This window comes from Brienomyrus brachyistius, chromosome 5 (genome assembly GCF_023856365.1).
Source record: "Brienomyrus brachyistius isolate T26 chromosome 5, BBRACH_0.4, whole genome shotgun sequence".
NCBI classification, from domain to species: domain Eukaryota; kingdom Metazoa; phylum Chordata; class Actinopteri; order Osteoglossiformes; family Mormyridae; genus Brienomyrus; species Brienomyrus brachyistius.
Window position 1 is genome coordinate 31,172,755 of NC_064537.1, and position 237,551 is coordinate 31,410,305.

The 237,551-nt window shown below is 43.6% G+C and overlaps 7 protein-coding genes across 11 annotated transcripts; 2 read left to right on the forward strand and 5 right to left on the reverse strand.

Moving 5' to 3' along the window:
- Positions 1-235: 235 nt before the first annotated feature.
- On the reverse strand, positions 236-12,758 carry LOC125742827 (uncharacterized). The gene is made up of 11 exons (XM_049015213.1): positions 12,248-12,758; positions 9,513-9,753; positions 8,700-8,898; positions 6,763-6,928; positions 5,347-5,449; positions 4,833-4,871; positions 4,481-4,513; positions 4,108-4,256; positions 2,217-2,385; positions 1,928-1,998; positions 236-1,618 (listed from the first exon to the last, which is right to left on the reverse strand). Exons 2-11 carry the CDS (start codon positions 9,727-9,729, stop codon positions 1,391-1,393), a joined length of 1,374 nt encoding a protein of 457 aa, XP_048871170.1. The 5' UTR covers positions 9,730-9,753; positions 12,248-12,758; the 3' UTR covers positions 236-1,390.
- Positions 12,759-23,925: 11,167 nt separating this feature from the next.
- On the reverse strand, positions 23,926-31,756 carry ormdl3 (ORMDL sphingolipid biosynthesis regulator 3). The gene is made up of 4 exons (XM_049015252.1): positions 31,380-31,756; positions 30,338-30,550; positions 28,919-29,070; positions 23,926-28,244 (listed from the first exon to the last, which is right to left on the reverse strand). The coding sequence occupies exons 2-4, from the start codon at positions 30,509-30,511 to the stop codon at positions 28,109-28,111; spliced, it is 462 nt and encodes a 153-aa protein (XP_048871209.1). The 5' UTR covers positions 30,512-30,550; positions 31,380-31,756; the 3' UTR covers positions 23,926-28,108.
- Positions 31,757-52,334: 20,578 nt separating this feature from the next.
- wnt3 (wingless-type MMTV integration site family, member 3) lies at positions 52,335-76,488 on the forward strand. Its single transcript, XM_049015224.1, has 4 exons — positions 52,335-52,777; positions 68,112-68,353; positions 73,040-73,305; positions 74,368-76,488. Exons 1-4 carry the CDS (start codon positions 52,674-52,676, stop codon positions 74,845-74,847), a joined length of 1,092 nt encoding a protein of 363 aa, XP_048871181.1. The 5' UTR covers positions 52,335-52,673; the 3' UTR covers positions 74,848-76,488.
- A 423-nt stretch (positions 76,489-76,911) lies between these two features.
- LOC125742820 (vesicle-fusing ATPase) lies at positions 76,912-106,015 on the reverse strand. 2 transcript variants are annotated; one of them, XM_049015199.1, is made up of 22 exons: positions 105,880-106,015; positions 104,209-104,294; positions 103,591-103,690; positions 98,409-98,448; positions 97,413-97,579; positions 96,245-96,352; positions 95,956-96,031; positions 94,854-95,009; positions 92,905-93,104; positions 91,223-91,388; positions 91,003-91,077; positions 90,717-90,904; positions 89,228-89,323; positions 88,466-88,622; positions 88,022-88,155; positions 87,772-87,838; positions 86,282-86,361; positions 84,684-84,818; positions 84,326-84,439; positions 81,101-81,156; positions 80,165-80,241; positions 76,912-78,658 (listed from the first exon to the last, which is right to left on the reverse strand). In XM_049015199.1, exons 1-21 carry the CDS (start codon positions 105,889-105,891, stop codon positions 80,208-80,210), a joined length of 2,247 nt encoding a protein of 748 aa, XP_048871156.1. In that variant the 5' UTR covers positions 105,892-106,015; the 3' UTR covers positions 76,912-78,658; positions 80,165-80,207. The 2 variants fall into 2 exon arrangements, with proteins under 2 accessions (XP_048871156.1, XP_048871157.1); XM_049015200.1 differs by lacking the exons at positions 76,912-78,658; positions 80,165-80,241; positions 81,101-81,156; ... (1 more) ...; positions 84,684-84,818; positions 86,282-86,361 and adding an exon at positions 86,723-87,040.
- Positions 106,016-108,432: 2,417 nt separating this feature from the next.
- Positions 108,433-119,954, reverse strand: psmd11b (proteasome 26S subunit, non-ATPase 11b). The gene is made up of 13 exons (XM_049015214.1): positions 119,805-119,954; positions 118,420-118,521; positions 117,486-117,682; positions 116,781-116,838; positions 116,001-116,195; positions 115,158-115,302; positions 114,664-114,724; positions 111,710-111,772; positions 111,337-111,462; positions 111,214-111,249; positions 111,025-111,076; positions 110,667-110,809; positions 108,433-110,296 (listed from the first exon to the last, which is right to left on the reverse strand). Exons 1-12 carry the CDS (start codon positions 119,890-119,892, stop codon positions 110,667-110,669), a joined length of 1,266 nt encoding a protein of 421 aa, XP_048871171.1. The 5' UTR covers positions 119,893-119,954; the 3' UTR covers positions 108,433-110,296.
- Positions 119,955-120,761: 807 nt separating this feature from the next.
- On the forward strand, positions 120,762-127,719 carry cdk5r1b (cyclin-dependent kinase 5, regulatory subunit 1b (p35)). 2 transcript variants are annotated; one of them, XM_049015236.1, is made up of 3 exons: positions 120,762-121,550; positions 123,104-124,278; positions 126,468-127,719. In XM_049015236.1, the coding sequence occupies exons 2-3, from the start codon at positions 123,368-123,370 to the stop codon at positions 126,580-126,582; spliced, it is 1,026 nt and encodes a 341-aa protein (XP_048871193.1). In that variant the 5' UTR covers positions 120,762-121,550; positions 123,104-123,367; the 3' UTR covers positions 126,583-127,719. The 2 variants fall into 2 exon arrangements, with proteins under 2 accessions (XP_048871193.1, XP_048871194.1); XM_049015237.1 differs by lacking the exon at positions 126,468-127,719 and having other exon boundaries at positions 120,763-121,550; positions 123,104-124,282.
- A 6,593-nt stretch (positions 127,720-134,312) lies between these two features.
- Positions 134,313-219,071, reverse strand: myo1d (myosin 1D). Of its 3 annotated transcripts, XM_049015191.1 has the most exons (24): positions 218,900-219,071; positions 218,418-218,588; positions 217,367-217,468; positions 198,569-198,777; positions 197,171-197,264; positions 196,112-196,277; positions 195,849-195,902; positions 192,942-193,037; positions 191,443-191,559; positions 190,049-190,252; positions 189,686-189,831; positions 189,042-189,156; positions 188,672-188,842; positions 179,040-179,110; positions 178,024-178,098; positions 176,373-176,505; positions 175,688-175,854; positions 172,859-173,066; positions 159,227-159,450; positions 158,244-158,382; positions 158,034-158,138; positions 157,630-157,743; positions 154,459-154,613; positions 134,313-139,824 (listed from the first exon to the last, which is right to left on the reverse strand). In XM_049015191.1, exons 3-24 carry the CDS (start codon positions 217,459-217,461, stop codon positions 139,668-139,670), a joined length of 3,015 nt encoding a protein of 1,004 aa, XP_048871148.1. In that variant the 5' UTR covers positions 217,462-217,468; positions 218,418-218,588; positions 218,900-219,071; the 3' UTR covers positions 134,313-139,667. The 3 variants fall into 3 exon arrangements, with proteins under 3 accessions (XP_048871148.1, XP_048871147.1, XP_048871149.1); XM_049015190.1 differs by lacking the exons at positions 218,418-218,588; positions 218,900-219,071 and adding an exon at positions 217,814-218,296; XM_049015192.1 differs by lacking the exons at positions 134,313-139,824; positions 154,459-154,613; positions 157,630-157,743; ... (3 more) ...; positions 218,418-218,588; positions 218,900-219,071 and adding exons at positions 164,470-164,695; positions 217,814-218,309.
- Between the last annotated feature and the right edge of the window lie 18,480 nt (positions 219,072-237,551).

The window sequence follows — 237,551 nt, forward strand, 5'->3', positions numbered from 1 at the left end:
GCCGCCCCTAAAAAGGATAAATACTGAACCTAATTCTATGTAATTCTTTGGTGGCAACGTCCACACGAGTAAGTATAGAAGTTCCTGTCTTTATTAAACAAAAACCCCAAATTTGTCCTATGAAACAAGGAGGGCATAGTGGTGCTAAATTATATACTCAGAGGATGTCATCTCACTCTGAGAACTGCAAACAGTGAACTGCACATTCAAGCGCTTCAAGCAACGATTACTTCAGTGAGTTCAGTTGCTTTAATGCTGAGGAGCCCTTTATATTAACATCCAATATATTTAGCAGACACTTTATGCAAAGCGACATGCAAGTGAAGGAAATGGCACATTACAAATACACGTTATCAAGATGTCAACTAGGCATAAGTGTGGCTAGGCTGAGCTTGCACTGAAAATCCAGGTACAAGTGTGAGCAGTATTGGAGCAGGAGCTGCAGAATCTTCAAACAAAGCAAGAACTTAATAAGACAAAGATCAAAAATGGAACACAAAACAAAAGCATTCAGGGAACATTAAGTGGCATTGGGCTAGTAGAGGAGTTCATGGAACAGATGCGTTTTGAGGTGTTTATTGAAGGTGGAAAGGGAGACTGGTGACTGCAAGTGATTTAGCAGCTCATTCCACCATCGGGGAACCACACAAGAGACCCATCTGGAGTGAGGGAGAGGAGGGAGCCCCTAATGCCACTGGTTTGCTGACCAAAGGGGGAAATAGGGGACATAAGTCTTTTGCAGCTCCTTGATGGAGATGGATGTCTGTCCGTTAATGGATCTGAAGGCCAAGGACCTGAACTTGATGACAAAAAGGGAGCCAGTGAAAAGAGACAAGAAAGGCTGTGGCATGAGAGCATTTAGGCTGAATGAATATCAGACATGCTGCAGTGTTTTGCATCATCTGTAGTGGTCTGACAGCACAAGCTAGTAGAGCAGCACTAACTCCCCCGAGCATCATGTGACAGGTCAGCTCCACAGCCCCACCATGTGTCTGGTGATAGATTCCAGATCCTTTGTATATATGGTCACTGGAAACCTCAAGCCCCTATCCAGGATATGCGCATGGAAGATGGATAGATCTAGAAATTTTACAAGGTACTATTAATATAAAATGTAGTCATCCATTTATCACAAGATTCTAAATACTAAATCTTACACTATGTCTACGCTGAAACTCGACTACGCTGACTGAAAAGATATTTGAAAAATATACCGCCCTGACCCCATGCATAGTAAGGATTAAATATGCATGCGCTGAAAAACACATACATTATAAAGGATGATTATAATTTTTAGCTCAGCGAAATAGGCAAAATCCTGTTTGTAATTATCTGCTCAAAGCTCAAAGCAAATTAAAAATAATGCCAGTGAGTGTCCAGCAGAGGGCGCTTATGGCAATAAGAGCAGGCTCAGCCCTTTCAGAGCGATGTAGAGTGATATGAGGGTTATGTCAGGAACCCCTGGATTCCCCAGGGCTGGATATGGATTGCTCTCATCCAGGATAACTCCGCTGGCTTTTAACACAGTTTTGGCCTCATTTGCATTGACCCTCCCAAAAAGTCTGCTCCACGCTTCTCCTTCTGTCTTCTGGAAGACGTTTTCCAATACCTGCTCAACCTATAAAGACAACACAATTGCAATTACCTTTATCACAGTGGGATTTCGTTATTTTGGACATAAATAATAAAACTATCATGGTCCTGGATTTTGCCTCATAGGTGGACAATTAATAATTAAAATGACTTCAGAACGACACTTGGGGCCAAAACCTCAATTCACCAAAGATTCAGTCATTGCTGTCAATTAAAAATACAACATTCTGCCTTCTGACGTAAGCTAAAAATGCTGCTTACTTATATATGCATAATGAACACATGTACACCTTCCTCTTCCAGGGTAAAAAAGCAAAGGGGCCCAGAAGCTCACCGTGTCCAGCACCTGCCTCCGGACCTCTGGGTTCTGAGTACTGATCAGGGTCACGCACTGCTCATCTATTTCTGCAAAACAACATGCAAACCAGATGGCCGACACAGTTACACAAAAGAAGCTACATGCAGAAGAACTCGACAGAATCTCAGCGATGACACGAAGGCGCACGGGCACATGCTTTTGCTAGCCGCAAAACATACTGGAACACACTGTACTAAGGATCACACACAAACAGCAACCACACAAAAGGCCGCGGGGAACATTAAACAGACCGGAAACTACTCACCATTCAGGGAGCTCACCAGCAGATTGAGCGGCATGAGAAAAGGATGGTCACACTGCGTGTCAAGCTGGAGTTCCACTATACTCAGAAGTTGCCGCAGCTCTGACAGGAACTGTGGGGGGTCCCTGTCTAGAAGTGAGCTGTCCTCTGTAGACAGGAAACCTTCTTCAAGCTGCAAATATGCACATGAACTGGGTGTCACACCCATACACTGTGTTTGTCACGGATACATTTTGTGCTACCCCTATAGTCCATGTGATGTTATATGACATAGGACAAGTCAATGCCAGAGGTAACTGGCTCATAACTATCATCACCATTTATTATAGCTGCCAGTGCCAACATACCGTACCAACATACATTCCAGTGTGAGGTTAGATAGGTTTAAGGAACACACTAGACCCGAGCTACAAAGTCGCAAACTTTTTCCCCATTCTTTTGTCCAAAACAGAGGCTTAAAGTGAGATATAACCTGCAGCATTATTTTGTAAATGTGATTGGGAGGGGCTTTGAAATACAATCCCCCCAGTCTATTTAGACTGAGCAAAGAGGTTTGCTGAAGGTTCCGGCTCGTCAGACTTTCACTGCTGGATATGAGACCAGTTTCTAGTGGTATGGGGTTGTCTTTATATCATACGATCATACGAAGAACCAGGCTGTAGCTACAGTGTGGTAATCCAGCCCACTTCGATTTTCCACTGCAGGAGGGTCGGCTTAGCAAAGGCATGGCCAGGTTTGGAGAGCGACAGTGACATAAAACCAGAGAACCTTATTCACTGTTTACACGGGCTGCTTACTATGTGCTAATTTCCACTACCAAGTGTTACAATCACCGTCTTATGTTAGCATCAAATGCTAGCGTTCTAGCATTTGCTTGCACAAATCTGCATTAGGAATCCATTCTGTTCAGCCATTCTCGCATGTTTTTTTTAAGGCGGTGGCTGGAAATTTTCAAGTTCTGAGTTATCAGGAATGCATCAATACATTGTGATGTACAACACTGCTAACAATGAGTAATTGTGCAGGTACAGCTTGGGTAAGGCTCGCATAATTTACAATGGAAAACTGCCCAGGGATGGCTTGGTTCTTGGTTGCAGTGGAAAAGCACCATTACTGCTTTGTCTTTTTTTTCTGACCGCCGATTTTGGTTGGATGGAGTTCGTTGCCAGCTACTGTTCATCTGGATATTGTTTTGTCTTGGAATTTTAGCCTCATTCCCTGATTCCTGCTGTCATAACCGGCGTGGCAAAGGCAGAATCAGGCTGGATTGCAGGGTAACGCGGCTTTATTGAGGGGAACAAACACTGTACAGAAAACAATAAGGGCCAAGAGAGATCAAAAAAGGGGAAAAGACAGAACGGGGACAGAGACAAGGTAACAACGCCAATGACAGAACTGGGGAGCACAGGACTGGGAAGCACTTAAATACTAGACTAAAGAAGGAGCAAACAGGAGGCAGCTGCGAGTGATTAAGAAAAGGGGAAGGAACAAGAGGTAAAACAAACAAGCATCAGACGTGGCTTGTTTAGGGTCACGCCGGGGTGGAAACAGGAGGACCAGACAAACACAGTGGGTGGGGTGTGACACCTGCTCCCAGTCCCTTCAGTTCTCCATATTAAAGTCCTTTTCTATGTACCTCTCTTCCTAGAACCATCCGTCCAGTCAACAGCCCCAAGTCTCAGTGATTACCAGTTCCCTGTAGTTTAATGTCCAATGATCTCAGAGACCAATAGTTCATAAGTTGTGTTTTATCAAAGGTCCTGAGTTTACTTAACACTTAACACTAAAATCACAGATCACATTCACCTTGAAAGCACAATCAGGAGAAGGAAAAACACAGACTGAGCCTGGAAAAGCGAACACAAACAGCATCCGGGTATCTGAGAGCACTTACGATGCGATCCAGCACATGGAGAGTCTGAGCACAACTCAATATCTTAGACAAAGGATCCCAGATCACCATTTTGACGTCATGGTCCATGCTCCCAAAAATCTGAAATGCTTCTTCCACCTTCTGCTTCAGTGGAGAGAAGCCTACAGTGCCTAAAGTTTAACCAGACATGTGAAAGATGAACATTATGTATTCTCAATAAAAAACAATAATCAAGTCTCAGAAAATTTGCACTGCAAGTCTGTAACACTTTGTACTGTGTTAAAAAGCTATATGCATCCCAGTGACCCAAGTAACCATGGCAAAAGGCCTGACCACACTGTGCTAATAATCCCTAAATTGCGTCTTTTTATCTAGCTATTCAAGACAGACTCACCAGCAAGGCATTCTTCAGTAAATTCTCGCACTCCTGCAAGAAAAACAATTGCAATTAAAATATCACTTCTTGAAAGACTCACCTAATTATTCTGTTGCCTATTTATCTGTCGCAATACGTATTGTACACCTTAGGCATACTTTAGTTATATAGCCTTTCCTTTGAACTGTGACTATTTCAAAAGCGTTGCAGCAGTAGCACAGCATTTCAGTAATGCTCATCCACAAGGCACAGATCTAAGTTTGAGGTTAATATTTCATCACATATTTGATTAAAGAGGACTGAGTCATGGATGAATATTCAGAAAAGCAAGCCTCAGCCCATAAGCCCAGAATATCAGCATACAAAATACCATCATGGCCCCAGATGTCTCCTGTCACCCATTTGTCCTCTGCTCACAAAAAGGGAAAGGAGAGTGGGGTCAACATATCAATCAATGAAGCCCGCTATCAGTCACACATTTCCTGCTGAAATTCAAACTACCAGCCAATAAAGGTCACACTTTTCAGGTTTTTTAATACACTCCTTGTATCTGTCACTGGCTTGCACTGTTTGTCCATTATTGTATGTCCATTCCTTAATTTCATCAACAAATGTTGCAGCTCACTTCCTATGTACAGCAAGTAGAGGAAGTTATGTACGTATGTTTACTGACAAGGGACAAGTAACTTGGCTAAGCAAGTTAGGCCGATCACTTAATTTACGCAAATATTAAATTCAGAGCAATGCCACCACAAAGAAAAACTGGAAATATATCTCAATAATAACTAGACAGTAATGATTGCACTAAAGCTTGGGTTTATTGGAAAATACAGAGGAATTCAGTAGCAGGGCCAGCTGTACGCCAATGAGGCACCAGCACTCACCTTTTCCGACGTCTAAGGGGATGTCCTGCACTTTGAACCCCAACACACTACCTGCTTCCAGGTTCAGCGTCTTCATACTGTCTCTGTCAAAGTCGCCTCCTCCCTAAGAACAAATACATCCAAGCTCATCTTTAGATAGATTCATGAATAATGTGCAAGATATCCAATTCACCACAAGAGACCCTGTTCATGTTATTGTGTTTCTCAATCTCAAAAGGTGATCTTATAAGCAAGGGAATGGAAAAGGGGGGAAGAGTGAATGTGCCATCTGCCAGGCTTTCACTGGGGCTGGGTAATACAGCAAAACATTTAATCACGATAACTACAAGTCAATATCGATAATTATTACTATATAATTTGTGAATCCATCCATCCATCCATTTTCCAAACCGCTTATCCTACTGGGTCGCGGGGGGTCCGGAGCCTATCCCGGAAGCAATGGGCACGAGGCAGGGAACAACCCAGGATGGGGGGCCAGCCCATCACAGGGCACACTCACACACCATTCACTCACACATGCACACCTACGGGCAATTTAGCAAGTCCAATTAGCCTCAGCATGTTTTTGGACTGTGGGGGGAAACCGGAGTACCCAGAGGAAACTCCACAACAACATGGAGAGAACATGCAAACACATGAAAAAGATGACATACTGAATGGACTGCAAACTGAAATCTAATTTTAATAAATAAAGCAGATATTAAATATAATCATTTTCATATAATAATTTTTCACAGTAGGGTGTAACACTAATAACGCTGCCTCATTGCTCCTGACAGGGTGCGGTGAAACAATAATTTTTGGTGTCTGTGACTAAGTGCTTGCATTTTGTATATTATACTGGAGGGCAATGCTTCGAGCGGTGCAATAAATTTGTAGTCTTTCCAGGTTTATTCAGTGTTGCAGGCTTATTTAAAATGCCAAAGTACAGCCACACCACCACCATCTCTTTACTTTGTTTATCTACAATATCTCCTTCTCAAAAAGATGAAGCTGAGCTGTTACTTTCTTTACAGTCACGGAACTTTCCTCTCAGGAAGCACTTATTCCTCCTGGGGTGACTCATGTTTAGTAGCAGAGCAGCAGTATGCAGGGTGCGCAGCTAACTCACTAAAGCTCGCTGTGCCTTTTTTTGCACAGTTTGTCCATCTTCAAAGCCCTCTGATTGGTGGCAGGCCAGGTCATTTTAATCAGTGCTGACAAACCCCCACGTCTCACATTCATCATTATTATCATGTCATATCGAACTTTTATCGAGTATTTGTTGCATTGATATAGAGGAAAATTATATTGTGATAATTATCGTTTTATCGCCGAGCCCTCGCTCTCACACCTTTCCATTGCCCACATGGTTACATGCACATTTGAAAAACAAAAGCCCATGAAACAGACCAGTCAGCGACATTGTGGGATTACCGTGAAAATATCATGGAAGGTGAACTTTGCACTGCCTGTAGCTTGATTGTTCCGCTTCAGGTACAAAGGATCCTTGGTCTTGAGAACATCAAAGATCACACCAAGTCCTACAACTTTGGGATTATTCTTGAAGGTCTCTATCACTGGGTGACTTTTGTCGAATTTGCTTTAACAACAAAAAAAATTGCAAGAGAATTATTAACTGAAGGGAACTTTAGATTAGGACAAAACACATGTGCCACTCAGATACAGATGAACTATTTAATGAGATTTTAAGAGAGTAAAAAAAAATCAAGGCTTTATTTTTGGACAAAAAACATTTATACCCAGATTTTGGACATTTTCTCATACTTAAAAATAAAACTTAATAAACAAGTACATTGCATAGTATAATTATTTAAAAATGAAAAAGAAAAAACTAGTTCATTCAAAGGAATTTTCAACTGGCATATTCTGAATTAAACCAAAATTTCCCATTAACCCAGGTTAAGGTACATATGAACATACAATCCTGTGAGGAGCCTAAAAATAGGCCCTCCGGCTGTCATGGAGAGGGGGGGGGTCCCTCAAGCAGTGCAGTGGCCAAGGCAGAGGTACGCTATGGTCACATGACAGTGTGGCACACTCCCGAAGGTGTGAGGTTGCAGTGCTACCCAACAAGCCACCGTACCCTCAAAAGCGGCAACGTGCAAGAAATATTTGCGGGGCCACTGTTAACATCGACAATCTAATAAAAAGTACTTGGGAGGAGGAGAAACGGAAGCAAGACACCCAACAATGTCGTTTCTAGCAGGATGCTTCCATGTCCCACTCTCACCATTGTGGGGAATCAATTAAAAAGGCCAATAGGTTGTTGGGTTACATCTCTAGGTGTGTGGGGTTTAAGTCAAGGGAGGTGATGCTAAGATTATACAATTCCTTGGTAAGACCCCACCTACAATATTGTGTGCAGGTTTGGTCACCATACCTTAATAAGGACATTGCTGCCTTGGAAAAGTTACAACGTAGGGCTACGAGAATGATTCCTGGTCTTAGAGGAATGTCTTATGAGGAGAGGTTAGCTGAGCTGAATATGTTTAATTTCGAGCAAACGAGATTAAGGGGGGACGTGATCCAGGTATATAAAATTCTAACAGGTCTGGATGCTGTTCAGCCAAACACTTCAATATTAGTTTAAATACTAGCACTTGTGGTTATAAGTGGATATTAGCGGGAGAACATTTTAAAATGAATTTGAGGAAGCACTTCTTTACGCAGCGTGTAGTTAGAGTATGGAACAGTCTTCCTTCTAGTGTAGTGCAAGCTAAAACCCTGGGTTCCTTTAAATCAGAGCTAGATAAGATTTTAACAACTCTGAGCTATTAGTTAAGTTTTACCCAAATGAGCTTGATGGGTCGAATGGCCTCCTCTCATTTGTAAATTTCTTATGTTCTTAAATTACTTATAATACATATCAGAAAAAATATAAGAAATATAAGAAAAATATTATACATATAAGAAAAATAAAACATAAAAATACAAAGAAATACTAATACAGACTCATACCATAGTCCTTAGTAAATAAGATACAAACTGACCTAGTCTGAATGGCTCTGTGAAGTTTGGTATAGTCCTTAGTAAATAGGATACAAACTGACCTAGCCCGAATGGCTCTGTGAAGTTTGGTATAGTCCTTAGTAAATAGGATACAAACTGACCTAGCCCGAATGGCTCTGTGAAGTTTGGTATAGTCCTTAGTAAATAGGATACAAACTGACCTAGACCGAATGGCTCTGTGAAGTTTGGTATAGTCCTTAGTAAATAGGATACAAACTGACCTAGCCCGAATGGCTCTGTGAAGTTTGGTATAGTCCTTAGTAAATAGGATACAAACTGACCTAGACCGAATGGCTTTGTGAAGTTTGGTATAGTCCTTAGTAAATAGGATACAAACTGACCTAGACCGAATGGCTTTGTGAAGTTTGGTATAGTCTATCGAAACACTCTGCAGTTTGGAATGAAAATCACTGGAGCATTTCAAAGTGCAGCTGCCTTCAGCACTTCCTGGGACATAAATTGATTTGCTTATAACATGCCCCGCAACCTTCACAGTGTTCTTCATGTCCACATCACCGACTTCGAGTTCAGACGATCGACCTGAGAAGGATGAAAACAAACAACCCAGAGGAGAGTCACTGCTATTCATGCCTGGCATTCTTCCCATTGACGTTACATGGAAACCTCACTTAACTCAGGTGATTTCAGTAACATATGAATTAATAAATGTTATAAAATACAAAAGAAGTTGAAAATCTACCAAAAATAAACTATAGGCAAATTCAAATTGTCTTTTGGTGGTGTTGCCATGAATCGTGCTGACAAATCATTTGCTTTTGCTCAATATCATCTCTGTGGAGTCCAAACTATTCCATGCATAGGAATAACAAAGTTTGCTAAGCTTTGTTTCCTATGACAGAGTAACACTGTTTTAGCCAAATTTATTGGTAAACTCCATTCAACACATCATGGGCGACGGGCCCCCTACAGTGTTTTACTGTATACCATGGTATATCATCTTATGAAAAGTTAGATATCACCCAAGCCTAATCTCAAACAAGTTATCGCAGTCTGTGCAATGTAACAACTGTATGCATGTTATGTGAGGTTGATACTGACACTGCACATCACCCAGACCTACTTAAGGTAGACACAGACGGGCATAGACAGGCATACGGTACGCCTTGCACATCATTGCTTGCAAGGTTACTCACCAAAATCCACAGCATCACCATCCAAGATTAAATCCGCTACACTCACTGGTGTAGGGTGGTACTCCAGCGCGGTAAAAAAAAAAAACCTTGAAGTCTTCACAATCTTCACCACCGACAACACGTCTATTTTTTTGGCGTCGTAGGCACTGACAACTGGTTTCAATTCACCATTTGGATCCAGTTCTTTCACAATTTTGTAAGAGGCGTCTTTAAACATTGTTACGGCCTGTGAGATTCTAGGCTGCAGAGCCAAAGTAAAGCAGAGAATACGAGACAAAAGCAAAAAGAGAAAATTACAATTGATATCGGTTAGTAAATTTACCTGAGCTTCACTACAGTCTCTCCAGGGTTGTGGGATTGATTCACACTGCCTCCCCCCACCCCGTACTGCACAAGCTTTCTCAGGGTACCCTAGTTTCAGGGGTGCAACTATTCACTTTTTGGGGGGTATGCAACAACAATTTTGCCCCCCCCCCCACCCACCCCAAAAAAGGTAATAAAAAACATGCACCTTTTACAGTTCACTTACTAAAGTTTATTTAAACAGATTTCACATTTTTCACCATAAAAAAGGTAAAAAGTAAACAACCAGCTTAATGACTTTGCAGGCATATTGCACTGAATTACACATCTATCATGAATTACACATCTATCATGAATTACACATCTATCTGATGTAGTCTTACCAGTAATCATAATAAATAATTAAATTTGAAAAGAGAATAGAGTTGTATTACTTTCATCCGACTTTCTGTCAGCCATGTGTTAGCCAGCTATCCATGAACGGTGTTTACATGATCAGGTGCTAGACTGGTAGTCCGACCAGCGCTAACCATACGTTTTCATTCACGATGCACGCACCACATTTCAATGAATTTGACAAACGGCCTCAAAATCCTTACCTATAGCCCAGTGGTTCTCAAAGTCGGTCCTCGGGCCCCACTGCCCTGCTTGTTTTCCAGCTATCCCTGCCCCCCCCACACAATGGGACTGTCTTTCAGCTTCTGATTGACTGAACACACCTGATCCAGGTAATCAGCAGTGTGTGGGGCAGGGAGAGCTGGGAAAATAAGCAGGGCAGTGGGTCCCGAGGACCGAGTTTAAGAACCACTGCTATAGCCCGTATGCATCAGCAAGAAATCACTATGCAATTTCAGCTTGCCTAACCCAAGTAAGCCAGCCAGCAGCAGCACCATCTAAGCAGCCTACTGTTTTCTGTGAAGTTCATAGCCCAATCCCTGACGTTGGGTACAAGCTTGCACATAAGTGACATTTGTTTCCATCATAGTTCATACCAGCTTTAAAACATAGATGTCAAAGATATATTTTTTTGTCCCTTACTTGTTTTGGCGCTTGTTTAGACACGTCCTGAGTTGTGCCAAAGGCGTTTGTTTATCAAGTATAAAGCAAAAAGCACATAGGCAAGAAAATCAAGAATTGCTGCTTCTGTGCGTGATCTTATGATTTACGAATACTCTACTGCATAAATTGTATTTAAATGAAAAACAACATGGATCAAACCCATCCATCCATCCATCCATCCATCCATTTTCCAAACCGCTTATCCCACTGGGTCGCGGGGGGTCCAGAGCCTATCCCGGAAGCAATGGGCACGAGGCAGGGAACAACCCAGGATGCGGGGCCAGCCCATCGCAGGGCACACTCACACACCATTCACGCACACATTCACACCTACGGGCAATTTAGCAACTCCAATTAGCCTCAGCATGTTTTTGGACTGTGGGGGGAAACCGGAGCACCCGGAGGAAACCCCACGACGACATGGGGAGAACATGCGAACTCCACACACATGTGACCCAGGCAGAGACTCGAACCTGGGTCCCAGAGGTGTGAGGCGACAGTGCTAACCACTGCACCACCATGCCGCCCCACATGGATCAAACATTTCAGGATTTTTAAAAAATATTCTTATCCCCCAATCCCCCACTTTATATGTCAGGAAAACTATGTACTGAAAATTTGCGCTTTTCAAATTTAATTATAGACAGCAGTTATTAGACACGTCCTGAGTTGTGCCAAAGGCGTTTGTTTCTCAGATGTATTACAAGCATGGAGACAAGAAAAGACTTGATCACGGACTAAGATCACGGAGACTTCTGCGCGTGATCTTATGATTTACGAATACTCTACTGCATAAATTGTATTTAAATGAAAAACATTTTCTACATAGAGTGCCGGCTTCGGGCACATCTAGATGCATTAGTAAACTATCAGAAAAACATTCCCGCAAAAGGACAAAGTCTGCTACCGGGAGTTCGTGGTATGCAGGAGAAAGACTTAGCAAGAAGTGAAAAGCACAATACGGAAAAATCCCAAAAGACATGATTATGTGTTATAGATTTAATTATATTATTTGTAACATATTTGTTACTGTTTTATTTCGTGGAGAATATGAAGCCTGCAGTGTAGAGTAATTGATTTCCCCTCCGCGATCATGTCTCCACCCACATATACATAAATGCTACAAGCACTGGGATTTGCGCGGATCGCAGTTAACGGGACCATCCGCTTACACGTGTCTGTCTGAAAAGCACGTATATTAATACCGATGTGTATAGGAGGGCTGCTGCCACTCACCCCACCATACCCCATTCTGTTCCGGCCGATGCTATTTACTTTTTTACATTTAAAGTGAGTAGAGGGTGGTAATTGTCATCATCCATCAAGTTTTACTCTTTTTTAAAAAAGCCGAAAAAACACACAAAAATATTTACCTGGAAACGTAGACGTGAGTTCCGGACTACAGATTATACCAATAGAACGTGTTGAAGGCGACGCGCTGAAGTTGCTGAAACGATTTGGCGATGAAATATGTGACGGGGGTTGTGCCGGAAATAGGCGCTCAGCTGTCAGATCTACGAAGATTTAAATTTTACTTAAGTGTGGGTGTACAGTCAATCTGCTTGTTAAATTAAAGCACGATAAACGCTGTTCATTTGTTTGTTTATTATTTGTTTGTAGTTAATAAAATGGTTAATATATATGGGCGTAATATTTTGTATAATCTAATAATCTTCCAGCCATTTTACAGACACGGTACAGGAGAGTCAGGCAGTAAATCTTAAAAAAATAAAATCACAATAAGATGGGTGCTGTAAAATGCAGAAATTGTAGAAGTGAAACACAAGTAAAACTAAAACTTCAATAGTCAATACATAAACTGGATATAAAAATGATCGCCAGAGAAGATACAAAATCGTGAAAAGGGAACCAGTATGCATGAAGCCAAAATGAAAGTACAGTTGAGTGAGAAACTGAAACTGCAATGCACCGGAAGAGGCACTGCGTACTCCACAGCCCAGATGTTATCCAGGAGCAGGCTGCAGCCTCAGTCCCCTGACAGGCCCATAATGCAGGGCAGCCAACTTCAGTCAGCTTGTGGAGTGAGATTTTCAATCTGAGGCAAGCCTGCACACACATACACACGCATTTACATGTATGTAACAGATTTATTACCTTGTAAATAGTCTGTAGGGTTTGCAAACTACCCCAATGATTTTGATGCAACCAATTCTAGGTTTATAATGGAATAACGCATAGAGGAGGTAGGACACATTGTCCATGATGGTATTTAACTTGACCAATACTATTAGCCACCACTTCCAGAGGGTCTAAACTTACTTCAGTTCTAACTGTTTTTAACACCTACTTTACTTTACTTATTGAATACAGTGTTGGCTCTGGGGGGGGGGGCAAAGTTATGTTAGCCTCACAAAGGTGACACTAACCAACATGTGATTAACAGTATTATCCACTATTAACAATAAACTGTGTTACATTTCAGGCGCGGAGAACTTCACCTACAAAGATCAGCAGCTTAGCACGTTACTCATTTCCCATTAAATCATTTCCCTTGATTTAACTTTAGATGGTCAGTCACTTGTCATGTTCACATGTGACTCTCAGACCATGATGTCATCCATCATAATTTAAGCACTAAGGATGCCCTCAAAGATCATATGGATGGTTTTATTATATGCTTCTGGTGTGGACAGAATCCCATACAGCAACCAAAGAAATTGATATCTTCCCCCACAGTGTGTTAAAAGCACATGGTCTCAAACTTGTCCTGAAGGGTCACATTTAACTTCGCTGGGTACATCTTCCTTTTTAATTTGAGAGTTAATTGTAATCATCCATGGATAACAGATTTACTTGGGCTCTGGTGTCAAGCTTGAATGTAATTATTGTTTCATTTTCCATTCCTGGAATTGCCCCTTCTGTTTTACTAGCCTCAACAGTCTGAGCAGAATCCACAAATGAATTCCTCAGTTTCCTTATCAACATCCTTGTAGAGGCAGACTATGATTACAGAAGGCCTGCTGATTCTAGCAGCAATTGATTTATGATGTCTGGTCTTAGCTGCCCTTGGAAGGAGTTGTATTTTTCAGCATGCTGAGTCTGAGCTTGTGAGAGGGAGCTGAATGTTATTTTCCTTCAGCACTATCATGAGCCACCCACACTCACTTTAATCGTCATACATGACGTCATCTTGTGGGCCGGATTAGAACCTTTATCGATATTATCCTTACTAAGCTCATGCAGACTGGATGAGCTGAAACAGTGGGCTGCATTTGGCCTGCAGGCTCTGACTGTGCCACGTCTGCTCAAAGACAGAGGTTCCCTTTCTGATAAGCTCAAACAGCCCGTCGGCTTCCTGCCCCTGCACAGCACAGTGAAGAAGATGCCATTTGGTGCAAAAGGTGCCATTTGAGAGAACATGTGAAGCTTCCCCAAAAACTACAATTGACTCAGTTCCTTCCTCACTGTTGTTCACCCATTCTAGTCTAGTTTTCTAAGGGAATAACCCAGGCACTTATTAGAAGGTACAATCAGCCATCAGAATGTAGACAGCAGTGAATGGAACCCACTCCAGAAGTCCGCCACTAACTCCCTGGTTTTTGTCTCATGAATCTGTGGGAAATTCTTCCCATTCCACTCCACAAGCTTCCTCACAGTATTTATATTCTGCATTCTGTCCACTCTCTATACATCTAAATATTTCTGAGTCATCAAAGAATTCCTGCAGGTAGTGTGATATTATATTGTTGTTAAAGTCTTGAAGTACCCAGCATATACAAAATCCAGCTATACATATTAATACTGCAGTGATCTGAGAGGCCTAGGGTGATGCCGTATGGGTCACTGCTTTTGGAAAGGAAGAATGCTGTCACTGAAAACACTGCACTGGTGTCAGGAATGGAACAAATATCTACATGTAGCAACACTACAGCTGGCTCCACTCCAAGTGTCTCTCATTACAGCAGTCGCTGGAGGGCCTATCAAGTGCAAGAGTGCATGCTGGCCTTGCCAGGAGAGGGCAGTGCAGCCAGCAGAATGCTTAATGTGTCTTTGGCTGCTACCTTCGGTGTGAGAGAACAGCTTTTCAGTTTTTCCACAAATTGTCCCCAGGCAAAATCACTGCATTAAGTTTGAAACGAAAATCATAGTGACCCATAAGTGACAACGTGCTGCAAATTCTGAAAACTCACAACACAACTGAGGTGAGACACAACACAATGGGAGTTTCCGAAGGACAATGAAATGATATGGACTAGCTATTATGGCTAGGTGGTATATCAATTGGTTACGGATAGGGTTGCAGTGGTACACTGATTTCACGGTATGCCATGGTATGAAAAACGATGGCTATCACACAATGCATATTTGCTTATCATGGTACTGAAAAAAATGCAACTCGCCTGGATCTCATCCGGATCTCTTTCACTACTCAACTGCCTGTCAGACTTGGCAACTGGCGCCGTCGTTCGGATTCTCTTCCATCATGTCACTGCCTAATCTGTACCCCCTGCCCGATTAGATCCTCACCAATCCATTGTCAAGCATGCGTGCATTGCATTACATTTTCTGGCACTGCCTGACACACTCATCCTGCCATTTTATGGTAAAACATGCCATCTGCAATGACGGCAAACTACACTGGTTGCTTTATTGTTTAGCGAGAACATGACAGTCCTGTCATTCCCTGTTACCCCTTTGGGGTTTAACCATCACCCGGGCTACCTTGGGGTTTCTTTGCGCCTCCCAGTGCATTTGGGGTGTGACTTGGCCCAGAAGAGCACATGCAGTCTGTGTTTCCTCTCTTTGCTCTTTTTACTGAACTGGGCACCTGCTGGCTTTGACCTTTTCTTATCCGTTTGGCACTCAAGCATCAATACATTACCCATCTCCCAACGACTAAGAGTCAAAACAAATTCACCTTGGTGGTGTACAGACTGGCTTTGTATTGTGGCGACGGGCGGAGCGAGGCATCGCGAGAGCAGAGAAAGACATGGAGACTTGCTTACCGGGGAAAACACGGTGTTTATTCGCAGTCCTTAAAAGGACTTCAACAGGCAACCAGCGAGCACCGAACCAATTACACAGATGGGAAACATAAGGTTGTCAATGCCGAACTGTAAGATGCACAGATGGTGGGAGATTCACACACACTAAACACACACGGGGATCGGACCAGGTACACACAAGATACGGGCAAACACACACACAACAATAGGGAAATGTTTCCATTAACATTAACACCAACAACAATAGCTATTTACAATTGCATGCTGGGACATGGGCTCCGCCAGTGCTAAAGTATTTTTCTTAATGATTTCACACAAACAAAAATGCTACAATATGTCTGTGAAACTACAGTACATATTTACAGTATTATGAAGAGATTGTGGTTTATTTGGTAACATTTTGCAGTGTGAATGATTTGGCAGGTGCACTACTTGATCTATTCCCCCACTCCCCCTACCATGGGCTTCTAGCGGGGCGACCAGAAGTCAGCCCACCCCTCATCTCGTATTTCTGAGTGGCAGTCTGCCTAGCTCATAAAGAGAATCCGGGCGCCCACTCCGACAAGGTTAATTGAGCCACACGGTGACACAATCATCTCTGACGTGACAAGCAAATGAACAGTCCCTCCTCTCCTCTGTATGGTCAAGTAAGGCATATGTCGGTGACATCATACCTCACCACTCCCCTCCATCAAATTCCCTGTGACTGACTGGATGGTTTGATTTCAGTTGTGAGTAATGGGATCGATGACGTCACTGAGCAGGATTCTGTGCAGCGTTGCGACGGCAGCTCTCGCATTGTTTACATTATCCGACAAGTTACCCCGATAAGCCAGTAACCCCACTTCATAGTACAGGCCACAGATGGACTCATTAAATTGCATTTATCTGTTGTACTTATTCAAAGTCCTGAGTATAAAATAAGTTTTAAGCCTTTGTTTAAAGACTGTACAGTCACTCAGGACAGTGGTGCAGTGGTTTGCAGTGTCACCTCACACTTCTGGGACCAGGGTTTGAGTCTCTGCCATTGGCTCCATGTGTCTGGACTTTGCATGTTCTCCTCGTGGTGTCATGGGGATCCCTCTGGTTATTCTGGTTTCCCACCACAGTCTTAAAACATTTTGAGGCTACTAACTGGAACTACCAAAGTGCCCATAGGTGTGTGTGTGTGTGTATGTGTGCTCTAGATCCCTCTAGATCCTGAATAGAATAAGTGGTTTCAGAAAATGGATGAAGGTGCATCTTCTGGGTACAGACCCTGTCAGCCTGTGATTTCACTTAGGTTTGTGGGACAACCAAATAGAACTCAGTGGTCTGAAAGTAAATTGGAATCTGGAAGGTTATACAATGCATGAAGGGCTCAGTCTTGTTAAGGGCATTAAAAACAAAGCGCAAAACCTTGCACTTAATTCTAAGAACAACTGGGAGCTATTGGCATGACAACACAAGTACAGTCAAGTATACATATGGAGAAATATCCAGAATGTTTGCAGTATATTGATAAATATTGATATAGAATGACGGGGGCGGCATGGTGGTGCAGTGGTTAGCACTGTTGCCTCACACCTCTGGGACCCGGGTTCGGGTCTCACCCTGGGTCACATGTGTGTGGAGTTTGCATGTTCTCCCCATGTCGTCGTGGGGTTTCCCCCCACAGTCCAAAAACATGCTGAGGCTAATTGGAGTTGCTAAATTGCCCATAGGAGTGACTGGTGTGTGTGTGTGTGTGTGTGTGTGTGTGTGTGTGAGTGTGCCCTGCGATGGGCTACCCCCCATCCTGGGTTGTTCCCTGCCTTGTGCCCATTGCTTCCGGGATAGGCTCCGGACCCCCCGCGTCCCAATAGGATAAGAGGTTTGGAAAATGGATGGATGGATGATATAGGATGACACAATACCATTTACACTGAGATACTTTTATTGTACTTTAAATAGTGAAGAGATGCTAAAACTGGTTGAATTTGTTCCCTCTTCTTAGTGTCAGTCAGTAAACTAGCTGCAGGATTCTCTACCAAATGGAGATGAGCTATAGAAGACTATGTAGAATATATATAGACTATATAGAGGACTATGCATATAAGGCATTAGAATAGTCCAAAAGAGAAGAAACGAAGGCGTAGATAACTTTTTTTTTGTGGGGAAAATGAAAGGATGTTTTTAATTTTTGAGATGAGTCTGAGCTGAAATGGCTGAGTTAATCTGCTTGTCAAATGCGAGATCAGCGTCATAGATCACGGCTGACCCAGGTGTTGCACGACAGACGTCACGCTCGCCAAAGGGCCAAAAGGAATGATCTGTTTTGTTCTCATGTAGCTGAAGAAAGTTACTTGCCAACCAGTATTTAATATGTTCCAAGCATTAAATGAGGCTATGTAGCTTGCAGACATTCGTAGGTTTCAGGGGCACATAAAATTGCATATCATCTGCACAACAGTGAAATGAGACATCAGAATTTATCTGACCGAATGGAAGTATATACATAGAAAATAGAATAGGAGCTAAATTGGACCCTTGTGGTACCTATATTTGGTGGTTGCCGACGATGAACGGAAACTCTCTAGATTAACCGAAAAAGTTGGACCTCTGCCCTGTTAGTTAAGTTCTCCACAAACGAGCTTGAATGGCCTCCTCTGGTTTGTAAATATCTCATATTCTTATGCTCTTAGGAGTTGAACAATTTTAGTGCTGTTTCTCGAACCCCAGTTCACTCGACTGAGGAGAATGCTATAGTTCGCCATGACAAAAGTGGCACTAAGATCCAAGAGAATTAAGTTGGCACAGTCTCCCTAAACCAATAAGAGGAGCAGATGATTTACCTGCTGCCAGCGTGTCCGGTGGAGACTGTGCCGATTCACTGCTGTGCTCTGTGCTATGTCACGGTCTAAAACAGGACTGAAATTTATCAAAGATATTATTGCTATCAAGATGGTTTAAAAGTTGAGATTAAACAACTTTCTCTAAAATCTGTGAAAGAAACAAAAGTTGGTGTATAGGATGAATATTATGCAGATGTTTGTGATGCAGTTTGGATTTCTTACGGAGCGGTTGAACAATCATTTGTTTAAAGGCTAGAAGCACGTACAGTGGTTGTAGTTATTCAGGTGTTAATGATCACAGTGAAATCCTGTCCAGTATCCTCAAAAGTCTGTTTCAAGAGCTATGCTGGAATGACATGTGACTCGGTGGGTTTAAAATAGCCTACTATGTGAGGAAGTGAAGCTTCCTCAAACACATTAAAACTTGCCGCACAACTAGGAAAAGAGGGGGAGGCGATATCACAGGGTTTAATCAGCATTCCTATATTATCAATCTTTCAAATGAAGAATGACGGAAAAAAAAATCACATAATTTGCAAGAGGCCCCAAAACTCTGTGAAGGTGGAGGGTTCACAAAGTAAATTATAGTGATAAAAACAACCCTGGAATTCCCATTATGCTTATCTGCGATATCTGCAAAGTCCTCAGCCCTTGCCAGTTTTGCTGCATCATTAAACACTTTAACTGAAGCCTGTTCTTCTCCCATTTTCGTCCAGCTTGTCTACAGCACTGTCGCAGTGCCCTGATGCTATCATTCACCCATGGTTGTGGCATATGTTGGGGTTTCTTATTTTAAAGGGGGTAATATTATCTAAAATAGGGCCTTATCCCCCAGCTCCAGGGGTGCTGCACGTTGGCTGATCCTGCACTGTGACCCCAAAAGCTATGGAGAGCAAGATGGGGTAGCAAAAGAGAAGAATTCCAGTGTACCTGTAATGCAAATGCTAAATGAAGGATTTATTACTATCACAAGATGGGCATATGCAAATATATTATTTACAACACATAATATTAAACACACGGGGCGGCATGGTGATGCAGTGGTTAGCACTGTTGCCTCACACTTCTGGGACCCGGGTTCGAGTCTCCGCCTGGGTCATGTGTGTGGAGTTTGCATGTTCTCCCCATGTCGTCGTGGGGTTTCCTCCGGGTACTCCGGTTTCCCCGCACAGTCCGAAAACGTGCTGAGGCTAATTGGACTTGCTAAATTGTCTGTAGGAGTGTATACTGCTTCCCCATACTGCTTCCCTCCTAGGGGGGGTAACCTGTCCCATTACCCCCTCAGTAGTGCTCCAGGCAGCACTGAGTCCTCCACAGCATCCTCCTCCACACCATCCTCCTTAGTCTTGGCTGCCGGGATACTCATCCGTAGTCCCGGAGAAGGGGGCTCCAAGTGGGCCGAGTGTTGGTACATAGGCAGGCGATCGTGGATCGCGATGCTGTACGACGGTCCTGCACACCTCTGCCATTTGTACTCTGTACACCAGGGGAGTTTCTGGCTATTTAAAAGGTCGGGGGCTGCGTCAAGTTTACTTGGGGCTTGACTTTTTTTGAAGGAGGATAATTGGCATCGGGGCTAAAATACTTGGGCCTATAGCCCCAAGTGATCGGACCTAACGACACCCACGTTGCACACCAAATTGGATAATCGCTCCAGAACCCCCCAGTTCCAGGGTGACCAGCTGGGCAGTTAGGGTGCAATGAAAGCGCTCAAGAAGCCCTTCGCTCTGTGGACGGAGGGGGGTGCTGCCGCTGGCATACCTCCCTGAACAATAGCGCCTTGCAGTTTCTCCCCTGGTCACTGAGGTGCTCCTCTAGGGCCTTGAAGTTGCAGAACTCCTCCAGTAGCTTCGCTGCCTTGGTGGTGGCACTGTGGCGGGGAACGGCGTGCGCCTCAGGTGACTCCGGGGCCCACTAGCAGTGCAGGCCTCATATGCTGATGAAGTCTCTCCTGAGAAAACGCTTGCAGGAAACCATGGAGGACCAATTTGTCCTGTGCTGCCTGGGGGATATGAGGATAACCCTGCCTCATGTAGTCCTTCAGATTAGCTGCAAATGCCCCATACTTTTGCCGGCGTACCACCGCCAGTCCTCGAACTGCTCCCTCATCTTCCCCATGGACTATCGCTGGCCAAACTGCTGTTCCAGCTCGATGATCAGGGTTGCCCTGTTCTTCGCGTGGAAGACTCGGAAGAGCCTGGAATACTTCCCCTTACAGCAACACGACCAAGTGGCTCATTGTCCCTCTCAAGGATCACCCACTGAGCCGCATCACCAGCTGGACCTGGACGTTGCAGCACTGCAGCTTTTGTGGGATCTTCATCTTCGCCGTGATCACACTGCTCCTGGTTGTGGCCCTATTGCTTAAGCAATCAGGGGGTGCTAATGCCATTGGCTTGCTCCGGGAAGGCAGTGCTCAGTTCCTGGAGATCTCCTTGGGTTTGCCACGCCCCTTCAATGGTGGAATTCCAGGAGCTCTTAGATTTTACTACTGAGGTCCCCTAAATGCATCCCACTTCTGACTGCATGGCCAGGTGCTTAATTTAATATCCCTGTCACAATGGGTCTGAATGAAACACCTGAATTCAATGATTGAGAGGTGCGTCCCAATACTTATGCCCATATAGTGTATATTGTGGCACGGGTACCAGACATGGTGTGCAGCCAACTAATGAGGTATGCAAAAAGTGCAGGAAAGCACAAAAATACTCACAATTCACACACACTGCCCACTGTGTTGGCCACCCTGACTACTTACATGCTGCAGAGTGGGCCCACACATACTCATTATTTACAAACAGGTAACCTTGAACACCACACATGACATTACCGTACACACAATAATGACACAATACATAAGTAACCCCACTATTTACATTATTTACACAAAGAATCAGTCCAGTATGCTGCCGTGTCGCATGACGGGTATTCACAACACTACCGTATTATCCATCCATCCATTTCCCAAACCGCTTATCCTACTGGGTCGCGGGGGGTCCGGAGCCTATCCCGGAAGCAATGGGCACGAGGCAGGGAACAACCCAGGATGGGGGGGCAGCCCATCGCAGGGCACACTCACACACCATTCACACACACATGCACACCTACAGGCAATTTAGCAACTCCAATTAGTCTCAGCATGTTTTTGGACTGTGGGGGGAAACTGGAGTACCCAGAGGAAACCCCACGATGACATGGGGAGAACATGCAAACTCCACACACGTGACCCAGGCGGAGACTCAAACCCGGGTCCCAGAGGTGTGAGGCAACAGTGCTAACCACTGCACCACCATGCCGCCCCCATATTATATTATATTATATTATATTATGTAAATGATTACTTGATGAATAGTCTGATTATTTGGTAGATTATTCAACTATTGATATAATCGATGGTGATAGCCCTAGTATTTCCTAGTTAAAAAATGTTGAAATGTGTTGTCTTGTAGCAACAATGAAGGCCACACACTAAACCAAAAGGAAGCGCGCAGAAATAGCTAGAAATCAAGCTGTAAAAATTTGGGCAAATGAGTCTAGAGGAAGAATAGCAGTTCAGGTAGTCTGTAGGTGCAGTGTACTATAGAGGAAGAATAGCAGTCCAGGCAGTCTGTAGGTGCAGTGTACTATAGAGGAAGAATAGCAGTCCAGGCAGTCTGTAGGTGCAGTGTACTATAGAGGAAGAATAGCAGTCCAGGCAGTCTGTAGGTGCAGTGTACTATAGAGGAAGAATAGCAGTCCAGGCAGTCTGTAGGTGCAGTGTACTATAGAGGAAGAATAGCAGTCCAGGCAGTCTGTAGGTGCAGTGTACTATAGAGGAAGAATAGCAGTCCAGGCAGTCTGTAGGTGCAGTGTACTATAGAGGAAGAATAGCAGTCCAGGCAGTCTGTAGGTGCAGTGTACTATAGAGGAAGAATAGCAGTCCAGGCAGTCTGTAGGTGCAGTGTACTATAGAGGAAGAATAGCAGTCCAGGCAGTCTGTAGGTGCAGTGTACTATAGAGGAAGAATAGCAGTCCAGGCAGTCTTTTTGGCCTATGTCATCAACTAACAGCTAACCCTAAAAGTTTATCTTACTTTTTTTATACTACTTTAAACCACTTTACTGTAAATTTATTCTGAATTTCTGAACACAATAAACTGCTATTATTTTTAAGATGTCAAAACAGTGTTAAAAGGTGGTGTTCTGCAATTTACTGTATTAATTTTCTTATGTAAAATACAAATTGAGCAATATGCGAAACTACAATTAACTTCCGTCTCGATACTTTTGCAGGGTGCTATCTATGTGTGCTGGTAGGTATGTACAACAACATGAGGAGATTTAGGCATTGTTTAATATTTCCACCGGTCTTCTATGTATCCAGTACAGGGTCACAGTGATCTTGAGGACTAGATGCCAGTCCATCACGGAGCAAATACAAACACAAATGCACATGTATGTACGCTGCCTATGGGAAACCCAGAGATGCTAGTTTATCCAAGTTAATGTCTTGGCTGGACCTACCAACTCCACAAATGAAGTAGAGTTCCAAGATTTAGACACCTGACAATAAGGTGAGACATTATTACCATTTTAATTGTCGTGTAAAAACAATATCGAAATATCAATACATATTAATTGTAATAAAAGATTTTTCTATTCTGCTGAGGCCATGCCAAACTATGTATAAGATATAAACAGATTTCACTATTATCTCTATCGATAACAGTGAAACTGGTTTAAAATTGGAGGGCTATACTGTATATTGATAGAAAATGTCAGTCTGCTAGTATATAGTGACCAAATGGTATATAGTGAGGTTAAGTCTATCATGTAAGGAAGGAGCTGACTGCAGAGTATCGCATTAGCTCTCTATGGTTAAAATCATACCCTGACTGCACAGACGACACAACTGATCCAATCTGCTCTGAAACGGTGACCCACAATACAACTCACACAAGTGCAAGGTCGTTAGGCGACAATTTCTGAAGTGTGTACAAGGTAACACAGTAAGGACCATTAGTAAGTATGTCTACCCCTTGGGGACTATAGTCCCTATAGTATTACGCTCTTTCATAATCATCTCTACGAAGTATTTTTGTAACTAAACACCATCCAAGCTGCTTAGACTTCATTGCGAAAATATTGCAAAACAAAGAAGAAAAAAAAACCCAAAGGTCAGCTATGTGATTGGGAAAATAGTTGTATTTATACCCAATGAATTACAAGGTATTATGACAATTTTAAAACAGTTGTGAATTCTGGATATCACATAAAAAGGCAATTACACTGCTTTACATAATACTGAACTTTATTGTAATTTAATACTGTACAAAGGAGTAATAAAAATATTTTCAAACTTTATGCTTAAGAAAGTATACCATCTGGAAAACTGTTTTAGTCAGTGACCATTCTACAGAAGACCCTAAAGCCTTTATTTTAATAGCTTTGTTTTAACAGCATACTAATTCTGCAAGGATGACAGCAAACGCGACAAGATAAACATCCCGCTTTGAAACAAACCAGAAGCAGCGACTGCTGTTTATTTTGTATGTGCATGTTTGCAAAAGTCCAAAATGTTTTTTCACTCCACCACCTAGAAATAAGGGTTTTGTTGAATGATTTTGATCAATTATGTCCAACAATACATGTCTTTAATTTTGTTCAGTTACATTTAATGCACTTATTCAGATCCCCCCCTCCCATGGTTGTCTTAAAGTCTTGGAACAATAAAATGAAATTTCATTCTAATATCCAGAGTACCTATAACCCAACAAAGTCAATTTACCAATAAAGGCAGCAGGTCTTTGTTCTTCAACTCGAAGAGAAATGTTTTGCCTCTGATGATCTAATTTGACTATAGAGCCAACATATTTATCAATGAGTCTGTAAATACAATGTATGAAGGCAGTTACCAAAACACCGCACTTCAAAAGAAATATTCCGCTTTCCATTCCTCCATTGAATAATATTTTCTCTTACATGATTGGTAGAATCAGTTAGTCATTTTCAGTTCAGATGCAGGCCTTGTTCCAAATTTTGTCTGTACGTCGTGCATTTCTGCCATCGCACCCTCGCTGAAATCAGGTGTGATCGACCAAGTCAGACTTTAGTATCAATAACAAAAATAACACTGCAGGACAAAAACGCCATCGATGCAGTGGCACTCACACTGGCCGCCACCAAATATCACTGTGCTACACATTCAAATCTACTACATCTGTAAAGGACATATATGCTGCCATTTCCTACAGCCCATCCAATACTCATAGTACTTATCATTTCAGACGATGTAGCTTTGCTCATTTAAAACAGGACACATTTCTCATTGCATGATCTGAGTACCTCCACATATCAACTTTTCTAAGATAAAAAAAAAATGAACCATTATAATACTGCATTTTCAGATCTAACAAGGAAGGTTTAAAGTTTGCATCACTGTCTGTGTCTTCACTCCACCCTTAGTAGGCAGAGCAGCAAAAAAAGACAAAAAGTACGGGCTACACAATAAAAGAAGCCCTTTTAACAAAAAACAGGAAATCTAACACCTTTCTGTTACAGCAAATCATCGCTCGTAATGTGCTGCTTCACACTGCTCGCATGCAATGCTGAGAGAGCGTGAGGGAATCCCCATGGCTTCCTGACACTACCCGACCAAAACAGGCCAATCAAAGCTGTTCAGGCTAGTGCTCACATCCTCTTGAATATGCACTAATGAAGAGCCGGAAGCAGCTGGTACTCAAATAACGGAAAGTTAAACATAACCTTTGCAGTGACAAAGTAAAAAGTCCTACAGCTCACCTTCCAGGCAGTTGCGTGCCATGTTTGAAGTACCAGATTACTTTTGACATGACATGGACTGAATGAGACACCTTTTCCCCAAATTTAAGACAAAATATTCTAATCAGTTGCTACACTTAGTACCTGAATTCATACCAAATTAAAAACAAAGAGAGACAGTATATTCCTTTGCATACTGAAATTGTGGGCCTGCAAAGTCGCAGTGTGTAGATGGAAACTGTACAGGGACTGGCACATAGACGACCACAGGACGTGACGTTCACCCATCCGTCATTTAATCCTTGGAATCCGACTCTACCCACAGTTGCACTTTCATCCATTTAATGTTTAACAAGCTGCAGAATCCGATAACGGCTCACGAAATCACATTGCTGTGAGGGTGAAAAGGTAACAGAACTGTTAGCCGGGTTTGTGGAAGGTGGAGAACTGGCTGCTTGTGGTCTCTAAACTGCAAACATTAAACCAGTTTCATCTGCCTAATAGAAGTAACCAAAAGCGTGCAACATAAATGTATCCTGTACCTTAACACAAGCTGTCCATGCAATTCTGCAGATTTGGTCCACCCAAACCTACATCAAATCCAGTACAGAACAAATCTTCTACAGATCTAATGTGGAACACAGTCAACTGCAAACATTATGCTCTATTGCTTGAATGAAAAAGTGAATTAAAATGAAGAAATATTAAAAAAGCAGCCCACAGTCATCACCACCCATCCTATAAAATTCACAGCGTCCCTGCATTCTCGAGAAGAAAAATTAAAAGAACCTAATATGCTTTGAGAGTCTACCTAGTTGCACAAGGCCAGTGTTTCCGAAAGCGTGTGAGGCCTTGGGGCAAAGCCTAAACCAAGCCTGTGCTTCTCACTATGCTACCTGGAGCCAGGAGACACGATGGGGGTCTCAGAGACTAGATCCCCTTGGCAGGCCAGCTGTGCTGTCACACAGAGAGCACTCCCCCAGGCGGGAACCAGCACCACTGACGTATCAGTACCTGGTTTTTAAGTACCAAATAAGCTCAGGAACATGCCTTGCCTTGCAGTGCTACATACAGCTTTAGAACTACACTTAAAAGAAAAAAAAAAGAAAAACATTTCACTGGGAATGGTTCCTGAAACAAAAATGCAACTACACCTAATCAGTTAATATTTTTCCCCACTATGAAGCACTAGTTTTCCTTAAACATTACAAAGAGTGGTGTAGCGACGCCCAGACTAACATGACCAGGTACTTCGGGTGAAGGGTACATTGAAAAACGCAGAATAAATACAAGCTCCGCCATCAGCAAGAAGGGCCTTTGCGAAGTGACTCTCAAACACGCATTATTGAGCCCCCCCCCCCCCAAAAAAAATGCACTGGTTAGCCAAACGCAGTCCAAGAGCTAGTCAGTTTCTGCTCCATCTTCCATTACATGGCTTTGTCACTTTAAAGGGCACACCACCTTATCCATGAATAATCATGAACACTGCAGGGATATGGATTACACTGCAAATACATCACCATCCATCACCATCTCTGCCCATTCAGGCTGTGTGTCCAGGGGCTCCAGCCTGCTCATCTGCACACACTGCTCTAGAAACCCCCCCCCCCCCCCGCTTTCACGGAACCTATACACCATGCTTCCTGGTTTCAGCTAGTGTGCGGAAGCTTTGACAGTTTAAACGTTAATGGCGACTCGAAGACCCTGCGGACTCTACATTCCTTAACGCCTATTATAGCCCATTATAGCATCTACTGTTACCACTGGTATGAAGGTATAACATTGCAGGATTTTCTTAAAGCAGGCCTCCCTAAATACAACACACATTTCAGCTAATGTTCTTTAAACAAATCATTCTTGGTGATCAATACTGTGGCACTGTAGAGGGCTTCAGGTCAGGGCATTTATTATTAAAAGCAACAAAACGAAGGTCTGATCTGAGCAAAAAGCTGGGACCTTTACTAAGAAACCAGTCGAGTCGCCCCTTTCTGACTCTGCTAAATTCATCTGACCCGTAACACGTCCCTTAACTCAACAGAAAGTACCTGCCACCTAGCACTGCTAAGGCCAAGTGAATTTTTTATATATTTTTTTTAAACCCTGTATCATATTGTGAAGCCACACTTCACACGAAACCCAGAGTTGCTCAGCTGCCCACACACACAAGAGATACACAGGGACTGTCGGTAGGCCAACTGAAGCTTAAGGTCCTCAAGAGGGAACCGCTGAAGTAGAGAAGGTCAACAGAGCCACGGACGGAGCTCCTTGGTGGGACGACCACGAAAGGAAGACATTCTACATCGATTGTCACCAAGTTTCACATTTAGAAGAAACGGTATCCCAGCTTACTCTATGCAGACTGAGCAAGCAAACGGAAGCGTCCATCCTCAGTACCTCAAAGGGCGTCAAGCTCTTTCTCAGAAGTAGCTCAAATGTCAACAAACAAAAGAGAAACCTTTAATTTGGACGAGCCACACCATATTGCCACTGCCATCTAGCGTCACTTTCTGCCACACTTGAACTTCATTCACTAGAGCTTTGGGAAAAAGAGCCTCGCACTGAGGTTGAGCAATTCCTGATGTCACAGGCCCTTCAGAGTCGCAGAGAAACATGGAACGCCCTTGGCTGCAATCCACAGATTCCACAGAGCAGAGCTGGACAACCGCACCAGGGAGGGAGATCATTTCTGCCAAAAATCAGTACTTGTTAATCCCAAAGATTCGGACCCCATGCAGCTGAGGAAGTTTGGGAATGAGCACAGTGAGCAGGGAGACGGTGTTGATGACAAAGTGGACGCGGTCATACTTTGTGTAGAAGCTTGTAAGAAAGTACCTGGACCAGAAAAACAAGAAGAAAGACGGAGAGGATGTTAATGCACAGAATGCACAGAACTGCATGCTGGGAAAAAAAGTTCATTCTATTAAATCAGCTACTATACTTCAGTGAACCACATGGGGTCAGCAAATGTACAAGCCTACAAAAACAGGATAAAATTAAATTCCAAGAGCCTAAATTTAGCATGTGACACTTATTGCAGATGTTTCCTCGATAGCTTTAGTGTGGGGTTTTAAGAGAAGAATTTTTAAAGCATCATTGAGGTCGCTGTGTGTAGGGAAAATGTTTACGGAGCCATCTTCTGTATGAGACAGCAACAAAAATGTTGATCTCAGTGTTTCCAACTAGAGCCACTGCAGGTGCCTCAGGAAAACAGCCATCTGAGACATGTAGCGAATGCTATAAGGGTGTAAGGAAAAGGACCACATCGACATGAAGGACACAGCCCTCCCAGGTCAGAGATCAGACTCAGAGCAGCAGCAGTGTGCAGTGTGCAGTGTGCCACAGCTGCCTCCCAATCAGACCCGTCTGTTGTAATTTGAACGTTCCTCAAGGACAGACAGAGACTTTGGGAAAATTTATCAGCCTGGCACAGGACAACGGATGCACTGGAGGACAAGGAGAGACCCAACTCCCGGACACAGAGGATGACGGGGGGGGCAAATACTTACAGTACGATTGGCGTGATGGTGAGGAACTTGCGCGAGGCAGTAAACTGCACGCCGTAGTCCATCTGCTCCCAGTGCGTGAGAAGGCGAGCTTTGCCCTGGTCTGGGGTCTCAAAGGGGGTGCCTTTCACCGTATGCAGGAAGATGTACATGCACTGCAGCAGACAACAAACTCATTTAAAGGGAACATCTATGAAGATGATGCTCCTGTGCTGCTGAAAAGAGTTAAACTCCTGGTTTCTGGAAGGCTGAAAGCAGAGAAACCTTAAGCGAAAGGTAATACAGGATGCGAAGGGAGTGGGGGGGGTCTCGGGAAGCAGCTAAGGTTACCTCAGCCCGACGTGCCCCAGATTTTAGGAAATTTACTAGTGGTCCAGGTGAGGGTAAATAATCGACTTGTGATTCGATAAGGTAGCAGGTATTTCCAGTCTGCATTTTGTTTTAACCTGTTTTATGCTGGGGGCAGGATGTGGCTCCGTGGGCTAAGCCTGTGTGCCTGTAATCAGAAGGTCGCAGGTTCAAACCCAGCCTCAGCCTGCAGGCCCTTAACCCCCAGCTCCCTGGGCGCCGCTACAGGTGGCAGCCCTTCGCAAAAAAAAACAACTTACTCTATGAAAAAAGTGCAAGTTGAGGGAGGCATAAAGACAATTTCCCTACGGGGATCAATAAAGTATCAATTATTATTTATATGTGTTAAGGTGGAGTAGTGGCTCTCAGGCTAGGGATCAGTGCCAGTAACTGGAAGGTTGCTGGTTCAAATCCTGTCAATGTCCAGAGTGATTGTACTCCATTGGGCCCTCGACTGCAATCTACTTAACCTGCAATTGATTCATCCTGGGTATGACGTTAATCTACATATAGCCCTATAAGGAGGTGCTCCACCTTACAGGGAATAACTTGGGTGTTGGTAGCAGGTTTGGGACTTCAGCCACCAGAAAAAAACTCATACTGGTCCATTCGGACTAGTGTGGTGCTGAGGTATCACCCGCCACATGGCTGCACTCAGGTTCCCATCCCAGAGGTGGTTTGTCGTGTGGCTGGTGCAGTAACACACTGTAATCAGTGCACGCTCCTTACCCACCTTAAGTGTGTGCAGTTTTATGTTGGTTCCCACCTGTTTGGTATGGTTGAAATTGCAGCCTTATAGCCTGAGCAATACAAACCGAAACAGACAACTGTACAATTAATTGGAATAATCTGAATAACTGAATTTTATAACTATTCTTCAAATTAGGTTAGGTACAAAGAAATGTAAAATGTTGAAAAAGTATGAAATTTAATAAGAAAAAAACAACAACGCTCATTTACTGTTAAATACCACTGTGACACGCTGTTCTGACAGTGCCACGGTCACCCCCCCGCAGGCTAACTCTGTAGCTGACCGACTGGCAGTACCCCCCCCCACCCCCCCGGCCCGCTCACCATGTTGTGTATGATGTTGGTGAGCGTCCACACCACGGGCACGCTGACGAAGGGGATACTGAGCAGCACGACGTGCAGCAGGCCAATGCCGAGGACGTAGGACAGCCAGATTCCCCTGCTATTCATCACTCGGGTGTTGGGGTTGACCTCGCTGTGCGCCGTGCCCACGTTCATGCTGCCGCCGTGCCCCTCGGCCCACCTGCCAGCACGCACCTGAGCGGAAGTCACAGCAGAGCTCAGCGTCAGGGACCCTGCGCAACCACATCGCCGAGACACCTGCCTCAACATCTACCCAGGCTGCATTTCTCAACCTTCACAGTTCCCTGATATGACTGCTTAACTGTTATTTTTAACAGATGAAGTTTTAAACGAGTTACAACATTCTTCAACTATAGCCCAATAAGGCATGAGACTGTGATAGATAAGCACTTTCAAATTTGCAATACATTGCCCAATACTGGCCCTGCCTCTGTGAAGGTATGAGATGTTTATAAAAGTAATTTATGCCAGTGACCTTAGGACACACTGTGGTTAAACACCACACAACTGACATAATGACCCAATCGATGACACGCCACCAAGCAAAGATTATTTCCCTGGGGAGTAAGAACAAATCAATTTAGTGGATTTTTCACCATCTCAAGCAATCTCCTTCCTATAATCAATTACTCTGTTACATTCCTCCGGGAGGACCCGCCAACGTCATTCTATGTATTAAGTTATTTAAAAATGTAATAAGGCTTCTAAGTGTAATATAAAATCCTAAATGAAGGACACGTTAGCAGATAGTAGATAAACGATATTTAAACTTCAGACCCAAAAGAAAGGACGCCACTGACTTTGATCAATACAAGTTCCTGTTTACTATCAACACATCAACATATGTCTACAGGCGTCCACATGTATAAAACGAAGGTACGAATCAGCGATCTCAAACTACGGTTTATTCCAAAAATCTACTGATACAACTCAGCTCTTATCTTTTAATCGCATAAAATAGCTAAACCATGTAAATAAACGCAGTATCACAGTTTATACTTACACGAAGAAGAGGCCTGAAAACCGGGAAGAAAACTATAAACTTTGGACTACAGCTGTTTTTTCTGCTAAAACAGCAACAATTCCCAGATTTCAGTGTTCAGTCTTCTCGACTCGTTATATAATTTATATCGCCGACGGATCCGATATTTCAGGGGAGCAGTGCCAATCCTCCCGTTAAGTCGCCCTTATTCTGGAGTAATTGCGCAGCTGTTTGCATTGGTCAAAGTGTGCCATGGGTATCCGCAATTACACCAAATACACAATGTAACCATCTATCGTTTCAATCTCGGTGCGACGGCTGTGCGAACAGCTGGTAGCAACGCAGCTTTTGACCAAACGTCATCACTTGCCGAGCGCATATTAGGAACGGAAATTCTTGCGCTGCAAAAAATCAACGCACTAGTTCCCGATCGGCCCGAATCCACCTCGTGGTTCCCCTTTAGCCAATAGCAACTCGATGCGTTGAGATTACTCTAGAAGAAATCACGCCCACTTTTACGTCACAGTAGGCTGGACAGACGCACGCATTTCCAAACGCCACGGCTGCGCAGTAGCAGTGCGCGGTCTTGTCTGATTATGAAGTTGTTGTAGCTGCAGGCGGTAGTTAGAGGGGTTGTTTACGTATGCAATCCACGCGACGAAAAGTGAATGTTGCTTATTAGTTTTATAGTCGACTACCTTATTTTATTGTCCCATGAAACTAAATTCTGAGCAAATATGTTTTAGCAGCTAAAATGGACACAAGGAATTATTTTTGAAAAGCGAGAGATGTTCTTAATTGCATTTATTCCAAATAATTTTACTGCTGTTTTTATTTTATTTAATAACTTGTGAATGCATTACAATTGATTGGATGCCAATGAAAGAAAACATGTAACAAAATGTTTCCAAAACAAGGCAGCTAGGTTTCACGTATTGGCTGTGGAAATTCTGGTATTGATCGGAATGTAAGGCGAATGAAACGTTCCATCAATCTTCTGACCTCACGTTCTTGTCAGGGTTAAGGAGAAATGAAACTATCCTTAGCTTAAATTGATGTGTCCCTATTTGAAGGGTGCAACGCTGCTCTACGATGTTCTAAAGGAGCAGAATCCTTTAGAAGAGATTATGAAGCTGAGGTCTGGGTGAATTGAAGAATGAGAAATTAATATAAATGTTCTTTCAGCAAAGAGTGAGTTGGGTATATGCAAGAGCCCTGGGCGTGTTGTGCTAGACATGAGGTTTTATATGGGGATAATAGTTGTTAGTTGATGGAGGAGGGGACAAAATGCAGAAGATGGATGTCTTTGTGTGGGCAACTAGACACACATTTCAGTTATACAGTTATGCTTTAATCGTGATAATAATCAGAAAATACAGCATCACGGTGGCACAGTGGCCAGCCCTGTAGCCGCACACCTCTGGGACCCGGGTTCGAGCTCTGTCTGTGGAGATCGCACGTTCTCCTCGTGTCATGGTGGAGTTTCTTCCAGGTGTGCATTTTGATTGGTTGTTCCCTGCCTTGCGTCTGTAGGCTAACCCTAACCCCCCGTGACCCTGATTAGGAGAAGCGGGTACAGAAAATGGACGGATGGAAGCCGGAATTGCAAAGGGTAATAGTACCGGAGCCTTGGATTCACACCAAATAATGGAAAATGCCCTGTAAGTTTCATAATTTATTTAACAAATACTATATGTATTTTATAACATTTAATAGTACTAATTAATAATAAAACTGTAACAAATATTAAGCCAATTCTTTAAACAATAGCCAGTCATTAGGCAAGAATAATAATGAGGCACATAAATTTAATTGTAGGCCTCTTGGACCAGCTTTGCGCCATTTGTTCCATTCAATGTGTACGTCAATCTATTGAATATTTTCCATTTAATTAATTATCCATGCCACTACAATTATGGATTACACTACTGTAGTAGTCTAACGAAAAGAAAAGTCGTTAAACCACTTATCCGGTACACGGGGACAGTGCCACCCCTGGAAGCACACTACATGGAATCACAGAAGCTACAGGCACCTGAACACACAATTAAATGAAAAGTTGAGGGCATTCGCTTCCGTGGAATTGTACTAAAGCACATTTCATAAAACTATTATGCGTAAGATAAGAGGCCAAGGAAAGAAATCAAAGACAGTTTGCATGAGATTGATTCAGATGCACGGGGATTGCACACAGTATCCTCACAAAGGCGCCATTACTCATAAGCATTATGATGAGTACTTACAGTATATCTGCACTGCCTTTATAGCACACACTTCATTTTACTACACAATTTTACACTGAGCTACCAGAATAATCTCAAACACATTTCTTAATACTCTTGATGAATGTCTATAAGAGTGGGATCTAATCTAAAATATCCAGTCTGGTAGAGTTACAGCTTGCATGACGAAAATACCGATCGGGGAACTTTCTGCGTAAATAAAAAAGCTGTGAGTAAAAACATTTCAAAAACATATTCTTATATTAGAATTATTTTGTCAAATTTGAGATGACCCCTTTTTGTAGCAAAACATCTTTGTTGTATTCTGTCTTACCTGTAGACAACAATCAATATTTGAAAAGATTATGGAAATGGTTCCTTCATTTTTACATAATTGTCCCTGCATTATTTTATTTTGTTTTTGTTAGACTACTACAGTAGTGTAATTCATAATTGGAGTGGCATGGATACTTAATTCAATGGAAAATATTCATTTAGTATTTGTCAATAGATTGGCATTTGTTTTCACTATAGACAAAGATTTTTTCATTGTCTGTTTGTCATTTTCAGTCAGATGACAAAAAAAAGAATATCTTATATTTCTGCCAGCTTATCCAAAATGGTTTATAGTTTCCTTCAAAGCTAGCCTAAAAGTTATATGCCAGAATTTATTTTCTGCCTTAAGCTGTTCAGAAGGTATAATAATATAAGTGGATTCCTTAACCATTGTTATTTTGTCTGTTTGATTGAGTAATATGATTAAAAAGTAAAATCAATCAATAAATAAAATACTAAAACAGATCAAGAACGCTTGTGGCCTATGGGGTAAAAAAACATCCATTCTTCTATTAAGATAATCTTCTGAAAGTTTAGCAATGATGGACAGTTCTTTAGCTTCCTTAATCTGAAGCTTCACTTGCCAGTAGTTACCTTGCATGTCTATGCATGGCAAAAATAAGAATCAAAGAGCGTATCAGTCTTGTCTTTGAGCTTTGAGGCGAACCTGATTGTTGGTCACGACCAGCTGTGATTGTCAGCTGGATACATGTGCACAGTGCAGGGAAATACATCCTGAAACACTGGTCATAATGCAGGGTTTGTTCTCCTTTAAAACATCACAGCAGAGGTGAAGCCAGTGTACTTCGTCCACTAACCTACAACACCATCAAATGGTGAAATCGCTCAAAGAGGAATTTAATAATAATTTATGCAGACCAATTGAGATGGCTCAGTAACAAATGCATGCTTGTGGGTGTTTTTACTGAAGCGATCGGTGTTCGTGACGCTGCTATGAATCACAGGTAGCCTGCACAAGTATATTTTTTGCATAAACTATCATCCCGGTGAAATGAGAATGGAAGGTGATTCACTCCATCCCACTCAGCTTGGATGCACTCTGGAGCATCACAGTTTGACGCAAACATTTTGCCTAATGAGGTTTCATCGATTAATTTAGTATATCCCTGTAAATCCAAGGTGACACTTGACAAGTCTCATGCCATTTTGCACCACCCAGAAAGGGCAATAAACCCCCCTAGATGTGAAGCTTCGACACCTGTTTGTTCAGGACTGGCCAACCCACCTGGCCTGCTATGAAAACGCAAGGCTGGGAATTCTTGCGCTTCGCCATTTTTCACGGCTGATTTTTGCCTGCTTTCACCATTCTTAGGATGTAATCAGAGCAGCTTTGTCATGCCTTAGGCTCCCGCCGTAACCAGGCTCACCTGGTGTCAAATACCCTGTCATATTTCTGTATCATGGTCCCGGTTCCTTCATGCTGTGCCTCCTCTGGGTGGAACAGAACGTGATGTATTTGTGGCAGTGAAACAAAATATAACTGAATATACTGAAATCAGTTAGACACCTTAATTGTGAAACTCTTCTTCCTGCAATTGCTGATACCCTTTCAACAACAAAAAAAATGTAGCAGTACACACACAGCCTTTATTTGATTCTTCAAATCGATTTCATTTCATTCTTGAAGTGGGAATTACTCCATTATTGTAATTTTGTTGAGGCAATACCAAATATAATTTTATATGGGTAATTCTGAATACATCTGGTATTCACACATCTGGTGTTTAATTATTGTAAATCATGTGGTAAGTAGAAGTGCCAATGTTATGCCATTTTTGGCAAAAACAATAAAGTAAGTGTACTTTGCATGGTAATTATAAGCACAGAATATCATTGTCTTTCTTACATTAATTACCATATTCAAAGGCTTCGACGTTTTTTTGTCCTTGAAGGAATCTCATGCCATTGCATACTGTACAAGTTTGTTTTTCTATATTTATCATTTCTATCATGTAGTAATGACTCTTAGTTTTTACTGAAAATGTCCTTATGTGGTATAGTCTGGAAAACCTTTTGACCCGTAAGCTCCTGCAAACCATCATCTAATAACAATGCAGTCCTCAGCTATTTTAATGATCCCCCATTGGAGGATTGGTTGTGGGCGGTGACATTTTTGGCAGCTGCATTATATAGCTGCATTACAGCGGTACCTGTTATTCTGAAGTGAGGACGTGGGTTTCATGATTACAGCTGTCCAAGGGAGGGAGGAAGCAACGGTCTTCAGGCTCCTGCTATAATCATCAAAGCCATATGCAAACATTCAGGTTAAAAACATTTCCAGAGAATCCATTAATAGGCCCAGAAATGAAAGTGACTACAGAAATCTACTAATCACTTTAATAAACATTATAGGTTAATCTGTCAGCATGTAAGCTGGTAGGCTAAGCAGTGCCCTTTAATGTGGTCACATTGACTTGGTTAGCTGGCTGGAGTGAGATTTTCAATTCAACACATGCACACACATTTACATGTATGTAACAGGTGTATGATGTAGCTAATTTGCAAATTTTAGGTTTCGGATGGAATAATAAAGATTCACCGTAAGATGAGTGTCATTTCAAATACGTGAACGTTGGCAACCCTGCATTGATTTGAAAGTGATTTGTTGTTTTCATATCAGCTAGTCAAGTCTGGCACTAGTAGATGGTAATGACTGTCATTCTTTCTCCAGGGGGGACGGTGAGCATCACCATGTAACACCAGGATGGCTGGAGGTAATGGGGATGTATGTGAGATCATGAGGTTAGACAGATTCAAAACACACATATAATGAGGTTAAATGCCATCTTGGGATCTGCATGTGTTTTTTTTTTTTTCTGCCCACCACCACCCCCCCTCTTCGGAGGACAACTTTATTTTAAATTGAAGTTACAGTATGAAGATATTCAATTCCTGCATGTGGTTTCTGAGTACAGGTGTAAACAACTCTCAGTGTTATGCAATTATTGGGAAATATGCAAAGGTGAAATGAATGTGTGTATACAATATACAAAAAAATCATTTGACGGGGGATACCTGAAACATGATTATTTTTGAACCCTCAACAAAAATAAGCTCAAACCCCAGCAAGCCACGTTTCTGAGCCAGTGCTTGAAGGATGGCTAATTGATGGCGAACAAGTGATACGTGAAGCTTTTTCGCAGCAGACAATTGGCTGAACTTTGAGAGCTTGGCCTCTCTGCTGCCATCAGGTGGTGAAATTGAATCAGGCCATTTAATATTTAAAAATCCATACATTTTCGGTAACCAATTGTCCTGTTCAGGGTTTCAGGGGATCCAGAGCCTATGGGCACAAAGCAAGGAAGAACCCAGGATGGGGTGCCAGTCTGTTGAAGGCACACTCACACACACAATTTGGTGTCTCCAGTCAACCTGCATTTGAATTGTGGAGGGGAGAGTGAAGTACCTGGAGGAAAGCCTACAACAACATGGGGGGAAACATACAAACTCCACACATGGCAGAGACTAGGACCCTGATCCCAGAGGTCTGAGGCAACAGTGCTGACCACTGCACCACCATGCCGCCCCCATTTTCCAACCACACATCCTTATCAGGGTCACAGAGGGATTTGGTTTCTCTGCCTGGCAGCTTAGAGCACAAGGAAGGGACACACCCTGGGCAGGATGACAGTTCATTCCAGGGTATGCTCCCATTCATACAAAACGGGGAATTTAGAGATGTCAGTTAGCCTAATTGCTAGTCCTTAGACTGCAAGAGGAAACCAGAGAATCCACAGTAATTCACACAATACAGGAATGACGTACAAACTTCACACAACAGCACAAAGATTCAAAACGCCAGAGGTGGATGTTTGAGGCAACAGTGCTACATGTATTAAAGTAATGATCAAATGAATATTGTCATGTATATTTTCTCCCTATAAGAATAATAATCTTAAAATAAGTTTCCTTAATGGAAAAATTATTCCACATAATGAGAATGCCTTTCAAAGAGTAGCACTTTACCCCGCTCAGACAATCCCTGATCTGGGATCAGTGTTTGAAAAGAGTTCTCAATGCAAGCTATGTTTTCGGTTAGCTTTTTGGTAACACTGCTTAATGCAATTATAGATACTTTCATAATGCATTATAATGCGTTCATAAAGTATTACAAACATGGCTATAACTATTTATAAAAAGGCATAACACGTTATACTCATGTTTATTGTGCATCATGAATGCTTTATAAAACATCTATAATACACTATAAATACCTTCATAATGCATTATAATGGCTTATACAGACCATTATAATGCATTATGAAGGTATTTATAGTACATTATTATAACTGCTTTAAGAAAAGTGTTACCAGCATTTTTCCTTATGAGTCAGAATGAAGTGAAAGAAGAAAGGAGACAGGAGAGCACAGAAATAGGCAGCAGTGTGAAAGCTACACTCTCTACCCACCCTTCCTGATCTCCCTTGTTTGGAGATGAGCGGCGTGTAGGTGTACAGGCCAGAGCAGACGTGGGACCTGATCAGACCCATTGTTCCACCAAGGTCACTGTGTCGGGGGCATCTGGCCTCCCTCAGTCTGAAGGGCTGGAAATCAAAGCCCTGTCTATTTATGGCTATTGTCACTGAAGACTGCGCAGTCCGTCCTGCACTGCAGAACTGGGTGTCTCTGAATGTCTCCGAATTAAACTCCATTCTCAGGTCAAGCTCCGATGTTTTTGACCTGCACTAGTAAATGAGCGCTTACACAGCAAAAAAGACTCAATATATTTATAAATCCTTCACAGCTAATAAACGCTGGACTTGACATGGCAGCTCTGCTATGGAGGTGATCCAGCGGATATGGAAATGATTTATACCCTCATCCTAAATGTACCTGCTAGGCCACACATTACCATTGAAAATGACCAGACATTACTGCCTCATATTCTTCATTATGAAGAATCAGACTACAGTTGCGTTCTGTATATATTTTCTAGTGAAATCCATCCATCCATTTTCCAAATTGCTTATCCTACTGGGTCGCGGGGGGTCCGGAGCCTATCCTGGAAGCAATGGGCATGAGGCAGGGAACAACCCAGGATGGGGGGCCAGCCCATCGCAGGGCACACTCACACACCATTCACTCACACATGCACACCCGTGGGCAATTTAGCAACTCCAATTAGCCTCAGCATGTCTTTGGACTGTGGGGGGAAACCGGAGTACCAGGAGGAAACCCCACGATGACATGGGGAGAACATGCAAACTCCACACACATGTGACCCAGGTGGAGACTCGAACCTGGGTCCCAGAGGTGTGAGGCAACAGTGCTAACCACTGCACCACCATGCCACCCCCCTAGTGAAATCTTCTAAACTTTCAAAAAACATCATGGGACAATGGCGTGACATTGATTATCTTTTTGTGATTTTCATATGTTTCTGAAGTGCTTACTCTATTATATTCTAATGTGGCACATATGTAATCTGGTCGTTTTTAAGTTCATTCAGGCCAAACTTCTTAAGTCAGCTTCCCACACATGCTATCAACCTCTCATGTGCACTGCCAAACTCTCCATCACGCACTGTCAAACTCTGTCATACATAGTGTTGCTCTTTTACTTTCACTTTGAACCTCTTTCACATTCCATCGTGCCCCATATGTACTTATGTAAATACCTCTAACTCTGCATGGAGTGATAGTTTGAACACAAGACAGTGTGATGCGGCCAGAGAGTTTGTCAGTGTGTGACTGAGAATATAATAGATTGCCTGAGAGCTTGCTGGAAACTGAAACCAATTGATTATTCTGATCAGATTATGGCCTGTCTGTCTAAATTTGCAGCAGTTGATTTACTCGTGACATTTTCACATAACAAAAATCTGCCTTCATTTCGTCTGTAGCATTTCTCAGCTGTCTAACATTTTTCTCTTCATTTTTATTTTCCTAGTTCAGAGTTTGTTTCTGGACAAGAATGGAAATGAGGATATCATCTGTTTCTTTGATGATGCCTTGCAATGTGTCCAGGACATTGAGAGTGGGACAGGCAGCTCAGGACCTGAGAGCTCAGGCCTGGGGAAACTCAGGACACTTACTGACCAATCAAGGTCTTCCTTCCTTTGCATTGTTCATCAGTATGAGGAGGTAGGGAACAGGGAAAGCGTTAGTGCATCGGCAGCACTTTGCATCTGCTTTTGTTCCTTATTTAATGACTTTAAACCCATAGTATGAAATTTCATGTCAGCAAATTTCTCGCTTTGCAACCCTTGAGATGACCTGAGGAAAGATGACCTCGCACTTGGGGATCGGCAGATGGACACTCCGCAGGCACCTTGAAATCCCTCCGCAAATGTATACGACATCGTCCAATAATGCACTGAATGCAGTGATTACTTAGAACACCAAAAATCTCCTTGACCCAAGCGGACGGCCCGTTTAAATGTTTAAAACATTTAAATCCATAATGAACTATGATGGGTTTTACGGCCACGTTCATGGTGTCCAACCCTCAGACCAAGGAATGCTTCATTAAGGTGTTTTGTAGCCTTCTTTTGACGGGCACATGGATGCAGGAGCAGCCCCCCCCCCCAGTACAGGGTATCTGACTGCTAACTAACTAGCTCACATCCCACATCACGGGAAAACTAGATAAATATTTAAACTAGTGTAAATAATTGTAATGTCATGGAATGCAAGCAGAAGTATTTCCCTTCTTCTTTTCTTGCTCTTTTGTGCCGCTAATCAAGTGGCGCCCAGACCGTCGCCCATGTTGCCTATAGGGTGGGCAGACCTGCCTGGATGGGAGCTAGAAACTTCTGAGATGGATAGTTGCATTTCTTAGCTGTGTTAATGGTTCAAGCTGGACAATCAACCTATTGCACTAGGTTGTCTTAACAACAACAGAGCTTCTAGTATCTTGCAACTCTTTCATGATGGTGTAGAAAATTTTGGCTGGGCTGAGACCACATTGTGGAGGATATGGGGGGGTGGCTGCTATATGCAGGAGAGAAGCCAACTAAACCGACCGTGTCATCACTGGTTGCAGTGTTCATAATTATAGATTATGGGCTGAACCAAATCGAGCAGTAACATTTCACTTCAGCAACCTTTACACCTTTATAGAAAACCACAGTATCCTGGATTCAACCAATAAGCTTTTACTTGCAATACGTTTACTTGTCAGGAGTTCATAGAACTGCTGCAGAATTCAGAAATCAATAAAATTATGTCTTATTCACACAAGGAGGGCAGGCCCCCTTTCAATTGTGGCAATTCTTAATGTCAGTAGATAACTCTGGCATTGATGAAGATTAATTGAGTTCAATCAATACGCCAACTTCACGTTGACAATAACTATTGCATATATTTATTCAATTTTTTTTCAAAAACTCCAAAACAAGATCTTCTGAAGCCCTTTTAAGTCTAGAGAAGGCTCAGATCATTCAAATAAAACAAAACTGCTGTTTGCATTAAATCTAGAAAAAACATCATTTGCTTTAAATATGTTCTAATGCTAACAGGGTTTGGTGGTTGGTGGCTGCACAGACACGAAAGCTTGGTGCTGCAAGCGTTTGACTACAGAGAACCACGTGCACGTCAATTACATCATAAGCGTTTGTGAATGTCCACATATGCGAAAGTAGCAACAGACCTTAAGTCAATATGTCCTGTACATATATAGTCATGAGCAAAAATATTGGTGGATAAAGAATCTCAATCAACTTCCAAACAAATTCAAGCTGACCTGCAGGCACAGGGTACAGCAGTGTCAGCTCGTACTGTTCGTCGCCATCTGATTGAAAAGGGACACTATGGCAGGAGACCAGGACCCCCCCCCCCCACTGCTGACACATAAACATAAAAAAGACAGATTGGAGTTTGCTAAAACTTACCTGTGGAAGCCACAATACCTCTGGGAGAGCATCTGCTGGACAGATGATACAAAATTAGATCTTTTGGGTAAAGCACATCATTCTACTGTTTACCAAAAACAAAAAAGAAGCCTTCAATGAAAAGATTACGGTCCCTACAGTCAAACATGGAGGAGGTTCGCTGATGTTTTGGGGTTGCTATGCTGTTTCAGGCACTGGCAATCTTGACTGTTTGCATGGTATTATGAAATCTGAAGACTACCAAAGAATTCTGTTGTGTAATGTAGGGCCCAGTTGTGAAAAAGCTGGGTCTCAGCCGGAGGTCATGGGCCTTACAGCAGGACAATGACCCAAAGCAAACTTCAAAAAGCACCCATAAATGGTTTAAGACAAAGAGCTGGAGAGTTCTGAAGTGGCCAGCAATGAGTTCAGATCTAAATCCCATAGAGCACCAGTGGAGAGATCTAAGAACAGTTAGAAGAAGGGACCCTTCAAATCTGAGAGCCCTGGAGCAGCTGGCAAAGGAAGAGTGGTCCAAAATTCTAGTAGAGATGTAAAAGACACATTGTTTGTTACAGAAAGTGATTTAAAATCAGTTGTTTCTTCCAAAGGGTGGAATACCAAGTATTAAGTTGAGGGTGCCAATAATTTTGTCCAAACCATTTTTGACATTTTGTGTGGAATGTCTGATTTGTTTGTGTCTTCCAAGAGAACAAGAGAAATAAATATGACAATACCAAAGTATTTGTAATTACAACAGTCTTCTGGGAGAAGTGTTGCTTTTCTGACATAAATGTAGGGGTGTTGATATTTTTGGCCATGAATGTACCCTTGGTAGATGGAGTGGGCAATTACAACTAAAGCACTCATGAGCTACAAAATTTGTGTGGAAGAACTGCATTTAAATGAACCATTAAATGAATACATCTCAAAATATTAGGGCAATTAGATGACAAGCAATTAGGCAAGCCTCCAGGGCCAATAATAGAATCTTACTCATTTACATCACTAAAAGCCATAGTCTGTTTTTTCTATCCTTATACTCTATGAAATCTTGAAGAAATATGCATACTGTATACAGCTTCTTGCTGTTAACATAGGTCTTGGCCAAGTGCCGGAAGCTTGTGGCTGGACGATGCCTCTATTCAGGAAATCGATTGAGGGCTGAGAGGAGAAGTCTGCTTGTTAAATGGCGTTAATCCCAGGATTCCCCAAAGCTTAGTCAGTCCTCCACCCTCCCATGCTGGAATGCTGTTAATCAGTGTCAGCTTTCAACGCATATCATCCCCCAGAAACTTGTAGGGAAGTTGGGGCTGTTGACTTTCAACACATCCCTGTGTAACTGGATCCTGGACTTCCTGACTGAGAGACCTCAGACGGTCCACATGGGCAATAACATCTCCAGCACCCCACCCCCCCCCCCCCCCCCCCCTCCAGTCCACTTCTATTCACCCTGCTGACTCATGACTGTACTGCTAAGCACAAGTGAAACAGCATCATAAAGTTTGCTGATGACATGACAGTGGTGGCTCTCATCAGCAACAGTGATGAGTCAGAATTCAGGCTGGAGTTGGAGTGGCTGGCAGACTGGTGCAAGGTCAACAATCTCCATCTGAGGACTAAATAAAACAGGCAACATAACTTAAGGAACATTTTGTCCACATCCCACTGCACATGAAGGAAACTGCAGTGGAGAAAGTGAAGATCAGCAAATTACCTGGAGTCCGCTCTGTGGAAAAAACGTCACCTGGACTCTTGACACCTTAATCCCAGCCAAGAAGCACCGTCTCCACTTCCTGCGGAGATTGTCTTACACCCCCCATCCTCACCGAATTTTATAGGGACACCATAGAGAGCTTCATCATGGTCAGACTTGGGAACTGCGTAGTCTCACACTGCAGATCCCTGCAGTGGATAGCGCTTATGATAGGAAAAATCATCAGAACATATGAACACCCAAGCCTGCTCTGACAGGTTCAGATCCCCTTGTCTTGATCTGTTCTAAGTTTTTGGACTTTTTGCAATTATTTTGAATCACTCCTTTCTTGTTATTTCTGGTCAGTATTTCACACCAGGGTCCTGGGGGAACATCGAGACACTATATACTTGCATATGGACGCTATGAAAATAAAGCCCCTGAACTTAAAGATTTAATATATGGTACATCCTATAAGCTCTGTTTATATTTGAGATCCAGTAGTTAAGCCAGTATAGACAGTCTCTGTACAGGAGCCACAGGAAGAATGAGGCCAGTGGAGGTTATGGCAGGTGGTTCTGGAGTCGTAAGGGAGGGTAAAGGAATGGATGGGGTGTTCCCATGGGGTGGGGTGGCTGGCTGCTGGCTATTACAGTGTTCTGGAGCATTTGATCCATATGTACACCTATACTGAGCAGTGCAAAGTCAGGGCTCCAGTCCAGAATGGTGTCCAGTACGTTTACAGCAGGGCTTCACATTTGTAAACTATGGACCAGTTTCCCTTTGGACCTGAAACTGTGTACCTCCACCCACGGTTTATTGTAATCCTCCCGCTCTCCCATGGCTGGCTATTTACTGAATGGCGAAATGGCCCAGTATGTATATAAACTGCTTTCGTCAGAGTCTGAACTCTGTCTGACATTGATTATGCAGAAGTTTCTGCAGGATTTCAGAATCTGCCTAATTCCAGGACTTTTTTTTTGCGTCTCTGCAAGAGTGTCTTTCTGGTATTTTTACAGTTGTATATGATTGTGTGTAGGAAAGTATGGCAGGGTGTGTGACTGCATGAAGTTTGAATTTCAGTCTATACAGCCTCTCAAACGTTGTAATTAATTAAATGCACCGTGACCGCCGTGGCAGCAGGGGCCGTGTGCTGCCACCAGGTGTCACCCTTGTCACAGTTCCTGCCTGCTCTTCACTTACAGGAGCTGGCGTCTAGAGTGATGCATGTATCGAACATGTTTCTGATACACGAAGCAGATATACATTTCTTAGCTTTCGAAACGGCACATTTATCCAGCCTTGGTAGTTTTTGTTACATGTACCTTATTTTGTAATTGCAGCAAGTATCATTCTATCATAAATAAATCATACATTTTTTGAGGGAAAAGCTTTAAAAGCGTTGTACTGACTTTAACAACAGTGTTGTGTAAAACCTGATAGGTGAAAATATGTGGATAAAATATGTTGATGTAGTTGAACACCTCGGGGAAGATAACAGGTATCTGCAGGCAAATACATACCCTTCATTTTTAAACTTGCAACTCTGGAAAAAATCCATTTCTATCCACAAAGAGAATATGCATGGCCTGGAGGACAGCAAGCAGCACACTGAAGCCTTGTGCTGAATCATCGGGCTCCTTGGTGTATCCAGCTGAACTAATGTAGACATTTACAAGGTAAAGCACTTACTGGTTAATCATGCAGTGTTTATATGCCTTAGGTTTGATAAGCAGCAGACGGCTATAAGATCAATATTATATTGCATACGCTGAATATTAACCTTAAGAAAATTGAACTGCAGCTGCAAAATAAAATTCCGTAACACTTTATTGAGGGGGTACCAATAATGCAGTGGTACACTCTTATGCAAGGTATTAATTAACCAAAAACTAAGGCAAATATTCCCATCTTCATTCATCATTAATCAATCACAACGTATCGCAGTATATTTCATGAAATTGCTATATTTGAACGTGCTTTGTACCTGAGTAGTAACTGAGTTACTAAGTTACTTGTGCCCCCTCGAGTAAAGTGTTACGAAAAATTCTATAGGTCTTTTCAGCTCCCAGCCTCGTGTTCAGTTACCCCTGAGCACCTTCGCGTTTGGCCCCCAGCGTTATCATGTTTCTCTGACTTGACGTGTTGAGAAAGCGCTCAACTGTAGCTGAGAAGCGGCTAACCAAAGGCCCAGGGGCTCAGTGGGATCACAGACACATTACATACCGCGTGATAAAATATCAAAGTATCATAAGTTAAGCATTTTGAAGGATTTTAGCCTACATTAACGTTGGTTGTAACGGCCATGGGCGTAACACAGAGGGTAGTTGAGTCTGTGCTTCATGATTCAAATGTTAGCTGCCCCTTGGGAGACATTAGCAAGATAAGAGATGATCATGTCACTCTCTTTATATTAGACTTTTTTAACCGCATAATTTAATTGTAGGTCGCGATTTCTCTTTTTTAAAACTGGAACCTGATTGTATGATTCAACCCCAAAATACATACATACATTTGTCTGTCAATCCATCCATCCGTCCGTCCGTCCATCTGTCCATCCATTCATCTGTCCATCCATCCATCCATCTCGAATCATAGGTTAAATACAACATTCTAATATTAACCATAATAAATCAACGCCTGAGCACTTGTTTTCCAGCACCTTAACACTGAGATTTGTAAGGCTAAGATAAAGACTATATTGTCAATTATTTTGCAAACATATGGTTGAAAGTGTTGAAAAAAACGTTTCATTTTTTGCTGAGAAAATGCTGTTTGACTTTGCTTAATATTAGCGTTACATAAGATGCTCAAGTCACACGAGATATCAGCAAAAAAGAAATGAATGTTAATTCATCCAGCGTTAAATAATGTGAAACAATGGCATGATATTTGCAAGTTGAAAGGGATATTATTGTTTGTTTCCGTCTGTATTGTGTAAGTGGAGCATTAAGTCTATGCAAATTACTATTGAAAAAATTCTCAGCTACAGACAGCAGAACATCACAGCATGGTGTCACACTGCTGGAAGTTCGCTCAGAAAGATCAGCAGGCAGAGATGGAGGGGGACCGGGCCTGTGACATAAGCCTGGCCCAGTGATGGACTGGCTGCAAAAGGCTGGGTTGCGAACTACCTCATTGCAACTGGAGGAAGCTGCGGATTAAAGCACCAAAGAACTTCAATAAAGGAAGTGTCTGTCTGGGGGTGGAGGTTTCGGTGGGGGCGCTGGGCTGTCCCATTGTCCCATCCATGATTGAGAGGGAGAGGAGCAGGGCAGGAGGGTTTTGTGTTAGCTAGCCCTCTGAAGGCCGTGCTTATTAAAGGGTGGGGGTGGCTGTTGACTCTTCTTGTGTGAACTGGAGTTGTGGGTGCACACCCCTCTCGTCCTCATGCCTGACCACTTGTTTACGAGGCCTCTCGACGTAGCCCCACCACTCGAGGAACCCGCTATCACCGGCGATCCACCTCCTTGACTCTGCTACGACTCCCGGGCCCAACCCCATCCTATTGTCCGTCTTAAGTGCGCTTTAATTAGCTGGGATCAATGTCCCAATTGGTCGGCAAAGGTCTGCCTCTTCTGGGTGGCACGGCCAAAAGGCCTAGTATGTGGGGCTAGGGTCAGTGGAGTGGTGCTGAAGGCACATTGTTCAAGAGGGAAAATGTTTGCTAATTTAATGAAAAAGGGTTTTGGAAACCTTGCCTTTGTGTAGCCCTTACAAAGCTGCGACTTCCGACAAGGAGGCCCCGAACAGATCCTCAGGCCATTCGGGGAAGCACAGAGTAAAAGTAGGGGAAGTGCAGATGGCGACATAAGTGCTGTGTGCGGGTGGAGTGCAGTTCCTTCATGGAACCGCATCGGCTTGCTGTGTCACGTTTGTCAAAAGTGCCGGATATATAGCAAAACTGTCAATAGAGGATATTGCACCTAAGACTAGGGCATTTCCTCTCCATTTTACCACTTTTGTGTCCCGGGGCAGATTAAAATGTATGACAAGAGCAAGTTCACAAAGGGAAAGTCAAGTTTGTCAAGCAATCTTTTCAGGATCTTAGGGGAACCGCTGTAAACCATTCAGATATGCAGAAGCAGCTAGCTGACCGGTGTTGTGACCACATGGCAAAATTATCTTCTTGTAATTCCGGATCTCTGCATAATTAGGTCAGTAAAAGGCATTGGGGCCCCGGATAAAAGCTCAGGTGATAGATTTTTCAACCAATCAGGCTGAAGTTCTCAAGCCATAAGCCTCACTCAATTGACACCATCAAGCTATTGAAATGAAATAACCAAATTGGCCAAAACCAGAATGACCAGGGTGTTTCCCATATTACTCTTTAAACACCCATAAAACTTTATTGTGTGCCGGAGTGGTCGCCAGTCCATCTGACAAATTCTTAGAACCACAAGCCCCCAACGACAGATAGGCCTGGGAGCAGCTTGTGAAAGACTGGGATCAAGCTGTGTTTGACACACATGCACACACAAAAACACACCCCAGCTTTAGCTATGGGCGACATTTTATTATTACCCCAGGCCGGGAAAACAAGGCTTTGAGGGTGGGGGAACAAGGGGGATGGGATTTGCTCAATTGCCCCGGCAAAACGTGTAATTCCTTAAGTCCCCTTTGTGCCAAGTGTTTAAATAGTGAGAGTTTGGGGAAGAAGAAGCGGAGGAAGAGGATGGAAAGGGGGAACAGGAAAAAGAAAAGAAGAGTATGTGAGACGAGGGTGGGGGAGGTTAGAAACTTTTCTGCAACAGTGCAATGTGTAGATGTGCTGCTAATCCGGGTTTTATTGGCTGTCCCTCTCTGGCCCGGCCGGCCGGGCGGATTGAGTGGGGGGGGGCGGGGGGTGGAGCGGCACTGAACACATGTCCTCCATTGTAACTGGCCTGATCAGAAAGGCCTGAAAAAGAGCCAGACCTGGTTACAGCCCTCCTTGGGTCGCCGTAGAAACGCGCGACAGGGGTTCTGTATGTCCTCTCCCTCCTGTGCACACACTCACAAACAATTGTATACACACACAGCAACACCATTCATATTCCATTCAACCGTTCAGGCCTCTCTTTCCCCATCCAGGCCCTCTCTACTGTGTCGCCCAAACATTGCGCCCCCCTCCCCATCCTCAGAGTTATATATCATCTTCCTGCAGTCGTTACAGATGCATTGAGCTACAGGACACCTCCAAGCTGATGTTCAGAAAAAAAAAACACTCTAAAGTAGCAGACTAAGAGCATCGGACTAGATCATGAAACCTATACAACCAGTAGAGGAACCTAGATGTTTATCTCAGTAAACCCCCCCATCCCTAGGGCTTCACATATTTGATGAGAGGATGCAGAATCATAACAATTTAACGCAGATATGACTCTGAAACAGGCAAAGAATTACAACAGAGTCTAAAGAGGCCACATGCATTTTTATCCACAGAAGATGGATATTGTGGCTGTTAAGTGTCTAAGATTTCTACTCAGATTCAGTGACGATTACACTGTTACTACCCGTGGTTTAATCGTGCTTTTCTTGCAGAAGCAGGGTGGTTTTTAACAGTTTGAGAGCTCTTTGTCCGGGATACTGGAATATTAAGAAATGGGAAACATCACAGTGTATGACACAAAGGTTTGATAAAAAAAAAAAAAACAGGCAAAAATGTAAAGTACGCATCACACAATATCAGAAGTCCGTCACAGAGAGTCATACTTCAGGTGCAGATTTGTGATACGGATTTTGGTCGCGAGGAAGTCGATCTGATAGTTTGTCACAACCCGAAGGATGATTTCGCTGTTGTTCAGACGCCGGCCGCCGATCATTCCTAGACTCCACCAATAAATTATGTCCTGTGATACGGTTTCACCATACGTTCCTGGAACCAGGAGCAATCTGTCACTCCTCAAGAATGCACGTCCAATCAAACCGCTGATCTCGGCACATTCTGACACTGCGCTGTTGCACACAACAATATCCTTGATTGGAAACAGATTTGTCTAACCATGGACACCTCAGAGGCAACCTACTACTGGACTAGTGATGATAGAGTTTGTGGATCCTGCTGTTTATCCACTTGGATATTTTTATAAACATATTCTGATTTAACTGCCACATGCAAAGGTGTGACAGCCCCTGTCTTTCTCCGCATTCATCATTTGGGTCTCAAATGCAGTGTCTTAGCTGCTTTGCTGATTTGTTTACGGAATACCCCCACTTCCCACCCTCCACCCCATCACGCAGAAATATCAGTCACAGCCAGCCCTCCTTTTGATCAGGGAAACAAAGCCGGAGAAGAAAGAGGGAAATTCTGTAGGTGACCTTTGGACTTGGGTCGTACTGGCCTCCTTGTGCATGAGCGACACGCTGACCAACTGAGACCAATCAAAAGGGCAGCTAGCCTCCCATCTGATGCAGGCATCACCCTAGTCAGAGATGCAGCCTCGACCAATGACAACATTCTGTGATGTAATGATGATCACGGTGTCGTTTTACCTCGGGGTCAGTGGAAAAAAAGGACACACCTCAATTTCAGAAAGCTATTAAAATGGAAAATGATGAGAATCATTATGGAATCACTTATAATAATAATAATAATAATAATAATAATAATAATAATAATAATGGGGGCAGCATGGTGGTGCAGTGGTTAGCACTGTTGCCTCACACCTCTGGGACCTGGTTTCGAGTCTCCGCCTGGGTCACATGTGTGTGGAGTTTGCATGTTCTCCCCATGTTGTCGTGGGGTTTCCTCCGGGTACTCCGGTTTCCCCCCACTGTCCAAAAACATGCTGAGGCTAATCGGATTTGCTAAATTGGCCGTAGGAATGTATGTATGAGTGAATGTGTGTGTGAGTGTGCCCTGCGATGGGCTGGCCCCCCATCCTGGGTTGTTCCCTGCCTCGTGCCCATTGCTTCCGGGATAGGCTCCGGACCCCCCGCGACCCAGTAGGATAAGCGGTTTGGAAAATGGATGGATGGATGGATGGATAATAATAATAATTATGATTATTATTATTATTATCATTGACATCTGGTCAATATTTTATAAGCGTTTTGCTACAGTAGAAGTAGATAAACCAAAAGGTGATGTAATGTGATTGGATTTCAAGGTTTGGACAGATAGACAGAGAGACATACAGACATACAGAGAGACAGACAGACGGACAGATAGTTCAATATTTAATTATAGTTAACTTACAAGATGAAATCAAATCATGCTGTGTTACAAGACAAAGTGTGATGCTATTGAGCTACTCAGTCATTTTTTCTTATTATTGTCATCGTACTAATTCCTGAGACCAATGTGCTTCTGTATGTAGTGTCTGCGTAAGTTTCGCAGAGCCGCCTATCGTCCCTCCACTGTCTACCTTAACACAAAGTAGAAAAAGGAAACTAATACTGAAAGTTTATTGGAAAGAGGATGAATGGAATTACAGTCAGAGCAAAGTCTCTGAGAATTTCTGTGCTTAAAATAATCATTAGTAAACCATGAGGAGGACAAAACATAGCTAAGATAATCCACAAAAACAACTTTAATCAGTCTTGGTAAAAAGAGTTTTACATATAGATTTCAGTCTTTATATAATCATATAATATTGCATAATAATTTTACAAATTCTTACTAAGATAATTTAAGTAGATATATGACTGCATAGAAGACTACAGACAGCAACTGAAATCAAACATCATTTCTGGCCAGGACGGAGTATAGCAAACCGTCCATTGGACCATCGCTCTTTGCTGCCCCTCTTTTGTACTTGTATCGCCTGTCACCCAACAGGGGGGGCTTCTCCAGCAGTACCTTCTGCCAATCTGCACTTCTGTGAATCCACGAAACTTTTCATCAATCTGGTCACAAAGCTAGCAGCCCAATGACAGTAACTGTCGGGGGAAAAGCTCGGCATATAAGACCATATAATGTATCAGACAGGATGCTGATGAATAAGCATAAGTTAGGGTTAATACAGATTTTGATTTATATAAACTGTGCCTCATGCCCAAATGAATTCTTGTTGTCTGTTCTCAGCTGTCTTTGTCCTTCGTCTCCTGGTGCATTCAGTGTCTTCACAAGACAATTACACACCTTAAACTCTCCCAGCCTTCCAGACCACGGAACTTTACTTAGTTCCGGTATTGATGTACGTATATGTGTGCAGTTAATTTGGAAATAGATTACAGAAATTCTTTGCGATAAAAACTTGACATGATACATGAATATCGTGAACCTCCTTCTCCCTCGCATCCTTCTCCATTCGCTCTGTTCTTTATTCAAAGCGAGTAAAATGTTAAATCTGTTTAAAGCGATTTAAATTTCCACTCGCCCTACCTGATCTTTCTGATGGCTATAATAATTACCTGTGTGTCTTGATTTGGCTGGTGCACTTTGAGTTGCGTATGTATGAGCAACATGGGGGGGAGGGGGGGTATACCCCATGTATGCCCAGATCAATTAGTCAGGGCGCAACCCCCAAAATGGAGTCAGTAAATCTGCTACCATGCCCATCCACGCACCCCTAGAGACACAGGCCTGACTCACTCCAACTCCAAACCATACCACTTGGATTAGTGGCTGCGTGCTTATATTAAAGATAAAAGAAGCCCACCTTTCTCTCTCCCCCCTCCCTGTCGCTCACTCTCTCTCTCTCTTTCCCTCCCTCCCTCCTGCTCTCTCTCTCTCTCTTTCTCTTCCCCATTACCAGGGGGTGGTATGTGATTGACAGATGGGAACGAATAATTTTTTTTTTTTTCATAACCTTAGGCCATGCTTTGTGATTGGCTCGCCAGCTGACATCTCCAAACCTTGCTCCTCTCAATTTTTTTTCTTTTTCTCTAATATCGGCCTTGTGGATGAGCCATCCCGAGGGGGAAAAGTGGAGAGAGAGAGAGAGAGAGAGAAAGAGAGAGAGAGAGAAAAAGATCTACCTTAGGGAAGAGGCGCAGAGAGAGGGAGGGTGCGGGAGGACGGGTAGGAGTGTGCGCCCGTGTGTGTGAGAGAGAGTGTGACTTGTGTGTAAGAGACACTCGTTCTCCTGGCTGCAAGGAGACACACACACTTCTACTTTCCTGTCCCGCCTCACTCAAGGAGGAAGAGAGGAGAACGATTTTTGAAAAGACAAGAAATTTTATTTGTCTCTCCCCCTCCCTGTTCAAATCAACTTTTGCCCATTTTTTTGGTTTGATTTTTGTTTTTTTTTTAGGGGATTTGCTTTGCTCCACACTGGAATTTTATGTTGCTTGACTAATATTGAGATGTATCGTTACAAGACATGCATCATGGATTTGTACCTGTTTGTGTTTATTACGTGCGTATGGTTGCCCACTTCAAGGGTGTTTGGAGGCTATCCCATCTGGTGGTGAGTAGACTGTACAGCTTCCATATTAACCTTCAGATGATCTATTGCTGATGCGAGACAAACTATTTGATAAGGTCATGACATTTGGGCTCTTTTACGACTACTATGGGGAAGAAGTTCACTTGCGCTGTCCAAACAATTTTAACCTCAGCCCCTCTTGTCAGAGAAAAGCCCCTCGCTGCGTTTCGCTTAACCCACCTCTACCAGCTGCATTTACCAATCTATCGCTCACTTGATGATGCAAGCCTTGGTGAAGTAATCTTCATCGTTTGTGTTCGGATCCTGGAGAACAGTGGGGGCACGTTAGCCTAGAAATTGCCTGATGTGGGGCATTGTCTGTGACCATACTCCATTGACTGCTGTTCCCAAGTTCTGTTGGGGGGGGGGGTGCTGTTAAATGAGGAATTATAAAGATTATCCCTTTATATCTCCAAAAGAGTTTTACTCTTTACAATGAGTACCGACATACCTGAAATACATCTTAAGAAATAACGTAAAAAATGTGGGTGCTCAGTTCTCACTGCAGTTGGGGTCCTTGGCTCTTCTGAGGGTTTTGATAAGTCTCCTTCATCACAGAACACCACTTGAGTTTAAATCAGGGGCTTGTTTTTAAGGGCGTTGAGATGTTGTACACTTCCCTTATTTTTAAAATTGCTTTCCAGGGAGGTTGCTGTCCGCGGCACCATATTTTCTTGCTGTAGAAACCCGTAATCTGACTGTGTCAGTCTCTTTGTTAACTTGATTTTAGGGGCCATTACAGCACTGTACTTTGTTCTTTCGTGGAAGATGCACCGGGAAAGTAACTCTTACATTAAGACAAGATGTTAAAATTGCTCATTCACTCACACTACAATATTCCACGGCCGAATGTCTTTCTGGGGCTATTTCGGAGGAAGTTAAAAAATTTTTGCACTTTTCGTATCTCGTGTTTCAAAATCAGCTCCGTTGAGGGTTTTCCAGCCATGTACATGGACATTCCCTGAGTTTGAAGAGGCAGCTGAGGATTCGGATGAGAATTTGTAACTTGCTGAAAATCCGTTACTCTCCTAATGAAGATTTGAATTGTTACATCCGATTGGCAGTTTACTGGAAAACTGCACTAAGTCAATAGTGACAATGACATTCGCAGAGGGATGAAAAATGTACCCGTTTGCAGAGCTGGAAGGTACTAATGCGAAATTTGTCAGGGTGTAATGCTTGAAAGTAAGTGAAATGCGTTAAGTCAGAGCTCAACACGTGTGTTAATTACTGGTGACAAAAGCACTATTCACCTAGCAGTGACAACAATGCTGGTTGGTTGCGGTGCGGCGTCTTCTTCAGAACCACGGCTCTGGTTTCATTGCCAGCATTGGAGCTGCCAGGCAGCGCAGGCCAGAGGGCTGAGGTGGTGATAGCCAGGTGCCGTGAGACCCGCACTGCTGTTCAGCGCCACCAGACATGGCAGACAAAGAGTCAGAATTTCCTGCTGCGGTGCTAGTAAGGGATCTTGCGTAATACAGGTATAAGTCTGGCTACGATACGAAGCACTTTTGATTTAGCTAACAAATTTGAAGTGGCGGGGGGGTGGGTGGGGGGCACAGAATGAAAAGGGCGAAAACCGAAACGATGATTCAGATGAATTGCAGGTGCTGGGAAGGGTGATATTGGAAGGCGTCCCTGACATCCCCCTGTGATGTCAATTAAAGCCGCGTAGAACAAAATGACACACAGATATAGTGGGTTTAGCAGTACTAAACATAGTTGTTGTTTGGGGGGGAGGGGGGGTGGGGTTGCGGCCAGAAGGTGGTAGCAGGTTTCACACAGACTCTTCTCAACTTCTGTCTGGGGGGCAATGAGTTAAGTCATAAATTCTCCAGCCAAGTGTGGAATGGAGAAACAAAAAAAATAGTTTTGACTGGTCTTAGCCTTGAGCCATACAATCACAGGCAAATTTAACATGACATAAACCCCAGACGCGTCAGATAAACGGGCAGAATACAGGACTGCCGCTGCGCTGGGACACTCCTCTGCTTGAATTATCATGGTAAGAGACAGTCATCATGCTTAGCCGATGCCAAACCGCTCAGACCAGCGGGACGACATAATATGTGTGAATGGGTCGATTCCATCTGGCAAAAAAAGCGGGTTTGTGTTCCGTTGCGTGTGTCTCCGGAAAGTAGTTCCCACAGTTGTTCAATTCAGTTTCAGGTCTGCTCCACACATGCTAAACTGAAACAATCAGCAACAGTCACTCGCATCTGAGCGACTTTTGCAATTATATGGTACATTTGGACAGCATTCTTCATGGCATTTCCTACTCATATTAATATGAAATTAATGTGAAATTATTGGAGTAACAGTTCTGAACGATTCTCACCCTGATCCTGACAGCAAGTGTAGTGAATACACAGGAACAGTAAGGGAATTCAGGGGCATATGTTGGTATTAATGCTTGCCATCATTCGTAAGTACATCATACTTGATGAATCAGCACATTGTGCATCATACTCCATGAGTCAGCAGGATGCTCCGTTTATCAATATAGCACTGTGCATAAATTATATAACTGATCAATAATGACTGAAATCTGTGAGACGGAAAACAGGCAAGATCTGGGCTTTTTCCTCATTTACACACACACACACACACACACTTAACTATTCCTCAACGGCTTATCGATTAAATTGTGGCAGTAAGGGATCAAGCACCTGATGTCGGACAGTAGCTAAAATCAGAAACATCTGTTACCGTGTCGCATTTTTATTACCTGCTCTAGCAACACATTGCATTTTGCTAATTTGATATTACTTTTTATCTTTATTCTTTCTGACATTAAAATAACAACCTCCTCTGAAGCGTCCTATTCCCAAACCAAAGCTGCGATACCAAACTGCCCTGTTCATATTTGCTAATTAAGACGCTTCCAAGTAGTCGAGAGTGAGAGAGAACGGTGAGATGTTCATGCCCCCCGGCCCCGGTAGCGGGGGCTCTGAGTTGGGCTGGTGTTCCCGGCAGCTTACTCAGGGATCCAGGAGCTATCGCTGGGATGGAGGAATGTCATTATCCCATGCTGGGTGTTCCCACCCGAACCCTTTTCTGTCCGTAGTCTGAATTAGATGGATTTAATGAATCTTGCTGAAGGAAAAAAAGGGCCAATTTTGTATGAAGGGATGAAGGGATGAAGGATGCTGGGATGAAGGGATGAAGGATGCTGGGATGAAGGGATGAAGGGATGAAGGATGCTGGGGTGAAGGGATGAAGTAGCTGGGATGAAGGATGCTGGCACTCCACCTACAGCCGTTTAGTTGTAGGGAAGGAGGGTGGAGGAGAAGCAGTAACTGCAGATGACTGATCTGGGGACAAACACTTCCATATTCATTCGGTTGAAATTCATCTACCCTGTGGATTTTAAATGCATCATGGAAAAAACTGTACTAAGTGCTGTACTATGAATGCACTCGAGGCAGGTGAATTATCTTTAAGCAGTAATTCATGTTAAAAGATAAAGCCTGTGTCATGGACAATGTCAGGCCTGCATTGAGCAGAATGGCACGAGAATTGCATCAAAACTATCAGCATCTACATAGACAGACACCCAAATATTCAGTCATTAGCTCTTGCTTGACCTCCGATGCAACCTTTTACTGCACCCTTTCATACATATCATCCTACGTCCAAATTGCTGTGATTAACAAATTAATAAAAATCCCCCTTTCGGGTAGATTCTCTGGGTGTTCAAAACATGTATTAAGTGCAAGCACCCAATTTTACAGTTAATTCAGAACAACACCCTGTTTATTTAATCTTTATTTTTTTCAAAGAAAAAATATTCAGAATGATACTGATCCTAGATCAGTTTAGCTCAGTATTATTTATTGATCTTGTTTTTTATTCTATCTACCAAAACTGAAAGCTTGCTGTTTCTGGCTGTGCTGTTGAGATCTTACCGTAACAGGGATAAATTAAATTATGTGTTGATCCACCTTTAATTAATAAGCACAGGTATGACAATCACAGCCGTAACATTGCGTATAGATCAGTCCTCATTTCATTTGTATATAAAGAACAGACAAACATGCTAAAAGCATGTCCTCTAAATCTCTTGATTTGATTTTAAATGCAAAGAGTTGTATTTATACATGTTGATGGTATGCATTGTGTCCAGTATCCATTAGTGCATTAAAGTCTTATTTTCAACACAAAGTAACATTAATTACAGGCATACATATCAGGAAGGTGTGTTATTAGTCATATCTTGACTGGTTAGTTAGCAAAAAGATACTAGTAATTTGTGTATTTGTTTTTGTAATATTCCTGAACTTTCAGTTGGTAACTTTGCAACTAAAGACAAAAATAGGAAGCAGACACTGAAGCAGCATTTCTGAATAATGAATAATATTCGACATAAAATGATTTGCGTCAAATGCTTTCACGTTTGTGTATAAACACCAGATAGCTGTGCTACTTTTCTGTGCCGATTTAAACAACCGTGATTGTGCTGGAGTTACTGGAGACACACAGCACTTTACTTTAGGCGCATCTGTGACAGTATATGAAGTTTGGTGGCCTTTACTGAAGATCCTGTTTTCGCTTCATCAATAGTAACGAACCGCCACATGTTTGGTGAGCCTGGGGTCCCAGAAAGTGATTTTCTTGGGGGGGGGGGGGGGTCTCCATTCTCAGATTCACTTGTTTGAGGCTGTAACATATTTATTACCTTTCTGGTCACTCTGGCACTTGTTGTAGCCAGTTCCTCACATGCAAGGCTATTCTGTTATAGATATCATGTATTTATTCATTTGTTATTCATATTATACATGAATTTGCAATATTATGTCAATCAGACACATAAGAACAGATTCTTCTGCTTCGGTTTATGTAATCATCCATACTTTATTGTTATCATTCTAAAACCCTGAATCCATTACTTAATAATTGAAATCATTTATTGATTAATAATGACAGCTACAGCGTTAATGGCAGGAAGCAGATCAGAATACTTTCTTCATTGATGAGACATATACGTTTCAGAATAAGCACCGCAAAGTAGGTGCTTTGGTGGTACAACCCTAGTACAACCCTAACCCTATCAATGAGACATTCAGGAGACAGGTACCATTACGTTTTGGAGTTTACTCTTAGGTGTGTGATTAAGTTGTTTGGATGTTTTGGTGCTGCAGTGACAAAGTGTGGCGAACATAAGACTGCTGCAGTAATACGGTATCGATCAAAGAGCTGCCTTGTTCATTCTTGTGAAATTACAGAGTCCCACGCTACACTGAAATTAACTCCCCTGGAACACCAGTTGGAGCATTTCCTCTAAGGAAAAGATGCATGTAAACGGTCCCCAAGGGTGTGAGAATCTCTGTATCGACCTCATATTTCCAGGATGTCAGTGTTATATTATATAGTAACTTAGGATATGCTTTATCCAAAGATACAGACCAATTTGTACTGCTAAATCACTTACGTAAGTGCATTGCCATGCTGGGCCTGCTGAAACTTTCATCTTAACACCACAGAGTGCTGTGGGACATTATCCTTCAGATTTTTTTTCTTTTTGGAAATTCCTCCCAGGTTCTTGGGAAGTGCTGACCATATTATTCATCAGGTGGAAGCAATCGTGCGAGCAATCAGTAATGCACAGCAAGACACAAAGTGGCAAGGGTGTTTTAAGCTGTTGTCCACCTGGACAGGAACAGAATGGGGTCAAAGTTATACAAAACATGCATGTTTTTCTGTCAGCTGTACTCTACAGTACTTACATCAGGAGACTGACCGTGATTAGGCAATGTGTCCAGGAATATATAAAACACTATAAACTTACATCCAAAAGAACAAAGGATCTCAGTATCATTCTGAATGTAACTATAATGTTTCGTATATTATAATATGATTTGAAAATCTCATCTTGGATTCCTCGTGGACTTGAATTCCTCATCAGGAGCATTTAGCAAGTCACATGCATTAAGGTTAGGGTTGAATTGTTGCTCTTGTGCATTGCAGCTGACAAAAGTAATTAACTTTTTCGGACCCTGTATTGAGGTGAGCGTGCTAATAGGTTAGCTGTGCAGGGAGACACAGCTTGGATGGACGTTGTGTGCAGTTCCTATGGAATCCTGCCTTCCATCTCCCTCCACACATGCAGAGGAGTGTTTGGTCAGTATTTGTAGTTGCGGTGGCATCTAGTTTTCTCCCGGCCTATAGGCATAGTGCAGCATTCAGGCAGGGTTTGTGGTTGATGCTGGATCTGTGAACCAGCCTGCCAGAAAGCCAGGTCTCTCTGCCCATCTGCAAAAGTGAAGCCTTCAGGGTTTGAACTTTATGTTGTATAGTACTGAAATAATTCACATTTTATAATTGCTGCTGGAGATCTAGCTCAACATTCAGCCCGGGCGTGTAGTTGATGCTGGATGTCGCACACCATCCTGTCTGCACGTAGAACTGTATCCATTCAAAGGTAGAAAGCAAGTTCATGAGATACATAAAAAGCAAGTTTGGACACTTGTCAGGAGCGCTGTCACTCTTTATCTGATCTGCCTTAAGCTACCTAAGAGTAAGTCAGAAACAGAAAACAACAACAGCAACTGGGGCTACATATCACACGTCGTTCCCAGACGGGGCCCATCCTGAGGCAGTTCTTCTTTAGCTTTACCTTTCAGTGGGATGGGAGCTTAAAATCCCAGTCCTGATGTATGGTCTGGCCTGATTGACATTGCTTATGAGGGTCATGTGATTACTTCATTGTCCCACGATTCCTTGCAGTCCATATGTCACCTTTCGACATATTTTACATGACATGAATCTATAATCCAGAGTCTCTTATCCTTCTGACAAATGGCAGTTTACTCTGTACCTTTGTTTTCTGAGTTCACAATCTTGAAATTTCACTAGAAGAGGATTTGCGGTGTCTCAGACATTTTTTTTGATTGGGATTAGTGGCAGCTCAGGAGCACCGCAAACAAAAGTGCAGATTTTTCTTAACAAAGTAAACAATGATTTTATAAAATCATGGGCAACCATTAAATGATGTGTGAAATGATGAACCTCATGGATATTTCGTTTCAGCTATTAATAATTTAAAACATTAAACGCATAACAATGGGCTCACTGGCTGTGGAGGCTTGTGATGCATCATACTCTACGGTGATCAGTGGTGGACATTTCAGGTCCAGGAAGTACAAATCCAGACCAAGATTTTGTTTCAACCACACAGTTGAGTACTACTGTGACTGTGACTCTTTATACTCAACTGGTTGGTTGGAACAAAATCCTGGTTTGGATTTGTACTTTCTGGACCGGAGATGTCCACCCTGATGGTCATATTGAACAAGTGTGATACTTTAATGATGCCCTTGGCTGAAGCAGTTAATAAGATCAGAAGCCAGGTGTACAGAAGATGATATACTTCGCTTTGAATTTCTGAGACTGATGTGATTCCAAAGTAGTCTTTATATTACTGGTGGCATCATAGACTGGGTACAATATATAGAGCCAGTGAGTATCAATTGTACAATGTGACCACAGTAAAAGACGTTCTGATTACAAGGCCAACCCCAAGTACCCCACAAGCTGCCTTCGCTCCCGCCACTGTCCTCCTCTTCATAGGGCTTAGAAGGCTCTCTCTTTAATCCCCCCTCCCCTCTCTGGGCCTCATTTTGGTCATGGCGTTAGGCTTTAACAGGGGAAAACAGACTTTCTTCTCCCTTTGTCAGCGCCATAAAGGCCAGGCAGTTGCAGGCATACGTGTTTCACACCTCTTTCAGCCTTTAGATTAAGGGATCTGGGTCATCACTGATATCTGCTATTATGACATCACACCAGAAGTGCAAGCAGCTCCTTTTGAATTAAATGGACGCGTTCCCAGCACTTTAAATAGTAATGATGAGTAGCTAATGGAGCAAAAAGGGGTCCACATCCGTAATAAAGCCACTATTTAATGTGAATAATGAGAGAAACATTAATGAAATATATTTCTAGACCATGATTAATGACAAGAACAGGAACCAGGAAAAAGATTGTTGTTTTAAAACAATATTTTCCTTTTTCTTATTAAACATCAGTACAGTATAGCTAAATCTCCAATATTTGATTGGTGACTGTTGAATAATTTAGAGAACAGAGACCACACTTTCTTTGTAAGAACTCCTAAAATTTCAACGTCACAATAATTTCCTTTTCCTTGTCCTTTCTGGTGAGCTTTTATACAAGCCTACCTGAACTGTGGCTCAGCAGCTGTCATGGAGCTAGCATAGAACTAAGATGGAGTTAGCATGGAGCTAAGATGGAGCTAGCATGGAGCTAAGATGGAGCTAGCATGGAGCTAAGATGGAGCTAGCATGGAGCTAAGATGGAGTTAGCATGGAGCTAAGATGGAGCTAGCATGGAGCTAAGATGGAACTAGCATGGAGCTAAGATGGAGCTTGAATGGAGCTAAGATGGAGCTAGCATGGAGCTAAGATGGAACTAGCATGGAGCTAAGATGGAGCTAAGATGGAACTAGCATGGAGCTAAGATGGAGCTTGAATGGAGCTAAGATGGAGCTAGCATGAAGCTAAGGTGAGGCAGCCTTCTCTTTGTGTGACTATAACTGGCAGGTGTGGAGTGTGTGCAGGCCTCAGGCTGAATGGGGGCCGGCCTTACGATGTGTATGTGCACATACACCAGTCAGACCCAAATAGAAGATCACACCAAGAAGTGAGGCGCACCACCAAAGCGCAATGTATGCTAGTCATTCTGGAAAAAGGCCTCTGGAAAAAGGTCAAATCGCATTTCTCCAATCATTAATAAGATCAGCATTAAACAGTAAACCTTCAGTTATACAATAGCATCGTGTGGAAACAGCAGGCTCAGCATGGAAGTGTGAACAGATATGTATGATCACAGTCCTTCACAGACTTCCTGATCGCTGTCAGGGTAATTAAAGGGAAGGCTCGAACTCACAAATTTCATATTTCGTTGTGGTTAGTCTGTTTTGTTGGGCTTGCGCCTCAATTTGGCACAGTGAAAAGAATGACTCACCATTCAAAAACAAACGCTGTGAAATGTCAGGCAACTCAGGGCGCTAATGATCAAGTCAGCTTCAAAAAAATGTAAAAATCAGAATGAATTTTTTTGTATTAATATTAATTAGTGCTGTATCCCTGGCTGCAGTTCACATACCAGCACCCGTGAAGCACTGATTGCAGTAATGATTTCATTCTGCTTTCCTGCTGTCATTATCTAGTGCGATTTAGTGGCACATGGGGGAAGATGCAAAGTATACTCTAGTTGTATTCCTGATTCCACTATTTGTTCTGGATGTAATACCTGCTGCGTTTTTTTTTTTGAAGATTGACAAGAGAGAACAGAATCTCGGTGCCAGGGGGCACGCCCTTGATCGGCCTCCCCTACATGAACCGCTCCCGCCGATTCCTTAGCCAAGATGAATCGGGATTCTGATGCGTTCTGTTCCTCCCTTGTGGTTTTCAGTGGCCCGTTATGTTACATCAGACATAACCGAGGTGGGGGGGGTCACATTCAGAAGGCCCCATCATACCCCAGTCAAGGTGCTACCTAAGCTTGTTTAAACTTGTGCCTAATGCTGCTTGTTCTTTTCCGACTCTCAGTTTTAATGTCAGCTCCCAGCAGCCTCTGTGTTTCCTGCATGTCCCTCCCCCAATCCAATATCCCCTCTTGAAATCCCCCCCTCCTCTCCGAATCTGTCTTTATATTTACACTGGGCTAGATCAGTTTGTTCATGAGACCACAGTAATGGCAAAAAAAGACAAACCAAATGTAAAAAAAAGACAATGAAACATTGGCAACAACAAGTGTTACTGGGACATCTTTTCTTACCAGTGAATTTAGCCAACTTGTGTTATCCGTGATTTTTAAATTAATCTTTTACGAGAGTAAAATTATGGTAACCGTATTGATTCGTTCAGTTCATTTGCTACATGATTTTCCGCTCATCAAGCTCACCAGTGAAATTGATCATACTGTTTATAAGTGTGACGCACTTTATAAGTGTGACGTGTCTTTCACCACCGAAAAATTGTAAAGATGTACGACTGTGTGAAAGAGTCCGAAAGAATCATAAAAAATAAGATAATAAATAAAATAATAAAAGAGGCCTCCTCCAATGGAAAGAAGTTCCAGGGAGCGAACGACTCCAGGAACAATCCTGAATGAATCTGTTAGTTCTCAATGGAACTGATTCACTGCAAAGACAGGTGATTTCAGTCTTGGCCGTGTGTGGGATCTTCTCCCAGGTACGCTGGCGCAAAGATGCACGACTGCAGATACCTGGAAGCAAAGTGCACCACCAGCTGGTTACCGGCATGCCTGAGGATGTATTTTGATTAAGGGGTGCAGCTGCAGACAAAGGTGGAGTTGAGGGGTGGGTGGGGTGGAAGGGGGATGGGGGTAATTTGGACCAAGGGCCCCCCTTTGACACGAGACATGAGACTTTATTTTTCAGTGCGACACAGTCTGCACAACTCAACAGACAAGCTTTTCAAACTAAAGAATAGTTTAGCCAAGGTCATCTAAAAACTGCCAGTGGTTCTTTATTTTTTTTATCCCATGTTCAGGCTTTAGCCTGTGAAGACCACTGCCTCTCATAAATGAAATAAGCTGCAAATAAGGAATTTGTAACTAGGCTATCAATGTCCTTATGTTGAATGGGAATTAACAGTGGTAAGTGCTTGTCTTGTTTGACCAACCACATAAGTCAGAAGCTCAGAATTCCCACCAGGAAGTTGCACTTGAATGGCTGACATTGTGGGGCTGCTGACTGGAAGATAGAAGTTGGTGATGTGGCAACATCTAACTTCCTAACTTATAGGAATGGTGAACACACTACTACTTGCAGCGTGTAATGCTTGTGAATTGCTGCTCTATAAAAGTTAAACAAAGCATGTAGGCTACAAGGCTAAACCGAAATCAAATAATAAATGCTTCTGTTATTTTGCTTTGTATATCGCCTAAGCCTACATTCCTGATAATCCCTGGTTAGTTACTGTCAGATATCAACACCAGGTTACTAGTCTGGTATTGTCGATTACTGACAGTATACTCATATCACCCAGCCCCATTTTTAGGCCCAATATTTTTAGCGCACCCCCGGCTGCAGGGCTAAGACCCTGTTTCTCCCCTAGCGTCACATCCACAACTAGCCCACCAACAGATGCTAAAGCATTCAAATCTCTCTAATATTTTTATGTGTAGGACACTGTCACCCACACAATAAGGCAATGTTATGAAGCTAGTATTTCACTGAGCAAAGATGACCAAAAACATCATTGTAAGATATTTATCAGCCAGCTCTCTGTGTTCTAAAACATCCGATTCATTACATTTAGTCGGTTGTGTTTGCTGTTGTTGTTGTTGTCATTGTTGAAAGGGGCTAATTAAATGCCAATACTGTAGGCTTGTCAGAATCTCTTGTGAGCTTTCGTTCCCAGTCCGTGTGTCCGGGGAAGGCAGATGCAGGACAAGACATAATAATAAAGTCAATTCTTACAGTGAAATCCTCAAAATGGTCAAGCAAGTTGCATCACAAAAGTCCATCTCATAGTTGCTGTTGCATTGTGGCCAGCAATCAAACATTATAAAAGTCTGGCCATTAGGGAAGGTATATGACACTTAGTAACAATCTTGTTCTCTTCACCAAATAAAAGATCAGAACCACGAAGCACTTCTTAAAAAGGACCTGCACATTTTCCAGGAGAAATATGATCTATTTTCCTGTGTTAGATTGATGGTTGGAGGGAGGACGGTCTGTTTCCGTACAGGCGTACTCTGGTTGGCCAGTGAGAAAAGGAGTTGGGTGGCGGTCAGTGCTTACACCTCATATCGTCCCAGTGCCAATCAGATTCCTTCCATTCAACTAAGTACCATGATGCCAGAGCAGTTGCAAACGTGACAATGCCATTGATTCCGGTTAACATCTCCGTGATTGTGAATCTCCCCTGAATGCCCTGCTGCTGTACCACTGTTTGTCCTGCCATCTGGAGCAGCACCAGCACCTGCCTGCCCCCCACTTGAGACTCAAATGTTATAATTGGGACAGTGTGAATTGGGATCATCTTGCCCACTTGACTTCCTCTGCTGGACCCTGGAGGATGGGCTCCCCCTTTGGATCTGGTTCCTCCCAAGGTTTCTTCCTTCTAGGGAGTTTTTCCTTGCCACTGTCGCCTTGCTCACTGGAGGCTTTGGCCAGGGATAATGTAAAGCGCTTTGAGCAAAAGTAAAAATGCGCTATACAAATAAAATTGAATTGAATTGAATTGAATTGAATTGAATTGAATTGAATTGAATTGAATTGAATCCTCTTCGCATCAAAAAATAACCTGTGGCAGTCGGGGCATGTGATAAAAGACATCATTTGGTATTAAGTTATCAACACAAGGATAGAAGGAAGACACAAGTTTATATAAACTCTCACTACAATAAGGTCAAATTTTGTTGCACTTTGGTTTTACAAGCTGGTATGATCTGTTTAGAAAGCTATGCTGCTCTAGAGGCATAAATCACATGTTGGTATAGTGCTGGTTTCTTTTGTTTGCAAAGTAACAGGGGGAGCAACATAGTGTGGAAAATGTGTAGCTATAGTATCGTTGGAAAAGTAAATTATGTTAAACAAAGGCACGTACTTAGAAATTAAACAAGAACACTAGAAAAAAGATTTCGCAGTAAAAGTAACTGCAGTTCCAGGGTTGTATGGTTTTCGTTTGAGCTTGTCATCACGGTAAACTTGTTATAACATAGACACAGCAAATCTCCCAATTTTTTATCTATTATTTAATCACTGTAGGACGAAAAAAAGTCCATTAAAATGCATTACCCCAATGAGATCGTAAAGCTCTCTTGCATTCCTTGCAGATTTGGCCTGTCTCGGTTAGATGATTAATCCTTGCTTAGCAGATGCCAACTCCCACTGAAACAATGGGAGATTGGATCAATGCACTGCATCCAGCACTGTGGCCATAATGCACACTTGATTATGCTAAAAATGCACCGCATTTAACATGCCTCTTTGCCTGTGCCATGATGTCTTATGGCGTTGAAAAAGGAATCTATCTGCTCTACGAATTACATAAGCAGTGTATTTTTTTGGTGAAAAAGTGCTTATAATATAAGTACAATTATGTTTGCCAGTTTTCTTGTTTCATTACCCCCTGACATACAAAGAAATACAGGATCATATCCCCCCACCCAAAAAAGTAGCCAGAATGATGGATTAGTGGTGTCCTGGGACCTGATTTAATAACAATGCAAAGCATTGTTACAGAACTGCGCATGCAGAACATGTCATAGTTATCCCAGATTTGCATTGAAATGGATGGTTATGCTATTAAGTAAGTATATTAAGGGCCTGATGCTGGATAGCAACTGTACATAAAAATGCCCAGGGATGGGAATGAAATATGGGGGAAAATGATTCATTTTAATGGTTTGAATTTTGAATGAATGTATGACTCTTAAATTCGTCCCACTGCACACCTCCCAGTGTTATCACAAAGTATTGCTTTTTCTTTGTGCTGTGACACTATCAGTAATTTATTTAACATTTGTTTTGTCATTATTATTTATCGTTAATAAAGATCAGGCTCAACTTGGTATGAGAAATGATCTTTGAAGGGTAGTGGAGAATTGATTATGGCTAGTAATTAAACTTATATTATTAATAATCAGATATCTATACAAATCCCCCCGCTTCAAGTTTAAGATAGAGTCTAGGAAATATGTTTTGCATAACAAAAAGCTTTCAAGTTGTAGAATCTTAGATAGAATCTGGTTCTTTCCATTAACACCCTGATACGATATGTGGCCTTTGTAGCTTTTGCCTAACTGGTGGATTGGCACCACATGCCTGACAAGTTAAATATGAACAACATTTATTTTAATGCTGTTCACTTTTGTACCAATTATCAAAGGCTGTCTGAGAATCCAGCAACTTTATAATTATTAAAAAAAGGTAATCATGTGGAGATTACAGTGTGAGACAAAAGTATTACCAAGATAACTGAAAGTTTGGAAAAAATTGAAAAGGACTGAAAAATTAGCTGTTTATAAAAGCGTTCAATGTGATTTAAAATAATAATAGCACTTCATTCGAATAACAGAGACAACAACTTACTTCTCTATATCCTAAAAATGAATATGATTTACCCTTCACTCTTCATCAGGTCATTTGGAGAGGGAATACATTTACATTTATTTATTTACCAGAAGCTTTTGTCCAAAGTGACATACAAGCGAGGATCAGAGAGCAGGGTCACCCCGTCTCTGGGGCATTTGGGGTTAAGGGCCGCACTCAAGGGCCCAACTGTGACATCACTCACTAGTGACCTTCCAATAACAGGCACAGAACCACACACCACCCTATACCCTCCCCAGTATTCTTTGGAAGGAGTCTTTGGAAGTGTTTAAGTGATTAAATCCGTGATGTACTTTCACACACACAGTTTGGAAATATAAGAGGTACACTTAAACAGCCTGCACTTCTACATGGTGAATCATGTGGTTGCAACAGTATACAGCGACCAATAAGGGTAACAAGGTTGAATAACTGCTTTACTAAGCACTGGAATAATTAAGATGCGTGAACATGGATTGATTGTTGGTGCCAGATGTAGCGGTCACGGCGTCTCAGGAACAACCTCCATGTGGGGATTTTCACACACCACACTGCCTAGAGTTTACAGTATTTTTAATAGTGCAATTAAAAAAAAAACTAAACATCCAGTGAGTGGCAGTTCTGTGGGTGAAAACACATTCTTAATGAGACTCGTTAAAACTGACAGGAAGGCCATATGTGCAAGGAGATCAGATTATTACAATAGTGATGTGCAGGAGGGCATCTCTGAACAGACGACCCACCTGCCCATAAAGTGGACTTCATGCTACCTGACAAGGTGGCCACCAAGTGCACAGCATGCAGCAGATAGTATAACCATACACAAACAGAGATAAATGACTGACAAAATGATCTCCTGGAGCTATCTAAAAAGGTCATCTTTATTCTTTTGTAAAAAATTACATTGATGTTTTTGAAATATGAGGTTTATTTCCTATAATTCTTCTTGATCAAAATCCTAACCCTAACCCTAACCCTAACCCTCTCTTCAGATAGGAACTATGTTGAATGAAGAGAGCAGAACCCTGGTAATGCATAAATGACATCCTGCCCGTATCCCCCCCAAAAAAAGAAAAAAAAAAAGACTAAACTACAAGGGCATTCTGATTAACACAACATGTTAACATGCTTGATGTAGTAAACCAGTCACATGGTACAGGAATGTAGGAAAGTGGGCATTGAATGTCTGCCTACCCTGCCCTGACCTGCGTCCTGCCTTCCCCGCTTCAGGTCCCTGGCTCTGGGGCAGCAGTACTCCTCCCTGGGCTCCCAGCCCATCCTGTGTGGCACCATCCCTGGTCTGGTGCCCAAGCAGCTACGCTTCTGCCGCAACTACATCGAGATCATGCCCAGCGTGGCTGAGGGCGTCAAGCTGGGCATTCAGGAGTGCCAGCACCAGTTCCGGGGCCGCCGCTGGAACTGCACTACCATCGAGGACAACCTGGCCATATTCGGCCCAGTGCTGGACAAGGGTATGACCCTCTCACACACACACCTACAGTTTGGGAACCTCTGTGCTGAGTGATTACATAAAAGGTAGCAAGGAAAAGACAGAATTTGGCCACTTCATCCACAGGTTAATTATTTGACCCGATTAGTGTTTTTTTTTTCCTTATACCCATGTTGTTTTTAGCAACTCCAGATGAAATAAAAAATATGCAGATACTTTAGGGTCCAAGACAGGGGAACTGTAGTTTAAACCATTATAGCATCATCCTGTGAAATCCGTCATTCACAGTGTCAAATCAACCAGTGAGTCAGTCCCAACATGGACAGCTCTAGCTGTACACAGAATAGACAGCTGCCGAGGGCCCCGAATTACCTGCAGTGTGGAGGAAGTGAAATAATCAATTTTCTTGGCAAGGGGGCCTCCAAAATAAAGCTTTGCCTAGGGGCCCCGAAAAGGTAGAGCCAGCCCCAAGCACCGAACACAAAAATCTTCATGAATTTTTATTTTTTTTTTGTCATCAATGCCTGAATATGTCTTTTGACATTAGAGAGTAGTACAGGCACTCCTCTACTTACGAACTTTCAACTTACGAACTTTCAGACATATGAACAAAGAGGACTGTAAGCCCAAATTGTGATTGTTGGGCTCCCGTTTCCTGTCCACAACATCAAATTTTGTTCTGTGCGCCAATTCCGCCTGGCATGAATTCTGGCTGTTACTCCTGCTACGCAGCAGTGTAGCATGCGTATTCCCAGCATCCAAATTCTCTGCACTTGTGTATCCGTAAGATGTGCTATCTTGAGATCAAAGTTTACTTTGTTTTTTAAATATTCTGTGCATCCAGTATCCATCATGGTTGGTGAAAAGCACAAGGCTAGTGATGGTAGATTTGAGTACCCTTAAAATGATGTTGAATAACAACTTACGAACAATTCAAATTTCGAACGTAACTCATTCGTAAGTAGAAGAGCGTCTGTTACGTCACAGTAATATGGGTGCTAAGCCACGCCCACACTCCGGTCTGCCTGTTACCCCTGTGAGGGTAGATATCTGAGGTCTCTCTTGCTGTCTAAAGGAACTATTAAGATGAGTCAGCCTGAACCGTGCCTCCCCAGCGATCACTGTAACTGATACTGATCACTGGATCATCTGAAAACAGTTTCTGAACATCAGCTGGTTTGAGACACTGATGGAGAAAACAGGGTCCAGGTGAAAAGTACGGTGAAGAACGACGTAGTCTAATCAAAAACTGTAAAGGCAACTGGATCGTTAAACAGGATAGCAAGTGGGGACAAAGGTGCATTAATAACAGCCACATTAAAACTCGCAGTCATTACAGCAGCCTGGGGCGGCAGACGATATGTTTACGACTCTGCCTTTAAGTCTGCGAGGTACTTTTTGTAAGTCTTTGTAGCGGGCATTTAACGGCTTGTCGTTTGTTTCTGTGGTTTTACGTTTCAAAGGGAAAGGAGCACCTTGTTTAAAATGTTTGAAAACAGCCCTCTGTTCTAGTTAAGTTCTCTAGTAGCCCTATTTGTCCGCACACAAAGCTGCGGATTGTGCCGAGGGGGCCCGGCCCCAGAGCACATCCAGCCCGGAGGGATCCACTGTCCCCATTGAGGAGGTAGAGGGCCCCCGACAGCCCTGCTATGAGACAATTATCATTTCTGTTTGTACTTGTTAATGACTGGCACTCGTTAATCACCAGCAGTGTAAACACGGTACTTTTCCAACGAGGACTGAAAAAATGTGAACAAAGGGTTGGGGGTGGGTGGGGAGGGGGGGCCACAAGTAGGCGACTGAATTAATGAGCTCAGTCAGTCCTTTAAATCTTTAATGATAAAGAGCTGATTTTGCTCGGAGTGAACCTCCTGATTGGAAATTAATTAGCCCCAGTGTCAGGAGAGAGCAGGGCAGAAACAGGCAGTGTGAACCGCTGTTGTTCCAAAACAAAATGATAAAGGAGAGGGAGGCCAAATGAGATTAGGGGCAATAGAAAAGGTCTGGGGGGCTGAGCGCAACCCCTACTGTGCAGGAAAAGCAGCGCGAGCCATCTCAGCGCGCCTCGGAGGGGCCCGCTCCCACGCACAGCCCATTCACACGCCCTTTTGACTCTGACATGAAAACAGGCTGAAAGGAGGTCTCTCCACAGTTCACCCGTCAGCCTGCAATGAGGCGGAAGGCAGGGGGTGCTGCTGAGGGGGAGCGGGCAGGCATGGCGGCGGCCGCGGTGGTGCCGGCGACGCCGGCTCTGTGTGGGGGTGGCAGTTGGGGCTGGTTGCTGGAAGCTGGCTGTGGCTGTGGGGGGGGGTGGGGGTTACTGTGAGCAGTGCCAGCTCCGGGCAGAGCCGGGCCGTGGAGGCGCGCGTCTCCAGCCCCTTTGTGCGGGTAACGCAGTGTGACACCAGAGGAACAAAGGCAGATTCATGGGCTCAGCAGGTAGCGCGGAGCAGCTCAGGCCCCGGCTCACAGCCAGTCCTCCTCGGGGCCCGCGGGGCCCGGCCCACACTGGGAAAGGCGTCCCGGGGTCTGCCGGGGCAGCCGGGGACACTCGGTGGGCTGCAGAGAGCACAGGGATACGCTAGGTGTCAGATCGATGGCGGGACGTTACTGTGAGAACATGCCAATGGCTGGCCAGGTTACAAGGTGCCGACCGCTTCGTCTGATGTTTTCTAGGGAATATGGCTTATCAGTACAGTATTTATTCCTGATAGACTGAAGTCTCATCCATGGTGTCCCCTGCCCGGTGCATTCTGGGATAGGCTCCATGCTCACCACCACCCTGAACTTTTATCCAAAGCGAGTTGCTCAGGTCATTAAGATCTATTGGCCCATATCTGGATCAAAAAAAGAGAGGCCCCTTTCTGTGGGATTATGGGAGTCACAATAGGGAAATCACCACTTTCCTCCTGTGACGAGTTTTGTTGACGACTCGATTTCCGGCATGGTTAACTTCGGTACGTTCAGAACCCCCGAGAGACTCATAGTGATGATGTGAGTGTGACAGTATGAGTGTGGAAACATCAGAAGTCCTGGCTGTGACTCTCTGCAAGCCCTGACCCACAGCAGCCGGGCTGCACAGTGTCCTAGTGCAGCTAACAGCCTGACAACTGGGGGGGGGGGGGGGGGGGGCTTGCTGTGAGACAGAGTCTAGCAGGTCTGTCAGAGAGGGGGTGTTGGCCCCCGCCCCGGGCGTGGATTGAGGTTGGAGCAGGCCCACATCGCCGGCTGCCTGGCAGCCAGAGACAATGGCATCAGGTTACATAATAAGCTGTTGCGTTCACAGGGGGCGTCGTCAGCGGTGCTCAGAGCTCACCCGCAGAAACCTGACACGCACAGCCGCACAGGCCCCGCACATGCTGGAGGGGGGGGCATTCTTAACGCACCTTAACACAGCGTTAGGCGGCTCTGTGATGTGACAGTACTATCAGGAGACGGTCGGGCTTTGTGAGTGGACTGCAGCTGTCTGGGGGGGGGGGCTGTTACAGAGTGTATGCTATCATTCTCTACACTGAAACACACTCCCAGTTAGTCTCGTTGTGTGATTCCATCAGCTCATTTTTGGCACTGGCTTGTCAGAAGCGGCTATGAAGATCACTGACAGGCTGTGAGGTATTTCCACTGAGCACAGAGCAAACTGAAACCTTAACGGGGGATGTTATCCTGACGGGCATCACGTCACTTTAAATCCAGTGCCTGTTCGTACACAGATGGGTCGAATAGTTAGCCCATAATAAGCAAGACTTGGCCGTAAGTAGTGAAGCCCCTGTTGAATGGAGTTGCCCCATGCTGGTTTTCCTCTTCACGCTGCTTACTTTCCCAACTCCAGCTGAGTTAATCCAAGTGCACAGGACTTTCTCATATCACTGGAGGAAAAGTGACCTGCTGGTGCTGTGTTGCTCAGCAGGTGATTTTATACAACAGATCTGTTTGGAGTTCATTTGTACTGCAACAATTTAGCCTATCCTGGGAAATCAACCTAAATTCTCATCCTCTGAACTCAGATCCTTGACCACGAAGCAACTTTTACATAAAAATTGTCGTCAGCACTATTCCCAGTGGTTAAAGTGCCAGTTTTAGTCTGATGCTGTTCGTACACTTTAGCGTGACTCACATTCTCCAGAAATATATCAGAATCAGAATCAACTTTATAGAATGTGTTCTAGCATGATGGGTACATTAAAATAAAAACAACTAAATTACAAAAATAAACAATAAAATAACATAACGGAGAGCTAACCACCCAGCAACGTAAAATGTATATATTTAAGCAAAGGATGAGGAGGATGTAACAATGGAGGGAATATGGAGGGAATATGAATTGATAGAATGTGAAAGGGATTGTTCCCATAAGATGGGACATGCTAGACCAGGGGTCTCCAACTCTGGTCCTGGAGGGCTACCGTCCAGTAGGTTTTCTATCCTACCCGGCTTCTGATGAGCCAAACCTGTTCCTGAGATTTACCTAAAAGCAGGTGCGGCTCATCAGAAGCCTTAGACCCCTGGACTAGATCGACAACTTAAACAGTTCAGTCAGAGAGTTCATGACTCAGCATGTTTATGGCTCTGGGGATAAAGCTGTTCCGATATTGAAAACTTTTACCTTTGAGTGATCAGAAGTGTTTAGCTCAGGGTTGTTTTAGAATTATCTGAATGTCTCGCAGTGACGTCTGCCCAGACTGATTCCCGATCTCCCATCCCCATCTAGCCACGCGGGAGTCAGCCTTCGTGCACGCCATCGCCTCAGCAGGCGTGGCCTTCGCCGTCACGCGCTCCTGCTCCGAGGGTACCTCAACCATGTGCGGCTGTGACTCCCACCATAAGGGCCCCCCCGGGGAGGGCTGGAAGTGGGGCGGCTGCAGTGAGGATGCTGAATTTGGGGTCCTGGTGTCCCGCGAGTTCGCCGATGCCAGGGAGAACCGCCCGGATGCCCGCTCTGCCATGAACCGGCACAACAACGAGGCAGGACGCACGGTAACGACTGCCGCTCTTTCATTGGCTCTTGGCTCTAATCCTGGGCGATCTTGGGCTCTTAAACATTCATGTGATTGTTTTGCAATTCTCCACATAAACTGTAAGGCTGAATAGCAATGTGTGCTGAGGCTATAAAATACATTCCTGTAGTTACCTGTAGTGGAATTCAGCTGCATGACAAGTGAACCAAGCACAGCCACACATGAGACACCCATCATATAACATGAAGGAGGTGTGCTTGGCTGGAGAAAGTCCAAGGTGGTCACACCACTCAAGCTCTCAGTGACTTAGAGAAGGAGAAAATAAATGACAGAAAGAGAATGGATTGTTTAAAAAAAATATATCAGTGGTAGTGTGGGAGGGGTTTGGAGAGGCTGAGGGGCAATTGGAGAGACCACACGGTAACAAGGCCCAGCTTTGATCTGGGCTGACAGCAGCCGGGAGAACAAAGGTGCTCACACGGCCACCCCTCCACCCGGCCCCCCACCCGGCCCACGCCTGATCCCCGTCATTCACGGCTGGGCTTGGGCTCCAACTCTCGCAGGGGCCCTGTGGAGATGCCTGTGGCCCGGCAAGCCTGGGATGTGACATGAGCCCCCGGTAAGCCGAGGTGCCGCAGTCACCTGCCCATTCCCCCCCCCCCGCCAGCTGGGGTGAGGGGAATCTGGCTGCTTTATAGAAGCAGCTGAAAAAAAAGAGGCACACCAGTTGTGATTTGCCTTGTTCCCCTGACATGTCGCCTACAGAGTTCCCTCACCTCTCTGAAATGTCGACACGTACAATTAATATGCCGTCTTCAGAACCCTGTGGCCCAAACCACCTGTATCTCCCCCAGGAGTCGGGACTGAGCCAGATTTGTCAAGGGCAGAGCCAAGATTGTCAAGAGTCTTTCTGTATTTTTGAAATGCATTGACGTTCACATTTTTTGTGGATTTGCCTTTAAGCACATGGCTGAGTATCTGTACCGGGTGAGGGATCTCCTTTCAGTCGAGTGTATCGCGGGAACCTGAGAATCCCCGTTTGCCTTTTTCTGAAGCCGTCCCTCTGTCTCTATCCCGACAGACCATCCTGGATCACATGCACCTGCGTTGCAAGTGCCACGGCTTGTCGGGTAGTTGTGAGGTGAAGACGTGCTGGTGGGCGCAGCCGGACTTCCGCATGCTGGGCGACTACCTGAAAGACAAGTACGACAGCGCCTCCGAGATGGTGGTGGAGAAGCATCGCGAGTCCCGGGGCTGGGTGGAGACCCTGCGCGCCAAGTACGCCTTCTTCAAACCGCCCACGGAGCGCGACCTGGTCTACTACGAGGGCTCGCCCAACTTCTGTGAGCCCAACACTGAGACGGGCTCGTTCGGCACGCGCGACCGCGCCTGCAACGTGTCGTCGCACGGCATCGAGGGTTGCGACCTGCTCTGCTGCGGCCGCGGCCACAACACGCGCACCGAGAAGCGCAAGGAGAAGTGCCACTGCATCTTCCATTGGTGCTGCTACGTCAGCTGCCAGGAGTGCATGCGCGTCTATGACGTGCACACATGCAAGTGAAGCCTGTAGCTGCACGGGGGCGAGATGGGGGGCACAGACTCACGATGACATCACACGCATACACCTCCACAGGACAGCTTCCCAGGCACAAACTCCCATAATCAAAAGCACTTCCGTACTGGAAAGTCTGGCAAAGTCCGACCGTGAAGCAGCAGCATGCTTCCCGATCCCAACGTAGTGCTTTACTTCTCCCTGTCCCTCACAACGCTGGGATCTCCCCCCCATCTTTATTTATTTCTCTACCCCTCCATGACTCAATCGCTTTCTTCAGCACTGGGCTCCATACAGCTGGCAGGAACTGTTGGTAGCTCACTGGAGAGCACTGAGGCCACCCGGTAGCCCTGGATTGCGTTACTGACCTGCTCCTCATTTCCACACACTGTGCTGTCACAGTTTAAAGGACCTGGTTTTATAGCCATGTTTCTTAGATCTTACCATTTTGCAGGAATTGATGTCACACAATGCAAAATGCAAAACTTTTTCTTTTTTGATGTTGTTCAGAAGTCTAACGGCCCACAGAAAACACACACCATACTTCACGGGTACCCTCCTGTTATCCAGGTTTATACCCCATACAACTGTGATGATTAATCTTCAAAGCTGTGGCAGTCAGAATACAAATATATTCCGTACGTCCTAATAAAAAAGTCGGCATGTCTTATCATTCAGACCGTTTCCATTTTTAAGACAGAAGTGGAACTTGTGCCCTAAAAACAAGAGGACATTTCAGACCACGACTGAGATCACCTGAAATGTGAGATTTTAATAATAAAATAGCATGTGTGCATGAAGCCTGATGGAATTTGCACTTAAGATTATAAGAAAAATAGTAGCAGTAAGGAAAAGGCTGAGGTCCTGTAGCCGACATACCTTCACCATACTACAGTGAATTCTTCCTCCCTCCCACTCCACACACAAAATAAGGAGACTCACAAGTCCTGGGAGAGCGATAAGCATATATGGACGCATAGATGAGCAATAACAAAACTAGACAGCTTAACCCCAAGTCCTGCCTGTGACGAGCGGCCTGCAAACTGAGGAAATCTGGCTGTGTGTGTGTGTGTGTGTGTGTGTGTGTGTGTATGATGGTTGACGGCAGGCGGGACAGCGCAGTGCAGTGGGGGCGACCAGCTTCACGACATCGGCAGCAGTCGCCATGGTTTCCACACGACATGTTCAGACAGCTGAAGTGCTTCCTAGCAATTATATTTAACAGCAAACATACAAGTTACAATTTAGAGTAGGATTTTATCCCCGTGACGTAGTCTAGTATCCACACTGTCCTCTAAAATACCCTCTTTCTCACTTCCTCTGTTGTTTTACTTGTTTTTTCGCTATATCCAAAGTTTTGTACAAAGTTTTAATAAGTCCCTTTTTATTTTATAATCTGAAAATGCTATGTTTTTATAAATATTATTTATTATACAATGTATATATCTGTATGACTGAACTAAGATTATATATTTGAAGAAAAATCCTTGTCTCATTCTTTTACTTCCAAGCCTTATACATCTTTTCAAGTTTGACAGGAACGTGAAAAAACGTGTATGCAGGGAGTCAATTAAATCGACACCTCAGTTCATTATTCCACTGTAAAATGTACTCAACTGTCTGCCATAGTCTTAGACCTTACATAATAAAATGAGCATTACATTATCTTTAGTTAAATTTAAAAAAAAAAAGCTTCTTTCTTATTTCCATACTCTGAACGTCATCCTGAATAATAAAAAAAAACTCTCAATGCAAACACCACACAAGGGAATATATGATGGCTCTTAAAGATTAAAGGAGGGTCAAATGTAAATAAACAAAAAATACATGCATGAAGATTCATTTTTATTAAGTTTCTAAAGCACAATCTGTAATTAAATATCAGTTTAACATTGGGCTGGAATTGGTGACATTTGCATAACTATGCTCTGCTGTGGGTGTTCTGTCCACAGTGTCTGCTTAATGTTCTCACTTGATGATATGAACAGAGGAAAAGAAAAACCACACACACACACACACACACACACACACACGCACACACACGCACACACACACACACACACACACACAAAATCTCTTCGCATTTTTATTGAAACATCACATTTGAATCCTGCCACTTTACATGATAAGCAGCTATGGACTCATGCTTACAGTAAAAACGTTACAATAAAAATTTGTAGAAAATATCTGCAATGTAGACCCAATGCACACAGTCCTGATGCAAGCATATGTGCACACAAGACTGATCCACATATGGAATAAAATCCCCTTAAAATCATCTGACTGCCAAACCAGGCAAAACAGTACTTTACACTGCCCACAAACACAGCATTTACGGTACGTGTGCACAGCCTGCTGTTCTCATCTCCCTGGAAAACTAATTACTCACAAGCAACCTCAGAAATCTTCAGCACATGCAAGGAGACACACCGCCCCTCACGTCACCATCCTGCCGGCTGATACAGACACATTTCCCCCATTTCAACACCAACAAATCAGAGAGACTGAACATCCATTAAGCGAAACACAAATTCAAGGAATGGTTAATACATTCTATAGATTCAGACAGCATTATTTAAAAAATGTAACTGGATTAATCTAATTTGAATCACAACAGATGTTTTAGAGAAGAATACGGCTATACAAATTTCTGCAAAGAAAGAGAATACAGTTTTCTCAGCCAGTTTCCCCACATAAAGAAAGTATTCCCACAATGCACTGCATGTTCATGGTCAACAACAGTAAATCTGTGAAGAGCCTGTTCACTTGGACGGACTGAGGACCAAGGGCTGAGGATCTTAAAATCAGCAGACGCTGCTCCTTCACATTCAGAGTGGCTGACAACAAACCACAAGCACTTCTCCTCAACAATGCTATAAACATTTATTGTTATTCTCAAGTGCAATTAAAACTATTTCAAGAGCAAGTTAGAAGACTTGTAATGCATTGTGCATCAAATATTTAAAAATAACCAGATGCCGACCTAGACGTCAGTATATGGAGTCATGCACTTTCAGGGGCATTCCCGAGGAATGCTGTTTGATTTTGTGTCTCAGGCCACCCTTGGATCTTACTGTTAAAGCAAGTCATGCATGTTTCTAAGTATTTGTCCTAAGTAGTTTTATATTTATACAATGTGCTGAAGCTCAGTAACCACCTGCATGCCTACACCAGTGGGGTATCAGATTCATAAACAATGCTCTTTAATGGGGGGGGGGGGGAAGATCATCCATGGTAGTGTTGACACTAAGACTGGAGCTGACAGATCAAGACTGAGTAACGCTTCTTTGTGCAGATCGAACACTCACTAACAATGATGTTAATTTAAATTATGTCAATTTAAGTTATATATAAATATACTCACACAATATATAGATGCATACATAACATAAACACCGAACAGGTACACCTGTACACAGCACATAATTTATATTTTATATCCACAAGCATGACCATATCTGAGTTTATATTAAAATACTTCACATATATGTGGAAATATATACCTGCAACACAGAACAAGACTGCAATGGCAACAGAATGGGATGCAGGCTGTTTTTAATTCAAATTATACAAAAGTGACTAAAACTATATAATAAAGGTATAGTAACAAGTTACTCACTGTTCGATGGTTAGGGGAGATTTATAGTAGCTACTGAAAACATGCAGGGGGCAGTACAAAACTGGGGCCATTTAGGGAGGTGGGGGACACATCGCACTTACTGTCAGATTGTCAACATTTATAAGAGATGAAATGTATAATCTTTGCTTCCTGATGTCTCAAAGTCTCCCTGCGTGGTGGATATGGAGGGTGCTCTGCTGTCTGCAGGAAGGAGAAGCGAGGGACAGTAAGTGGGGTGAAAACCAGAGCTGGAGCAAAGGGGCGCAGACTTGGCATTGTGTTACGGTGCTGCGGCACACGATGTTTAACATCACCTATGCAGCACAGTGTGTAGGGGATGGGTCCACCCACGTTTTTTCAGTTCCGATACAGATTCCGAGACACAACTGCCGATACCGATACAGATTCCGAGACACAACTGCCGATACCGATACAGATTCCGAGACACAACTGCCGATACCGATACAGATTCCGAGACACAACTGCCGATACCGATACAGATTCCGAGACACAACTGCCGATACCGATACAGATTCCGAGACACAACTGCCGATACCGATACAGATTCCGAGACACAACTGCCGATTCCGATACAGTTTCCGACACGGAACTGCCGATACCGATACAGAATCCGACACGGAACTGCCGATACCGATACAGAATCCGACACGGAACTGCCGATACCGATACAGAATCCGACACGGAACTGCCGATACCGATACAGAATCCGACACGGAACTGCCGATACCGATACAGAATCCGACATAGAACTGCCGATACCGATATAGATTCCGACATAGAACTGCCGATACCGATATAGATTCCGACATAGAACTGCCGATACAGATTCCGATACAGAACTGCCGATATCAATACAGAACTGCCGATATCAATACAGAACTGCCGATGCCGATACAAGACCTATTTTTACTTTAATATTTTAATTAATAAATATATATTTGTACTTGTGATAGCAGCCTCTCGTGTATCACAAGCTGCACTGAGTACACAAAACAGCCCAACCTAGCTCCCAAATCATCCATTGCTGTTTCCATATTACTTGCATTGTCTTACACAAATCCGTGCGTTTTGTTCAGTGGGATTTTCCACTAAACACTGCTTCCTCCACTGTGCTACTAGTTGTTAAAAGCGTAAAGTACTTCCAGATGGTCACCCTCTTATCTGATGTTCTTATGCTCATCATATTGCAAATGGTATGCACATGATCTGAGCCAGCGTGTTCAGGTTAAGGGAGGGTTCCTTAGACTGTGCTGGTGTTAGGGAAGAGGATCTGGGGCAGCATGTTCAGGTGAAAGGAGGGTTCCTTAGCCTATGCTGGCGTTAGGGGAGAGGATCTAGGGCAGCGTGTTCAGGTTAAGGGAGGATTCCTTAGACTGTGCTGGTGTGGGGGGAGAGGATCTGGGGCAGCATGTTCAGGTTAAGGGAGGATTCCTTAGACTGTGCTGGCATTAGGGGAGAGGATCTAGGGCAGCGTGTTCAGGTTAAGGGAGGATTCCTTAGACTGTGCTGGTGTGGGGGGAGAGGATCTGGGGCAGTCGAGTCACTAAGCTGAGTAATAATGTTGCTATTTCCAATCAGCACCACACCCAGCGTTGGTGTCACAGGGAATTCCAGCATAGCTGCAGTTCTTCTTGACATGTTAACCGTGTGTGAACTATGAAGTGATTAGTGCGGAGGACACCTTACCATGAGCTGCGGAATCGCTGCCTTCAGATGCATGCGCGGGCTCTCAGACGTGCGCACTGCTGGGACGTCTGCTCAGCCTGGTGGTCAGACAAAACAATCATGAGGAAAAGGCCTGAAATGGCAGAGAAACCTTTTGGGAACATCCTGGCACAAGTCACCAATGGGAGCAGTGTGTGTCTGAAAGGCCCATTGGCCCGTGTCTTCACGGCCATCTAACAGCACGTACTGGTTACCCTGAAGCTACTGGAGGCCTCAGACTGGAAACACACAACGCACAAATAGGCAGTTGTATTATTTAAATAATGCCTGGGCCTACATCCTGTGCAATACATTTGGGACCAATCTACCCATTTCGGCAATATTTTTCCTAAAAAAATGATATTCAAATTCTCAGTTCTTGATATGGTCAGCAACACCTGTCCACCTGAGAACTATTATGAATGCATGCCGGAACTGTACATTTTTCAGCAATTGTTTACTGAGAAAATATATTTTAACTGCTCTAGTTCAGATCTGTTCAGTCAGCGTTATGCATCTTGGGTAAGTCAGTAGTATTTAATGGCTATCAATTAATTGGACAAATAAAGGCTGTTTATGATCTGCCAATTATCATGCATTTAGCAGCTGCCCTTTTCCATCCTGACCCACATCTTCAAGATCCAGGACCAAAAACCAGCCCAAGGATGCAAGAGGGACATTTTAAATGCTTCTGCTCCTGACATGTTTGCATTTTGTTTAACAACATCACTCTGACCGCACAAATAGAAGAAATATTTATTATTATTATTATTATTATTATTATTATTAAGATCAGCGTCATTACATTTAAGCCATTTTTGACTGACTTGAAATGAATCATTTCACTGGCATTTAATAAATAAGCAGACTCCCAGACGGGGGCCGCTGCTCAGTTTCCGGCGGCAGACAGACACTCACGCGCCCTCCTCCAGGAGCAGAGCCAGGAACTTGCTGACCCGGTATTCTAGGTCCATCTGAAACACAAACAGCCAACATAGACATCCGGGTGAGAGGCCGCTCTCTCCATCAACATCGCGAGACAGCGGAGTGGGGCTACGTTAATGTCAGGCTGTACACTTAGCCATAATTCAGCCCCCCCTGCCCCCTTAAATCTTCCTCTAACAGTATCTTTGGGGGTGAAGCTCAGCTCGCCGGTGTTGTCGCGCTGAAGCCCCACAGCAGGGCTCGATGACGCGACTCGTTGGCTCCTCGCAAAGGCGGACGGGACTCGGGCCACTGCTGAGCAGTAATCCTTCACCCTGCCAGTCCTCCGCTGGGATCGGGGGAGCGGGTTGGGGGTGGCAGGGAGTGCCTGGGGGTGTCTGCGCAGGGCTGGGATGAGCGGATTACTGCGTGAGAGGGGCTGGTGATAATTCCGCAGGGCTGGGGCATGACGACAGCCATACCTGCCCCAGCAACACGCAGCTGGGGGAAGAAGCGCCCCTGGGTCAGGCTGGTCAGTTTTGCTCCCTAAACTCTGCGCACACACTCCAGGAGGGAGACTGGGGGCGGCCCACAAAAACAGACACTCAGCGAGTCCTATGCTGACATATTAGCACTACCAAGAACACACAAAAGCAATATTCCAGTAATTAAATGCTGCCCGACCCATTTTAATGGCCTCATTATCTGGACAATAAGCCCTCCTACTTAGGGAAGAATAAGAGAACGCCAAAGGGTTGCATTACCATTATTTCATAATAAATGCAACCTAATGATTTTCTGTCAGACTTGTACCCCAATTAGCAACACAACTCAACACCAACGTCAATAATTTCTTTTGATAATTTTTCTTTGCTAATGATACACAGAAGTGTCACAGTCATCATAAATTATTAAGGACTATTGTCGGCATCAATGAAACCAACTAATTATTTTTTTGATGAATGCAAAAACTTTTCTGTAAAGGCGCTGGATTGAAAGCTAATGTTTTCACTACGAAAACAATTGGGAAAAAAACTAAAGGCACCACACACATTAATACTAAGTCAACAGATGGGCAGTTTGATGACACGTACAATATTAGAGACAGACAAACAGAAAGCATTCTGCTTTATTTCCTCCTTGGACCTATCCAGTGTTGCTATGGAAATAATTTAACCAAGGGCTTGCATACCAAATTTACCACTTTGGCATCAGATATGCAACTACATGGGTGATAAGGCGACTGATTTGCTAGAGATCCCAACAGGATAAAATGGCTGTTCTGTTCTTAAAAAGTATGAGCAATTAAACAAAGCGTGAAAGGTATCCCTGAAGCAGAGAAATCGGTGATAAGGTGTGGGGAAGGGGGAAGGGAAAGGGGAGGGGGGTTAGGAGGAAGGGAGAGAGGGATGGAGGAGCGGCGGAAGAACATTAACATCAATGTGTGAGCAATAACTTATCATTTGGAGTGCCTTTGGCTGTTTAAGTTAGAACATGAGCAAAGTCTAACTTATGCACAAAGTACGAAACGAGCGGAGGGGAGGAAAAAGTAAATTAGGGGAAATGAAAGCGGTGGGGGGGGGGGGGTGGGGGGTGGGGGCGCTACTGTATGGGTGTGTGAGTGAGGTGGAGGGAAATTAGGTTCTGCTGTCATGTTGAAGCAGAGCAGCTGAACAGCAAGTCCCAGCAAACTCCAGCTCATACCTCTCCGGAGGAAACATCTCCCTGCATTCATGCATTCCACTGCACTTACACTGCGTTCTGCTGCGACAAACCCAGGGAACCGCAGCAGGTACACTGGCAGCTGCAGCGTTACAGCAGCACTCTAGGTGGCTGCAGCCAGTTAACAGACACAAATGCAGAGAATCATTACAATTAAAGATACCCCGGTGTTTTAATCCAAACACAACCCAGAGCACTAACTGAAGTCATATAAACATTCCCAGAACTACTAATTTATTTCCATTTATTTATTACACTTTTACACACATCAACAGAGACAATTAGGGTTAAGGGCCTTGCTCAAGGACTCAGTAGTGACATCACCCTGGGATGACCCTGGGATTTGAACCAACAACCTTCCACTTACGGCCACTAGCCCTCAGAGCCAAACACTACCCTGCATTTCCCCCTAATAATATTGCCTATTGATTAAACTCCTGTGTTACAAGCAGAGGACTTGATTCTGAGTCTTGATTTGTGGAAGTTTTGCAAACATTATCACCAGTGAAGTGTCAAACTTCAACTCACACCTTAAAAAAATCACCAGCACCTGCACAGTTCAAACACAGTCTTGGCTTGGCTAAGCCAAGTGAACCGTTTTTACGAGTTTTAAAAACACTGTGACCATTAAAGTCCCAACGAAAAACAAAAGGAGACGTTCTGAATGATCAAGGAGACTGTCATCGATTTCAGGAAGGAGAAGGTGGATTTACACAGGCTGGTCAGCTGTGCAGAAGGTCAACGGCTTTACATGCTCACAACACACATCTGCAGTAATGAAGTACACACTCCGACATCTTTACTTCTTTAGACAACCGAGGTAGGTCCAGGTATCACCAGAAGTTCTCACCAACATCTACAGGTGCATGACAGACTCCAGCAGCACTAGCTGAATTACGTCATTGCAAGTAACCAGCTTGGCTTTAGACTCCAGAATGCTGCAGTAGGTAGTGAAGATTTCTCAGATCATCAGGAGACATCTGCCTTCACTTCAGGAGATTTTTACCACTGGCTGCCTTGGGAACACGAGCAGCATTAAGGACTTGAGTCACGCTACACAGCTGCTCTGCCTTCTGGCAGACAGCATAGAAACATCAGCACTGGAGCCACAAGGCAAAAACTTACTTGCTGCCCACAAGCAATACAGCTATTGAAAAGCTGCCAATTATAAAACAGGTATAAGGGCACTGCAAAAAAAACAGTGGATCATGTGCACAGTTTTCTTTGCTTCATTTTGTGCTACTATTTAGCGTTGTTGTCTCTTTCATTCCCTGACTGTAATTTTGTTGTTGTTGTATTATTATTAAGTAACAGTTTGCAGGAGGCACATGTAGAGGACATGAGAATAAAGAAACTTAGACACATTTGATTTGACCAGATTCAGCCCCAGAAAGAAAAACTTCAAGCTGCAGGCAAATTTTCCCCAGTCACAGCCGGTACTGCCCTGCGTTTGCAACAGGAGAGGCAGCGCACTGGAGTCGGGGGACCCCTTCTCACCTGCAGTGACATCTCGATGAGCATCAGCAGCTTCTTGATGCCAATCCAGATGGATTTGCCCTTGACCTCCTTAGCAATCATGGCCCGCTCTTTGTCCTTGAAGCTGCCGAGCAGCTAATGAAAACCCATATCGACAACAATTTGGTTAAAGCCTCAAAGTCTTTGAGCAAACATCAATTAGTTGCTTACAGAGAGATTTGACAAATGCACGGTTGTACACAGCAGATGGTTGGAACACCATAAAATTATGCCATGCCCAAAATAATCAAGGCTCATCGCCATCATTATCATACTGTGTTTGCGTAACTCCCCACTGCCTCCTACTCCGTGAAACTACCTGGAGGTCTCCATTTCTCACCTCCAGTGCCTCTACCAGCTGCTCTCCGGTGGAGATGTTGGGTACAAGGATAGTTGTGCTGAAGGCGTCCAGCATCTCCATCTCCTGCAGGACATCCTTGCGGCTGGTGGTGCCAATGATCAGCAGTTTGCGCCCCTGCATGACAATAATAAGACATAATTTTGTTAAGAAAATGACCATGGATTTGCAAGTTCGATAGCCTCCAAAGTGCATCATCTGACACATCCTTTCATTCATCCTTGTCTTCAAAGGCAATGGATACTAAGGTACATAAGAAATAATAAAAATTCTACAGTTCTACAGCACTTGTATTCATTGGTTAACACACGTGTTGGTTGGTTTAACATGATTAACCAGATTTATCGCAAACATGTGCCTTTCAGCAGGTCGTGTCTGCCTGTACTGTTACATAGGAGGCCCTCTCTTCTCCATTTCCTATGGGTAAAGTACCAGTAAAGTGATATGCAAGCAGTACTTTAAGGATTACAAAGACGACTGCTGCTCTGGGTCACCTGGCTCTTTGTTGAGGAACAGACCAGTGCAGCTATTTGTTAACTGCAACTGTGTTACTAGGACAGTGTTTCCCGACCTGGTCCTTGGGGACCCCCCAGACCGTCCATGTTTTTGCTCCCTTCCATCTCCCTGCCTGACAGCCCACATTTTTGCTCCCTCCCAACTGGGAGTTGGAAGGGAAGAAAAAGGTGGACTGCCTGGGAGTTCCCGAGGACCAGGTTGAGAAACACTGCACTAGGAGAATAGGGGTTTAACTGACAAAGTTCGGTGCATTTCAGAAGATCTCCCCTGAAGATCCAGGTGGAACTGCACGGCAGCAGATTCCCAGAGGCCAGCATTTGGGGAGCAGGGGCTGCTTGGAGGGATACTGGAGGGATTATTGTGTGGGCCTCCCCTCCCACCCCCCCATGGTGCATGGTGTGTGAGCCTGCATGCAGATGAGGTGCCACACAGGCGGCGGCGCTGCCAGCTTCTCGGCTCTCTCACAGGGCCCATTCTCCTCTGCCCCCGGCTCCCCACTGGGTCTGCAGCTTTACAATCCTGGAGAAACAGCTCCGCTCCCATTCAGGGTCGGCCCGCGGCTCGGATACACAGCTACACACACAGCTACTGACCCCGATAGCACACGCACACACGCTAGGGAGATCCTGCTAGCTGAAAGGCTGAATTAATATAAACTGCAACATTTACACTGCTATTGTGTTTATATGTTACTCAGTATACAGTAGCATACAGAATGCTTTCAAAAATGTTTAGAAGGTGAATTTGCTGAACTATACAGCAAAGAAATTAAATAGAAGGTCCGGCAAATCTTCAAAACAAGCTCTTGAAATAGTTTTTACAGGGTTGGAAGACAAACTTTCTTCTAGACTTCTCCAAGAATCATAATAGCTGGGACGCGATCTGCTGCCACCTCCCTGCAAGTACTGGAATAGCAGCCGGACAATGGGCATCATGCTTGTGTAGAATACAAACACGACCACACAGCAAATCAACAACAAGTCCTGCCATGGACTCTCAGAGCGAAGGCCACCTCAGAATCTACAGATCCCAGTTCACGACTGGCTGAAGGGTAGAGTACTCACACGAGGAGGGGGCTTCTTCAGGAGGACCAGAAGGGCTTGTAGGACCAAATTGGAGAAACGTGGCCCAATTGGAACATAATCTGTTAACAGAATAAAGACACTTTGAACAGAGAGCATTAACAGTGAAGAAACAGCCACAAGAGCACATCTCATCTCTATACAGTGTAAGCATTTCTCTATAGGTCCCACCTTTTACCGTAAGTTACCCAGACTGCAGAGGAATGCAACAGAGCAGCCAAAAAAAAAGAAAAAAATGCAACCCTGGAGCGACACCTACAACTGCTCCCCTTTCTCCATTATGAAGTGTTTTATTACTTTGTTGTGATCGTTTGTTGATTTAATTTATTATTTTCCAATAGGGACTGCAATAAAATACTGCTGAAGTGAATACAGTTTAATTATTAGAAACAGCACCCGTGAATGGTTACTAAGAAGCTTAGTAGGCTCCTTAACCCAAAACACAAGTTTTGACCTCAGAGCATTAAGCAGGACAACATGTTAGCCCAGGACCAGCATTACACACATGGCAGATAATGTAAACAGATAATGTACAGCAAGCATTTCTATCGTCACCTATTTCTAGCCAATGCACTTTTAATCTCTCTTTACACAACATACGTTTTTTTTTTTTTTTTTTTGCACGAGGCACCTAGGTTACTCTGATCTGTCAATTTTTGGCTACCTTCTCCTCTTTACATTCCAGCAGGAAATTTGCATTTTAGCTGTTCCACAGGGCACACCTCAACAAAACTTTCCACCCTTGGAAAAAAAAAATAAACGAACCAGTGTAAACACGAATAAATCTGATTCACAGATGATCAATTGCTTGAACAATGACAGTAATTAGAAACAGAAACACTATCTCGGAAAAAACTAGATATTACAATATCTTAATAACATATACGGAGGAACAATAAATTTATGGTAAGGGTCTGTACTGTTGGATAGCGCAGACAATGCATCACATGCCATGTGGCCAAAGAAAGATCCAAACCAGCCTGGCTGGGTCTCCTGAAAACAGTAAGGCCAAAATCAAAAACAATTTATTAGGGAATAAGAGTTCATGTGTCCCAGTTCATGTGTCCCTAAATACACTGCAGCATTATAGCTTAGTGTAGCTGGCTTTATTCACCATGAATACAGCCGGGTGTCATTAAAAGTTCACAAGACGGGACAAAGCAACAGAATATCCTGTCCCAAAGTGCTCAGGAAACATGCTGCTGCCTCACAGATCATATCAAAATGCGAACAATGAAGCTATTTTGTCAATAAAAATTAAATTCTTATCATTATATCTCAAATTTTGATGAGACGAACTGGCCACATGCTGATGTTTTTTATGGATTATGAAGGATCAAAGAAACAAACAGAGAAGAGCAGGCTGCAGTTAGGCTGCTGTCTGACAGTTGTAATCCAGGCTCTACCACAGGACTTCAGTTTATTTGTGTAGGCACATTTGTGTCGGGGAACAAGGAGAGACGCGGACTTACCAAGCAGTCGTTCAATGTCATCAACCACCACACAGCTCAGCTGAGATTTGTAGGCATCATCAAATATCTAGAAGACAAGGAGTAACAGACTGCATATAGACACCGCAAGACACAAGAATAACAACAGGTAGGTCTGACAGGAAGTTCAAGACAAAAACAGACTTGGGAAACTGAAGCAACTGTGTCATTGTGCACACCACGAATTACTGTAAATGCCCTTGAGAAGCCCCCCACTATGCTGTCCTCCCACCTTCTTGATGGACTGACACTTGGCAATCTCGGAGTGGCCAATCATCTTGTCAGGAGAGCAAATTTTAATGAAGGGGAACTGAGAATCTTCTGATATTTTGGCAGCCAGTGCCGTCTTTCCACTGTGAGGAGGACCTGGAGCACAAAATCGACAGAGGTGACACAACTTCCTGTAGCACAGACAGTGGGACGTTTCCAATGTGGTGGATCTAGATGCACAGCATACCGCTGACATCCAAGCTGTAAAACTGGTTTGCTTACAAAATACAGTAAATTATTAAAAAGTAAGACGCTTTAGCCGATAATCACATTTGTTTTTGGCTTCAAATCAGTAAAATTTGAAAGAGCCTAATTTACAGTTAACAGCATAAAGATGTAAATGTGCACATAAATCCTTCTGTGTGTAGCAAGTGTGTAACCATAGTGTAACCATAGTGTAACCAACCCTCCAGCAGCACAGCGACCAGGGGTGTCCGGTCACTATTTTTGGTCTGTTGGACTAACAGCTCCCCATCATCCAGAATGCGAGTTACCGGGTCACCCCACTTAATGATGCCATTCATGATATAGCTGGCATAGTCCTCCTGGTTGGTGCCGAAGGCCTGAGGGACAACAAAAGACCGACCATCACTCTACATCCCCCTTTTTAGGGCATCTCAGCTCTCAGCTTCCTGAAGTATTAAGGCTAAAGGTAACCTTATTGAGACAAGACAGAATTGTTCGGCTCATCTGTAGGACATTTGCTTAGGAGCCGTTTTAGTTCATGCGAGTATAAACAAATGGTTAGGCATCAACTACATTCTAGGAAGTGTAGTTTTTATACATTCTATAAAAATATAAAGAATCCCGGGCAAAAATAAATAATATATCACATTATATATTCTACATGCCATAGGGGAAGTCTTGCATATGTTAAATGAGTTTTTGCCCGTGCAGGAATCTCTGGTGCATCGGTCACTGACTATTCGGCCTCTTAGAAATTGATAGTTGCCTCGTTGATTAGAAACAGCACATACCAAGGTGCTAATTTGCAGATCTCTTTCATACCCAATGCACACTACAAATCGGCAGTGTTCAGCCTAATACATCTTCCCTGAGTACTTGTGAGTTAGGTATTCCAGAATCCATCAATTGGATATACATCCACAAATGTACAAATGCGATTATTCCTGTACTGAAGGCAGGGGTGAGAATACAACAAACTTACAGGCTTGATGTCGTTTTCCAGGGAGGCCAAGAAATCCCCTCGAGTGACTTGTAGCTTCTCCGCTTTTTCCATGTCAACCTCCACCTTTGCACTAGCCTGCAGCAACATGAGGAGTGATATGGGAAACGGTAGAAGCACAGAACACCACGCTGCTCACTTTATTCTGTGCAGAGATTCCCAATTTTCAACTTCTGTAGAAACACAGTCAGCAACGTGCAAGAAGGGGGACCGGAGAGACAGCCGCTGCATCGTCTGAAATTCAAGAATCATCTCCTTGCTCTTCCCAAAAACACATCGCAAAGGTTTCCAAATCAAGGGAAGAAGTTGGCTAAAATCTACAATTAATCTCTATAAAACAGGCATTTGTAACTCAAATAAGGTTAATTATTCAAGCTTTCTCAATACAGAAACCTGCTGGCACAAGGCTGTGGGAAGCAAAACAGTCATCACACCTGTATAATCCCTCAACAGGACATTTCAACACTATCAAATATCAGACACGAGAGAGCAGTGTGTCACTGCCAGGTGAGCATCTCCCTCTGCAGGCAACTTGTGCTTTTTCATACTAAACACCATCACGTTGATAATGAGGTCCACAAATAGACCAACATAACAATCCCAACAAACCCTACTTCATGTTCTGCCAGAGCTAACAAACCTGTGTAGTCAGAAAGTACTGGAGATCTCCATTTTCTATTACTCTAGCGCAACAATGCAACTCTGAAATTAGGATATTTGGTGATGAACTACCATTAAACGTGAACAATTTACCATGGCCTTCTTCCAGGAACAAAGGCTACTGAAATTAGAAAGTAATTCAAACTTGAAATTATAAAGCAAGTCAAACTTGGTTAGATTCAGACAATGTGATGCTCCATTATTCTTAATAGTGATCAATAGATTATTGTTGCTTTCTTCAAATAATTTGGAAAGGTCTATCCAGAGCTGGGGGGGGGGCATCACTACTGTATAAACTAGCTAACAAATGACCCGTTCATGTCAAAGTGCTCTGCACAGCTCCTTATCCACATCAGCCTTTCACCTGCTGCAACCTGATTCTGGCTGACATTTACACATTTCCCGCAAGACTCCATCAACTCATGCAAAATTCAGCCTCTTACACGATATGTATCCCGCCTGAGAGGACACACTAGCCCAGCCTTATAAAACCTAGAGCCTGTACTGCTCTTTATGTTGATTGTACTGCTCTTTGTGTCTTATTTCCACATATTTTCACTGAGATGGTCCTGTGTGTTGCTAGAAGGCATTAAAGTGAAACACATATGATATGTGGATGTCGGGTTAAGGACATGAGTAACGTAATTCACAAAACGTTTGCTCACAACAACCAGACCACAAGCATGGTAGGTGATATAGCAGGAGATCACTGTAATGCCTGTGCATTCAAACATGCCCAAACCTGGATGAATTAGGAGCTGCTGAAATGGATGGATGAGTACAAATCCATGCCTTAGGAACTGGGGCTCACCTTGATGTGGCGGTTCATGGCGGTGGACTGGGCAGCACGAACCAGTCCTTCAAGCTCAGCACCGCTGAAATTTTTGGTGTCTGTGGCTAGCTCCAGCACATCCACGTCGGAAGCAAGCAGCTTGAACTCCCGCATCTTGGCCGTGTGGATGTTCAAGATCTGCACTCGACCCTTCTCATCCGGCAAGCCTGAGGAATGGGAAAGGCGAAGAGTTGAGGCGAGAGTTTAAATGTGTGATGGAAAGGGTCTCAACACCTCAACTGAAGCTGGACTTGGCGAGCTTTACCAATCTCCATCTTCACCTCCAACCTCCCAGGTCTCAGCAGGGCCTCGTCAATCAGGTCCGGTCGATTGGTCATACCTGAGATATAAAGAATAGACATCCAGGGTTCAACTCAATATCCAGGAAGAGGACAGCCACCAGGTGAACATTTTTGTACTGTAGCTTTAACGGAAGAGCATCCAGCCATGAAAGAATCTCCCTCCCACTCGACACTGAACAGTACCGATGACCAAAATATTGTTGAGCTGCTCCACGCCATCTATCTTAGACAGCAGCTGGTTAACCACGGTGTCGTGCACCCCTGTGCTGCCCGCCATGCTGCCTCGCTGCTTGCAGATGGCATCGATCTCATCAAAGATGATAATGTGCAGGCCACTGTTGGCACCAAGCTGGAAGGGATAGGAATGAAGTCAAAGGGTTAGAGAAGTCACTCCTAAATGATATCAGTCCCTGTGAATGTCTATAAAAAAGCAATTAGTGTATAATGTACACATTTTATATCAGCTATCAGATATATCAGCTGGGCAAAACTTTAATCAAAGTGCAATGCATATTGGACACAATTAGTAAGGCAAACACAATGAATAACATGTATTTAAATAAAAACTGACGCCAGCTCTCGCTCCTCCCTCAGTCTGCAGATGTAACATTTACGGCAGGTGTGGGGATGTGATTAGCAGGCGGGTGCCAGCGGCCCCTACGGGCTCGCCAGGATAAGGGTAGACTCATTAGGAGGTGAGGACGGATCCCATCACTGTCCCACAGAGACTGCCATGCTGTGCACTCATATGGGATACAATCAGGCTCTGGGGAGGGGGGGATATTTGTGTCCTAACCAGCGATTTACAATTGTCATATCCTAGACAGAATGCCAGCCCACTGCAGGGCAAACAGAAAGACACACACTACAGGCCATTAAGAGGCATCAATTCACCCAGCTGTGTACCTTTGGAAACCAAAGTGCCTAGAGAAAACACCGGCAAAGATGGGGAGGACATGCAAATTCCGGAAATACTGAAATGAACTGGGGATGTGAGGTGGCAGTACTTAGCCTGCGCGCCATGCAGCACTAATGAGCGTGCTAAAGGCCGCTCCCTGTGTCCCCTGCGTGTCATGCAGCACTAACGGACGTGCTAAAGGCCGCTCCTTGTGTCACCTATGAGCCATGCAGCACTAACGGACGTGCTAAAGGCCGCTCCTTGTGTCACCTATGAGCCATGCAGCACTAACGGACGTGCTAAAGGCTGCTCCTTGTGTCACCCATGAGCCATGCAGCACTAACGGACGTGCTAAAGGCTGCTCCTTGTGTCACCCATGAGCCATGCAGCACTAACGGACGTGCTAAAGGCCGCTCCTTGTGTCACCCATGAGCCATGCAGCACTAACGGACGTGCTAAAGGCCGCTCCCTGTGTCACCCACGCGCCATGCAGCACTAACGGACGTGCTAAAGGCTGCTCCTTGTGTCCCCTGCGTGCCATGCAGCACTAACGGGCGTGCTAAAGGCCGCTCCTTGTGTCACCTATGAGCCATGCAGCACTAACGGACGTGCTAAAGGCCGCTCCTTGTGTCACCCATGAGCCATGCAGCACTAACAGATGTGCTAAAGGCTGCTCCTTGTGTCCCCTGCGTGCCATGCAGCACTAACGGGCGTGCTAAAGGCTGCTCCTTGTGTCACCCACGCGCCATGCAGCACTAACGGACGTGCTAAAGGCTGCTCCTTGTGTCACCCATGAGCCATGCAGCACTAACGGACGTGCTAAAGGCTGCTCCTTGTGTCCCCTGCGTGCCATGCAGCACTAACGGGCGTGCTAAAGGCTGCTCCTTGTGTCACCCATGCGCCATGCAGCACTAACAGGCGCACTAAAGGCCGCTCTATGGGTCACCAGCGCACCAGGTTTCCTCACCCTCTTCTGTTCGTCCTCCGCATCAGCAAACAGCTTGCGGATGTTGGCCTCAGACTCGCCCACGTACTTGTTGAGAATCTCAGGCCCATTGACCACCTTGGGCTCGCGGGCGTTCAGCATCTTGCCGATCTGCCGCGCCATGAGGGTCTTGCCGCAGCCGGGAGGGCCGTAGAGCAGGATGCCCTTCACGTGCTTGCAGCCTGGGCACAGACAGAGAGCCACGTGATGGAGGAAGCTCATCAGGCAACAGTGGACTGGAGACCTCTCACAATCCAAAAACTATCTATAAACCAAAGCTAAGAATGCATGTAAACCAAGGGGAACTTCTCCGTGGGGCTGCCAGAAAGTGATCAGCTCCATCAAAGGAGGAGACACTTAAGGCAGGAGGTCTTGATTTTAAATAATATCCTATTCAGCTATACCTAACTGGTCAGCATTTACACATACAAACATCATTTCAATATACGAGCACCTGGGCCATTTCTGTTTTTGTTTGGTTTTTTGGTGGGTTGTCTGCTTGCTTGCTTGTTTGGCAGGTCTACTTTTTCCAAAGCAAGACACAACTTAAGACAAAATTAAGAAAGTTCGGTGAAGTCCTTTATTCCACAAGGACATCCTTCTACTCTCGGGATCTTGCTGGCAACCTTTTGTCCACGACTCCAGGTCACCACTGAGAACATTACCAGCTGCAGCTCAGGAGGCATTCTGGCGCGTTTTATTGTAGCGAATTAAGCGACGTCAAAGCGTGATACAGGCAGCCCCTTCTATTTCTGTTCTCTTTTAAAGGTCACGCTGGGACAGAGAGGTGACAGACTCCTCCTAGACTCTCATGGTAGCATATTTTCTGGCTGGCTGACCTTTGAGGGAGGTGTCGTTCATCGCAAGCCATTCATGCTCACAACTCCCCCAAGCCCCCAACCCAGCGCTCTGTCTGTCCCAGCACCTGTACTCTTGAACAATCTGTAATTATACCCTCACCTTTAAGTTATCGAAACCCACCATCTCATTAAGGTGGCCAGCTGTCGGAGGCCAAAGGCTCACTGCAATGTAAATCAGTATTCTGAAAGGTCATCTCTCAAGCTGAGAATCGCAGGTAGAATGTGTGTGTGTGTGTGTGTGTGTGTGTGTGTGTGTGTGTGTGTGTGTGTGTGTGTGTGTGTGTGTGTGTGTGTGTGTGTGTGTGTGTGTGTGTGTGTGTGTGTGTGTGTGTGTGTGTGGGGGGGGGGGGGGGGGGTAGTCCCAGGGCACATGCACAAAGACTCACTCAGCCTGTTCTCAGCCTATTTATGCTCAATCGCGACATAACTACACAGTTTATTCTGCAATACACATCTCTGATCAACCCTTCAGATGACAGTGACCAGTTCTGATGTCACAATGATCAATGTAATTCACTCACTTCAAGTACTATGAATGAACACAATGAAAGTCGTCAAATATGAAGATCGGAAACGATACGATTTTCAGCAAATGTGAAACTGACATAATGGCATTTAACTAATTGATTTTCATTCTGTTTTCAGAGGGGTGAAGTCAGGCTAAGCAAAGTCAAGTGAAGTACTGAGAAGCCCTGTTATGTAGCACAGCTTCAGCACATTGTTGCATGTGTGCTTCGAGTCAGAGTAATAAATAAGGGCATTACATCAACTCAATCATGGTTTTAGGTCTTCAGAGACTGAATGTTAGGGTCTACCACTAGTGGTTTCTTAAAACACCTTTTGGTAACTACTGCAGTAATTTATGCCAAACAAAAACTCAGCAATGAGTGGATGGAGTAGTGAAATACTGATACTCCAAAGCCAACATAGAACATTGGAGACTGAAATGTATGGAAACCCAACAGGCTACTTCTCATGGCGCATGTGAAATGGCATGCAGATGATTCTATGGAGTACAATGCATTTGTGATTAGAACTCCAAGTCTCTAATGCTACGGGAAGAGAGCTCACCCATCTGCTCCACAATATCAGGTGGAAAGACTCGGGAGGCGAAGGCCCGCCTGAAGATGTCGGAGAACTCCTTGTCTAGACCTCCAATGCCCATGCGCTCGAAGTTCCAGTCCGGGTTGATGATGGACTGGCGCGCCTCCTTGGTCTTGGCCTTTCCTACAGAACGTCAAGGAAAAGGGAGACATGCAGAGGAGTCTGTGAGGGAAAAGATGGGAACCAGAGGAGGACCAGAGAGGAGAGAGACATCACAGGAGGTATAGGGTTCAACTGACTAGCCCATCATATTATAATGATTAAGCACTTACTGAAACAATTCACACATACTGTAATACTTTACCCCCTCGTAACCCAGGGTCACACTGGGATTAAATATTTCACTAAAGATCTCTATCTGCCAGCCATTTTCATAGCACACTGATGCACCTCAGTCTTAAAATACTTTTCTTACCATTAGTATCTACATATATTCGTTATATTTAAAAGGGAAAAAGAATGAAAAATTAAAGTGAAAGTTATTCAGAAATTTATACTGAATTTAAACAGTTAAATAAAAGTAAATTAAAGATCAATATTTTATTAATAGAATTCTGTACTACAAGTATACATGCTTGCTAATATCTCAATAGTGCAGGAGATCTGCTGGCAAATATCACTTTACTTGCTGACTGAAAAAAAATGACTTTTTTTAAAAAAAGCAACCTAAATTGGTATTGGCAGTTAAATGTTTAAAAATCTACTATCGCCTTATAATAATAATAATAAACTGGAATAAGCTAGACTAACTGCAGTGCCTTAAAGCCATCGGAAAAATTAATGTTTGTGCTGCCACCTGGTGGACTGTGTGTGTACAACAAAACAAACATACCTGAGGAGTGGAAAAAAAAGATTTAACCATAAAATAATTACTGCTATTATGGATGGTGGTACTCAGAGGAAAATAATAAATTAAACGATTATTAGAGCTCTTATAATAACTCACTTAAAAATATTAAAAATTGTCATGATGTACCCCTACTTAAAACATAGGCAAACATAAAACATACATTTTATAATAACTGCCATGTACAATAAAAGCCATGTTCACACCTTAGGCTGCACCTACCAACCAGGGTGATAGATGAGTTCTCTGCTTTTTCAAAAATCACCTGACTATTGCCTAGCAACAGGCCAATGTCAATCTGCAGGAAGGGAGAACAACAAATGTCAGGAAAGAGATGGGGAGCAGAGGAGCACCAGGCCAAGTTCTGCTTTCTACAAGAGAAAAGGCATTAAAGGAAGGACCTTCCCCTCTTCCATTTCTCTGTACTGTGATCCAACCCTCACTCAGATGTATTGCAGCCATTCTGTGTTCTGAAACACTAGCATAATCCCCTCATCTTCCAGAAACTCACCTTCTGCTTTTTGCCAGAGCCTTGCTCACCCCTGAGGATGCTAGGGTCCATAGCCTCAATGTCCTTGACCTGCAGGGAAAAGAGTTTGTCGCAGAAGCTGAAGACCAGCTATGAAGAAGCCATGTCCATCAGACCAAAGGGGAGAAGAGAAGGAAAAGAGAGAGAGAGAAAAAAGATTAAGTTAATAGAAAGGCAATAGTACAAGACACTTACACAGTGAGCCTTGGTGCTTATGTGATTACCATCCATCTCTGGACTAAAGGTGCGCGATCTGATGATTTTATATTGTGATCGATCTTAAAGACGTCCACAATCTAATTTTCAAGCGAATAGCACAGACCGTGATTTTTTACATCATTCTAAAACTGTATACTAATGGATCAGTGTCAAGTCAACAAACCAAGTAAATGATTGCCCGTTGTGATTGGCCAAATTATATCACGGGTCCTCATCGCGCCTCTCCTGCGTGAAGTTAAAAACAATTTGTTGCGTGCTAGGAGCACGGCAGACGAGGAGCTTGTGCCAAAGAAGGCCTCGACGTCAGTGTGGCGGAGGTTCGGCTATGCACAGTCAGATAGTGCACAAAGCAAAGTAATGCGTAAAATTTGTCGGACAATGGTCGGCACGTCAGGAGGCAATATGACAAATCTACTTAAACATTTTAAACGGTGACACCCGAAGGAGCATGCCGAGACTGTAGCAGTCCGGGCAGTACAACTGCGTTCATCTGTATCTGTCGTGTTGCTCACTGACGCTCCAAAGCAGTCGAAAAAATACGATAAAAGCAGCATTGGTTTTAAGAACCTGATACACTGATGTAAGCTGTTGATTATAAATGTGTTTGAAAGTGTCAGAATTTGAAAACTGCTTATATTTTATTACTCCTAGAATTATTTTTCTATGTAATCTGTTCACAGTTAAATTCAAGTTTTATATTTAAAATAAAGTGTAACTCGGGTCTTAATGAGTTTGAGGATATTCTTTTATGCATGTGCCACATTGAAAAGACAGATTGCAATTCAGACTGATGATCGTGATTTTGTGTTTAAAGGATCGTGATGAGATTTTTTGGACAGATCGCCCACCCCTACTGGAAAAATGTGCAGAGTGCTGTATAGTGTTTTAAGTACCTCCCCCCTCCTCACATTACACAGTCCCAGTGCCTTACCTGCTGCCCCACACTGAAGCTCTGATTATTAAAGTGCTGGATGAACTCTGTCGCCATCTTATCCGAGTCATAGGGGCTGCTGTCTACGTTCTTCTTTTGCAGGAAATCTACCTCCATGGTCATGGTGCCAATGCACTGCTTGGTCTTGTCAAAAATGTAGGAAGCCACTGTGGTTGTGGGAGAGAAAAAGGAACACAGTAATCTCCCTGGCCGTCAATACTGCGGCTACAAGACTGCCCATTTGTACAGCTCTGAGGATTCCCTTTTCTGCACTGTCTACTTAACACTCAGCACATATTCTGTGGATGATAATGCTGAAAGTGCATAAGACAGGTGAGATAAAAACGGGGAACAGTGTCTATGAGGGAAGGAAACACGGCACCTGGTTTACCTTGCTGCTACATTTAGATTTAAAGACGTGCTGTACATCCTATTAAATGTTATTTTATGCCTCACTTTGGATTCAGCAATATCAAAGTATCAATTCCCTTCCACAGACATGCTCTTCAAAATTTTGTGTGAGGGATATACACATCAGGTGGCAGAAACAACCAGAGCAACAGCGATGATGATGATGGTGGTGGTTTATTGATCCCCGTGGAGAAATTCTCTTTTCGCCCACCCCATCTTGCTCTCCATAACATACAGACACATATGTAGGAGCTTGCAAGCTTGGCAGTGAAGGGCAGCCACCTGCAGCGGCGCCCATGGAGCTGGGGGTTAAGGATCATGCTCAAGAACCTACAGACATGTGCCTATTCTGCCAAGACAAGCTTCGAACTGGAGACCTTTTGATCAGAGGCACAGTCACTCAGATTTAGGATTGTAAATACTAAGAAATATTGTTTTACACCCCACTTTGGTTACAGTGATATCAAAGTAAACACAAACAGGTACAAACAGCGTCCGTATCAAAGGAAGCTATTGATAAAAGGGGAATACAGCTGGCCCCAAAACATCAGATTGGTGGTGTATACTTTGTGGTATAGCCCTTACCTTCAACCTCCTGCCCAATGGAAATTCCAGCCCATTTTCTCTGAAGGACAAAACAAAAAGATTACTTTCAAAAGACAAATATGCTCTGCATAACCAGAAGGCCCATAACATGGCTACCAGCAAGTAAGCTAACTTAGCTACAGCATGAAGAGGCCACAAGTAATTCAACCCATCCGTCCATCACAGGGTTGCAGGGACCTTAAATGATGTTGTGGTTAAATGAGCATGAACCATCCGATCTCATTGACAATTCAATATATGGATATTACATGATATTGCTACAACTTTACCGATTATATTAAATGTATATAGGAATAAATCCAGACCATCTGCGGGCCAAGAAAATCCTGATTACTATAATGCAGCTGTAACAAAGCATGACCGAACAGCAGCAGCAACAACAAGGAGCGAACGCCAGAGACAAAGGTAATAGAATTAGAGGCATTCCAGATGTAACTAGTGTGCTTCTGATAATCACTGACGGGTTAAAACGTCCATTTAAACATGAGCCATCTGGCAAATCTTCAAAACAGTGCGATTCATGCTTTTAGGTTATGGGGCAACATCAGAAGATTGTCAGCTTCTACTGGCACTTCTCACTGTGATTTAACTCTATTTTACAGATCTATCTGTAAAATAGGGAGATCATTGTTGTACCTGAAAGATGCTGTTGCTTTCATGTCTACCGAAGAAGACGGGCAGAAGCACACAGGTGTCAGAGGAAATGGTGGAAATAGAGAGAGAACAAAGAGCATGCAGGAATGCTAGTAACAAGACAAGGGTCAGCTGTGAATTAGTATCACTGGTTACATTTCCATTAACTAAATGTGCATTAGTATCATTGGTTACCATTAGCCACCATCGGTCACCATAGGTCAACACTGGTCAACTGTGCATTAGCATCACTGGTCACCATTAACTTCCAGTCATCACCATTGGTCAATATTGGCCAATTGTGCATTAGTATCACTGGTTGCCATTAGCCACCATCGGTCACCATAGGTCAACACTGGTCAACTGTGCATTAGTATCACTGGTTACCATTAGCCACCAGTGGGCACAATAGGTCAGCACTAGTCAGCTGTGCATTAGCATCATTAGTCATTAAACAGTGCTCCCGACAGGTAAACTGAATACCTGCATAATTGGTTATTACTGATCAGCACTGGTCAGCTGTACATTAGCATCATTAGTCATTAAACAGTGCTCCCGACAGGTAAAGTGAATACCTGCATCATTGGTCATTACTGGTCAGCACTGGTCAGCTGTGCATTAGCATCATTAGTCATTAAACAGTGCTCCCGACAGGTAAACTGAATACCTGCATCATTCATTATTACTGATCAGCACTGGTCAGCTGTGCATTAGCATCATTAGTCATTAAACAGTGATCCCGACAGGTAAAGTGAATACCTGCACCATTGGTCATTACTGATCAGCACTGGTCAGCTGTGCATTAGCATAATTAGTCATTAAACAGTGCTCCCGACAGGTAAAGTGAATACCTGCATCATTGGTCATTACTGATCAGCACTGGTCAGCTGTGCATTAGCATAATTAGTCATTAAACAGTGCTCCCGACAGGTAAAGTGAATACCTGCATCATTGGTCATTACTGATCAGCACTGGTCAGCTGTGCATTAGCATCATTAGTCATTAAACAGTGCTCCCGACAGGTAAAGTGAATACCTGCATCATTGGTCATTACTGATCAGCACTGGTCAGCTGTGCATTAGCATCATTAGTCATTAAACAGTGCTCCCGACAGGTAAAGTGAATACCTGCATCATTGGTCATTACTGATCAGCACTGGTCAGCTGTGCATTAGCATCATTAGTCATTAAACAGTGCTCCCGACAGGTAAAGTGAATACCTGCATCATTGGTCATTACTGATCAGCACTGGTCAGCTGTGCATTAGCATAATTAGTCATTAAACAGTGCTCCCGACAGGTAAAGTGAATACCTGCATCATTGGTCATTACTGATCAGCACTGGTCAGCTGTGCATTAGCATCATTAGTCATTAAACAGTGCTCCCGACAGGTAAACTGAATACCTGCATCATTCGTTATTACTGGTCAGCACTGGTCAGCTGTGCATTACAATCACTGCATCCTGCTCTGTATAAATATTATTTAATCACTACATTGACTAAAACAAAGGAAAAAGCTGCTGTGCAAACAAGCAATACACTTCATCAATTTAAAAATATTTCTGTTACTAAACGTTTTTTGGGGAAATTCAGAAGCTTTAGAATGTGGTGACTAATGTAAACCATTATTTAGCAATTTAAAAATTTACCTTCATCCCTCAAACTGGATTGTATCAAATTTGATAAAAAAAAATTCTAGCAATTCTCCTTTTACATACTGCCTTTATGATCAGTAATGCAACATTTAAAACATTTTAAATAGACAATAACACATAAAAGGAGGGTTTACATGGATAAAATCATAGAAACACATTGAACATGATTGGCAGAGATGTTTAAGTGCCTGTTAAAAGGTACATTATATGGACAAAAGTACCTTTGCAATAGCACAATTCGTGAAATTTCTTCCCTTCTAGTCATTCCACGGTCAACTGTAACTGGTATTTTTGCAAAGTGGAAGCGTTGAGGAACAACAGAAACTCATCCACAAAGTGGCAGACCATGTAAAGCAACAGAGCGGTCGCTGAGTGCTGAGGTGCACAGTGCGTAATAGGCTGCGTTCACATTACAAGACTGATTTTTTGCTCATATTGGATTTGACGGCTCACATTCTTAATTACATTACCCGTATCCAACTGTAATGTGAATGCATCTGTCCTCCGAAACGGTTTGCATGTGCACTGATCTTTTTGCACAAGTCATCTGCATCACCAGCAACAAAGAAATGCTCAGCGCATGTGCATGACGCATGGCCATGAATTGGATATGTATCCTACCTAGGACCACATATGAAAGTGACTCAAATCTAACTCGAAAAGATTCAATTTGCGGGTCCGCTCCAAAAAAATCAGACCTGATCGCAAAAAAATTGCATTTCAGTCACTTCAGCTTTTTACTATGAAAGTCACCATCACTCTGTTGACTCAATAACTGAGTTCCAAACTTCCTCTGGCAGTAATGCCAGCAGAAATCAGTGTGCTGGAAGCTTCATGGAATGGGCTTCCATGACCAGGCAGCTGCATGCAAGCCTCACATAACCAAGCGCAATGCCAAGCATCGGATGGAGTGGTGTAAAGCACTTTGTCACTGTGGAATGACGAATCAAGCTTCTCTGTCTGGCAGTCTGGGTTTGGCAGATAACAGGAGAACGTTACCTGTCTGACTGCATTGTGTCAACTGTAATGTTTGGTGGAGGAGGGATAATGGTATGGGGTTGTTTTTCAGGAGTTGGGCAGGGCCTCTTAGGGTGTTTTTCTACCACACCATTTACCGAACTTTTGGTATGTCAAGAAAGTACCGAAATAACAATACTTGAAGGTGTTTTCACTGCCGTAAAAACTGGTAACGCCCCTGAATGACATCACAGCGTGAGGCAGGGATTTTGTACTAATTTTGAAAAATGGCTGTTGTATATTATAGGGCTGGATGATGTGCAATATTAATCTCAACATCGCATGTTAGGCACATACAATTCTTACATTGCTAGTGAGCTATATTAAAATAAGGCATTTTCTTTTTTCTTAATTCTGTATCGATGACATTATAACACGGGGGGCAAAGTTCTGCTAAAAATATTTTTATATATATATATATATATGTTACTATATTCAACAAAATACTTTTTAATTTCTTGTCATGCCATCCGGATCTTTTTGTTGTATATGTTCTTATGACCAAATCATATTTTTTTAACTTCCTTTATCTTTATTTTCTGAGTTCGCAACTGCTTTCAAGGTGGTGTTTGTATAACCAATCAACAAAGAAAGCATTTCACTACCTCAAAGTACCAAAGAAGTACCCTAGCTGGTTTGGCACTTTTGTTAGTGGAACTTTTGGTACTGGTACTCGAATGGAAGTCAATGGAAAAGCTAAAGTACCATACCAAAAGTACCATACTTGGTGCGGTCGAAAAGCGCCCTTAGTTAAAATTTTGTGTGAACAGATTGAGGAAGGCCCTATTCTCTTCCAGCATGACTGTGCCACAGTGCACAAAGCAAGGTCCATAAAGACATGGCTGGGTGAGTTTGATGTGAAAGACCTTGACTGGTCTGCACAGAGCCCTGAACTCGACCCCATCATTCAACCATTGGGATGAATTAGAATGGAGATTCCAAGCCAGATCTTCACACCCACAGACAAACTCCATAGACTTGTGGAAAACCTTCCCATAAGAGAGGCAGCTGCTACAACTGCAAAGGGGGGAATGACTCCATACTGATGCCTATGGAATTAGAATGGGATGTCGTAAAAGTTCCTGTAGGTGTAATGGCCAGATGACATAATACTTTTGTCCATATGAAGATGTCTACATTTAGATTTCAGCCAAGTTGTTAATTTAGTTCATTGTTTGCTGTTAATCAATAGCACAAAAAAATTATAACATTAGCAACTGAGCATAATTTTTAAATTAATCAACATATTTTAACTAGTCAGTCAGTTCAATTTTTTTATTCAACTTTAAAAAAAGAATAGAATAAAAAACATTTTTATCAAGAGCTTCACATCTGCAGCAAATTAAAGCAAAAACAACTATATAACAAAATTTGGCTTCAGAGCACAGAAATAATAGTAAATTTCTAGTATGAGCACTAATATATCTCATATCTGAATATCTAAGGTGCTTTCAGCAGTCAAGGGAACACATCCGTCTTACTCTATCGAGTGCTTTCAGGAATCAGACTCAGCTGATGTTTTGGACTAATGTGTTACAGTGAATACGCATTCAGGCTTGGCTTCCCGAGAGACTGACCCAGAACCGAATCACAAGTCCGTTAGACACTGGCTGGTTCACATCCTACTGCTCTTAAGCAACAGACTGAAAAATATGTTCATACACAACGGAAACGATGTCCTCAAAATACAATCATGTCAATAAATTATACCCAAATGAATTAATTAAACTTAAAAGGATAGTAACATAATATTGAGTCAAATGTTAATTAAAAAAAAAAAAGTTATCAATAACGGTGTCATTTACATCCCAGGAACCAGAGCAGGATAATTAACAAAAAGGCGGCAGCACCCCCTACCTGTGGCAAACTGAAAGCAATGGTGCCTGGCACCACACTTTTGTGCGTTTTGATGGTGAAGACAAACTTGTGCGCAGGGGTGGTCTTCACAGTTACATGGCTGCAGAAGACAGAAAATGCATCACAAAACCATTACAACTTTACTTGGGGAATGTCAACTATTGCTAAGGTACTTCTGGTTAAAGACAAGAGGACGGTCCCCAAATTTGACCCCGAAGGAAGCTGGTAAATAACAAATCTCAGGTGTGTCAGTTTATCAGGCAAAAAATACCTGAGTGTGCTGACAGCTTAAGAGATCTACTGAAGAACTTAAGGACCCAGTCAATAGTGGCTACAAAGGCTGGGTTCACCACAGGACAGGCAGGATCTCCCGTTTTCCTAAAGTACCACTACAGCCTGCTGCATTAGACACAAGCCCAGGCATCCTGCTGTACAGTGCCTTGTACCACTCAGCTTAAGAATGCATATTACACACTTCATCTGGGCCCATACAAATGTTCTGTCATGCTACACTGATGATGCCTTGTCATCCCATCAACGGCGCTGCTTGACGGGCCATAAGTGATGTTAATATGATACAGCTTCAATTGTCGTTTAACACCAACCAGGCATACTCACTGTCCAGTCTGCAGATCATTGTCATTTGCTACAGCACAGTTTGTCAAAGACAACTCGTCTGTTGGGCAGCGCGCTGCCTGCATGTTCTGAATGGGGAAGATTAAAGAGAAACTCAAAGAGAGAAACAAATTACAGCACCAGGGACTAACAAAAGCAAAATGATTTGAATTCAGCAACTTAAACAAACACACCAGGCACAGAAAACTGCAGTGCTACTGAAAAAATAGCAGCAGTAAAATGCTACAACAGTATCGTGTGCAAAGACTAAAACCTTTAATCAGTTAATGTGTAATCCTGACATTCTGCAATAAAACTACACCAAGAAATTCTGCTTTGCCCTACTGATAGGAAGAAAGCATCAGCACATTATCCACCCCGGGCAATTACGCCATAGTGTCCAGTATGTCACTGGGAAGTGTTAATCACTTCAGTCTTTAAGAGGGATACCCTCCCTTAAGAGGGATACCTGTATCAGAATGGCAGAAACCATCACATGGACTGTATTCAGAACATTACTAAATCAACTGAAGCTTAAAGGTAAAACCTTAAAATAAATATTATATGAAGAGAAAAGAATGATAGAAGGGAGAAATCCAGTACGGATACACTGCTAGTACTTCCCTGTTCCTTCACCTGCACTCGTATCACAGTGTTCAGTCAGTCAGGAGGAATTCAGAACACTTATAACAAAATAAATAATTTTCAATTATGCACACTGGCTAACATGTATTTGACTATTTATATTAATAACTGGACTACATTTATTTAGCAGGTACTTTTATCCAAAGCAATACACAATTGAGAAAGTGGGGTCATGCAGTGTCCTGGGAGCAAGGGGTTAAGGGCTTTGCTCAAGGGCCCAATGGTGACATCACTCTGCCTACAGCAAAATTTGAACCAATAATCGCCTGACCACGTGTCCTAAGATAAAGCCAAACTGTAAGTACTGTGTTAAAATTGTGCATCTGCAATGTACGAAAAAGGGAAGGAGGAGGTCCTTCAACTCAAATTTGACTTGTCATAAAAAGGCCTTTGAGTAAATAGCTTTACATGACTAAAACTTCCAACACAATTACCTTAAATCTGACAGATAACTTATTTTCCCATTTGATTTGTACTCTTTAAAAATGTAAACAGGGAAAAGTGAAATATCCCAGTTCAGTATGAAGACGTAAGGATGCGCTGAATTTCCATTATCCTGTTCCAAGAGATTCAGAGATAATCGTTTGCAAAGCAGTTACCAAATCCCCAATCAGCATTTAGTAACTAAGTTTTTTATGGTAATTAGAAATTATAGGATTTAAAAATAACTAAGCTTTAATACAACGCCTCCAGTTTTATTCGTCGCTGATACTATTAGTGACAATAGCATACTGAAATAATAGCGGACAACAAAGGTTTATATTTTAAGAAGTTTATATTTTAATAATGCTGATTTTTAAATGTTACAAAGCAGCAGTTTTTACGATTATTTTCCCGCAAATCAATCTGTCTGGCTATCAGCAAGTTAGCACTCCTTCACTTCCGGGTGGGATGTGCTGACGTTGGCGTGACAATAACAAGCCCGGTGATCCTGTTCTAAGCAGCTTGTCCTGTCTCGCTGTAATAGACACTGCGCGCTTTTTTGTACAAATAAACGTAATATTATTTTCTGAAAAAAATATGACTCACCCGGGCTGCCATATTCCCGTGTAACGCTACTCCGCCGCAGCTCGACCAGAAGACCTATCGACAGCGAGCGCGAGAGCCGGACCGCGCAGTCGCGTTCCGCGCATCCATACGCCAAACGAACCATTTGGTGGCGCGTACGCCGAGACAGACAACTTCCGCCAACTCGCCCAAAATCACGTGATCTGATCCATCGTTACATTCATTTGATGAATTCTTTATGGCCCAGTTACACATGGTTTAAAACGCGTATTTGGGCGATCGAATCGTAGGCGGACAACGCTAAATAAAAGTGTAAACGACCAGCAAGAAACTTTGTTATCCGATCACACAAGCCACTTGTCAAGGTGGTCTGGGACGCATTTGACCACATGTCTTTTGTGGTGTAAACGCGAATACGTCCTAGATGCATCCCCCACAATAACGTTACGATAACTGCGCGGCCAGTAACGAAATATGAAAAGAAGTGGTCAGCTGGACACAGCTGGAGTCACATGATAGACACAGGTGTAAACAACAAACTGTCTTGACTGTCTACTTATGATCCGACCATGTGTAAACAGAGCCAAAGTGTCACTTCTTAAAGTGTGAGGGTTCACCATGTGATTCGTGAGTTTATTCCTGCAGGCCAAGCACGTGTGGTTAGATTAATAATTATTGTCTTTAAATTGCCTATAAAATATGATTGTATGTCTGTTCTGCAATGGACTAGAATTTCACTCCAGGTATTCATGGGCCCCATACCCTGTGCTCCCTGAGACAGCCCTCAAACACAGCGTGATCCTGTACTGGATAAGCAGGTGGAAGACATATGTAAGGGTGAAATTTTAAGTGTCTTAATGGCAACACAATCGAAACGTGATCTGGCGAACTGTGAGTTGAGTATAAACGAACTTTGCTTTTATATTCTGTTTTATGCTATATCCTTCTATGACATGTAATGCAAACGAGAAAAATCCTACTCTGGATCCATATATAGAAGCATCCCCTGGGCTATTGTAAGGAAAGTCTCCTGGGCCAGGGTCATGTTAACAGGTTAGGTGATAGGAAAGCTGATATGGATACTATGATGAAAAACACTTTTCTGGTGCGCAAATTACAGATGACCAATCCTGTTCCCACGTCTTAATTTAATACAGTACTGTGTTTATTGCATGGTCATGTCTTATTGCACTATGATTAGTCCCGTGTATAACCTGTTTTGTATGCATGTGGGATTATGGTTCTGCTGGAATGTTTCATTCCACTATGTACTGTGCGTGTATATGCTAGGGATGACACAATTCACTTCTGATATTTAGGTCAGTTGCTTAGATGGCCAGGGAAAATTAACTCCCTTACTTTGAACCATGTTTCCTTAGTTTCTGAGGGACTTTCACAATAAAAAAGATCAGTCCCTAATCCATTCTATTACAAACATATATTGTATGTATTCCATTTGTAATTTTAAAAGTAAAGAAGTAGATTAGGGAGTAGTTTTGTGTTTAAATTCTTCATTTGAACAAAAACTATTTCATAATATTCCATTATGGCTGAGTGAGTCACATCTCAGTGTTATCACTTTGCCTTACAGGGTACACAGCCAGTAACACATGAACTACCAAGCACTGAACTGTTAGCGATAATGTGTGCCGATGGCTGAAATGTACAAAGATCACAAGTAATGATTCATTAGTATACCTCCACAAATAAGACCACTGTACAATAAATTGGACTAAGTTACATTTTGAGAAAATGGAAATCAGGATAGAACGAAAATAGACAATCATTTTTGAAAAAAAAAAACATTTATTTGAACTCATCTGAACATCAGATATACTCGGTAATTGTTGGACAGCAAGAACCGTTTGTACATTTGATATCGATGGCATCAACACATTCAAACAAGCGATCATTCTTCCTTTCCCCCCAGTGTATGGAAAAAAGGGGTCTTACTTGGGGGGCTAGGTGCTATAATACAAAGTTGCAAACTTGGAAAATGGAATTTTTACACAGTGGGAGGACTGAACTTCTGGGGGACCATGAAAAACTGCGATTTCAGAGTCAGTAAGGATCTTAACAGAGAGCAGTATTCCATACAGGAAGGCAAAATTTTGACAAATGGATCCTGACCAGATAATGAACACAAGCCCCCAGAAGCTTTCTAGTGTGTACCTCATTTGTTTCCAGAATGACCATCTAACACAAAACTCAAAATAATTCAATCTTTTAATTTGAAAATTAAAACTAACCTGGCCCCAGTCTATTAATGACCACTCAAGGCTTGATGAAATCAAAACATGCATAAAAGATACACCAAAATTCACCCCCTACATAGATCTGCAGACATGGGTTTCAAACCTAAGTGCTGATTAATCATCTACTATACAGTCATTTTTGCTAGGACTGGATGAAACTAGACTAACAGCAGAAGACACCAAAAGATGTTTACATTTACAATTTCGAAGGCAAGCCAAGCTGTATCATTTACAAAAGCCAAGAATCAGTAACTATTTTGAATGTGGATCGTGCTCCAATGTCGGGCAGAGAAACGTCTAAAAACAGCAGTTTGCAGGGTTAGATTTTGTCAAGAAATTATTTTATTAGGACCATTGCAATTCAATACAAAAGGCAATTCTCTGAAAGCAGCGCAACTTGCAACAAAACTACTTTTCTACATTTGTGGATAGACCCATATGAGTGATTCTGGTGATTTAAAAGGAAAGTAAAAATCCACAGACACGCACTTAAGCGGTTGAAACTAAAAGTGGGACAATTGAGCCAAAAGAGGCAAAATCTTGCTCAGTTTCATTGTATTTTGTGGCTACAGATTAGTGTTTGCAGAAGACAGACCGAGTAGATCCTAAGGAGTAAGAAATTTCCCACTAAATCCCTGCCTTTGTCCTCTGAATAACCCAACAATCTGAGCTTTCTATCACCCAAGAAAACAGCAGACTGCATCACCAAAACCCATCAGTGGCTTGCCTTGGATGTACAGGACTGATGACATACGAAGCAAACACAAGCGCTCAATTTATTTAAAAAAAATAAAATAAAGGAAAAGGGGAACTTACAAAAATCCTCAAATCACTGACAGAAAATAAGAAATGTAACCTAACAAACCTTGGTATGGACCCAATTCCTGCTTGGCAGACTACAATTTCACCAGATTACATGAAGAGGCTCTTTAAAAATCCATCTTTACTTGCCATGAAGACGAGAAGTAAATGGGAAAAAAAGATTACCAGAAAGCTGTCTCGTTCACATATAATCAACGGCTACTCATGCATTGCTTGAGTAGTATCTGGCCTTCCATTTACTCTGCCCACAAAGTTCCATTAGACCAAATATGACTAATTCTCAGTAAGCATTTCTCCCAGAAGATGTTTGAATTTTACTTTCATCAAAATACCAAGCAATGCTTCCTGCAGTAACCCTCAAAATGTTTAATTTCAAACTTCAGAGCCAGACATGATGTTTAAATACAGGAATACTTGGAAAAGAAAAATATAAACCATTAGGCTAACGGCATACTGCATTGCACTACAGCTTCTAACACATTAACGGAATAAGCATCAACAGGTTTTTCCAAATTCTAAGGTTTGACTGATGACCCAGAGGTAGCACAGAACTATAGGGAGAAATAAAATGCAAAACATGGAGAATTTAGTTTATTGTATTTAAGAATGAAAACCAACATGTTCCATTGAGTTGGCATCAGTACAAAAGCAGCACTGATAGACTTTAATTACATACAGGTATGGATGCTTGGCAATGTTCTGTAAAAACAGTGCTGAGACAGAATGAATGAGCATCTAATTCAGCCCAGCAGAGACTTATGATCTTCCAGGTCGTTTTTTGTCCATCCACAACCAGTCAATATGCTTTTAGAAAGCTTTACAACCAGTGGGGCAGAGGTGAAAGGAGTTACCTTGATCAAAACCGTACTCAATGTGTTGTCAGATGTTTACAGTCTCAACACTGCACCTGGCAACAGAAGTAGTCAAGCTATGCCTGCCTAACTGGTGTATTCTGCAATAGGATTGTGTGTGTGTGTGTAAGTGCATATACAACACACACATACAGCCCACATTCATACACATACATCCACCCAACACACACACACACACACACACACACACATATATGTATAGTTTTTATATGTTTTATTGTTTTTGTACAATATTCCCTGATGCCTGCTGGGGCCACTGAGTGTTGCAGAGAATCCTGAAAAACAACATCTTAAAAAGGAAGAAAAAAAAAAGTGATAATACAGTTGAAAAGTTTGTTTTGTCCATTGAAGGAGAAGTTAAAAACTGGAGTACTGCTTCAGTTTTTGGGATATTTTTTCATGTTCCCCCTCTTTTCCCCCACCTCTCCTCCTCCCGTGAAAAGTTCCACATGCCAGTCACGCATTCTCCACTGCCTGCCATCTTGATTTCTGTGGAGAACAGACACATGAATCAGCAGAATCTCATTTCACTCAACCTGAGGTGGTGGGGGGGGGGGGGGTGCATGATTCAGAATTCCCACATTTTACGGTTCACACTGAAAGACAGATTTAATGAGCACAGAAGACATTAACTGCTTAGCTAAGGAGCATTTAGGAGAAACGCATTTGTCCGTAGGTTTAAATACTTAGGTTAATATAAAATTTCCACAACATTCGAGAATGAACAGGAACCCTATGACAGCCAGAAATGTTGGTAAAAGCCAAATACCATTGGGGGCCTTGAGAAAAAACACCAATTACCTCTGTGGGACCCAAACCATAGACACCAGGTACGGTGATGGGTCCAGGTAGAACTCACCTATGTTAATTTCTTTGCTTTATTGTAGAGTGAATCAACAACTTTGCTCATGTTCTGAATTGTTTCAAGAGCTGCTTCATAGGTCTTGTCTACTGGGGGTTCATCAAATATGATCAGTACACCTTCTCCCTGGTCCAGGATACCTTTGGATAAGACGGAAAACTCAGGAATGTAAACAGACAGCGAAATTCTCTCTCAAAAACATCCAACCTAGAAAGATCAAAGAAAACAGTAAACGATGCCTTTAACAAACATCTCGCAGTGGCCATGTTTATTAACCCAAGCACTACCTACGCAACAGAAGTACCAAAGGGGCCACTGCATGTTCAAAAACCATGAAAGCACTTGAAATGTTTACCATGAAATTTCTTGTCCAAAATCATCTGTGATAATTTCCTCTCCACATCTCCCTACAAGAAAGCAAACACACTGACTGTCACAACACATTTACAGGGTTTTGCATTTAGAAAAATCAGGAGCCTTTAACTACTAATTCCACACTCACATATTGCAAAAATAAATAATTGGGTGGTTCAATTATTCATACCTTTGAGAGTTTTATGAGGGCCGATATGTGTTCTATCTGCAAAACAAATACAAATGAGTGAGGAGAGATTCTCACTGTATCATTCAGTTCAAAGCACCATAGAGGGGAAACACCAGCTCCTACCTGCACCCTGGAGAAGGGCTCAATGACACGGATCAGGTTCTGTTCCAGCAGGTTGTCATACAGTTTTGTCAGGTGGGTACTGATAATGGGGTCGTCCCTCAGCTCTACTCTGTATTCTGTCAAAGCCTGGAAGCAAGAGTAGAAGGACAAGCTTCAGACAACAGGACAACCACATGGGATCTTTAGGGCCTTCCACAGCATTAAAGCACATCAAGGGCTACAGGGCATGCCCTCATTATTAAAACAGGAATGAAATTCGCCTGGTTCTCCAGATAATGAGTTGCTGAGAGCAATGTAATTCCAAAAACCCACAGATCCAAGGACCCCCAGAGAAGAACAAATTTCAGTAATCAGGTAAGCACACGGGACTCACCTTTTCAAAATCGGCCAACGACCTGTTCTTACTGGCTTGTGCCACACATTTCAGAGCATCTGTCTGCAGAGAAAGAAAGACTGATCACTCAGCTCTAGTACTGTCACATCAGTCAAGGACGCTAAAATGTTCACTAAGTACCATTAAAGGGCTTCAGGGTATCGTGAGTGTGTTTCAGATAAGTGGCACCAAGTACATGCAGCATCTATACACACCTGTCCTATTCATTACCAGCAGCTTCTTATAACCGTCCCCAACTTAATGACATTAAAAAAGCAAAGTCTCTCAAAAAACAGCCAAAGATTATTTCTAGCATCTTGAAAAGTACATTTAAAACCTGGAAACATTGTTTTGACAGTCTGATAACATTACATGGATCAAGCACTTAATGTTTATTGAAGAAATCCATAGAAGGGGCCGGGCTTCTAGTGTGGGCCTCTGAGGTTTGGGTTGGCTTAATTAAAGCCAAGGGCCTTGAACATGCTCCAACGAATCATCTTAGCAACGTCTTCTACACCATTCAACATTCTACAAGAAAAAGTGCATCGTAGTCTTGAGCTCACTTTTATCCCTCTAAATCAGGACTCCACATCTGGACAGTAATCCCAAATCCAGGTCTTGCTTTCAGGTCTTTAGTACAGTGGTACCTCGGTATACGTCCTTAATCCGTTCCAGATCCTTGGACTTACACCAAACAGGATGTATACCAAACAAATTTTTCCAATAAGAAATAAAGGGAAAATGATTAATCCGTTCCCATGAAAAAAATCCTATTGTTATTGATACATTATACATTGATAGGGTTGTATAAAATCATTTGAACGCTGCTATATACTAAAACACATAAATACAAAAGCAATTAGATGAAATAAATGAAAAATTTCACCTCAGTTTAACTTGCTGAAAAAACACAATCACGTGAAAATTCACAGAGTTATAGCGCGGGTTGTTCACTGAATGGTAGCAACTGCCGTACTGACGTTCGTGGGCAGTCGTGGCTAAGTCTCGAGAGAGTGGGAAACAAGGGTAGCTAGCGGTGTCGTGACTTATTTTGACCCATACAAGTTCTAGCACACGAGTCGTATTCCAAACAAAGGTCGTATACCAAGCAAACGTTTTCGATGGCAAACAGGACGTATAGCAAGTTGGACTTATTCTGAAGCAGACGTATACAGAGGTACCACTGTGTTAGTTCTACAAATTCTGATTGGCTGAAGGCTTTACACCTGGCTAACAGGAAGGCTGGAAAAATCAACAGTGCTCAGACCATACGACTGTGATTTGAATAGCCTTGCTCGAAAGACTACCATTTATTGGAAGAGAAATGAACAAAACCTTTAACTCCTACGTGCTGTTTTGCCTTAAGTTACCGTTACTTCATAAGCACCCATACAAGACAACATGAAGGGCTGTGAGACACTAGTCAAGAAAAACCGTCCCCCAAGCTCACTAGACTCCTTTCAGTTTACACATCACCGTAACCAGCCCAAGAATCCCAAATTATCTGCCCTTCATTTGACCATATGACACCATGATAAAGAAAGTCAATTGTGTGAGAATGCTGTGGTTAATTTAGTTCAGCATGATATACAATCATCTCCTGGAAGTCTGCTGCACTCTCATCTTCCTCTGTAACAGTTATAATGGCAATTTCACCACAGCTCAACTCTGTTCACATCACTCACTACTGTACCACCAAGTGCAGTTCACACACACCAAACAAAACATAAAGTTCACTACTGATACAACAGTGGTGGGTCTTCAACGCCATTTCTACACCCAAGAGAGCACAGCAGCATCCCCATTGATCATAGCGAGGAGGAGAGCAGCCCATCCTCACCATATTCTACCAGAGTACCACAGAGAATGTCCTGACCAGGCTCTCCGCCTGGAACTGCCACATCTCAAAGCCCAAGTGCCAGCAGGGCAACAGCTGCAAGTATCACTGGAGTTTCAGCCCTCCACTTAGAATGCTTCTCATAGGGCCTCCAGCATCCTGATGGCCCCCTTACCAAGGCACCAGAGGAGCTACACTCCAGCAAATAATCCAGAAACATATCTGCATTTCATATTTAAAAAAACATTTTTTCAAAACTGACATTCACCTGCTATGACCTACACATAAGGACTGGTACAGGACCAGAGTGGAGCATTAACTAATCTACCCACTGTCAGAGTCACTTGTAGTATGAGGTGAACTAAAATTTAAAAGCAAGACTTTATGTAGAGTTGGACATACTAGAGTACATTAGTCAATTCTTTCACTATAAATTAATTTTGGCCTTGCATACTTAGCATTTACAATGCATACTTGTTTAAACAGACCAGATGGTCTCAAACCAGTTAAAAATAGCTCTGAATAACCTTGATATTTCACTGCTCCCTTTCTTCCTTGGACCCTACATTAATAGTGGGCTATTTCATAAACCAACCCATTTACAATTATCCTTCAACACTGTACACCTTCACTGAATCATATGCATTAGGGAAATACACTAACAACTTCAGACAGCTAACATGAACAATGTCATATACAATTAAGATACTACCTGAACAATGACTACAAGTTTTGGAGTCAAGTGTCCCAAAAAACTCCACCCCTTTCTTAAATGCAGAGTTTCAATCCCAATTTAAACCAAAATTTGTACAGGCCTACACCACAAAATCTGAACATAGTTTACCACAAACAACCCATTCTAGGGGCATTTTGACTAGTGTTTTTTCTTTCTGTTTATTATATATGTAATGTATCTTTTCTGTTCTCGTTTACCTATTGTTGTGTGACTTTGAAGCATATAGCTCTTTTGTGAACACGCTGTGTTCTTGAAATGTACGTTAAATAAAATTTTACTCACTTACAAACAAGGTCAAAACTTCCCCCACATAGCCTAACTTTAAAAAGGCAAATCTATTGGTAGGAACAAAGGCACTCAGACCACGGCATTCAGCCTTACCTGCCTCCCGGCATAGCGCAGAGCCAGCTTCCCACTGATCAAAGCTTGCACGTCCTCTGGACTAAAGAAAGACCAACAGCACGAGTCAATCACTGCAGAGATCAGCACATGCTGCACCCTCAATCCAGCCTCAAACACTTCAGCATTAAATTAATTATAATTAATTATCATATATTAAATTGCAATACGAAACCAGAAGATTTTTTTCATTCATCCATCTTTCATTGCACATCCTCACTCCCTTATTTCGGACTCCTCTGCAATTATGAATATTTGACTGGTCATTAATGAGACATGTTTTGAATTTTGATTGTCAATCCGGTTCCAATTCTGCTTTAGTATTTGAAACATTGCAGCATACACAAGATTTCCTGAACAATGCATATGTTCATGAATGATCGAGTCAACATTCCTCAAGCTACCAGCTGAAAGGAACATTTTTTTTTATCATCAGAAATCATGACAGAGTCAGGGGTCGATGTGTCAGCACTTACGAGTTGAGCATGATCTTGCAGAGGAGCATGTATTTGAGGGCGGTGATGGCCCGTGGGCTGTCAATGGAGTCGTAGCCTTCAAAGGCCTCATAGAAGTAGGAGTAGGCAGTCTTCCAGTCCTTCTCCTCAGCTGCATGAATGATTCCTGCATATGATGACAGGACAGGGTCAGCTGCCACAGAGGGAGCACCTTTTAAAGGCTGCAGAGGCGGTAATCTTAAGGGACTTTCTGAATGGCTCAGAAAATAGAACCTAGTAAATTTCACAGATTTCAAGTCAGCTAGCTTGATCCCTGCTGATTTTTTTAAAATAAACCTGACTTAAATGAATGCCACCATGTTTGCACAACGGTAATGGACCAATATTTCAAGCAAGACTGTTTTCGGCCCCTATAGCCATTTACCTGGCTGCGGAGAAAATGAAACAGAATAAAATGATTTTTAGGTAATTTTTCAGTCTAACAAAAATCAGCCCGGTTATCAGCTATTTCTATTGTAATGCTGGAAAAGATGATATGGTCCGAGGCTCAAAGGCACGATGAAGAGAGTCTGTATTAAAGACAAAAACAAAAAACATCTCCAAGCTAACAACTGAAAGGAACTTTTTTTATAAGAACTCGAGAGTCAGGCTTCTGAGTTTATTGTAACAGACATTCGGAAAACCATATTGTGTGTTTTTTCCCCTTCACAAAGCACAACGAATAGGGGGAAAAACATCCTTATTTTGACAGAAGCACCTCCAGCACAAAGATTATTTTTTGTATGGTGGTCAAGCGTATTGACGTCTAAGAATGGAGCAGCGGAACGATCAGTTATGGCAGAACGAGCAGCTCCCTGTGCTTACCTGACTGCATGTCCAGAGCGGCCTGCAGTTTAGGAGGGCAATAGATGGCGTTGGCAGTAGTCCTAGCAGAGGTGAGTGCAGCACGGGCTTTAGGCAAGTTGCTCAGGGCATGATAGGTCTTGCTCTCCAGGAGCTGCACCTCTACTAGCAGAGCTTTGTCATCCATCTTCTTCAGTTCCTGAAGCAGCTGAGACCCTGCAAATTTGCAAAAAACGAGATCCGTAAATCATAAGCCACAATAATGGGTATACATCCCAATTTAAATGTACAACATGCATTTCATCTTTACAATGACATCAGGAAATCTAGCACTGTACAGTGCCAAGAGAAGATTCAAGATAAATACCATAGACATAGAGCAGGACCAGAACATGGGCAAAAATTAATTTGCTCTACTAGTAAGAGAAAAAACTTCAAAATGCTTCCGAAAGTAAACAGGTAGCACATCTTGATCTTTTAACATATACAAGAACCGGAACAGAATTGCTTTCCATTGTTCAAGAATAAATTACAGCATTTTATGCATTAATAACCCAGATTTCCATAAATTTAACAATACTTAGTTCTGGCTTTACTAAACCATTTTATAAATCAGGTTTTTGTGAGCACATGATGTTCAGATAAATTAAAGAAGCTATAGAAAACCTTAACACCTTAGGGTAGCTGATGGGTGATTTCATACTATTATCTGTCACCACAATGACACCTCTTTTAATGAACTAATCTGCAGCCTGGCTAAACTTTCCATATTTTCCCCACTCACAATGTGAGCTGACTCACCGAGCAACAATGCCTCCTGGTACCTCTTGGTGTCGAAATACAGAGAAACCAAACGGGCCTGTGGAATGAATGGTTTATCATTAGCACTTCAATCACCAACGGTTACAGAAACTGCTGCATGTTAAATGGTCATATGCTTCTTTTAATATAAAATAAAAGGATGGATCCTGCAACTGCACCACTGAATATGGCAATTTAAAATATCCTGAAATTGTTGCACTAAGGCCAAAATCAAGCCCGTTTAAATGCATTATGCATTAGTAAATGACCATCTCATACCCAAAAATGGCAGACAGGATTCTTAAATTGTTTTGATTTTAATATTGTTCATTTACTATACCAGTAACAATGTTCCTTCATTCAATTAGATTTAATTGGTCAAATCTGGGTGGATTTCAAAGCACAATTAATGTTTTCCAGATTAAATCAGTATCGTTTTAGCCATCATTTTTCATTTTTTTCCAAAGTCATTTTACACGATTCTACAAAATCATTAGGAAAGTTTAAGAAGCCAAAGAATAATAAAACAATTGAGATTATAACACCATAGACAATCTACTACAATAAACATCAACAGTCCAGTTTATTGCACACATTTTCTATAAACAGTTGGCAGAATTTCTGGGTTAATTTAATTTAACCCAGATCACTTCTGAGATTCATTAAATGTATCTAATATATGAAGGCAGACTATGCCAACATTACCTCAAGAGCCTGACGCAGAAAGGTCCTCTTCTCAGACTTGGCCCATTCAATACACTCCAGACAGAGGTCCACCTCCTGTCCAGTGGCCGCCTCCATATCCAGGAACAGGTCAAGTAGGGATCGCACCAGCCGGGCCGCTTTGGCCTTACTGATGGAGATCAGAAATGGCCTGACATACTTCAGCAGGCCCCCCAGCTCTGTGGGGTATAAGCACAGGTTGTAACCACAGTTCTCTGTCATTGATTTGCTCCCAGTTTTCTATCCGTATTGATATAGTCTCTAAGAAGCGATGGTGAGCTGGAGAGCTTTTTAAAGCAACTATGAGCAGTCATGAGCAGCAGGGCTGCTGTTTTTGTGGTGCCTGAGACTTGTATGAAATTATAGTTGGGGGGAGGGTGGGCACTCAAATTACCCTGCATGGGAAATTTTTCATTCTGCTGTAAATTGTCCTGATTAGCAAAAACATATGCCTGCAAAACCAAGAAGAAGTTAATTCCTACTGAAATAACTGATACGAGACAAAAAAGCATCACTCTCTAAGGGTCTCTATAGAAACAGTAAGCTGTCCACTTTAAGTAGGGGCAAAATGTGCAGCTATTACAGGACATTTTAAGATGCAATACAACCCCCCCCCACCCAAAAGTAAGACACCACCTGAACATGGAGAAAGTAAAATCCCCACTAAGGTGTCGGTCTCAGTTTCTGTCACACGTTTAAGTTTTTTCCTCCAACTTTCCCACATAATTACTGTCAACTTTAACATTCATCAAAAGAAAACTTTCACAGTACATTCAAAAACTACATTAAATACAACTGCTCTGGCTACACTTGACAGTGGATATCAATGAAAAGTCAGACATACAACACACATTTGATGTTGATGATTCAGTCATACCACCCAGCGAGTACGCCTGTCAATAAGGGCCATCCCTACCTGCTGCCTGCCCCGTCATGGCTAGGAGGGTCCCCAATTCCAGGATGCTCTGTTCTTTAACTCTCACCGCCTCCTCATCATCTTCTTGAACATCTCTCTTCACTGTTGGTAAAGAGGAAAATGTTGTGTTGCCGTTAAATAAAAAAAACAGCTCAAGTCAACTGACAGTTTTTTTTCCAGGAGCATTTACCCTCCTGCCCTGAATACCAAGAACATTCAAAAGGTGGAAAATACACATCCATCCCTTTAAACTACATTTGGCCCTATATATTTAGCTTTACGGTCGGCTGGCGCGGGCTCACGCTCATGCATGTTTTTAGTTACAAACCGCAGCAAGTACGAATTCGCCTTCTGTGGAGTCAGAGGTTTTCGTTTTCATGTCATTTTAAATCCGAGTCTACGCTGTATGTCGGGTGCAGAAATACATTTATCTTTTATTTATACCAACGTACATTGAGCCAAACCTCACTCACACATACACAGAAAACAATTTCCCATTACTATATATTTACGTCGTTAATCTTCAGGGCCGTAGGTGGCATTGCACACACCCACACCTTGTCACAGGTGAGACGCTTAGGTTATAAACGTGCCACCAAAGCGACTGAGAATGAAGCGTCAAGATGCTTTCATGATACAACCATCATACTTCCTCAAGATTCCCTCGGAAATCAAACGCAGCTGCCAAAATTCATACACTTAACCTGTGGCTTACCTATCCTAATTATGCCAGTTCTGTACATTTAACGAAATTACGCCATGTCCTGGACAGAAATGACGCCGTGTATGTCTTCACATAGGTATTTCTTTAAAAAAAAAAAAAAAACTAACAATAGTTTTAGGTAATTTCTCTCCATTCATGTTAGTTAACCTACCTTCTCAGCCCTGACTCGACACCTTTTTCAGGTAGCATAAAACGTTTCTTACCAGTAGCGTTAGGTCCGCTCTCATGAGGTAAAAAATAAGTATTATCAAAATGAATAAAGCGAACTAGTTGGTTGGTTAATTTTCTCGTCTGTCGATAAAGACCTTTTTCAACAGCACAGCTTGCAACGCAGCTATCCATGGCTGCATACATCCCGTGTGACTCATTTAAAAGCACTAACGACTTTCCAAAATAGACAACTTTTTATACACAACTGACGCTTGAATTTTGCAATTAAACAACAGATTTCATTTTGATGAAACTAAGCAGAATGGCGTTATATGAATAAAGTGATGCGGGTTTTGGGTTTCCCGGCCTAGCTAGCCACGTTAGCCGTGCGACGGTGAGTCAGCAGCAAGCGAGCCGGCTCCGCGGAAAAGCGCCAGTCGGTGACCGAACAGGGCACATCTACAATCCGAGAACAGTGTAATTTATTTTAGGCTAGATAGCAGCAACTTACCTATTGAATGAAGAATATCGATTGACGCGTTGCGATCCGTGTTGAGAAGGGACTGAGCTCTCTGGAACTCAACCGCCGCGGTCGCCATCTTACTAACTCAGAATCTGCCAGCCTACAAATAAACTCGATAGCGGTGGAATAAGAGAGCATGCCGGGAAATTGAGTCATACGTTAATGCGCGTATGTGCACGAGCGTGTACGTACTACGTATGGAAATTTGGTAACGGGAAATGTAGTTGTCTTTGTATTCGTGTTTTCTCGTAAACATAAACGTATTAACTCATTTCGTAAATTTATTAGCATTTATTCCCGAAGTAAAGCCTGCATCACCGGTTAACACAGTGTAATAAAATGTCTTATTTTAACGTTCCACTTTATCGAAATCAGGGAATAATGTCCTCAGCATGTACGTTTGCCGTTCTGCTTTTAAAAATGTTTTTGATATGTTCACTGAAAGGTCATTTAGTATTTATACGCAGACTTTGTGTTCATTTTAATTACATAGTTACTAGTTGCACATACACACTCACACACAGAGATGATTTATTATATATATTTATGTATATGTAAATATATATAGGCGCACACACAAACATATATACATATACATATATACATATACATATATATACATATATATATATATATATATATATATATATATATATATATATATATATATATATATATATATATACATACACACACACGTGTGTTATATTTAAAGCATATATATAATGCTTTAAATTAAGATGTTCAAGGGTTTCGAGGTGTTGATTCAAATAAATTCTTTCTCGAAACTGATTTAACTCAGAATTAAGTTGAATAGATTTTCCTTGCATTTAAACGGGCCTACTTATGAAAGACAACAAAAACCAAGTTTATCTGTTTTTGCACTGCCATTTCAATGACGAGGTGCTGAGGGCGGGCTGCTTTTCTGGCAACACGATTATGTGAGATTCTGTGACGAAGCGGCGATTACAGCACCGCGGACAGAGCACACAGCGGCGCCCGACCACCGCTCAGCACTCCGCAGTCTGCAGCGCCTAGCGACGCTCCAGAGCGCTTCTCTCGTAGCCGAGGACCAATAGCACAGCGTACAGCATCCTCGCCCTGCCTGCTGTACCCAGATCTGCAGAGGACTTGCGGATGCCTGCGTCAAGGCGTGAAATTTTGTTTGTTCCTTTAAAGATCGACCTTGATGTCTTTGGAGCTTGGATATTTTTATGTTTATTTGTTTTTGAAAGACATTACCTATGAGACTTTTGAGATATTCTGGTGGGAGGCAAATTAAAACAACGACAAAAAAAACGAAGAACATTTGTTTTTTCTTTCTGTCTGTTACTGAAGAGGAAAACGTTTTGCGATTAAATTCATTTATGATGCGATTTGGTTAAGACTTTTTGCAGCGATTTTACATAAAAAAATTACGCTATATATGCAGTAAACGTGGAAAAAGACGGGCATAATTAATTTCGTTGTAAATTTGTTTTAAGAAATCGTTTTGGTTATCCCTCCTATATGTGGCAATACACTGCAGTGGGATAACAGGGATCGGTTCGAAGGAAGATTACCAGGGAATACCATTTTCCACATCGCATTTATTATCTATACCGACCACTCCATTTCAGAACCTTGGACAGTAGCGGGTGACAACGCGACAATATTCAGCCAGGACCAGAAAACATCACTATATTAATTTGGTCAGGGAACCTTTTTGCCCGAGAGAAGATAAAACGAAATCCAGTGAGTATTTTGTGTTGTGCTGGTTATTGTTCTTCCATCCAATTTATCTTTACCTACGTCTTACAAGGCTGCACTGCCCCCGAGTAAAGGCGTACATATGATTTATTTGTGTCATCTAGTGATTATCTTAAATTGTTATACCACAGACGACATCACCAAAATATAGAAATTACCAATTTTTGGATTGATTGTTGTTGTTTTTCTGGTTTATAATCACGCCTTGTGTATTTAAAATTGAATGGCAAACGACTTACAACGTCGCATGTTACAGTTCAGTATGTGAAAAACATTCAGCTTGCGTCGTAAAGTGTAGGAACGCGACACGAAATTGCGGTGTTTATATTCGGCTTCCATTTCATAGCTAAGATGGAGGTTAATAAGCTAGAGGTTGATTTCAAATATTTAAAATACGTCGCCTGAATTTGGGTTACACCGACTTATATATTTAAAAAACTACATAAGATCCTAGTTTAAATATAACACAACTTAGTAGGCTATTACTTTATTATATGCCATATCCCAAGTGTAGAACTTGTCACAAAACACGCAGGCAATCTTAATCATGATTTAAATATGTATAATAATATTGTAATAAAAAAGGTATTCTTATATTAATGTTCTACGATAACTTTAGATTAGATTTTATAGATTTTAGCATTATTTAAATACGTACAATATCCAGACTGTCTTATACAAATATGAACAAAAGCGACATGTATATATCAATAAAAACATGTGCTTTTTAGGCCTATAATAATAATAATAATAATAATAATAATAATAATAATAATAATAATAATAATAATATGGGATCGAAATATGTTAAGGAAACGTTAAAATGCATTTAAAAATAAAAATTCTTTATAATGAAAACTTCATATTATTCTTTATCATTTATCATTGTGCGGTAAATATGCTTGCATCTGGAATAAGTTCAGTGCAGGCATTTTTGACATTTTATTTCAGAACATCCTATTCTAGTAACAAATTCATTTCAGCAGCTGTGGTCACTGTACAATGGACCTGCCCCAGTAAGCATCTGTGGGATGAGCTATGAGGGAAACCTGTAAGGTTCAGACACCGGTGGATGCATAAATGCCTGTGCAGGAGTTACACAAGAAATAGGACAGAATAGCCCAAAATACATCTCTGAATACATTTTTACTATATTTAACTTTTTCTGTGGGGAAAAAATAAACCTCAATCCTCAACAAAATCGTGCAATGTCTGGGCACCAATGAAACAGGGATAACACGCAAAATAATGATATAATATGCATGATATTTATTGATTTTTAGTGAAGGTGAAAAAGGTGAATGTGTGTACAAACGACATACTGTACAGATTTCCAATTTTGAGTTCATCACTGTCACTGTAGATGCTTCTATCTCAGCCTTCACGTGAACTGGCACACACCTGTCTCTTGTCAAATGTAATAAAATATTTATCACACAAAAATACTACTAATGACCTTTCATGATAAATACCGAGCGAATCAAAATAATTCTTTTGTAATCAGATTTGTAACAATGGCACCCTTTCTCCTCCCACAGGCTCAAGTTCCTCTGTTTCTCCAGGATAAACAGGGAAATATAGGCAGCCCTTAAAGTCTAGGGATCCGTCATCACAGCCATTACAGAAGAGTGTTTTACCTCGGCGTGTTTGCTTGAGAGAATCTGGCTCTTGTAGGCAGGATCTCCAGACTTGGAAGCAGTGAGGCAGACACTGATCCTGCCTCACCTTCTCTATTTGGTTCCCTTATACGCCAGTAAGGCGAGCATCTTTATTTTGCTCTTGTCCCCCTCGCGCAGAGCAACATGGGCACTGTGCTGTCTCTGTCCCCCAGCTACCGGAAAGCGGGGCTCTTTGAGGATGGGCCTGCCACTGTAGGCCCCTATACAGCTGTGCAGAACAGCAAGAACGCCAAAGACAAAAATGTGAAGCGGCACTCACTTATCAACGTGCTCCCTTGGAAGCGTATAGTAGCCGTCTCGGCCAAGAAGAAAGGCTCTAAGAAAGTGCAGCCCAATACTGCCTACCAGAACAACGTCACCCATCTGAACAACGAGAACCTGAAGAAGTCCCAGTCATGTGCCAACCTCTCCACCTTCACCCAAGACTCAGCCGCCCCAGTGATCCCTGGCTCCAAGACCTCCAGCAATGTGGCTTCGTCTGTGAAGAAGGTACCCCTGCCTAGTTCCACTGCTGCCCCAGGTACTCCAAAGCGGGTGATAGTGCAGGCCTCCACCAGTGAGCTGCTACGATGCCTGGGCGAGTTCTTGTGCCGAAGATGCTACCGGCTCAAGCATCTGTCGCCTACAGACCCGGTGCTGTGGCTGCGCAGTGTGGACCGCTCTCTGCTGCTCCAGGGCTGGCAGGACCAGGGTTTCATCACTCCCGCCAACGTGGTCTTCGTCTATATGCTGTGCCGAGATGTGGTCTCTTCAGAGGTGGCCACTGAGCATGAGCTACAGGCGGTGCTCCTCACCTGCCTGTACCTCTCCTATTCCTACATGGGCAACGAGATCTCCTACCCCCTTAAGCCATTCTTGGTAGAGAGTTCCAAGGAGACCTTCTGGGACCGCTGCTTGTCCATCATAAACCTGATGAGCGCGAAGATGCTGCAGATCAACTCTGACCCGCACTACTTCACCCAGGTGTTTGCCGACCTCAAGAACGAGAGTCAAAAGGAGGAGGAAAGAAGCCGCTTGCTCATCGGACTGGACCGGTGAGGGACAACAGGGGTGAGGGTGGGGGTGGGTGGGTCGAGTGGAAGACAAGGCAGTGGTCTACTCTTGTCTGGCATTTCTCAAGAGACGTGGTGATAGATGACTAGGTTTCCGGCACATTCAGTGAAATGTGCCATGACGGTAGCATACAACTTGTGGTAACAATATGTAATAATAAATCTAAAGTGAATAAAGTTGTGGGAAATGACTGATACCATACACAGTATGTTTACCAATGCTATGGCGCTAGATTGTTCAAATGGATTTTAGTGCTTTAAACTGCACTAAGATGGTTGGAGATCTGTTTACTGATTTTCTACATGGCAGAATGACTGAAGATGCAAACTCTTCCCTCCTAAAGCTGCAAAAGCTGCAGAGGGACAAATGTCTTACCTGGTTTAACCCACTACCACCTAATGCAGGCTTAAAGGACTGAAGTATTACACCAAAAAAGAGGAAACGAATGCATAATGTCTGAAGTACTTTTCAAAAAAAATGTTTAAATTAGTTGTTTAATTAGTTAACATTTCCTCAGGACCTTGGCCCTGAGGTGTATGTTTAGATTTAATGAAATGCCAGGCTTGAGCGCATCCTCTGCTTATTATATATACATGACACAAAAATATTCAAAGCAAAAGGGGAAAAACAGAAGATGAAAGCAAAATAAAAGAAGAAAAAAGTTAAATAATCCCAGAACTCAGAATGTGGATTGGACCAAACATGTTGCAGTCCCTCTGTCTCTCCTCTGCTGGTGTTACTGAGGGTTCAATGTGTTTAATGCCGCTCTGATGTCATAGGGCGGTCTTCGGGCTCTGTACACTTAGCTGATCTCTGCCAATATGCATGAGCGAACAGTGGCAACAACAATCTCCCTTTGACTAGCTGGTACTGATTGGCTGAACGTCTGTGTTTCTCACAGCGGTGGTGTGCAATGAAAGTGAGAGCAGTCGGAAGAGTATGGCCTCAAATCTGCCATCCATTACTGGGTCCTGCAGTGCGAAACCAGAATGGAGGCCTGAGCATGAGGGAGAAAGAAGGGAGAGATGATGCAGGGCTGATTGAATGACCATGATTGCAAAAAAAAAAAAAAAAACAATTGTTAATTATGACCTACTTTGTTTTCATCTGAAAAGAAATAAATTAATTTTAGTATTGCATAACAGGCTCTTGGCAACCAATGTTTATTTATCTACTCATTTACTTATTTTTAGAATTGTACCCTTGTGCATGTTTACCATGCAATCTGTGTGGTATTAATGAAGGTTATAGTTAGCTTGCATGCATTTCCCGTCATATCTGTGAAGCAGGTGCATCTACAGAGAATGCTTTCTTTTAAATCAAGAATATTCAGCATTGCTTGAAAAAATGGACTATGAGTTCAATTTGGATTTAATCTGAATCCTCTTCCCACCTTTTTATTGTTCACAGACTGTCTTAGACTAGTGCCACACCTTTGATGAAAATCCAGTAGGTCTTGAATAACCACACCAAAGGTCAGCAAGCTACATATGAAACACATCTTCAGTTGATACTGAATGTTTATCTCAACATGGTTTTATTTATTCGCTTCATTGGAAAAATAATTTTAGAATTACAAATTGTGTATTCTTCATTGATTCGGTGATTATCAGTAATGAGAAAGGAATATGTCGGAACTTGTCAAAAGAATTTTGGTGGGAATTTGCGGGAGTACTTTTGACAGGAATGAAGACTGTGGACGTGATTAAGTCACTAGGAAAATAATTAGTGAATATTGTTTTCATTGAAGCCTGGGATGTAGAGTGGTCATGTAGAAATATTAAGAAAGTAGGGCATCCACCGATCTGTTTGGTACAGGGCATAAAGCACTGCTGGCTGCAAATAGTTATTGTAGAAGTTTGCCTAGTATTTATAGCAATTAGTAAATTGGAAAAAAAAATCAATCTGATTTACAATGATTAGTAGTACAGATGCAGATCATTTCCAGTTAGAGAAAACTGCAAAGAAATAGTTTTTCTCATTGGGGATGCCGTCCAGAGAACATGGGGCTTTTTGAGAGTGGCGTTGGTGTGATCCCTTAACGTCTGACGGTCAGGCACCGAAAGCATGACAGTAGAAATGTGTCAGTGTGCAGGTTAAACACAGGGCAGCCTCGGCTGCGCGGGGAGTGTAAGGCTCACCTGAGTTTGGCGGAACTTCTCTATTGCAGACTGCAGTCTGTAAGGAAGCCAGAGAGAGCCCCACGTCACCTCCAACGGCAAACAGCAAAAGCGACGCGGGAGAGTCCCAAGGACTCCCAGTCTGCAGCTGCTAACACAATGTAATACAGCATCATTTTACACGCCAGAGAATTAGGAATGGATTACGGTGGCAAACAAGAACAAATTGAACTTGATATAGAAAAAGAAATTATTATTTGCCCACTTTATCACCACGCCAACAGAGATCAACTGTGCATGCTTTCTTCCAGTATTTGTGTCTTTCAAATTCCGTTCTCAAAACGAAAAGAAAAAAAAATGACAAAATATATGCACACATCGATTCATTTTCTTTATCACAACAGTTCCATCCTGAAACGAATGGGTTTCTTATCTTATAAAATATGGCTTTGAATGCTCCATACATGCTTTTTCAACGTTGGTTTCTTAAAGCAAAGAAGACAAAGACATGTGGGACTTGTACTGTAAAGGTGCGACGCCGTGCCCTGTGAAAGCAGCGCTTCATGAAGCTGGAGATGCAGGTGTGGTATCTGCTATGCTCATGGACTGAGCCTGCCCTAGTGACTCTTAATCTACAGTCAAGACCATGACTGCCCATTGTCCCAATGGGTAACGCAATAGGGAGAAGCAGCTTGACATGCCATACATTCTCAAGCTTGTGGGGCGTGGGGGGTCTTTTGGTGTCAGTAATGGAGGGACACTTTGATCCCTCTGGCTGACTCTGATTCAGCTACCCTAATTCACAGAAATGTGCCATTTTTCACTTGCAACACCAAGTAGTTGTTTGGAAAATACTTTAAAAAGCTTAAAAAAGGAAAAAAAAAAAGATGAGTAATTGTTCAAAATCTCTTCGGTTTTTTTTTGTGTATCTTGTTGCGTACATCTTTGTTGGAAAAACACAGTGTTATTAGAATTTAATGAGAGGCTTTCTCAATGACCGCATGTGCGTATGAGTATGTGTTGAATGACAGAGTGTGTGTTTGTACCGATGAATGAATGAATTTGTTATCTTATGGGGCCAAGGGACACAAGGAAGTGGGATGTCTGAAAACAAGACAGGAGCGTTTCGGGTGGGGTTTGACTGTTGGGAGGGGGTGGGACCAAGGTGTTGAGCCAATACAATTGTTTATTTAAAAAAGCTGTTGCTGTAATTGAACCTTCTGTTTGTTTGTTTCAGCTTATTTTTATTTATTTTTGTACTGTGATGGAAATTAAATGCACTGATCGTTCATGACGCACAAATGGGAGATGTGTCGGCGTCTTCAGTTCCTTCAGTATCATCATCATATCAATGCTCACATTTTTGTTCGGTGCTGACTGAGACCGTCTACAGATTCCAAGAGACATTGTGATGCCCCCCCCCCCCATCGCCCTCCCTTTTTTACAGACAAATACAGAAATGATGACCCAGCATTATAATTAATATCGCATGCTCTAATGCAGTTTAACCGCATGTCATATTGCCTTACGTGTGTTCAAGAGCGCTTGCATGTCCACCACACAATGAACGAAATGCATAAATCACCATGAAATGCTCTACCTCCACAGAGAGGGAAAATTTTGAAATTTAGTCTATCCTGTGAGTTGTGTTTTAGAACAACACATGCTTGTTGTTTTGCTTGATGCTGGAAACGATGTCCACAGAATCACCAGATTTTACCTAATGAAACGTGATCTATAAACACTGAACCAAAACTTCAGTTTCTCCATCAGGCAGCATAAGACGGATTTACTGAGGAAATTATTTTTTTCCCAGTTAATGGAGAAACAAAAGTTTGAGAAAGCCATCATATGCAGGCTAATGGTCAGGAAGATTGTTGTTTCCAAATAGATTAAATGTCAAAAATGAAAGAAAATAAGGAATTGTTATCAAGTGGATTTTATTGAAAGCATTGCTAATGCTGCCTATTTTTTTAAAATGAAAAGCCATGAGCAGCGAAATGTGAACATGACATCCATCCATTTTCAGATCATATGCAGGACACATGTAACAGTAAACTAGAAGCTGATAGGAAGAGGCAACATATTGATATCTAAGTAGAATTTTCTGAGGCCTGCAGGTTCCTTCTACAGCCTGATCACTGATCAGAAAGCCTTGAGCACACTGTAGTTCTCCCAGGATGTCCTAGGTTAATATAATAAACCTAGAAACCTAGAACTTCCCAGATTGATCTATATATCCTGATAATCTACATCCATAATTTGTCATATGACCACAAGTGACACTTGCTAACTGGCCAGCTATTTAAGCACAGACATCTTCAGTAATATACTGTAAGCACTTCTTCCACTGGTGAGGAGTTGCATGATTCGGCCCCTTTCATGTCCATTTCAGACAAATTACTCCAGTGTTCCCAGTGGATTAAGTTTTGCTTTCATGTCTAGAATGTATTGAATTAGATTTTGAGAGGTGTTTGGATTCTTCATCTTGGATTCTTAATTTCTCCACCAGTAGAAAGTTGCGACAAAGGAAAAGCCAGTGGGATGACTGGAGAATCTCCCTCATACCAAATAATGTCTGTGAGAACAAACATACAAAACACAGGCTTTACTGTTTCATCAAAGAACTCCACTCGTCTGTCCATTTGTGAGTAAAAGACACTGAATCACTTTCACATCCAACAGTGGGCACAGGTCCTCCAGTTCTCATGACATTCTGTGACTCAATCATTCAAAATCCAGGATTCTAAACCTCGGAGAAAAATCAAAACAAAACCTCTGCAGAGGTGGTGCAGTGGTTAGGAAAAACACCCAAATTCACTAATGTAAATTATCTGCAACGCACAATTCTGCACTAATGCAGAGCCACGAAATGGGTGTTATCTGTATCTTTGGCCCCTGACCACACCTGAGGTCCAATGGAAAGGATGCCCTACAGGCTGCTCCTCACACGCCGCACCCCAACAAACTTCCTTCTGTTCTTATGCTGCTGCACGTTCACTCCCCGCAGCTGCAGGGTTGGCAGGACCTTCATCCTTCCAGGTAATCTGGTCTCCTCAGAGAAGTCCTCAGCACAAGATACAGACAGTGGCGCTTACCTGCTTCTACCTCTCCTGTCCCTACATGGATAATGAGACCATTTACCTCCTCGAGCCATCGCTGGTTGTGAGTTTCAAGGAGAACTCAAAGACGCCAGAGATGAACTGTGACCCAGGGTCACCCAAGTGCTTGTTGACTTCAAGAAGAAGAGTGAGAAGAAGGAGAAGAAACACGTCCCAGGCTGGATTGGGGTGACGGTGAGTGTGTAAAATAAAACCAGGCAGTGTCCCACTCTCATTTGGCATTTCTCAAGAGGGTGGTGATAGGTAATTGGGTTTAGGGCACTATGAAGGGGATGTATCTTGAAGGGCACTTTCAACCTCTGGGTACCCACTGACTGCCCCTGGCCCGCTGAACTTTTGTTTCCCACTTGGTTCTTGTGCGCAGTGAGAGTTCTTTGCTAGAACGGTCACACCAATGCAGGCTGAGCAGCGATGCATGGCTGCATGCCGCTGTGCTAAGAAACAAGGATAGCATAAGCATGGAGGAGACGAGGCAGGGCTCAAGGGACGACCTCAAATGCAAATGAAGTTTCAATTTGTAGCAATAACCTTTGTGTTCTTTTGAAAATGAATTAATTTTCATTATTATATGATGGACTCTTTATACAAGTGCTCATGTATCTACTCATTTATTTTAAGTATTGCACTCTTGTGCATGTCTGCCATGTAATCTACATAATATCATGACGGTCAAAGGCATAGGAGAGAATTTGACATGGGGGACACAGCTTAATATAAAGGCAAATGTCTATTTATAGGGGGGGTGAATGAAACCAAACTAAATATGGGGTGTGTATGCCCCCACCTGCCCGTCATGGTTATCTTTTTCCCATTAATTTTGAGAAGCAGGTAAATCTACAGCTAAAACATGTACGTTTAGCACTTTGAAACATTTTTAAATAAGTTAAATCTATATTTAGTCTGAATTCAATTGCCATGATTTGGTCTCCTCACTAAAATCAAATTCTTGCGTTATGTATGACACTTCCAAAGTTCCACAACTTGTGAGTCTTCAGCTGATATTGAACATTTATTGAAAATCAGATTTTTCTACTTAATTAGTCAAATAATTTTTGTATTATTAATTGAGTTCTTTTACCGACTAATAAAATGAGTGAGTGAAAATGATTAGTTGCCATTGGGTGACACACCCGCAACAACAAAATGTGCCCTCAGCACTTAACCCATATGTGGCATTATAATATAGCAGGGGGCAGCTAATTCAGTGACCGAGGAGCAGTACCTTGCTTAGGGTACCCCAGGGCTATGTGGGCAGGGAATCAAACCAGCAATCTTTTAATCACAAGTGCACTTCCCTCACCATTAGGCTGCAGTTGCCCCTAGCAAGAACCACCTTTGTCACGTCTTCTCAAGATAACAACCACAACAAACAAGGATATCCTTCCTAGAATGGTGCCAGGAACGAGAGTCTGATGGCAGCCTGTCCATGTAACAGGCATAGACTTTCTGTGCTTAACTAGGCAAGCAAAAACAATTGCCAGTCAGGGTGGGTTTCCTTTGGAAAATATGGCCAACTTTTGGTGGTGCTCAGTAAATTTTACGTAACCATCAGAAGTTGAAGTGGGGCACTCAGGACCTACAAGGGAGGCACTTTTGATTGTTCAGGCAGAAGGAGCAAGTGCTCAGGAAAGCAGAGGAATAGCATGTGCAGGACAGCCCCACATAGATCAGGCCATGGCAATAGACACTAGAATGTGGAAATGTTTCCTCTCTGGAAGATAAAAAGGTACTGGCTAGATATAGTTGGCCTTACACTGGAGGCAGACCTCTTAATTGGGTGTGGAGTTTCTGCTACTCTGGAGTTCCCCGTGGTGAACGGCAGGAGTGGGGATACTTAAAAGCCCCGGGCTGAGGGCTGTGCTGCTGGAGATTTTCCCAGAGGACATGAGAGTTGCCTCTACGTGACTACAGTCTGGAGAGGGGAAAACTCTTTTTATTTTTTGCAAATGCATCAAAGACAGAAAGTGTATGTGAAGGAGTACTGCCCTACTGACTCTGCAGTCCCACTGGTGGAGTTCAGTGTTTATGTGAAGAACGATGGAGATCTAGAGGGCCACGACTGGGAAGAAGGACCTCCAGGATCTGAACCCAAATGGTAAATTGTTAATGAACTTCTGTGCTAAAGATGATGGACTGTATACTCATGTTATCTGACTTAGACAGCAGATGACCACTTGGTGGTGAGTTGGATTTGATGGATGAAGAGAAGACTAGATGGACCAGGACAATCCAGACAAGCATTCAGACTTTGCTGGGAATAACTGGCTGAAAGTTTGATGCAAAATAAATTTAATGCATACCTCTAGCATGCTGAATGAGGTTGGGGTCATCGTGCCTGAATGGATCACCTTGAAGTCTCTAATTGTTTCAGTGGCTGAAGACAGTTGATGCTTCCTATAGTAGTAACCTACTAGTAGCCACTGGTGGACACCTGTGCTGAAGGAAACTGTTAGGCTGAAGAAGGTGGACTCCAGGGTAATGTTTGCATGGGGATCTCCTGAGACAGCTGAAAGATACCAGCAGGCCAGAAAGGTTGCAGGAAGCTCATTCACTGGGGGAAAACTCTTGCATGGGCGGATTTTGGAGAGGCCATGGAAAATTAAATATGTTTGGGCAAACTGTTTGACACCTTAGGAGCAGGTTCAAGGTCTATTCAATTCAGTCTGTTCAGTGGTAGGGAAGAGCTGACTAATGTTGGGGTTGCTGAGTGGTGGAAGGAACACGAAGTCCTCGACCCAGTGGATGTATCCTCTCACCAGGAAGCAATGTTGCAAATTTTGGTGTGACTAGAGTCTATTACTGAAATTCAATACAGTGGTTATAGGCCTAAATAGTAGAAAAATTGTAGAGGCAGAGTTCTGTCCAAAGAAAGCACAGTGTTGTTGGGGGTAACGTGAATGACTAGCATCAGTGTTCATAGAGACCAGGGGGTAGGTTTCAGCTATACAGGGATCATCGGAGGGTTCTTAGGAATATGGTGACAAAGTCCACCTGTGCTTCTTGCATTTGGAGAAGGTAAATCACTATACTGTGGGAGGTACTACAGGAATATCGGACACCAAGGAGGCTACTGGCCGCTGTTTGGTCCCTATATGAATGCAGTTGTTTGCATCCTTGAGAAAATCTCCATCGAGATTCCATTTAGCCTCTATATCTTTTCATAAATTTCATGAAGCATAACCGCAGCTAGAAGGGTGTGTGGGGTCTTGAAGTGACATATGTGCTATTTGCAGATGATGTCATGCCTTCTGAATCACCTGGACAGGACCTCCAACGGGCATCTGAACAACTTAAAGCCAAGGGTGAAGCGGAGGGGATGAAAATTGAAACCTCCAAGCTCAAGGTCATGGTGTCTGCTCAGAAAAGAGTTCTGGTGAAGGTATCGAGTGCTGTTATTAAAGGGGCTTAATGGGGCTCTTGTTCATGAATAATGGAAGGAGAATACATGAGATTGACTATTGATCAACTTGTGTCATCACCCATACCTACAGTCAAAGCTAGGAATAATGACTAAAGGAACAAGGTCTCCAGTAGAAGTGGCTACTACAAGTCACCCCACAAACTTTGTACAGGATTAAGATCTGGAGTTCCGACTTAGCCATGCCATAAACCCTGTTTATTGTGAGACATTAATTTGTGGATTTGATCGTGTGTTTAAGGTTACTGTCATAAGCCATTAACAGTTGAGCTTCATACTCTTCTCAAGTAGTCCTGGAAAAATTCATGGATGACTATGACTAAGTTGGCCAGGGCCATAAGGCAGCAAAACCAAATCATAAAACTTTCACCACCACTTTTTACATGTGGTTTAAGGTTCTTTTGTTCAAAGGAAGGTTTTCACTCGAAATTGTCACCTGGCATCTTAGCCAAACTCTGATTTGGACTCATGTACCCAGTGTATATGTGACCCGTCGCCACGAAATGAGTCTTAAGTTGCACTAGAACTGCACCCATAAGACTCATTTCGTGGTGATGGGTCACATATTCTTATTGCTGTCCTAGTCTTCACATAGGTCTGCCAGAAAACTTGTCATTCATTTAATAAATCTCAAGGGCATTTTCTAAGGAACTTAGTGAGCTATTTACCTTGACATAGCTTTACTAAATACTTCAGTGTCTACGACCAAACCAGACCTGAAAACTTCAAATATTTCATTTGATGATTAATGTAGGGCTGAACAGATTTTTACAGGTAAGGAAATTGCATTCTCAAGGGATGAATAAATGCTTGTGGAGTGTACCTTTCTTCATCCATCCATCCATTTTCCAAACCGCTTATCCTACTGGGTCAAGGGGGGTCTGGAGCCTATCCTGGAAGCAATGGGCACAAGGCAGGGAACAACCCAGGATGGGGGGCCAGCCCATTGCAGGGCAAACTCACACACCATTCACTCATACATACACACCTATGGGCAATTTAGCAACAACAATTAGCCTTAGCATGTCTTTGGACTGTGGGGGGGAAACCGGAGTACCCGGAGGAAACCCCACGATGACATGGGGAGAACATGCAAACTCCACACACATGTGACCCAGGCAGAGACTTGAACCCGGGTCCCAGAGGTGTGAGGTAACAGTGCTGACCACTGCACCACCATGCCGTCCCCACCTTTCTTCATAAATTGTTAAATACCTCATTTATTTACCAATATAGTTGAAATGACGACCCCAGGCAGGTAAAGGTGTAGACTTACAGAAGTATAAGTTGCTACACCAAGGCGACTTGCTTTCAACTGAGCTAAAAGCATAAAAAACAAGAGAATAACAGGACAGTTTCCGGTTAGGAACTTTTTTATTGACAAATACACAAATGATCCAGCATTATAAAAATGTTGCGTGCTCTAGTACATTCTTACAGCACTTAATATTGCCTTGCATGTATTTAATATAGTGCTGATATATCCATTGGAAGATGAAGACAGGCATACAAAAACACCATAGCACATTCAAAATGCCCTAACTCCATATATGGAGTGAGAAGTTTTGGTATTCTATCTATGCTGTGGGCTGCACATCACGCTGAGAAACCCTTTTCATTTTGGCTGATAGTGGCTGCAATGTGCATAGGGTTACCAAAGGGTTTACCCTGTCAAAACACCTCATTAAATATGCTGATCAAGGACTACATGTAGCAAGGCCACAAAACAGTTAAATACAGTAAGATTTCTAATTATTTTTAACTTTATTCTATTCTATGAACAGAACTATACCTGATCTTCAGGGGGCGCCTTAAATGGGGGGGGTTTATTATGATTCTAAGGGCCCCTAACTGACGGGAACCCTAAAGAGCTTGGAACACGATTCGATTGGTCTGGTATAGAAGCTCATTATGATACGCTTTCACGGGGCCCAAAATCCAGAGGCACCTCCAACGATCTGCCTAGAGATTCTGATTTAACACCCAGTTTTAGATATATATGTATATTCATATGTATTGCTAAATACCACAACGATGCGTGGGTTTGATACAGGTACACCAGCGTCTAACCACATCCAATTACTTCAGTTCTCCATCAGGAAACTAAACAGACAGACACCGAGGAATCAAAGAGCGACTGTGTGAAGCAGAAACATAATACAAACATCCAGCTTTGAAATGACAATTACACCTTGTTACTAATACAAACCACTGCCCTCACCTCATCTCAAATAAGATGCTGAGTACTGCCTTATTGGAGCAATAAAATAAAAGTTATCAGGTTGAAAAGCTGTGACAATACACACAAGCTGCTAATGGTGGACATAGAGTTGCTTCATGGCTGAGAATGGGGTTTAAGAGGGGATCAGATCTCTGACTTTGCCATAACAAATGCTGCTATCATTATATGGATGAAACTAGCTGGATGAACCCAAGGTAAGGCCTGATGGTCATGAAGGCACTGCTTCCAAGTGGAATGACTTTAATGTTACAAAAAACAAAACAACAGAATAGGATTTTAATGCCAATGTTACTTAAGGACAAAATTCTTTTTAAACCCAAGAGCACTGAAAACAGGAAAATGGGTGTCAGTAATACATCCACTTCCATACAAAATACCTGATTGTTGTGCTAGATGATGCCACAAGAGAATCATTAAAATTATATCATAGAACATTGTATGCACCATGTATATATTGGTATAAACTGTAAGCACTTTTCATAATGGTTCCCTTTAAAATAATTTATAGGTTACAGAAAACAAACAAACACGAAGGCTATGATTTAAACTTAAAGCCACTTTTAGAGAAGAGACAATGTGGAGGAAGAACCACGACTGGGAATTATTAAGCATCAGCTTCCCGCCACAAGGTCAATTACCCAGAGCAGAGAAGTCTCCCCAAATGGGATGGGCTGTGAGGGAGCAGCACCGGGCATCTATACACCGCGTTCCCTTCGACGTTCTACCGTCACGGCAGCGGCAGAGTACACAGCCACCTGCGCACCCAGCAGGAGCGGGTCAACTGCTGTGATTTAATTAAGCCTGATAAATGAACACTCCGACTCGCTAAATAATTTTTCTAAATTATAATTCCAATTTTAAATAGCGTTTAACATTAAGACATCCAAACACAAAAAACCCAAGGCTTGGCCGAGCGCCAATGACAACATGCAGCCAAACATACGAGATTCCAGTTCCGAAAGCTGGAGGCATATTCGGGTGTCTATCTGCTCCATAAAATCCTACATCTCTATAGGTCAATTCCTTTGGACATTTATGCGCTAAAAGGATGCTCATTTGCAGATCTGCTAATATCGGACCTGACGCTAGCAACATGGCTAAATCCACAGCAACAGCGATACGTCAAAGCAGACACGTCAAGACACTGCTGAAATCTAAATGCAGCTACTACGATTTATGGGTAGGGACATTGAGCAAGGAGGAAGGAAGATCAGACATAGTATGGAAATGATGGGACCTGTGCTGTGTTATGGGATGGCACAATTCTCTGGCCTGGATGGTAAGTCTGGTAATGAAAAGGAAGCATCAGCTTGTTAGGGAGCAAAAAATATCTTTTGGTACACACCTGCACCGAAGATGCTGAAACTACTGAAGGTGAGAGGATGTTAAACGAAGATGATTGAGACACGGAGGTCTGGGTGAGGAAGAACTGGATTGGCAAAATGGGAACGAGTACAGTAGCAGAACACCCTGCCTTACTGCTGTTTTCATCCAATTGTGTGAAAATGGTGAACTGAAGTACTGTCCTTAAGGCATCATCTCGCATTTTTAGCCCAATTTTGCTTGGCATACAGCCTCGCCTGCCCAGACATCACAGAGGCAGGGAAGGCGAACCTGCAACACGGCGGCTGCCAAGCCAAAGGCTGCCTTTTCACACTGCGGGTCACACGAAGGCATGGGAAGGAGCTTCTGCCAACTGGAGAAGAGAGGCCCATGTCTCCCTGTAGGAGGTCGGCACCCTGTAAGGGGGTGTCAGGTCTGCGGATGCAGCGGACAGACAGCGCAGCCAGCTCACACCCCACCGCCCCCCCCTTCTGCTGCAAAACAACGCCAATTATTATTTTTTTTACCTCTGTACAGCTCTGCCTTACAGCTGGCAGGTGACACAGCTCAGACTCAGACTGTGCTTTGAGTTACACAGCAGCCAGTGTTCGCTGGGAAGAGCGACTTTGCTGATGATATTCAAATTCATTGCCAGAGTAACAAAGTCAAATGCATTTTTGGTGATTTCATTGAAAATAAGCTTCACCTTACTTTGATTTGCTGATGTTTAAGGACCATCCACAAACTCTCTTTGTAATTTAATTGTAGCTAATTGGAGAAGTATGTTATGTTATATGTACACATGTACACCTCCTGCATACTCAGACAGAGGTGTTTTTATCAGCTACCCCATGACATTCAAATTAATTTGCAATTACAAAACTCCAACTCAATGACGTTGTCAGAAAATATCAGGGATATCTTTGAGTTTGGCACTCGCTCCCTCTCCTGGAATCGCTCTAACTAGGCCAGACACCTTGGGACTTCCCTTTTAAAACTCCCCACATCCCTTTCAGTTAAACAGAGTCAATATTTTGCACACAGACTTGTTGAAGCACAGAGGAAAGGGAGGGGGGGGGCATGTGGATCACAAGCATGCTCACAAATAATGGAATAAGCTCAAATAAACACCTTTGATTTTCACTTCGAAATCCTACTCTGAAAGACTGGACTGACTGAGGACTGAAAGCACAAGTGGTGGTAATGTAATGTCGTTTTGACATCATCATGGTCATCGACTGACTTATGTTGGATCTCCCTTGATAGTTGAAAAATATGTCTATTTTTCATAAACTGAATTACCTGTGTAACTCCAGTCTGAATGATGTTTAACCCTGAATCTGAACAGCCAGTCCAATGCAACAGAATTCAACAAAATTTCTCTACCATGCCAAGTACATCGTAAACAGTGTTGCTGAAGAGGAGACAGCTCTGTGTAGTGTTTCATTAATGTCATTTGAATTGGGAGACTTCAAAACCTTGAACAAGAGAGTAAAACTCCATGATGGGGAAGTCCTGTCATTCATATAATATAAATATATCTTTATATATAGCTACACAGAGAGAACTGTGAAAATATTAATCCACCTAGGCATCGATTTGGTTAGTCTATTCCAGGGCAGGACTCAAACAGCTAATTAACTCCGGCTAGAGACAAAGTCAGTCAGTTCACAAATGATATGGCCCTTCATACCCCTTTAAGAGCTTTTTAACCCTTGATCTTAAGGAAACTATAGCAGGGACACAATCCATCAGAGAGCAGTTTCAGCTAAGACATTGTAAAGTTACATACTGGGATGACCTGTAGATTTGTTGACTTGTATGCTAAATACAACAAACTGGGTTAGTTCTTTGTCATCATATGCATTACGGTCTGTAATCTGCAGCAATGCACACAGCAATATCGGAGTGACAATAATTAGCTGTGTTTGATCTGACTTGTTTTGGAGCTGATCAAGAGACATTTGGGATTCAGGGATATTAGCACCTGCAAGCCCATGTGTAACCTATGGCAGGTCTAGGAAAATAAAACATACTGAAGTGAAAATCTACACACTGCACAATTGCCTAGTGATAGTCCATCACTTCACAAAGAAAACATGAATGGATGCCGCGAACAGTCATTGGCCATCTTTGTATGTCTCCCTGAGGTCCGGACACTAAGGCACGCATGGCATTGTGGGAGTCCTGCAGCCATGGACTGGGTTATAATCAACAAGACACTATACAACGACAGACACTAATGCTTCCTGTCTGTCGTCATTTGCATTTAGCGGGTGTGTGAGCACAAAACACACACATACACACACTCACTCACACATAGGGGAATGACTATCATATTCATACAGACGCACACACTGAGTGTAGGTATATTTTATATAAACAACATATATAAACAAAAGGATAAGAAAAGGTGCAAAAATGCATATAAATTAAGATATTTTGTTGCTTTTTTAAAAGCAGTTTTTGGTTATCAGGATATGCTCAGCACACCCAGCTCATCAAGCCAAGCTAACAGATATTAGAATGCTGCTTAAAACTAGTACTACAGGCATTATTCCTTGAATATCTGAAGCCAGTTTGTAGGACACGCGCGCGCTACGTGCAGAGACACACGCACACGCTTCTGCTTAGGGTGGCGTATACCTGCTTCTTTGCTCCCTCCTTGGCAGTCAGTATGTGCACAGAAAGGTGTGCCACCAGTGGCCTGCACACAAAGGCTACACGTATGATTGGTCGGGCCATTGTCACATGGTGTATGAAGGAGGGCTGTGGCTATTACAACAAAATATATAAAGAGACTTGACTTACGCCAGATTTCTTGAACAAAATGCCTCTTTTCATAAAAAAAAAGTATAGAAAAAAAGAAAACGGTATTATTAGTTTTTATACTGACAATGTGTTATAGACAGGTGTGTGTGTTTGCATCTTAATTGCTATTCAGGCGGCAAGGAGGAAGCATATCCAAGATTTTTCCACAATTTGCCTTTTGTTCTTCTCTTCTTTGGTATGGCATCACTGTGTATATTTTAACAATTTGTCATCTATTTTTCCCCATTTAAAAATGACTCCCTTAATAAGGGTACCAACAGGAAAACATGTCCTCAAAGGCGGCTCGGAAGAGAACCCCGCATTCCGGCCCTGCTTAGCTCCCCGGGACAGCCAGGATGTACCCAGAGCGGCTCTTGATGAAGTCCGGCTGAGATTGGTTGATCTTGGTTTCCACGACGACGGTGCACTTCCTGCCATTCATGCTGCATTGGATGGGACTGACCACGCTCACCTGCAGCTTCCGCTTCTCACTGCACAAAGAGAGAGAGAGAGAGAGACAACATGACCACTGTCAGTGCAGAATGCTTTAAACACCACCCACAGTCTCAAGTGATACCAGATCTTCAGAAATCCAATATTCAGAAGATCGTTTTGTTTCTTTGTCCAGTAATGATCTGTCTATATTGAGTTAAAAAAAAAATGGAGATATACAGTAATGAGGGGCACAAACGGGGCGGTGTGACTGCTGACGGGGGTTCGGGGGAAGGTTCCCCTCAGTGAATTTTAACTATCAGGGTGGGCTCAGCACATTTGGCATGATCGGCGGTTATCGAAAAAGGGCTCTTTGAGCATTAAAGGAGGGGACTTATATTTGTTCAGGCGAAAGTGCCACGTACTTGGGAACCCCCCCCCTCCCACGTGCCGGGTGATATGACGCTGAGAACATTAGGAATATTCACAATTTCCCATGGGTATTCCATTTCTGTGCTTTGACAGACAGGGCAGGTTGTAGGCAGTGCGACTGAAATAACACTGCATACAGTATCTTTTTGGGAGATGCTAAATGAAGAAATAATAATAATAATTGTAATAATACTGTAATCGTGCTGTGCGTGAGATGCTGAGCGCAGAAGTGGGACACAAAGAGAGGAGCGATGAGCAGATGCTGCCTGCTGTGCCCAATGCAGCCTGACCCATTTGCAGCCAGGGGCACCCTGCCACACCCCCAGCCCCTCCGCCACTTTTCACCGACAATTTAATAATTAATAATGACTAATTACGGAAGCCAAAAAGCAACATCTGCTCCACTTTCCTACTTGGCTGTTACTATACAAAAGGCCAGACAAAAAGCATAATCTTCTTAAGGATTCACCCGTCACCAATGAGCAGGTTCCTGCTCAGGTTTACAGGGACGTAAAGCTCAAGCAGGGCATCACAGGGCACTGGCACCTGCTCTCACACACACACACACACACACACACACACACACACACACGCACACGCACACGCACACGCACACGCACACGCACACGCACACGCACACGCACGCACACACGCACGCACACGCGCACACGCGCGCACGCGCACACACGCACACGCGCGCACGCACACGCACACACGCAGGGTATACCTGTCCTTATGGGGCCCGCTCACTCACTTCTATGGGAAAAATGCTAACACTAACTATGACAACCTTAACCCCCACCCTGCACTAACCATAACCATAAGTAACCAAGAAAAATACAAGAGTTTTTGCATTTTTAGTTTTTTTCATAGCAGTCACTGATTACTAATAATATAGTGTATTACATTTATTTGTGTCAATAGAGTGGCTTCCAGTCCAGAATGAGATCCCAGCCCTGTGCTGCCAAGGACTTGACACCCCCCACCCCCACCTCCCCTCCCACCGGCCATGACCCTCACAAGGATAAAAGGTTGAAGGATGGATGGATGAGTTGATGGATAATTATTAAATACCATCATAAGGAACAGGAGATAGTGAGGAATGCCAAACGGCATACAGTGGCCACGACACCAACAAATTTCCAGTGTGATTTTTAATGCCTGGACATTCCAGGACTCGAGGCGGCTGGTGTTGACCTGCTGTGGGTGGGCTCTTAGTCGGGGGAGCTTTGGGACGTCAGCTCTGAGCTTGTCACGTCTGGTTAGAATGTCAGGCTGAACAAAGATCGTTCTCGCCAGCCGTCATTCTGCAACGATCAGTGATGTGTGAGAAATGCATGATTGCTGTCTAATGACTGAACTAAACGGGAAAGCAATACCCTAATACTCCTAATAACGTTTGTAGGAGAATACATGCAAAATCTACCTGCCATATTCATAGATCGCTACAAGTGATTACAAAATTTGCAATTGATTATTCCAGCTTCATGTTTAAGGGAAGTTCCAAAGGTAGCTTTTTGGAAGACATCTGGCTCTCCTGTGCTCCTCAAAACATTATAAATCAGACACTAACTTGAGTAAGATTTATCAGTCAGTTGGCTACTTAATTGTTCGGGGACATTCAGATACTTAGCAATTAATCATAAATATGGCTAATGAAGCAAAAAAAAAACCATTCACAGCATCTATATATGTATTATCCTCATTGTTAGGCTGTCGAGTGTGAAAATGCAATAAGAAGCATGTGAAATGAGGGTTGGATGCACAACGACAAGCTCAGTAACAGGGGGAAGGATGGAGACGAGATCATCACAGCATGAAAAGAAGCAGCGAGGGAGACACCAGTGCTTGATAGAAGTGAGGAAAAAATAATGAAAGCTGGCTGTGTGAAGGAGAGACATGCTGACACTTTGCTGTGCCGGTTTCTGGGGCTGAACTGTCATGGCAGCGCATACTGCAGGCAATTTAGGAATGCCGATTCTCAGAACTGCCTGCCCTTGCACTACAGGAGGAATAATATACAATAAAAAATAATAATGAACAAAAATGTTACGATTCTTAACATAAAAAACCAGAATGACATACACAAGAATGCTACAGTTTGCCACATCCATGCCCCTGTTGTCAAGGCAATACTGGCATCTTTGTGTAGACACTGTCTATCTGAGTCCGACATGGTGGTCTTCAGTTCATCGTTAACATCTGCTGTCCTTTAAAGGAAAAGCTCACTGATCTGGGATCAGAAGTCTCTGCACTCCCTCTCTGGGTGCGGGAACAGGCCTAGCAAACGCTCATAGCACTGATGATGGCTTGGATGTGGTATGTTTGGGTGGGTGGGGGCGGGGTAGGTAGCAAGCCGATGCCTGATGGCTCTGCTGCCCTCACACAGGAGGAGAAACAGGAGCGGCCAGGGGCTGCTGAGCAGAAACCCGGTGTCTGCATGTTATGGTTATCTACAGGGAACAGTAAGTAAATGCATTTAGCTAAAAGGAGCAACACTGGCGGCTGGCTGGGATGGCCGCTCGCTCTCTCCACTTCACTGCAGCAGTGTGCATCTCCTCCATGGCTGCTCGGCGCTAACCGGCGACCTCGGTCCCAGGCCAACTGGCAGAAAGGACACCTGTCTTGGCTAAGCTCACTGCAGGGGCTCTCGCTGACAATGACAGGGCAGCTACAGCCACCATCCAAACTGTCCACCCCGCTAATCTGTCCTTGTACGTTACGTGAGGTCAGTCTGCAGTTCCTTTCTTCATTTACATATTACGATTTCAGCTATGAGGTTCAGCTACTACAAATTCCAGCCCCACGGCTTTTGCTGCGTCTGCTCCGTTATTACAGTCCTACCTCTCTTTGCTCCCAGTGGACGATCAGGAGCCCCCAAATCTCATTTAACACTGACACTACTTCTTACAGTGAGACCACTAAACATTCTCTTTGGTTCATTATCATCCTTTCAAATTAATGCATGTTAATGGTTAATTATTTGGGCAACATTAAACACTTGATAAATGAATGATGAGTCATTCTTACGTTAAATACTAATTTATATTAGTTTGTTAGATGGGGAATAAATGAACCAAATAAAATGAAGGAAACGGCTTTAAATAAGTCCACAGATAGTGATTCTGTACTTCGCTTGTTAAAAAATGGTAAGATACCAAATAATGATACAGCTGAATGGATTCCAGTTAATCTGACTGGAGGAAAAATCAGCCTAGACATCAGGCAACAGAAACTGGATCTAGAGAAAAGGATCCATTATGCATTAGTAGTGATTTAGTCTTTTTCCTCTGACTGGACATTGGTAGGAGAATGAATTGGGAACATGATCCAATGACCACTAAAACGTGTCAAAATAAATGCAGTTAGAAACTCAAATACTCTGTGTGAGAAAAGGTAGAAGTAAAAATATGCAAAAAAAAAAGGGAAAGCAGTAGTGAAGCAAAATAAAGACGGAAAACTTTGTAGTCAAGGTAACTGGTACCATAAGTGCTGAAGGTCTGGGTAAAGACATGCAGAGCCTCCTGTGACTCAGCTAGGAGGTTGTTAGAAAATATTATTTATAAAAATATAACTTACATATTGTTACTTTCTTGACTTAGTACAGGGAAAATAATCCCTCAAATTCTACACGCCATCCTACACAGTGTCTATACATTCTGGCACAAAGAAATGTCGGCCTGCTCTGTTACCACAGCAACCGAATTAACTTTTCCATCTGTCACTGCTGGCCCGGTTAGCCAATGAGACGCCAGAATCGATTACTGTCTCCATCTCCCTCTGCTCCACTCCCCTGTGCTCTTTTTATTTCTATCTTGCCAGCTAACCAGGGAGGTAAAAGACGGTCTTGAGTGACTAGAGGGGGAAAAAAAAAACGAGGTAGACGGAGCAGATTCAGAGGGCAGGGCCTTCCCATGTCTGCTGGCAGTCTGCCTCTCTCCCGGGCTCCACCCCATGAGTCGCACCCATCCCACGGTCTCTGTTAATGTCCGACAGACGTACAGGTGCGTCTCCCATTCTGTGGGTTGCTGGCTCGCTCGCACCATGGAAATGATGCAGGCAGGAACCCGGAGCCTTTGTTTTTCCACACACAGCCCATCTTAGGTTACAGTGCAATCAGACCGGGAAAGATGTCACAGCTAAAATGAAAAGGGAGACACAAAAAGCTGAGCTTGAATGAGAAGGGAACGATATTGACGGCGATGACGACAGCATCACACATGCTGCGTTTGGTCCGCTTCTGCTTTCGGTTTGTAGCAGCCGCCCTGTTCCCACCCCCTCCCAGGACATGTGGCGCGACGGATGCCCCCCGGCCCACCCGCGCATGCTCCATGGCGTCACTTTTCCTGGTGGAGAATCGATTCTTCCCAGAGCTGCGGCGCTGCCCTTCACGCCATGCAACTCCGCGCCCCCTATCGCCGCGGTCGGTATGTGGATGGATGGCTGCGACTCCGGAGAGAGCCTGCCGCAACCTAGCTGGGCAGAGCCAAATTATCAATGCTCATTCTCTCCGCTCCGAGCCGCTGCCTCTCAAATACAGCAGCCGTCGAGAAATGCGAGATCAAAAGAACCCCGGGGTACTGAGAGAAAGCTGCCCAACTGCAAGTTTCTCAGACTCTCGAATGTATAAAACATCTTGCATAAATATTATCAAATAGAATAAATAAAGATATGCGATGATCTATGCACGCATCTCCATCCTCTCCTCGGTCTTCACCACCACTGCAGAATTGAATCCGCAGTCCATGTCAGCTATTTCCCCATCTGTATCCCGCCCTTATAAGGAATGTGTTAGGAGCCACTGTCCTCAGCCGCTGCCATTCACAGAAATGTAAAGTGTTATCATTTAGGTCACATGGCTGCGTTGCCGTGGGGATTTCGGAGTCTGGCTCACAGCGACACAAATGTGCTGATTAACACAGCTTGGGAGAAAGACCTCAATTGCTGGGTCTTTACGGCGGTGCTTTGTTTCCCCAACACAAACGCACGTGCAGCGCATACATTCCACCACGGCACATCCTGCTTTTATAAAATCATGCAAATACTGACTGACACAGGGCATTTGTGCGTGTGCATGATGGGGGCAGGTGGGGGGGGGCAGGTGGGGGGTCAGAGCAGCCATTATAGCCTCTGCTCATGAACGAATTACTGACTCAAGACATGAACAAAGAGGAGACGCTTCAATCCTTGGAGCACAACATTCCCTTGGAGGTGACAGAATGCAAGCAAACCATCCCACACGGCATTCAGCGGACGGAGTGCACCATCTCTGTATATAGCAGGGCAGGAGAGGGCAGGTCGCCGCCCACACTCCACCGCACAGTAACGACACATGGCCGCGGCTATTTTGGTCGCCGAAGAAGCCCTGTGCATCACGCAGACACGCACATACAGCATGGGGGTAGGAGCCGGCTAGCGAGACACGCTTCACGTGGGATTATCAGGGCTAACAGAAGCAGCCAAGGATCAGCAGAACGAAAAGCCCTGTGTCAGGCGAAACTGCGCACAGGGAGATACTGGCCAGGTGCGCGTATAGGCAGAGGTGAATTTATTTATATAGCACCATTCATACACATGGGTCATTCAAAGTGCTTTACAGACGATAAAAACACACCTATGCTAGGGAAATTAAAGCTGACAAGAACGGAATCTCAGTTAAAAAATGTTAAAAAGCTGATTTTACACGATTAGCCAAAGGTACAGTGAATTAGATTAGAAATGCAGATTTAAAAATCCTGCAGCCATATCATGTCTAAGATCCTCTGGTTTTGGCAGCATAATAACTAAAAGCCATTTCACCCTGTTTACTTCTAGCTTTAGGAACTGCTAGCTGTCCAGTCCCAGAGGATCGAAGGGCCCTGCTGGGTTTGTAGGCTTCAAGCATCCTGGAAATACTTTTCGAGCCGAGACCATTAAGTGATTTATGGACAATTATTTTAAAATCAATCACTTGCATAGCGGGCTGAACGCCAGTGTAAATCCCGAGGCGCTGGGGTGACAGACTCTGCCCTCTTAGTTTTTACAAGCAGCAACATTGAGAAAAAGCTGCAATCGCCTAATTGTCGATTTAGGGAGACCAGACAAAAGAACAGTACAACAATTAATATTTTCTGTCTGTAATAATAATTGAAAATTTAATGCTAATTTTCATCTATAACCATCCCACCCCCCGAGTTGCATGGGGCTCTAGTGAATACTAGAGGCTAAGGATGAAAACACCCCCGCCCCCCCCAAACCCACACCCACCCACCCACTGTTACAGTGCCTGACAAATCACCCCATCTACAGCTGCCCGTGTATGCCCCCCCCCCCACCCGCTAAGCTAATCCAAGCATCACTGACCCACCTACTCATCTGCACCCTATGAAAGCTTAAAACGATCTGAGTAATATAAATCATTTTCATCTGCCCCCCCCCCCCCCCCCCCCCGCCCCACCCCCATATAACATAACCAGGAGGTTCTCTTCCTGCCCTGAGCTTCTGCATCAAAACATGTCTTCCCCCAGCAGTAAGTAAAGGAAGACAAAGAGAAGCACATTCCTCGAGTCAGCAGTGAAATGAGCTGAGACTGTGAATGCAGCTGCAATATGAGGCTGCGGGGGCTGTAATTACTCCGCACCATCAGCTGTACGACTGTTTACTACAGCAGGAGCCCACTGTCCCCCGTCCTTCACCATGCAGATGCGCTCTGTGATACCAATAGTGCCGGTTCATTCATGGCTCCGTTTTCTCTTCACAATAAGCACTGGGTCCCGTCTTTTTGTGAAACGTGACACTGAAGAGTCCTTATGCTCTGCCATAATGGCACTGGTTGTGTTTTGATTATAGGAGCAATAAGGCTACACCACAGTTAAAGCAAAGCATCATGAAACTTCACAGGGAAATTGCGATACTTGTCTACATATGTACAAGAAGTACCGTTAGTGATTAACGGCTAATGAATAAAACAAGATGATCTACATATGCATCATGGCCCAGGAACATGAGAAAGCATGTGTGTGGGCGCGCGCACACACACACAGAATTGTGTATCTTTTTGAGGAACGCTCATTCATTTCTATGGGAAAAATGCTAATGCTAACCATGACAACCTTAGTTTTTTTTATTGCAGTCACAGACTTTTATAAAATAGAGTTTTCCCATATGGGGACTAGGAAACTGGTCCCCATAAGGTAAAAAAAAAAAACAGATATTCATCACATTGTGGGGACATTTGATTCCCACAAGGTAAGGTATACCTGGACCACCCACCCACCACACACACACACACACACACACACACACACACACACACACACACACACACACACACACACACACACACACACACACACACACACACACACACACACACACACACACACCAAAATATGGTGGCTATAAGTTTCTGCAGCCAGCGTGCTTCATAAATGCCGGAGCTTATTAGTGACAGTTACATAAGAATTTGTTTAGTCTGCAGTAGCTGAGGGCGAGCAATTTCCCCCCAAGAGCTTCAGGTTAAAAGGGTGCAGCTCTCCTACTCACGTTGAACTTAATCTTGATTATATAAAAGCTTAAAAGGGCGACAGGAAATAAAACAAAAACAAAATAAATAAATAAACAGAACGAGATCGCTGTAAAAATGGGGCCATTATTCTCCAAAGCTTCAGAGAAGCTACCCCTCACGTCCAATATTTATTAATCCGTGGGAGTGCGGCAAATCTACTGCAGATTTATTTCATTCGGCCTCCACCCCTCTTCCTGATGTTCAAATATAGACGCCCATAGCCCCAAGAAGGAGATTTCAAAGTAGGTCATTAAAAATAAGCACAGTATAAAACACATTACGGGTATATTACACATATGGACAAACGTGTATCGTCTAAGGAGCACATATACCGTATATGCATGTGAACACACACACATTATTTTCAACAGACTGATCAAAGCTGTTTGCCGGCCCGCAAACGGGCGGAGGATCAATGACAGGAAGAGAAGCCCAGCGGCGCAGCCGTGGGGAGGCCCTGCCAAGATGTGATGAGATCAGAGCCAGGGAAGCAGTGATCGGCGCGGTCAGCTGCAGCTGCGAGGGGGCTGGGCTTTGAGGGGGGCGGGGCCGCGTCGTGACAGTGCCGCCAGCTCGTTTTAGAGACGGGAGCTTGGCGAAATGAAATGCCGTGAGCAGTAAACACGACCTTCCGATGAGGCATGTTCACCGGAGACAACCGGCGACGGGTGTGGGGGCTGCGAGCCTGGTGTAGGAAATTCAGCGACTGGCGTCATATCAGGTTCTAAACCCAGTATCTGTGGCTCAACAGGCCACAGTATATCGTAGCCCACTGATCAGCGTCATCGGCGCAAGTACTGCGTCACCAGTGTGGGACCAGCGGTGCTGCTACTTCCAAAGGTGAAACTTCGCGAGGGAGCAAATCCGACATCTGCATGTATGGATAAAACACAGTGCTGCTACTAGAGATGAAGGGAGTGGAGATCCAAGGCATGGAAACACCAGCATATTTCCGTTTGCATGTAATATTAAAAGCCGTAATACTCTAGCGATCCTCTCATCTGAACTGCGGACAATTAGTGACGCACATGAACATAACCATGTGGTGAGCATCGATGCATTGTGCGCATTGAGGGTTTATGGGTATTTATAGGGTATAGGGTGCATGTTACCAGATGGAAGGTGAGGAATAATGAACGTCAGTGGAGATGAGAGGGAGAGGGTCACAGGAGGAGAGTGGATATCAGGGTTAGGGGAGCATTTCCATGTGTTTTAGGGTTACAGAGGCAGGAGACCCATAACAGAGGGAATTGGAGACCCATAACTTTACTGGTAAACAGGTGAACCTCACAGGCCAGCATCACTGAACATCTGGTCTGGGCCAGAAAAAATAAAGTAGGTCAGGATGAGAAATCCAGCTACATCTATTAAGCCCTGGCCCTCCATGACTCCACCCTACTTCAACGCCTCAACCCCTCCACCCCAAGCCTGTATCTCACTGCAGGCAGCTGCAGAGATACATAGTGCAGAATGGCAATGGCCAGAAGGCCAGGGGAGAACTGTTTGTGCGTCCGGGGAACGCCCTCATCTGTTAAATAAAAGAAAGCCTGCAGAGCCTATGAAGGACGGCACTGAGCACGTGCAGTGCATGAAATCACATGCCCACACCTCAGAAAGAAGAGAAAGGAGGATATCGCAGAGGCACAATCACTGGGATGGAGGTAAACAGGATGATGAGGCGCTCGAGAGCCGCTCTCGCTTTCAGTGGCAGGACCTGTCATTAGTATTCTCAGCCAGGAGGGTTATTAATGGACTAAATGAGACAAACATGGACCGGCTGGTTGCTATGGGAACTGCATCTGCAGCGAGCAGGCTAGGAGGAAGAATCAGGAGAGAGAGAGAGAGAGAGGGGGAAACAGTGAAGTACTGAAAAACAAGGGGGGTGTCAGACACAGGGGGAGGGGCAGGGAGAGAAGGATGGAATGTGAAAAACAGACAGAATAGGAGGCATGGAGCTCAGTGCAAAAATTTCAACCCAGCAAATGACCTTGAGAGGTGAAAATAAAATAAATAAATAAATAAAAAAACACATCATCTAACAGACATCGGGGGCTCCCTTTGTCTGAGAGCCCGTCTGCTCTGTTAGTGTCAGACACAGGAGCATCAATGAGCATCGGTGGGGCGGCCGGCTGGCTGGGCGGCCGCGGACAGCTGAGCTCTCACAGCCCGACCGGCCCCGAAGGATCCGGCCTCGGGAAAAAGAGAACGGGGAGGAAATGGGCCACTGGTGTGCAGGGGATCCCAGCCGCAGCAGAGACAAAAGAACGTGCTTAGAACAGAACCAGGTACGACAAATGGGTCTTAAACCGCCCCCTGGGATGCAGACCCAATTTCCATAAGGCATGTTTGTTTCCGGTGGTATCGGCTGAGCACAGCGTTTTATTCCAGCGGGGCTGGGGTCGGACAGCCCCCCCCCTCCCCCCCAGCCACAGAAATCGCTTATGAGGACACAGGTGCCTCATTGGCACCCACGGCATCCCAGACTGTCCCTGTGTCCCGATTAGGCAGCAGAGTGCAACTATTCATTTCAGCTATTCATCCATTCAGGATTGTCATTACGGTTCGTATGGATGGCTGGGCCCGCCGCATCACTCGAATGGATGCAGCTCTCTCCTGGCTCGCTGCCCCGCCCCCGACGGCCCAGTCGTTAGGCAGGGTCAGGCTGAAGAGGGAGGGGCCGTCCGGGGGAACACGGAGCCCATACGGATAATCTGATCTGCCAAGGAGACTGGGCTGGATCGATGCAATAGGAGCCCCTGCTGAGTCACTCAGAGAGGAAGGCCAGCGACGGAAAGGAGGGGGTGCAAAAGGGAACGTGATCAAGAGAGCCAGGAAGGGGCATGAGGAATAACAAAGAGGTCTTGTTTTTTTTATCCTAAAATATCACACTGGTAAGTGAATGGAGCAAAGCAGCCACATCCTGCTGTTTGGGTGGAAAGTCCAGCTTCTGAGATTTTGAGGTAAAAGACATTAGAAATAAAGCTACATCAATGGATCCCATTTAGTTAAAAATAAATAAATAAATCCCCATTTAATTTCTTCCGGTGCAAGGTGCAGCTTCCTCCCCACTAACCCGTGCTTCCGTGAGTGCGTTTAGCTGCACGAAGCAGCGATTTAACTGCGTGACATAGACACACCCTGCAAGGGCAGCAGTGCTTCACTGCAACTCGCCGACAGACGTCCGAGGTGCAAGATTATCGATGAGGGGTAGGGGGCTGGGCCGCGTCTGGGGCTGACATTTCTGCCAAGTCCTGAAAAGCACGCAATCAATAAAATGGCTGCGTGTAGGCATGCAGATTAACGCGGTTCCCTGCGTCGGTGCCTGAAGGTGACCCCGGGACAGCAGGGCTTAAGGAGATGCGCTGCGGCACAGGCTCTCCGAAGGGGTGCATCTCACTCCCCAGAGGTGTGACCAGCACACATGCTGATGCAGGCATGCTACTGCATCAACAGGAGCGCTGAGCTGCGGCAGTGTCATCGGCATCCTTGAAAAGCCGGTGACAGGGACGGCGGAGGCGGGCAGCAAGTGAGACCACAGTTAAGGAAAGAAAAAGACCAGACCACGGCTGTTGGACCTTTGAGATTCTTACTCTCACTGGGCTGCTCTGGAAAACAGTCAGCTGACCGGAAGAATAAAATCAGTCAATGATGTCGTATAACCCACTGTGTCGGGGAGGAGGACAGTGATACTGATATGAGCAAGGCTAGCAGGTATATTTCAGTTGCGTTAAAGAGGCACAGGGCAGGACACAGAGCAGATACAAGGATAGAGGGGGGAGAGGGAGCAGATCTGCCCCCCCCAGCCCAGAGGACGGGAGCACTGCAGAGCACCCAGCCTCCCCCATGGGTTGCATGCTAATCATGGAGCTCCACGCTAAATATAGAGCAGACCTGAGCCGCAGTGAACACAGGACCTTAAATATTTCATCTCCGGAGGAGGGCGGGAAGAAAAGAGGGAGCGATGAAAAGATGGAAAATGCTACATGATCATCTGCATGCCCGGCGACATTGGGCAAGAGGTATCGATCACGGGCAGATGAGGGGTGTTCGGGCCCCCGGGGAAATGAAAGAAAAATAAAGCCCCCAGGTATTAGGCTGAGTCACTTACAACAGATATTTGGAGGTGAAGGGGAAAAAAAAGAGAGAGAGACAGAGAGAGAGAGAGAGAGAGAGAGAACACCCACCATCCATAGATAACGAGCATTTCCACATCCTCCAAAATGTACCCCCCCTCCACACCGAAAGCCAGCATGGAACAGAAGCCGGTTCACTGTGGCGGAGTGACAGGCAGCGGTGGTGTTACGGAGCACCGTCACCCTGGCCTTGCGTCACCCGCACCCCTGCAGTCCCCGCTGCTGCTGACAGGCCCTCCCCAAGCTGACATCCTCCCGCAAACGCAGCGATGACTTATTCAGCGCTCCGACGCATCCGGGCTGCGCTCCATCCGGTGAATACCGGAACCGCCCCGAAACCCGGGGTCACTGGATGACACACTGAGGTCGTTTTCCTTGCGCTCTTACTCAGAGTGATTAAGGCGATCGATGAAGCGAAGAACACAAGGGCCTGTTTACATCCAGGCTGCAGCAGATTAAATGTTAAATGCGGGTGTGATACATGCAGCTAGAAAATGCAGAAACTGTTGACGCATGATGTTCTGCAGAGCTTAGGGAACGTCGTACGCACGGAACAGCATGTACGTCAAGGTGAAGGGGGGTTTTACTGAAGGGAGAGTTAAACCTCACATGATTAACTACCAGACTCAGGTATTAATATGTGGGGACCTGCCCGATTCAGGGAGAAATCACCTGACAACAGGGCCACAGCGGTATGGACCAGCTTAACATTACAACTAACAATTTTTTAAATGAGAAAAAGGCTGCATGCGGCAGAAGAGTGCTTTAGCAGATTTCTACAGGATGGCGCGACACGGTAAGTGCGATCTTCTCAGGAGGCGTCATCTCAACACGGAGACCCTCAAAATAGAGCCAGAGCAGCTGTGACGCCCTCGATTTCAGCTGCTGCCTGTGCCGAGACAGCGCACCCCACAGGTGGGTGCAGGGATAACATGCAGCACGGTATGCGGACATGTGAATTACATACAGCACGGTATGCGCAGACACGAAATACACACGACAATGCAGGCGCAGACACTGAGTACACCCAGGAAGGTATGCGCAGACGTGAAATACACAAAACAAGTTATGTGCAGACATTACATACACAGGGAATGGTAGGGGCAGATGTGAAATACACACATCAAGGTATCCAGACCCAAAATACACACACACACAAACACACACACACACACACACACACACACACACGCACGCACGCACGCACGCACAGGAAGGTACACAGACATAAGTACACACAGAATAAAACAGAGACACTCAAACACATAGACATGAAATAGACATATAAATAAACACACTGACACAGGTATGAAATTCACACACAGACGCAAAGAGGAAGACAACATGCACTGATGCCGACAGACACATCAACAGACACACACACATAAACATATAGAACCCTAACCCTTAACCCTAACCCTAACCCAACCCCAGCACGCAGCGTATGCAGGAGCTGGAGTCCTGGGGATGTGGAATCATGACAGCATCTCTAAGTATACAGACACGTGCGGGGGGGGGGGGGGGGGGGGGTATGCAGGTAAAGGTCATTCACCTTAACAGGTTCTACAGCAGGTCGAATGGATTAGATAATAAAATAAATCAAGCAGGCCTATTTGTTGGAGTGACATGTTCTTGTCATCAGCAGCAAAAATCACTATTATTACTGTACCATTAAGCTCAGCCACAGAGCTGGAAGGTTTCAAAGGGCTCTGAACAATTAATGCTTCTCTTTTATGTGCCGGATGCTCTTCAAAGATCGACGTTAAGGATTGTTCTGGAACACGGCCGGGACCGAGTTAACTTTGGATGCTGGGAACTGAATTAGCAAAGAAGACTGTGCTTCCTACAGCTCAGGGGTAATGACAGACCTTCAGGAGGCCAGATGTCTTAACTGTGCTCTAATGAAGCTGAACAAAGAGAATGCAGCTGCACTATGGCGTCAGGCAGCGTTTCAGCACCATCAGACCAAATGTTAAACTTTGTACAAAGAGATACTCTGCATTAGACAAAGTCCATGTCTTTTTCTGTAAAATAGAAAAAACGAAATGATGATACTTTATTGATCCCAGCGGACAAATTCTCTTTTCACTTACCCCATCTTGCTCTCCATGACACATGTAGGTGAGAGCAAGCTTGGCAGCGAAGGGCAGCCACCTGCAGCGGCGCCCATGGAGCTGGGGGGGTTACGGGGCCACAGACGTGACTGGCCGATCGGCACAGACGCTTAGCATACTGAGCCAAGATTAAACAAGTCATAAATCTGTACAAATCGGGTGTGTAAATCGGGCGTGTTCTCATTTTTAAGATACGTTTAGGATCATTTGAAGACATCAGTCACCTTATTATGCTCCTGTCTGACTTTCCATCCCAAGTACCCCCTGTCCTTCCTAGAATTCCCAGCGGAGAACATGGACCAGGATTTCACAGCGTGCTAAATATATCATGACTCAGAAGGTTGTGACGCAGGCAGCAGGTCTTAGGAGCAGCAGAGGGTCCCCGGAACACAGAGTTGCGGGTCAGTGACGGCACTTGGAGTGAAGAAGCCAGCAGGTCGCCCCTCCCCATCATGGGCACCCCCTCACCTTTTAAAGTGGCTGAGCATGGTGCCCACCAGCTCCCCGATTCGGCTCTCGCCGGCGGGCACCATTCCCTGCAGACACACGATCAGGTCCCGGCTGTCCTTCGTGTGGAACACCACAAGCTGGTCCTTCCCAGGGGACACACTCAGCCCGGTCACCTGGGAGAGGGGACAGGACAGCAAAGAGCCTGAAACATCTGCTTCTCGCCGGGCGACACCACCAGCAACACAAATTAGTATGATCTGAGACAACCTACTTCTAGATAACAGGATACATTTTATTGATCCCACAGGGAAACTGTGTTACGGCTTGTGAAATCCGATTACCCGATTAGACTGTGTTTTTCTCCAGTGACATGCTTAACACCTTGACAGTGCATATTTTCTATTTGGAAAAATTTTAAATGATTCCCCTGCATCACTAGGTCAAGTACTATCTGCTTAAGGTGCCCGAAGAGGGTAGTGACAGTGAAGAACCAAAACACCAGCTGCACAATTCCACTGCTGTAACTGCTGCAATGGGCCACTGTTTCCACAGAGACCCTTGCCGACAGCCCTCTCCTCAGAGCAAACAAACCAGCTCTGTAGCAGCTAGAGGGTTTCGTTTCAACTGGCAAAAAAAAAAAAAAAAAAACAGGCTTGGTTACCATGGATAGATCAGCCACTGAAACACGTTGGGCTCCAGCAGACCTTCATAGTAATGTAACATGCAGCTTCCTCACTCCTGGCTCAGGCCGACAGGCCCAGATCGATGGGAGTCTCGTGCAGCCTGACAGCCGCCCACAGGCTAAGGAGAGCAGCCAGGGGGACCAGCCCCGGTACCAAAACAAAGCGAAGGAAGCCAAGGAGGCAAGCAGCTTCCCGCGTTTGATCTCCCCATCCAAAGATCCAGAGACAATCCCTGCCAGTGCATAACACTGCTGTCGTGCACCTGCTGCTAAAGATGCGGCTGTCGGTTTGCAACACAGACGGTGAATCTTTCAGCCAGTATTTTCCATTGTCTTGAGTTAAACAGCCAGGGACAGCTTACAGTTTAATGCTTTACATAATGAACTGCTCGGCTAAATAGCATTCCTGTTCCAGTATAACGTTATGGATGATATCACAATAATGACACTATGAGCCAGACTCTGGGTTGAAGCAGCTATATTGACAGGACTGCCCTCCGGAGGGAGCTAAACACGTCTGTGGTTACACAAGTCTGCCCTACCCACTCACACCATACACACTGCACACAACAAGGGCTTGGGTGACCTTCACTGCGAAGCCTTTCAAGGTCTTAAGGTGGATAAACTTCATCAAAGGTCAATGGACCCAAGACATTCACTGCAAAGACCAGACAAATGGTCCAGGTCTTTAACCACCAAGGCAGATATGTCTCCTGTCTTCGGGATTCTGTAGAGCAGGTCAGAAGTTCAGAAGAGATCGGGGAGGGGAATCACACGTGATACTTCCAAGGACAAAAGTGTGTGAAGTGGAGGAGAGAAAAGTGGGACGGAAAGATGAACCTTGGAGAAATGACAGAAGAAAGGAAGATAATACAAAACAAAAGGAGAAAGAGAAAGACAGACGTTTCTGCGGGGAGCAGAGAGCAGACCGAAGAAGCAGATTTGTGAACACATGCCTGAATGGTACCAGACATCAGCTGATCCTCCCTCCTCCACGGTCACCATGACAACCCTGTCTCCTGGGAAGTTGGCATGACAACGGCGGAGGGAGAGAAACAGACTTGGGTAGGGAACTGCATCGTTAAGGAATGGGTGATGGGGGGGGGGGAGAATAACAGAGATGTTGATACAGAAAGACATTTCTTTTAATTTTGAGCTTCTTTGTTGACAGGGAAGAATAAAAATGATAAAGAATCGAATTATTGTCTTAACAGCTGAGAACCACAGGCAGACAGATGAATTTAGTGAAGACAAGTGGCTCCACAGAGGCAGCATGGATCCCCGAGACCATCTAGGAGCAGAGACGCAGCTACAGATAAAGGGAGCGGCTGATGAGGGTTTAACAGGACAATTCAGTCTTTTGATCGCCTGTCGTTTAACCCTTGTTATAGCAATCGGGTCACCCTCAAACCTGAATGCGGCTCTTAGACAGCAATCCTGTTTTGCATGAACAACCTTCCTCTGGCAGAAGTATGGAGGATCAAACGCCAGTGGCCACTATTTATCACTCGATCATTAACTGCATTCATTCTGCTCCTCTTGCAGCCACATTGAGCTGAGCTGTCTGTACTGAGGGCTGGTATATAAATATCGCCTCCTTTATTGCATTCCTGCAATGTTTGTCCTTTCCCCATCTGTCCTCACAGCTAAGTAGCTTTCACAAATACGGCATTCAATCCAACCCTCCCAGACGAGCATTAGGAACCGGTTCTGATTGCCCTCTCTGCTGTATTTCATTTTCGTTTTCCCCACGCAGATTTATGCTCTGCTGAACAGTAATACATTGCCCCCATTTTTAAGGACCCTCGTCATGGTAACGGTGGTCAGTCAGCAGCTTGGGCCGTCAGAGCCCACGCCGGGGGTGGGGGGGGTGCAGTGCCTATGCGGGATTATACGCCTTCACATTCCCATCCATAATGGGGAAGCCATGCCTTTCCCAAGGTCATATTTCCAGGTATAAGCCGGTTAATCTTGCTATAATCCCACTGAATATTCAAGGTTTCCTCCAAAATAGCACTTACAGCAAAAAACAAAGCTGTGAATGCAACGTACTGTTGCCAAATCAAGTGAAAAGATTAAATATGAAGGAGACCTTCATGCTTGAGATTAGAGGAGGAGACAGTAACGTCCTCAGGGGACACATCAAGGCCAGCGCTCCGGGCCAGGCACACTGTCACTGGGGGATTTATCAAAGCAGATGTAAGGCTCCCAATATTTCAATATCCCTGCAGCAACATTGACGCAACTTAAGTATTTTCATTCTGGTAAGGACAATATTAGGCTTTTCATGTAAAGGAGCTGCTCGACCGCTACAGTATGACCACTCTGCATTTAAACCTCATTGAGAAGATGAGAACTTACCCCAGAACTTACCATATGTCAATAGTGTACTGAAATTGAAACAGGTGCCATTTAAAGGATAACAAATTGCAATTCTTAATTGCAATCGTTATGCAGATATCAAGATGCCAAAGTTAGGCTTAGTGCTTTGGCATGCATACACGTACATTATATAGCGGAATGCTCTTCATGGGCTTGTACTGCTTTAGGGGGTCCATCTTGTAAAGGTGCCTATCGGTGATCAGCACCGCCCGGTCTTCAGATTTATGGAATCGATTGATCTGCAACATACAAGCCGTCGATAACATCACCAGCAAAGGCTCCAGTTTACAATTTTAAGTCAGGCTGAGAAGCATTCAAGGGGTCTAGATATAACGGAATTTCATCATAATCTGATGTCACATGCCACGCATTGTAAAGCAATGATACCAACGAACACAAATATTTCATACATTTCAATAGAAAATATCTAAAAAGTAGGACCATGATTTTCCTGTCACTGGTGCTGGTTTATCTAGTACAGGACTACAGGCGACTGAGTTGGTCTTACTGCCGGACGGTGGCGTCATACCTTCCGCACGTTGGAGGAGAACAGAACCCGCATGAACTTGTCTTTGCGCTGCAGGTCACTGGACACCAAAGTGAAGGACGATGCGGTTTCGGGGCTGTCTCGCTTCTGAAGGCACAGAGGGGATAAAGACCCAAAGTGGTGCATGAGTGTGCTACCGTCTTACTAAAACACACCCAAAACACCCCCCCCCCCCCATTTCCTCTCACTCACCAGGTAATTGCCTTCCCAAGCTCTCTGTATGCCGAGGTCAGTCCTCTGGCCCTTCAGAGACTCCAGGGAGGCCACCTTGGCCCTCACCTGCACCATCTCCTCGGGGGACAGGCTCTTAATGAGGGTCCAGGCCCACCACCTAACCGCAATTAACAGAGAGGGAACTGCTATTGACAACACACCTCTCCGTAGGGCAGAAAGCCCAAAAGCTCCATTCGTAAAGCAGAAGAGCTTTGATTACTGTCTGAAACACACTATGGTTTTGTAACCTTTAGCTGTAAACATACGTCAACTGTGCTGCCTGGCTTAATCTTTGCTCCCCTGTATAGTTAGAGTGTACTGTGCAGTCTGCATTGCACTTTTATGCCATTTGTGTTCTTCGTGCATTTGCACGTTTCTGTATGTCGTCCTGTATGTACATATTGATGGGACTAAGGTCAAGATTAAAAGTAAACATGAAGTAATCCAATGACTACAACACTGACATAGTGTGACAGCATCACAGCACCATTACAGGAATCCAGCAAGGAGGCGGTTAATTGTATTATTTTTCCTCTTTTAATGTGTATTGTTTATACAGGGCTCACAGAGTGTCTTGGGATGCTTGCTTAATTCAGTAAAAATATTGCAAATTTACTGGTATTAAAACAATTACTTTAATTCATTCATTTACAAAAATATACATTAGAAACAGCAAAGTGTTTTCAGTAGAACATTCAAAGCAGAAAATAAACCAAAACTCAAAATATAGTTCCAAGAGCCATTATGAACATCCAGCACTTTCTGTGAGCACTGTATACCTCAATATTTACATTCTATTTATTAGCTTCATTTGCACTACGGCTTAAAATGACGTTTTGTCTCAGCGAATGACTCATGCAGCGTAGAGCTGAAGACGACAGAAGATTCGTTGACTTTACTAGAAAAACATCCCTGCAGTGTTTTCATGTGCCTTCGGTTCAGCCGTGGCATTTAGGACTTACCTACTGTAGATGCTCCTCAGGGCCTCCTCAAACCTGCGCAGGACCTTGGGAGGCATGGGCCATTTGATGTGCTTGCCGTAGTCCTTCATGGCACGGACGTTTTTGAAACGCCGGTTGACCTCACGTATGTAGGACTTGACCTTGTAGCGGCGGTAAGTGCGCAAAATGATGAGCGCGGCTCGCATGCGCCGGTAACGCATCCGTGCCACCGTTCCACGCCACACCTACCGAAGCCACAGAACGTGGGATCGTTCATTGGGTTCTCAGAACAGATTGCAGAGATGCACACAGGGAAACAACGGACACTGCATACAAATACATGGCTGCTCAGTTTCATATATATGGCAGCGGCCAAAGTAGCTGTCTGCCCATATTTCAGAGAAAGGCTAACTAAACCCATAAAAATATAAAAAATACATATACATATATAAATACAGAAAGAAAGAAAAAGAAAGAATGAAAAGAAAGAAAGACAAAAAATAAAGACAGACAAAAAAGAAAGACAAAGAAAGAAAGACTTACAAATACAATTTATAAATAAGAATAATTATATAAAACACCTCAAATAAAATTGTTTATGTGCAGGTGGGGGGGGGGGGGGGTTGGGGGGTGCAGAACATTGTCTGCCTTGTATTCTGTGACGACTTAAGCTGGTCACGTATGGAAGTCAAAGACGCGTGCATGTAGCTACATTATATTTATCATGATGAATTACACACGTCTGTCTAGGCTACTGTAATGAAGCTTCCAATAATAAATGACGCAAGCCTACAAAATCAAAAGACAGACTTCGGAATAAACTGCAGCCATAATAAGCCAGTGCTAATATCAGATATATCTACAGTCTGACAGGCTGTGACTCTCGATCCCATTTCACTCCTAGGGAGCATGCGACAAAGACGCCGCATGTTTTATGGAGGACAGCATCACGAAGCTGCTTCTGAAGTCCCCTCGAGCAGAGAGGGTCTGGGGAGATCAATATGAGGATCGATGGGATCGGGAAGAGCGGCCCCACGTGCCTTCACTCTCCATCCCCTGGCCCCCTTTGCTGGGATTATCACGCTCTACCCCCCTTTAAATAATGGAGGAGTCGTCGAATTGGGCAGGGGTGGCTTCCAGCCAGCCTCGTGCTCCTGAGGAGTATGCAGCCTTGCAGCTAATATCCAGCCGGACTTCTACACCGCTGAGAACAAAAACATCAGCTACAACCACCCCCAAAGAAAGGGATGGATCTAGGGCAGCATGGGGGCAATTTGGGCTGTCACACCGCAAAGGGATATTTCACTGAAGCCGGAGGGGGTGGGCCTGGTAACTTCAGTGCAGGATTGACTACAACATCTGAGGACAATGACATGAATGCGCCTGCCTTATATGCACCCAGGAGTAATGTCAGGTATGCACCCAGGAGTAATGTCAGGTACTGTATGCACCCAGGAGTAATGTCAGGTATGCCCCCAGGAGTAATATCAGGTACTGTATGACCCCAGGAGTAATGTCAGGTATGCACCCAGAAGTAATGTCAGGTACTGTATGCACCCAGAAGTAATGTCAGGTACGCACCCAGGAGTAATGTCAGGTATGCACCCAGGAGTAATGTCAGGTACTGTATGTACCCAGGAGTAATGCCAGGTATGCCCCCAGGAGTAATATCAGGTATGCACCAGGAACTTACTCTTGGGTCAGATATGTTGGACCTTGCTCTGCTTCAGCAACATGAGGCTTAATGTATGAACGTGAAGCTGTTCATTCCATCCAGATTAAGTATTCATTAATGCTGTACTGATGCCTCAGATTCACACCTACGTCCATGCGATTGCGTAGTTAGCAGGTTCCCCCTTTTCCTCACGCAGCTGGTGCCTTTAAGCTGCCCATGGTGTGGGACTGTGCCTACGTGAATACACCCTGCGAGCAGCTGCTGTCCCATGCAGGCCAATCCCCGGAGACGGGCTCTAGGGCCCCTGCAACCCTGTACCCTACAAGCAGGTACGGGAAACGGAGGGATGCATGTTCACAGTATTTATTCAGTGTCAGCTAAAGAGATCAAGTCTACAGTACACTGGCTGAGGATGATGGGTGAAGGTCAGGGTGTCCCATCCTACAGAATCTATCCAATAATAAACAGTATATGAATGCAGACAGGGCATCTATCAGAATGGCTCTGCCAGCAGTGGCAGATCTCCATCTCATGCCATTGCATGGTTTAATGAAGGCTGTTGTGCTTATTATCTGAAGCGAGGAGGAGAGGTACAACACCCCTGAGACCCAATATAACAAAGGGCACAGCCCCCCCCCCTCCTCCCCTTTTCAATCACGGCGCCCAAATTGCTTCTAGAACACTCCGGCACAGTCCGGCCTTTTGGTCCGGCTATTCAGAGAACATTTACAAGCTCATGAAAGGCAAATTGAGATCACACGCAACTTCCGTCTTTCAGAGACACAAAACCGGGCAAGTGGTGAAAAAATATAGCAAATGAAGGAGAAAAAAAACCAGCAGGTCACATTTCTAAATGAAAAGGGTGCAATCGGCGTTCGCCGATTATGCTTTTTGCAGAATCATAGCTGTTTATTATTCCACAATGACATCTGATTCAAGCTTTCACACATTAATGGATCAGAGGGCAGCTTAATTTCTCTGTCAGCAGTCAAACGCACAAACCGCACGCACACCGTCCTGGAAGCGAGACTCTTTGCTGCCGTGAACCAGGCGACGCTGTGCTCCCCTCTGCTGCCCGGGCTTAATAAGCGCGCACACTAACAGCAGGGCCGACGAAGGCCTTAATAAACTGGCCGCCCATTAGGATAAATATGGCACAATTAGGCCCCGGAGAATTCCGGCTCGCTTTTCTCAGCGGCGCTCATTGTTAAATGCAGCTACCAGAAATAATTGGCTCTTGCTCATGGATCGATGACTTTCTCTCAAAAAAGAGAAAATATCCCAATTAATTAGTGCTTCAAACCCCCGCCACAAATACTCAGCCAGAAAAACATTTATGAGCTAACTTGTGTGCTGAATGGGATTTCATCTTTTTTGCATATTTTGATATTTTTAATTAACATTAGACTTCATTTTATAAAATTGCGATTGAACCATCTTGAATGCGACCAAAACAGTGGAGTTCTCCTAAACAGTCAGTTCTATTGCAATGACCACTATGCAGTTCCTTCCCACTGGATCAGTAACTGTGAAGAACATGATACAAGGCAGACTAGCAGATAAGGATAACTAGAGCCTTATCAGTAAACTGGGCTGGCTGCTCTGGATGGCGCGGGCTGCCAGTCCAACACCAGCGGCCTCTGGGAGGCTGTGCTGGCTTTTATTTATCCCCTCTGTGCAGCCATTTGTCAGTAATTAGGCAAATAACGGTCCATGCACAGGACCACATCCATCTCCTTCGGGACAGCTGTCTCCACAGCCTGTTCAGCCCTCACTGTTCCCCCTCCCCCCCGCCATGTCTTTCTTAAATTGAAAATCATATCGGGCTCCTTCAGAATACAGGGACATAATGGGAGCCCAGGTGTCGAGCTCATTAGTGCAGTTGCTTTGAATGAGGACTCAGCCAATCTAACGTTACCTAATCTAATCACGTGACACGAGCCATTAAACCTCACAATGAGCGTTACTTCAAAGGCTCTATTGTTGCATCAGACAAATTTTATCTGCATAAATCCTTATCTATATAAATAAGAGACACAATAATAGGCATAATAAATTAGATGCATTAGAAATATTTATAATCAAGTATCTGAAATCAAAAGGAAAAAAAAAAATAAATAAAATAAGGGAGTGTAAAAAAATTCTTATAAATTTTTTTTACATTCTACATACCCACATGATAGGCATCCTATCCAGGGTGTACCCAGTCTTATGCCCTAAGCCTTGGGTAGACTGTATGCCCCCATGACCCTGACTAGGGAAAGCAGTTGGTAGATGGATAGATGGATGGATGGATGGATGGATGGATGCATGGATGGATGGATGCATGGATGGATGGATGGATGGATGAGGCTGCGTCATAAACACTCAATGTCCGTGTAGTTTTCAGTGGCCACCATAATGCAAACAATCATATCTGGGATATCAGCGTCCACCTTCAGGGGATTCTGCAGTGTAACAAGCACAGACAGAGCTGCCTGGTGCCGAGTCACTAAGCGGCAGCTGTCTCACCCAAATCTCTCTTCAGAGATATAAGCCATTTCACAGCCGAGGACATTAAAGCCATACTCTGGATGCTGTTGTTCTATACTGGCAAATAAGATGAACCAGCCTGAAGATCTCTGCAAAAATAAATGCAATTCATAGAGGATCTGTGTAATTTTATTGTGACTAATATCTCTTATTTTGACTTCAGAGAAGAGAATGCAGACTTTCTGCAACTACTTTTACTCCAGGTTTGACACCAGCTGTCTGTACATATGGACCTTGGTAAAATACTAACAGGTCTTTCACACTACATAAACCTGATAAAATGCACGCATGTTTTAGTATAGTTTTATTTGCTTATCAAAACTTTCTGCTAACCAATATTTTTCCGTAAGTCAATCTGTCATATTGGCAACCAGAAATGGTTTGGTTTTGTAAGTTACCATGGCAATGACAGGAAGGAAACTAACTGATCATCTGAAGGGATGGGATTTTTGGCCATGATTCAGCAGCGTTCAGCACAACTGCAACAGATTCCACTTATGTCGACAAATCAGCTGTAGTCTGACTGGCTAAAAAAAGATCAGGGGATTCACAGAGATGATGTCTTTAAATAATTTTTTCCAATTAATGGTCAGAAGTCTTTAAATCGCCCACATGGTGGTCATAAAGGATTTGTTAGCTAACAACCTAAGACAGGAGTCATTTCCTCTTGATCACCTTTTCCACTGAAAACATCACCACAATAAATAAGGCTCATTTTTTTTCTCATTGCCTTCTAATGACATACAACAGTTTTGAATACAGTTAGGTAATGTGCTTGTTCATGCAAATAAAATAAAGATTAAGATAAAGATAAATAAGGACTTAAAATCAACCATTTAGTCAAGCTGTTTTAACAGCATAATAATATGCGGAAATATCACTGGTCATGCAGTGTGTTTGTAGCCGGCAGGAATTTCTCCCCTTAATAGCAACATGAATAATTCTTAATGGAAATCTCAGGATATTCTGACAGCATAACATTTTCAGTGGAAGGAAATAATCACTCATAATAGTAACTACAAAATTCAACGAATTTTGAATTAAGGCAGCAATACACTGCAAATTTGACACCATCTATTAGAAAAAAATACAGTGGTTTCTTCAGTTGAAAGCGTAATGAGCATCTTATACCTACAGCACCTCAATTACCTCAAAATCAAGAGTCTCAGGTGTGGCACTGTGTATGCGCTGCTATGATCCCCAGCGTTAATACGGCAGTCTGTGGCAGGGAGACATTAGTGCTGCCGAGGGTCACAGCCTTTGAAGGGGCACCGGACTGGGCTCTGTAGGGAGAACAGGAGGCTGCCTCACCCTCTCTCCATTCCACTGTTCCACTTCAAACAAACGTAGCATCGGCTCTGCCTAAGGATCTCTACAGTATCACAGATGCCCGGGAATACACACATTCCTCTGTACAGCTACAGGTCAACCGGCCAGTGGAGCCTTTGTGTCAATCCATGGTGGATTACTACTTCTGCTCTTTAATTTTGTTTATTTAATGGTGTAGAAGGAATACTAAAATCAGTGTTAAATAATATAATATAATATACACATTGAAGAAAGTATGATGAAAATAAAACTATTTTGGAACATCCCGATGAATCCTGAGTTGTGTTTAAAACATTTCAAAGTTCTTCATTATCAGACATAATCAAGGTCCATCATATTCTGACTTGATTAGACATATTTTTATATTTTACTTAGATTTATGATTTTTAATAGCAGCATTCATAATAAAGGCAATTTCAATTTACATCTGGCCTTTATAAATTAGCGTAATCATGAAATGCCAGTCATTTTCTAATTAAACAGATACCTAATTTTTTTCAAGAAACTGAAAGATTGATTAATATGTAACCCTACTATAAATCTGCAATGGTTTGCTTGAGGGGTATAAATCAACCAAAATCAAGTCAGAGACCATACTTTACTTTTTATAGGTGCAATTATGCAAAATAAAATGTAAGACACCAATCATTTCAGCCTTTACAAGGCTGGACATCCAGATCAGTATTCTGTAATGGCTCAAAGTTAATTAATTAAAGTGTTGGCTGGAACAAAAGGCAGTTGGGGGGTCCCCCAGGACACCCCCCCCCATTTTAAAATACCATTACTTGCATAGCTGGACAGTTTTGAAAAATGCTCAATTTAAAATGTAATGAAAGTCAATTACAGCATGAATGGAAATTGAAATATAGGGTCTGTATGCTGGCAAAAATATATGCTTATATGCTTAGACAGTATATATTTACACATAAATCTCAATCAATCATTCTTTTGCCATAAATAACAATAAACAATAACTCCGGTGAAACAGCAGCCTAAACTATTTTAGGATAAGATTTTAAGCATCTTTAAGCAAACATAGGGTTAAAAAAAACATAGGGTTTTAAAATTCAGGGTATAAGTCTGTGATACAAATCATTATCAGATGTCTATTTTCTGAGTCTCTAGCAGTCTAGTCGGACGGAAGAGATAATATTTTATTCCGGAGGTAAAATGCTAGGTACGATGTGCCGGGTGGTTTCATTGCAATTGCAATACAAGCCGCTGGACTTGCATTTTGTCCGAAAGGCAAAAGCAAGCAAACCTACTGACACAACACCACACACAACACAGGAAACACCGGCCTTCATTCATTACACTTCGTATAATAGCCGGATCTGTATTTCCGAACTCATTCACATTCAAACTCATACACGGTTGTGGTCTAACTGACTAACAGTGGATTTGTAAAACAGGTATATAAGCATATACAGCATTGGTGAAACCAGCCTGATAGAGCATGTATAAGGCGTCTATAAACATAAGACTTGCAGCATTATATCTTTTGGACCATTCGCAAAAGAGATGACAAATTTCGTTTTCCTAATGTCCGCCCATTCAGTAATCCTCCTCCTCAAAGTGGACTTGAACATCTCCCTTTCTGACACGATGCTCTCAAAGCGACTACTACCTCCACCGATCTTTCAGAATCCTTGAGACACAGTATGACAGCTAAGAATTTTGTACGTTTCTGTTCCCGGCCAGGCAGGGTCCTCCTATCCAATGGCCAGTTACCACTCAGCCCGCTCAATGCTGCATTCCTCCAGCACCGCCGTCCCCATCGTCTGTGAATAATGCTTCTGCAGAGCACCTCATGCTGTTGTGTTGGTGTTTTCCCCCATTGGAAAGGGTCAGTGCTTTGCCAAAATGTCCCTTAACTGTATTCATCTTTTACCCGACAGGTAGGATCGCATAGGTGTATTTGCATATGTATGCTCTAGAGCTGCCACTAGTGTGTGTTACAGGATTGTCCCGTATTGTAAATTAGAATGCTGTGTACTCTATTTTATTGTTAGGTACTCAAGACGGGGGGTGTTTCTGTATTTCTTCAGATGGAAAGTGGCAGCCTTGGTGGGCACACGTCCCATAAGCCAAACAGGCATATTTTACAATGTGATTATTTATATACTGCGTTTGGTAAGATTACCTTGCCGATAGATTAACCCTTCATCCAAGAACAGGAGTGGCCTTACAGCCCGCGGACCCAGGGAAGACTCGACACAGTACAGAGTGGGCTGGCAGCTATTAAAAATTAATTAAAAAGCAGCAGCCATGAATAATTGAGGGGGTCTATGTTTTTGTCTTGTTGGCTAATTCCCTGCCTCAGACTGGTGCGGCTGATGCCCATGACGCCAAGAGGAGGATGGCACACTTCCCGCGGCCCTGGCCTAGCGCCGCGTCGGCTGCCATTAGCATTCCGAAAGGTCAGGCCTCCGGATTTTTATTTAGCTCCGTCTGAGGGGAAAACAGTTTGTCCTCCTGAAATGAAATCGAAAAACAATGCAAATATAAAGTGCCGCTTAGTTTTTCAGCTTAGAGAGGGAACACAGTCTAAGCCAAAGTGAGGAAAGGCACCTTATGTGAGCAGAAGGCTAACTGCTAAGGTTGCTAAACAACAAGGAACAAGGAAATCTTTACCGTTTCTAAACCAAAATGGCCAGTCTGTCTTGTTTTTGCCATAGAATGTCTGCCACAGGTGTGAATAGAACTACGAGTATACTTCCATTTCATCAGCAAAAGTAATGTCTGAATGCTACTGGGAAAACAAAGAGAAATCCTATTTTAGTTAGCATCTTTCTATGCTAACACAGGCTGCTCCCCTGGATGCAATCCAGCCATTGTGTCTGGTTTTCTCGACAGCTATGGTCAGCTATGCAGATGACTGACAACTTAACTAAGCTTGTGCTGCTAAGATTACAGTGAGAGCCAATACACAAGATTATCATGTCAGATCCTGACAACAAATATGGAGCATAAAATTTTGGATTATTTCTGGTTTTTGACAAAACACAGGAGAAGGAGATCAAAGGGCCATCTATTGTTTTGCTCACAGCGCTCAAACCAAAAGAGGAAGTCACATGGTGGAAAAACATGATCTAGATGCTCAACACAGCTACTCAGGCTTTTATAGCTATCGTCCTATTAGTGGATGGGTTCTTCTGCCTCACCTGCTGCGTTTGTGAATTTTTGAAAATACTGCATGCCCTCCTTAAAAGCCCACAAATCCATGCTGCTCAGGTAGCTTCAGTGCTCTACATGGAAGATGAATCGTCAAGTGTTTGTGAGGAGAGGCTTGTATCAGTGAGACTGGGGCATCTCTTATGCTTTGGGCTCTATTAGCACAGGGCGATCTGCTCTGTGAGGTGCTGATAAAGGGATTGGCAGGCACACGGAGGGGATTTGGGGCTCAGGAGACGATCCAGAGCCCTAAATAAAGCTCATGGGGGGTGGGGGGGGGGGAAGAAACACAGAATGAGCGTCCCAGGTCCGCTCAAGAGTTACGGCAATTGGAAAGCGGCGCATGTGTTCGCATGTGATCTGTCCTATTGCATAAGCTGTGGAAGAACGTCCCTCAACTCTGGGCGGAGACTAGCCAGCACCATCTCACTCTCGAGCTCCTCAGGCCCATCGAGGAGCCGGGGCACGGCGACAGTCAAAATGTCAGGCCTCTGCCGACCAAGCTCACGGCCTCGCGTTGCTAAAGGTCGTCTTCGATAAGCCAAGCAGCAATCAACTATGTGTCGCATGCAGTCAGAACTAGGAGAGGAGAACGTGAAGGTGTCTCACTAAAGCACACTACCACTATTTCGAGGAAAGAAAAAAATTTCCCCGGATACCGTGAACGGTACATCGTTTAATTAATTTGCCTTTAATTAGGGACGTGATCAGCGTATATGCAAACCTGACCGATTTCATTTGTGCGATGTGCGGAATCACTCCGAGAGTACGAACACCAGGAAGTCGCCGTGTGCCCATACGACGCTGCCGACTCCATCCTGTGAAGATACATTAAAGTGCACCTGAAGATGCCAGCACTCTGCCTCATCACACATTGTACCTGCAAAATCCATAATGCACGAGTAGGTTCTGCAGTCAAATGGCCGGCTGTGGCAGCCGCCGAGATGCCAAAAGTCACTTCCAGGTTACAGGCCACTCACGCCGCATTTACTGCGGTTAAGTGCAGTTTATCGTAGGACAGAGGGGACGAGCTGCAGGACGAGGCCACACCTAATAAGGGCCGGAATACACAGCGGTGACCAAAGGGAGGGACCGTGAGGGACACGAGCAGCATAGGGGGTCATGAATACAGCTTGTAAGACATATGCATGACCCATAGGGCACTTACACAGTGATGTGTAACAAGATGAACTCTATATACTAAATCACTACCTATACATACAAAGGCCCCCTATCCCACAATAAGACAAAAGATAGGAACTGGAAAAGACTGATATCAAAGCCTTAAACCAATAAACCATATAAACTTAAAAATCAAGATATGTGAAGACGGACAAATTAAAGTGCAGAAACTATCTGCATGGTAACATTCGGGCCGAAACGCAGCTCTCCGCTGCTCAGTGTGTGCAGTCTGCATGCTCTCCATGTGCTGTGTATTTATCCACTGGCACATTAAGTTAACTAGCGTCTCTAAACTGCACACACTGCTTAAAGTTGCTTGGCCCCTGACCAGGGTGACCCCTGCACCGTGTCCTCTGCTTCCTGGGATGGAACCCAATGCCTATCTTTATGCTTTTTAGAGTTATTAATAGAGTCCAAACACCATTATTACCAACACAAATGCACTTTAATAGAAGGAGACTGTTACGACATCACTCTGCTCATGCAATGGTTTTTGCGACAATGCAAAATACCATATTTATATACGAACACAATTGTCTTAAAGGCACATTATTTTATTGTTTTTGCTGGTTACACTCTGAACAAAAAACAGTTAATGTATGATTATGGTAATGAAGCAGATCTTTTGCACAATAATGAAACCTAGTACTTGAAATAATTCCCTTCAATTAAGTCTCAGGTATTATAGAAGACGACAGTAGGGAAAATAATTCCATACTTCATTGAGAGAACATGGATTAATGGCCAGATATTAATATTCATAAAGACAGATTTAAATGTTCAATATTACTAAAGTATTCAAACAACTTACTCCTCAAATGACACTCAATCAGGGCTCAGTAATACACTCATCAGTTCTGCATATTCGACTAACTTCTACATTTCAACTTTACTGAAAATTCCCATATGAAAATGCATAAATCCCATCTCACTTATTGTGCGGAGTGTGAAATCCTGCAGTCCTGTTTTGCTCGCCAGGCTGAGCGCCAACGATTAAATAGCATGTGACTGACTCCCAGCATCCAGCATCACACATCGCAGTCTGTTTCGGCCTCAGAAGCGCAGCTACCGCTTTTCACCAATAACGTAAATGTGCCAAAAACTCCATCCAAACTGTTTACATCAGTGACGTAACAGGTCAGGGAATTATGCAAAAAAGGCACCGTGGGTGCAGTGAGCAGCAGCTCACAGGAGGCCGGACTCACGCGAGCCTCAGGAACCGGAACTCCTTCAGAACCCAGAGGCGCCTATATGAGAATCTGATCTGATTTCAATACGCCGTGAGGCGTGACCATTGATCGATGGATGCCGGCGACTGATGAAGCGATAGGAGATAATGGGTTTTCACGCATCACAGAGCAACGAAGAGAGACGGCCATGGACACAAGGACAGGGCCTGAGGCTCGGCCGCCCTCGCTAATTAAAGTAAGCCCCCCCCCCCAACCCCCCAATGGTAGCACAGCCTCTCCCTCGCCTGCGGAATACGAAGTTACAGCTATCGATTCCACACTTCAGCATCTGCCCCCATTTCCCGGGGCGGCGGGACTGCCGCCATCATCCAGGTTCTAGCGGTCCGGTTATATGACCTGGCCAACCCTGAAAGTGCCGTTCTACGCTCCGTCGAGTCCAAGGTGCCTGGTTTCGTAATCACAGGCAATACAAACAAAAACCGAAAGCCGCAGTAGTTTATTCTCATGAAGTACTTTGAATATCTCACAGAAACAAAAACAAAATTTTCCTAAACTGTATATACTAAAATACAGACAGATAAATTCTGTAAACTAAAGCCAGTATTAAAGACATAGCCTGCCTTCTGTTTTCATCTTATGATTTCCTATCAACTCCAAGCTGAGCAAAGTTACACTGTTACTGTACATCCAGTCTTCAATTTATTTTTAAAACAATCACTAGAAACGGTCATACATAATTTCCAGGGTTTCCTGTGCCCTGCGCATACTGGGACAAGTCACTTTGAATCAACGCAATTCGCACAAATTTTTTTGCCGGGGGCCAGAGTGAAAGTGGCAGCCTCACTGTAAAGCCGAACTGGAGAAGTGGTGGGAAAGATGGATGGATGGACGGATGGATGGATGGATGGAGCTTCAGATGCAACAGGGAACATACCATTTACCACTGGATCCCTCACATGACTTTAAACAGAAAAGCACCGAAACGTTTTGGTACCTCTGACACACACACACACACACACGTTTGTAATTAGATCTTCGTGGGGACTCTCCATTCATTTCTATGGGGAAAACTCTAATCTCCAGAACGTCAAAACAGCAGGTTTTTATTACATCGTGGAGCACATTTCATCCCCACAATGTAATATATACATAATCCAAACACACACACACACACACACACACACACACACACAGGCACACACGCACAGCCAGACCATGACAAGAGTGGCGTATCACCCACAAAACAATGAACAAAACAATCACATCTGTGTACTGTACCATCACAATAACGCTATCATTAAAACCGCCTCACACCTCCCAGAATGCTTCAGCCACAATGACAGGAAACATAATGTGACAACGACATGGAAATCAGAACAGACTAAAAAAGTAATATGAACAATGAGCGATGATGCACGATAAAAAGGGCATCAAAACATTGTTCTGAGACCATCCATGAAATATGATTTCAGCAGTAAAAGACTGTAAACAGACAGACACAGGGAGATGGGTGGCCTGCACAAGACCTCTGATGCAACCCTACTCCACATATAATGTGCATTAATCTGCCCGCTATTCACCAAAAGTACCCATGTCTGAAGCCTGCACGAAGTACAGATTAACAGCTTCCGTGCTAAAGTAAGCAATAACACGGGTAGTAATGGATGGTAAAGTAAATTCGCTGCAGAAAATACATTCACAATTACGCGACTCGTGTCTGAGAAAGCCCCATCCCCTGAATGCTGTACGGATATTATGCTGTTACACAACAGTTGGGTAACCAGCAACAAGGGGCTGCACCTTTACATTGACCTTTATTCAGCAGGCGCTTCTGTCCAAAGCCTTGTACAAGTGTGGAAATAGCACCTTACAAACATACATGCTTGAGGAGTCGACTGGGCATAAGTGTAGCTAGGCTGAGTTTCCAGTGAATGTCCAGGGACAAGTATAAACAGCACTGTGACAATAGACCTTCCAAAGAAAGCAAGAACCTAGTAAGACTATGCATTCAGCAGAAATCTCAATGTTAAGAACATTCAGGGAACATGCAGGGGCTGCTGCAGGTGAACCGAAGAGTACAGAGTCACTGCAACGGAGCTGAATGGCCAGAACATTCCAGTGTCTATTAAAGCAGCAGCTTTATCTCAGGTCAGAGGTGGGAACTGGGCTGCGTGAAACTGTCAGTGCTGACTAAAGCAGCCAAATTAGTTTTACTTTATACTGCGGCTGCTCCACCACTGTGAAATCTAAAGAGCTGCTGTGGAAAACGTACTTTAGAGATAATATGGCTATGCATTTTTTTTGCTTTACATTCATGGCAGTAAGTAAGGCACAGATACAAACCCATTTTTCTGTTTAGAATTTTCTTTATCACATTAGTACTGAAATATATCTTTAACATGATAATCCCTTTCATGTTGGATTTGGACTTTGCATTAAGCGGCAATTATGGGAAAAGGAGTCATGATATTTTAACAGAGTGAGAACAGTAGGGGGAGCCATACTTTTCTGAGAGGCATAGGGGGGACGAGGAGGGTGAAGAGGTCAAAGGTCAGGGCTCTGGGGACGCACCTTCTGCAGGAAGAGGACGATGCGCTGCACCATCTCTGCCCGCTGCTCCTCCAGGGTGAAGAGCGTGCGTGGCGTGCGGATGAACACCTTCGTCTTCCCGTACGCCACGTCATGCTCGAAGCCGCAGCCCTGCAGCAGCCGCATCACGGCCTCACGGTCCGACGGCAGCTCGTGGTTTGGCCAGGTGAACTGAGAGATCATCTTGTACCTGGAGAAGACAGGGAAGGGGGCGTGGGAAGGAGATATGTATGGTCACTAACATTCTGGAAGGGTCTTTTCACGTAGTGTTAGCAGGTAATATCCAAAAAAACAGCCTGAAGGACCTACAAGAGCACAACGCTACATAGCTGGGCACAAAAACAAACCCTTGAGGAGAGGCAACCTGAGCAGAGAGTCTGGAACAACACTCTTGACCAGCATAAATACTTCAAAACTAGCCAAAATTACAACCTTCACGGGCGGAGCACGGTGAAAAATACAGGCCTTCACGGCCTGTTCCGCTGGTAGGACAAGACGTTTCTATAATGATGAACGAACAGTGATTTCCCTCGATCTGTGTCACTTCATGGTGATATGAGACGGTGGGCCGGGTTGGTGGCACAGTGAAGAAGCAATAGCTGTGAGGAGGGGTGTCAATGGACAGAAATATCGAGTCTCATTCTCTGTTTGTTACCAGGTTACACATTGCGTTGTAAATAAGCAATTCCCCTAGCTGATCCGGTATGAACTTAGTCAACATCCATCCACTTTCCCTGGACAGGGTCATGTGGGGGCCTGCAGCCTATCCCAGAGAGCACAAGGCAGGGAAAGACTCTGGACAGGACGCCAGTGGGTCCTTATCATACTGAACAGAAAGCCCAACATAATGAGGGTACCAATTTATATCTGATCATGTTACTACCCAGCTAAGATGAGGGTCATTTTAGGGAAAGGGCGTGATTGTAACGGGCATCTCCGGCCTCATTAAAGGAGCCACCCCTTAAACCTATTACCAAGCTGGGCAAGACGGCGGCCCACTTTGGGGATTTCCTACCCCCACAGGAGCATTAAAAGGGACTGCAGAGGGACTCTGGCCCCTGATCATCTAATCTGTTAAGTGCAGGAAGCCATCTGGAGCGCTGGAGGACCACAAGCATGGAATGGGCAGCATGCACCTCTCTGGGTGCCTTTGAGTGCCTTAGAGGGCACCTAGCACCAGGGAGCTGATGAGCAAACGGTTCCTTATGCGAAAAACAGCTGGATGCCTGACGCATCTATGGGTGAGCCCAGGTACAGCCTTCGATTGTAACCGGCCCCGTCTCAAACAGCTGCGCAATTCCGTTTTTTTAAAGCAATTCATAGTCCAATTATTTTCTACCTATTTCTACTTCATTTCCTAACATATTTCTATACCTATTACAAAATCACTTAAATGAATCACTGTGCTTACTGAAAATAGGATAAAATAAGACACCTGACGTTATAACTTAAAATGTCTGAAACTGATTGTGCTGTGTAATGAAGAGGAGGGTATGAGCACTAACCTGCCCACCCCTAACATCTGTAGATGTTGGTACCTCCCAAAACCTGCTCAGTTCAGGGGAGTAAAAATACCACATATTATCTGATAATCATTAGGTGTTTGACCCAGTATCTGCTATTGGGATAATCCAAGGGGAACTTCTGACCTTGATCGCAGTCTACACCTTGCTTTTAGCAGGCAAGCCCACTCTTTCCTTTTCAATAATGTTATCATGACCGGGGGGGGGGCAGAGCAGCCAGGTGACCAAAGAGGTTTTTTCCCTCCCAACTTGGGGAGCTTTTTCTTCCTCTCCTCCGCCGTCATCTGGCTTTTCTTTCTTCTAGTTCTTTGCATTTCCCTTTTCCTGTTTTCGTACCATCATGATGTAATGCGTCACAACACCCATGTAAAGTGCATTGGGGCGACTCTGTCGTGAAAGGTGCTATATAAAAATAAAATAAATTGAGAATATAAATACAATCAGGATAATGTGCCCACGGGTAGACACCCCCAGAGGCGGACTGCTGGCTGGCAAGAGAAGCAGGACCATAAAGCAGGACCCTACGTAGGATGGTCTGGGAAGCAAAATACCACAAAAGTATGTAAAGGAAGCAGGAGGAGCTGCTGTTTAAGTATAAAACTTAAAAAGGGAGGCAAGTGACGCAGCTATCACCGATATGGCTGCCGTCTGGGAATGTTCAGGAATCGTCACTGATTTATAAGATGTTTGGACTCCACTGGTGTATCAAATGTTAAAATGTCTCCACTTCATCTGTGCAATTATGGAAAATGTTCCTTGTCCTTGCTGTTACTTGTGTACAAAAATAACACACACCCCAGATTTTTTGTCTCACATGCTGCCACAGAAGGTATGGGCGGAGATCAATGTGCAAATTCTGAAAATAGGCAACCAGCAGTAGCAGAAAGACAAATCTGTTAACAATTAGCCACGTTAGCTTTTATAGCTGTGCTTTTTAGCCAAAATTATGCATTTTCAGGGAACTGCTTTGCACTCTTCAGCAACCCATTAAATCTGTACATTTAAAAAAGATTGGGCCTAAACTATTAATAGAAAAGAACAGAATAGAAGAATTTCAGTTCAAAAACAAATAAGGAAAAAAAAAAACTGTCCCGATTAGAGAGCTCTTTTTGTCATGACTGTTCTGCTGCTACGTTGTCATGGCCACAGGACTGTGTCCTGCTGCAGGGGGCTGTGCGGACGCCATGACTATGTGGCTCATGGAGCACCAGAGCAGGCCAGGCCAGGTCGGAGGAGAGGAGGGGAGAGGAGCGGGTAACGCAGGCAGCGGCCGGAGCTGGTACTGTACCTCTGCAGGAAGCGGGGGTAGGTCTGCCGGTAGGCAAAGCCGGCGCGACGCACCCGCACGTTCTCCAGCAGGCCCAGGTACTCCACCTGGTGGCGGCAGCGCTCCGGTTCAAACAGCAGCGGTGATTTCACGTCATTGGGCTTGATGCAGCGAACATAGTAAGGTTCCTGCAAGGTCCACAAGAGGGCGCCACTGAAAAAACCACCTGCATGCAACTCATTTAAACATGTATTTAAAGCAGCCAGGTAAGATGTTTATAATCAGGATTTTACCATGAGCAAGTTTCCAAATCATGAAGAAATCCATTAGGGCTAACTTTAGACAAAGAAAGACAATACATCAACTTCTGCTATATTTAATGACCGCTTTACTAGTACTGCTTGGCCAATTTTATTCAGAAAGGGTTACTGTGTATGCAGGTTTTTGCTGAAACTCCCTAATTAGAGGACTGATTGGCTGAAGAGTCCTCACACCTGGGTTTGAACAGCTGACCTAATGGTTATCCTAAAAACCTGCATACACACCTGCCCTTTGCGGATAAGACCGCCCACCTCCAGCTTAAAATAATGTAGACATGCAATGTCTTTCTCAAAAAGACAGGTCTCACTTGGATTCAAGGACAAGCTTTCTGCACTGGATGAAAGCCCTTGCATGTCTGGGTAAGAATCCCCATAGCATCCCCCACCTTGCAAGCCAAGTTGTCCACCAGCGAGATCATGGAGTTCTTGAAGAGTGTGGCGGCCGTCAGGGGCCGCTTGGTGACCTCCGTGATGCCCAGCTTCCCCTCCGGCCACATGCCCTTCAGCACGGGGTTGGAGCTGAACGGTGGAGAAAGTGAGAGAGCCAGATAGCCGGAGAGAAGGGCGAAGAGAAGACATCGGGGATTAGAAAGGATGCAGTCGGTGCTCTTGTGAAGCTCGCATCTCTTAAAAACAAGTTGGGTGTGACTAATTGAACTTCCCAACTGATTTATCGAGGGTATTGCCCTACTGGCAAGTGTGTCTATATTTATTTTTTGCAAAATTATTACCATGAAAAGAAAAAACCTCGAAAAAAAAAAGAAAAAACTTTAAAAATTGAGAATTTAAAATAAACTAGGCTCCAGGAGAGGCACAAAGGGTGATCGAATAAGAACGAAGGTCTGAACATTTGTGGCAGAGAGACCATGTAAGGTCGGTATTGAAGATGTTTTCATGCACAAGCTCGCTGCTGGTAAGTGGTAACATACCGCTTGTCCTTCTGAATAAAAATGTAAACTTTGCTGAATCTGTTCAGCCAAGTAAAGGAGACATAGAGAGACATGATCCAGGTATATAAGATTCTAACAGGTCTGCATGCTGTTCAACCAAATAGTTATTAGTTCAAATACAAGAACGTGGCCATAGCGGGACAACATCATATAGTGGATTTGATGAAGCACCTCTTTACGCAGCGTATAGTTAGAGTATGGAATAGTCTTCCTGCTAGTGTAGCGCAAGCTAAAACCCTGGGTTCCTTTAAATCAGAGATAGATAAGATTGTAACAGCTCTGAGCTATTAGTTAAGTTTTCCCAAAATGAGCTTGACGGGGCAAATGGCCTCCTCTCGTTTGTAAATTTCTTATATTCTTAGCTATTTATGGCATAAAGAGCATGACACAGTTGTTTCAGTACTCTGAGTTCACACCTCTAGGCTGAGGGGTCCAAATCCCTTGGCGGTTCTGCGAGTACTCCAGTTACTCTGGGTACTCCAGCTACGTTAGGAACTTCAGTTCTCACACAGTCAAAAAAACAACACATGGTTCCAGTGAACTGGCATCTCTAACTTAGTTATAGTGTAGGTCTGTGTGTGAGTGTGTGCTCTGCTTTGGACTGGCATCCCATCCAGGATCTAAAGCCAAAGCAAACTCAACGGTTCATCTGGGTCCCCTACAGAGTATTATCAGTGCATTACATCAAATACAGACCGCCCCTGACTTGCAGACCGCCCCTGACTTACAACTGCGTTCCATTCCGACAGATAAGTCGATTTCAACATGCAACCTATGCTGCATGTTGCTATGCTGTAACTGTATAATTGCACTGGATTTTAGGCGTGAGAATGAGACTGGGAGGTGTGTGTGACGCAGGAGGGTCACCTGCAGCAACTATTGTACAGCATGTGGTGTGGACTAGGTAGCGCAGCCCTGCTGGGCGAAAGGCCGTCTAGCAATTTATTTTTACATACATTATACGATACATTCACTTAAATCAAGGGTTGTATGTGTAAGTCATGGTAAGTCACATAGGGTGTAATTTGGGGACAATGCAGTATGTACATTACAGTGCAGCAAGCGGATAGAAGTGGCAATACTCAACCTGTTATACAGCAGCCTTTTAAAATCCTGAAACAGGGTGTCTTTGTTCTTATCAATGAAACCAACCACAGAGTACCTACAGATAAAAGAGAAAACATTTTACTCTGGCGGCCAAAAAAAGGATCAAACCTAAATTATGACAAGAAGAAAAGACTAAATGAACCTTAAGTGTACCTATTACACAACAGTACCAGAAGTAGACGGAGAGGAAAGTCTCTAACCAATCCCTGAGGGATGCAGTCGGATTATAGCCCTGTCTCTCAGACTGAACCATGATCCAATTTATATGACACAAAGCACAGAGCGCAGATTAAGAACGGTGTATTTATATTCCTTGATTTTTTGAAAGCACATATTATCATCAAGGGTGCCGTGGATAGAACACCACAAAAATTGCAGCCTTACTGATAGGATGATATTTCAAGCAATTTCTGCACTTAATTTTGACAAATGTTAGATGCACTTGATGACAGAATACGCCTTCTTCGCAAATCTGTCCTTATCCCACACTGTTGTTATGCAAACATAAAAGAAATGTAGGAAATTCCGGAAACCATGGTGACTAGGGAATGTAACATGCAGATGTAACTACCTAAGAGTCCAGAGGTGGAAGGTTCAGGTTCAGAAACTACAAAATCCAGACCAAGATTTAGTTTCAACCAACCAGTGGAGTATATTGGTCTGCATTTGTACTTTCCAGACCTGAACCTCCCACCTCTGTAACAGTCACATACACTTCCTTCATATAATAAGGCCCCTGCCTACACTACAAAAAGATCATATAAAGAGAATATATGAAGCTGCGACTTCATCCATAGCACCCTGGCAAGGAGAAACGCAGGGCTTGCATGCTGGGTCGTGTGCGGGGTTATTTCCATCTCATCAACGAGCAGGACCTTGTTTTTGAAGAGCCTTGTGTCATTTGCTGTGTCATTGCCTAAGCCCTTGCCCTGTAATGAATGCTTCAGCGCTGAGGCACAGTGACGATGGAGGAATGCCTCCGTGTGTCACACTCACATCACGTGGCCTGCATAGTGCCGGATGCGGAAATCCCGGTCGAACTCCAGGCTCTTGTCTGTCGGGGAGAGCTGAGGGTGGGGGGCAGCAAAGCAGCACCCAGAGCCATGGGGATAGACGTGGGGGGGTAGCAGAAGAGAAGAAACAGAGGTCAGTTTACATTGCAGAATATGCAACAAATATGCGAAAAATAAAAACAGCCCCGGAGAACGGCATGACCTTCCTCCCCCCGAAGACGACTGCAGTGAGGTTAGTGGTGCAACAAAAGCTGCCAAAACGGAGCTGTTTTGAAGCAAAGAGCACAGATAAAAGGCAGGAAACACTGCCCATGAAAATGCATGAGGAAGGAGGTGGAATAAGCTGAATACATGCGGAATATACAGTATACGTATGTGTGTGTGTTATATATAATCATGTGCTTGTATGCGTGTCACAAGAGCAGATGTGTGCATAATGCTTGCAAAAACTGTGTGGGTTATGTATGTATTACATTGTGGAGAGGAGACCAAATGTCCCCACAGTGTGATGAAAATCTGTTATTCTGATGTTTTGGGAACCTTTTTTCTGTCCCCACAAGGGGAAACTCAATATTATTTTTTATATATATACACATATATATATATATATACACACACATATATATATATATACACACACATATATATATATATATATATATATACACACACATATATATATATATATATATATATACACACACATATATATATATACACACACATATATATATATACACACACATATATATATATACACACATATATATATATATATATACACACACACACACACACACACACACACACACACATATATACACGCATATACATACACACATATATACACACATATACACACATATATATACACATATATACACACATATATATAAACATTATTATGTGACTGCAATCAAAAATAAAAACGTCAATGGGTGTTCTCAACACCTATGTAATGAGGGAACAGAGAGCACTATTAATGTAAGGGAGAGTACAAGGTGTTCAGTAATAAGGCACTGAAGGGATATTACATACAACTGTAGTACTCAGTACTAAGACAGCGGGTTAGTACCTAGTGCTCAGTACTAATGTAGTAGCTTATTACATAGCACACAGTACTAATACAGGGGGTTAATACCTAGTGCTCAGGACTAATGGAGAGGGGTAGCACCTAGTGCTCAGTACTAATATAAGGGGTTAGTACCTAGTTCTCAGGACTAACGTAGTGGGGTAGCACATAGCACACAGTACTAATATAGGGGGTTAGTATCTAGTGCTCAGTACTAATGTAGTGGGGTAGCACATAGTGCTCAGGACTAATGTAGTGGGGTAGCACATAGTGCTCAGGACTAATGTAGTGGGGTAGCACATAGCACACAGTACTAATATAGGGGGTTAGTACCTAGTGCTCAGGACTAATGGAGTGGGGTAGCACCTAGTGCTCAGTACTAATGTAGTAACTTATTACATAGCACACAGTACTAATACAGGGGGTTAGTACCTAGTGCTCAGGACTAATGTGGGGTAGCACAAAGCACACAGTACTAATATAGGGGGTTAGTACCTAGTGCTCAGGACTAATGTAGTGGGGCAGCACCTAGCACACAGTACTAATATAGGGGGTTAGTATCTAGTGCTCAGGACTAATGTAGTGGGGTAGCACATAGCACACAGTACTAATATAGAGGGTTAGTACATAGTGCTCAGTACTAATGTACTGTAGTGGGTTACTATGTGATGCTCAGTATTAATGTAGTGGGACCACAATTTTAATTGTTATTTAATATTACTTTCTATTTATGTTTTAATAAGGCACATTGGCATAATATTTTGAAGCAGAGCTAACCCAGAAATTAACTGAAAAGGTCCATTAATCTTCGTACAATAGATTTAACTATATAACAAATGGTGTTGAGAAACTGTCTCTACTGCCAGAGAGATAAGGAACTTATGTTGCTATAGCGCATCACCACACCCACCACAAGACGAACCACCTCAGGGATGAAAACCCAAGTGAAAACCTCAGCACCACACTAGTTCGAGTGGAACGAAACAGTGTGAGTTTTTTTCTGCCACCAACTCAGATATTTTCCCTGTAAGTTGGAGGACCTCTTTATAGGGCTGGATGTAGATTAACATCATAACCTGCAATTTCTTCGTCCTGGGTAAGGGCTTTGCTCAAGGGCCCAACAGAGTAGAATCCTGGGTTCGGAGTAGAAGGGCCTGGGTTGGAGTTTGCATGCCCTGTGTTTGTGTGGGTTTTCGCTTGGGTCTCTGGTTTCCTCCCACAGTCCAAAACCGTGCAGGATAGGTGATTGTCGAGTCTAAATTGGCCCTGTGTGAGTGTGTGTGCCTTGCGGTGTGTTGCCGTCTGCCCACTGTTGGTTCCTGCCTGTACCCATTGTTCCAGGAAGAGACTCCGGGCCCCCCGCAACCCCAACTGGAATTAAGCGGTTTCAGAAAGAGGGTGGCTGGATGAACACCAACCTTCTGATTGCTAGCGCAAACCCCGAGCCTCAAAGCCACCACTCCGCCCAACAAGTACAAAGCTTAATAACAACTGAAGCTAAGGAGTCAAATCTGGGTAGAACAGCAGTATGATATAACCAAGAAAAAAAATATTTCAACGAGAACAACAACTGCTGCCACCACTAGGGGACATTTTATAGCAATTATTTTTCTAATTAAGTAGCACCTTATCACTGGGTATAAAACACTACAATTCCATGAGGATAATTAGGCCAGGATGGCAGGGTGCCTTGGGGAGCAGACTGCCGCCACCCCCCCGCTCCCCCCCCCCCCCACTCCTCCAGTGCTGAGGCTTTGACCCCCCACCTCCGTTTGGCATGCTGCAGTCTACATGTTCTTCCCGTGTTGAGCAAGCTTCCTCCAATTCCCTCCCACAGCCCAAACACACTAGAGCGGGCAAATGGCAGCATCTCTCAATTGCCCATGGAAGAGAGTCGCCCCCATGCTGAATTCCCGGGCTGGTTTGTGTCACATCAAAATTAACACAGACCGGTACTGCAGCTGTGGCGAAATGGCGGATCGATCTGAGATTTCATAAGTTCGGTCTTCTGCTTTTTTCAGACGCAAACAGAACATGTGAATATGACATATCTCACTTATTTTTTGGAAATTAACCGAACACTCCACAAAACCTGCAGTGTCCTGCAGCCTGGTGGAATCTCAGCTGTGGATGAGGGCTGGGAACCATTATCTTCAAGAACGTTAGAGGATGCCCCGTGGTAGACTGGAACCCTGTTGAGGTCGATCCATGCCCTGCGTTTCCTGGGATAATATCAAGGCTAACGCCCCGACCCTGTATGGGATATTTGGTCCAAAGATGGATGGGTAGTAATTAAACCTTGTTAACACAACAAACAAAAGGCAGAACAGAGAGGAATCCCACAGGAGCAGCCTGAGGACCTCAGCTCTGCGATAAAGACGACATTGACAGCGGCCCTTTCATCACCCACCAACGTCAGCAGGCTTTCAGTCGACATCAGGGCTCTCTGGGTGTCATCTGAGACTGATACCTTTCACGGCACCACACCAATATGTGCGTGTGTGTGTGTTTATGTGAGTCCCTGCCAGCTCATTTCTGTAATGCATTGGGTAAGCTTTGTTAGGGCTGTAGGGAAATTCATCTGCTGCTACTGTCAGGAACAACAAAAGCCCCCCCAGAGGGCTTCTAGGGAGTAAAGACAGTTCATACAGTCTCTGCTGTAGTTATATAACGCCTGCTGCCATTCATAAAATATTAGCTCTGACATCAAAGCGAGAGGCTTCTGCTCTCATTAAAACATAAGGCAACTGAGATTCCTCTGCAACCTGAGGAGTCAAATCCTCAGAAAGTCAAAATAACAAAGTTGGAGATAAGAAGCATCTGAGAAAGGCAAACGCGCAACCAGCAAACTCTATAAACCCGAGATTATGGAGAAATTAAAGCAGCTGTCACCATTATTTTTATTCCCGCACCTACAGGATTATCTAGATGAGATTTTCTCCTTGAACAAGTCTGCGTTTCCAAGAAATGGGTGCTGGTTGGCTCACGTGACCAAGCTGAAGAGTGAAACGCCATTCCTGAAGGACAGGGCACATTTATACCCTGAGGACAGAGTACCAGAGACCCATCTGGACACAGCTCAATAATAAGGGCAACTCTGAGAAATCAGACTTGCAGAAATCTGTGGCCTGACCAATTTCCAATAGCCAATAGCAATGGGAATGATATTTTCTTACTATATTTGCTGAACAACATGATGCCCAGACGAGGCTGGGCTATCTTCTGATCTGCAGGGTCCTTCAGCCTGGCCAGAGCCCATCTCAGGCTCCCCCTGGCAATGCCAACCCCAGGTCATCTGTCACATGACTCTGCCACTAGCCACAGCTCTAAAACCATCAATTCTGCTTTAGCTAGTGGCTGGCTGTGCTTACAGGTCCGCCCTGGTAGCTAAGGCTCTGTAGCCTTTGCGCCTCTGCATTTAATATCTTTAATACTCTGGTTGTATTGCATGGTGTTGGCAAAGCACTGCAATGGCAGAAAGGTTCCTATATACAAAAAATCTGCTACTGACGCTTGGTGCCACTTATTAAATTATACTAAAGTGACTTCACTGCAGATTTAATATTGTTATTGATACGGCTGAACATTTTTATTAAAGCACCTCAGGGCAACATCACCAAGCTGGTCAGTACTTCAGAAGATTAGCCAGAATACGGCCATTTTCTGCAGGTAGGGGATTGCAATATGTTAAAATTCTGTCTGCTCCCAAGAAGGTACTGCAGCCAATGTTTTGCTACACACTATATTGTGTTTTGAATTGTAAGTATGCTGAATGTTGCGTACTTCATCATGTGTGCAAAGTAATGAACTTAAAAGAATGTGCTACCTTCCAAGAGACAAAATCTCCAATATAATGTGTGTGTGTACACAAATGCACATATCTGGTAGGCAAGTATGCATATGTCATATTATATATATATATAATATATATATATATATATACACACACACACACACACATACATACATACATACATACATACATACATACATACATACATACATATATATATATATATATACATACACACACAATTACACAGCCATGACAAAGTTTTGAACTTCATACGGCTAATTCATTTTTTTACCACTTTGTGGTACGAAGGTTAATACAAATGACTTTTGGAGTGACCAGGAGGAATTGTATACTGAAGCATGAATGTAATGTACATTAGATATAACAGGGACATACAATGAACAATCATTTTGACAAATGTGCAGAGCCTTACCTAAACTAATATAAAAGACACAGTAGTTACAGATGATATACAGTACCAGTCAAAGTTTGGACGAGCCAGGCCACCTACAAAGGAGAGTGAGAGTGTGTCCTGACTTGGCCACCTGACCTAAACACAGTAAAAATCATTTGGGAGGACCAGAGAGTGAAGTAAACACACCCAATAAGTGTTTAGCATGTATGTAAGACCTCCTTCAGGACAGCTGGAAAAGCATCCCAGGAGGCCACCTCATGGAACTGGAGTAAGGGTGACAGTAGGGTCACCCAGGTCCTGGGGAAATTGGGGTTAAGGCTCTTGCTCAAGGGCCCAGCGGTGGGATCATTCTGTTGACCCAGGGATTTGAACCAGCAACCTTCTGAGTCCCAACCCACAGAGCTACATCACCCCTCAGCTGACAAATGATTATTTTTTGTTTAATATTTTTTTGGCTTATATTATTTTACAATTTTGATATCTTTAAAACTATTCTAAAATGCAGTGAAAAGTACAAATACGCCATTCTATGGGTAGGTGTGTCCAAACGTTTGATTGGCACTGTATGCATTAAAAGCCAAAAAGAGAAAAATCAATGCCCACAACACAGCTGTAGGGTTTCCATCACCAGTTACATTCTACGGCAGACGGCCTCAGCAAACACTGTGGATGAACCTGAGGAACACTTACTGTCTGCCATCTGAGGCTCGGAGTGGGCGAGATGATCAAAGTGATCCTGGTAGATGTTTTGATGCACTGTAATGCTCGCACCAAAGCAAGCTAAGCACTGCACTCTCTGAGCTTTGGTCAACTGCTGTTACACGTGGACTCTAGCTGAAATCAAACTATGATGTGACAGAACAACGGCACCACGAGGACTGAATGCAAAGCAGATCAATTACAGAATGAGTTGGCCCACAGCCTGTGTGCTCAAATCCCAGCTCAGAGTGGAAAGTCATCAACAAAGCTCACCAAGAATGTGTACTGCAGCCTTACACTCCAACTATCCCATAGGTCATGCTTAAGCCCAAACACATTGGGCCATGTGTCAGGCAGGACCTGTCCAGTCATCCCCACGTTCCCCACCAATGCATCAGCCACATCCTTCATGCTGCCATGGAAACGATTCAGTTGTGATTGTCCAGCTGCAGCCCAGCAAACCACCTGCTTCCCACTGCCCTACGCTCTCGCAGACTGGCACTTTTACCTCAGCCGGAGAGCAAGGCATGGGATGTACCTCAGCCAGACATTTCAAACGTCTCCCTTTTGTATTATGGAAATAAACAAAAATAAGAAAGAAGCTGCCACTTTTGTGCAGCAGCCAAAATGATTCTCATCATAATCGTAAGTCTTGGATGGATGTTTGGATGGATAGATAGATAGATGCATGGATGGATGACAGATGGATGACAGATGGATGGATAGATGGATGGATGGATAGATGGAGAAATAAAATGCACCAACAGAGACAGCTTTGTGGAAAAGTTCAAAACAAAACCACTGATTCTATAAAAAGTCACAGCTGTGTAGGTGCAGTTGATCAATCACTGGACACTTGTCTAACTGCGGCATCATGCTTAGCCCTCACAGAGACCTCCTGGCCTAGCTCCTCACACGGAGGACATTAGGAGACAGCTGCTGCGTCACCGTTTGCCGAGCATGAAAGCTTGATCATAAGAGTAAAACGCTGTCTGTTTTTAGCACATCGGGCGGAACAATACCCTCGTACTTGAGCAAATAAGGTCTGTTCATGGTTGCTGGCAAAAAAAGAAAAAACACTCCTAACCTAAATGTCAGTGTCAGCAAATAATTAGCAGGATGCGGCACAGAGCGGCAGGCGTGAGGATCAAAGGCACTTAGCGGAGCTCTCCGCGGTTCTCCTGAGGGAGCGGCTCACGCCTCTGCTGATGCAACAGTCTGTGATGGATGGCGTGCAGGGATCAGTTCAGGGACTCACAAACATGCTCTACAAACGTGTCCAACAGAAAACCACAGTGTCATTACTACTGTCAATCAGGTGACAGCATGCAGTGGGCAAAGTAAACAAGGCACACTTATGGTTTAACAGCACATCCTATGAGAGAAGTTTTAAAAAGTGCCGAGTTCAGTTGCTTCTGCAATTGCTTTTGCCCTTGGCTAAACAGGGAAACGGTCTCACAGCCTAAATATAACCACCCTAAGACAAGAGACTGTGAAATACCTGCACGCTCTTTGATGTTGAGCCAGCAGAACATGTCGGCTCCTACTGCAATCCACAAAAAAAAAATTGTCTGAAGCTTTTGCATTCTGACTGACAAAGAGAGCGCATAACTTTGGCCATGGGTTGTACTATGAACCAGATGAGACACTCTAGATGAGTCTGGATTGCAACAGCCTTCCTTGGTAGAGTTATCAAACTCAGCCACCCTAGGAGCAAGCAGCCAGAATAACCGCTGACAGGGCAAAGACACGTTCTGCAGAGCCTGCTAACCCTAACCTCCCCACTCCCTCGTTATCTCTATGCTTCCTTTCCACGCTTCACCTTTACACACTCACATTCTCTCGTTCCATTTTTAAAAGCAACCCGCCAGGTCTTACACCAAACAGGATGGACAGAAAAACCTTGGCTTTTAAAATAAATGGTCACAACAGAAAACCGCCTCTGGTCTGTGAGCCTGCAAAGTAGAAGGCTGCTGCTTTGATCCTGAGAAGGGTGTTGAAAAGGGGGGGAACGCATTGAAAATGAGCTGGGGCCCCGATACAGACACAGCATGAAGCAAATTCAGAAATATATCAGTCTACAGATTCACCAGCCAATACGCTTCCAGAAGTGCACTTAAAAATACTTAAAGTGAAAAGATGCACTGTCTTTAACAGCCTGTGCCCTCGTGTCTCTTGTAATTACTTAAAAACACGGACTTGGGGGAGCTGCATCGTGAGGGGCCGCATGCTGCCATTTTGAGACTGCTCTCGCAATCGCCTGCTTCGCAGACACCGCATACCTCTGCACACCGAAAGCTCACCATTCACACTTCCCACGGCTTCCGGTTCTTTCTCTCAAACATCGACATCATGTTCCCTCCTGTCCTCGGAGATTCTGCGTCCTGTCGCATAAGCGAGGCGGTGGGGAGAGGCTGTAATCAAGGCGGTGCACAGATCCGTCACAGATCCGCGCTCACTGTGACAGCCCTCACTGTGACAGCCCTCACTGTGACAGCCCTCACTGTGACAGCCCTCACTGACAGGCCACACTCATCCGTGACATGGCTCAGTTTGGCAACCCCACCCCGTCCTCAGCTCAGAATACAGGCCTTCGTGGCCTTACTCAAATTCTGAATGAGCTGTTTATTTGTGCAAACGGTCTGACAGAGAGCGGCTGAAGGCAGGCATCCTTGAGCTGGTCCAGAACCGTCAGAAAAGGCACAACAATCCAGGTCAGAAGCCTGATGCTCGGCTCAGTGCACAGTGTGGGGGAACCATGCCACCTAATGGAAAGAGAGAGGAGTCTGCACCGGGTCACACTCCGTACCCAATGGAATCACAGACAACCTCACTTGTAAATAGGAGGCAGAATAACAGAGCGGGGATGACTAAAAATATCCGGGGAGAGCAGGGTGGGAGGGGTGGAAAAAAACAGACAACTCATGCTGCTGACTGGATTCGTTGCCATGCCAGTCTGCTTCTTCCAGACATCCTACTGCATGGCAAGATACCGGGCTGACTTTCCCCGATTGGCTATCAGTGACATCACTGCTTAGACCACAACTGCGACGAGAGATGGAAGTTGCAGCACTGCCCCCTTGTGTTCATTGTGCGCTAGAGCCGCCTTTATGCGTGTGGGCTACGCATTCTCAATTAATATAGGCAAAATCTGAACATCAGAAAATATTTTCATTTCACAAATGCAATTACACTTTGATGTGCAAAAGACTTGCATATGTATGAACACGATAAACAGAGAAAGTGTTAGATTGCCAAGGTTGCTTTGAAATTTAAATAGAAATTCTCTGATCATTGTGCAAAAAAAGAACATTAGGAAGTGAATAAATAAAAGGTCTGAAAAGAAAAAGGAGACTTCCAGGACAGGCTGTGACCAGCAGGATAGGCCCCATGACCCTGAATAGGACAAGTGGCTGCAGAGGATGGATGGATGGATGGATGGATGGATGGATGGATGGGTGGGTGGGTGGGTGGGTGGATGGATGGGTGGGTGGATGGATGGATGGGTGGGTGGATGGAAAACAAAAAAGGTAGCTAAAAGTGCTGTTTTGCATTTTTAAGCTTCTTGACAGTCCAGAATAGTCAGAGAAATCAGACCCCTAGACTGGCAGCAGTTAGATGGCTCTTTGGTACCTTGCGGCTGGTGAAGTGGGGGTGCTTGGCCAGTTTGCTATTGAGGGCCTGCAGGAAGACCTCATCCGTCACCTTCCCCACGTTCATGCAGGCCTCGTCCAGCACGGCAAATATGCCTTTATGCTGCTGCTCCACCAGGTCCACGATGATCTGGTTGTTGAAGTAGTCGATCTGCACCAGGCACAGGAAGAGACCAGTCATTTAGGGAAGGTGCACGCAACGCTGGTCCTGGAGAGGCGGGCCGGAATTTCCACGCAGAACCAAGCTAAGCAGAGCTGTTATTAACTTATCTGGAGCATTAAAATCACGTCATGTTCCACTGCTAATGCAAAGGGAAACAGGATGGGTGGGGCAGGGGTGCGGTTCTCACATGCTTCCAGGGGATTCCCTCACGCTGGTACTCCTCCTGCTCCTGCTTCAGCACCAGCTGGATGAAGAGCTGCTGGAGCTTCTCATTGCAGTAATTTATGCAGAACTGCTCGAAGCTGAGAGGGTGACAGAAGCAGGTGGAGGAAGGAAGGAACCAGGAGATGGGAAAGAAGAAAGGTAGAGGAGGAGTCATAGCAAACTGTCAGTCAGAACCTTCTGTTCAAAACTTAAAAAGTTAAACCAGGGGGAGGGAACCTGATCTATGGAGAGCCGGTGTGTGTGCAGGTCAGTGGGTCCCCAGGACTGGATTTCAGAATCACTGCTGTAAAACCCCCTCACTCATACCAGCGCTCCATGGATCAGACTCCCCACTCCCAGGTTAAGCATCTGTGTTTAACTGAGAAGTTGCAAGTGCTTAAGTACAGAGTTTCTCAAACCAGATTCGCGGACCCCGCCCCCTAGACCATCCAGGTTTTTGCTCTCCCAATTCCCTGAGAGCTGGGAGGAAGCAAAAACATGGACTGTCTGGGGGTCCCTGAGGACTGGGCTGGGAAACACTGCTTTAGTAAATGACAGTTGTTATATTAGTTGTTCGAAAGATTATACTGCATAATTACGTGCAACCGCATTGATAACAACCTTTACCTGTTGTTCTGGAAAATCTCAAAGCCATAGATGTCCAGCACTCCGATAACCGTGTTCTTCCCGTGGACTTTGGCATCGTAGTTCTTAACCTCGATTATGTCATTGATCCGGCCCACGATCCAGCAGAAGAGGCGGTCATAAATGGCCTGTGGGAGAGCACTCTGAGTGTGAGTCTAGTACCAAGAAGTTTCAATATAAGGGATAGGATGTGTCTGCACAGAGTTCAGTTATAATTTCCAACCGCAAATTTAAATTTAAAAAAGGATTTCAGAAATGAGAAGGCTGTGGCACTGGGGGGTTCTGAAACCAGAGACTTAAAAAAGAACAGACCACGGAAGCGATGAGAGGGCATCGCCAACGTACCTTAGCCAGGGCGTCGCGGCCGTAGCTGGCTTCCTGCGGCGTGTGCTGCTTGTCGATGACATCACGGCCCGTGGCCACCGTGCGGTACAGCAGCGCTTTCTCCACGTTCTCCTGCTTGGTGGACAGCAGCTCGCCCAGCACAGACACCAGCTTCCCATTCTCGATCAGCGTCGTGTCCCCATCGCTGCCGAACTTCACGTTGCCCTTCGACAAGACATGTGGGGATCAGAAGGGGAGGGGGTGGGGAGGTCCATGCATGCTATTGATTGGCTGTACCAAAGGGTACCAGACCCTAACTCACTGGAAGATGAATAGCAGTAGCTATTTATTGCACATTCCTGCACATTCAATTCCACTGCTCATCTGCACAGCTGTTTCTTTTACCGCACCCACTACACAAGAAACCACCTCAGGGATGAGAACCTGAGCGCAGCTGTGCTGTAGGTGATACCTCAGCGACACACTAGTCCGAATGGACCCGTATGAGTATTTTTCCAGTGGCTTGAGTGCCGATCCTGCCACCAACCGCCAAATTTCGCTGTAAGATGAAGGACCTGGATGTAGATTAATATCATACCCAGAACAAAGCAATTGCACTTGAGAAGTGCCTTCTCAAGGACCCAATGGAGTAGGATCACTCCTGGCATTCACGGGATTCAAACCAGCGACCTTCCTACGGCTGGAAAAGATCCCTAACCTCAGAGCCACCACTCCACCCCTTAATATGTCCATGTCTTAATATATCATGATAGGAGGGACATCTACCCCAAATATTTAATATGGCATAATTCCCCCAACCAAAAAAAAAAAAAATACTTTTACAGTTAAATTACTAGAGTGTGCGCCCCTCTCCAAGATCAAACTCTCATACACCCATGCTTACATATTTATAATCAACTTTTGTTTTTGGACTATGACCAAGAAGAAGGATATTTCTCAGTGTATGACCTAGACACTGCAAGGCTGAACAGGATAATAAAGATGCTTTGGCTTCTGAGAGATGAGATTAGTTTGGCAGTGGGTTGATGTATTACATTTATAACCCTGGCATTAAAACACTGCAGAAAAATGGCAACACCGCGACAGAACAGGCACTGGAACGAAACTAGCACTCATGCAGGGACCAGCGCTTCTCATGTGCGGAGAATGGCAGCCACTCTCCATAGGGTATATATGGCCAACAGCCAGGACACCTGGCATGTGCGAGGGGCTACTCATTAGGACATTATTAGCAATTCTGAGCGGTCAGAGGAAAATTGAAAGGGAACACTGGCAGGGCAGGGAAGCAGACATACAGTGAAAGGAGGAGGAACAGCTTCGGGTTTAAGTGTTAGAACAGGCAAACCAACAACAGAAAGTCAGAGACAGACCACAAAGGTGCGGTCGCACAGTACCAGGTGCAGAATGGCGGCCTGGATCTTGTAGACCGTCTGGATCTCCTCAGCAGTAAAGCCGATCACCTTCATGGCGTCTGCCACAGCTTTGAAATCTGCGCTGTCATTTATGGATGACTAGAGACAAGAGATTGTGAGGAGTCAGGCTAAGGCAGTTGAAAGAAAAGAACTGCGATGTTACGTTGATGGACCCCACGGGTCAGCGTCTTCTAAAAATCTTAAATTCCCTATACAAGTTGGCTTCATAAATTAGTTTAAGGCTTCCACCGACCATTAATCATTTGGGGGGCCGTGTCAAATCCACAGGCACAGGTAGATCGTTACAGCTTTAGTACTCAGACTCATTTGATTGGCTTTGACTGGTCTAGCTCACGTTTAAATGGAAGCAAACGTTACGAAATACATTCTAGAATTACTCTATGCATGGAAGTAATTAAGAAACAGTTTAAATTGATTGCAAAAGAAAGGGGAGGTTAACGATAGGAATGCAACCCAGAGGTAATGTGATCCCTTTTTCTGCTTGTGTGTGGAGGGTTTTTCACACACTGGTGCCAATCGTGCTGCTTTACATCAACATATAGGAAAGGCAGTAACCCAGCCTACATCTCATAAAGGTAATTTGCACAACCCAACACATCTATAATCACAGTATATGTGTGTACTTGCATGTGTATAAGTATCACCATCAATAAAGTTCCTTGTACATTCTTGTGAATGTTGTTGGTGAACTAAATACATTATTCTGCTCCTAAGTGATACAGAACAGAAACTGCAGGGTTAGCGTGGGATGAAGGTTACATCCCATAAAACGTTGGCACGATCCTGGTATCTGCTTCGGTATCGGCAGTTGCGTATCGGAATCAGATTGGAACTGAAAAAAAAATGTGGATCGGCCCCATCCCTAGTTAAAGCTGTCACAACCCTCTGCAAGGCCACGGAGATTTAATCAAGAAAGTGTTCCTGTAAATGAGTCAGCACAGTTCAAAATGTACAGACTCCTCCAGCTATTTGTGTGGAAATCTACTCCATGATGTCACCTTGTTTATGTTGTTCATTTCCCCCGCGCCCCCCTCCACCCCCCTTCATTAAAAAGATCAGTATTGAGATGTCTGCATTAGCGTGTGCCAAGCCAGAGCTGCTGAGGGCAAAGCCAGGCAGCAGTTTTGCGAAAAACACAGAACCGGAACCACACAAGACCTGACCTGCACATCAGGCACATTCCTGTGTTCTTACATCATTAACCCTTTCTGACCTTTATAGCCCTAATTAGCAGAATGGACTTAAATAAACATAGAAAGTAGCTATTAGTACAACAGTCAAGACAATACAAGTGAACACCAACAGCACTCAGACACAAACTACATGCACATGGTTAGTTGCCATTAAACAATCAATATTTCAAACCACCTAACAGCCCTTTTCCATTTTCCAAGTGCAAGGCCAAACCACCTATGATAAATACTAAATTTCTGGCTATACTGGCAAATAAGCCGCCACACCTTGACTTGTCCTCCCACTTTGATGTAGCTGTAGACAGTGGGGTCCTTCTGGATGTGCAGGGAGTGCAGGAGAGACTCTGGCCCCCCCTTCACAAGCTGAAAGAGCCGAACAGGACAGGGAGGTCAGGACACAGCAATAACGCAACCTCATAAGCAAATATTTACATCAGGCCGTGTGTAGCTCAGCGAGTTGAGGATCTGTTCTTGTGTCAATAAGGTCATGGTTTCACATCCTGTAGCTAGCAGCATAATAATATCACCGTTGGGCCCTTGAGTAAGGCCCTGAAATACAACACTGTCTCCACCTTTGTAATGTAATAGTGATTTCGCATATCATAAAGAAAAAAAAAAAAAAAAAAAAATTCTGCAATACTCAATGGAGTTCTCAGAGATAGTATTCATAGCTTGGGTCCTTATTGAGCTAGCATCGGAAATTCATTGCAGAGTCTCAAAGCACTTATGTAAGTCGCTCTGGCTAAGGGCGTCTGCCAAATCCTGTAAATGTAAATGTAAAGACCCCAAAAAACTGTATGCTCTGCAGACAACAAATATGTATCCAATTACAGAAAAAAATTGGGAGAGACAGAAAAAAAGATCAAACAAAGGTCAAAAGGTGACATGATAAAATAGAGATGTTTGTTAGATGTTTGTCACGAATGTGTTTCCCAACAAGCATTGGCAGGTTTCCCCCTACATTTGTTGTCTAGGTTATCATGAGTAGGGTTCCCATATGTCCAGGTTTCCCCCTACATTTGTTGTCTAGGTTATCATGAGTAGGGTTCCCATATGTCCAGGTTTCCCCCTACATTTGTTGTCTAGGTTATCATGAGTAGGGTTCCCATATGTCCAGGTTTCCCCCTACATTTGGTGTCTAGGTTATCATGAGTAGGGTTCCCATATGTCCAGGTTTCCCCCTACATTTGGTGTCTAGGTTATCATGAGTAAGGTTCCCATATGTCCAGGTTTCCCCCTACATTTGGTGTCTAGGTTATCATGAGTAGGGTTCCCATATGTCCAGGTTTCCCCCTACATTTGGTGTCTAGGTTATCATGAGTAGGGTTCCCATATGTCCAGGTTTCCCCCTACATTTGGTGTCTAGGTTATCATGAGTAGGGTTCCCATATGTCCAGGTTTCCCCCTACATTTGGTGTCTAGGTTATCATGAGTAGGGTTCCCATATGTCCAGGTTTCCCCGGATATGTCCTCTTTTTGGGCCCCTGTCCAACGGTCCAGGTGCTTTTTCCAAAGTTGTCGGTTTGTCTGGGTTAGGCACTGCAACCCGTTTGACCCAGTGTTGCAAGTTACAGTGGAGTACCAGTGTAAAGATTAGGTATGTTTCAATATACAACAGCCACGCACTATCAGAACACAGCGTTTGCAAGGCTCATGCATACGTTTACTTTAAAAATGAAAGGAACTGTTTTTAAGAGCTAAAAATAAAATTAAGCAAAATATTCACATGAATAAAATATATTTAAAAGAAAATCAGCAGGTAAAAATGTCTCTGGGTGAAGTGCATTTTTAATTCAGTTCAAATTTGTTATTAATAGTGTCTGTTGTGTGTGAGAGAGGGTGCCAGAGCATTCAGTAAGAGCATTTATAACAGAGGATGCACAGCTAAGGAACCGCAGACGTGCTCTTCACTAGAAGCAGCTCGAATTCGCGTGGTGTGCGTGTGACCATGAAGCACTGTGAGGGAGGGCGCGCAGGCTGCGTGTCAAATCGGTAAGACAAAACCAGAATCGTTATCTGGAAAAAAAGTTCCAAAATAATGACCTGCTATAGCGTCTGGAGTAAAGATAATTATTTGAAAGATATACAAACATACAAGCAAAGGCTAGGCGCTACTATGGCCCTGTTAAATATTGGGTTTCTTTCATATTACGCTAAATGGGTTAGCTTAGGCTAACATTTCACATAATGTCATTCACATAAAATAATAATAAACAACTTGTGAAGGGTTCAGTATCAGTAATAGGGTCCATAGAAATATCTCAAAGTCAAATTAGGATATCACAAGTGTACTTGTTAGATTGTAATGGTGTGTTAATATCATTTTTATGTTTATATAAGGTTACAAATAACATTAAATTACATGCTTCATACCCATAATATTACTGCTCTATAATGTTCTTATGACACAGATCTAAATTCATTCAGTAATGTACATTCATACAAGTTCCACATAGCTGGCTGTAACATATCAATTCATCGATATGAACTCAATTTAACACTGCATATGCCCCAGAAAACAAGCTGTACAGAGCAGGGCAGACATGTCAAAGCAATTAAAACAAAGCACATTACATACTTTTCTTACAAAGAAGCCAAATTTATATCAGAATTAGTGTTTTTCCAACACTAAAAATGTTTCGTGGAAATAGAAACAGGTCTCCTGTACCTTTATGTAACGTGATGAGACTCACTCCCGGGTCATGGGTCTTACCTTCTTTCAAACCCAGAGCTGCCAATTCACACATCACACACTCAATTTTTGCGGCAAATCTGTATTATTCGATCATAAACCTAAAATCAGCTACATCAAAAGTTTTGGGGCATGTTTCCAAACCCAACAGACTATTTACAAGGTAATAAAACTCTTACATACATGTAAATGTGTGTATGTGTGTGTACAGAAATTGAAAATCTCACTAAAGCCAGCTGACCCAAGTTGAGAACCCTGCAGAACCTGGCCACGGCCCTGGTCGTTTGCTTGAAGTTTAACAAAGTTTAGCTTAGCGTCCTGTAACTGGTTAGAGATAATACATTAATATTTATAAGAGGAGTGCTACCTGATAGGTCGGTGAACGTAGAGACTCATTAATATTCTGATCCCTGGACACGTCCTCTTTTTGTCTCACCAAATACGGTAACCCTAATCATGAGGACCCATCAGCAGATACTCACTTGGTAGAACGAGTGGAAGCTTCTCTCTCCTTCCTGTTGGACGATGACTCGGGACTAGGACAAAAACAAGTGTTTGAGGGCCCATGCAAATGAACACATGCCGGTAGCTCAAGAAGTCCTTGGCAAGCAGAGAGAAAATTCTGCCATAAAACATGAACAAAACAATTCTGTGACTCCTTACCATAGCTATATGTCAAATGCCACAGAAAGACCATCTGCTGTCAAGCGTCGCTTTGAGCAACAGGTTCAGGAAGCCTCCCTACCTTCTCCAGAAGATAGTTGTTTATGTGACCGCCGATGGGATCTCCTTTGAAGTCAAAGTTGATGTCCATGTACTTGCCAAAGCGGCTGGAGTTGTCGTTGCGATTGGTCTTGGCATTCCCAAAGGCCTCCAGGACACAGTTAGATTTCAGCAGCATGTTCTTCACCCTGAAAAAAAACAAACACTCTCAATGCTAAACAAATAATAAACGCATCATGTACACAAAAGCTGACGCTGGTGATTTACAGCTAGTTCTAGCTGCTTTCTGACAAGTGACAAAGCTTATACACAGATCGCTGCGGAAAACGATAAAAAGCCTAATTATCTGCAGAAAGTATGCAAAGAATGATTTTACTGTATTCCATACACAATAATAAAAAATTGCCTTGAAACAATGAAACCTTGAAGCAAAAGCAGCTATTTGAAAACATTGATAATTATATCAGCTTTTGACTTGTCAACAGCAACCATGTCGTTATATTTTGGCCTTCATCAATCCGACATGGGATACGCCAGTCATGTAGCATAAGCACACCACAGGATCTTCTGTTTGCACTCTAGTGCACACCCGGCACACGTCACCAAAAGTAGTGTGTGCTCCGTTGTGTTTTCCTGTTCCTGCTTTGCTCCACGGCTCCCCCTCTCTGCTGTGAGCAAGATTAATACATCTGTGCTCCTGAATGAAGCCAGACGAGAAAAAGCCGCAAGGGAAGGATTTCGGCCTGAATCTCGATATGTGTACTTGACCGCGCTTGTGTTCTCATGTACCCGTTTTACGTCATCTTCCATGGCCGAAGACCAGTTCCAAAACAAATAACACAAGTGCAGAGGACAGTAAAAATCCCCAAATAGTCTTGTTCTGCCCCAAATATCAAGGATGCATTAGTTGCATCCACACTGAAAGAAACCAATCCCACGATTCTCTGCACCCCAAGTACGTCCTTGGAAGGCAAGTTAGCAAGACCGGTCTTAGCAGGAACACAAGCACGACCTTTGCATTTGTGGTATTGTGATTCACCCTCTGTTTAAGGTGAGGGAAGGGATTTGCACGTCCGTTTACCTCTCCACCTCCGCTCGCTGGCTGGGGTTGGTAATGGCGGCGATGTACTGCATTATGTATTTACTGGCTTCTGTTTTTCCGGCTCCACTCTCACCTGTGACAGAAGCACAGCTGCTTGTCAGTTTCCCCTAAACAGGCACCGTAATGCACCTCGGCGACACAATGACCAATCAAAAGAGGAGTGAAAATTCAACAAAACTCCGGAGAAAAGAACAACTGCAATATCACACGGAAATGTTTAATTTTGCCAAAATATTCAGAAGTTGTTTCTTATGGATCCAATATGCAATTAGTTATGGAACAAATTTCCTTTAACACCACAGTGGTTTACATTTGCATTTAGTTTTTGTTTAGTTTGAATCCAAAGGATCAAAAGTCAGCACAAGCAATAAAAAGTACAATGAACAGCAAGGAGTTTGGACACAGGCTCATATTCAGTACAAGCAATAAGGACAGGAGTTAATTATTGGTGGAAAAAGTGGAAAAAATGCAACATTTTTTTAATATTAAAAGCAGCATGCCGATTGCAGGTCTACATGCTATTATATATAACTGCTTAATAAAAAAGGTGCATAGAAATATTAGTTTGAGACCAAATAAAGGAGACGACTGGCCTATTTTAGGTATGTTGTTTTAACAGTAATCGTTATACAGCTGAAATTATTAGAGCCTGAATGTAAAAGATTATTCACAAGCTCAAAAAATATTAAAATAAACTGGAAAAACAAATGCTATTTAAATACTATTTTTAACTTGGCACAATTAAGCATTTGTTTTGTTATTTGTAAGATCCACTCCCTACCACCAGTGGGAGCTTTAAGTAAGCCTCTGTGAAAATATGAAAATATGCACCATTCTCTCCACACTGGGTCATTTCTGCTCTGGTTCTGTGGCTTGGAACTCCAACTCCCACCACCCACAAATATCTGTTTGGAAAGTTAAGACTGCTCAAGTGCGCACGCATGCGCATACACGCATGCGCATACACGCATGCGCAATGGGGGCAATTTAATTGGGGACCCCAATTTACATATTCAGTGATTATATTTTTGAAATCGAACACAGAATTCCCATCAGTCTCACACATTAAAATACATTGTGACTGACAGGATTTGTTGCCATGCATGTAAACACTTCCTTACTAATATGAAACCCAGGATACATAATGACAGTGAAACTGTCTCAGGATCACATAGGGCAGCACCCACACCTGCAGCACACAGAGAGGTGTGTCTGTCACTGCCTCTTCTGTCCAAAGTGTGACAGCAAAAGTATTCTCATAGCAGAAGGGGAACATAAAACCTACTTCAAGCTACCAGATAAGGATTTCTGAAACTCCGACCCGCTATTAAGATTGTGTGGCCGTCGCCCTGGAGACGCACAATCCCATCCACATACCTGAGATGACAATGCACGTGTCTTTGTTCCTCCTCTTCATCGCCTTGTAGGCGGCGTCGGCGATGGCAAAGAGGTGGGGCGGGCGCTCGTATAGCTCACGGCCCTTGTACTGCTCGATGGTGTCACGCCCGTAGATGTTCATGGCACGGTACGGGTTCACGGACACCACCACCTCTCCGATGTAGGTGTAGATCCGGCCTTTCTCAAACCTGCGGCCCAAAAAAAAGAGGGGTAGGATTTCAGAGCACATCCTGCTCTGGGCCTCGACCTCTGCAGAGTTTGCATCTTCATTTAGTCAACTGGAAGATGACCAAACTGCATTAAATGGCAAAGCAAATGAACATATTCATTCCATAAATATATATGAGAGGTATTTTGCTGCACATTCCTGGTAACCAGTCTAATTAACATATTAAGAACGGTACACGTTAAAGAAGACAACAGCTCATCATTGACTTACGAGCGCGATCGGTTCGTAAATCGATTAGGTCGTAAGTCGGCCCTTTATTTTATATGCAAAAGCGATTATATGTATAGTATGCTGCGTACGTACAGTATACGGCATAATAAAATTATATCATCTTTAAGTCATATTGTTTGGTGTGTTTTAACCTTTTTAATCACCATTTCCTTAGTTCATTGCTCATATGCCAGATGCAACGGAGTCGTGGCCATATATCTGTGGTCTGGGAGCGGCCGTAAATTCGATCATTCATAAGTCGCATGGTTCATAAGTCGTAAGACCTGTATTAAAATGGACAGCAGAACCTCTTATTGTCCAATCCTTTGAGGGTTCCAGGTGTGCATCTACTACCCATATATCACAATTAATCTTATATATATTTATATATTTATAAGCCTACTATCTTATCTATATTAGGCCTACATACCAGGCACACAGAGTCTCATGTATAAATGTAAGTACCTCTGAGAGCTGTTAGCAAACGTAAGCAGGCTGCCACACTGTGGTTTTGTAGTTCTCATCAATCAGCCCTTGCACACCATGTGCCAAAATGCTGTGATTGACAGATATGAGGGACATGACATCTTCTAATAGACAAAATCAGGGGATTTGAAAAAAATAAATGCAACATGCCAAACCTGGAGGAAAGTTTATTGTGAAAGCTTCTACAATGAAATCGTAGGTTTCTGAATAAATTACAAATTGCAAGCACTAACAGAGTGACTTTAAATTGCAGCAGCACAATTAAATTAACATTTTAGAGTCACTGCTAGTTACCTTAGCCCAAGTACCTTGGGGTTTCGCGTCTTCCATGTAGGACACTAGATTCCCAATTTAACCAATAGGGTCTTCTGGCATTGAAATAAAAATTCACACTTGACAGCCATGCAGGTGGGTGCTAATTCCAGGAAAGCACTGTGCCGCATGTGCTCTGCAAGTTGCTAGACGGAGACCCCCCACAGAAGTGCTGGGTGACTCCAGACAGTAGGGGGTGCTCTAAGGGGCCCCAGGTGAAATACAGCAAAGTACATTGTGAACTTGGCTCTCAACACCTCCATGGAAAACAAATGGTCATATCAAATGGCATTTGCTAGATCAACAAAAATAAGAAAAAGAAATCCATGTATTCATGCCCCAACACATGACCAATCATCTGGTATGTTCAGATCCTATCAGCGCTGCAATTGGCCCACAGCATGTAACCCGCAAAGCTGTCTGCTCACACTAACCTCTGAAATTGCATAAACAAAACGGCAAGGTGTCTGCAGTGGCGTGACTGAAACCTACACACCTCCCACTCTTAGTCACCGAGACGTTCAAGGTCATGGACACATAGATTAATATAATAATACAACCCCCACATATTTTACAGTTCACATATGCACAAAAGGAGGTTATCTAAGCTGCACTTGGGATGCGCTTGTTGGGGGATGGGGGTGAGCTTCAAAAGCCTGGAAATGCATACTGACGTCTCTTCTCTCGCTCGCCGCTCGCCGCTCCCCCCCCGCTGCCCAGTGTAAACAGCGCTGACCCCATGAACAGAACCTCAGCAGAGTGCCGTCGTGTTTCCTTCCTGCCCAGGATAAAGCGCCTATTCTCCTCCAGCCTCACCTCGTCCTCTCGTGCTCCCGGGAGACACAGGACGCCCCCCCATCACCGCGGGGACTCGGCCCTGACCGGTTCTGGCCTCTCTGAGGACAGGCAGGCTGTGACCACACAAGCGAGAGCCCAAGGTGGGGCGACGTACCCATATCGCTAGGTATTACCTCAACAGCGTGTAACACTCAGTGTTCTGGGGGCAAATTATGATGTTAAATGCTGACTTAACTGTTGTTTAAAATGAATTAATGAAGCTTTACTTTCCATTTGAATATGTATGTGTACATTAGAATTCTTTAGTTTGCACATATGCCATATTCCATCTCGCTATCTTTTGAGACACAGATGCACCGATTGTAATTTTCCTGGCTAATTCCGATTGTTTTTTAGCAAACGTGACCTGCCGATACCGATTTTTTCTGGTTCCGATTTTCTCAGCTTTTCTTCAATACAATGTTATTTCCATAATAAAAGAAATTGATATACTACAATTTTCCCCAAACTGCACTAAATTACAAGATACACACACACACACACAAATACAGACACACACACACACACACACACACACACACACACACACAAACACACACACACACACACACACACACACATACATAATGCTGGGCAGTATGACAAAAAATTTGTATCGTGATATTGAAGATTCTGCCGGTTTCCACAAAATATCACTGTATTTTTTTCTTTTTCAAGTTAACCCTTAGTGATCACATCAATAACATACATTTACAAACGTTTTTATTAATTAGGCTACCTGAAAAATCGTTCACATTTAGCTTGATAACAGCCTTGTTTTATTAGAAAGATGTATATTCAGCACGATAACAACGTTTTTTTGATTATAACCTTGTACTTGGCTTGATAAGAATTGATTTTTCACTCACATACAGTATTTTATTAATGTATATTTAGTTATAATTAATAAAACATTTCTTTCTAACCATATATTTAGATCGGTGGAGACATGTTTTATTGATTATTATCGTATATTTAGCTTGATAACAGCATGTTTGCTTAACTGGCATGATTTTAATCATTATTACCGTGATAAAATTTCACTTCACCAATATGCATAACTGTAGACCTAATTATCTTACACGTAATCCAAATTATCAGGCACAGACTGAAGTAGTAGATATGAATCCTATAATGTTGAGCAATTATATATGGAGAATTGCTGTGTTATATAGAGTTAGTTATTTTAGCAGTTAGTAAGAAAAGCAGGCACAGTGAACCGGGGTCTCCTCTCAATACACCCTGCACAGCGATCTATGTGCTGTCTATCGAAGTGTTACAGCTGGTGTATCAGCCATCCCGCGGTTTGCCAATTTATGAAAAATTCATACCGTAGGGAAATTAAAACCGGTATACTGGATGAACCGGTATATCGCGCAGCACTAACATATACAGGAAAGGGCCACGCTCAAGGACCCAGAGATGTGGCTATTCTGCTGACACCAAGGGGCTTGAACCAGTGACCTTCTGACCACAAGTACAGAGGCCAACCCTGCTGAACTGCAAACCACCCCCATTGCCGGGATATTGTCATTCTCGTGTTGCTAAAGGGCGTGGTGAAACCCAAGAATGAGATCGCAAATGTCACCTCAAGCACTGAGTGCTTCCCTGCTAATCAGCCATCAGCTCACAACTGAAGCCCCAAGAAGGGTGACCAGATGTTCCTGTTTGACCAGGACAGACCCTGGTCCAAGCAGACTCACTGCCTACAGTATGTGTCCATTTTACTAGACACTTGTAAAAAACGCTAAATACAAAAAAAAAAGACTCATACACCCCCTGATCGTCTTCCTTTCGAACTTCAAGCCAGAGTGGCACAATCCTGGCTGCTTTAAGGTACAAGCTAACAATTTTAGCTTACCTTCTAATTAGGTTCTATTGAGTTGCTACTAAAATGTCTCTCTCAGTTTAACTCAGCAAATCATTGTCTTTTTATTGCAAATTTGTGTCTGGAAAATGGATGGTGAGACAACTGCCGAGTGCAAAATCATTTAAAGTCATTTTTCAGCCTTTAAATAAATTTCGATTCATCATGATTTTTGTAACCTCATTTAGATAAATTACAAACCAGGACATGATAAACTGAGACAATGGATATTTTAAGGAGCAAACTTATTTCTTAGCTCTCAGAAATCTCTCATCTCTGCATTGCTTTAAGCTTTATGTGATTTGAAGTTATTGGCTCATTAAATGAATGGCCCGATTTCACCAAGCTGGAACAAAGGTCACCATACAGATTTTGCCACGGACACCGGGGAAAGCAGCTCAACTACGTCCTTAAGGGAACTCTTAAAGCAGCACTAGCTAAAACGAGACGTGACTCCATATTACATACACTAACATCCTAGAGGAATTAGGCTGAATCAACCTCCAAATTAAACAACAGAACAAACACTGATACAGGCTTGGGCAGTGTATAGCTTTTCATACCGTCCAGACATAATACCACAGTATTTTGACAGTACATTCAAAAGCAGTGTTATCCCAGGATTTTGAAGTGTTGCTGATAAAATCTGCCAGTGAGGGGGGTTGAGTATGACCCATAATAAATTTCACAGAATTACCAAAAATCCTGAAAAAAGTGTACTACAATACTCATTTATCACATATTTATTAATAACCGAAGGTCTACCGGATTATATTCATCATCAAACGAAGTCGCTCACCAAATCAAACCTCCCCTCCCAGCATGACAACGCCTGCCATCCTCGCTACCATGCCAATCTGATGACTGTAAGATACGGGCACCCTGAACCTGCCCCCACATGATAATACTGACAGCAGTCATCATCTCGGCTTTTGCAGAGCAAGTCATGGACGGCCCACGTTGTAAGCTGGGCCCACAGCATCACAGACAACTTTCCATGGGGGAAGGAAGCTCAGCTGCAGATCCTGACCAGTCAGCGAGTGCGCAGGGCCCAGTCGGACTCTGCAGGTGTCTCACCAGGACGACACCGGACCTGTGACGCACTTTCCCATGAGCCTCAGCAAAGCACAGACGCAGGGCTCTGCAGGGGTTTCACTTTCAGCAGATGCCTCTTGTAAGTGTGCTCTCTCGTCCCAGATTCTGCCCCCACCCAGCCTAATTCCCCCCATGCCCGCACTCAGCTTCAGCACACAGGGAAGCAGCTGGCCGGTGAGCAAACTGCCGTGTTAATATTGTCTCAAGCTGGAAGCCTAATACTGAAGCCTACTCATACAAATTAAAAGTAAAACATGCTGGGTATTAAATTATTATTTGAGGAGACTAATATTTATTTTTTAATATCTCTGTTTTTAGGCAGGTGCTGGGAGATCACGTTCAAGCGATGGCAGGTGACGCAGAGAGAGGCCACTGCACTCCAGTGACGACACGCGGCCGGGCTGCCGGTGGCACTGCCTGCCTGGCTGCCCCCCGCTGCCCATGAAAAGGCCCTTTGTGGCTGGGGGCCAGGCAGTATGCCGCAGGGCACCCACTCCATTGTTCGGCGCGTTCAATTGGCAGCCTGTGTGCCTGGCTCGCACACACCCCCCCCCCCACTACCTGCCGAGCTCGCCCTCGCCGGGCCGCACACAATGACACGTCAGATGGTCACGGCAAAGGTCAGAACTGCGATTCAGTCTACGGGACCCAAACAGGGCTGTAACAGAGAGGCCGCAGAATGGACAGCCAACCACACGAATATTCATTACAGCTTGGGTTTCAGAAACCAGGTAAAGATGATCCTGACCTATTCTACTTCTTTACACGTTAATAAAAGCAAGAACAAAGACTAAGTTATAAATATATCTGTAGTTACTTTTAAAAGGGTCAGAGTACAGAGCTAAAGTACAGAGAGTATAGCATTAAACTGAAAAATGAATGAAAGGAAAATGATATTTTCTGACTGTGTGGACACAAGAATCTTGGGGGGTGTGGGGGGGGGGGAACAGTCCCCCTTGTTTGTTTATTAGTACTTCTACTTAAATAAAACCCAGTACTCCAATAAGGTCAAAGGTCACCAGCTGCAGATCCACCTGCTTTTCTGTGGCTCTCCTTCCCGTGCGAGACAGGAAAGACAAACCATATGATGGGACACATGCAGTCTGTCTTCTTTTAAACATTACGTAACTTTACAGGCATATGGATTTGGATACGGAGTCTGGGAGCAAGCCGAGGACGAGGGCGGGCGGCTGGCGGGGAAAACAGTAGCTCCTCAAGGCGAGCAGCCTCCACTCTTGGGGCCGCCAGCAGACGCCGGCCAGCTGGAGGCTGCTGCAGGGTGGTGCCCAGCCGCTCAGGGCATTTCCTGCCCTTCCAGACACACTTCCTCCCACAGCTGGTCCCACTTATCGTCTGTGGTGCACGGCCGGTGTCGTCCACAGCTAGGTGGCACGCTCTCCCTCTCTCTTCCTTGAAATTATTCCCCAAATTCTTCTCAGCTTTGCATTTTCCCCACTCCGTTAATTTTCTCCTTTAAGTTTCCTCCCCATTGCCTAATTCCATAAAACTATAACTTAACTGACCTCTCTCTCTCTTTCTCTCTCTCTCTTTCTCTCTCTCTCTAACCCCTCCCCCACCCGGCAGGAGAGAGCAAAGCCACCGGCCCCATGCCCACCCCCTCCTTCCAGTCATCATTCTACCATTTAGTCCCGCCGCTGATGCATCCAGCCATCGCTCATCTGCTATTCTTACTGGAAAACCCAAATTCTTAAGCAGAAGTAGAGACCAGAGCCCAGCTGCGAGAGGCACAGTATCGTCTGACCATCGGTAAGCAGGCCGCAGTGCAGCACATGGTCAGCCAGGCACGCCCAGCGCTTTCAGCTTTGTTTGGCTGAGATCAGGGAGCTCAAAGGATCTCTGTGCAATACACCCTCACAGCGAGAAAAGCGGAAACAATCTAACAAGCAAACAAGTTGGGTAACAATCCAGATCGACAGCATTGTATAGCTCCACAGCATTTAAAAACAAACATTTATTCTTGCTTTTAAGGGTCACCATTCAGTGTTTAGTGAAGAGCAAGGTCACAAGCTGTGGAGGAAAGCGTCCTCTCCATTTCGTAGTTTTGGTTTGCATGCGCGCCCAAGGAAAGCTAAAATAAAAGCAGGCAGAGAGCTGGGGAATTCATCCTCTTCCGAAGGCAGTAACAGCGAGGGAGAAAATGAGGACCAGGTCATCATGGCACGCAGAGACATCCACAGCTGCCGGTCTTCTTCCAAAGTCTGCTTTCCTTTAACAGAGTCTTCGTTTTTACAGGCGTCAGTGGTTTCCATAATACTTAACATGTGTCGCAAAATCAGACATTCCAAAAAACCAATTAGCACGAGGAACAGCTTCGCAAACAGACACCAAAAAGCAATCAACACTGCATAATCTGATGAAGTACCTGTGACACAACTAAAGATGGAGGAGAGGGAACAAGAATTTCCACTGTGAATCCAGGAGGGACAAACTGGGGGTTTAAGATCACTAAGCCCCTTAACCATCCAATTATATCCAGTGTTTCCCAACCCGGTCCTTGTAGACCCACAGAAATAAAAAACCTGGACCGTCTGGGAGGGAGCAAAAACATGGTGTAGCCAGGAGGTTCCTGAGGACCAGGTTGGTGAACGCTGATATCGACACATTCCCAGTTCTTATTTCCTCTGCAAACAAGCGTGTCAATAGAGCACGCGATTTCAATATCGAACCTCTTCAAACTTTACCATTCAATAAACACAGAACAGCAGCAGATTGCAATCAAACACAGTAACGTGATATCCACACACTGCAGTCAAGGGATGCAAAACAATCCAAATTGCTTTCAATGGCAGCTGCCAATTAAAATGCGACTTTCCCACTGCGAAGCTATGCCCCAACATGAGCAATCAGACACCTTCTGAGGACGGCGACGTCTCACAGGCAGCTGTTCATCTGGATGTTCTGAACGAAGAACTTGATGTGAAAGACATACTGTATACACGGCAGAGCACAGGTCACAGAGTGAACACAGTGTGACGATGCACAAACCCTCACTGTTCACAGCCAAGATACAACATCTTTTTGTTCTGCTAAACATGACTCAATAGCTAATTTTGAGCTGATGAACCAGGACATGGCGCCAGTGCTGGCCTGTGCTTCACGATTTTTCCAACTCATTTCCTGTCCAGGTGGTGCAATCATGATTATGGCCCCGTCAAATCCGCTGATAGGGTCAAAGGTGACAAGGTCATAGGTATGGTAAGTGCAAGGGCGACAGTTCCGGTTGGAGGCAGGGTAATATATGGACAGGCTAGTTTCATTCATTGACCAGATGCTTTTGTTAGAAATGACTCACCGCTTATGTGTACAGAAACACCCAGCAAGGCCTAGTGGCCTGACCTAATACAAACACGCAGACAGCCATCTCGGAGTTTGAGAGGGGCGTGGCGGCGGGATTGCAGCTAATCTGCAATAGCATCAGCATGCATTTCAAAAAAAGAAAAAAGAAATACTTTAATTCATTGTACAACCCCAAATCAGAAAAAGTTGGGACAGGGTGGAAAATGTGAATAAAAAAATAAAGCAGTAATTCACAAATGTCCCTTAACTTTTATTTCATTGCAGACAGTATGAACACAAGATAATTCATGTATTTTTTGGTCAACATCATCTGATTTGTAAATAAACATCCATTCTTGCCATGCATTCCATTCTTCCACCCTGTCCCAACTTTTTCTGATTTGGGGTTGTAAGAGTAGTTGTGAAAGCAGAGTAGACTATTTTCAAATGTATTGCTTTTAAGAAAAATTTTAATCCCATCCATCTAACTGCCCGCCCTAGTCAGGGTCACCCTATCCCAGGCAACACAGGGCACACGGCTGGGGTACACCCTGGATGGGATGCCGGTCCATCACAGGGCACACGGCTGGGGTACACCCTGGACGGGATGCCGGTCCATCACAGGGCACACGGCTGGGGTACACCCTGGACGGGATGCCGGTCCATCACAGGGCACACGGCTGTGGTACACCCTGGACGGGATGCCGGTCCATCACAGGGCACACGGCTGGGGTACACCCTGGACGGGATGCCGGTCCATCACAGGGCACACGGCTGGGGTACACCCTGGACGGGATGCCGGTCCATCACAGGGCACACGGCTGGGGTACACCCTGGACGGGATGCCGGTCCATCACAGGGCACACGGCTGGGGTACACCCTGGACGGGATGCCGGTCCATCACAGGGCACACGGCTGGGGTACACCCTGGACGGGATGCCGGTCCATCACAGGGCACACGGCTGTGGTACACCCTGGACGGGATGCCGGTCCATCACAGGGCACACGGCTGGGGTACACCCTGGACGGGATGCCGGTCCATCACAGGGCACACGGCTGTGGTACACCCTGGACGGGATGCCGGTCCATCACAGGGCACACGGCTGGGGTACACCCTGGACGGGATGCCGGTCCATCACAGGGCACACGGCTGGGGTACACCCTGGACGGGATGCCGGTCCATCACAGGGCACACGGCTGGGGTACACCCTGGACGGGATGCCGGTCCATCACAGGGCACACGGCTGGGGTACACCCTGGACGGGATGCCGGTCCATCACAGGGCACACGGCTGGGGTACACCCTGGACGGGATGCCGGTCCATCACAGGGCACACGGCTGGGGTACACCCTGGACGGGATGCCGGTCCATCACAGGGCACACGGCTGTGGTACACCCTGGACGGGATGCCGGTCCATCACAGGGCACACGGCTGGGGTACACCCTGGATGGAATGCTTGTCCATTTCACTGGAAAATGGACTGGAATTTAATTCTCACACAACCTATGGGTAATTTATAGACGCCAGTGAGCCTACCTGTGTGAGAAAACTGAAGTACCTGAAGGAAACAGGCACAACAAGGCGAGAACATGTCAACTCTTCACACTCAGAATGGTGGCAGGATTCAACCCTCCAGCCCAGTAAGTGTGAGACAATAGTGGCAGAACTCAGCCACTGAGCACTGTCATTATTTGGTCAATGTACCCTACTGTCAATGAAGCTGACCGTCTAACATCTACGTATATTTTAGTCCAGTGCATCAAATGGAATTCCTTATTTATGCTCCAAAACATAAAGCATACCTTAGAACAAGGTGCAAGCCTGGCTGCCCTTAAACCTCCACCTGATTTAAGGTAAAAAAAAAAAAACCTCACAGTCATGCTTCTTAAACCGTTTATGTCTGGCGAATCACGTAGGCTGTTGGGACTTCCAGTATTTATTTATTTTTTTTGCCTGTACAACAATCCCAATCCAAGGGAATCAAAGAATTCCAAGGTACAAAGAATCTTAAAACAATCCAACTCCCAAGGCACATACCACCCATCTCTGAACTCAATGCTGTCTGCCCGCATCTGATAAACCTGAATCGTTCTGTTGTGATGGGCATGAGCTTGGCGATTCTCCTCTTCAGGAAGATAAAGAGGTGTAGTCCCAGCGGTAAACTTGCTTTTCGGTCAGCAGATCATTCCATCGTCAGCTGCACACAGGCCTGAAATACTGTCACACACCCACAAAATACGTCTACACATCTACAATGCTTTACTAATGGGTCTGTATCACAGCGGAACAGATACTGTGGTACGGAGTGAGGGACTAATACTGGAAGCAGTCTGATGGCTGTGCCCTTGTGTGGACATGTGTAATAGCTCTGAATGTTTGGGAAACCAGAGCCAGAAATAAACCTTCTGCTTAACAGAATCTGATGGCTGCTCCTGTTGTTTGTCCTGGCATCCTATTGTCTGACTGAGATCAGAGCTACATTCAGATCAGCCCTGCCCACTCTGAGCTCAAACTGTTGACTAATCGGAGTCAGGAAGAAGGCTATGGGGTGGGGTAGTGAGGGGTGGGGGAACATTGTCAGACAGAGATCCAGAACGTAACAAAAAAAAAAGCTCAGGGAGATGTGGGTGTTCAGTTAGGCCCTGGCACTGTCCAATAAGCTAGCTCACGCATTAACACTCCGGGCCATTACTTACACCGACTTAGAGTGAAAGAACAGATGCGACGTCAGCCCAGAAAGAAAGAAAGAAAAAAAAAAACAACAAACTCAGACGTTACGCAGCGGCTATTTCAGGAAACATCTGTAACTGGTGGTGGAAACGTGTCAGCAAGGACCATGCAGGGAACGGGGCTGGGATGATGGCAGCACAAGAGCCGTAATAATCACACCCAGGTCTGGAAAAGGCGGGTCAGCCTCTGATAGATGGGAGACCGAAAGGAGGACTGAGGCCCTACGTCTATGAGTGCCACAAGGCGGACCACAACAATACAAAGGAGGTCCAGTCAGCAGACAGAAAGACCGTTGTGTTCTGGGAAAGACCGCCTCTTTTGTATCCAAAACTTTATAGTCCGTAGAAAAAATGCGCACAGAGAAACTAAGCCTAAGTATAACCCGGGAAAGGGTGTAATGCTTCAGTTACTAAGATGTTTGTATGTTGGCACTGTAGAAATCTCCAGGAAAACCACACACATTTAAAGCAAAAGGAGAATAAGCACATGACCATGATACCCATAACAGTGAGGAATCAATGTTCCATGTGCCCAAACTGCCAGACAATCCAGTAATTAAATTCCAGTTTTTGACCAGCAGTCTGTCAGTATATGAGGTTCCTACTTGGATGGAGAGATAGGAACAGTTAACTGATGCTAGTGCAGCTAGTGCTAATGCTAAACATTAAACTACTTAATGCCTTTTATGGAAACGGTCTAAGCCAGTTCGTCGTGCGGTGGAGATGGCTGTCGATGGCGTAAGCGGGGGAGGGGGTAAAGAACAAGTTCAGAGAACAGGTAAGCTTAAAAAGTATGAAATGGAAGAGAGAGGCAACACAGCACGGGCCAAAATGAGAACGGACGGCACGCGCCCGTCAGCCAAGGAACACAGTCAACGAGGGAGACGTCTGCGTGGCGGGGCGCTTATTTTAGGAAGAAGGCTCGTCTCAAGAACACGGGCCTTGTTTATGCAAGGCTGGTAATGCGTTTCAGATTACAGGGGGCTGTGTGGAAATTCCTGCGGCAAGACTGGCCTTTTCATTGCAAGAGAGAGGGAGAAAAGGAACTGTTTTTAAAAATTTGTCCATATGAAGGTCCCTTTGGGGGAAGAGACATTTTTTCAGCCATAGCAAGACTTTTCTCCTCCTTTTTGGGAAAGAGGCACAGGGTTCCTGTCGTAGTGGGCTCTAATGAAATGGGACACTGGAACTATAGAGAACTGGGAGGCTCATTTACAGTCTACCAGCGGTAACCCCCTTCCAAAAAATCTCCAATTCAGTGCGTCCCAAGGACTCACTGCCTTATTTTGCATTCCTCAAGAAATACAGTGAATAACACATGAATGATAACTATTAATATTAAATCATTAATTTTCCCAAGGTGCAGCACAAGGGCTAATCTTACAAAATAAATAAATAAATACAATATAATACATAGGTAACTAATTAAATAGACATACATACGTAATTACACACATACATTTTATTTTAAATTTTATTCCTGCTCTCCATTATAATTCTGACTCCCTTAATCCGAACACTCAAAGCTATGTCCACTTTAACGTTCTTCTTGCGTTTGCGTACATTTGGACTGAGGGCAGGGTAGCTCATGCAAACAAACCCCAAGCAAAAATCGTTAAAAAAGCATTTTAGCTATAAACACTTCCCACGAAGCCCTGAAGAAACCCACAAAGTGAAAAGTTTTAATAAGGGACTCTTAGAGATTTAATAAGAGTGCACTCTGTATTTTAAAGCTAAAATTAGCTGTGGCCATGTGGGACTGGTGGCTTCTCTCAGAATAGAGTGTTCCCTTGCATTTTCTCTTATTCTACCAAGGGTGGGACAAAGGGCAGGGAAACTGGGTGATCAGGCAAGGGGGGTGGGCAGCCCCAGGCCAAAATGGCTGTACTGTCACACTAGACTTAGCAAATTGCACGTTAAACCATCAGCATACAAAGAAGCCTGTTGATAGGGGCAGCTCACACGGCAGAAACACGCTGCTTGCAGAAGCGGTCTTCGCCAAACACCTAAGCGTGACCTCCGAGCGCCCCTCCCCATCACGTGCCCCACCTGAGCCGCACACAAAGATTTACCCTGTGCCTGTTTTGCTCTTAATGGCCGCATAGGCATCGGTTGCCATGACGCACGATAGAGCCGTGAGCAAGTCTGAGCAGCCGGAACGAGAGAGAGAGAGAGACACAGAGCGCCGATCTGTCATGGACTTTAAGACATGACTGAGGTGTCAGGTTCTATTGCAAAGGTTTGGCACCTGGTACCAAACACAAAAAAAAGAACCTCAAGTGGACAAATATACTTGAGGATATACCCAAGGAAATCCAGCAATGCTTTCCTGATACTTAGCTAAATACAAAACTTTTGACTTTGGGGGTGAAAGGAGAGAACCTAGATGAAGTCCCATAATGACACAGGGAGGAAATACATACTGCACTCACACAGAGTCAAGGCGGAGACTCAAGCCCCCGTCTGTGGAGGTCTGAGCCCACCATGCTAACCACAGTATCAATGTGAATAGATGACTGTCCATAATGGAAAGCAAAGAAACAGCAAACAATCTATCTAGCAGTGAACTGGATATACATGTACCTCTTGGTCCCAATGACAGCTTCAACAAGACAAGAACACAAGATTTCCCTAAACAGCTGAATGCCTCTATTACATTTTCTCCTCGGATTAACTGGTCAATGATGCACCCAGGTTGAAGGCAGCCTGTTTTGATCACTCCTGCGACAATTATTTACACTGTAGGGTAATATTAACAAACTAAGGCTGACTTGATAGGATTTCCTCATGCCTCAGCCTAACATCTATTACCATAATCCAGTGCATAGATTCTGTGAAATCCAGCAGACACTTGCCTTGTTTGCTTTACACCATGTGAATTCCTTACCACCAACAAGGAAGTGGCCCAACAACAGATAAGATTGTTATATCCCAGTAATTAGGCTTACTGTGTGTGTTGCACATTGTCCTCTAAGTGTATATTCTATCTCTGTCCTCTGAATGGATGGATACTGGGTTTTTTCCTCTTTGCATGTATAATAGCAGAATACAGTAAAATTAGTTTGTTTCAGATGATGGTAACATATGTTTTTATACTACTGCTATTTATATAGATTAATACTAGTGTGCCATCTACAAATATAGTCTGTCTATTACAGCTATGTGAAGTTACTTAGACAATAAGATGTTTCTCCAGGAAAGAAATAGAATCATTTCTAATTATATAACTCGCCGCTCTATAAAACAAGGTATAATTGGTACCTTAAGAGGCATTAAAAACAGGTCCCTTAAAAAAGACTCTCTTCAGATATGCAAGATCTAGATCCACAGCATGTACAAAGTACCAGCTGTTCTTTCAGAGGACAGAAATAAAATGAACTGTTAAATATTGGCATTACAGTAAGACCTGGCTTACATTTTAATAGCAGCAGAGCAGAAGTCACAGCCATCCGGTGTCCAGTGGAAAATGTTATCCTTGAATGACCAAAGTACAGCAAGAGTCATTCTGCACTATTCTGCAGAGGTTAAAAAGAGGCCACACTGACCGCTTTGGGGAATAAGCAAGAGCATCTAGGCACAGTCTAACAGTCGTAGGGCATACTGGGTACTGAATATGTCTGCACAGAATCAGCAGTGAAATACAGAGTGTAAATGTACAAGGCCGACTTCCCCATATAGGTGTTCATTGCTAATCAATTGCTCTTTTCCCTCCACAATAATTTTTTTCCATCTCAAAAACATTGTGCTGCTTTGTTATGCATTACACAATATCAATGACATCATTGTTATAAACAAACTCTAGTATTTATCTTTATATTAACGTATTTAATACAAACAACAGCAACACTGTCGATTGTCAAATGTAAACAGTTACGTCAATCACCTTTACTGTTTCCCTTGGTGCTTTTAGCCATTTTTCAAAATATCATACAAAATGTACTGTACAGGCAAAGTACGATAACAGGACATCACACCATCATCCCATACGCATCTTCATATTTCCGGATAAGACCAGATCATGGGTTACAGTGTGGAAACGAAATTCAAGTGTCGCATGAGTTACTCTGCTTCAACATTAGAGATACTTGTTAACTGTTATTACCAAGTTGAATCAAGGGTTAAATCAGAATCAGAGAGGAAGGGGAGCCCAGTGAAGTATGGGGTGGGGGGCATCCTGAATAAGCCGGTTTGTGCATTAGTTTATTAATTATCACATGTATTTATGATGCAATATGTGAATTTGTTGGTATGCTGTATTACCACTTTAAAGAAATATAAAATAAAGTCAAGTATATGATCAAAAAGTTGTGCAAATGGCGTGGCTATAAATACTACTTGATTTTTTTTAACATAATTTGTAATTGTTATTAAAAGTGCACTAAAATAGCTCATCACTACTAGTCATATTTATTTGTAATGTCTCAGCGAAAACGCATTCAAATATCAAGTTATTCACAGATTACTTCTTACTAGCTACACTGCTAGTGGTAAGATATGCAAGAGAAGTTTTGGCAGCAGTACAGTAATAAAATACGAAATAAAATACAAAAACACAGGACAAAATTCAAGGCGCCATTTAGGAATCTCTCATCCACTCATGAAATAAATGTCTGGCCAGAGCTGCTAATGAAAGGTAACATTAGAGCTGATGAAAAACCATATTTTTTAGCACAAAACTTACTCTTTATTAAACCGTTTCCTTTGAATCCTTTACTAAATTTTGGCACATTATGAAAAAAGGGTCATGTTGATGGAGGCGGAGCTACTATCCGGAAAGGTGGGGTTTGGCCATAAAGAGGCGGAGCTTGGCTACGTCTATATTTAAACCCTGGTCATCCATCCATTTTCCAAAACACTTATCCTACTGGGTCACAGAGGGTCTGGAGCCTATCCCGGAAGAAATGGGCACGAGGCAGGGAACAACCCAGGATGGGGGGCCAGCCCATTACAGGGCCCACTCACACACCATTCACTCACACATGCATTCCATCCATCCATCCATTTTCCAAACCGCTTATCCAATTGGGTCGCGGGGGGTCCGGAGCCTATCCCGGAAGCAATGGGCACAAGGCAGGGAACAACCCTGGATGGTGGCCCAGCCCATCGCAGGGCACACTCACACACCAGTCACTCACACATGCACTCCTACAGGCAATTTAGTAACTCCAATTAGCCACAGCATGTTTTTGGACTGTGGGGGGAAACCGGAGGAAACCCCACGACGACATGGGGAGAACATGCAAACTCCACACACATGTGACCCAGGCAGAGACTCGAACCCGGGTCCCAGAGGTGTGAGGCAAGAGTGCTAACCACTGCACCACCATGCCGCCCCAAAATTTTATTCAATTTTATCCAGGCATTGACTTGGATAGCACGCAGTTAAGGTGAATTAAAAAGCATGCAGATGTGCCCATTCAGTCAACTGAATGAATCTCAATTTCATATAACGGAGCCAAAGTAGTGACTCATCTACTGAGATGCACATGCCACTCAGACGTATTTCCCAGACCTCTCGCATTCGGCGTCTCTTTCCTTCCCCTTCCTGGTGGGTGTGCGCAGAGGCACGAAGAAGCAGCAGGTCACACCCTGCGTAAACAGCCACTGCACTGGCTGCCGGGGCAACACCAGCAATGACGTGTGTTCTAGCTACTAGGGAAGTGGGCACACCGAAATATTTCGATGTCGACGAACTTCAGCCTTGTTCATCGTTAACAAGGCAAAACCCAGAACCAAAATATGATTAGATTTACTTTTTAATTAAATATGTTTTAATACCCTGCAAGCACTTTTCCCAGTAAAAAATGAACAAGAATTACCCCCCAACCACATGGATTTATATTTAAAATCTAGCTTCTTAAATAACATGAATAGTATCTGTTGTGCTATCAAGACATTGAACTTATGTCAACATCTGTCCACGTATCTGTGTCCCATAACCACTCATCCAATACAGGGGCGTTGTTAGTTTGGAGATGATGCCAGGATGCATTACGACAGCAGAATACATGGAATGGATTTTAGTCCATCTCAGGCCAGAATGTCAATATTTGTGTTTTTATTTAAATAAATTGGCAATACTGTATGAGCAAGTTTAATAGGTACCGGTATTTGTTATAAAAAAATATTAAGCAGACAGACTTGTAATACTTATAAAACTTGTAATACTTTACTGTTACTACTGTTATTACTAACAGCATACAGATTAGACATGATTAAAATGCAGCTGTTGCAAAATACAAAGACAAAAATAACCAATAAAAAGACCGAGACACCCCTGACATTACAACAGGATCAGCTGGCATTTTTAGTCATTACGGAGAGACAAAAGCTGCTTTCTACATTCCATTACAAATTACACAAAAGCAAGAAAGACAGGAAACCAACAAGAGGCAGGAATTCAGAACTGCCCAAACTCCCTGCAATGCCTTTAAGCACTACGCCCCCTGCTGTCCCTAACTATCCCAGTCCCTATACCATCACTGTATATAACATTTCACCAATAAACTGGCACTTTCCATCGTTTTAGACATGCTGGTGCCTCAGCACTGTTAGACAGTAATTTGCCTTTGGCTGTTGAGAACAGAAGGATGATTTGCTTGCTTGTGAACGTTTAACTCTCACTGCACAGATTAGCTCATTTCAGTCCCCCTTGCCTTCAATCGATATGATCTCTTCTATGCCATAACAGCTAATGATTCCAAATCATCAGGGCATGTGCAACACAGTCAAGCCAGTGGCTGATCTTCATAGGTTTCGATGAAACAATCTGAATAAAAAAATCATTGCAATTACCAACCCCTGAAACTATGCCGCAAATACAAATGCTCAAAGAGAAATAAGCTATAGATACTTTGTCTCTTCAGTCCTTACACTATGATAATCCAAATATGCTTTTAATATGCAATACAAAATTTTCCCTACTAACATTTCAGGTATTATGTTCATTTGTTTAACATGCGGCACTACAACCAATAGTAACGAATTTTCATCTCAGTGCAAACATGCGTCAAGGAGATGAGAGCCTGAGACAACAATAAAGATATTTTGAATTTTATCAAATAGCAGTGAAGAGACTGACTGGGTTTAGCTCAGACGATTGGAATGATGCTCACAAAAGTGAACGGAAATTCCTGCGGGGTCCACGCCCTGCATATCAGGACACCGGTTTAACAGGTGCAGCATGTACCATGCGAGGAATGTACAAATCAAACACTGACATCTCACCATTTACAGTCATCTCTTTATATTATTGGACATAATAAAATAAAGAAAAAAAACTCGTCTTCATATCGGTGCGTCTTTTTGCATAACTGTGAATGGTGTAAACGCTCACACAAAGTTTAATGTTACGAATCTAAAACTCTTACTGCTATTAAACTAATGTTACCGCTGTAAAACAGAGTATATAATTAAGCATTAATAAATGTAGCGGCAAATTAAAACAACATGTAATGCAGCTGACGAGTAGAACTTTGCCAGAACCCCAAAACATAACCTTTGTTATTTTCAGACAACGTGGCACTTGTTGCATATCGAAGATGATTCCAATCCATCATAAGATTATGAACAAACAGTAGCATTGTGACAGATCACGTAATATTTAAAATGCAAATCTGATCAAACCCGCAGTCTAACACCCCACCATCTGCACACGTCCGAAATGCCCCTATTTAAAGGGATGTAGGTCAAAAGAATGAATTGGTGCACTTACCTGAGTTTGAGATTGGCCATGAAATCATCCAAAGAGACGTTGTCAAGAAGCACAAAATCCGCCTTGCCGAACTCCAAACTCTCATGCTCCGCCATACTGATACTGAGAATGTAGAGTTATATTAAGTAATATCTTGTTTTCTATACAGATTAAAAACAAATCGAAATGCTTCCCACGCAATTGATTCAGGATGAATAGTTGATGTGATGGTGGTGGTGGTAGCAGCAGTAGCAATAATGATAATAAGAATTTTATTAATTATACTTTATAAATTCAGCAATGTTGCAAAACGTTAAGTGATGGCAATAACTATCATCTTCATAAGTAACCCGATGCCTGATAACATTTGACATCCGCAAGATAAATAAAATGACTATCACTTGTTTTCAGCTAAAATGATGGTTGGAAAATGCATTTACGAGAAAACACCGCAAGAATGAAACCAACCGCTTCAAGTCCTGGCTCCCTGATTAGTTCAGCAACTTCAAAACTCGGTCCACAAGTAAAAACAGTTCTATATATGGAAGCTGGATGGTTTCATTATGATTTCCGCTGAAAAGTGCCGCTTTGTCGTTACTCAGTCCAGCGCCGCCTTCCCACATAGAGCGACGGGGCGCGCGGACTCCCGTCTTCTACTCGGCCGGCCGATGCCCCACCTCACCTGGGCCGGAGGCGGACCTTCGAGCGCTTACCGTACTGCCCAGAATAGCCGTAGCCCTCAAAATGCCAACTTTCAGAAACCCTAATATAACTATTGACCCTAAGCAGATGACTATATTAAGATACCTGGCCGCAGTCGGCAGGTGGTTCAGAATAAGCACTAGACAAAGTGTGTGATCCTGCTTTTTTTGTTTTGTTTTTAAGATTAGTGTTATGCGCGTCTGACCAGGATGCCCTTCCAAGGTGATTTAGGTTTATAGTACGGTTTTATTCTCGAATGTGACAGATCTGCCATCTAGCGGATTGTAACAAGAAAATGCTAAATAAATAACGCCAAAGAAAAATAAACTTCTTAATAATCCGCCCGAGCTCGTATTTTTGCCCTACTTACTTAAGTCATTGATGTCTCAGTGGGAAACCTTGCACCCTCCCAGGTCCTGGTCTGTTTATTCCTGCCCCGGCTCTACGTGCGTAGTTTGCATGCCCTCCCAGTGTTTGCCTGAATTTCCTCCCACAAACACAGCGATATCCTTTCTGGTGGCCTTGCGCTGGAACAGCAGTTCTAAGAAAATGAGTGGATAATAAAAGCTTGTTCATAAGAACTTTCGGTAACATTTTACTTGACGGGGCATAAATGACATTCCATTACTTGTGTATTAATTAACCATAAACGAAGCATTAGTTTCTTTCCTCTGTTTGTCAGTGTTAATATACATCATAATTAAATGCATAATTAAATGTATTGATCTATATATTATCTATATCGGCAAAGATTTTAATCTAGGCCTATACAATTGAAAGATTATATATATTATAGTTGTTTACTTTCTGCTGTACATACGCACGGCTAAGTATTTATAAAACTCCACATACAAATTTAGTCAAATTCTGGTGTCAGGAGGTATTTAAAACATAGAAAACAGAACCCGTAGACAGATCCTCCAGCGTCAGATCCTAGGAGCAGTGTAGCGTGTAATTGTCACGTTCCTTGGATACGGGTAAGGCGTACGGGCAGGCAAACGGGCAGAAAGCAGGCGAGCAAGCGTAGTACGGGGAAATACTGGGGATTTATTGGGAACCAGGAAGTACGGACATCGACGAACATCAATGACGGATAGGGTAAACAGGTAAGACCAGGACTTAAATAGGACAAGACTAAGCAAAATTATCAGACAAAGCTGTAAACAATCAGGGAAGCACACGTGGGTAATCAGGGGGCGTGGCACACACGAGGAGCCGACGAGCCGGGTATGACAGTAATATCCTACGAGCCTATTTTAATACAATGTACTTTAATTTTATGACAGAATAAAATGCGTGTAGTGTAAAAAATAAGAACAAGAAAAAGATCTGATCCAGAAATGAACTTTGAAGTGAAATGACTTTTTAAAACGATTGTTAAATGGTTAAAATTTAACCAGAAAAATTTCTAGTATACATGTGCTTTCACGGAATTAACGACTCAAGTCTGGTATGAATTGCGTTAAATAACGTCTCATTTTTGGTTCCCCAATCAACAAGTCGAAACTATTTGCCACCTTGTTGCAATTCGCACTAGCTGACGGTTATATAATAAAGGGAGTGTCGGTTGTATGGTTACATGTGCTCTTCTTTAATTCATGCCCATTGTTAACTGTGAGATACATGAGATCAATAGTATGACTAAAATGTAGTTTTTTTCTTTTCTCTTTTACGTAACGGGTGGGGGAAGGAGTAGGGTTATTCCAAGGGCCATGATTCACAGGGGGCCTAAAAAATTTGGGACACATTGGATTGGTCTGGATTGAGGGCCCAGTATGATATGCTTTCCTGGGGCCCAAAATCTGTAGTGGCGCCCCTGACCTCATGAACTTAACTCATTTAAGAATGTAAAGAAGGACATAAAAGAATATCGGCATGCAAAGTTACCTATTATTCAACTCAAAGATCCAGACAAAGGGTGGTGGAGCGGGAACGACATTAAAATCTATGTGAGAGATGCACACAAAGCCACATAACACCCTTTACAACCATTTTACATAAGGCTGTGGAGCATGTCTGCATTTTATCAGTAACATTAAATAAAATAATAACACCATATTCTCTTTACACGTAGTAAAAAACAAGTATTTCTCAGGTTTTTTTTTCACAATTTATTAATTTTGCTTTTATTTAGGATGCATTGCAATGCTAATATTTTGAAATAAAATGCAGCAGAGACATGAAAAGAGAAGCATTTGGAAGCCAGCATGAAATGAAGAAGTAACATGTTATAGTGAATGATGTTATGCTGCCTGCTTCTGCGTTTCAGCTTTTACATACACTTGGCTCGCCTGTCGTGACAACTGCACAGTCTTTAGTACTTTTATTAACTTTTACAACTTTTTTCCCAAGTTTCCTATTTTTTGTATTTCCAACCAAAACAATATTTGTCATAATTTATCCTAATTTCACTTGTAAATAAAACTGAATGATACATTTTGCATGTTTATGCTAACAAAAGTTTCTACACATTGAATAATTAAACATATATTGCAAATAATACATAGACCTATATTAACAGCAATAGGTATTTTCACAATTAGAATTACTGTATGCCTTTTGGAAATATTCCAGAGGATGGAACAAACTTGGCTCATTACCGACGTAAGAAAATAAGGTTGTCTGACTCATTACTTCTACATAAGCAGTGACCCCTCCTCAAAGGTTATTGTGCATGAAGCTGAATTATTCCAGGAGCGACTGTAAGTATGGGTCACGTAGACCCTTGCGCCTTTGTTCGTTGATTTTCTATCTGGCCATTTGACGAGTAAGAGCACTTGCATCATTAATCTCAGTAACTATTATTGAAAAGTGTTTTTCACTGGATAAACAGTTACATAAGATGGATGGATGGATGGATGGATGTATGGTTGGAGAGATGGATGTTCATTAATTCATTAATAGAATTTCGTTGATATGAACCTCCAAACAACCTTATCAATTTTTACTGACATTTGCATTGACATTAAAGCATTAAGCAAAATATTCTGTATGTTCTACATATGTTGATGATGTATTCTGTGCATTACACTGCTACTGTATAAATGATTTGCTGCAACTTAATATGGCTTCTTTTATGCATGTGCATAAAATGTGCATGCAAATGTCCGTGTTTGTACAAGAAAGCATAAAGTATAAACAGTCATCTTTATATAACTGCACCATTCTGCTGTTATATAAAAACAGTCTGTTCTTTTGGGTGGTGGAGTGGTTAGCACTGTAGCCTGTTAGAGGTAGGGCTGTGGTTTGATTCCCGCCCTTCATTCTGTGTGAGCAGATGTTGCATGTATAGTTTTACTCCAAAAACAGGCGGATAGATGAACTGGTGTCATCTAAATTGGTCTATATTGTCCATTGTGTGAGTGTGTTCCTCATACCCATGTATGGGGTGTGTTTAGTGCTGCACCCTAACCAGGGGTGCCACAAAGGGGGGGGGGGGAGGTAGTTAGGATGATTCCAAGGGCCCCTGAGTGACAGGGGCATTAAAAAATTTGGAACATATTTGACTTGGTGTGGGGTAGAGGCCCAAATTGCTATGCTTTTATGGTGCCCAAAATGTCTAGCAGTACCCGTAACCATAACCGTGCCCTGGATAAGTGGCAGCTGATGGATGCCTGTGGCTGTTCCATGTCACAAGCTGCGTGTAGGAAGTGTTGTTGATAGAACATGCTTCCTTTTTGATCTATTGATTCTGTCCCTACTAACACAGGCCCGATCCCTCCTACACTTCCCACACACCTTGGTGTTCACATCTGAAAATAGTGGTAATCTGGGTAAAGCCAGTAAAACTAAGCTAAAGAGAAGAATAAAGCAGACATTTAATTTGGGATGTTACCTGCACAGTAAGCCAAGTAGCAGCTGACTGGCTTGACAAACCTGTAGACGTGATAATTGCCGGGGCCTGCTTTCACCTGGACGGGCCTGGATTTCAACAGGCAGCAGTCAGACTTCCAGGGGCCGCAGACCCTTTGGGTCTTTCAGCAATGGATGGAGGCCTTGTAGCCGGAGAGGAGCATGAGTGCCACACCTGTTCGCCAGCACACAGCTCTCAGGCATGCGCATGCTCACCCTGCCCAGGTGCAGGCGGTACCACCCACGCCAGTTTACCTTGTAGCCCCACCTCACATTCTTGGAATAGAAGTTGCTGGCTCTGCATTACTGGTGCAGCGAGGTGTAGAGGCAGCATGGGTCCACACAGGGCCTGTGATCCTCTGTTCCCTGAGGTCAATGTACTCCCTACAGTCGGATGGCTCCGCCCACAAAGAAATATCTGCCGTCATCACTATGGGGAAGCAGAGAAGTGTCTCATTTAAATTAAGGCACATACCTTATATAATCAGTGTCCCTGCAAACATGGTATTCTGGTCACACATTAAGTGCTGTGATAAAAGGACAGCCTTCCACCTTTGGCGGGATGCATTGTGTTGTAACCCATCACATTCCAGCATAACAACATAGGGAATACAGGACTGGGCATTCCAGCCCCCCGATCCGAACTTTTCAGAATCTCCTGAAGCGGTCGGACCACTTCAGGAGGATGAGCATCCGTCTTTAATATGACGTTTTGGTTTCTGTTGTACGTCAGACTGAGACAGGTGCAGTGAAATCCTACAGGCAATGACCAGTGACCATTCCGCACCCAGGTATCCCACTTGGAATCAAAGAAAAACCATTTGTCCACAGACCTTGTAAATTAAACTAAGTTCATATTACTACAAACACAGGGTGCCACTATATTAAACTGACTTCACTGTATGTAATACTATTCTGATACATATATATTCATAGTCATGATGACTCTGATGTAACCATTGGTGCACTTGCACTGCCATAAATATAAACACTTACAGCTGTCATAGCAACACAGGCAATATCCACTGCACAATTCCTTATTTTATTGAAAGTGTGCAGTGTTAATTTAAGCCCAAAATTAGACCAGGAATTACCTGCTCAGTTGCCTCTTCACGTCACATTAGTATTTGTTGTTCAGATCTTAGTCTCTCCTTTTCCCATGGAAAGCAAACACATATAAAAATATGTTCAGCAATTCATGGAAACTTAACCAAAGTGGATAATTTGCTAACACTTTACAGGAACTGCACCTTCATAATGCCTTATAATAATGCATTAATAGAACATTCATAAGCAGCATGTAACTGTATCTTAGCATCCTAACATACTTTACAGCTTTAATATACATTAATAACAAACATTATTTGATAATAATAAACATTATAACCATATAATCTTAAACATTAACTTTCTGTTAGTCAAGATTTGTTTAGATAGCTGTTTTATATAATATTCTTTCCATCTATCCATCCATCCATTCAAACCATTTTTCCTAGTAAGGTTTGTACAGTAGTTGTAGAATAATTTATATATTGTTATATACATGTATAGTTAAAATTTTATTTAAATCATTTAATTTAATCAATCATTAATGTTTCACTTATGCGAGGTTTAGAGAGAAAAGGCTGCACCAAACAGCAGTAATAGTTGCAGAGGCCGTCAAAAGCAGCTGAGACCTGTGACCTGCCAGTGAGCAGCTGCCACAGATGAGGTTCATGCCTGCTGTCAAGTCAGCACAAGCTGATGCAGTGTGAGCCGAATGCAGACAGGGACAGGGATCACTGGGGCACATTTCCATAGCTGTGGTGTCCTGCTAGACACAAATCAAATGAGTTGAAGTGCCTGGCCGACACAGCAATACCATGGACACTATGAGGTTGCCAGTTAAAACTACTAAAATTAATTGCTGAGATAAGAAATTCCTCATTTCATGCTACTCTTGCTCATGCTACTACATGTCATGCTGTGCAATGCGACCACTGGCACTGACAGGGCTGGCTATGAGGATTCTGTCCGGTCCCCATGGGTCTGAAGACTGGGGTGAGAGTAGCTCCATGTTCTGTGACTTTGCGGAATATCAGGGACTGCAGATCACTGGATCCTGGTTCCAGTGCCCTTGGACATGGACTGGGTACTCCAATACTGGTGGTGCAGTGAAAGGGATCGATAACATCCTCGTGGGCAGATGCTGGAGGCTCCTACAGAACTGCCCAGTTTGTGAATTCAGACCACAGACTTGTTGTTGCTACTCTGAAGATTCAGCTTAGATCCAGTAGGCTACCACCTACTAGGAGAATGAGGCTGGACTTGGCCAGACTCCAAGATCAGGCTGTTTCTGATGAGTTTGCATGTAGTTTCTGTGAGGAGCTTGCATACTTGGGTGTGACTGCTGACTCTAATGTGATGTGGGAGACCTTCTGTGATCAGACCCTGATGGTTACCGAGGGCTGTGTTGGTGTTGCCGGTGTTCCCAGAAGGAGGTGTTTCATCTCTCAGGGCATCCTGGATATTATCGAGAGGAGTCACAGCCCACGACTTGGTGGCAACTCCAGTCTGTACCAGGAACTGAGGAGGAAGCTATGAGGGTTCTGAGGGTAGATAAGGACCCATTTGTTAGATGAATCTGTGAGCAGGTGACACCTCATCTGTGGTCTAGTGACCCACGTCCTGCTGACAGTGGAATCAAAGCATTATCAGTATCCTGGGACAACTTCTCCAGGCTGGTGGTAAGGCTGTCCTCCTGGCACTGTGGGCAATCTTTACTTCCATTTGGGAGTCAGGTGTCATCCCAACTGACTGGGAAATGGGACTGGTAATTCCTATCTGGAAAGGGAAGGGTGATCGCCTGGATTGTGACAACTACAGGGGGATAACACTGCTCTCAGTGCCTGGTACGTTCTTTGCTAGGGTCATCCTTAACAGGATCCGTGGTCACTTGCTCACCTATCAGCGGCTGGAGCAGTCTGGTTTTACACCTAAAAAGTCTACCATCGACCACATCCTGGCACTGAGGGTTCTCATGGAGTGTAAATGCGAATATCAGCAGAGGTTCTTTGTAGCCTTTGTCAGTTTTCATAAAGCGTTTAACTCAGTTGATCAGTTTGCCCTGTGGGACATCCTGAGACTTCAGGATCCCCCCCACGAAGCTATTGGACATCATGGCCGGCCTGTACACTGGTACTGTGAGTGCTGTGCAGAGTGGAGGCAGTTGATTCTGGTGTTCTTCAGGGATGTGTTCTTGCTCCTGCTCTGTTCAATGCTTGTATGGACGGAGTGTTGGGCAGGGTCATAGGGTTCAGTGGCTGTGGGATGAATAAAGATTTACTGATCTTGACTTTGCCGATGATGCTGTGATCTTCGTGGAGTCAATGGAGGCTCTGATCAGGGCTCTCAAGAGAATGAGTGAGGAGTCTAAGTGTCTGGGTTTGCGGGTGTCCTGCATAAAGACCAAGATCCAGGCCTTTAATGACTTCTTGGGCACAGTTATGAGCAGTGGGTCTGTCTGTGGAGAGAAAGTCGGCCTTGTTGAAAGGTTCACTTACCTCAGCAGCGACACTCTGGTGACTCTTCCTATGAAGTCAGTAGACAGAGGGCATGGGGGTCATGAGGCCGCTGGAAGGGGGTGTGTGGTGTTCCTGGTATCTTTGTAAGAGGATGAAGGTCCAAGTCTTGAGAGTCCTGGTGCTCCCTGTCTTGCTGTATGACTGTGAGACATGGACGCTATTGAGTGACCTGAGATGAAGACTGGACTCCTTCATAGAATCTTTGGGTCCCGCTGGTTTGACTTTGTGTTGAATGAGCGGTTGCTAGAGACACATTAAAGAGGCACATTACCCGCATTGTGAGGGAGCGTCAGTTACGGAATTACAGCCATGTGGCGCGTTTCCCTGAGGGTGATCCGGCTCACAGGATCCTCATTGCTGAGGACCCAAGTGGCTGGATCAGGCCGAGGGGACACCCATGTGACACCTGGCTGCGGCAGATGGACGGCCATTTCCGGAGGGTGGGATTGGACCATGTGTCTGCCTGGTGTTACTTCCCGAGTTTCGCCATATGGTGGGTGCGGCACCGTGCTGCATCGGCTCATGCTTCCCAACCTGACCTGACCTCTGATGAGCTTTGTGTCCTCATGGTTGTCACTTATGTAAGAATCAGGCATCCTACTGGCAGTACCGCAGGCTGCAAAGACCGACAGCAACATGGCAGCAAATGCCCACCCCTGGAAACAGCAGTCAAAATATGCATTGGTAATGTGTGAAACCATAGGCCCAAAAATTCATTCTGAATGAGCAATCATTATCCCCGATATGCAGGAACCATACGGCATAGAGTGAGACAGATATAAAATATCAGCAAAGCTCACATGATGATTAACTCATTAAGGGTCAGACTGGGTGTCCCTGGTTAGTGGGTGGGAACCCAGGTGAAAATGGCATCAGAAAAACAAATAAAGCACCAGTTAAGCCAGGGCTGCACTAAGAGCTGTAGCTACGGTAGCAGCAAAGGAATGTGGCCACTGCCCTCCCCAGCAGGCCACTCGGCGAAACCGTTCAGAGTCATTATGGAGAGCTAACAGGTTCACATAGAGGCTGAGACTTGAAGTTTCACCTTCATTTTCAGGGCAGGTCGCCGGCAAACAATGACTTTGACAAAGTCAAAAAAAGTAAAAAAAAAAGTGTGGAATAAAAGAAGGGAATACAGGAAGAGCAGAGTCTTTAAGTGCTGTGCTCAACAGGAATTCATGATTCATTTTTAAGAGTCTGTTGAAGAGCGTGTTTTATAGGGTACATTAGAAATCATTTATTGCTAGATGTCATTATTGTATAATATATACAATATTATTGCACCATCTTCAACAATATTCAATACTTAAAGACTAGAAACTTGAAACATGACTAGTATAAAAAGGTTCCTATCAAGACCATATTAAAGGTAAGTCTCCTGTCCTGGTTGCTAGAGAAGAAACCAATGCCAAGGAGCCCTGAGAGATGCATCCAGGTCGCTAAACGTTCAGCCCTCACCCACCAGCGGGGAAGTAAATGTGTTTATACTGGAGAAACAAATTGGCTGGAGGTTCTTTTGGTGTGACTTTTCAGACAAATTATTTGTGCGTGAAAACGAACTCAATGCAGTTTTTGACACCAGTGCATGAAAACAAACGACTCTTGAAATATATTGGAAAAACTTCACTATTTAATTGACTGTTTGTTGAAAGGTGAAATTTTATCATGTTAATACCTTATACTGAAAATATAATAGCAGTCAGGTTGCTGTATTGTCATATACATAAAATGAAATTGTGATTCTGCAGAGCATCAAACAGGGAGTACTGGAAGAGGTCAGGTCAGGTTGGGGAGCATTAATGAACAGATGAGGAACAGATGAGCCATAAATACCCAGGGGTGGGGTCTTAAGAAAAAAAAAAGTAAAATAGAAAACAATACATGACAGTACACAATAATACACAATAACGACAACAAGAAGAATGACACAGTGTAAGTAATACAGGTATACAGTGGTGCGAATTTGCATTTTATCAGCGTTTATGATGTTAAGTGGGGGTTAAGAGGTCTGACAGCCTGGAGAGACAAACTCACAGGGCTGGGTGGGGGTGGATGGAATGCTCTGGAACATTTTTCCAGATGGCAGGTGCATGGGGTCATATGTGATGGAGTACAATACTATAGAGATACTCTAAAATATAGTAACAATTAGTGTTTATTATTATCCGATTATAAATTACAATGCATGCAGCTGACAGTGGCTCTGTGAGTTAGGACTTCGTGCCTGTAATCAGAAGGTCGCAGGTTCAAACCCAGCCTCAGCCTGTGGGTCCTTGAGCAAGGCCCTTAACCCCCAGCTCCCTGGGCGCCGCTATGGGTGGCAGCCCTTTGCAGACAACTTACTCAATGAAAAAGAGCAAGTTGTGGGAGGCGTAAAGACAATTTCCCTACGGGGATCAATAAAGTATCAATTATTATTATTAGATCATTTTTTAGCAATTTAAAATAAAATTGCATGTATCATGTTTTTGTATTATTTTGTTGTTGCTGTATCGTTGGTATTTTATCTTAGATACAGCCATTAGATTTAAGAATGTAATGCCACATCATTCACCCTTGTCGTTCACTAATCTCCAAACAGAATTGTTTTTTCCTTTCGATGCTCAGTAGAGAAACTGAACGCCTGCGGCATCCCTGCCTGTCAACACTCGCCTCTTCTTCTAAAGATTACAGTAGATGTGTTTGCTGTGTTTGTATTCTGGTGAGGCTGTACTCACAAAGCATTTCATGATTTCATGATAAAATTGCATTCTCCTGACATAGTATGTAGATTTACCTTCACGTGAGTAAAATTGCATAGAAGAATTTAGGCGGGTGGGGGCGGTGGGGTATATAACTAAAGGGGATGCATTCCATGACAGCTTGGAGCTCTGAATGTGCTACTATGTGGTATTTCATGTAACAGCACTGTAAGGTCAGGGACAGTTTGCTGTGTTTGGCCTGAACAGTAGTTTACTTGCATGTTTAATGATCAAAACTGGCAAAGCTGCACTGCTCACTGCTCATGTTCTGACCAATATATATCTGTTGTTGTAAATAACATTGCAGTCCAATGGAAAAGTATGTGGATTTGCTAAAGCCGTGGCAGCATTTTCACTGCATGTTGACCTCCATTAGGGTCGGTAATATGAACAACTAAGCTAGGAATGTATGCATTTATGGTTTACCATGTAGTCTGGAGTTTTGTTAATTTTGCGGCGAGGGTTTTGAGAATGTAGTGCAATTTTACAGCAACTGTACTTAAGTAATTTAGCAATGTAAGAGGCAAGTGGTTACAGGAATTTAAAACCACATGTAAAATAGCTACAGGAAAAAAGAGAACATGAAATAAATAGCTTGCCGGAGCAAAGGCTTTGCAATAACCATGTTACAATTCATCGATCTAATTTTGAACAGATGTGGGGGGAAATATCTTCCTGGAATTACTGCTTTAAATCAACCTTTTTATTGTATCATATTTCCCATCCACATGCATGGCAGCCTAGCTGCAGTGACGCTAGTGAGATGGGATGGGGGACCTGCGGTGGCACCTGCCCATTTACTCTCCTTTCACCTCCACTCTGCAGCTTGCCTTCATCTTGACTGGTTGGTGCTCATTCTAACCCATGAGATTTACATGCAACGTCGGCTAATAAACCTGAGCCTCACAGGTAGACTGTGACACTTGACACCCATGAATCCATCTGCTTTCCAACCACTTATGCTGGACAGGATCATGAGGGCTCAGATCTTGGGAGACTAATCAGGTGGGGTACCAGTCCATCTCTGGGCGCACACACATACATGCAAACCAGGTAGTCTAATAGCACGACATGGGGTCTCGAAAGAAAATCAGAGACATGCAAACTTCACGAAATTCAATGGGGCAGCATTCAAGCCCCCAAACGCTGGAGCTGTGAAGCTACAGCTCTACACCGAAAGCCACCGGCATTATGATTTCATCAAAGCAAATTTCCCAGCTATACAGAATTATGTTTGTTTAATATCTTTACAAATTATGAAACAGCACCCCCTGCTGGCAACAACGTCACCTAGTTAGAGATGAGCTGGCTGGCCTGTTATAAGGTAAAAGATATTTATATTCAGCTCCTTCTTTGGCCACAGTCCAACCTAAACTATATTCTAGCTGAAATCATTATTTCAACACTTTTGTAAATAATTCAGAGCCGGCTTAGTCAAAATCAGAAACTGATTGTCACTGTTATTTTTCCATACATCCATTATCTTTAAACACATGAGCAATGGAGAGATGCAGTGAACCTCTCTATTATACAAATCAAGATAAATTGCACCCTGGGAGTGATGTCTGTACAAATGAAGGCACGAAACAAACCATATAGATATATATCGACATATATATATCAATAGATGTATTATGGTATTTACAGATGAGCATGAATAAGAGAAGAAAGTGCAGCCAAACAGCTCCAGTTGTCCACGCACCATGATGCCATATGCCGTGTTAATGTAGAATACTTTTCTAGATTTTGAGTTTTATTGCAGCTATTTTTTATCCGGCTTATACTGGTCCGGGTTGTTTTGCGGAGGGTGCAGTGCTGGATCCAATCCCAGGCAGCATAAGAAACAAGGCTGGGGTGCCCCCACAATGGGTGGCTTTTCAATACAGTTACAGTAAGAGCACATAATCTTATCCAGTTAAAAAATTGTGATATATTACCTGCGATGGATTGGTGCCCCATCCTGGGTTGTTCCTGCTTTGCGCCCATAGCCTCCTGACTAGGCTCCAGACCCCCCCATGACCCTGGAGAGGATAAGCAGTTTCAGAAAATGGATGGATAGATAATTAATTACTTTAGTTATTCATTTCTGTCTTTAATGCTTAACGCATATATACATGACTATTAATGTGCAGTGAAATGTTATGAAGAAGAACAGTGAACATAAAATGTGGTCGAGTCCTTGTGAATTCAGTGCTCTAGATGTGGGTCCAGGCAGAACAGTTTTATTAGCTGTGACACTGTCACGCAGGAGGATGGTTTTTACTTTTTGTGGCTCTACAATATGTACAAAATATATTGTAGAATATGGAGATTATTTTAGTAGGAAAATTCTCTTTTTGCTTCGCCTCATCTTGCTCTCCATGAGACACACATGCAGGTGTGAGTAAGCTTGGGGGGGGCAGCTGAATGGGGAGCTGGGGGCCTCAGGTCTTACTCAAGGGCCCATGGACATGTGACTGTCCTGCCAAGACCAGGCTTGAACCAGCGACCTTCAGAACACAAGCACAGAGGCTTCACCTGCCAAGCCAGTAACTACCATAGGCACAGATGTCAGGGTGCTGTGTAGCTCAGTGGGCGAAGTCTCGCTGCCAAAGAGTGGGAAGACCCTGGTTTGAGCCCGAGCCTTGGCAGAATGGTCACCTGTATGTGGGCCCTTGAACAAGGCCCCCCAGCTCCAGTGGCACTGCACTCTGGCTGACAGTGTACAGTGACCACCCCCCACCCTGAATGTAATCCTCATTACTTTGTGTGTCTCATGGAGAGCATGGTTTGGTAAGCAAACAGACAATTTCCCCAAAGGGATTAATTTTACTATTCTATATTTTTCAAAGTGGTTTTATATTTTTCAGTCAGAGATATATCATATTTCTTACTGGTGTCTTCAGTTTGGCTAGACCTGGTAGTGTCAGTTAATGCTGATCTGGTTTTTTTTTTTTTGCATTACAAAAAGCTCAAAATAATACTTTCCCGGGTGACATACCCAAATAGTTATGGCAATGGAGTAAAAAGTTACATTTTACTGCATCACAATTGGACAGTTTGACAGTCACTTAAGGGACGATGCCAGAATGTTGCGACCTAATTGTTGTCAGCGTGCTGAGCCTGTCTCACAGGAAAACCTGCCTGAGACAATGGCAGGAACCAGCAGGATAAAATAATGCATCATTCTGGCAGGAAAAGGTCCTGAGCCGATTAGGAATAGTGCTATGAAATGATATTAGGTGTTTTATTCAAAACCAGAACATTCAAACTGAAGATTATCAGGCTTGAAATAAGTTGTAGTAACTGTCAGTATGGATAATGGTAAAATAAATAGGTGAAAGGGATTAATTGTCATTGTTGACACACTACAGCACACAACAATTAAATGTATCCTCTGCATTTAACCCATGTGACATAGCAAGGGGAAGTTCAGCATCCAGGGAGCAGTGCTTGGGGACGGTACCTTGCTGGTTAGGGATTCGAACCAGCAACCTTTCAATCACACTTCCCTAACCAAAAGGCCACCACTGCCACCGATAGATAGATAGATAGATAGATAGATAGATAGATAGATAGATAGATAGATAGATAGATAGATAGATCCCTTATTTACCATTGTACAAACACAGGTACATGGGAATTTATTGATATTATAGGTGGGATCCAATATAGGTGGGATCCAGATCAGCCAACTATCCAGCACCATTGTACAAGTTTTTGGGGTTAAGGGTCTTGATCAAAGGCCCCATGGTGATACTGTATAATCACTTTGCTAACCACAAGACTCAAATCAGCAATCATCTGATCATGGGGTCCAAACCCCCCAGAGCCACACACTGTCCCAAATAACCATTGGATCATTATTCAGAATCATAAGCTCTCTATCTGGTTGACATACCAGGGCATAAATTATCGTAACACTTCTAACTGGGTACGTGTGTCATCTTTGCACACTCATTTGCCACATGTTTGTTGTTGACAGATTTAATCACATTTTCATTGAGCTTCAAGATTTCTTACTTAATGTTTATAAGTGGGGGTGGCATGGTGGTGCAGTGGTTAGCACTGTCGCCTCACACTTCTGGGACCCACGTTTGAGTCTCTGCCTGGGTCACATGTGTGTGGAGTTTGCATGTTCTCCCCATGTCGTCGTGGGGTTTCCTCCGGGTACTCCGGTTTCCCCCCACAGTCCAAAAACATGCTGAGGCTAATTGGAGTTGCTAAATTGCCCATAGGTGTGTATGTATGAGTGAATGGTGTGTGAGTGTGCCCTGCGATGGGCTGGCCCCCCATCCTGGGTTGTTCCCTACTTCATGCCCATTGCTTCCGGGATAGGCTCCGGACCCCCCGCGACCCAGTAATATAAGTGGTTTGGAAAATGGATGGATGTTTATAAGTGTTTTCACCAATTTTAACTTTGATTCAAACTGAGCTTAATAACAGTTACTCAGAGACCTTGCTTTTTTTTATTGAAAGTACTTTCCAGGCCTGACGACACAAACCTTCTGCACCCTTGTGATGAGACACATCACCACAGGATGGTGCCACAATCACACTTAGCAGTTAGGCAAGCATTGATTTGATGATAGACTTTATAATTCCCACTCATGAGAACACAAATTCCCAAGTCAAAATTTAATGGATTGTTGTAGTGTTTTGTCAGATGCTTAAGATTATTTTTGGTGATAATGTCTTGGTGTCCATATATTTATCCTTTAGCTTTTTTTCTGTATTTAAAATACATTTTGAATGCGTAACGATTATTTGCATTCAGAGTCCCTGCAGCCACGACTCGACTGATGTTCTTCTGACGGCGGCAGGACCCTCTGACTGCTGCTGCCCCCCGCTGGTCACTTCTCCGTCCTGATCTGAGGGGTCCGTCTCTCAAAGCCCCGTGAGATTATTTCCATGACAGATTCACACTGTTATTCAGGGTGAACTCTGACGAATCCTCTCCCCAAGCCAGTGCCAGGAGCATATTCACCCTGACTTGTTTTTATATATATATATATATATATATATATATATATATATATATATATATATATATATATATATATATATATATATATTAATGTAAATATTGTTTAAAATTGGGTCATTTCCAGTAAAGTAGCCTTTGAAATGCATATCCAAAGAGAATATCAATGATAAATTGATGGTTAATTTTTCAAAGGAAAAGGTTCAAAGGGCACGAGTGGGATAAGTTCTTGACGTAGGTCGCATGATAGAGGAGGGGGAATGACTCCTCGGTGTCTGATGGCGAATGTGCACAGAGTCATAAGACGTCAGCTCTCAGCAATAGCATCCAGCTGACGCTTTCCCCGTTTTATGTCTTTGCATCACATGAGGCTTCATGACTTCTAGAGCATGTGTTGACCAAGTTCACACGTCACCTGAGGAAAGCAGTCTTGTTCAGGGTAACTGAAGGAGCCTCTCTGCAGCACGTAGCTGAATCCTAATGACTCCTTGCAGCTTTTCAAGGGCAGCAGGCTGGCAGCTTTATTTGCATAATAAAACAGCTTTTATCTCAATAAAAAAATCTATACAAGCCTTATATATCTATGTGTTAGCTCACTACATCTACGATACCTCAGGTTAACGTGGGATACATTTCAGAATTTTATAAGCTGCTTGTTGAAAATATCAAGATTATTTGATTGATCTATAATGACAAAACAAAATGCCTTGTTGATCTAAAATATTTATTTTGGTCCTAAAATCATTTTAAATGAATGTTCTCCTATTTACGTTTTGTTGTTTGTTCTCCGTCTTACATATTTTATGTGCATCATGTAAAAAGAATCCGAAATACGACACTGATGTTTGTTTAGTGTGTTAAAAATTAGTCATCTGGTCAAAATCTAAATAGTTATCTAAGTGAACTTCTCTTGCAGAAACAGTTTTATTAACATATGCACAAAAGCCGTTGGTCAAGCTACATCATTTCTAGATCTAGAAGCTGCTGGTAAACACTACAATGGTAATTTTCCAAAGTGTATTTACATAAAGGATATAAAGTTGCTCCAGCTGCTTCTCCAACCATAAGGCTATTTTAGATGTGCTTCGAGGAAGTTTCTGGCGATACCCGAGTATCAGATCGCTTCCCTCCAAACTCACCCACCTCTCCAAGCAGCTGTTTACGCGAAGCAATCCTGACCTTTCCCTTACTTGGGCAAGTGACAAGCAGCGAGGCAGAAGCTAACTCACTCCCTTGCTTCCAACCAGCTGATCCAGGTCCTTATGCCCTTCCTCGTCAACAACGTCAGACACCACAATGTTCTATAATGTGGAGAACGTACAAGGAAAAAATGTGGACCAGCTAATTTCATACGTTTATGACAATGCCGATATGCACTCTGTGGCCAGTTTATTAGGTACACCTGTTCTTAGCGCAATCGACCTTTTAAACAGGAAATCGTGTAGCTACAGCTGAATTCACACGACCCGCAAACGGGATCACGATGCTCCAGTGTTAGAATAGCTAAGACAGGTGATCCAAGCCAATTTAAATGTGGTGTCAGGCACGGTGGTTCTAGAAACATCCACCCTCCTGGAATTCACATGCATTACAATATGTAGAATTTATGGAAAATAACGCAATAAACCAAAAAACAACCAATCAGGGGCAGTCTTGTGGCTGAAAACTGTAATTAGATAGATCAGAGGGGGATGGCTAGATAAAGCTGACAGGAAGGCCAGAAGTGCGAAAATAACAGCCTAGTACTGCAGTGGTGTCCAGGAAGGCAACATTGAAATCAGAGGGCGTAAACCCTTGAAATGGTACTGGTGACAAATGTGATATCTAATGAAGTAGCCACTGAGTGTAAATGGACCTGAATTACAGTATGTCCTTCATCTGTTTCATTCTTTTTGTTTTAGGGTTTGTGCTGCTAACAATAACCGATCTTCCATTGAGGATGGCAGTATGGACAATGGACAATGATGTAATATACATAAAATGTAATACATGTTTAATGAAACGTACCTACGAAAAATTGTTAGCTTGCGTTAATGTGATTAAGCAAGGCTGGAAAAACAAGTGACAACTAGAATGTGGCACGGAAGGGTGACGCTAAAGAGTCATGTCATCACATCACAACATCAGAACAGAGCAATTCGAAATAATCAGGTTGCCATGTTCACGCCTTTGGTTTGGCGTTTATTAAAAGCTGGTTTTGTTACTAGGTATGAATCAGCCCTAGGTGATTCAGCAATTCTCAATAATTTATTTGCAGATGCATTTTTAGTTTTTAACTGTGCAATAGAAGTAAATAATCTAGATATTTTTTTAAGCACAAACATACTGAATCAAGGTTGTTTCAAATGCGATTGTTAAATAGAGTTTTGATGAGTACCCAAGTTGTTGAACTGCAAGAGCCTACTACCTTGTTGTACATGACCTCTGACAACAATCCCAACGACTTCACTTGGAAGAAGGTGCCAACCCAGTAATGAGGTCATATTTACTGGAGCCAAGTATTGTCATTCATACTGCCATTTTCAAATCACCCCCTTGGGTCAACAATTTGTACTGGTGCCAACCCTGCCTCCCACTGCTGCCGCCACCGTCGTCAACAACTTTGACCATTGCAATTAGTGGTGATGTTTGCAGTAGGGTAAGGAGGGACTGGGCCTCCTCATGGACTTTGACCACTACTGATTTAAGACCACAGTTCCTTGTGAATCTTTGCCAGTTTGTCTTGCATTTTTGCCAAGCTCTCATGCCTTTCGTATGACATCATACCTGGTGCAATGCATACTTTAGCCTTTCATGACTGATCTCCCTACCTTCTGACAGGCCCACTGCCTCTGGCCATTTTTGTGCTTCTGCCTCATTTGTTGGACTTCTTCTATACGATCTATGTCTGGCTCTGGATAACCCTGCATTACTTTTTATGTACCCCTGCCATTCGCTGTATTAACCATACCCTCTGCTACACTAGTGACCAATACACAATCAAAGAATGTTACGAATATCACACATCGGACCATTAAATAAGTAACTGAAGCAGTTGAACAAAGTTCTGCAATCTCTAAAAATTGGAAGTCCATCCATCCATCCATCCATCCATCCATCCATCCATCATCTTCCGCTTATCCGAGGTCGGGGGCAGTAGAGTCTCAGCAGGGAAACCCAGACTCCCAGACAGAATGAAGTGCAAAACAGTCCAAGGAGAACAAGTGACAGATACCCTGAACCCCTTCTCTTCTTGCCTGTGATCCTCCAGAGAGAGTAACAATGATCTTTAACATACACTAAATTAGCTTGATGCAGAAGAGGTGACCAAGTGGCATTGAAGATGAATCAGCAGGCAGGCCTTGTCCTGGAATTTCCAGTGCAAAAAAAAAACAGTAACTAAGAAACAGGCAGACATTAAAAATATGGGCTATACATGGAGAAAGGTGGAGAGTAAATCTCAGGACAGAGATGTCTGGAGAGCCTCTGTTCATGGCTTAGGAACCAATTAGTAATGCGCCATTACCTCACCCAGATGATCATTAGTTTCAGAAATTTCACAATGTGTATAATTATTGTATGGCACATATAATAATCTGCAGGTTTTCCTTTTAGATGATAACTAAATAAAAATAAAATAGTGCATGGGATATTTTGTTTGAGCTCATAATAACAGATCCATCTAAATCCATTGTTATCAGTCCTACCCCAAGACTGTTTATTAGGCCAGTTGCCAAAGACTATGGAAAACCTAAAAATGTAGCATAAACCGGTTTAGATCGCTCTGTCCTGCCTCCTACTCCACAGACTCGCCCAGCACCAGCAGACAGTTTTGCTACTTTCTTAATTAAAATAAGGCAGAAAAATAAATTCTTACATTAATTCCACGTTAATTGTCTCACCGTAAGGTGTGAGATTCATTATGCTGTTTTGAGTAATCCAGACAATTTTTTTATAAACAAATTCAAGGCTAGCAGGTCTGAATGAAAAGAACCTTCATTAAAATCTTAATTATTGCTGCATTATTCCATCATTTGTGGTATTTTACATATATATATATATATATATATATATATATATATATATAATAACATTTTTAAATGCATCATTCAGAATAAAATTTAATTAGAATTAGCACTGTTGCCTCACACCTCTGGGACCCGGGTTCGAGTCTCCGTCCGGGTTACTTTATATGTTCTCCCTGTGTGGTCGTGGGGTTTCCTCCGGGTACTCTGGTTTCTCCCCGCTGTCCAAAAACATGCTGAGGATAATTGGACTTGCTAAATTGCCCGTAGGAGTGCATGTGTGAGTGAATGGTGTGTGAGTGTGTCCTGCGATGGGCTGGCCCCCCATCCTGGGTTGTTCCCTGCCTCGTGCCCATTGCTTCCGGGATAGGCTCCGGACCC

Bases quoted from the DNA above. Each gene is read 5' to 3' on its own strand.
- cdk5r1b (XM_049015236.1), top strand. From the start codon at position 123,368: ATGGGCACTGTGCTGTCTCTGTCCCCCAGCTACCGGAAAGCGGGGCTC. The intron at 124,279-126,467 runs GTGAGGGACAAC...TCTCTATTGCAG, and splicing joins TTGCTCATCGGACTGGACCG to ACTGCAGTCTGTAAGGAAGC.
- myo1d (XM_049015191.1), bottom strand. From the start codon at position 217,461: ATGGCGGAGCATGAGAGTTTGGAGTTCGGCAAGGCGGATTTTGTGCTT. The intron at 197,265-198,568 runs GTATGTGGATGG...CTTCTGTCACAG, and splicing joins CACGTGCATTGTCATCTCAG to GTGAGAGTGGAGCCGGAAAA. The intron at 158,383-159,226 runs GTAAGTCCTAAA...AATTGCGGTTAG, and splicing joins CTGAGGAGCATCTACAGTAG to GTGGTGGGCCTGGACCCTCA.
- LOC125742820 (XM_049015199.1), bottom strand. The intron at 86,362-87,771 runs GTAAGTCCGCGT...TTCTGTTAACAG, and splicing joins TGACATTGAACGACTGCTTG to ATTATGTTCCAATTGGGCCA. The intron at 84,819-86,281 runs GTGAGTACTCTA...ATTGTCATGCAG, and splicing joins TGAAGAAGCCCCCTCCTCGT to GGGCGCAAACTGCTGATCAT.
- psmd11b (XM_049015214.1), bottom strand. From the start codon at position 119,892: ATGGCGACCGCGGCGGTTGAGTTCCAGAGAGCTCAGTCCCTTCTCAAC. The intron at 116,839-117,485 runs GTAATGTTGGCA...TTCATTCCACAG, and splicing joins TTCTGCGTCAGGCTCTTGAG to GCCCGTTTGGTTTCTCTGTA. The intron at 111,463-111,709 runs GTGAGTCCCGTG...TCTTGCTTCCAG, and splicing joins CGTTGGCCGATTTTGAAAAG to GCTTTGACAGAATACAGAGT.
- LOC125742827 (XM_049015213.1), bottom strand. From the start codon at position 9,729: ATGTTTAAAGACGCCTCTTACAAAATTGTGAAAGAACTGGATCCAAAT. The intron at 4,514-4,832 runs GTATTTTGTATG...TTTTTCTTGCAG, and splicing joins AGACATCTGGGGCCATGATG to GAGTGCGAGAATTTACTGAA. The intron at 1,999-2,216 runs GTGAGTAGTTTC...GTTGTTTTGCAG, and splicing joins GCTGGTGAGCTCCCTGAATG to AAATAGATGAGCAGTGCGTG.
- wnt3 (XM_049015224.1), top strand. From the start codon at position 52,674: ATGTATCGTTACAAGACATGCATCATGGATTTGTACCTGTTTGTGTTT. The intron at 68,354-73,039 runs GTATGACCCTCT...ATCCCCATCTAG, and splicing joins CGGCCCAGTGCTGGACAAGG to CCACGCGGGAGTCAGCCTTC. The intron at 73,306-74,367 runs GTAACGACTGCC...CTATCCCGACAG, and splicing joins ACAACGAGGCAGGACGCACG to ACCATCCTGGATCACATGCA.
- ormdl3 (XM_049015252.1), bottom strand. From the start codon at position 30,511: ATGAACGTGGGCACGGCGCACAGCGAGGTCAACCCCAACACCCGAGTG. The intron at 29,071-30,337 runs GTGAGCGGGCCG...TGTCTGCTGCAG, and splicing joins CCAACATCATACACAACATG to TGCATGTACATCTTCCTGCA. The intron at 28,245-28,918 runs GTAAGTATTTGC...TTTCTGGTCCAG, and splicing joins ACCATCACGCCAATCGTACT to GTACTTTCTTACAAGCTTCT.